This window comes from Excalfactoria chinensis, chromosome 1, assembly GCF_039878825.1.
Source record: "Excalfactoria chinensis isolate bCotChi1 chromosome 1, bCotChi1.hap2, whole genome shotgun sequence".
NCBI classification, from domain to species: domain Eukaryota; kingdom Metazoa; phylum Chordata; class Aves; order Galliformes; family Phasianidae; genus Excalfactoria; species Excalfactoria chinensis.
This window is the reverse complement of record NC_092825.1, coordinates 47,230,368-47,518,725: the sequence shown is the minus strand read 5'-3', so window position 1 is coordinate 47,518,725 and position 288,358 is coordinate 47,230,368. Positions and strand designations below refer to the sequence as shown.

At 43.2% G+C, this 288,358-nt stretch overlaps 4 protein-coding genes across 15 annotated transcripts; 3 read left to right on the top strand and 1 right to left on the bottom strand.

The window, feature by feature from the left end:
• The first annotated feature begins 12,954 nt into the window (after window positions 1-12,954).
• Window positions 12,955-138,244, top strand: TNRC6B (trinucleotide repeat containing adaptor 6B). 12 transcript variants are annotated; one of them, XM_072342491.1, is made up of 26 exons: window positions 12,955-13,210; window positions 29,076-29,148; window positions 34,706-34,795; window positions 50,658-50,725; window positions 93,776-93,863; window positions 97,637-97,658; window positions 99,237-99,581; window positions 104,483-106,813; window positions 107,672-107,830; window positions 111,948-112,126; window positions 113,294-113,368; window positions 114,615-114,660; window positions 118,926-119,074; window positions 120,293-120,463; window positions 122,733-122,858; window positions 123,892-124,023; window positions 124,556-124,657; window positions 124,805-124,979; window positions 125,264-125,398; window positions 125,600-125,776; window positions 130,914-131,060; window positions 131,298-131,393; window positions 133,831-134,055; window positions 134,540-134,610; window positions 136,440-136,579; window positions 137,418-138,244. In XM_072342491.1, the coding sequence occupies exons 3-26, from the start codon at window positions 34,751-34,753 to the stop codon at window positions 137,803-137,805; spliced, it is 5,592 nt and encodes a 1,863-aa protein (XP_072198592.1). In that variant the 5' UTR covers window positions 12,955-13,210; window positions 29,076-29,148; window positions 34,706-34,750; the 3' UTR covers window positions 137,806-138,244. The 12 variants fall into 12 exon arrangements, with proteins under 12 accessions (XP_072198592.1, XP_072198580.1, XP_072198607.1 ...); XM_072342479.1 differs by having other exon boundaries at window positions 133,831-134,151; XM_072342506.1 differs by lacking the exon at window positions 107,672-107,830 and having other exon boundaries at window positions 133,831-134,151.
• A 13,311-nt stretch (window positions 138,245-151,555) lies between these two features.
• On the top strand, window positions 151,556-165,942 carry ADSL (adenylosuccinate lyase). The gene is made up of 13 exons (XM_072340000.1): window positions 151,556-151,787; window positions 154,938-155,141; window positions 156,295-156,339; window positions 157,121-157,200; window positions 158,742-158,913; window positions 159,070-159,116; window positions 159,513-159,603; window positions 160,324-160,393; window positions 161,300-161,447; window positions 162,519-162,609; window positions 163,149-163,238; window positions 165,325-165,501; window positions 165,801-165,942. The coding sequence occupies exons 1-13, from the start codon at window positions 151,632-151,634 to the stop codon at window positions 165,885-165,887; spliced, it is 1,458 nt and encodes a 485-aa protein (XP_072196101.1). The 5' UTR covers window positions 151,556-151,631; the 3' UTR covers window positions 165,888-165,942.
• A 634-nt stretch (window positions 165,943-166,576) lies between these two features.
• Window positions 166,577-191,211, top strand: SGSM3 (small G protein signaling modulator 3). The gene is made up of 22 exons (XM_072351359.1): window positions 166,577-166,712; window positions 173,150-173,236; window positions 174,466-174,551; window positions 175,758-175,824; window positions 177,216-177,424; window positions 177,575-177,682; window positions 178,431-178,574; window positions 178,926-179,121; window positions 179,343-179,488; window positions 180,059-180,286; window positions 181,426-181,480; window positions 184,244-184,371; window positions 184,648-184,803; window positions 185,411-185,465; window positions 185,838-185,887; window positions 187,091-187,243; window positions 187,343-187,413; window positions 187,625-187,673; window positions 187,984-188,069; window positions 188,360-188,482; window positions 189,650-189,710; window positions 190,038-191,211. The coding sequence occupies exons 2-22, from the start codon at window positions 173,230-173,232 to the stop codon at window positions 190,119-190,121; spliced, it is 2,262 nt and encodes a 753-aa protein (XP_072207460.1). The 5' UTR covers window positions 166,577-166,712; window positions 173,150-173,229; the 3' UTR covers window positions 190,122-191,211.
• Window positions 191,212-191,683: 472 nt separating this feature from the next.
• MRTFA (myocardin related transcription factor A) lies at window positions 191,684-286,098 on the bottom strand. Its single transcript, XM_072338924.1, has 16 exons — window positions 286,005-286,098; window positions 277,983-278,046; window positions 268,147-268,408; window positions 220,221-220,286; window positions 206,110-206,165; window positions 204,464-204,539; window positions 203,627-203,788; window positions 202,044-202,219; window positions 201,408-201,563; window positions 200,654-200,907; window positions 200,165-200,336; window positions 198,753-199,868; window positions 197,474-197,608; window positions 195,656-195,847; window positions 195,205-195,265; window positions 191,684-194,785 (listed from the first exon to the last, which is right to left on the bottom strand). The coding sequence occupies exons 4-16, from the start codon at window positions 220,225-220,227 to the stop codon at window positions 194,292-194,294; spliced, it is 3,057 nt and encodes a 1,018-aa protein (XP_072195025.1). The 5' UTR covers window positions 220,228-220,286; window positions 268,147-268,408; window positions 277,983-278,046; window positions 286,005-286,098; the 3' UTR covers window positions 191,684-194,291.
• Window positions 286,099-288,358: the final 2,260 nt, after the last annotated feature.

Genomic DNA, 288,358 nt, shown 5'->3' with positions numbered 1-288,358 from the left:
ATCACCGTGTGGTATTAAAAACAACAGTCTTCAGGCAATTTTAATGGTTTACTTGATGATTTCATCGAGCGACCCTAATTATTCCACTATCAGATGTAGTACTGACCGCTCCTATTCCTCATCTCCTTGCCTCTTTTTACAGACCTGGCTCACCCATGTCCTCAGCCATCATGTTTCCAAGCGACAGGTTCACTGTATGTGAAGCTATTCATTGCAAGGGACCTGTTTGACACCACTGCCCTCTAGTTCACTGGCTCTTTTCCAGTTCTGCCACTAACAAAGTGGAGAAGCAGGTTGTTTTTGTTTCCTCAGTATGCAGATTGATGTTTCACTCTGCTTTCTTGCCATCTAAATTATATCCTTTCCTGTCATAATTAAGCCCTCTTGTGATATCTAAGAAAAATAAATCCTAATCATAGTAGACACCTGGAAGGTAACATACCTGTTTCCAGGAAAGCTATACAGACACCACAAAATGATAGGTTTTGTTTTCTTTCTTTTTTTGCGTTGAGACACTGATGAGTTTATTTCAGTGCACAAGGACAATGGTGACAACTGATGCACTACCAGCACAGAACAAACTGCTCCGAAGGCTCTTCCAGGTGCTGGGCTGCAGTGTTAATTGTTACACTAAAACAGCTGCCTGTAGTTGATGATAAATTGCAATGGATTGATTGACTGATTAACTGCCTTTCCTGGAAGTGAATTTAACTTCAGCAGCAAGAAGGTTTGTTTTACTCTGGTTTTACCTTGTAGGATATCTCGAGTAATACCAAAGGTATTATGCTTTCTGTTAAATACGCTTTTACTCAGTGGGTTAAATGCTTGTGACTCTATACAGTTATTCAATATAGCCTTCTGGGAACAGGCTGTAGTTTTACTGCTAGGTCTGTCAGCTCCTATTATCAGCAGTGTTTAATAAAATTGTTCCTGGTAATGGAAGAGAAGAGGTGTTGGAAATTACGCCATCACTTGGACGCAGAAGTAAGTTAACATATGAGATATATATTTTATGTGCCAAAAGCTATTTGCCTTATATATATATGTGTGTGTGTGTGTGTGTGCAGCTGTCTAAAATGGCTTGATTTTGCCACGCTTCCATTATTCTCCAAATGATTGGGGGATTATTTTTCCTCTCCTGGTATTTATTTCATTTTGTTATCAGGGATTCAAGAGAAATGTATAAAGCCAACATGGTTCCAGTTCTTTGTTCTAATAGGAATATTGTCACCTGGTGCTTCCTTGTTCTTCCAGACTGTTAAGATATTTATTTATTTTTAAAACAGTGCAATAGGTTAATTTACTAATGAGTACTGTGTTAATATATCTGGTCAGGTTTTCAGGAAGTCCTCCTTCTCTTTAGGTTTTTTGTCTTTGTTGCTTCATCGTGGGTGGAGTAACTTAAATCACCCGAGAAGCTGATTTCACTTGCTATTTCTTCTATTCTGTGCTTGCTGATTAACACGCTTTACTTTACTTTCTTTTTCGTATGGCAGATGTGAAAGCACTTTCTTTAGCCCTGTCAACTAACGCGATCTCCTTTCTAGTGCAAACCTCTCATCAATTTGTCTTCAGTTTTGTTGCCACACTGGTTCCTAAAACGTAATGCTTGTTCATTAGTTTTTAATCCCCTTCCTTGTTTTTATTGTTTGAAAGTCACAGAAGTCTAATCTCGTGCCTTGACTCCAGAGTCTCGTAGAATCCCTCAGGCTTATTACGCGTTATTAATTTATGGAATTGAAGAGAGCAAACTTGCTTTCTTGCATGATGTGAATCTGCTTCTTAAACTCAGCGTGACTCTTAAGGGATGCACGCAACCTCGCTGATCCAGAGTGGATGCTTCAGATTCTGGTGGAACTTGTTCTTCCCTGCAGACAAGATCAGCTGAACTTGGATATTTGGCTGCTTCAGTGGCAACAGGTCTGAGTCCTGGTGAGGTGACTGCGTTTATTTTGCTAGCTGTGGTTCTTCATAAGTAGGCCGTGACCTGTAAAATGAACCTCTGTCACTTTACAGAGAAAATGTTGTTGATGGTGTTGGGGGCAGAGGGGCAAGAAGCAATGCTCATCAGTTCTCTTAGAAGAACTGATCCCTCATGGAAGCCGATGGCATAGCAGTGTCTATAGCAGTTTTCATATAAGGTGTCATTTTGTTGTAGCGCAAGAAGCCAGCTCTTGGAACTAACATAACCAAGTCGTTAACCTTCCAAGGGAGTGGGAAAGATGGGAGATATTTGACTTTTGCTATTGGGAAGAACATGCCCAGCTCTCTGGAGTCTGTTCACTGAGCCTGGACAATCCCAAGAGGTTGTCTGTTCTCTGGATCTTGTTCTCTCTTGGTCATTCAGCCTGGGTTTGCTGATCCATGTGGTGCGCTGTGGGACCTGTACTGGCCAGTCTTGGTTTTGGAAAAAGAGTAATGGAACTGGGGCTTGCAGCTCGCTATTTCTGATGTGGAATGGGGAGTGGTTCTGAAACGGTGTCACGGCTGAATGCGTGCCTTCTGTGTTTCCTTTGGGATGCACTTGTATATTTAATGTACGTGTGTCCAGTGACCTACGCCAAAGACCTCTTCTAAGTCAAACAAATAAACTCTTTGCTGCGTTATGTTCAGGTAATTCATTCATTGGTGGTGTTTTTAACTTCTCAGCTGCTCTTCCTAGATTGTTGGTATTTGTTTGTGAAGAACCTGTACGCTCTAGATTTGAGTAGATTTCCATGTAACACGTGAACAGCTTTGGCCAATGCTGTTTCTTATCAGCTGTGGGGAATTCAGCTGCCCACACAATACAGCGTCCTCTGGTTCTGACTACCTTGAGAGAGGCTCTAAATCGTTGGAGCAGGCTGTAGCTGATGCCCACTTCAGTTCCTTTTTGGTGTTATTTTTCATTACTGCTCTCACTGCAGCTGAATTATGTCTTGCTGCAGCTGTAAATGCATATGACAAAGTGCTACCTCTGTTTCCCTTTCCATCTTTCCTATATAATTTGTACCCATCAGTAATGACATTTCACTTATGAAACAGAATCCCTCTGATACATTTCAGGTTTACCTGGTACAGTACAATCCTTGACATTTAAGTAACTCCACAGCTCATTACCATGCTCCCTTTTTTTGGGTATAGAAAAGCCTTTTTTAAAACTCCAGACCATGTTTCAGAATAAATCCAGTCTCTATTTTACTTTTTGGGCATTACGGTACATGTACTTACAGTAAACATAATCTTTTCCTTTCTTTCTGTGTTTAAAGTCTACATACCAATTGCATCCTTACTGTTTTAAGAGGAGTCTGTCTAATCCAAGCTCATTTTGCAGGGATCCAGTATTAACAATACCATCACTTTTCCTGTACTTAGGGCCTGAGGGAGGTTCTTTAAGAAAGTAAGATAAATGTACTTTATCTTCCATGTTACTATTTAGTGTTAATTTTTTCTCATTTCCTGACACTTTGGTTCACGCTCTTTCAAGATCAGGGAACATCACAGGACTCAGTGACCTCTTTGTGTCACCTAGACCTCGTGCCCCCTGTCCTTGGGGGGAATTTGGGAATCCTCGTAAGCACAAAAAGCTTATGAAAAGCACAAACAACTGTAGGAACCCTCTCAGAAGAGAATCCCGTGGCTGTAGATGAAACTGTAGCGTGTAGAAGGACTGACAGATGTTTACCTAACGCTTGTCAAAACACTTCTTATTGATTTCTGCTGCAAGCCTGGACACACATACCTGGGGAGTGAGGATGTAGAAAACCACAGCTTAATACGCAGCATTTCAGCTTCTCCTGCCTCACTTATAATGGGGGCAAATTTGCCGTGCTTTTCAACACGACATGAAAGTAAGGAATAGCCAAAAAGCACCTACATAGGAACTTAGAGCAGAATCGCTGGTATATCCTAAATTCATAACATGATCTGCCAATGTCAGAAGTTTTTGACGGGTTTCTGACTCTGTTTCTCTCCATTTTCAGTCTGCCTGGCTGCAATACCAGCTCCTGCCTTTTCATCTGCCTTGTCAGGTTTTCTTTTTCTCAAATATTAGATGTGTCACCTTGTAGAACTGTGAGCACGGAACAGCCCTTCTCTTGCTTTCTACCTGAGACAAGCAACTTCTAGATGACAGGGTGTGCTGAAAGCCAAGATTTAACCACAGTGGATGTGTGAAATTGTTGCTTCTATTTTCCTGGTTATGGATGGAATTTGTGCAGGAATAATGAGGAATGTAGCCATTACAGAGGGCCCGAAACACAGAATATAACAATGAGAGCTGATTTTAATGCAAACGCGTATGGTACCATGGGCAAGCAACAGGGAAGTCAGGTCAAGGATACTTTTTAAGTATTGTCTTTATTCAAGGCTCCTTTCCTTTTTGATTTATTTAAAGAAGAAAAAAAAAGCTTCTGCTGAATAGTGAATTTAATTTCAATTGTGCCAGTGGGCTGTGGCCAGATCAGCATTTTGTGTGAGTTTGGGAGTGGATCTGGCACATGCCCACTGCGGGCCAAATGAACAACGTGTTTCTTCAGCTTTTTGATTTACCAGACTGGAGTGGCTGTTACAGAAAGGATATTGCTTTCTGCAATCTGACCAATACACAGGACAGTAATATCAAGGCTCTCTAGCCTCTGTCCTGTGGCAGGAGTAGTGCTTTTTTATTGTATCCAAAGCAGTACTCCCAAAACAGGGCCTAAGACGTAAATTAAATGAACATGACAACATGGAGTCACATAGGAATAGGAATGCTTCAGCAAGATGTGCATGAATCCCTCTGATATAGCTGGTGGAACACATCAGCTTGAGCTTCCCCTGAATGAGCTACGCAACGATGTAAGATGGAGTATGGGAGAAAAAAATGAGCACATGAAAACTGGTTGCTTACTCTAGAGCTGGATCCTACAGCATGAAAACAAAGGCTACGTGTTGCATGCCAACAGAGTGTGTGGGATAGGAATGTCAGTTGTGTTCCACTATGCAGATTGACAGCAGCCCAGGTCCGGCTTTTAGCACAGTTGGGACTGTGATTATGAAGGACAGAATCATACTTGCCTCATATTGCATTGTTTGTGACCGTGGTGCTAAAGAAATGCAGGGGCTGTTTTAGTGCTGTGCTCTGGCTATCCTGAAACTTCAGTGCTAGAGGAAGTAATCATGCACTTTGAGGTAGCTGAGCTCCAGCTCCTCTGAAGAGGACACTTCCACAGAGAAAAATGATTAAAAGGAAAAGCTTTCTCTCTGTGAAATTACAATATATTTGGCGAAACTGAGCAAAATCCCAAGGCGCAGATGCCAGACAACCTTGGGAAAAGGGCATTTACTTCAAGTGTTTGAAAAGAAAAGCTATTTAAACTTTGAAAGAGCTATTGGTTTTATTGTTGCAATATTTATGATCCTCTCTTTATAGGTCATGCAACCATTTCCTCAGTTATCCTTAATCTCCTACCAGAAACTCTTTCCCTTGGCTGGCAGTCCCCTTGAGCGGAGCACTTGCACTACAGAAATGGAAAATAGCAAATATAAACCAAGTGGGATCATTTATAGCTGTCTCGCTAAGTGTGTAACACATCTGCAGAAGGATAAGTTCCTCTGATTTAGCATGGCCATTAGTGACATCTTGCTGCTTCTGAAAGGAAGAAAATGGCTCAGTGTAGTGTCCTGAGGTATAACTGTGGTAATCATGGATGGTAGAAATGGAAAAGGCTGCTATGTTGTCTGGGTCGCTGCCCTACCACAACGCAAGACAATTCAACAGCGTACTTTCTAGGACTTTGTTATTCTACTACTTGTTTGAAATTCTCCTTCGCAACCTAATAAATCTCATACAAAGGTAGTTAAAATAACTTCATGGAGAGGTACGAGAGATAGAAATCCTTGCAGGCACTGTGCTGAAATAAAGACCTGTCTCCTGGTTTATCCAAGCATCCGCCATTGCCCTTTCACAATGAAGACAATGTAATATATTCACTTCCTTTGTTCGGTATTTATGACTGCAGCATTTCAATAAATCAAAACTTTTTCTGGAAGGAAAAGCTAAAGCGGTCTCCACTGGTTTCTCACCAATTTGCAAACCGCTTTAAAACACGTTAATTAATTTACAGAGGCAAAGTTATCCTTCTGCAAATCTGGATTAATTTTGCTGCACCCACTGGGATTATGCTGGATGAATGCTGGAGATCCTGACAGCACAGTATGACCAACAGCTTCCCTTCTGCATCCAAGGAGACAAACTCACAAGAACAAAGACAGAGACAGACAAGCACAGGCGCCAGCCACAGATGCTGCACCCTGCAGCCAAAAGGAGGATGTTGTTTCAGGCAGGCTCCATCTTGTTTCAAAGTCTCCAGTGTAAGTAGCGCTTGGTATAAGTAATTGGGAACTCACCCGTGCACAGCAGTGTTGCTAACGTGAGGAAACCCTTGGAAATGCTGTAGGGTCTTTGCACTGAATACTGCTTCAAAAGAAATTGCTGCAATCGAAGGATTCAGGAGTTGGACTCTTGATAAACACAAATGTCTACTTGAACACAGCCATGGTCTGGAACATCTTGTTAAGAGCTTTAATGTGTATTATCAATGCTCTTTGTGGAAGCAGTGCTGTAAGAAAGAATTGCTGCCAGGGCTGGTTTAAGCTCTGCAAGGCTCTCAGTGACAAGAAGTAAGGCAGCAGCAGCAATCAAGTGCAGCCCAAGCAGCAGAAACAAACATTAGACCTGAACTGCTCAGGGCTCTTGAGAGGGAACATGCTTTCTTTAGCAGTCAATGAATCCAGAATAGCAACCACAGAACATCTTGCTTTCTTTCAGGGGAAAGAAAGAGGAAGGGAGGAAGGAAGACCCAACTAACTTTGGACTTTCTTCTAGTTGTCTGGGAGTTTAGTGCAGAATTAAAAGGAAAGTCCTGGGTTTTTTGCTTGCTTTTTCACATGTGTGGAGAACGTGCTGTTTTACAAACGGTTGCTGGTACATGATGAAATCCACTAAAATCCTCATCATCATTCCTTCCCTGTGCAAAAAGAATATAGCCCAGTGGGCCAAATGCTTCGTTAACCCCTGAGCAATTGAGTCTTCCTCTGTTGCTGCTTGTGTGTGATTAATCAGTGCTTTTGAAGAGATCATCTGCTACCAAGAGGTCGTGTGATTGCTCCCAGCAGTCAGACTGTGGGCTTTGCCCATGCAGTCCCACCCCGAGCTCCCGACAGCAGCTCAGCCACAGGGAAGCTGCTGGCAGGCTTCCATCAAGGGGGTGACACAAAGCTGTACTTGTGAACCTGGATTTAACTTTGCTGCCAACCATTACAGAAGGCGAGCTGGGACAGGGAGTGAGTCACAGGGTTTGTAAGCAGTCAGATTTGAGCATTAAAGAAGAAACAGCCTGGCCTGCCCAGCTTTGCTGTTCTCTGTTCCAGAAACCGCTGGAGGCCAAGTCATGGAAACGGCTGCTGCTGGTCCATTTCCCTGTGCAGCTCTTCCTGCTGTCACCATTGTCATCATCCCTCTGTTCTCTGGGCAGCTCTTTCTTTGGGATCCTTGCTAGGGCCTCCCTGCAGCTGATGCAAGGGTAAGGAGGAGGCTGTGGCTGGTGAGAGCTAGAAAAGGCCATATGCGCTTGTGTGCCTGTATGTCTGTGCAGGAGAGATGAAATACACCTTCTGTGTGCAGCCCTGGATACAAGAAACCTCTCATGTAGTTTCCCACTCCTCGGCACTCCTTTTTATCTTTTTTATTACTGGTCCTAATGCTGTGCAGTCTTGCAGTTGTTCTCCTCCTCTAACTTGCCTTTTTACGATGCTCCCTTCCTCTATTATTCTCACTTTCTGTCCTCAGGTTCTACTGTAATTGACTCCGGTTCCTCTGCAGGTGGCAATAAGCAAGTCTTGTTGCGCACTTGTTTTATGCAGACATTATGCTTCCCCATCAAACACCACTTCTGAGAACTTGTGGAGGAAAGGAAGCCTGTGAAAGGGCAGTCGTGTAACCACCATCCAACATGAGGGAGAGGTTAAGCAGTCCAATTGTAGCTCTAACTGCCCTGATTATGGCAATTTTTGTGCGTTCTCTCTCCTCAGTCTGCCTGAAGGAGGCACAGTTTTCCACACCAGCAAAGGAAACGGATGTTTCCACCTCCAGATGTTCTGCCCTCCAGTCTGCGCTCTTTTGCCCCATTCTCCAGTTACGCTTCACGCTGTTTGCCAGACCCCCCTCCTTGTCTTCTCACACATTCTTCTTGCAGAGCATCATTACTGCTCGCAGTCTGTGCCCAGCTCACCGGAACAAAGCAGCACGGCTACTCCACCTGCAGTACAGCTTTCAGTCCTTCTGACAGGTATGGACCTTTTCACAGTCAACAGTGTTGCTTCCTCAGACTAAGATAAAATGGCAGCCATTCTGCTTGCTTTGATCTCCTTCATAGTAAAGGACAATGGGAGCCCTTTTGAATCTGAGGAAAAAGCCCATGTTAAAATAAAAATTAAACAACGTACCCAATTAATTAGAATCACTGCAAAGCCTTGGAAAGCTGCCATCTTAAATTACTACACAGCTACAACTCCCAGGAAAAAAACAGTAATAATTGGGAGAAAAAAATCACAAATTCCTGTTATCTTAGTAGGAGTTTGAACTAGACAAGACAGGTGGGAGCATTTCCAGCAATAGCATTAGTCCTGCAAGTGTGGTATTAGCAGATATGCACAGCTTCCTTCTTCCCTAATTGCAAGGGCACATATATATTCACACTTCCTGAGGAATAAAGGGGATGGGAGGTTTGTGTCCCAGCCCTCTTTTTTCTTCCAAGCCTGATTATTCTATTGCAGTGGGGCTAGGTGACATAAAACAGTACACAAACGAGTGCTGTATGTGAAAGCGTGTCTGCCCTAGAAGCAATGGAAATCTCCAGTGTACACCTAAACCTCAGAAAGTGGAAGGGGAGAGTACCTTTAGCAGTTACCCTATGTAAAATCCTAACTCTGTCCTGATGATGAAGGTGGAGCCGTGACAATAAAATACTGCAATTGCTTTCACATACCTATACTTTAGTTTTATTTAGGTTCAGCTAAAGGTGACTCAAACTGTTGTGTGCAGGCTCCCGCTGCTGTTGAGTATCATATCTCTGACCAAGTTGGTGAAATGGGGAGGTTAAAAGGTAAATAAAATCTTGCCTGAGGAGCTGCACGACCTCCGGCCTCAGCACAGCTGCCAATAACTTTTATGTGCACACTGCTTCATTTTCAGTTCTGGAAGCACAAAGCAGACATCTTCCTCTGCCAGCAGAGCAGGGGGAAAAAAAGTGGGCAAAAAAAAGACTGGGTAAAAGAATACAATATTATTCAAAACATTTTCCTAATTGCCTTTTTTTTTCTATTAAAAAACTCCACATGTTAATATTGTTTTGCTGAAAATTGCAATATTTAAATAGCTTCAAATAATGTTAACGAAGCATTGTTTTAGTTTCGCCTCCAGGAAAAAAGACAAAACAAAATACTGCAATAAACTGTTCTCCATTTCAGAACAGCTGCCATCACATTGCTAATATTTTCCCTTTAGCTGTGGGCTGACAAGCTTCTCTTTTTCCCCTTTTCCTTTCAACAGGATTCTGTGAGCATTGCAGCACAAGCTGAAAATTCTGCTGAGCATTTTGCCCAAGACATACATAAACTGTTCTTGTAACTGTTGCAACTGCGTGTCTTTCATGGGTATGGCGCACGAAAATAAGTCGTGTCAAAATAAGCTTATTGTGTTGAGTACGGTTACGGGTGGAGACATGTCTGAGACTGGAAACTCAGGCCCTTGAATGGTATGAGTTTCAAATATATATATATATATATATATATATATATACATATATATATATATATAGGGGGGGAAGGAGGGACTTCTTTGCAAAGCAGGAATGTTAGCATTAATCACCTGGCATGCGTACAAGTTTGAAAATCACATTTGACGTATCTCCTTCATTTTCTCCTGCTTTCATTTAATTCTAGTATTCATTTACTCTGTTTTTCCTTCAAGTTGCTTATTTGTGTTTGTTCTCTGCTGTTATAGAAGACCTAGGAAAGAAAAAAAAAATAACAATTGGTTTGAAATCTGCTCTTCTTTAAATACAAATCCTTTCTTCCTATCCCCATTTTTATAGCTCCCAGGCACATGAAATCTTACTTCCTCTGTCTCTTGCTTTCTCCCTGGAAATCTGTGTGAAGGATGCATAAGAATAGTTGGGCAATCTTACCAGTCAGCTGAAGGAGCAGGAAATGCTGAATCCTTAGCAGAAGTGTTTGCTGCAAGTAGTAATTAGGATAAATACTTTTAAATAAGGATAATCGGGATTTTCTTAAGTACCCCAATGTTCCCAAATATTTAATGTTTTATTCCTCTGATACTTAAATGCCATGTGCCTACACTGAATCTTCACCCAAGCTTTCTAGGAAAAGGACAGAAAAAAATGCAGCTTCCAATAGAAAGAAATAAGCAGGAGAATAACCGAATCAGCCTGCTTTCGTGTCTAACAAGAAACATGAATTCTTCTATGACTTTTTCACAAATCATTTTAACAACAGCCATCTTTTTTTCCAATGCTGGCTGCCATTCAGTTGTAGATAAAGCGCAGCATTAGATGATATTTGCAGTGCCGCATTCCATACCAAAACAACCTCAAAATAATGCTCGGTAAAGATCAGCAATATATGCTTTGCTACGGCTTCCCCAAAGGTAACCTGTCTGTACTCGCAGCATCAGTAACCACACAGGTACTTTCTGTGCCCACTACATAGCTGCGGCTTAAAGGATTTGAAGCAGGAAAAAGACAGGCTTAGCAAAAACTGTTTTTCAGTACCAACAGCTTCTGGAGACTGTAAGCAGAGTGGTACAGAGGCCACATATTTTCACTGCATAAGGAGCAAAGGTGGGATTGACTCCAGTGCTGAAGGACGTGTCTCCCTCAGGGCTCATTGTGAGATTGTACACGTTATGAGCTTTGTGAGTAGGGTCCCAAAGGCAGCAGCACGTCCACACGCTATCAGACCTGTTCCCCTGCACTTCCTTAGCATCGCATACCAACCACAAGGGAAGCTCTTCCTGAAGCCCTCACCCCAAAGCAGCCGAGGCTCTCCCAGCACCTGGCAATGCACAACAGCAGTAGCGTAACACTGACATCCAGTGGATGAAAAAATGCAGTCTCACTAGCTAACTATGTCCCACTTCTGGACAGAAACGCAAATAGGAGAGGTGTAAAAAGATAGCAAGAACTACTTTGTTCTTACACATTAGGGCTTTCTGTGAGCTGGGAACTAGCCCAGGAGCTGAGATTCTCCAAATCCATGCATGAACCTGCGTGGGACCTTCTGAACCACCCAACCAACACAACCTGGGAAACTACAGGGGGCAATTGCAGCACAGCACCTGCTGCTTCACTGACATCAATGTAGCTGGCTTCCTAGGCTTGTACAAAACGTAGTGTGTACGTTGTTTCCCTATGCACATTCCAAGGGAAAAATAATGGCTTTTCTGAGACAGGTTGTTTTCCCTCAGTATCTGCACGACCAGGTCGGTATTGCATCTCTGTTGTTTTGCTTTTTGGCACCAAAACTCCATATTCAGTTACTGCGGCGTTGTAACGGGATGTTCGTGAGGAGACCAAGTGGAAACACGGCACTGGCACGGAGGCCTGAGTGAGGCCGGGAGGTGACAGCCATTGTGCTAACAGCACTCCTCAGTGATACCACAGAACCAGAATAGCGTGGAAATGGGGGTACGCACCTCCATTTTCTCTCCCTCCCAAATGCATCTCTGACCACGGAAGAGCCCGAGTTGGAAATGGACCCACGGAGACAACGTCATCCAACACCAAACCCCACGTCTGAGTGTCGATGACCCCACAGATCCCCTCACAGCGCTCTCTGTGTCCCAGGACCGCCTTCCTCTGCTTCTGCTCGTCTCCTCCTCGGCTCCTCTCCCCCCCCCCGGCCCCGTTTCCCTCCATCGCACCGTGTGGAGCAGCGCTGCCGCCAACCCGCGCTCTCAGGAAGCGCCTCACGCAGCCCCTCCCCCCCCCCACCAACCGCCGCCAGCGCCGTCACGTGCGCAACTGGGAGAGCCACGTGACGCCCCCACAGCCTCACGCGGCCCGGCACCGCCTTCCCCCCGCCTCCGGGAGACGGTGCGGAGACTGACAGTTGACTCAACCAATCATAGGGAGGAGAACGCCCCCTCCCGCCCACGCCTGCGCGTAATCTGGTGGGTGACACCGGGGGCGGCTGCCAGTTGGATGCGGAGGAGTCGCCCCCGACCAATGGGCTGGCCAGTAGCGAGACTGACATGCTCCCCGTCCAATCGCTGTGTGGGAAGGGCGGAGCAAGAAGTAAACGTCGTTGCAGACGGCAGGAGTGTGGCGTTGTTGCCCCCTGGCATGACGAACTCATTACCCGCTCATTACCGGGTGTGCCCGTCTCCTCCGTTGGGCAGAGGAAGGAGGCACGCTGCTGCAACCCACCCCCATCCACTTCGTTTCCAGCGCTGCTGCCGCCAAGGGCCGCTGCTCGATGGGCCGCGTTACAATGTGACGAGCACATGCCTTCGCCAATGGCGTACGAGGGCGCAGCCTATCGGCCAATCCGTAGCGAGGAGGGGGCGGGGCAAGTAGGGGCGGGCGTTTCATTTACGGGGCCAACCTCCCAGCCAGCGGGCGAAGTGGGAGGGGGTCGGTCCGTAGCCAGCGAGGGAGGTAACGTCAGTACGTGACAGTCAGCCGGGGCAGCCAATCATTGAGGGGGTACTGCCGAGTCTGTCCAATGAGAGGAGCTGGAAGACGGGTGTTTCTCTTTGATGGACGTGGGCCTTGGCTTATGGGCGGGGAGATGCGTGCGGCTCTCCCCAATGGACAGCATTCAGGGGCGGAGGGAGATAAGACGAGCAGACGAGACAGCCAATCAGCGAGGAGGTCGTCGGGGCGCAGTCCAATGGGCGGCGCGAGGGGCGGCGCGGGGGCGTGTCTCAGTGTGTTTGGGTTCGTGCTCCTCGGGGGAGGGAGACGGCGGCGAGGAAAGTTTTTTTTTTTTTTTTTTTTTAAAAACTGTTTTTTCTTTTTTTTTTCTTTTCTTTTTTTTTTTTTTTAAACTAATTCCTGCCGGCGCAGAAGGAGGCCGCGCTCCGCAGCCTTTTGGCGTTCGTTGTTCCCCGGGCGGAGCCGCCCCCGGCACTGAGGAGAAGGGGGCTCAGCGCGGCGGCGCCTCAGCGGTGAGTGTGTCCTTCCCCCCCCCCCCTTCCCCTCAGGGCCTCCCTCAGGGCCCTTCCCGCCCGCGGGCCGCGCGCGCCGCCTGTGAGGGGCCATTGGCGCTAGCGGCGCGCTCGCCCCTCCACCCTGCCGTGAGCCGCGGGCGGGCTGAGGGGGGGCTCACCCAGCGCGGCGGCGGCGGCCCGAGGAGCTCCGTCCCTCCGGTTCCACCGACAGGGCCCGAGGGGGCCGTCGGGCTGCTGCCCGGCCTCGCGGTGTGCGGCTCCCGGCCCGCGGCCCCGGGAAGAGGGCCGAAACGGGAGGGAGCCGCGGTGTGGAGACGGCGCTGAGGTGACGGCGGTATCCCGGCAGCTCGCCGTGGTTGTGTGGAACGATGATGTGGGGATGTGGGTGGGAGGAGGGACGGTGCCGAGAGGTGTGTCCCTGCGGAGCGGGGAGGGGGATAGCAAACTTTCTCGGGGTGTTCGTAGCGATAGGAGCCGGTGGTTGGGTGTGGAGAGGCGGTGCTGGGCAGTGCGGTGTCCCGCGGGCTCTCGGCGGCTGCTGTAGGGCAGAGCTGAGGTGTTCTGAGAGAGCCTGGGGTTAGCACAGCGCTGCCCTGGCCGAAGCGGTGGGGGACTTAATGCTGTACACTCCGCTTTATCCTCCCTGTGCTTGCTTGGCCATGTTTTGCTACCCCGAACGGTGACTTTGATATCTCTCCCTATAGTCTGCAGGGTGCCTTTAGAGTTAACTTTTTCTGCCCTCTTCTTTTTTTTGTTTTTTTTTTTAACACTTCGTAATCATATTTAACCACAGCTTGTCTGATTCCAGTCCCTCTTTCATCTACAAAACCTATGCATTTTTCTGAGTAGCGGCAGGTAAACCCTTGCACTTGTGTAGCTCCGTATGAAAGTTTTGTGTACAGCTTTCCAGTAGTGTTGCTATTCAGATGAACTGAACTTTAGTTTTTGGTCTGATTGTATAGAGAGCAGCTTTGCTTCTTCAACTTCTTATTATACGTGCACAAGTTCAAGCAGCTTTCTATTAAGCTCATCTGCACTGAAGTTGCTTAGCAATCCCACCTCTCCTATGGTTGCTGTGACAGTGCAGGTGCCTCAGAACACACGTACTGCTGTGGAGCTCAGCCAAACGTTCTGAGCTTCTGTGGCACCCGAGGTCCTGAACTCAAAGATAAGGTCAGGGCTTTCCTGCGTGATCCACTGTCAGTGCTGGGGCTGCCACGCAGATGGACCTTGGGAGTGCTTGGTGAAGGTGGTGGCTCCTCACCCATGTGTTGTTAACTGCTACCCAGGCAGGTAAAGCTGGGCAGTTCTGTGATGGCCTGGCAAAAAGTTGAGGGGAGAGTGGAACCCTGTGTGGCAACAGGCATGCATTAGTTTTTCTGCTCTGAAGTTGTGGTGGCGATGCGGTGCAGGTAGATATTATGTCGTAGAACTAGGTGAGATGTTCATTATATCTTTTACTTTCATCTTGGCTAGCTATATTGCATGTAAACATTTTGTGAATATACAATTTAATGTAAAACTATGCACATATATATATGCAATTAACTCAGAATTGGCAGTGCTAATTGGTAAAGTTCTAGTGTGCATAACTCATCAACTTAGTCTTCATTTGTTTCCTTATGATGTTATCGGGCTGTTTAGGAAAAAGAATCTCTTAATTCCAATAATGTGGAAGTACTGGGTATAACAGTGACCCTGCTTTATAAACCAGTGTATGGATTGGAATGTTACAGCAGTGTTTGCATAGCTGCACATTCAGCTGGAAATCTGAGCTGAAATACTGAAAAAAATAATGTTTGGTCCAGTCAGATGGTGGGGAAGGAAAATCTCGAAACTGAATCAGAAAAAGTATCACCTGCCAGCAACTGTGTGACTGAGTATAACAGTCAAACTCTGCAGTTAGGAAGCGTGTCATGGCTTTGCCTGGTGATGAGTGTTTGATCATTACAACTTGATGTCCTATCACCGCTTCCCAGGCTTGAAGGATGACTTGAAGAGGAGGGAGTTTCAGAGAGAGCAAACTTGCTTAGCTCTGAAACAGTAAGTTTAGCCTGAGGTTTCTCTCCAATAGCAGGTAGGAGTGAAACAGAAATAAATTGTTTTGCAGAAGTAGTGCCTGATAGCTGCATTGGAACAGTGGGGTGTGGAGTTGCATCTCGGATGGTGGAGTGAGGTTGAGGAGTGCTACAGAAGGAGTCATTTGAAAATAAGTTCAAATGGATTTTGTTCTCTTAGTTCTTGATTTTATTTCACGGTATAACTGGTGTGTTTCTGCTCATGGAAGGCTGCGTTTACGATGATTAAGAACTGGAGACCATAGGAAAAAACATCCTAGGAGCTTAGTTACTGATTTGAATGGGTTTATTAGTAGTCTACCAAATGGTTTGGTTACTTTATTCTGTTTTCTGCAGGATACTTGGATGCAAAATGTTCTGTCCTGGCTGCTTATTGCCATTATCTTTATTTGTGTGTGTGTGTGTGTGTGTGTGTGTGTGTGTGTGTGTGTGTGTTTATATATGGATCGTCTGGCTCGTGCAGTAACGGCGATCAGCGGTTGTTTTGCAGCTTCTTTGCGTTGACTTTCCTCAGCAATGGCTCTGATGCTGTTATTACTTTCACTAATTCCGTGTGTTCCAACAGTTTACAAATCCTACAATGCTTACAGTTCTCCTTACATCTTATGGACACTACAGTTATTAGTATGAGATTTTATATTTCATGCAGCCTTTTCCTGAGTTTAACGTCTGGATCAGTAAGTCTGTCTCTCTTTAGAAGTGGCTGCTTGTTGTTGTTGTTTTCATGTGGTAAATTAAGTGTATTTAATGCATAGGTAAAGGAGGAAGTATCTGAAACTCACAACTAGATACTGCTGGGTCTTGTTCAGCGCAAGTTTTGCCACCTCAGTCCTTACTGTGTGTTTGCCTGAGCTGCTTTTGGAAATGCTCTGAATGGTTTTTCTGATGGTTTTGTTTTTGTTTTGTTTTTGAAAAAAAATACTTGTAAAATGTTACATTGTCTTAGGGAAAGGATGGGAAGTTAATTGTCTTCTGTTCTAATAGCGAGAACTTAGTGACAGATATGCAGAGCAATTAAGACTATATATTTCTAATTGTTGAACCAGATGTGGTATAAAAGACTGCTGAATTTGCTAACGTTCCATACCTTCAGATAAAAGTACACACTAAAATGTGTTGTTCTTCCAGCACTCAGCATGTGATGTAGAGCCTGAAGAATTGCTCTCAATTTCTTGTTAATCCAAACTAAACTTTTTGCTACCGTCTGCTAATAGAAGCAGGGACACGCTCCGGTACCGGAGCCAGCTGTCACTGTCAGACAAGGAGCTGCCAGTTGGCATTTCTGCCTGGGAGTTGCTGAGGGTAATAGCTGGTAGGGTATTCTGGTTCTTCTTCCCTGTCACTCTCGGCAGACAGTAAAACTCTTAGACTTCCTCAGATTTCTCTGTTTTATTTTTCATATTTGCTTTGCTATGCGCAAAAGTAATGAAAACATTTTTTTTTTTCCCAAGGAAGTAAGTGTGCTTTGCTTCAAAGAATGGATGTTGTTTGGCTTTTTTTCCTCCTATGGAACAGTAGGCATTAAGTCTACCAAATACATTTTCCTTCTCATAGTGGTAAGAAGGCGAGGGTGTTTTTGCACTTAGAGATTGCATGTTGTAGGGGAATGCCCTGAGGTTTTTAAGTTCTCATCAGCGTAAGGTTTGTGGTTGGAGTTTGGATGTTCTCCGTGTTTACCACGTAGTGAGCTATGGAGATGACCTTTTCCAGTTTCAGCTACTCAGTACGGATTGCATTTCTGGGCCTCGCCAGCTTTAGAAGTTCTGAAATCAGATATCTTGTGTGTATTTCCTGATGCAACGTGTGCAGATTAGGAAAAGCACAATGGGCCCTCCGTGAAAAATCTGAAAAGAAGCGCTTGGTTGGGGAAAAAAGAAATCGGTTTATCAGGGTAAGTCAAATACGTTGCAAGGTAGCACTTAGTTTAGCTCTTGGGTATTTTGAGAAATATGCTGTTTGGCAGGAGAAATGGGAGCTACTGTAAGCCAGTATTCCTGCTGCGTGCTGTAGGGGACTGGTCAAAATGAATGTGCCCGGTATAAACCGAGAGGCGGTGTATTTTGACCCTGTCAGGTAGAAGATTGAAGGCTGAAAAGCTAATTAGAGGATGAGAGGATAAGAAGCAAAGTTGCAAAACAAAGGGTTGATAATTTTAAATAGCCTGACAGAGGATTAGGCAAAAGGTGATACAATAATAGGGTGCTGGGTGAGGGAGAGCCCTCTAAACCATCTCAGTGAGCAACAAAGAAAATAGCTCAGTAATGTTTTTAGTTGATCTAATTTCTGTGATTTCATTTTAGCTGTTGAGAGTGCAGTGAAATGCACTATAGTGGCAACAACCTGACCGAGGCTTTTTCATTAGTGTCGTCAATTTTTGTCAGTGAAGGCTTCTGCCTTTGGGAAAGTCTGTTCTTTTGTGCTGTTGGATTTAGTAGTGGTCTACAAGGAACATCAGTTTGTACCTATGCTGATAACTTCTCTGAATTTGGAGACTGTCAGATTCTAGCTTCTCTAATAGTTACGTTTTCTTTTGCTGTTCTTCTGATGATCTTCTATCCTGAAACTGCATTTTTTCCTATCTTAGTCTTGCTTTTCTTACAGCACTGATTGTGCCTTGCAGTCCTTTACAGTATTTGTCACGTGGCAAAAGTAGCCAAGTTTCACAAGTGAAATTGTAAATGTGATTTCCAATGAAGACGCTGTCTGTTTGCAAAGCCCTAGGCCAGCAATCTTCTTTTAAGTTTGGTTTATTAGATTGGCGTGTTATCAGAACAGACAAATCGCTGGGCTGCTCTGAGGCAGTCCTTGCTGACCTCCAGGGCCCTGTGACCCCTGCAAGAGCCTCATCTCTGAATCACGCTCATGGTAGGAAATGGGCTCATCTCGAGGAGACGGCAGGAACCCTCCTGGGGTTGCCAGCATGCCGTGCCTTAAACATGCTTTGGCCCTGAGGTGATCCCCATGTTAACATCAGTCCCTCTTGACTTCTGCTTCCCACAGCCAAGAGATATGAATTACCCAGGTGCCCTGTGTCAGCATGGTCAGGCTGCAGATACAGACCTCTTAGTTGCTGTCTGCGGCTGAGGAGATGTGGGTTACCGAGACCTTCACTTGTATATATGTAAACCTTTTACTTCTCTCCTGGAATGTTTCGTGGTTCCTTAGAAATAAGCTGATTCCCTTTTCTGGAGACAGTTGAAATGCTTTGGAGTACATTTGATTTTCTTGCTACAGCTGACGGTAGAATCTGCTTTTTCACACTGCGATATCATAACTTGATAAGTCCTAAGTTTTTCCAGAAGATGAAGTTGCATTGTGCATTTGCTTCCTTCGCTCATACAATGATTGGCAGCTTCACGTAACTCAGGTTTCTGGTTTTTGCACGCTGGCTTCAGATATTCTGAGTTAAGATTAGTAGGTGGAAAATCTCACAGGAAAGCTGATGTCTTGAATGCAAACTTAGGATCAAGTGGTTGAGTGAAATGTTTTGTCTCTGAGGTAAAGGAATGCGATGATGCGATGCGTTTGCTTGCCTCAGCTTCTTGCAAAAAACAATGCATGCTTCACTGCAGAATGAATTATGGGCCATCCTTGATCTGAAGCAGCTGGAAATCACTTTAAGAAAGAAGGCCATGACGTGGCATCAAATAGTTGCTCTAGGATGTTGTCAGCCACTGTCACCTTTGTGGGGTTTTCTGGTGGGGTTTTGTTTTGTTCTTTGTTTTGGGTTGGAACTCTTGAGGAATTTTCCAGGGTATGTTTGTCACGATTCTAACAATATTGTTCTATTGCTCTCAATGTGGTAGTTCCATTGCAATTAGAACACGCAAGTTCTGAAACTTGTGTTTGAATTTCTTGTTTTAATTCTTTTTAAGCTGAACTTAAACAGCTCCTAAGAAGTTAAATAAGAAGCACTTTGGCACTACCAGTGCATTTACAGGGGAAGTTTTTACTATTGCAGCAGTTGTAATTTAAACTCATACCCTTCCACATGGAAGTAGCTCTGAATTTTCAAAGTACGCAGAGAAACAAATAAAATCGGCCAGTCACCTCCTCTCTTATTGGAAGCCAACTTCTCCATTGGAGAGAATGAGTTCAAATCAAGAAGTCTTTCTCTTTTGAAAAAGGTGAATTCATGCGGGCAGAAACGTTTCAGACCAAAGGTGTAAATCCCGTTGTATCAAATACTTCTGACCTTGCCTAGTAAGCCATGGAAAATCCTCCTGACCACATACACTAGCGGTGGCCTCAGGGTGGGCAGGACCACAAAGACTTGATTGGTCTGGTTGTCTGCAGTTCTAACCCCATACTTAGCCTGGGTTGGATGATACTTTCACCAGTTTGGGTAACTAGATAAACTGGTAATGTCTTCTGCATGGATACTGTATATCAGCTTCACTTGGCCCTGCCTAGGCTGTGGAAGGAGTCTGGCCATGTAAATGTTACCTCAGTTTTACAAAGCTGCAACTGAAAAAGCAGCTGGGAGTTCATATTAGTTCATTTTCAAATTTCATAGTGAACGAAATCCCCCATTTAAATGTGGGAAAATGTTCAAACCCAGGAGCAAATTTGAAGAGTTGCATTTTTAGATATGATGGGGCTGTGAAAATCGGTTATCATGTACCACCAAAAGGCAGACTAAAGGATTTCTGACTGCAATAACAAATGCTGCCTACCCACCTGTTAAGTACAATGCCACTTAGAGAATATTGAAGAGCTGCCTTGTGCCACCCCCAAACAATGGAAGGTTTGGGGTCCTGGCGCTGGCTTCAGCAGGTCCTAAACTTCTCTTACAAGTAGTTCCACACTCAGTTGTCCTCACTGAGTGCGTTTACCAGAGTTTGCTCTGTTGAGGACGAGTTGTGTCACAAATAGCTCCATATTCTTTTTAAATTTAAAACAAAGAAAAAAATTGCCATAAAATTGAGATGCATTGCCTCATTTCTTTGAAGAGGGCTGAAATAACACTGTTAAATATAGAGCAGATTCTTGAAAGTTAGCTTCCTATCTTTTTCTTAGGCACCTAAATAGCTGAGAAGTACAATTCAGACTGATGTCAAGCTGTAAATATTGATGAAGCTGAACTTGGCAGCTGGGTACATTGAAAGTTGATGTTTGCATTTGTAGTTCAGAATAATTTGCTTAACAGCTTCATATTTCTTTTTTTTTTTTTTTTTTCTTCGACATTAATAGTGTTAAGATCTGAACTTCTCTGCATCTATAATCATGTCAGTAGGAAGTCAAATAAAATGCCTTCTTTTAAAAGAAAAAAGTCAGTTATTCAGAACCCCCCCATCATCTCCCAGCTGTTTCTCAGCCCAATCTGATAGTGTGTCCACCCTAAGCTGCATTACAGGCTGTAAGATCTGGAGCTTCTCTGTGCAACGGAGGTTCTTGTTTCCTTGTTCGTTTACCACAACTGTTGGAGTTAGCAGCGGTGTTTTAAGAAAGAAGATTTTGATATTCTTCTCGTGGTAATATGTGCCTATAGTAAGAACTGAAGAGTTTGAAAGGGGCGTTATCTCCCAATCCTGTGGTGTGTTAGAAGGATTTTAATGATGCTGTCTTTTAAATCATCCCTGGAAGTTCCCATTTAAATGTGTCAATAGACCGATAAGCCACCCTTTTTTCCAGGGCACGCGGTGCCTGTTTCCTACTTTATCAGTTTTTAGTTTGTTTCTGCTGCTGTGTTTGACAAACATTGTTACACAGGTTTTCATAACTGATACTTCTAGATGAAAAGGAAAACTTCGATCCTGAGTCGTCTCCCTCTCATGGTATAAATAACCTGATGCGATGATTCGGATGGAATTACTAGCGGTAAAGTTATTTGTAGAGTTCAGGTTTAAAGTCGAGCTGTTGAGAAGTTGTCTTCTCTCTCGTGCTAACGTTTTAAGATAGAAATGCTTAAAGTCTGCTCTAGTTTACCGCCCCTCTTGTTCTCCTTCCCACTCTGGAGCTCAAGTCCTCGGTTTTCTGAAGGCTTTCCCTCATTTTGCAAATACCCTGAAAGAAAGCCTTGCTTTTGTTCTGCTTGTTTGCTTCAGCAGCTCTGAAGTTTTCGGAGTGCTGTGAGAAGTCTACATAGCTTTGGGAGTGCTGCGTAAATGGATTGCTCGCACTTTGCGTGTCTTAACTGCATCCCCGTTTTCTTGCCACCAGAGCACCATTAAATTATACCATATTTGTAATGCTCATGGTAATGACTGCTTGTGTGCCATTAAGATTCCAAGCATTGTTGCTATTATCATGAGGGAAGCCGTACTAGCAGTGTGAAATAGCCCTCATTTGTGCCTGTAAAGCATTTGTTTTGGATACCTAAGTGTGCATAAGATGAACAATTGAAAGAAATGACTTGGGCTTTTTTTTTTTAATTGTAATAGTTTGTTTCTGACTTTACTCAGAATTTTCTTTCATTACATTCGCTAAGTAAAACTTTAGTGTAGAGCTGAAAACATAGCCAGTATTCTCAGCTCCTCACATTTTAGTTCCTAGATGCTGCAGTCATCTTCAAAATATAGTATGCTGCTGCCTGTCCAGTGCAGGTTGCAGTGGGGAGAGCACAAGGGGGAGTGCCCTGCGCTCTGGAGAGCTTGCAAAGATTAGATCAATGAACATAGAGTGTGATTCAAGAAGATGTGGTTGGTCAGGTAAGATAAAAGATACTTCCAAGACCCTCAATTTTGATAGTTCTCACATGAAACGTTGGGATAAAGCATTTAAGGGCTTGAGGAAAAAGTAGAAGCAGTCTGGGGGATACACATACACTCACATAATTTCATATATACAAAGTATAGATATGCTTCAGCCACACTGAATAGAGGGGGCAGTGCTCAAAGGAGTTTGGCAGGCTTAGCCAGTGAGTGGCCTTGGCTGGCTGCAGTTGGGATTTAACCTTGCTTACAATAGAGAAGTGATCTGTAGCGTAGGGTAGGCTGCTGCAGCAAACTAGAGACAGAAACACATCTTATGTTCACAGTGATTTTTCATGGATTCTTTAGCAAACCCAAAAATGAGCAGGAAACAAGAGAACTTTCCTGCTTCTTTATGTGTTGAGAAGCATCAAAAAGGTGCAAGCAAAACGTTCTTAAAAAGCACACATAGCAATCTCTTTTTTCCTTTAGTGAGAGGAGGAACACTTGGCACCTTGGATGTTGTTTGTGTAAATGTTTTGGAACACTGGGGAGGTGGCAATGCAATGTTCTGTCTTCAGTTCATTTCTCAAGGTCGTCTTCAGACTCGGGAGCTAGAGACAGGATTTTCTGTATAGGGAGTCTGACTGCACCATCTTTGTGTTGTACAGAGCTGCCGTTCTTAACTGCTGTCCTGCATGTGACAGGTGATCCAGTATCCACGTGATCAAGTGATGACAATTTTTGCTTTAAGAGAAATTATATAGATATTAAGAAATATTACTGGTTGCTTAGAAAAAGTCCTGTAACTAGGATTTAAAAACTATTGTTTTGCCTTTTTTCTCATTTCCTCTTTGATTCAATGAGGGGGATACAGTCTTTAATAGAAAAAAGAAAAATTGCTTTTTTGAATGACTCATGTTACGCAGTTGGTCCATCTAGCAGATCACAGAAGCACAGAATGGCCTGGGTTGAAAAGAACCACAATGATCATCCAGTTTCAACCCCGCTGTCATGGGCAGGGTTGCCAACTACCAGACCAGGCTTAAGCAGTGTTCTACTTCATGAAGTGGTTTTCTTAATTTATACTCGGGCTCTTGGTGTAGGGCTCAGGTGCTGTGGTTTGGGGCTTACGCTTGGTACCTGTAGGTTCATGACATAATGTTTGCATAGTCCTTCTGTTCTTACAGTCCCTTAGAAGAACAGGGCACGCAGGGTATCTATTCTAAGTTCCAGTTACGTGTATTGTTGAAAGTGGCTGTGTCAGATCTACATTAACAGTTGAGTCATTTTCCATCTAGAGCAGACAACTTCAGCACAGATAAGTTAATATTGAACAAAAGTATGAAGTCGTGCAGCCAACACTGAATTAAACATAATGGATGTTTCATCTCATGTCATGTTTTGCTACAGAACACTGGTGATTTTTTTGTGCAGCACTTGACTCCCATTGCTGAATGCTGTTTTCCTGTTTCTTACTTTCAAAAACAACAACAAAAAAAGCATTTCTGCTTTTTTCCCTTTCTTCCTGGCTGCGTTGTTTAGAATTATATCTTCAGTTATTTTTTCCTTGAGGGGTGTCTTGTGGATTTCCTTCCACCTAGTTAGGGCAAATTGGTGGTTCTAAGTACTATAGAAGAGTGGTCAGTTCTTTCTCTGACACCGGTGGGATCTCTTTTCCTACTTCATTGTTCCTAAGTGATTACAAATTACATTTCCTTTAGTCTTGGGAAGTGAAATGCAGTGAAGAACTACTGTGTTGAAACATGGAAGTATGGATCGTCCTGGACAATTTTTATGATGGATCGTAGCCTTTGCAGTGCAAGTGTGCTGTAGATGGGAGGGGGGGGAAAAGAATGAAATATTTCTGTGCTGTTTTGAAGTTGTGAATTGCTTTGGGCCATCTTCTCAATTTCCTAATTGGAAATGTCATGTTTTTGTGTAGTTATGTCAGCTGGCTTTTGTGAGGTGATGATTTTAGACAGCTTGAGGCCTTTTGGAAGGAGTGCATGTGCGTGTTGTTGCTTTATCAGAAGCATTGCAGCGTGTAAGTTGGAACAGAGTTTAAAATTTACCGCTGTCAAACATTTTGGGATACTTAAATGGCAGTGGCGAGACCCCCTTTTCTCTCCAAATGTGCTTTTGCTAGTCAGAAATAAAATGAATGCAAATCATACTCATGAAAGCTCTTAGTTAATGCCTGAAGCTCAGAAAATTATATATGTATATTTTGTTTGTGGCAGCAATTCCAATTGGAGGAACAGTTTGTCACTATGTAATGTTGTACACTTGTACAGTAGTGTATAGTGACAATAATGTGAAGATGGTACAAGAGAGGTGGTGATAAGTATCCAAAAGGTTATTTAAAGGAAAGACTCACCCAATAAAGGCCTTCAGTCTGCTGGAAAACACTGAGGCAAACTCCACCAAGGAGCAGTCTTAAAGAGATGCTGCTTCAGTAGTGGTCAGCCCTTAAATGAGGTCTAGGGGAGGTGGAGTCAGGCTCCGCTCCTTCTGGGAGCGCAGCTGAATTACCCTCCCCTGTGTTCCCACAGCTGACCCAAAACTTGCCTCAGCTGATTAATCAGAGGTTCAGGCTGTGATTACCAATTTCCCATACATATACGTTAAGCATGAGCAGTCGCCAGCAAGATGATGCAGTGAATTCAGAAAAATGCCACCTTCTGATTAACTATATGATAAACCTTTTTTTAAATGGCAACTAAATACTAGCCACTAGAATAGTTTTCATTTTTTGTGTGTGCTGTTAACTTGGATGTATGGTGGATCCCTTCTTGTTCCTGGAAGTCAGTTCTGGCTTGCTAAACTAAAACTGAAGTAATTTGTGGCTTAGCTGCTGTTAAGACAGGGCAGTAGGTTCTGAATTAATTGAAATGTGCTTAAGTCTTGGCCAGTTGGGTGATGTTCATATGTTGTCATTCTTTCAGAACAGGATTACATACCCAACAATTATTAATGAGATTTGTCTTTACATGTAATTAATACTCGGGAGTTCTCAGAATTACATAACCAGTTTCCTTGAGTGCACCTGGGTGCATTATCTCAGTTCTTAAATAAGGAACAGGTTTCACCCCGTTCTTCCTCTCAGCTGCAAATATTTTTAGAATTCCCTACTGTTCTGAAATCTCTCAGCCAGTAGGAAATTCTGTCACACGTGTTATTGGTGTGATCCAGATTTGGATGGGAGATTGCAAGCAGAGTTTGAAGAAGACGTTCTACTGATTGTAACCTGTTCCTTTCAGCTCTGTGCACCTGGAATACTGTGGTGTTCCTATAGGGGCAGCTTATGTGATGTGAGCAGAAGGGAGGTACTTGCTGTAAGTCATGAACTTGTTAAGCTCCCTAAAAAATACTTAAGGGGGAAAGCTAGCCTGGCAGTCCTGGCTGTAGGGGATATTCTGCAGCTTCAGAGATATCTTACCTCAGCTAAATGAATTGCTGCAGTTAGCTGTACAAGAACCAGAACTACATGGGGAATGCTGTGGAGACTGCACTGTATGTGCATGTGGGACTGGTGTGTCAAAGGATGGCAATTTATGTACTGCAGCAGCATGTAGATATAATGAATTGTTTCCATGATTACAAAGTGACATGTTGAGTCTGATCTCACGGTGCACCTGGATATTAAATCAGTACGTGTTATTAACTGGTTAGTACTTAGGACATGTCAGAGTTTTGGGGGGGGTTGGAGGAAGGTACAATCCCTCCCAACTTGTTCTTTGAGAGATGCCTAAGTTGTGGCTGGGATTTCTTTGCTTTCATTTTTGTTTTCACTCCCCTCTTGTTTCTCTTGGGCTGCTGGTGGCTGCGTAATCAAACTGTGAGTGCTTTTCTTAATAGTTTTTTTCTTTGCAGTCCAGACAAGCATGTTGACACATCTCAAAGCCTAGCTGTTGACAGAATGACATAATTGGAGGATCTGAGTTAGGAGATCTATCTGTGATATTTACGTTCATTCTGACTGCTTCAAATGCTGGGATTCTCCTTGCTGTACTGTCTTTGCAGTCTTACTCATCTGCATGTCATGTTCTGCCTTTAACCCAATCTAGTTTTTTGTGCTACTTTGGTTTTGCTAATTGACACCATTATTGTGCTAGAAACGCAGCTTTATGTTTTTTACAATAGCGGTAGGAAAATGAGCGGTCTCTTGATAGATACTCACTAGAGGCCTTCTCTTATTAGGGATAGGAATCCATACTCTTTTTCACAACCAAGATTCTGTGATGAGGTAGGACATATTATTGGTGTAATTAGCAGCAGTTATCTCTTCCTGTGGAGACATTAGTGGTTCATAAGCATTTGGTGGCTTGGCTGGAATTTTTAGTGCTTTTGCTAGATACTAATGCTGTGGTATTTCAGCATCCATCCTGTAGCAGACTCTCTGGGGAAAAAAAAAATGTTTGTGTTTTTTTTGCTGCCTTTTGCAGTACTTCATAGAACCATAGAATGGCTTAGATTGGAGGGGAACTTAAAGATCATCCAGTACCAACCCCATGCCATGGGCAGGGATGCTCTCCACCAGCTCAGCTGCCCAGGGCCCCATCCAGCCTAGCCTTGAACCTCCAGGGATGGGGCACCACAGCTTCTGTGAACAGCTGTGCCAGTGCCTCACCACCTTCTGAACTAAAAATTTCTTCTTAACTTATAACCTAAATTTCTCTTCTTTTAGTTCAAGAAAATTCCTTGTCCTATCACTGCCAAACCATGTAAAAATTCTCTCCCCCTCCTTGTAAGCTCCCTTCAAGTACTGGAAGGCTGCAATGAGGTCTCCCCAGAGCCTTCTCTTTTCAAGCTAAACAAGCCCAGCTCCCTCAACCTTTCTTCACAGGAGAGGTGCTCCAGCCCTCTGATCATCTTAGTGGCCCTCTGGACCCACTCCAACAGCTTCACATCCTTCCTGTACTGGAGGCCACAGGCTTGGATGCAGTACTCCAGCTGGGGCCTTATGAGGGCAGAGTAGAGGGGCAGAGTCAGCTCTCTCTCCCTGCTGCCACCCCTCTTTTAATGCAGCCCATTAAACGTTGGCTTTCTGGGCTATCCACCTTCAGATCTTTTCCTGTTCTGAAGCGGCATAGATGTTAGACTTGCTTTTTGGTTGATACTGTCATTGGATGGGGGTGGATGTTGGATGTGCATTTTCAGTCAACAACAGCCTTTTACTTCACCTATAACACGTTGTGTACTGGACTGCATGGATAAATAATACTGTTGTAAATGGCATGGCTGGATGTTTTGGATGTGTTTCAGGCAGGTGGATGATAAATAATTATTTAGTTGAACAATTCAGTTTTCACTTCTTTTCCATAGCAATTAGAAATCAATAGGGAAAGATGGAGCATTTGCTAACAGTAGTGTGGGTATGCACTCACTGACTGCAAAATAAATTGGGAGTTAGGGTTTTATTAGACTTCGCTCTCCAGAACCTTAGTTTGTAGCAACAATTTAAAATGCCTTGCTTGTTTTTTTTCTTTATCCTCACTTTAGGTATGAGGCTGCTATTGCCTTTGGGACATCATGTTGTTAAGGTGGTAGTGCTCACTTGGGAAAACTATTTCAAAGTGATTGAGAAGGTAGCCTGTTGTGCCTGTGGGTCAGTACTGTTTCTCACATTCATTTCTGAAGGAAGGCTAACATTTCAGTCCTTTACCTACAGATAGGTAGTGGTTCAAAATAGGTCGAGCAGTTCAAAACTGTTGTGAAAAGGGTAATATGATAATAATGATAAAATGATAGTGTGTGTACATGTATGTAGTATTAAGTGTGCCATTGCGTTGGTTGTTGCTGCATGATGGGCGCTCACCTGGTGCCTGGCCAGGCAGCTCACAGGCAACAGTTGCTGCCTTTATGGTGTGGCAGCAGAGGGCAGGGTGGAGCCAGGACAGCTGACCTGAATCGAGTAAGGAGTATTCCATACCTCCTGACACAGCACAGAAGGCTGTAAAACTGGGGGTAGTTGTCCTGGGGCAGTTGCTGCTCTGGGGTTGCTGGTTGTCTGTCGACAGAGGATGGTGGGCAGTTGTGTTGTTGGCAGGATATTGGCTGGCAGGCAGTTGTGTTGTTAGCTGGGTTTCACTCAGTGTGTGGCGAGTAATTGTGGCTATATCTATATAGTTACCATTTCATATTTGTTTCTATTTTTCTCTTCTGTCTTAGTAAATAGGTTTTATCTCAATCCATGAATTCTACCCTGTTTCCAGTTCTCTGTCTCATTCCACTTGCGGTGGTGACTGAGTGAATGCCTGTGTGATGTTTAACTGCCTGCTGAGTTAAACCACAAAAAGGTTTTCTTCTTGTTTGTTTGTTTTTTTTCCCTCTACCCCTCCCAACAAGTGGTTCCAATGGCAAAGTTTCTACAGGCTTTGATAACAACAGTAAAATCTCGGGAGAGAAATATCCTGCTCAGTATCAGTTTGATGTTTCTTTCCTGCAGTACTATGCAATGTGGAATTTATTCTGGTGGCTGGTTAGCTTACTGTCAGTCTTCGTCAGATGGTCTTGCCTCTTAAATGACTTGGTGGGTCACAGGATAAGCATCCTTTTTCTTTTTTTCTCAGAACTGGTTGTTGGCCTAATTTTTGGGGGATGGGTGAGTAATAGTTATCTTGAATTAATAAGCTGTATTGTGGTTTTAGGGTTTTCTTGGAGGTAGCTTAAAATGCATTTCCAGGAGTGGTACGACTTTATTCTGTAAAAGTCTAAGTTTCTGAAACATTAAATCCAAATGTGACCCTAAAGATCAGCAAATGAATCATTTTGCAACATGTGAATTTCTTGTCTTGAGAGAATAATTTCCTAGCTTAGGGTAGCAGCTGAGGTAGGAGAATAGTGAAGAGTGAGGGTTTGATTAGCAATTTGTGTAACTATAGCTCTTTTTCTTCCCCGTCTGCTCAATATTGTGTACATTACATTGAGAGAAAGGAGCCTGTGTTGCTCTTTTGCAATTACAAGCTTTTATTTACTCCACATTATCTGACAAGGTAACTGTGACATTTTGTAAATACTTTGTGAATAAGCATTGCTGAGCTTCAGGGGCAATTGTCTTTCATTTCTATGTGGTTTTTATCTAGTAAAGACCACGTTGGATGTCTGATTTTTTAATGTTTTAATATATATATATTTTTTTTCTTTTAGGGTTTCGTTTTTGCACTGAATGTAGCCAGGACGGATCCTTGTGGGCTTTGGCAGCCCTTGGAAACTGTCAAAGGTAAAAACTCAACTAAAGTTCAATATTGCATTCTTGAAAGTTGAAGGTGAGATGTACATCTACACATGCTAGTTTTTAACCGTCTGTTCAACTCATTGCTGCCATAAGATATCGTTTTCTAGTTTGTTACTTCTGGTTGGATTGAATATGAAAGATTTTATGTTACTGCCTGATGGGATTTGTGTATATCAGCTGCAGTTGATTTGTATGGCGGCTTTCTTTAAAATCTCATCATAAATTAATTCCTTTTCAAAGCCACTAATATCCGCAAGTTTTTAGTTCCTATAAGCAATTAATTTAAATTTAAGCTTTATTTTTTCTTCTGGATGCTCTTGCTTATATATCATAACTCGTTTAAAATGACAAAAACTCTAATGTTCTTTTTCCACATATTAAATTGTGTGTTGCTTTTGTACAGTGAGAACAAACTCCGTGTAATGTGAAACTGTAGCAATTTCATATAATATAGCTAGATAATCTGTTGAAAATTAGCATATTTTTGTCTGCATGTGTACATAAAGGCCAGTAGTTGCAATGATCTGTCAAAACTGTTATGTTAGTAAAATGAACAGTTTCATTTAAGACAGTTCTGTATAGTACTGCCTTCATTTGAACTCCTGTTTTTAAGGGTGGCACAAGTTGTGTGCTTGTTTTGCTTTGTGCTCTTGAGAGAGTACCTTCAGGATTTGCTGACAGTCTGTAATGGTGACAGCCTTGCCGTCCTTTGAGGGTTTTTCTGCGGGCCATAGCTGATTCAGACTTCACAATGCATAGGAACCACAACTGATTTTACATTATAAAGCGCTTCTTTTCTCTATACCAAATGAAAGACAGCATTTTCCTCTTTGTTCTGTGATTGCTGCTGGCAATCTGAATAATAGTGCTGAAAGACCCATGTAGTAATTAGATAAGGTGCTTGGTTCTGATGATGGTTATTTGATGCCCAGCAAAATTCAAGACATTTGGATTCCAGCTCTCTTGCTGATGAAGCTGTTACATTTCTGAATAATCAACCTTCCTATGTGAGGGAAAGTCAGACTAAGGAAGTACCTTGTTCATTGGAATTACTCTTCAGGGATTTGAGAGTTTATGGAAGTTTGGCTAGATTTTACTTGCCAGACTTTTCTAGAATGCAGTAGCGAGAAGATGGCTGCTCTGCACTGTCGTGCTTACCCTGTATTTATGTCTGGTAGCTGTATCCATCATCCTGTAACACTGAATAAATTCTGTACATCTTTGCTTGAGAAAGTGATGGAACACAAATAGAACTAAACATTAAGCTGATCTGGCCTGAAGCCTTATTACTTTATGATAGGATAACGTTATCTTAGGCATTAAGGTTCATAAGAGTGGTAGCATGTTCACATTAGTGAGTGTCTCTACCTTTCCTAATTGCTGTATTATATTTTAGAGTTAAAACCTGTCACTAACTTTAGATATGCATCTGCTAGGTGTATGTTGACATACCTTTTGTCATACTTTCACTGGAGTGTTTTTCACTCATGCTGAAGCTAGTAAATATTTCCAGAGGACCTCAGATGAATCAAAAGGCTGAGGGACTTCAGTCCCATCTGAAGTACTTTTGATGTGTATATGCAAGAATGAAAGAAGCAGATTATCATGCTTTGACCTTTTCCAAGAGTGGCTTTGTTCATAGGTGTCAGATCTGAAACTCTAAATGGACTGTCTGCTAACTTTATGTAACTTTATCCCCAGGGAATGTAGTGCATCACATAGCTGCTTATTTTACCTGCCTCCTTTTCAATCTTACAGGACTGTAGTACCAACTGCCTCTCCATCCTTTGTGAACAAAATAAGAAAGCTACCCCGAGTGTGATCTTTAACTGATCTCCTCAGCTCAGAAGCTTATGAGGTTTGACACTGCCAGCAGCATGAAATAACTGTGTTAATTCTTCATATGCTGGCAGTAGGCAGTCGCTTCCTTGGCTGTGAAGTCATCCTCAGTTGTAATGACTACTACAAAAAAGTCTACCACAGAAATGCTTTCTCAGGGATTTGGGAATCCCTAGATGTCTGCTTTTGGCAATAAGGAAGCTTGAAGTGCAGCATTCTTATGCTAGTGGCTGTGTGAATCCTTCCTTTTGTAGGGAGTAAAGGGAAGTAGGTAAAATACTATCAAGTTGGTCATGTAGTTTTTTTCCACATAGTTTGTATCCTGAAAAAAGCCAAAATCCACAGGGGAAAAATACAATCAAAGGACAGTACTCAGCAAAACTTCCTCCTGCAGTCTGTGGCTTCAGGGCCTTAAGCTCTTCCTGTACCAGTTGCAAGGTTATTATTTTTTGTGCATTTCTGTTTTCCCCAAGTTAGAACCTTTTAACTTCTAGCTTCTTGCCATCCCATGTGAACGAGTTTATGCTAGCTGAATGTTGTATGCAGTGGTAAAATCAATTATTTTTTGAACATTAAAGCTGATAAAACACGTGCTGTGGTTGAATTGTGGGGCAAATGAAAATTGAATCATCTTTTTTTTTTTTTTTTCTTCTCCACTGCAGTTGCTTTTACTTCTCACTCCACTCTCTGAGCTATGGGTTGTTCTGATTTATTTAGTCCTTCCTCCATGAGTCATCTTACTTACTGATGTTCTTATAGCCTTTCTATCTTCATTCCTAATTTTATTTCATAGTTCTTTTTGCCCTTTTCCTTTAATAACTGGGGAGATCTCAGAAAATAAGCATAGCAGTTCTGAGGTTCACATTTGAGTTCTTCTAGTACTCTTAATGAACAGTGACAAGTCCCAGCAGTGGTCTTGTTTTGACCTGCTTTATTTTATTAACTCTCTTCAGTGCTTCTGCAGCCCAAGTTCCATCTTTCTTGTAGTTCTGATCTGAAGTCGCTTTGGTGCCACAGCAGTCCTTCTGGCAGTTCTGGCTCTTGGGCTGTATGCTGTCTGGCCAACAGTCTGTGGAGCTTCCCAATTGCTTGACTGTGATGTTGCCAAGTGAGATGAGGAAGTCGGTGCCCCGGCAAACTGAGGCTGGGCTGGGAAATGAAGTGTGGCCAAGTACCATGGACAGGGCCCATCCATTGTCTGCTGGAGCCATTGCTGTGGTCAGGGAGCTCGCCTTGTTGGGGAGCACCTGGTATGGACGCAAGATCTTGGCTGCATGCATGACATGTATCTTGCATAACATTTGGTACTCCAGATTTCTAACTACTGGCAGAATAACTTCTCTCTATCAGCCTTACAGCTGTAATTTCCCCACGGTCTGTCCTTATCAGCATTCATTTGTTAGAAGGGAAGTTACTCCAGCACAGACATATCTTGTGCTTAGGGATTTCACTGCTAATAGAGCCTAACTCCAAATTCCTTTAGAAGCATTTCATACAGTATTTCGTTTGAGATGTTCCTGCCTTTGTTTACTTAATCTCCTTGTTAAAGTGACAAACTTTAGTCTTGCGTATATTAACATTGTTCAGTGACATGCTGCAGACAGAGCTGAAATTTAGATTAATCTGCTGTTAATCCTGTATGAATTGATTATGCCCCTTTCGTAATTTACAGTAGAATTTTTGGAAGGGGATGAAAGCTGAAGATATTTCCAGAGCACTGATTTGTGTTGTGCTAGAAAGAACTATTTTGTCACACTGTATTCATAGTTAACTTGCGTGCAATGGATTGGGGCACCAAAGGGATAAAATAATGCATCTTCTTATACTGCTAGCTGAAATAACGCATTCAGCATGTGTTGGATCTCAATCATCTTATTTCATGCACTTCAGAAAGTCCTATCTGAATATTTGGAGATTTTGGATAAATGCAGCGTGCCTGATTTATTAAGCTAAATCTTAGGCTTGAGAATGATCGATATATTCACTCAGTAGTGACATTGATTGTATAGCCTGCCCATTTCAAGTTCATGAGGTGTTCAGAAAGCATTTTCTTAATTTGTAAAGATTATACCTGTTGTGCCTTGTGCTAGCGTGTGAAGATATGGGCTAAGATGGAGAAATCAGATCACAGCAAGTCAGATCTGTAGTGACAGTGCTAGTTCAAAGGTTTAGCATTCATTGAAAAGGGGAAATAAAGTTGTTTGTAACTGAACCTGCTGTAGTAGTAGGGCAAGATTCTTCTGAGTTCCCTCACACCCTGTGAAAAGGAGGGAGGCAATTTTGGTGAGAGTTCTGCTTTATGAGAGTTCATCTTTACCCAGGAAAGGATATTACTGTGCTTCAAGTCCATGAAAAATGCTGCTGCTTTGCCTGAGACTATGTAATATTAATGAACATAAAGTTTGTTGGTTGCAAGGCTTGTTAAGCTGTATGCAGCATTTTGTAGCTTCAGACCCTTTGTTTGCGGAACTTATTCATCAGTTCTTGTGTTGACTTCGTAGCCGTGAATGGTGTTTTCCACCTGTGCACAGAAGGCAGTACAGCTTTAGCATATGAGCAGCCTCCAACTTTGACAGGTGTATCTAGATGGCAGATTTTTAAGCTTTCTCTTTCTGACCTCATTACAGTCTGTGTGCTTGAAATTGTCTGTTCTCAGGCTTGAAATTACTGCAGTTGAAGGTGATACTGAAGTCAGCACCTCTGTAGTCTGAGGAGCAAATACAGCATGCAGACTTTAAGTAGCATTTAAATGCTGGTGCATTTGAGGAGTTAAGCATCTTGAGAAGAACAGTTATTAAAGGCTAACAGCTCGTTTATAGTCTTAAACTTTGTGTGAGCCTTTAGCTTTTCACAGAGCTGGAATATCATGAATCTGCTAATAGCAGATATCTTGCCTTTTTGAATTAGAGATTCCTGCTGAGTTGCACCTGAAAGATATACTCTGGAGTGAAAGATGTTCTTAACTTTGTAATCAAAGTCTTTCTGACTGTATTGCATTTTTCAATAAGATAAAATTTAGGTAGGAATTTGGGAAGTTGAATTTGTTCAGTTAGAAATGCACTGACACTGCAGGCAGGTTTTAAAAGTTACCAAGTAGTGCTGAACAGTGAAAACGCTGGGAGCTGTTGGCCTTTGTTAGATTGGAAATAGCGACATAAAGATGACTGACTTTATCTGCTTCCTGAACCGTTTAGAGCTTAGACTATATTTATTTCTAAAATGAAGCTGAAGAAAAAATCGCCTGAAATAAGAATTCAGAGTAACTCCTAGGATACCTGGTAGTCTTGACAATATTTCAGACTGATAACCTTTAGACTGTAAGCTGAATCTGTGAATCTTGTATTTGTACAAAAGCTGGTTTCTGGTAAGAAAAAATTGCTCACCTCTTCTGTCTGTGGTTATTCCATATTGACCATAGCTTTAATCAGTGAACACAATGCATGCAAAAAATACTCAACAATGACATATTTTAACATTGAAAAGACACCAATTTCCTGCTAGGTGCTTTTTTTCTCGTTAAGTAGAGTTATATCTTATCCTGAATAGCAGATGTCTTCCTTGTTTGTGCAAAACATAAATTCAGGGAATATGTGCAGAATGTGAACGCAGAAGGTCATAGCCTGGAGCACTGCAATCTTGTGTAATACTGTTAAAGGCAGCAAATAATTCTTTTTAAAAATATACATTTCTTTTTATCTTTTAGGCAGTATTTTGCATTTCTGCAGAGCTTTGCACAGATCCTGTTCCCATGCAAACTGATGAGGGAGAAATACTGGAGGAAGGCAGTCCCAAGGTCAGTGAGGTAAACAGTACGGTATTTTGGCGGATCAAGAACTTGCTTGGCTGAAATGGGAAATATGTGGAGTGAATGTTGACTACTGGTGATATTTTAAATAAATAACTGCATGCAGTAAATAATATTTATGATGCTGGAGGCATTTAAAAGTAACATTTTTAAAAGCTTTCAGGAACACTAACTTTTTTTGGAAGCTAAGGACTGAAAGCATCTGCGTTAGGGTGCTGCCAGGAAGATATGTGGGAACTCTTGAAAAGAAATACTAACTTTGATCGTGTTCTGTTTGTTAGAACTGTAGGGGTTGTTGAGGTTTCTGTCCTACACACCCACCCTGTCAGCTAACTAACTTGAAGAATTAGGCATGCGAGTGCGGTCTTAGGTGCAGGTATCTGTGTTTATATTACTGATTGATTGGTCGTTCCATCTCCTTGCATGTGTCAGCATGTGCTTTGTTGTGAGGCTGGACAGACTGTTACCTGTGAAGGTATCTGTGATACTACACATACATTGTTGAGATGAGGTTGTTTGGTTTGCTGTTAAATATAATAGGAGTTATGTCCTGCTTTTTGCTATGGAGACCAACTTCCTGAAGGTGCATGTGTTGAGTCATGAATGACTTTGGTTTACATAATGTCATGTTCATTATCATATTCTTCAGTAGGTTTGTAAATGTATTTTACAGTCCTTTCTTAATCAATTTGTGTTAACTTTGAAATTAATGCATTTTAAAATATGACTTTAAAGTTCATGAAGATCCAAATCATTGTTAGCTTGTTGTTTTCCTGTAATGTACTTCAATTGCAGCTGAAAAAGGGAATCATTACAGGACTTTGTCATTATCAGGCTGTAGCCTTCTGGGACACGTTCTCATAGTTCTATGCTCTAATAGAACAAAACATTGTTTAAACTCTAGTCATCATGCTAGAAGGTAACTAATTATTATAGAAATGACTTGATGGTTGTCCCGTATGTACTTTGGGGACTGTGTTAATTTTAAATGGATTTAAAGGAACAACACTCAATAGGTTAGGAACTAAGAAACGAAGACATATCTGTGGGTGCGCCTACACCCACTCAGACGGTTGAAAGCGACTCTTAACAAGAATGTGGTTACAAGTACCAATGGAGGATATTGATGAGAGGAGACGTCATGGTGTGTTTAATTATTGTGTTCAACAGCATGGCCATTGGTGCTTAATTATCATCAGGCAGAATGTGTGTGTGTACTTATATATGGATATATAGATACACAAAAAGCTATAGTGCTTGTATATGGATATATACACACACAAAAAGTTGTATGTATTTGTTTGTGTGTATGTATGCACACACATATATGCATGCCTATACGTACATATACATACACACGTGTGTATATATGAGCTTTGTATTATTTTTTTTCTTTTGTCTGTGTGGCAGAAAGTAGACTGAGGTGATACTCTTGTGAAATTTACTCTTTCTCCAATAAAAAGCATTCTTTACTTTGATGTGCTCGATTTTAATTGGAATGGCAAAGATTATAAGCTTCATCCCAAATTAGGTGCTCCAAAAAAGTGCAGAGCTTAAATTCCAAATAAAGTCTTTTAAACTGACTTTAGATCCCTGAGTGCATATGCTTGGATAACAGGTGTGACTCAGAGTTGCACAGAATTGGTATATGTTAAGCAAAACATTCTCAGGACTATGTCAAGTCCTTCTCCTCATCCTGTGATACACAGGGCTACACACTGGAGAGTACGCCCCAGTGTTTGTTTTGACTGTAAGTAATAGTTTCAGGAGAGCTTTGTGACTATAACAGTTGAAGGGTCTGTCCTAGAAAAACTGAGGCAATGTGTATTTCACTGTATTGTTTTGTATCATTAAATGATGCCCTTCATTTAAAAGCATTCACATGATCTACTGAGCCATTTTCAGAGAGATTTTATTCCCTAAGGACTATTTATTTAAGACTTCAGTAATATGTAGTTCAGTTTTTCTTCTTGCATCAAGACTGTCTTTTTTCTCCTCTGCGGGGCAGACTCTGATTTTTTGGAAGAAGCTTGTTTTGTTCCTCAAATACATTAATATAACTACCTATTAATTTGTATTTTCTTTGTTTCTTTCATTCTCACCTTTTATTGTTTAAAAACATTATGTTGTAAATAAAACTGAGCTATATAATTACTGATGTGCTTATTGTTCAGATCAGCGGATCTTCTCCGTGTTTTCTTTTTTGTTCTTTTTTTCTGGGTGTTTATGCTCACATTCAAATCCAAGTGATCCTTTTGGACTCCCCAGCTTATACTCTGTAGTTCCCACAACTTACCTGTTCTCTGGCCTTCAATAGAAAATGATTTTTCAGCCTGTAAATCGTATCTATATCTTCTGGAGTTTTATTTCCTGTCTGCATTCAAGAAGGACATTTAGTATATTAGCAGCTCCTTTGAAGCTCTTTTCTTTTAAACATTGTAGAAATTAAACTCACAGCTCTTAGGCCTTTTATGACTTCACTTGTTGCTGATTAAGCACGTTCAAGCTACTTGAGTGACAATAGGTTTGATTTATATCTTATCATGTTAAGGCACCATTTGCCTTTGTTGTGGATAATTCATTTCTAGCCAAAAAGAGATTTGTGCAAGTGATGCATAAAAAGAAGTTACCATTTGTGTGGTCATTCCTAGCATCTTTTATCGGCTTTACCAGATTAACTATGATAATAAAGCATGCAAGGTTTCTTTCTTCAGATTATTTCTTTACTCTGCAGGCCTTCCATGAGAGTACTGGGCTATTCTTGTGAAAGGTAGAGGAAGACAATGTTGAACTTGGTTTTATATCTTTTTGTTTATATCATGTTACATAAGGTGACTGTGTTTTGCTATTTTTTTTCTTTACTTAAGGTCAAAGTTAAAAGCTACTTTATGTCCGTATGAGAAAGACCCAGGCCTACATGTTGGAATGCCTTGGTATCAGCTATGCTCGAAGCATTTCTACTAAGTAGTAAATGGCCTTGCTGCCATTGTGCTCTATGCATTTTTTTTCTCTTCAAAATGCTCAGGGGTCTGGCTGGTATTTATCCACGGTTCAGAATTTCTCTCCTATTGTAGGTAGGCTTGAGTGAAGTATTGTAAGGTTTTAGGGATGATACCAAAATTGTCCTTCACTGAAATGTGATGAACATCTGAATATGGAGATTTGGGTACTGCAAGAATTAACATTTTTATGGTGCCAGTCTCAAAATAGCTTTAAACATTGTGGCCACTCAGTGTCATAGGGTAGGGACTGAAAGATAGACCATGTTTTATTTATTTATTTGTTATTTTTGTCATTCATTCTTTCAAAGATTGTTTTCCAGCAAGGAGCGGGCTTCCCTCTCTCCACAAACCACTGTATGTAGGCTGGACTTGGGGAGCCTTACTGTCTTGACAGATTCCTTGCCAGGGCTTTTCATCTAAACTGGCTCTATTGTTAGATCTCACATTTTCTTCCTTGTTGCCAGGCTGTCAGAAAACACGCTTTCTGTGAGCATAGCATCAACATAGTAAAGACAGCAGGCTGTCAATAGCACACTTTTGATTCCAATAATTAGATGATAATCACTCCACTGAGGGAAAAGAACACACACAAAAGTAACCTTTTTCAAATATGTTTGTGTTTTGTTTTGTTTTTAAGTAGTTATTTTTGACAGATGTGGAAGCCTTATTTCACAGCAAATATTGGATCTCTTTTATCTACCTGATCAGCATAGATAGCACACAACAATGCATCACTTTATAGAAATAATGTGGTGGTGGGGAGGTGTCTGTTTTGTGTCTTTTCAGCATCTTTTTTTTTTTTCTTTAAGAAATTCTTCCTTCAAACCCAACGATTTCTCCTGCTACTTGGATTATGATTTCTTTTTTTCTATGCAAGTTGAATTTCTACATACCCCGGTGGCGCACGGTGTTAGAACCGCCGCTTGCAACACCGGAGGGCCCGGGTTCAAATCCTCCCTGTGGTGCAAGTGGTAGAACTGCCGCTCTGCTACACTAGAGGGCTCGAATCCCGGGAGTTGGACTTGATGATCTCTAAGGTCCCTTCCAACTCGCACGATACTATGATACGATTATTGAGCTTTTTCCATTAGCAGCCTCAAAACTTTGAAAATATCAGCAGGCGCCGAGCTGCTTTTTTGTGGCTCATTTCTTTTCAGCTGTTTTTATCCATCTGTTAAGGATTGTTGCCCAGACAACACTTCTACTTTCTTTCTCAGTTGTTCCTTTATGGTAAATTATTGCAAGGGGGAGCTAAAAGTTTAGGCCTGATTTGGAATATATTTTTTTAATTATTTCAGTATTGGCAGAGCTTAAATTGCAAACATCTTTCCCCAAAAATGCAATTAAAATTTTCACATCGAGTGTTGTAATATTTCTCCCTTCCTGCCCTGATAATCTTTCATCATTCACTAAAAACCTATGAACTTGCAGAGAAGGAGGGTGATGACCTGCATAATATGTGGAAAGGTGTTTATGAATTGTGGGTTTGGTTCCATGCTGTAGGAGAGAAAGTAGGAAAACAGCTTCTCCTGTCTGTTTCAAGTATGGCTGTTTCAAAACCAGCAATGCAGAAATCAAAGCTTGTCCTGTTATTTGTCTCTCTGTTCAGTGCTGCTCATCAAACTGCCTTGAGGAAGTTACCTGTTAATCACTGTTTTATTTCAAGTTGCCCACCTGTTCTTATCTGCTAGTGAGAGTCTTATGTTACTGCCTTCGTGTTCTCATTTTTCTTGCCTCTTGGCGTCTAATTGTGAACTAGCATTTTCCTTCTGTTTAAATCACTTCAGAGCTATTGATAATGGCTGTGGTTGTTTTATCTGGAGGCATTCACACTGAGATAATGAAAAGGTTAAAAAGTACAGAATGCTCACTCAAAGATTTAAGCTGTTGAAACTAAGGAAACTTAAGCTTGCCAGAGTAGCATTTGTATTTGATTTGATAAATTGCGTGTTTTGATATTTATAAACAGAAATTAGAAGCATTGTTGGGAGGGCAGTGTTGCCAGCTGGGAGATACCTGTTACTTAAAAATAAGGAATGGTTCACTCACCCCTTCTATATGGGCAAGCTGTTCTCAGTTTTTGGTATTCAATGTTAACAGGATTGAGGTTGTCAAAAGTTAGGCTGGTGTCACTTTTGGGGATTTACATTTAACACAGTAAGAAGAATATCATATTTGAGTAGTTAATTAACAGTGAGTCTAAAACCTTGACACTTCTTAATGATGCAGAAATGGGTTTCTATTCGGGTGGTGCTAAATAATTTTAAACATTCAGGCTGAAGGCCTGCATAGTGATGAACTGAATTAATAACTCTGTTACTGGAATTGGGGTGGCTCTGTTTTTGTTGTTGTCTTCTTTAAAAAGCTGTTTCCCAATCTAGTACTGGCTTTTGGTACCTGGTGCTTTCAGGCTTGTTGGGTTCTCTTGCAGTATGAATCCTCACTACACTTGGCAATATTGGCTTATTACAAAGAGCTGAATTTTCAACCTTGTAAACCCCTGGCAAGTCAGAGTTTTCAAGGTTTTCAAGTTAGGTTGCTGTCAGCTCTCCTTTGGGTCCAGAAGAGTCCTATTTTTTTGCTTTTTATCAACTGTTCACCATATTGTGTGCCCCCAGTGGCGCAGTGGTTTAAGCTGCTGCCTGCGGCACTGGAGGGCCTGGGTTCGAATCCCCCCTGTGGCGCAGGGGTAGAAGTGCCACTTCGCTACACAGAGGGCTCGAAACCCGGGAGTTGGACTCGATGATCTCTAAGGTCCCTTCCAACTCGCACGATACTATGATACTATGATACTATGATGATATTTTTGGAACTACCTTACTCTAGCAATTGTTTAGCTCTGCTTGGAGGTTACTCATAGAACCTCCAGCATTTGTTCCCTGGTATACAGGGTATGTTTCCATCATTTGGAATGTGAGTCGTAGGAGTCTTTGTATAAAATACTCTGTAAGGTCTCTTGGAAGCAGAGGGGGTATCTGCCCAGCAGGCACTTACCTTATGCTTCCCTCAAAGCATAAGATCAGCTCTGGGCACGCAGGGAATTTTTAACAAAAATCAGAAGTAAAAGTCTGCTCATCTCTCAGTGAAGAGTGGAGTTGGTTTAAATCTTATGTTAATAAAGTCATACTTCCTTTTAATGATGTATTCTTAAAATGTGTTAAAATGTTACATCTGACTTCTCACCTTTTAAAGGCAAATTAACAGAATCCCATTAAGCATTTTGTTTTTGTTTTTTCTCTTTAACACTGTGGCCAGCATATATGACCTAAATACAAAAGCTCTACATGTTGTCAAACTGTCCTTTCATCCAGCCTTTTCCTATGTACAGTCCATGTGGAGGGTATGTATTAGTATGGAATCATTCCAGTGAACAGGTGTGCATCTGGTTTCTAGAGGGGAAAAAAACATGTCAGTCTCAAATAAAATTCAGTTCAGACTCACCTTTTCCATTCTTTTAAAGGTTATTTTTCATGAATGCTTTCTTCAGTGCTGTTTTCCTGGCTAGTAGCATCTCAGCTTCAACTGATGACAGCAAATGAGAAGATGCTGTAAAACGAGGGAAAAAAAACCAACACAGAACAAATGAAGCAAACAATGTTTGCTTAAAAGATGGCTCTGCATCTTGGAACTAATGTAGTATAGCCCCTTTATGATGTTTTTGGACAGACAGGGATTGCTTTGTAGGTTCACTTAGGAAGCGTCTCTTTTCAAACCAGGTTAGTATTGGTTTACAATTAGAGACTTTTCCACCACCTTCCAGAATACTGCTCTTTGATCTCATTCCATTCAGCATTGGCTTTAGAAAAGTTTTGGAACTGCTTGTAGTGTGTATGAATGTGACGTGTTAAGAGTGCTATGTAATCAGCTACTTAACATCTCGTTGATGGGGAAAGCATTGATAAATAATCTTACATCTCTCCATAGTTTGCCAAAGACAGTACCTGGGGAGGAACTTGAGCCATGGGCAGTAAAGCTTTTCTTAGCCTTGGAGTTCACATCATTTGTAGGCTGATCAGTTGGGTTGGTTCATTGAACAGTGTAACACTGAGTGATCTCATTGGCTTCATACATTTGCATGATTCTAAAAGGACAGTTGCATTTTCACTCAGTGATCTCAGTGGGTCTAAATTTGTTTCAGTTTCTCAAACCTTTTTCTCCCCTCCTCTCATTCCATGTGGAAGAAATGAAGATGATGTTTGTGAAGAAGGCTTTTCTTTTTGCCTCTAAAAATAGCGATCTTCATCATTATGGTAGATTGGAGAGTGTGTGGACAGCTAAGAACATGAGAACTCTGGAAAAGACATTGTGCAGTGCCAGTTTCCCTGAGGGTAAAAGCAACATTAAAAGCACATTCATGTTTCCTGCCACTTGTTTTAAGTCAATTTCCTCAGGCATTTGGTTAGTTGACAAGAGTGTATATTGTGGAGAAGGTATTGTAAAGAAAGGAGAATGCAATAGCTGCCTGCAGATGCAGTAAGCTTGCGTGGAATGAGATTGCTAAGAGATGTTGTGGAAGTGCTCTGAATGCACCCAGATACAGAGTGTTCATTTGTGATTGCTAGAGAAATAACTTACTCTACTGGCATTTGACTTTTTGTTTGAGGATAAGTTTGTGATGTATGAAGGAGTGGTTCATGTGCCCCCCAGAGATGTGCAGATGCTGCAGTAGCTCGGCAGCCTGTTGGATGTCTCACAGACTTCAATAACCCTGAGAAATTTGGAAAAAAAAAAATACAAGCCAGCCATCAGCCTGTGTCTCTGTTACAGCTGAAGTGAGCTGGGATGTGCATTCTGATTACTGCTGCTTTTTTGTTCGTTCTTGACAGTGGTCAAAAGTGGATGCCTAAGTAAGAGGCTAAAAGGGAGGTTAATGCATACTTGCTGAAGGCTCTCAGCCTCTGGCTGTTTGTTGCTCAGGGACTTTCTGGGCCGATAGTAGTTCCTGTGTTTATAGTCCACACAATAATTTGTCTCTTGTAAACACAGAAAAGGAGTTCTGTCCTATCAGATCTCTTAGTGACGAATAATTTCAGCACTTCTTTGCCTGAATGAAGTGACATAAGCCAGTCCTAGCAAAGAATATTTATGGCCTAGTGAAGGTGATTTAATGCTCAGGGAAGAAATGTAATTCAGTTTTTGGTAATATAATGATCATCTGCTTTCTCAGTACATTAATAATTCTTTGTGCCAGTTGTTCATTTGTGGCAACGCATCACCTGGCGGGTCTAAGGGGAAGGGAGCAGTTAACTTGTTTTCTTTCTTCTCTGTCAGGTGGTTAACAATGTGTCTATTACAGTATCAGCCACTTACAGATGTCAGTTTAAACTGCCATAGCTTGTTCGTTAAGCCTTTAACTGAATTGGCTAAATAGCCATTGGCAGCATACAAGTGGCTGCTCCAACTAATGGTCGAGGGCTCTCAAGTCCGATTTTTCCCCTAAATATCTGGAAAACACAAAAGTTTTTGCTGTTGCTTTTCTTTTTTTTTTTTCCTCAGAGTTGTACCAGCAAGCTACAATTCCTGCCTCATGAAATGCTGCTGGTTTTTATTGGAAGAATAATACAGAAAAGAATTTAATTGAAAGATGCTCATTTCTTATTAAATACAGATTTTACTGAGATCCATTCTGTATCCTTACAGAACACGCTAACAAAAGGATGGGCTCCATTATCAGCTGTGGCAGGGTATGCAGAACGCTTGGATTCTGAATACTTTATATATTTTGAGCCTGAATTTGCTGAACTACTATTCAAAGCTTTCTTAGCTTCAAAGTTGAAGATTTCAAATGGCTTTTTAGATACCCTGTCATGAACAATCTTCAGTGACTTGAAGAAACCTCTTTGGTGGTTGAAGGTGTTACTAGAAAAACAGTTTTGTGCTGCAAACAGTGAAGTATCTCAGAGTGCTTCCAGACCAAGATTCAGATAAATTATTGTATATATTGATGAGTTGTTGCATTAGAAATACTTTACAGCTAAGACAGAAGTGAAAAATATTTTTTCAGTCTTTCCTATCTATACAGTAGGGAAGAGAAATGTGGCCAGAATCCAGACCTTCTGGGCGTTTTCAGTGTGTGACTCCTGTCATTAATATTCAAACATCTGTTTGTTTTAAGCTTAGCAGGAAATTCACGTTAAGCTGCCGTGAACTTCATAGAATGTAAGTTAGTGTCTGCATCTCAGAAGTTAGCAGAGAAGGTGAGAAGATGGGGCGTGGTTCATTTCTGCAAGTGCAGATGGTAAGTTTGAGTTGGTGGTAGAAGAAAACTCCGAGAGTTGTTAAGCCAGGTGCTGCAGTGGTTAAGTGAAACACAAATGACATGAGTTACACAAACTCTATTCTTAATGTCTAACTGAGCTGTCATTTGTAATCTGTCCCCTTGCTTTGTTAGGGTGATGCATGTGTGGTGTATGTTACTGTGTTGGCACTTAGTGTTGAGTCAGGACTTGAGCTGTCATTGGGATGAATATACCAAACGTAGAAACCAGATTAGAGATTTCAAAAGGTAGTCATGTGAGTTTTAAGTGTGTTAGCATGCAGAAGAACAGTCGATGATTAGCGAGGAGATTGTGATCTATCAGTAGGGTTGCATCAGTAAGCTTTCACTTCTCTTTTTACTAACAGGAAAACCAGTTAAGGCTGCATACTGGTAGTAACATTGTAATGCACGACCGAGGTGCTGATGAGAAACTTGAAGAAAACAGCGATTAGGCTTGGAGCTGATTCTCATCTTGTGCTGGTGTTTTGTTGTGTGTTGGGGCTGTGCTTTCAGCAACATTGCAACGCTGTGCAATACAGCAAGAACCTGCAGGGGTCCAAAAATTCAGACAGCTTCTCTGTGTACGTTGTCTCCAGGGTTTTCCTGTGTGTAGTTCAGGAAAATTCTTTACTTTCTCACTTGAGGAAAAAAAGGAAAGTTAAAGACTGGGGGTTATTATTATTTTTTTTTCCCCTTTAAATTTGGAAATAGCAATTTAAACTTTTTTGGATGTTTTCATCTGTGTACTGAAATCAAGGTAAAATCTCAAGTTTACACTGGCACTAATTTGTGCCAAGCAATTTGTGCTGCTCCATGCACATTCTGAGATACCAGCTCGCTGAACAGAAACTTATTCCTTAAGAAAATCATTTGAGTGTTTGCAGCTAAGTTGCGCCAGTTTTATTCAAGGAAGTTTAATTAGACAGTTTTATCTGTTGCTAACAAGTACAATTTACCCTTAGTTCAGTTTTTCCAAAGTGCTTATATTAAGTCAGGCAGAACGGTGACTCAGCTCTCCTTTCAACTGTGGTAGTGATTACATTTCTGTTAGACCTCAAACTGTCTGATATTTCCGACAGGTCCTTCTAGCAGCTTGGCATTTATAGTTTCCACAACTGCTAACAACAGTGACTGGTGACTAATTGCTTGAATTTTAATGATTAGGTTGTGAAATTCTACTTAAAGCGCGTATTTGTGAGACAAAAGAAATGCTGATGGCACGTTTGCAGTAGCTCTGTTGCTACTGAAGAGCAGGGAGGTTTACTGCTCTTGAAGCAGTAGCTGTGGTGAAACACCAAACAGTCTTAAACCGGACCTGCAACCGGCTGTGCTAAATTAAGTTTAAGCATGGGAAGTAAACTGCTGCATTCTGCAGACAGCAGCTTTTGACTGTTCCTCAGTGAGGGGAGTCTAGTGCTATGCTTGATGAGGCTTTCGGTTCATGCGTTGGAGATGCTAATAAATGAAAGTTGTTTTGAGACTTTGTCTCATGTTCACTCAGGTGGCTGGTTACTGTCCTTGTTGTTATTTAAAAGGTAAGGGGTTTTTTGTTTGTGAATGATTTCTTTTTTTTTGCTTGATTTTTAAGAAAAGGATCTGTTGAATGGGAAAAGGTAGTGATAGCGATAGTAGCTCTTTGGTGAAGCTGCATCAGTGTGTTTCTATGACTGGTGCCGGGGGGGGGGGTGAAGGCAAGGAATACTGTTTAAAATGAAGTGTAGGATTTCTTACAAGGGTTTGTCCTATTCCTGAAAAAGCATTTGTTTTCTCATATGCTCAATTCAATTTTGTAGGGCTTGGATATTTAACGGAGATGTTGAATTGTGTTAGGGACGTGTGCTTTCTGACATCAGTGGTGAGGACAGATGAGGGTTTTGCTGTGGAAACTTTCTAATCCTTCAAAATATGTCAAACAGGACATTATCTAAGAACTCCAGACCAGGTATACTTCCTAGTGAAATCCATTAGGGTTTTATTGAAAGTATTTTTAGAAAGAGTGGAATAAAACCGTGCTAACAGCTGTTGGACTTCTGGAAAGGAAAAAGAAGTACTGATTTGTTATGTCTGAGACACTTTTGTTATATCTCATTCTTTAGAAACTAAGTATTGAAGTGTCTAATTGTGAATATCTTTGGGAATGTATATAAAACTGCCTTTTTGTATTTAGATCCCTCAACATGTAAGTTTTTTCTTAAAAAAATTGAATGCTCAGATGCTTGGAAAGAAAGATTAAAATAATAGAATACAGAATTTGACAACTCGCAGTTCCTCTTTTAATAAAAGCAGGTTTTCTATCAACTTTCCTCCCCTGCTGTTCGAGGGTCTATTTCTGGTTCCTGCTTCCAGCTGCCAGAATCTTGAAGCCTTCGCCATCTCTTGCCAGGAGAAACAGGTGCTGAGAGCACTTTCTTTGATTCTTGGAGCCCATAGCTCCCCCTGCAGTCCTTCTAAGAAAGTGAAGTGCCTTTATCCACAGACGCTTTAACTCCATCAGAAAAGGCCACCAAGTTTGTCAGGCCTAACTTGCCCTTGGTGAAGCAAGTTCAAGAAGCAGTCAGTCAGGTTCTGCAAAAAGAGGCTAAGGTGGATCAGACCTATGGAATAGCCTGATGCGTAGAATCACAGAATGATTTTTATTGAAAGAGAGCTTTTGGAATCATCTAGTCCAACAACCTTGCTGTGGGCAGGGATGCTTTTCACTAGATCATGTTGCTCAGAGTCCTGTCCCTTTCACTGTGTAAAGATGGTCTCCTTGTCAGAAACAGAAGAGCTTGTATTGTTTGTTTGGTCATCCTCCTGTACACAAATAAATCTTCATATTTATATGGATAGGTAAAAATGCATAGTCAACAAGGACTTTAAAAATTCAGTGTTGCCAATTATGTTTGTACAGTAACAAATTGCTGATTAATTAGTATGTGTTACAAGTAACAATATCCTTTTATGTCACTTCTGTGAGTGTGTTTTGTTTAAATCATAGTGAAAAAGTGCTATTTGTTACAACATTATCAAACTGCTTTGTTGCGTGTGCATTGGTCATGTGTTGCTTTGTGTTAATGCAGATCTGGGCTTTATTCACATAAAATCTTTCCTCTGCCTCAGACCTTGCTTCGTCCAGAGCTTTTGTTCTTAGAGTTGAACTCATTGTTTCATGTCCTCCCACCGTTTTTCACTGTGGTGAGCCTGGCTCCTTGCTGACATCCTTGTAGGTATGGATAGACACCCCAAAACCATCTCCAAGCTGAACAAGCATAGATCCCTCAGCCTTTCCTCACAGGACAGATGCTGCTGGACCAAGCATTTCAGTGGTCACTACTGTAAAAGCCAGACTGTTGTAGGCCCACATTGTGGGTATGTTTTCTTGTGGGGCCCAAAACTAGATGCATTGACCAGTTATGGTCTATTGAGTACTGAGTAGAGAGAATAATCAATTTCCTCATCTACTGGCAAGGCTTGTATTAATACAGCCTGGGATACTGTTGGCCTTTCGAGCCTGGGCACACTGCTGGCTCATGATCCATTTGCTGCCTGCCAAGACCTTTTCCACAGAGCTGCTTCCTAACCTGTCATTCTTCAGACAGTATCTTTGCCAGGGCCTCTCAGGTGTGGTGCTTGCAGCTGTCCTGCCTGAATTTACTGTTCCTGCTGCTCCTTTCCTCCAGCCTGTCTAGGTCCCTCTGAATGGCAGCCCTGCCCCAGCTACGTTGGCTGAGCCTGACCACCTCAGAGTTCACTATTTTGGCCCTTCAAGTCTCTGGTAAAGATGTAAAGATAATTTCTAAGACAAACCTCTGCAACATCTCACCTTTTGCCAGCTTCCTCCTACCACCCATTGACTACACTCCTCTGGCCACCCAGCTGTGTTTTTAACAGTCATCCATTCTATCAGAGTTGAAAGTTCCCTGATATTCAATTTCTTAAAGTTCCCATGTCCTCTTCTAGCGTTCCAAGGCATTTCATTGTTAGCTTTTTTTTGCACAGTGAAAACCTACCAATTAATCTTTATTTCATGCATTCAACAGTTCTTATGTTCATGACTATTTTCTTGCACTGTGATTAATTTTATAGGTGAAGTTCTTGTAAGACTTTACCATTGCAGTTCTTTAAGCAGCCCAGTGCTAGCCTTCTTTTTTATAATGCAGATGATTTCAGATAATTCTACCTAGTGTCTGAAGTAAAGCTTACCGATTCATATTCAAAGCAGATTTGGGTGTTTTTTTCCAGTTGCTTTAAAACAGATTGGATCTGGACCTACAAGAATGTTGTCTGCAGCCCAGGCGATTTGTAGTTCTTAATTATTTGCCTACTCTTCTCTTTGAAATGGTAATTTTGATAGATATGCATGCTAGATAATAATCTTCTTGAGCAGCTCTGCTACCAGCGTAATTTACTCTACATTTGTAGTAAAGCAGCAGTTTTATTGGCAATACTTTGGCAGTTGCCTTGTTTTGGTGTTGATCTGACATTTGAACTCTCATTCAGATTTCTTGTTTATGATCTAATAAAATAAGTTCCCATCCCATTCTAAATTTTTGTTGGTTTTAAAAGCTTTCTATTTTTATGCTTGAATTTTTACAAATTCTTCTTCTCTACATTAAACCAAATTTCTGTTTTGTGTGGGAGCCTTCTCAGCTTAGCGTTATACGCGCTCTGTGTCATTCTCTTTTACTCCCAAGCATTAGATTTCATCCCTCCTCCTGGTGTTGCCCACAAACCATTCCCTTGCTTACCATTCATGTGAACTGTACTCATTTCAAACCAAGAGGCATTCCTCAACTCAGCTGAACATAGAATACACTAAACAGAGTCATTCATGCCAGAGTAGCTCCTGATTTCAGGTTGTATAACAGTAACTTATTAACCACTTTACCCTCCCTGACAGAAGCATCCTGTTTTGGTGTGCCTCCACAAATCTGTTATCCCAGCTTTTTTGGTTTTAATTTGCAACAGTTCAACTGGTGGAATACCTCTCACATGACAGTTTGAGAGCAGATGTTAGAATTCTTGAGAAGCAAGTGTAGGCTGAGGTACAGCCAGATTCGAATGTGTTTGTTGTGGTGGGAATACATGCATCAAAGTGCAAGTCGTTCACTAAAATGTTTGCAAGTTGTTTGCACATTTCTTTTTTGCTTTCCAACTATGCTTTTAAACAAAATGACTGTTTTGACTATTGGTTGCATGGGTACGTGTTTACAAGTGTGAGTTTACCGTATGCTTTCTTTGATTGACTGTCTTCTGGATGTTGTTACCAGCATATAGTTCTGTTTCTCAGTTCAGTTGGTGTTTACTTAGGGCTGTGTTTGTGAAGGAGAAAAATGTAATTTCTGTTGTCCTTGCTAGACAATTCCATGCAGATAATGGTTTTTTGTCAGCATTTTTCACTTGTCAATGTGATCAAGACAGAAATGAGTAGAAGTTATCTCTTCTTAGGGGGGGAGGGACACAAGGGAAAGCCTAGGGTAGTGACTGTTGGTTGGTTTATGGTTTTGTTTTTTTTTGCATGTGTGATTGTTTGTTGATGTTTTTATCCTTAAGGGAGTAACTAAATTTATGTTATCTTTACAGACAGAATAGATCTTTCCTTTCTATTCCTAGTGTAACATAGTGGATCATGGATTCGTGTGTGATCAGGATTTATTTGTTTCATTTCTTGTATAGCCTGTTGAACATTGCATTATGGTCTGCTTGCCGACTTCATATAAAGAAGAGCACTGCTAACCATGCCTGGAAGTTTCCATAAAATACTAAGTGCATGTGTTGAATTTCTGTAGAAAGAGAAGAATATTCTGCTACCTTTGCAAGAGCTTCTGGCTGAATGAAGTAATTAAATGAAGCGTGCATAATTAATGTACAAATATAATGCAATTCCTCTTTTGCGATGAAGAGATTACTGAAAATGTGGGCTAAAATTGTATTTAAAGAGCAAACAATTAAACAGAAAACTTCCTTAGTGCCCTTGGAATCTTTTATCATGTGAGCCAAAGGAAATGCCTACCTTATGTTGTCATTGGAACAGCATTTATTTGAGGTTCCCTCAGGCCTCTTTTTTTACCCTGCTAACTAAGCTAGATATGTTCAGTGAAAGTCTTTTGCGTATAAAAATATACTTTTTACAACAAATAGTCTGTTTTTACAGCCGTTTCTATCTGTAGTTAATTAGTTGTTTTTTTTACAAGAAAAAGAAAAGGAACTTTTTTGGAGAGAGATCATGTTTAGACAAATGTGGTTTTGTTTGTTTTGCTTTTCTTTTTAATTCTTACATTATACACAAGGAAGAAGCAACAGAAGTCACACTTGCTCAGAATCATGAAGGATGTCTGTAAAACGACTGATAAGTCTTCTGCTGTGGCCATTAAATCATTAAATCGTTCTTCTTCCCTTGCAAGATTTTCTGAGAATTGTGCAAGAAAACGATACCATAGCAATGGGGATGGAGATGAACATATGTTGCTAAGAAACTACGTGGTCTGTTCTGGACCAGTTGCTCTGATCAAGTGGCTGCCTTAAGTTGTTGCATATGGAAAAGAGCCACTTTAGGTGATGTGCGTTTTGCTCCACCAATTCTGACCTGCAATGCTTGCCTTTGCAGATGGAACATGAGGATTTTGTAATGGAGGGGCATGGCAAGACTCCACCTCCTGGTGAAGAAAACAAACAGTGAGTCACATGTTTATTTAAAAAGGGCCTTACCATCATAGTAAATGGTGTGAAGCACTCTTGTCTGAATGTGCTGGGAGCATTGGTTGGTTGGTTGGTGCTCGCCCTTTTGGTTCATAGATACCGGTATTTAACAGTGGATAGCAGCTGAAAAAAAAACCAATCAGGATGTTGACTTGTCTTACATTTAAAAGCATAGAAATATGCTTTGCAGTTTCAGAAGGTAAATCAGAATTTGCTGTGAATCATTCTGGAAGCTTCGTTCTCATGTACTAAATTCCGCTTTTTATTTTTAAAGTGAAAATTTGTACATTAAACGTTTATGTATTTCTTCTTCGGGGAAATAATTTGAAATATGCTAGAACTAGGGGATCTTTCTCTTGTTGTGCAAATGGTAGAGTGGTTGTCTTTGAAATACAAGCCTTAATTCATTAAAATATGCTGCATGGAAGGAACTGAAATTGTAAACAAAATGCTTTTTTAAGGATGAGCAATTGAAGATCCTGGTACTTAGCGGTATAAGGAAAAAAGCTTCATGGGAGGAAAAAATGACAGATTTATATTTGTAAAACATATGGAGAAAACGGTGTTTCCAATGACTTCAGACTGAAGTCCAGTAGCAGAAGAGCAGAGCTTGGTCCTAAATGAGTATTGCAGTAATGGCTGTATTCTGTATTCTTTCCTTTGGCTAATACAATGGTAATTTAACGTTGGTATCACAATCAAATGTTTTCCCTGACATACCTTTTGGAACAAGCAGGAAGATTATCTCTAGCGCAAATCTTTAATCACCAGCCCCCATTCCCAGTGTGCCCAGTCGGATGTCACCTCATGATTCTGTTGTCACTTTCATCAGCTATACACTTGTTGCAGAAAGGTTGGCATTCGACTCAAGTTGAAGGTCTTCCTCACCTTTCGGATCAGCTACTGACTAAGTTGAACTGCCTCTGCAGCAGTGAGAAAATCTTTCTGAAGTAGCCAAGATGAGCTTGGGGAAGTTCTAGTGCTGAGTGTGCACATTCTTTCCATCATGGAAGCGAGCCAAACTTCTCAAAGTAATTGCTGCTATTTCTTTCTATTCAGGCTGCCCAACTTACTGTGGTACCAAGAGATACAAAGCTTACTGAAGTAGGAAAGTAGAAACTTTCAGAAAGTTCCGGAAAGAAATCAGTGCAGGAATAAAATGTGAAGAGCGGGAGTTCTGTTTCTGCCCTTGTGAATTACTTATTTAGTTATAGAGTAGTACTGTGTTGTTACAGTGAGGGTACGAGAGACATTGTATTGGATTTATCCTAGTCTTTTGTTTGCTGTCTTATTTTAGGTGCAAGTGGAAGCTGTGGTTATTTTACAGTTGACCTGATTTCTAATTAGAGCTCTTCCAAGTGCCTTACAACAGCTCTGTTCTCCAAAACTGTAGTTACTGGAAAGAGAATGACATCAGTGATAGGCAGGAGTGATTTTTTTTAATTCTCTAACTAATAAATGTATGTTTTTGTGTACCAAATAAGAAGTCGATAGAAGTCTTAAAGTGCAGTTTAAGTAATGCAGCTAAGAGATGAAAATAATTTTGTGTAATTTCAGCATGATGCTGGGAATATTATGTTGTGGGTATTGCTCTTGAATTTACCTTGATCACTCAAATCTTTTTCTACCCACAATCTCAAATTTTTATCTACCTAACAAAAACTGCCTGCTGAGATGGAGCTTAACACTTGTAAGTGACATTGATCTGGCATCCAGAATAGATGGAGGATTGTCATGAAAAGGTCCAGTAATTTATATTTTTAATTTACTCCAGAACGATCGTGTTGTCTTCAAAGCTTCTTGAACCAATCCCAAAAGGAGAAGGGGGGGGGGAGGGAAAGCATTCAAGAATTACTTCCATTATGTATTAGTTGAGCATCCTGGAGTAGGTCTATGATGGTCCTTAGAGGGGCTTAAGGGCATCTGAAAATGAGGAAAAGCTGATAGCTGCTACTGTTTAATTTAGAGATTAGGAGGTTTGGAGTCAGGCGAACTTTTCTGTGTGTATAGATAGATACGTGATGGGATTGCTGATGTTTCCCTGTGCTGCCCAGTGAGGCAAGAAGCAGTGGAAACAACCTGAAATACAGAAAGTTGCACTCAAGAAGGAAAGGAAAAAGAATCCCAAAAACCATGGGAGTAGTCAAGCAATGGAATAGGCTGCCCAGAGAAATTGTGCTGCAAGATACTGAAAACCCAGCTGGATGCAACTGTAAGCAACATGCTGGAGTTGGCCCTACTTTGAGTAAAGGGTGGGATTAATCATCTCCAGAGACCCCTTCCATCCTGAATGTTTCTGTAGTTCTCCGTGTCTGTATATTCAGTGGTGTCTTCCTGCTTGGTTGAATTAAAATCAGAGCTTATTAATGAGAAGAAATAGATGATAAGTTTGAATGAGGGTCAGATGTTTGCTACAGACATAGACCAGATGAAGACTAGCCTTTTCCAGCTGTTCCTCAGACTTCATAGTGTGCTCCCTCTACAGCTGTGCAGATGGAATTTTTACTTTTTGAGTGCTTCTGATTTGCTTTCCTGAAAAGCCGACCATGTTAATTGAACTGCCTTTCATCTGGGTAATTCCACTGACACTGTATTCAGAAGGTGCGGTTTCAGCAACTGACCTGTGAGGGAATTAACTTGCATCAGGGTGCTCAAGGAGTCAGCAAGTGTTAACCTTCAGCAAATCCAGATATTTTTTAATATTTAACTGCATTCCAATGGATTCAAATAAGATTTGAATTGGCAATGAAAAAAACAGAAAGAAAAAGACACTTCTGAGAAATGTTCAATGTAAGCAGTACTTCTCAACTAGCTGCGGTTTAGTTTGAAATTTCCTTTGCAAAATTGCAGCTGTACAGTGGGCTGCAAGGAGCCGACATCTATGGATGAGTTCAAGCATTTTATTTCTGAAATGCTGGCTATTTTAATGCAGTTTGATCCAGGGATAAAAATGTGACACAGCAAGAGTACCTTCTAGTATTAATAAAAAAGAAAGAAGAAATGGTATAATCTCACTATTTTCTGTATTGAAGGTTCTTGTATTTGCTGTATTGAATGAAGTACAAAGACCAAATAACACTATTTCTCAGAGCAAATTCTCAGCTACAAAACACTATTTTTCAATATACCACTGTTAGCTGTGTTTTTGCTAGCAATGAACACGAGCCTGTGTGCTGTGCTCATAAAAGTCTGCACCTGCAGAGACAACCCACTGTTTCACAGCTGCCATGACAGCGTAACTGCTGTTTCCCATGCAGCCTACCCTTCCTTGGCCTGAACAGGAAGTCAGAAGACACCAACAGAAGTCAGAAGACACCAAATCCGGACTATATGGGGAGGTATGGTAGGATGGCGCAGCCAAGATTGGCGGTGTGCTCCACAGTCTTCAGACTGGTACGGGGCCTGGTGTTGTCTTCTTCTCTGGCCTGACTATGCAAGTTTGGGCTTTCTGCTTGCTGTCGTGATGTAGTGGTCAGAGTTGATAGTTTTTCTGGGTTCCAGGAAATCCGGAAGGACCATCATTTGTGTATCCTAAAAGAAAGCACACGTCACTTTGCCCTTTGAGGACCACATCTTGAACTTATTCATCCATTAGGAATTCATGGGCTGTTTTGACTCTTGCTCCTAGTGGTGATACCACATCTTGTCATAATAATGATGTGCTCTGGAAAGCTGTCACCTTCAGCCATGTATTGATTCAACAGATCCTGAGATATCTACATACAAATGTCCTTCCTGTTCCTGCATCAGCCTTTGTGAGACCTATCTGGCACAAATATTGCAATATTTGAACATTGCCACCAAAATTCTCAGTGCGCTGAAGCCAGTATTCAGCTCTGTTCTCTGGTAATAATCCACTGACTTGCACTGATGAGCTGCTTGAGAGGCTCTTCATTTCATGATGTAGCAGCTGTTCATGGACATCCAGAACATGGCTTGTCTTTCACATGGCTGTCACCACTGCTGAAACGCATCACCCGCTGCCTTACTGTGCTTACGTCCACTGTTTGGTCTCCATCAACATTCAGCAAGTGTCAACGAATATTGGTGGGTGTAATTTTTTCCACATGGAGGAATTCAGTGACAAGCTTTTGCTTCATCCGCACTTCCATGTCAGACACCATTCGGTCAGACCGTCCCTCTGCTGCCCTCTGTCACATGGCAGCAAAATGTAAGGAAATATTGGTGAAAAGGCCATATCACCAACATTCATCTCTGATGTCGCAGGCCAGTATAATAAAATAGGAGGTATTACTTTTGGAGCAGCCCTCCTAGATTGTATGCAGGGTCTTTGGACCAGTTATTTACAGCATTAATATAACTCATCTAGATTAGAACCAACTTTTATGCGAAGCTATTCATTCAAAATCCTCCGTACAAGTGAGATATGGAACGGGCATACCATCTCCAGTCTCGTGAAAGACGTGCAGTTTTACAGCTGTGCTGCAGTGAGGGTTGCTGCTAATGCTGAAGTCCACACTTTCATGAGTCTACGTGGGCTGCTGAGACTGGAAGCAGCTACCTTGAGCTGTGCTTCTCCTCAGGCAGAAGAGCAGTTGAATTCTCAAGAATTTTTTTGACGGTGCCAGCAAAAAGCTTCTGAGGATCTTACTCAGAATTTCAAAATAACCTCCAAATCCTGAGATTATCAACTCCATTTTGTGTATGTAATTTCTATGTCACCTCGACTTCTCTTGACATTTGTGGCAAACAGTGCTCTTCATTGGACATCAACATCAACAGTTATGTTTAAAAGTAAAGCTCATAGCTGATTCTTTTCATGTAGAATAAGCTCATTAGATAAATGCAGCCTAAACCTGTGCCCCTCTCTCCCCTTCCCCCTTCTCTAAAGCATCCTTTGACATCCGAACATGCCACTGCTGCGATGTGTGCTATGTATGCAGCGGCCAAACTAGATGATTTTGTCACAAGAGTGTTGCAGTTCTCTCAACATGCTTCAGTTCTAGTAATAATTCAGACTAGCTCTTGTATTGGCATTCGATTAGCAGACTTCTGCCTTTGAGTTTTTTTATGGTTTATTTTACTTCATTCGAAATTTGAAAGGATATGGGAGGATGGGAGACCACGAAACAAAAGCTCAAGGTGAAAACTGAATAGCTGTTCCAGCTGAGATTCAGGAATACTTTCATCAGCTTCCCATTGTAGAAGACCTTTTTTACTCTGTGTGATGGAGTGGCAGGACAAGTTTGCATCTCTACCTGTGTGTGTAAGGGGAAAGCCTGAGGCACAGAAAAACATTGCCCTTTGTTGTGCAATTGAGTGGGCAGCAATGGGTGAGACAGCAGTGTGTTCTGGAGCTGTAGAGCAGCTATGTTTTAGTTTTAAGACTGGTAAGTCAATAATGTTGAAAAAGCTGGCTTGCACTGCTTAAGATACAGTACTTGTAAGCAATGTGACAAGAAAAAATATGCAGAGTTTATACTGAAGTATTTTAACTGCCAAGGGATTCATCAGTTCCGTTCCATATTTTATTAGTTGAATGTTCGGGTTATTTTTTTTCTTCTTTTTATACCTAACATTAGAGGTATTTATCCCCAAGAAAATTCTTACCTGAATATTCTATGCAAAAATCATTTAAATTAAGTATTTAGTTCTGCAAGCTAGTCTTAAAAATGTGTGAAAATGTTTTCAGTTGTCATTACATGTTTTTAAGTTAACTTATTTCACCTACTCACTCATTTTTCTTTCAAATCTTGTATTAGGAGATAGCAAACATTTAGCATAGCATGTCTTTCTTTGTCATGAAGAGATACCAGCTTTCCATGGACCACATCTATAACCTCCTCCATTAGCGCAGTGTCATTCTGCAAGCATTTTCTGACTATGTGGAAAATTGGAAAGTAGGTGACTGAGGAAAAAGAAACAATTGAGATCACACAGAAAAATATTAAATCTGAAGGTAAAGTTTCCACTTACTATTCACGTGTGTTTGTCCTGCACTGCTGCTAACACTGAGAGGAAAAGGATTTGTGGACAGTACACATTCTACATGTGAACAATATGATGCTGCTTTTCGCTGGCACTTCATAGCACTTTCTTCCAGATGTCTTCTGGTAAGAACAGCCCAGTTTGTTGGTTTTTTCCAAGATCTGCACTTGTCCTGCGTAGGAAGCGCGCAAAACCTACTTCTGAACTTAGAAAGAAGTCTCTTGGTCAGACAACACTGCATGTGTAGTCTTTCCAAAACAAGAAAAACGTGCACTTCTGTTCCAATTTGCTGATCTATAAATATAGTATCACAGATTTCCCAGTCGATATCACACTGACACCAACACCACTATTGATTTCTCTCATCATTTAGTTCTACTTGTAATTCCTAGCAAAAAGGAAGGGAGTTGTATTCTGATTTACCGCCATCTTAAGCACCTGATGGTACTTCGAAGCAGAGAGCATTTGTATACTGACCAAATTCCTAAAATCCCGGAGCCTCTTTATTCAGACATCACCTCCACCCCCTGCTCCCTCGTCCTTTTTAAGGACTACCTACAGGACAAGTTCATTGTTCTGGCAGTCTTTCTGGTTTGGTTGCAGTGGCTGTTGCCCCTCCCTCTCCTAAGCAGACACTTCTCAGAAGCTGCCCGAGGTAACTGCCTTCTGATGCATCATTTATATGGATGGCTGGAAATTGCTCTCTTTTCAGCTGTCCATTGCTCTGAGATAGGAACTGATGAGTGGCATCTTAACAAGAGTGAGATGAGTTGCTTACAGGTTGACCTGTGATTATTCTTTGTTTCAATCTTTAGCCAAAACATGTCTCAATAGGTTTGACTTTTTCTTTTCTTGTTCTTATCCTGCTCTTCTCAAACAACTGCTTGTGATTCACAAACTGAAAATTGATTGATGTCTGTGTTAAACGTTACTTGGAAAAGACACAGATCCAAAAATAATTGCTAAATACTCCATTCGTGATTTCTCTCCTACCTTTACGTGGAAGACCATTTCCTATAAAGTAGCTTTTTAGAGATGGGCAGGAAGCGTGGCTTAAAGAAACTGGAGGACAATTTGATTTCTTACTCATTCTCCCCACTATTGGTTCCTCTTAGTATAACTGTCACAAAGACTAATAGGAATAAAACATTTAGTAGTATCCTGCAAGTGTTTAGACAAGGAAATCCCTGCAATGCATGCATAGATGGTCATTAAACAAAACTGGTATTTTCCATTAGTAAATTGAACGTATTATTTCTGGCTAGTATATATAAACGTATATTTATTTCAACACTTCCCAAAAGAGGAGATACTGTCTTCCAAAATGTTTGTAAAACAGAAGGAAGGGGGGAGAGGGAAGGCTGGAAGGAATTCTGCTTTTCAGTTTCCTGTCGATGCATTGATTTTTTTAATATATATTTTCCTATAGCTTGTTGTTCAACTGAACCACATGAAAGTAAAAAGGCAAAAGTTGTGCTGCTCGTGGAGGTATTTACTGCTGAAAAAAGCAGCTTAGTTTGTAAACAAGCACTGCTTTTAGCTGAAAAAATATGAGGCAAATTGCTTGGCTTGACATTTTCGAATTGTCAGTAAAGATGTAAAATGTGAATATAACCTCCCATGATTGCATTTGGATTTATTAATGACAAAGCTTATTGGAAATGATCTCGGTTTAAAGAAAAAGAAACCACAACAAACTGAAGTAATTATTCTTTTCAGTAAGATGCATGTTCATAAAATAAAAGTTGGAATGATTTTGTATTCATTCCTCAAAATGTAGCAGCGTAACCTGCTACAAAACCTGAATAGTCAAATAATAGCAACAGACTTAAATAATTTTCCTTGCTGTTCTTTAAGCGTCAAGAATAATTCTGAGCTCCTTCTCTATATTCTCTGTATCACGAGCATAATAGCTCTGTATTACTACTGTCATTGTGGAGTTGAGAAAAAAGATGTGGTAGCTACAGCAAGCTGGTGCCACTCAGTTTCAGAAAGGGTTCACATCTGGCCTCTTAGAGCGAGCCATTGGCTTTGTAAATGTTTGTGAATGACAGCCCTAAAGAGCATCTTCACACTGGATCATTGGATCTTCTGTATTCTTTGAATTCACATCCAGATAAATGACTGAATATTCATTTTAAGAGTGTGGAGAGAAGGGGGGAAAAAAAAAGGCTAAATGATAAGTGGGATAAAAAGATGTAAGCAGTCTTTGCATGAACTTGGTTGCAAGTTGCTGAACTTATCTAGACCGTTCAGGAAGTGACCATCCACTGTTGTAAAATACAGAGCTCCTCATAGAAGTAAAGCAGATGCAGAAGGTAGGACTCACTGTACAAGTAAAAGTACTACTCCCTATGGCCAAGATGGTGTAAACTGAAAACTTGTTTATAGAGGTATTTTGAAACTCTTCAACTGCATTGCACCTCTGTCGTGCTGTGATCTGGTGAGCTGGTATGATTTCTTTTGCTCCTGCCTTGATAGATTTGCTGAACGCTTTGCACTTAATCAACTTAGTCATGTTTAGGGCTCATGCTGGTTTGTGTTAGGTTGGTGCACGCGTCTGAGTATTAAACAGCAGTAGAGCTTGTAGAATTTTCTTCAGAGGTAGCTAGCTGTTACTTCTGACATTTCAGACCAGAGGGCTGTACATGCAGGCAGATTACTCAGGAAAGATATTCAGCTTGCTTGGAAAGATCAGTTTACGGATTTTTACTGAAACAAATAATGCTTTTCTCTAGAAAAATGAATCAGATTAAGGAAAGCTTTTCCAGTAGTAATCCTCTGAATGTGCATTTGTTTTGAATTACCATGAGTATTTTTAAATATATATATATTCTTATCGTATTGTGGTTCCTTTAATGCGAACAAAGGAAAATGGGTTGGTGCCAGTTTAAACCAAGATGCCAGAAATTCCTTTGCTCAGAGGTTTCCGGGCCAGTGACTGAACTCCCCACACAAAAACTCAAAACAAGTCAGAACAATTTGTGGAGAAGTACTGATCTGTCTCGCCATAAATAAAGAAGTATCTACAGAAATCAAACTGCAGCACACCTTCCTTTCAGGTACAGGAGGAAAACAAGAGGCAGAATGTCTAGAGAAAGACTAATGCTAAGAAAGACTAAAAGACAGAAATCTTTTGTGAGACATCCCTTAAACATTTGGGAGAAATCTGCTCTGCACAGGATAGACTAGACTGAAGTGAATAAGGTTATATTGAATTTCAGTAGAGATACGTCTAAAGGATCCATACAAGGAGGCGATCCTTTGCGGTGATGTGTTCATAGACATGAAAGTTAGATTGTTCTTTAAGTATTCTAACCTTAATGCCTGCTGCTGTTACATTTAAAGCTTCTGGCCTTAAACAGAGGGGAGGGAAGCATTTAACCAGTGAGTTTATTGCTGCTTTTGAGGTGCACAGTAACAGCTATTGTTGATGGAAGGTCAGTTGAATCAGTCCTCTAACTGGCGGGGTAATTCCCGTGTTGTAAACACCAGATAGAAAGCAGCAGCTTGCAGTGTATAGGAGCAGAGTGGTAGTCTATGCTGTTTCCCTGAACATCTGTTCATACATTATCTGTGCAGGTTTCCTTGCTCTTTGTGCTAGTGCAGAGTACTCTCATAATTAGCAAGGATATGTGTGTAAATGATTCCTGGAACTTCCAAAACAACTCAGTTGGCATTTGGAGGAGACTTGACTGGAGATTTTGGGAAGACTTGGAGAGCTTGTTGTTTGTTTCCTATCATCAAGTCTCACATGATTTGCAATTTGCTTTCCGTGTACGTTGCTTTCCAAGTGAGTTTGGAGTCTCTTGTCTGGTTTTGCTTAAGGGAGCAGGAGGAGAAAGAAATGACAGTATATTTACTGTTACCAGTATGTTAAACATCAGTGATTGCCTAGAAAAGAGGTGGAAGTTAATTTCCTACTGAAAGGAGGGCTTCAGAACAAAGCAAAAGGTTGTATTTTCTGGCTATGTCTGTCGATAGCTCATCATCATCATGAGACGTGTTTTGAGATTAACTGCAGCAGATGCCGTCCTTTGCCTGGTTGGAGGTGCTGCAGGAGGTGCGAAACAATTATGGGAAGAGTCTGCATAGGACTTGTGTGCTGGTGGAGCCTTGGCATCAAAGGAGAAGTTGATATGCAGGAAGCTGGGATTAGCACGGTGGAGATTCAGCCATGTCTGACAGAGACCGGTAGGAAATGAGTTTTTACTTCCATTGTTGGTGGAACAACTTTGTTAAAAGGAAGATAGAAGGCTTTATGCTTCTCCACTTTGGAAAGGGCATCTGAGGAGATAGAACAAGTGGAAGCATAGCGATGGATTATTCATAGGCTGAACAGTAAGGGAAAGTATTGTGGCAGATTAAGGAAAAATTAGGTGGAAAAGTGGGTGTTTTCAAAATAATCTGAATGGAAATTTCCTTCTAAGTTATCATTCAGTGAACACTTCATTAATGTATAGATTCAAAGCTTTGTCTTGGCCTTGAATTAATGCGTAGTTATTAAATGTAATGTGCTGTGAACTGTTCGGGTCTTTCACTCTTCTTTTGTCCCTTCCAAGAAAAGAGATCTGACTTCTACTGTGGTTCCAAACCACCGCTGCAATACAAACTCTGCCTACTAAAGTTGGATACTGCGTTCCTAAAATACACTGATAAGTGCCTTTGTGTATGCAAAGCAACAAGCAGTTCTAACCTTCTCAGAAACTGCGCTTTTCCTACATTGCTCACTTTTAATCACAGAGTTTTTCTGCGTAAAAAGAAGCTGCATTATACTGCGGCTGCTATAGTTTAAAAAAACCAAAACACCTGCCAACTCTGTTTGCACAATTCTGCAGCATCAAATGTCTCACTGCTCCCTGAAGCTGGGGGAGGAGAAGAATATATAGTTTTCCTTAGGAATGAGTATTTTGTCCTTGAAGAATGCTCGGACACTTCAAAGTCTGAACTCCTACAGAGGGGAGGCCATCTCTTGAACAATGGCTTGTGTGCAATTGCTTTGAAGACTTCAAAAAGGAGGGGGGAAAAAAAAGTTGATAGTTGATACAGCCAGATTCAGCTATTGTCTTTGCTTTGAAAACCGGCAGGTATTTGGTACCTCTGTTTGGAGAAAAGGATTAAGAAGTGATCTGAACTATTTGATATCCAGGAACTTGACACAGACATCTACCGAATTTAGGAAGCAAGATGCTTAGGAATCCTGATTTTTAACCTAAGGTTTTCACTTGTTCTCTTGAAATAAATCGTGTGGCATACGTTAGAGAACACAAGGAATAGTTAAGACTTGTAATTTTGTTCCTTAAATTAAGTGGTTTTCTGCTTACTTTTTTTATATTATTAGACATTGCAACTATGTGCATTTATATCCCCACCCTCAGAGTTGCAATGCTTTTAACTATATCTCGGGAAAGACAACGTGACCTTTCTAAATCCCGTTATCTTGAAGAGGTGAACAAGCTGCAGTTGGTGCTTGCAAGCACAGTAATCCAGGTCACTTGATCCTCTGGTGACCACTTTTCCTGCCTCTGTCACAACACCCACATTATGGGGTTGGGCTGGGGAAGAAATGGAGCTGATGAGCTGCAGTAGGATGGAGGGCCTGCAGGCCTCAGTTCACTTTGGAATTTGCCTCTGATACTCTAGGAAACAAATGGTTCACTAACAGAAAAGAGGAAAGTTGGTGAGAAGGCATTTGTGCGATGAGAAACTTAATTATCAGATCAAACTATGGGACTTAGAGCAAAAACAGAATGGCAGCCCTGCAGACGGGGAGTTTTGCATAAAAGCCAAATGATCCTGAATCCTTTTAAAACAGCTTGAAGATCCGCAGATCAGCCAGGACCTGCTCTCCTTGAGGCAACTGCTAGAGAGTATGATTGATATCCAAGCTCACCTGCTGGACAGCGGAGCATCCCTGTATACATAAAGTTGAGGCCTAATTTACTGGTTTGGTATCCAAAGATCACCTAGAAGGTTTGTCTGTGTCTAAAACCAAAATGCAGTTTGAGGTGAATTTAAAAAAGCACTCTCCTGCCTTGGCTGTAAGCATTTAAAGCACGTGTCTGCTCATAGTAGATGCTGTCCTCATAGGAGCACTGTGAAGCTTCGTCCAAGTTTTTAAGATGCTTTATGATCCTCAGATGGAAGGTGCTTAGAAATGAAGTGGTTGTGATCAGGTAAGTTAGTATATAATGAGGATATAACTTCCTAACACTAGCTATTAACAGAGCTTTCGGCATCAGAAAGCTTAATAGTTAGGTTTTCAAGTGCAGATGCCATCTGAAAAGGGACGTGCAGGTCTTGTATATCCTTTTTTACATTATTTTTAACTGTGCTGTGGGTAGACAAGGCTTAATAGTAAGCCAAGAGGAACAGATACAGAGCCGTGTGTGTAGAAGTTGTTGGCTTGGTTGAATTCTTGTATTACAAAAAGGAATCCAGAAGTTGTTTCCTATGGAAACAAAACATGGGCGGTTTTCACCTCGTTATTGGAACCCCCATCTCTTTATGAAGACAAACAAGGCAAGGTAAAACAGGCCCATAGTCCATGTGTTTTTGACAGAATGGTGGATTACTTGGGAACTTTTATCCACACTGCAAAATGTTTTTGTTCCCTGATTGTTTGATTCTTCCCCTCAAAAAGCTTTGTCTGTGGAACAACAACAGGACAAACTTCATAGCAGGGAAGGAGAATGGCTGCTCTGAAAGTAATGCCTCCTATTTTGTTTTGTTGGCCTGTGATGTCAGAGGTGGATGTTGGTGGTACAGCAGTAAGGTGGAACCTTCCCACCAGGATTCCATTACATTTTGTTGCCATGTGACAGAGGGCAGCAGAGGGGCAGTCTGACACAATGGTGTCTGATGTGGAAGTACAGATGAAGTAGAGGTGCATCACTGCATTCCACCGGGTGGAAAAAACGCACCCACCACTATTCATCACATCCAAGCAGTGGATGTGAGCACAGTGCGGCAGTGGGTGGTGAGTTTCAGTGGTGGTGACAGCCATGAGGAAGACAAGCCGTGTGATGCCCGTGAACAGCTGTTACACCATGAAAGAGCCTCTCGATCAGCTCATTTGTGCAAAACAGTGGCTTACCAGAGAACAGTGCATAGAGCTGAATGTTGGCTTCAATGTGTTCAGGGCTTGAACTTGTAGAGCGAGGCCAGAGAACAGATTCCAGAGTGCGGTATGAAGGCTCTTGTTTGTTGGTGGTGAAAATGCACAGTTGATTGGTGGTACATTGAGAAATGATGAATAGTTGAGAATTTTCTCTAAGAAATAGTGTTGCTATGCTCTTTGTGCTGATTTTCAAGGAAGTAAATAGGAGGCATTACTTTCAGAGCAACGTATGTACTTACACCTGATAGTAGCAACTCGGCTGAGCGCTGGCTGCTTAAAGACTTCCCGGCACTGTCAGCTCCGGAATGGAGAGCTTCCATGTCTAGGGAACAGGGAGCTGGCGTACCATGCCGAGTCGTACCATGCCGAGTCGTAGCCGCACACACACATCTCGTGCAGCCGCAGCGCTTGTTGCAGTTTTTCATTAGGCAGCAGCATCGAGTCGCCGTTGTGCCGTCTCCCCGGGCGCGTCTCCAACGCGGGGCTGTTTCAGGCACGCGTTACCTGTCGGGCCGCTCTCTGTGCGCGGCCCCTTTAAGGCGGCGCGGGGTCGGGCCCCGCCGCGTGATTGACAGGTCGGCGGCGTCACGTGACCGGGCTCTATTTGAAGGTCACAAAAAGCTGCTTCCTTTAGAGAGAGGGAGAGCGAGGGAGGGAGCGGGAGAGCGAGCGAGGGAGGGAGCTCACGCCAAGATGGCCGACGGAGTCTCTGCTGGCTTCTGAACATTTGAAATTGAGAAAAAAAAAAAACAAAACAAAAAACAAACAACATCAAAACAAACGCGAAATCGTTTCGGGATTTTCTTTTTTTTTTTTTTTTTTTCCTCATTTCCATTTCTACCTTGTATGCCTCAACTCGCTGGATTTAAGCACTGCTGCACTTTATGAGGTTAGTGGCGCCCTTACGTTTTATTACTGCGATGATTTTTTTAAAAATATTTTTTTATTATTATTATTTTAATGACCCATTCGTCGGCTTTAAAGAGCCCGACCCGGCCGTGCCTTGCGTTGCTCCGCGGATGTCTCGGCGCGGTGTGCGGGGCTTCGGAAAGATGGCTCTGTGCGAGTGCGGCTTTGGGGGCGATTCGTCACGTAAAGCACCTGGGCGGGATGGCTGCGGCTCCTCCGCCTTACCCCGAGCCGCACGGCTACCAGATCGTACAGAAAATCTCGTTCTATTTAAATGGAGGCTCCTGAAACAGCCGTTTGTTCCCCGCAGCACCCCGAGCTCTTCAATCTGCTGCAAAAATTTGCATACCCGGAGCCGGGTTTGCATTCTTCCTGCCGCCGGCTCCGGCGGGGACGGATGGGGGAAACGCTCGTCTCTTCGGGAGGGGGCACGGGGAAAGGCGTCGCGGCGTGCGCTGTCCCGGCGGGGCTCGTCGCGGCCCCGCGCTGCCCTCCCGTCCCTTCCCTCCTCTCCCTCCCCTCCCCCGCGGCGGGCGAAGCGCGGCGCTGAGCGGAGCGGCGCTGCCCCGGCGGCCCCAGGGCCCTCTCGGCGGGCTCGGAGTGGGGCAGGCGCGCTGGCGGCTGCAGGGCGCTGCTGGTGTCTGCCGCTCTTCCGAGTGTAAGCGTTCTTCGTTCTGTTGGTAAATATAGGAGAAAAGCGGCGTTTTCTCGCCTTTCCCCCGCCCGCTCTCGTACTAACGATTTAAAGGCAAGTTATTTTTGCATCTCCCTCCAGAAGCGAGCAGAAAATTAAAGGGAAATAGCTGTAGCTCGCTGTGCACAGGCACCTCCCCCTGCATTGTAGGAGTGTGATGTAATGCTCCTTCTGTGAGGTTAAATGAAAAAATCTCTCGCTGGTGGTGCACGTTCTTCATCTCCTCCTGGTAGGTCCTTCGGTGCTTTTTACGTTGGATGTTGAAGCAGCAAACGATGATGAAAATAAAAGAATCTACTTACAGATTTTTTTGTGTGCATCGGTTGTGACTGGCAGGCCAACTTTATGGATCCACAAGATGGATCGTTTAACCTTTCCTTGTGGCCTTCTATCTGCACAGCTGAATGTGAGGAAGCACGTATGTCTTCATTGCAGTTTTGTAGTATAGTTCGGATTCCCCTGCCCTCTCCCCCCCTTGACTGGAAGGTATTTTAAATAATCCTACAGTATATCAATTTTTCTCTTGGAGATTAAAAGGTGTTATCTGTTAAGGTGAGCCTATTAAAAAGAGCACTCAAATTTGGTCTTCAAACGTTTAGAGGTAATATATTACCTAGTTTTATATAAGGTAACATGCTTTTTTCCTGTTTAGGATTAATGAACTTAGTGGAATCTACTTTCACATTGGTAGCATGTAGCTGAGTGGGAGAACACTGTAGACACTCTGTGTCTTTAGCCTGGTGGCTGAACCTGCTTTTGTTCTTCAGAGCTGCCCTGGGCTTAGTGGAGCCCTCATGTAGCCAGAACTGGCTGACTGTACCTGTTGATTAGTAAACTTCGGGAGTACAGTTCCCAAACACAATGTTACAGATAGGATTCCCGGCTTTGTCACTCAGTTGACCAAACCATCGGTTACATAGTTCCAGTGGCCATAGCTTAGAATGGTTGAAGCGTTGGGCACTCCAGCTTTGTCCTGGAGCAGCAGTGCTGTCGAATGCGGCTGTAAGAGCTCTGCTTGGGGAAAGTCCTCACCTTTTTTTGGCCTTCCTGCATTACTCTCCGTTGCACGCTGTCAGATCATGCAAATGCTGATGTGTCTTGATGGTATGAAAATGGGTTGCGGGCTATTCTCTAATACCTGCAGCTGTTCATAACTATAGAAGCTATCGCGGATGCTTAGTGTAGTATTGTAAAAGTAACCATTGAAAATAGTAGAAGCAATTCCAGTATTTCTTCTCTGTCCTTTGAGTAGTTTTCTGAGATGCTCTTTTCTTATTCGGAATGTACCAATTAAAATAGTTTGTCATCTTTGAGTTACCAGAAGTTTGTGCAGGGTGTGCTGAGGGCTGCAGCCCACAGAATGGCGGGGTTTTCAAAAAGCGGGTCTGGACAGTTCTCTGTGCTGTGCATTCATTTTGCCCCTGCGGTATGAAGGCAACAAAACATGGGTTTGGTCCATTTTGAAGGACCTGACACGAGTTAAATTTCCTAGATGAGAATTTGAGCATTACAGCAGTGCCGTGTTGGGGTGTGCAAGCCTTTTTGCTTCATCCAGTTTACAGCGATGGCAGTAGCTTTGGAAGCTTATTTTATTGTTCTGTTTGCATTTCTCTGACAATTGTTATTGGTGTCTGCAGGAAACGCTCTTTTTTCCAAGACAGACTGTTTCAGCAGACTAAAAACTGCAGCGAATTCTGTAGTCAGCAGAGCCCCTGGAGTTTTGTGCTCGACATTTCAGAGATAATTGACGAGAAAGGCCTTATTACCACTGAGCGTCAATATACGGGAGCCTGCAGCTGGAACTGAAAGAAAAAAATCAAGGAAAACAAGTGTCTGAAAAACGTGTGCTTGCTTTTTTCAGCATCCTTCTCTCTTATTTTTTTTTAATCCTTTTTACTTCCCACTGGGAAAGAGGGAAAAGAAAATAAAAGAGAATCTAAAGAAGGTCGTGCAGTCTGTGCTGCTGGTCTCAGCTAAAAACCTTTTGAGACTTTTGTCTTTGATTTATTAATAGATGGCCGTGTAGAGTAGAAAGCATCCACCTCTACAAGCAAAGAAAGATTCGCCGTGTGAGTTCACAGACAGTTGGAAGAATATTTGCCCCTTTCCCGTTCCATTAGAAGATTTTGTCGTGGCTTGCACCTTGAAGCGGAACTCCTTAATTTTGGGCATCATAGAACCACTTTGCTTTTGCTGATGTGGATGGAAGGTGTTGCCTTGGTGTTGTCTTTGCTTCAACTAGCGATTTTGTTGTGCCCAAAAAGCATGAGGGTCTTTTTGTTACTGTTGCATTTGTTTGTTTGAATTGGTTAAGAAACCTGCCTCTGAAGGGATGCTTCAGTAGAAGTCCTGGGTTCCTATATAAGCAATTCAAAATGTGAGACGGAAATAAGACATGGGAAGTTCAGCTCTGAAAAGCTGTGTTTCAGTTTCTTACCAAGAGGATCAGGTGTGGATATATGAGTTCCAGTTCTGTAACCTTTCAGAAGGTCTGGTGGAGGGTGCTGTGTGACAGCAGGGTGGCAGTAAGTTGGGTTTCCGCTTAGGGAGAACTGCGCTGAGGAAGCTGGTTAGGTTGTAAGTGGCTGAACTTGAAATATTGGGCTGTAGTTGTTGCCGCAGAATTAATTGGATACACAGATCTGAGCTTCAGTTGAGGAGACTAAGAAAACGCTGATTCTCAGAGCAAACTTCAGTATTAACTTGAGGAAAGAGCAAGTTCTGTTAGTAACGCAACACTGGAATTTAGTTGGTATGATTGATTACATGTGCTACATTTCAAATTAAGAATCACAGAATGGCTGTGGTAGGAAGGAGCTTCAAGGGGCCTGAATCTTCAGCCCCCTGCTACAGGCAGGGCCACCAACCTCCCCATTTAATCCTAGACCAGACTGCCCAGGGCCCTGTCCAAACTGGCCTCAAACACCTCCAGGGAGAGGGCATCCATAACCTCTCTGGGCAGCCTGTTCAGATCTGCGTCAGACTGTCTAAAGTAAGGTGTCAAAGAAAGATTTGGCCAGTTCAACATCAAGGGCAAATGTGGAAGTATTACGGAGATGAGAAATGCTGTATGCTGAAAGTATTTCCATGTTGCTGTAGTGGTGGTGCCACGAGTGCTTTGAAGGGTGCATGAGAAATGGTGCTTTCCTCTGTCTGTGGTGAGCACCAGCTCTGGAGCTGTGCATCCAGCATGTCTCACTGCTTAAATTCTTTCACGTTTGTGAATCTAAGACAAGGCGACAAAGCAGTTCGTTTTTTGTAGAGACAAAGCATTATATTTTTGGAGCATTGCATATGCAAACTGTGGGCTTTTTATAGACGGTGCCATCCACACGCTTGTGAAGTGAGTTCCTACAGCTTGATGGGTATTGTCAATTTAAGGGATGTTTTCCTTTCTCTTTGTGTAGTGCATGCTGGGTTATAGTTTAGGGCTGAAATGCTCTGCTGCTCTATAGTTCTGTACTTGTAATCATTTCAGAGAAGTCATGGAAGAAGCAGCTGATCTAATATTGGGATATTACGTTATGGATAAACCTCGATTCTCCTTCAGAGCGCTTTAGTTTCAGAACTGCATTTATTTAGGCAGTTTGGACGTGTTGGAAAACATAAAACAAGATATAAACCCTGGTGTTATTTCAGGTATGCAAGAGAAGATGTATTAGTAGAAAGGGTGATATTTAAAGGCAGAGCAATGCAAGACGTAACACAGTGTGGAAAAACATTTGCTGGTACACTTGGAGAGAAAATACAGAGGAGAGCCCTAGTAATGGCCGTAGCTGAGTACTGTTTTAGTGCTACAACTTGTCTGAATTTAAGTGAATGAAGGTTTGTTTATGTTAAGGAAAGAAAATGGTATAAAATTGCTTAGATAGCTACAGGTAGAAAAATGCCATTGAAGTATAAAGCCTATGTATCCATTCAAATTTATGTTAAACAGGATTTCCGTAGTAAAATCGAGGTTTGGAGCTTCCAGCGGCAACAAAGCCAAAACATGAAGATACAACTGTATTGTACTTTGTGCCAGCAGGAAGAGGGTTGTCTTCATAGGGTGGTACCTTTGCAAGGCTTCGCAGCTGTGTGAGCAGTAGATGAGGTGGTTACATTTTGAGGTTGTTCAAGGAAGAGCAGCTCAGCATGCCAGAAGAAGGTAGTCTAGAAAATGCAAAAAAAGCTCAGGTATTTTCTGTTATTTTTTCACTGAGGTGTTCATGCCTTGAGAATGAAACAGCAGAATCTGAAAGCCGAATGGAGATGGAGGAGAAGATTGTCTTCAGTTCTGAACCAGAGAACGGTTCTTGCTTCTTACTGTTTTTTTTCTTGTAAACACTTTTTTTCCCCCTCTAAACACAGCACTTATTAGTGCAGAACAATCATAAGCTGCTGCCCATCTGTGAATCCACAGTGGTGGTTTGCCACAGCCTCTGTATGCACAAGTGTATGTGAAACCAGCTGCCACAAGGCTGCTGGAATTGAGTTGTTAAAGCATATTCACACTGTAGCCTTTGTAGATACTGAACTTTTGAGGCTAGCTGACCTATATAAAAGCAGGAATGGTTAGATATGTATTCTCTTAATGCCACTTAACCATTAATTAGGCTTCAATTCACTTGTTCCATTTTACACGTACTCTTTGGCAGATCCACACAAATGTGTTGTCATCGTAATTCAGTCTGTATTTGAGAGCTTGATTATGCCTGAGCCATCCAGTTCTCCAGGACGTAGTGTCCTACATCACCTAAACCTCCCTTAAAGTCTCTCTTCTGGGTTTCCTCCCCTTTTTTTTACTGGTTTGAATTGTATTATTTGTAGTAGAAGACATTGCAGCATTCAAGTGTAGCTGCGTTAGCGTTCTCACTGAAGCTTTTTTATTAGCACTTATACAACATACTATTAAAAAATACATAATTTCAGTTACATAATCGTACTGGGGCCCAATGTGGAGCACGTTACACGAGTTCTGAATTTATACTCTAGACGTATTTGTCTACAAAACAGCTTTCTTTGGCAAGAGGAAGAACTACTAGTAAGAACTCAATCAAAGAAAGTGAGACTGATGCATCTTCATGTGTCACTTTGCCAGCTAGATAAACAGTGGGCTTATGCTCAGTTTTCTGCTCTGAACAATTCACAGAGATAATAATAGTTCATTTAATCGCATCGTACAGATGAATGTTGGTGTTTTATTGCCTGGAAATTCTGATCTGGTTATTCTCCCTGGATTATTTCCAGGCTTTTCTGCCTCTTGCTGAAGTGAGGTTGAGGTCAGTAAAAGTGACTTTCTGCACACAGATGTGGGAGGAAAAGGAGCAAAATGGAATCAGAATGTAACTGTCATCCTTTGCTGGCTCTTCCATGTGTGCTTCAGGGATCAGTCATCCCATGAAGCAGAGTGGTCATTAGGCTCCTTGATTCTCATATGAATTTTGAGATGGTATGAACATTTCCTTGGCTGTCATTAGTAGCCCGTTGCTTTATTCAAAAGAGATATTTAATAAGTAAAACTAGTTAAACACAGTGAAAGTAGATAGAGGACCTTCTGTTTAGGTTACATATATGTCATCATCTGTCCAGTTCTCTTTGTGGGTATGATGACAAGTTGATGAGCAGTGGTTGCAATCTGAACTCTGACCAAGTTCAAACTGTTTTTAAGCGTAGTTGGTTAACCTGAATCAAAACCCCAAAAGCTTCTTTAACGCTTCCATATAAGAATACACCAGCTGGAGCTGCAAAAGTCCAGTGTAACAACTAATAGCAATTGTGAATTAAATATACTTTTGTTACAGAGTCACATTTTTCATTCTTTTTTGGATTATGTCCAGGTTAACCAGACCAAATGATGCGGAGGGAGGATGTGGACAAGGCATTAGGGTTATTTTTGTTTGGTTTGGTTTTTACCTGTGTCTTGTAATCCTATTCAGGGCTGATCTACATTACCCTGGCAACGGTGCTTGTTAACCAGTGTACAAGCCCTGCTGTTGTATTTGTGTTCGCTCCATCTAATGGAAGCAGGTGGATGGTAGTGTGCTGGAGGAAGCAGAAAACAAAATCTCATTCGGGTGAAGATTTAATCTTGCTAATAATTGTTCATACCTGCTTCTTCAAGATGGTATTTCTTCAACTTTCCGGGGTCTAATCAGCAAATATATTTTGAAAGCTGCTGTGATAGAGTGCTAAACTGTTAGTAAATGACCTGGAACAGGAGAATTGTAAATGCTGTACGCGGGTAATGTTTCACAGCTCTGAACCATTTTAGACCTCCTTGAACACATGCTGTCTGAATTTGCATTTTACCTCCTCCTCTTTGCATGGGAGCTATTCTGGAACAGTTGTTTCTGATGAAGTCTCTGACTGTTTTTGTCTCAAAATAAAGCATTATTCTGAATTCATTTATGCTGCAGTTGTGTTACTAGTTGGGAGGTAGCCTTAAATTTATCACTGCCCCAAATAAATCCTGTGTCCCAATACAGGAAAAATACTACAGGAGGGTGCGTTCTTAGCAGATTTTAGGTAAAACAAGAAGCAAAAGGAGATAGTAGGTGGAGGCTACGCTAAATCCGAGGATTTAAGCTGAAGGCAATGACCTGCATTGTTAACTAACATACCATAAAACTGAGTTGCTTTGTTGTTAGTCTAAGCATGCCTGCATGGTTCGGCTGAACCGGCCAGCCTTTGGAAAGTCAGCCTGTCTCGATAAGGTTCTGAGGTCAGCTCTTCTCCCAGGGTGTGGATTTAAAAGAACTGCAGGCTGTTTTAAAGGTGACCGGCTGTGTTTGCGTGACTGCTTCGTTGGAGTTCAGGAAAAGCTGAGGTTCACTGCTGTCAGTCTCCATGGCATTCTGCCTCATCAGATAATGAGAAGAGAAACTTCTACAGCAGACATGCAAGATATTATAAGCTTTCAGTTTCTGTAATTTCTCTTGATCCTTTTTTCTTAAGAAAGCTTATATTTGAAATGATAGTTTAGATAATGCTAGGTATTACAATTAAGGTTGAAACGTTTTTGTACTGCACGTTCCCAGGCCATTCTCTTTTGTTAAACTAAGATTCTTAAAATATTAGTTGTTTTAATTGCTTGAGCTGAAGCATTGCATGGCATGTGTACGCTTAATATAAGCTGTTAAAAACAGATTTCATCACCTGCTCAGTAGGTTAATAAGAACAAGGTCGTAGGTTGTTCAGTACTGTAAGTTAAAACTGCTTTTAGGGCAGATTTCATTTCACCTTGTTTTGTGGGTTTGGTTTTTTTGTGTGTGTGCATGTGTGTGTTTTTAACAAAAATCTAAATGTCTACCTTCTAATAATCTATTTTCCATTTTACTGTTTATTTCTTTTGATATTTGTGAGTATATCGTATGTGTTTATGTCATGCATGTTAGCAGTAAATGCATTTAAAAGCTACTAAGTATCAGCTGGCTCATGGAGACATCTTAGCAGGCCATACTAATTACAGCCGCAGTGGAAAAGTTGCTCTCAGTTTGTATCTTGTTTGTGGAAAAGTCTTCAAAAACAAAGCAAACGCCATTCTGTAAGGTAGCGTATGGATGGAAGAGGAGCAGCAGGGAAATGCGGAGGATCTCTGAAGGCCACACAGCAAGTCAGTCAGTGGCAGAGCCAGACTTGAACTCAGAAGTTCCTGGCTTGTGGCCTGGGGCCCCAGCCAGTCGTGCACAGCTGCATTGAATTGTGAATAGAAGGATGCTTTCTTTTTCCTGATGCTTTATGGGAACAGAGCTGATTTAAATAACTCGATAATGTGGATTAAAAGGTGGAATAGTATATTTCACCTTTCCCAAGATCTCCAGTGCTGAAGGTTCTGTGTTTTAAGCTTGCATTTAATGATTGTGGATTTCCACATCTACTGAGGAATATGGTTAATGAAGCTGGATCATACATGGTAATAAATCATCGTGCGGGGTCTTGAGGTCAGACTAAGGGCTTCTGCTGCGAGTAGAGGTATTCAGGGCTTAAAAGCTGCTCTGCATACTACCTTGAGAAATCCTAATGTTAAAAATATGCATAAATAAATCCCTGAAAAGCAGACAATTTCCTTTGATGTTTCAAAGTACAAGTTAAAGTCTAGTTCAGACACAATCCTCCTGAAGTATTTATTAAATTCACTTTCTATATTTAACGCTCACCAAGTTTTTAATGAGGTTTTGCATATTGTTATCCTTCAGTGAATTATGAAAGGCTTTCATCATGTGAAACTTACAGAAAAAGAGAGAAATTTCCTCTGTAGGTTTTCTGTGGATGCACAGACTGGTTGTTCATTCCTGGAGTAGAAACTTAGATAGCTTTTATTGAATGACAGTTTTGGTTAATTGAGGTGATTCCTTTAGGTAGGAGACCTTGATTTAGTACTTCATTCTATAGAGTGATTACAAGTTGTTTTTCTGTACTGTTGAAAATCTGGGCAAGGATTAGCAAATCTGTTTTGGTGGTAAAAGGGACTTTTCCATGCAGTTTTGTTAGTTCCAAGCTGTAATAGCAAAGGAGGGCTTGGCTTGTATTTTCTCAGGTGCACTGTTTACATACGTAGCGTTTCTTGCAATCTGTGGCCCCGGGCAAATGCACAGTAGGGATGTTTTCAGGAATTATTAGCGTGGCACGTGGTGGGGGAAACAAGCAAAGCCAAAGCAAACAAAAAGAACCCAAATCAACTCACTGCGTTACCCTGCTGTCCTGCCTGTTTGCTTTTGTCTGTGGACTATGTGACAAATCTTAAATAGCTCTTAACAACAACAATAAAAAGTTCAGGTACTGTAAACTCACGGAGTATTTGACACTCTGTTTGATGGATGAAGCACTTTGATCCTTCCTTGCTCAGCACGGTATTGTGACTGTCTATTCAGAAAGAACTGTTACTGGATGCTGGTGCATTTGGAGGCTGCATTTAAGACTTTTCCTTGGTAGTGACAAAAATTACAGTAAGTCATCAGTACCAGTGGGCTGTTTCTTGGTGGATGTTCTTTTTTTTTCTCCTAACTCACTGTCCTCTTGTACGCACCCTGCAAACTGAACCAGATAAGAAATGCTCTCTGCAGTAGTTTCCCTTTCAGTTTCAGCTCTTCTGGTGTTTACAAGTCCCAGTTCCTTTTGGCTGTGGCTTCAGAAGATGTTCAAACTGAATGACTGTGTCAGGTCTGTTGCGCAGTCCTGGGCCGCTTTTGGGATGGATGTTGCTTTGGCAGTTCTTGCTTTATTCACCTTTTACAACTGGTAATACATTAAACTGTATTGTTATTTCCAAAAGATCTTCTGGAAATACTGAACTGAGTAACTAAACTCAGCTGCTCATCAGTGTACAGAGTAGAGTGCTGTCTCGTTACCACCCCAGAAGTGTGCTGTGGGCTGGGTCCTAGCGATGGTGGTGACAGAGACCTGACTGACTGAGATTGTTCATTCTCAGCTGCGTGGACTTTGATTTAGATGGGTAGATGAATCAGTAGCAGATTAAAGTTCTCATTTCTGTTTTTAAAGTAACACGTTAGCAAAAGCAAGCTTATCAAAGGCCTTTTTAATTCAGGTTGTTGTTGCCAGCAGATGATCTTGATTAAAGCAGGAAGTCTGATCCCTTGCCCAAAATTTGGAATTTCAAATACATATGCAAGTGAATTCTGTGTTACTTCTACTGTGTGGCCATGCTAACCTCTTTGCTCAATTGACGGTCCATTTTCTCAATGCAGTGGCTTCATAAAGAGTTAGAAGCTTTGTGTTGGCAGTATGCGCAGAAGCATCAATAAGCCAACAAATTAGATTTGAGGTTCTAGTGTTTAAAGGGCTTTTCTTTCAGCAGGAAATAGTCTCCCACACCAGCTTATGCATTTTAACCTTCAACTTTATATAGCAGCAAAGAGTTGACCTGTCTTTATGCAGAGCCACCTTCCTTAAAGAGGATAGAGAGATGGTTTAACTTAGCAGGAGAGCAGTTTTGGTGGGGTGTCTTGCATTCCTGTTAAGTATCGTACAATGTTTTGCTGCAGTGCCTAAATAAAATTGAGTTAATCTGTTCCACAGTTTCACAAATTCTGCCAGTGCTAGATAGGAAGATGTAGCTATTACGGAGTGGAGAAGTCTTCAGATTCACTGTCAGCAGAGATAGGAATTTACTTTAAGCTGGAAACTGTTAAATGAATCTTTACAACTGAATTCCTTAAATGGTTTTGATGTAGCTGTCTTCCCTGTTAGCAGCACTGTTCAAAATGAGTATTTTTAACTGCTCAGAAGTAAAATGTTTCTTATTAATTAGAAATAAGATGCCTATCTTAATATAAAAAATACTTGAAAGTAATATGTAGGACTTGAGAATTTAACAAGGCAAATCTATTTAATGTTAAAACTTCAGAAATGCTGTAAATGCTAAGCATCATTTCACTGTATTTTCCACCTCGGGTTTTCAGTTGTGCCTTTACATACATATTGTCTGTACACCAGAGGTAGTGCTCCTGGCGTTTCTGCCTTCTAGGTGGCAGTTCAGTGCTGTCCTCATTTTAGGTTATTGTCCGGATTACCTCTTCTTCCTTTGTGCTTTATTTCCCTCTTCTTTAGGAAAAAGGAGTGGTGCATGCCTGGGAGATAACCCAGAGCCATGTTGAATATATGGCTTACAAGTCCCGTTCATCTTAGAAACGTTCTGTGCCAAAAGAACTTTCTTATGTGCATTTCCATGTTGTGAACAAATATATCCCAACGAGTTTACAAGTAATACTGAACCAGTTTAGATTACCAGAGAAGATTCTTTTTTTGTTGATGATGTATAGTGAGGTATAGTTAAATGTTAATATGCCTCCCTCTTACTTCTTGAATATGGATGAACAAGAGATTTTTCAAGTGCGAGGTAGATCCAATCCTCTGATAGGCGTTTTATGCTTCTAAAATTTTGAGGTTATTTTAAACAATTGCATTAAGAAACAACAGGTTAAGTGGAATTGAATGTCATAATGGTCTGGTAGTCTATCTAGGAATGACCGGAGCAGTGCTGCTTAAACTGCAAATCATCACTTCTGGAAAGAGATACAAGGAATGATAATCCTTAGGTAAGGTTTTGGAAACCTCGTTTTCCATCTTCCACAGCAATAGCAATAATTCTCAGGTGAGGGACTGCGAGGGCTTGGCAGACATCAGCTGGTTAAAGGAAGTCTTCCTTGATTGGAGTCTGTCCTTAGTGTAGGCAAATGCCTGAGGATACAGTGAACGCTTTTCACTTAAACTTTTTACAGTCTTTGCTTAAGAAATAAGGAAATGGTTGTTTACTCAGCAATTAGTGAGTTTCATGTCTAGACGGGGTGGCTTAATCTGTGCTTTATTTCCAGAAGGCATGAAACAAAATTGACTTTTTAAAATCTGCAGCTAGGGAACGGTGCACGTGGTAAGTCTATAAAAAGGGATGATGGAGAACAGATCATCAGAACGTAAGAGGTGACGATGCCCTGCCTACAAATAGGTGATTTTCTGGAGTTTATTTTCTTTTTAACTCCTAACTGTTGTGACCAGTTAACTTGAAATTACTGTATTAAGTATGAGTGTAAGGTCTACAGAGTGCAGTTTTCCACAAGAAGAGACACTTCACCTTTTTTATGAGGTAGCGCCGAGTGGGTGTCATTTTCAGGTTATCTGTGCAGATCAGTGATAATACACAATACTGCTCCATACACAATACTGCTCTGTTTAGGACAGCTTTGTATTTTCCCATTTAAACTGAGCAGATGTGTGATTGAGGCAGGTGTGTGCTTTATTGTGAGGCAGTGGCTGCTTTTCATGATGGTCTTGCTCCATGATTTGCAGTAATGATTGATTTTTTTTCTTTTTAAGCAAAAACATTCAAGTAGACAAGTAGTATTTCCAGTGTTAGCCGTGCTGCTGGCTTGTGAACTTCTCCTTGGAGTCATCTTTAAAGCTAATAAAATGCATTCGTAATTGGGCAGTAGCGGTTTTCAGTGACCTTACGAAGCTCCTGACTTAATTTCTGATATTGTCTCCAATAAGGCTTCCTATGGAGAATGCTCAGCTCTTGGTATCCTTCCAGACATAGTTGGGAGGGGGTTGGGGGACCAAGGTTAAGAAAACTTGAACTTTTTTTTTACCCTTTAAATTCAAGATGATTCTTTTTCACTACAGTAGCACTTAAGGCAGTCAAGTCACTTAAACACGTGAAGAAAATAGGAATTAAAAGGTTTTAGATACTGCAAATGTTAGCATTTCTGTACCAGCGTGATGTGTCGATGCATTGTGCTTTTAGAAGTGAAAACAAAGTATTTGAGGTTGTTTTTTTTTTTTCCTGTGGTGTATTTGAAAATTGATTTCTCATGGACTTTGTGAAGTGTTTCGGGTTTGTTTTTTCTACAAGGTTCATTCTGTGGGATTCCTAGAAGTAGGATTTTTCCTTGATAGATACTCAGTGCTGTGGTACATGGACCTATGGTCTGATATGCGTAGGAGCTTAGCATTGCCCTTTAGAGTTATTTTTTTCTCTTAAGAATTTGCAAGGAAGGAAGGGCACGTGGCTCACATTCAACGGACTTCATCAAGAATTCTACAGCTGTTCTTCAAAAACACAGCAATTTTCAGTCTTGAGAATTTAGGAAAGGTTATGGCAACTTCTGCTTCCCATCTTGTGCTGCTTACCCCTGTTCCCCATGGTTGTAGGTGCTGTGTGCTTTGATGTATATTTTTGCTGACCGTAGATGACCATTTTCTTGCAACGCCACATCAAAACAATCACACTTTTCTTATGTCCTCAAGTGATGATATGAAAAGACAGGTTGAATGAGGCTTTGAATTTTTTAGCTGCTTAAATAAGTTCATGAGGAAGGATTATTGGTTTCCTGTTGTTGAAAACAAGTCCTATCTTTTGCTGGTGCTGCGTTGCTGTGTTTGTGTTTTTCTGGGTTTCTTAGGCACAGTTTCTTTAAAATTGACTCATTCACAGGCTCACAGAATGAAAACAATTTCACTTCATGCCTTAATAACTTGTACTGGTCAAGTTGTGAAATAACGAGTCGTGATATTTTGAATAATAATTCACTAATGTTATTTTTGAATGAAGAATGACTGGTGAAAAGTGTGGCCAGCTGGTTGCAATAAGAAGGCTGAGAAGCACACAACTTACAAGCAAATGCTTCCATTGCAGACTGTGTGCTTAACACATCTCAGGGTTCCTAAAGAGCTTCCAGAGTTGAACACAGTTGTTTTTTGGTGCTCTGAAGTCTTGCTGTTTTCAAAGTAATTACTAAGTAAAACATCTCTCGTTATTAGGAGCAGACCATACTACAGTTCACTTTTCCTTATTGATTGAAAGCGTATACAGTTTCATAGTAAAAGCCACGTTTTTCATTTATTGACGTGCATCTTATGACCTTCAGTGTTGTTACTCAATTCACGTCCTGTTTTGGACCTCAGGATGTCTATAGGAGTGCCTCAAGGAAAGCACTTAGTGCACTTCTGATTCACTTAGTTCCTTGCGCGGGGTCTGCTGCCTCTCATCCTAGTGGAGCCTTTAATGAGAGCTGATCCCTGCCTGCCATTACCACAGGTGCCAGATGCAGAACATCTTGCGAGTTTCATTCCATGGTATGAATGGTTGTATGTGTTTGCTTCTAAAAGCTGCTTGAAGGAAGCAGCTGATTCATTTGTCAAGGTGACCTTCGTTGGATTTTAAGTCTTCCTATGCACACAAAAGAAGGGAACGAAATTTGTTAGTTTGTATATTCTAAAGAGTATATCCTAAAATGCATACGAAAAGTTTGTCTGACAAGACCATTTGCTTTAATTACATGCTTAAAGAGGCAAATATATTTAAGCTTTTTTGTTGTGAAACGCCTGGCTTCAAATTTAGTTTGGCTGTTCCACTGGATTTTAGGTTTTCATCATCTGTAAATAACTTGTGAACAAATACTGAATAGAAGCTTTATAAAACAGATTTTTCAGTGGTATTTTCTGTACCTGTAGTGCCTGCGCACCAAGACCTGACTATATTACAAAACAGAATCTGGTTGGTAGTGCTTGATACAACCATTATTTGTGGTTTGCTTTTGTTTGTTTGTTTTTAAAGGCGAAACGGTTCTCATTACTTTGTTAATGTACTCGTAGGTCTTTCCTGACCTATGGAGTGTCTGTTAAATGAATGAGAATGTGCTGAAACACAGCTACACAATTCACACGGGATGTCCATTATTTATCATTCTAGATAAAAGGTAAGGATCAGCAGCTTTGCACACAATACAGAATTCAACTGAGAGCTCGTTAGGAGTATTGCAAAAAATCAATTTGACTGATGCTGGAACCAAAGCAGGTACATGACAATACTGGATTGGAATAAAAAGGTCACATATCTGTGCTTTTCCAGACCTGGAGAGGGTACTCAGCTGAAGGCTGTGTTTGCGGAAGTCTGGAGAGCAGATACTGCCAGTTTGTGCATAAAGCTTTTGTGGCTGCACGCCAGAAGGTTGGACATGCTTCAGCAGACTTGGACCTCGAACATAGCTGTGCTTTTAAGTGACAACAAGCTGATCAGGATCTTCTAAGACATTTTTTGATGAAGATTGGGTGACAGATGTAACCTGGGAAAGCTCAGCAACTTGTCGGCTGCTTCTGTGAGGTTTTGGGAGCTGGTAGCGTGCTGAATGGTTATACATGATTTGTCAATTCCTTGGAAGACACCAAAACTGACATGCTTTGTAAAATCCACCTTTTCTATCTAGGTCTGCATTGTTCAAATCACGTTTGGGGTGTTGACTTTGCCCCTATTTCTAATGAGCTATTCCTTAGTGGCAAGAACTGTTTATGCTGCTGACTTGTCCTGTGTCTTTGAACATAGGTTATTTATTCTTTGCTTGGGTTTAGTCATGCAGAATTAAGTTTTACATAGTTCTTAGTGTTGCTGCAACGCTTAATTAATATTTATAAAGACCTTTGACATCCTGTGATGAAAGGAACTATGTAAGTGTTCACTAGTGGTATTTATTAGTGAAAATACAGGCGGAGTCAGGAGGATACCAGTTTTTAATTCGGAGTGAGCAATGGAGTCATACTGTAACCTTGAGCAGGTCGTGCAGCCTCTTGTATCGTCACATAATCTGGGAAAGATCTGTGTTGTTGCAGCGTGGGATATTAAATGTCATCCGTCCCCCACGTCAACTCAAAATTAAAAAGTAAAAACTGGCATACAGTTTCACTGAGCTCTGAACGCAGTCCGTGTTTTGTAAGGACATGCATCATTAGAAGTAGCACAGGGTGAGAAGGTACAGTGTTTAATAGTTGGTTTTAGAGTTGGAACTGGAATGTGTTATACCCAGTTACAGAACTAGCTCAATTTTGTGTAACTGAACTTGAGTGAGAAAGGCTGTATGCACTGCGCTTACCTGGAAGTTCACAATGAGTGAATGAAGTGTATATAATCTGTATTGCATTCTAAGAACTCGCTTGCTAATCCATGGTATTGAGCTGGTAAACAGGTTCTTACTGCAGGCAGAATACTGTGTGTATATTTGACTGTGTCTGTATTTGTGATTGCCAAGATTGATAATCGGCTCTTAGAGCATCTAGTATTAGGCTAGCTCATAACAATAAACATCGCAATCTCTCGTGTGGTTTTCTTTCCGCCGTCTGACAGAGGAACGTTATGAGCGCAGACTCTTATTACAACTGCAGGGTACCTCTGAACTTTTTGGATGGTATACAGCTGTTTAAAATATTGCCAGCTAACAATTTGTCAAATTGCATAAGGCACAATAGCATTAAGTGAAATTATCTGCCAAGCTTTATGCATACAAATGCAGGGTTTCGGGGGTTTTTGCCTCGCATATAACGTTATACATCTGTATTTAACTCATCGCACAAAGCACATGGGGCTTCCTTAGAGTGCCTTCCAAGGAACTTGCTAACAAGTGAAGTGTAAGATACAGCTGAACACAAGTGCTGGTTTGTGCATATCCATTATGGTGGGTTGTGACTGAGCACAACTGTGTCTTTCCTGTTTGGTTGTAGTCTGACTCTTGACTTCTGGGGACTTTTTTCTTGTCTTCAGCTCTAAATTTGAGTGGTATTAAAGGTGAAAAAGGAGGGTGGGTTGGATGGGGCTCTAGTGGGTGGCAGCCCTGCCCACCACAGGGGTTGAAGCTGAATGACCTTTGAGGTCCCTTCCAACTTCAGCCACTGTATGAAATAGCATGACTGCCTTTATTAGGGTAGAAGGGGTTGTTAGGAAAGGTTCATCATATAACCCTGGTTGAAAGTCTGAATATTGAGAACTTTATAGTACACTGAATGTACACAGATTTGTTTGAAGAAATGATAATATGGCAAGATTGATAGAGCATTGAACAGACCTGCAAAATATGTTGCTTACTTTCCCTCGCCGCTTCTAATTTAGATTTCCTGATAGGAGTAGTAATAGTCCTGAAACTTTGTAAACTGTGTATTTGCAGGAAGAGAATGAATAAACTTTCTTACCTGTTAAAAATAAATATGGCCTCTGGCGATAATTGCAGTAGAAAATATAAACTCTAAATGTCTTTGCCAAAAAAACACAACAAAAAAAAACCTGAGCAAATTGTGTTGGTTTTGTGTTTGTTTTTTTAATATCAGAAGTTCAAACAACTTCAACTTCCTGCTTGGCCTGCAGCAGAAGAATAGTAACTTTGTGCAGAAAATCTTGTGCTTGACTTCCCACTGGTAAAATTAAATACATTCTTGCTTTAGTTTATTGATTTAGTATAAGTAAAATAGTGACTTACAATTTGAGAAATGCTATTTTTATTACCGTAGTGTGAAGCAGCATAGATGCAAAATTGTATTATATTTTACAGAGCTGGAGGTCTGTAATGTGCTTGTCAGGATGTTACTTGGTTAAATTACTTTCACTGTTAGAGCAAGAGATTTTGAAGTGTGTGTTTGGAAACTAAATAAATGTAATAAGATCCCTTATCAATTAAACAACGAGTTTTATTGTTCTTAAAAATGAGAGTGTTGTTTTCATGTCACCAGGGATTTTACCTGACAGCCATGACTTTTCAGATATTAGAGAGAGTGGCTTGGCAACTGTACATGAGTAGCTGTGCACTGACATAAGCTTGCTGACAGCTTTAAGTCCCAGTGAGAGGAAGAAGCTAAGCTAGCTTGTAGGGCAGAGGAGTAAGACTAAAGCAGTGCACAAGATGACGAAGACTATACCTTCATCTTAGAGCAGGGAGAGGAATCTTCCTCTTGCTCCCAAGGTGCCCCAGTGCAGAAGAAATAAGGCTCTGGGGATGGAAGAAGAGGCCATGGATAAAGGCCACAACCTAGAAAGGGACAATCGTGTGAAGTTGTTCTTTACAATCACCGGTGTTAGAAATGGTGCTACCAAAACAAAGGTGTAAAGTGTTTAGTAACTGAGGGCTCCTTGGTGAAATGCACTGAAACACCTATTTGCCACCTGGACAATCTTTCTGAAGAGGTTTTGTGTCTGTTAGGAAAATATTCTGGTGCCTTGTGAAGTCAGAGGACTACTGCCCAACCTCTTTCAGTTGGTTTGCACGAAGCTGCAATGAGGAGAATATGAAAATATTTTCAAGGAATTTAAAATCTTCTTTGATATTTTGAAGGGTTTGGGAACGCAGGTGGTATTTTCCTTTATCTTCTTGCTTGGAGAGTGGGATACAGGAAGGAGGAGGAAAACAGACCAGTTGAAGGGTGGCCTGTATGGATAATGGTACTCTCAACTTTCAGTTCTGTAATCTCAGACCTACCTTTGAGAGACTGAGCATCAGTCATGCAACTGACCAGCTGGAGAAGTGGTTTTGTGGGCAGCAAGCTGGCTGGAAAGCAACACAGTGAGCTTTAAGTAACCCATTGCACTGAAGTTTGAACCTTCCTGCCAGTTTTCATTGCATTTTGTTGCCGTGTGACAAATGGCAGCAAGGGAGCAGTCTGACAAAATGCTGAGATGATAGTGCAGATGGAGCAATGGTGTCACTGAATTCCTCCATACAGAAAGAATTGCACCCACTGGCATTCATTAAGGCATGCTGAACATCTACGAAGACCAAACAGTGGATGTGAGCACAGAGAGGCAGTGGGTGGTGCATTTCTGCAGTGACGATAGCAATGCGAAAGACAAGCCATGTTGCAGATAGCTGTGCACTGCTGTCACACCACAAAATGGGAATTGTTAACTAATGGTGGTAACTTTAAAAAAAAAAAAAAGTCTTTTGTTGGTAAGAATATGTTGTATCACTGTTGCTCTGCACTTCCTTCTCTTGTTGCTTCTGTGGAAGTAAATAGGAAGCATTACTCCTGGGGTGACCAGTGTAGAAGTCCATGGGGCCTGATGGAACTAGATGACCATAGAGTCACAACCCCGCTGCCTTGAACACCTCCAGGAATGGGGCAACCACAGCCTTTCTGGGCAGCTGGTGTCAGCGCCTCATCACCTTCTGAGTAAAGGGTTTCCTCCTAGCGTTTAATCTACATTTCCCCTTCTTTATTTTAAAACCTTTCCACCTTGTTATAACATTATCAGACTGTGCAAAAAGTCAGTCACCTTCCTGTTTATAAGCTTCCTTCAAATGCCGGAAGGCCATTCTGAGGTCTTCCCCAGAACCTTCAGGCTGAACAAGCCTAGTTCACTCAACCTCTCTACATAGGAGAGGTGCTCCAGCCCTCTGTTTGTCTTTGTGGCTTCCTCTGGGTCTGCTCCAACAGCTCCACATTATTCTTGTGTTGAGATTCCAGACCTGGATGCAGAACTGCAGGTGAGGCCTCATGAGAGCAGAGCAGAGGGGGACAATAGCCTCACTTATCCTACTGGCCACCAATCTTCTGATGCAGCCCAGGATGCTGTTGGCCTTCAGGGCTGCAAGTACACACTGCTGGCTCACATTAAGTTTTTTATCTGCCAGGACCACTAACAGGGCTACTCTCAAGGTGTGCTCCCAGCCTGTATACATGTATGGGTCTACCCCAACCCGATTGTAAAACCTAGCAATTTGCTTTCTTAAATCTCATCAGGTTCACATTGGGCCCACCTTTTGAGTTTATTCCTTCTGCCTTATCATTTGCGTCTCTCAGCTCAGTGTCATCAGCAAACTTGCTGAGGATGCACTCAGTCCCATCAACTATATCATCATAAAGGTGTTAAAGAGTACTGGTCCAAAGGCAGACCCTGGGGGATGCTGCTCATCACCAGCCTCCACCTGGTCATAGAGCCATTGATCAGAACCCTCTGGCTGCAACCTTTCAAGATCTTCAGAAGCCGCCTGGATGTGACCCTGGGCACAGTGCTGTGGGTGTCCCTGCAAAGGCAAGAGTTGGAGTAGATGAACCCAGCAGTCCCTTTCAATCCAAACCATCATGTCATTCTGTGTAAATGTAGATACTTCAGTTACTGGAGGGGTTCTGTGATACAGCGTCTTGAGGTCTAGGTGACCTGTGTTGGTACCATAATGATCCTGTAGTAGAAAATGCATAGTTTAATTCAGCTGTTTTACACCTTTTCAGTGTTTGTGTCATAATTGTTATGAGTGCGTTGCTGTAATTGCCATGTACAACAAGTAGTGTGCTTCCTCAGAGTTTTTGCGTGTGTGTGTGTCTTAAAGAATGATTTTGTTCTTGGCATTTAATGCAGAAGTCTATAAAAAGTTACAGAGCTGCTTCTGTTAAAACTAAGTTATGCCAGCATCAGGAAAGCTAGCTTTTCCTAACTGCTGTTAGAAGGGTAAAACAGTTCTGCTTTTTTAAATAATGATTCTCAGCCTTACATGTAAAAATACATTATTAAGATGGCAGTAACGCTCATCAACTTCACTTTCCTCACTATTTGGAACAAGTTCAAAGCACCTTTGAGACACTAGTAAAGCTGCCTGTAGAGCTTTGAGCTTGGCTTGCGGAGCCTATCTAGGCTGCAAAGTGCAGCAGTGTACCAGCATAGGCAAGCAGCCCATACAGATGGATAACTGGTACAGCTCTTCTGTTGCAGGTCTGCAGAAAACATCTGGAATTGGTATCCAGCTCACTCAGCCACTAAGTACAGAAATACTTTTTTGTTCTAATCTTATTTTATTTATTTATTTTTAAAGGGTTCCTGAGCTGGATGGCCAGAATCAGTGATGCAGTATTGATTGTGGTCAATGATGCAAGTCCTGTGGGCAGCTGGGCAGTAGGGTGTCCTGGGCAAGTCATCTCTGAGGCCAGTACTGTTCCACATCTGTGAGAGACCTGGTCAGTGGGGTGGAACATACCCTCACTGAGTTTGCAGATAATCCAAAACTGGGCTGAGTGCTGGATGTCTTTAGAGTGTATGATTGCTATTCAAGGGAATAGCAAGAGGGAATAGGCTGGAAGGAAGAGTCCAGTAGAAGCCTATTGACGTTCACTCAGTGTGAATGGGAAGTCTTGCACCTTGGGTAAAGTAAGGTCATGCACAGGTTAGGCATCTACAAACTAGAAAGGAGCTCTGCAGAAAAAACACCTGAAGGTCTTGGAAGAGTAAAACCAGAACGTGAGTCAGAAAGGTGTGCTTGCTGTTAAGAAGCCAAGCACACATTGGGCTGTATTAGCAAGAGTATAGCCAGTGGGCCAGCAGAAGCGTTTCTTCTCTATTCAGTACCTACGAGACAGCCTTTAATGTGCTGTGACCAGTTTTGGCACCCACACAGGAAAGTGTTGCATTAAATGGCCACCAAGATACTTAGCAGACTGGAGCACATCTTACACAAGGAGAAGCTGAGAGAGCTGGATTTGTTCACCCTTAGAAAGCTAAGGAGGTAATGCTGCTGACTGCTGTCGTCAGCCATCTAATGAGCATGTATAGAGAGCCAGGCTATTAGTGGAAATGATGTGCAGTGAGGAAAAAATAAAAGCCATGAGGCAGTGAATGTGGGGTAGAGAAAGGGAATTCAAATTGGATTTTGAGGAAGTGCAGTGAGTGTCAAAAACTGGAACAGGCCCTTCATAGTGGTGGTTATTCCTCTGCCTTTGGAGGCGCTTAGAATGTGACTAGGCCTTGGCCTCCCTGTGTGATGGTGGCCCTGCTGTGAACATGGGGTTACGCCAGGTAACTCCCAGAGGTCCTTTTAAATACAAGTCACTCTTGTGACTGATGATAAGACCAGTAAGAGGACAGTATCTAGCACAGGAAGTGTCACTGGCTTCTTAAGAGGTGAATTGGTTTGTAAATGAGGAATGAGTCCTGAAATGTGCTGTTCAGGGACAAGATTTTTTGCAACTTTCCATCAGTTTTCAAATGAAGGTGTTTTTTTTTTCCTCCCAACATGCAAGCCATTTGAGTTATGAAACTGGTAGAATTTGCAGCTCTTAATCTTTTAATGCAAACCAGTACCGTCAAATTCTTGTGTACACTGCACTTGCAGACTAATAAGCAATCCTTTGACTGACATCTGGCGCTTTTCCCAGATAGGCTGCCTTTATTTCGAGCCCCATGTTGTGTGGCAAAGTAGAGCTCTTGAAGTACTTCTGTATGCACAGTGGGATGGGTAAAAAGTTCTTTTTCAGAAGGGGTAGTGAAAAGAATTCGCACACACGCAAGGGAGAGTTCAGCTCCTTTTGAGAGCAGTCGCAAGTTCTTTATTGAGATCGTATTGTGGTAGCTGTTACCCATTAATTGTTCTATATCTGTTGTCGTTCATTCATTTCTTGACATATTTTTTTGTGGCTATAGAACCACAAAGGTACCTTTCTGGGTAAACAATTTCAGATAATAGGGCTTTCTATGCAGTTTACTTTCTATTTTAAAAATCACATTATTTGATCCTTCAGTGAAACCTCGAAATCCTGAATAGAACTGTCTTGCTGAATGACTGTTGTGATATGACAACAAATCATTGAGCTGTTAATGACGGGTTGATTTCTAACTGAATGCTTTGCCGTTCTTGAGGTATTTTTCACCACATTTCACAACTCTCTAAATGCTTTATCTGTGGTTTTGATATTTTTGTGTGCACATGTAATGAAATAATAATTACTGATCCATAAAAGCTAGCTCTGAAGCAGTTGAAGAGTGAAGGAGGGAAGGAAGTTTGCTCGGATTTGATGTTCCAGAACTTTGGCTGTAGCTCTTCATTTCCTTAAAACTTTGATTTCTATCAACTGAAGCCAACTTTTGGAAACCTTAGAACTTGTCTTGAAGTCGAATTTTCAATGCATATAGTTGTAAGTGTAATGCTATGGAACAAACACAAGCAAGAAATACGAAATATTAAAGAGATTTCAGTTTTATTTTACGCAGTCTAAGGTTTTCTTTTCGTCAGGAGGCGAATGAAACTGAAATGGAACCCTCCAGAACCAGTTGCTGAAGTGTTGAGAGCGTGCCTCTGTCTGTATGAGCGTGTCAGCCTTTAAATCACCATGCATTTGCATATCTATGTAATACTCCAGAAATAATCCTACTCTATTAACAAGTGTAGTAGCATTCTATAAGGAGTCGTTCTTTAGAAGAACATACTGTAGTGCAGTCAGCATGCCGCTCTTCTCAGTTATTTTCCCCAGTGACTTCAAATTACTGATGTTTTGCAGTGATAGAGGCATATCTCTTGCTCCAGATGCACTATTTAAAGTAAGAAAACTTCTCACTGTGACGTGGTTTTGGTCTCCAGCCAAAGAGGAGACAGAAGCAGCTTATTCTAACTCCTTGATGGGCAAACAACTCCTGGCTTTCTAAAGTGGTGCTTTGCAGAGCACTTCAAAGACGCTTTCTAAGGAGTTTTCAATTAACGTATAGCGAAGTGTGTATTTTATGTGTGTATCGAATCCGCAGCATGCCTTCTTGTGGTGTGGCTTTTGTTATTTATTGTCTGACATGTTATGCTGCGTGTATATATGTTCATATATAATGTTAGAGATTTGAAAAATTGTATTCATATTTTAAAGCTAAATTCTGCTACTTCCATTTCATTTTCATTCAGAAAGTGTAGAACATTTGTCTCTTTCCTAGCTGGTCAGTTTTGGGATGCATAGCCAATCTCTTCAGTGTTGTAGTTGTTCAGTGATAGTACGATCTTCAGTCTCATTTCAAGCAAACAACTGTTTTTTCCTCAAGAGTTTTATACTCTAGGTTTATTTTTTTTTATAGCCTGGAAAATATTTGTACTCAGAAGTGCTATTCTGAGGGGTTGGTTGTTTTTTTCCGTTCTATGTATCAGATTTAACTTGTCCTAAAGTAGTTCCATATTCCACTTCTGCAGTTCACCCTGGAGGCCAAGTTTCTAAGGGGCTATCCCACATTCAACCAGCTCTTGCGTGCCTTGGGTCAGTCTGGTTTATGCCCGTGAGCGCTGCATAAGAAAGAACGTGGCTGTGATGTGCATTTGTGTAACGTGCTTTATACAATGAATCCCATTTTGAAGCTTTTGATCAGCGAGATCCCAACTCCTTAAATGGCTCAGTCCTAGTGGAAGTAATTCCACCTTGAGGAACTCAGCGGGTCAGCTCTGGGTTGTAGCCCAGGCTGCATAACACCTCACTTGTGTTTGATGTTCTGTTTGAACACACTGGAGCGCACCTGTGTGTGTTTGAACACGCCATGCTCTTCTCACGGTGTTGAAATAATGGACACTTAAGTTAAAGTATAACACACTGAATGAAAGTAGAATTAAAGTTGTTGAGTTTTCCATGCTCCGTGGGACAGCAGTTCCTTTTGATTTGGTTTTAGCCTCTGAAGTTCCAGTTAATTGATTTGATTTCAAAGCTTTCGTCCAACTGAAGCAGTCGATTGCTGGTGTCCTTAGCTGCAACAAGAAAGGCCTGAGCCTCGGCATGTGAGGACTGAAATCCTGTTTACTCATCTAGGAGTTTGTGGCATGCTTTCTTCTTCATTGCTCACGGCCCTTGTTCCTATCAGTGTATTCTTTTTAATGCATGTACGTGTAAAGCATGATACAGGAACGTACCAGTAAAGCCCGTTACAATTAAAACTGCAGAGATGCAAGCGACAGCAGTAGGGCTGCGTGTGCAGAGGGTAGAATGAAGGACTGAATGCAGTCGAGTTGAGAAGACACGTTGTCTTCACTAGCACAACTGCAGAGTCAGCTTCAGGAGGAAGTGCAGATACTTTTGCTGATCAATCTTTCTATTGATAAAATTTATATAGAGAGTTTGAACTGAGTGCTGTGTGGGAAGGCTGCGGTTTCATTTAAGTACATGTACCAGTAGCTGTAGCTCACTGGAAATCCTTCTTCCTTCAAATCTTGGCCAAATCTTGGTTGGATACCTGACTGTAGATTTAAATCCTGGTTTAGACCCTCAAATATGAGTCTTTCGAGCTGTTTCTAAAATGCTAATTCATTTACTTCGGGACTGATGTTTTCAATCATAGGAGACCTGAGCTAGTTCAGGTTAACAAATGTTGCCTCCAAGTGAGATTGCCCCATGCAGTGCATATCATTCTCCCATGTAAAGTGAAGGCCTCCAGCTGTGGTTGGTTGTGGCTTAAGTCTCTAGACAAAATCAGTTGTTAATGTGACCTTGTAGCTATACAGATAAAAGCTTGTTCTGTTAAAGCGCTCTCAGTCCTGCAAGTGCGGTTTCGTAATCTCTTCTGTTCTGGAGGAGGATAGAAAGGTTGGTTCCCAGCTTGGAGGAAGACTTTCAGGATGCACCCAGAGAAATTTGCTGTTGCTCTCGTGTTGTGTTATTGCAAATAACAGTGAAGATAAAGAGCAGGGGCAAAAGGAGGGAAGAGAACTCGTAGATCTGCTGTCTGGTCTGCATCATTACAAGGGGCTGCTGACATTTTTATGCAGCTGCTCTGCAGCCCTTGGAAGGAACTTGGAACTTTATATTCTGAAGCGCCACTCCTGGGTTTCCAAGAATTTGTATCTTACACGTAACTTGCATTTTCATGCCATTTTAGTTGAGGGTGACTTCGTAGGGTTGTGGCTTTTTGTATAGACGAAGGTTCTGCGTGGCGTTATCTGCACCCACCAGGGCGTGCTGTCAGCAGATAGCGTGCAACGCACTGCGTCCTCTCGTCTGGCGGTGCCGGTCGGATAGCAACAACTGTGAAGAACAGCTTCTGCTCTGTACCCAGGCCTCAAGCCTGTGTGCTGTGGGGGAAAAGGAGAAAAGAATGCTAGGATTTTGCAGGAAAACAACATTCTCAAAAGCTGTGGTTGTAGAAAAGAGGGCCACGAAAGAGTTTGCTGTATTGATCAGCGCCTGATAGATGATGTTCCAGAAGATGTTAGAAAAAGTGCAATAAACAAACAAGCAGTAAAACCCCACCCGTCAAAATCATCACCTGCTTGTCTATCTCCTGCATGGGGCTCTCAGGGCTGCTGCCCTGCTGCCAGTGCAGGCTGGCTCAGCTGAAAGCCAACTGGCAGCAGTTATATCAGCATAATTGTAACTGCCGTACTTACAGTGCTAAACTTAGGTTCTTGAAGTAGGGGTACAGCTACAGTCGTGTTGATTGTGTGGTGATTTTTAAGTTGCTTAAGTAACCATTGTCGAAATAAAAATATTCTTTTTAATAGGAAGTGTTTGATTTTTTAAAAGGCAAGGAACATGGGTAGTGCATGCAGCTGAAAAGACAAACTTTTGATCATAAAGCTGCAAATAATATTGGGATGCATCGAAGAGCAAAAGTGGGAAGATGTCAGGTGTGATATGTAAAATGGCAGTCAGCTATTTTTCCCTTACTTTGGTAAATTTCCAGCATAACGTCACGTTGTTAACCTGTCTATGTTGTCCATCCTTTCTCTGTCCTTTGGAGAGCAGAACATCACAGCTCTTGTGTGTCTGTAGGGTTTCAGTTAGTTTTTTATCAAGAACTTAAGTGGTTTTGAACATAGACCATATACCAAGTGTTCAAATAGATCCCTGACAGCTCAGCGGAAGTGAGCGGTGTGCTTTGAAGCCTGAATTACTAAGTATTGATTATAACTGTATAGTAGGTGATGAGGATGTGCCTGGTAGGGTACCGAATATCCACCTCTACTGAAGGAGCACGGGGGGAGGTAGGCCTCCAGAGCCAAGCATTCATCTGCAGCCTTAGTAACGCAGATCCTCATCCAGGTGTATGGAAAAACAAGTCAGTGGCAGCAGCAGTCTGCCTGTTTTAGACTTGTGGTCACTCAGACAGGTGACTATAACCACATGTTTTCTTCCAGGCTATGGCTTTTCTATCCTCGGTTCTTTTTATTGTTAGCGCTCCATGTTGCTGTAAGCCATAACTTCAGCTTTTGATGATGAATTTTAACTTTTTCTCATTCTTTTCCATTCCCTGCTCTGCTCACAGAAGTAAGTAGGTGCTTCTGAGCAGAAAGTTGTCTGTGTGCCAGACGGTTACTGGAACTCATTTTTTTGATCCTACCCTTTTTCAGCAGCTCCTTTAAAACAGCTCTTAAATGTTTGTCTGCCGCATGAAAGTTTTGTAGAGGCAGTGAAGTTGTAACTGGCACTGCAGCCCAAAGGGTCCAAGCTGTTTGTCAATAAGAAGGTAGCAAATGGAATGTGAGGGTATAGTAACTTAGAGTGGTGTCACCGGGGAGCTTTTTCCATCTTACTTAAAATCTGTGGCTCAAAGAAAATTGGAAAATTCCATCTCCGTGCCACAACAGTATGAAGTACACTAACCTCCCCGAATGCTTTGCATCCTGTGCATGTCAGTGAAACTGAAAAACCTGTGGGGCTTTTCCTTGCCAGAGTGTAGAGCTGGAAAGTGTGCTTTGACTTTTTATAGAGAACAGAAAAGAGCAACAACTGACCTTGCTTCAGCAATCCTAGATAAAGTGCATAAAACGCTGCTCAGTATGATGGAGAATGCCTGCCTCCAGTTTAGTTAAAAGGAGACTGGACTTGCCCTTACTGTATAAATTGCATGTGGTAATAGCCTGAGGGTGATATTACTGAGTGCTCATCCATACACCGAGGAGGAGAATGAGTTTGTGAAACCAGGAAAATGCTCAATTTTCTATCTGTAGATAAGATAAATGGAATCTTTCCTATTTAGAAGAGTCTTCAATCAGAAAGTGGTAACACATCTCAAAATGTTTTTGTATGAATCAAAGCGATTCATTTTGTAAATGTTTCTTTGCACTTTAACTTGGCAGTATCTGGTAAAATCGTGGGCATAACTCTTACCTGAGGGATTGCAGCTCAGAGTGCAAGAGAATTCTGAAAGACGTGACAACAAGGCCAGCTCAGCCCTAATCTTTTTAAATTGTACTCACAAAGACCTTTGATTTGTGCATCATTTAAATAAAGAGCTTAATACAAGTATGAGCTTCAGCTATTACAGCCAACATAGTGAGTTGAAATGTTTTCTTCTCCTTCCTCTCCCCCTCACTCTGAATATGGCACAGATATTTCTGTGCATTTAAAGTCAATATTTTGAAACTTCCCAAATCCATCTTCATCCATTTAAATTAAAGTTATGTTGTAAAAGATCATGGATTTAATATGTTGGACGTTTCCCATTTCTAAAGTACATATCCCGTTTCTCTGGCCCTCTCCCACATGTCACATCATCTTTTTATGTTAACTGTCTTAAAATTTCCATGATTAAAAAATATATATATTTTTATGCCAAGTGAGCTGAAAACTTGATCCAAAGTGTACTTTAAAGTAGGTGAAGATAATTAGTTAACCAAAGCATGGTTCACCATAGGAACAGCTCAGGCAGTAGTATATATGCAGTAAATTAACCATGTAATGGTACTTTCATTTTGATACAATAGCTCGACAAAATAGTAACTGCGCATATTTTTCTTCTTTTATTTAATTTTCTTCAAAGGAATTTTCTTGGGTAGAAAAGACTCTCCCTGGAAAGTAGTTTATATTACAAAGTTTGTCACAAAAAAATATTTGGCTGGGTACAGTAGGCTAGAAATTAACTTGGTGATTTGTCTAATAAATGATGGTTTTGATTTGATATGACACTTCTAGTCTCTTACAAGTGGCATAGCTACAGGGAAGAGAATAATCTCTTCCCCTTGTAATGACAAATGTCATATCAAACCAAACCATCTTATTTAAATTACTGCTTCCCTTTTTTGCCATATGAAAAGATTCACGAGACTTCATTAAATAATAGTACAAACCAATTAAAAGTCTGCTTTGGCCAAAATGCCTTGAAGGAATTTTTAGTATCAGACATAGTTAATTCATGTAGGGTATCACTAGAAGAGGCCTGATCCAAATAAAGGACTTTTACTTTTTGCAGTAAGTTTCACAGTCGTGGCCACACTGAACTAGAAGGTGCTTTTCTGATCTCAGGCTGAAACCTTCAATGCAAATGAAGCATGATGATCAGAAGAATCTGCTGTCTTGACGTCTTTTCTTGTGGGGAAGAGGTATATAATATGTGCGGATCATACAGAACTTGGAAGTGCTCATAGTGTTTTTATTCATGTTTTGGCAGAGAGAAGGAGCAAGAAAGGGAAGAACAGTTAATGGAAGACAAGAAAAGGAAGAAGGAGGATAAGAAAAAGAAGGAATCTGCTCAGAAGGTAGGTGTTGATATTTGAGTTTTTCTGTCCAAGTAGAGTATAAATAGTATAGGGGCCGGTAAGATTAATATCTTTATATATATATATACATATATATATCTATACATATATATGTGTGTGTGTGTGTAATTATGTATATTCATATGTATATTAATATTACTTGCTTGTATTTGAGAATAAAACCTGTTGTCTAAGGTACAGTAATGCTTCATTAAAGATTTTCTGCATTATTTGTCTTGAACTTCAGTTTTTAGTAAACTTTGATATTTTTTCTCTTCGGTTTGTCGGGTGAAGAAAAAGTGATTGGTTTTGTGATAAGAAGTATTTAATTAATGTAACTGAGTATGAGCACTCAGACTGTGCATTTCACAGTGTTTGGAGGTATTTGGGGATGGGAACGCTACAAATTCTTAGAAAAGGTTGTATGAAATATTTAATCTGTTGAAGTTGCTTATATTTTTTGCTTCATATCATTTACGTTTTACATTTTCTCTGCCCAATAACACTTCTGTTAAAGTGGAGATTCTTGAAGAATCGCTGAAAATTGTTTATGCTCAACAGATGAGTTTGAACACTTTGAGTTTGTTCAAAAATACTCTCTTTTGTTTAAAATGTAATAGATCATTCCAGGGATTAACCTGAAGTGTGAACTTAATATCTCTTGCAACTTTGTTTGCGCTTTTTACTGAAGTTCTCTCCATCTTGTTTTGGGTATCCCGGTCCACCACAGCTGTAAGCATCCTTGAGTGGAATCAGCAAAGGGTCTCAGAGGTCATGAAGGGACTCAGGTACCTGACCAATGAGGGGAGGCAGAGTGAGCATGAATTGCTCAACCTGGGGAAGAGTAGGCACAGGGAAGCGCATGTAGATATTTGGTGGGAGGGAATAGAGAAGATGCAGCCAGGCCCTTCTCAGTGGTGCACAAGATAGAATGTGAGGAGGGAAACACAAATTGAAATACAAGAAATTCTACTTAATCACAGGGGGATATTTTTGTGTGAATGGTCAACCACTAGAACAGGTTTGCTGGAGAAGTTGTGGTTCTCTGGAGATGCTCAGAAACAAGTTGGACGTGGCCCCAAGCAACTTGGGTTTGATAATTTGCTTTGAGCTGGGAGACACGCAGGTTGAGGGAGAACCACTACAGGCTGTCACATCTCCAGGGGCTGTGCTTCCCAGCCTCAACAGTAATGTGAAATTGAAAGCAGAGTGCTTTACTCTCAGTCCTTGTTTTTCAGTTACTTCACATTCTAGGCATTACTCTTTTCCTGTTAGGTTACGTAGCTTCGTGTTAAGAACAGCTGATATTGATTCTGTGGTGCCTGCTAAATTTTAGCTCATTGGAGCTTTTGTTTAATTCTGGCTTTTTTTCCCATCAGTTTAAGTGTATTGTTTTAAAATTGGTGCAGATAAACCTGGTGTATTTCTGTTGTCCTTATTCTGGTGTCGTGATGATGCATCCCCAGTAATACTGCAGAAAATCAGTAGCTACAGAATAAGGTTTCTTCAGCAACTGTCTTTTTTCCTTCAGTGTTGCTGCTGTTTTATTTTCAAGCATGAAATAAAAATAGATGGTGTGTTTTCAGCTGCGTAGGAACCAGGAGGTGCAGAGGCTTGTGAGTAAAGGGTAGTGATTTGAGGATTATATGCTAATACTCCACACAACAAAAACTTGGAAAGGTTGTACTGATAGTGTTGATAATAGTGCTGAGAGTGTTTACAGAGGAATCAGTACTTAGAATACAAAGGAGATTTGCCAGCTTTCCTGTGTGGTCCCTCATCTACCAAGTTATTTGCTGTGATTGCATGTTAAGATATTTTGCCAAAATCTGGGAAAATGTAAACAGCGAAAATAAGTTAATCTCCAGGAGACCAAGTGTAAGAGTAATACTTGAAGACACCTGGGAATATAGGCAGAACATAAATGTGTGTGTCCATTCTTAGTGATTGTGGTGGTGGTCACCAGCAGTGATTTGGGGGGGTACCCCTTTCAGATAGGGTTTATATAACATGAAACAGCCGTTTCTGTCTGGATCTTCAGAAACTGAACAAAATAAAAAGATGAGAATCACCGAAAGTTATGCAAGCAGATTCATAGACTGAATTCCTGTGGTTTGTGTCCCAGGGGCTGTTTGGTAGCTTGTCAGGAGGCTGAGATTGGCCCCGTCCTGCCAGCGCTCACAGGTTTCCCACAGAGAGATGACGGCTGTAAGTCTGAGACACGCAGTCACTTTCTCAGCTTCTGTATTCTGGATCTGAAAAATGACAAAACCAGATAGCTTTGACTAGTATGGATGTAACACAGGCAAAAGGATTTTTTTAATCTAAGACGGCTGTGGTTATAATGTAGGATTTTCTGAACATCCGGTGAAGTGGTGTCCTTCCAAGTAGACAAGTTACTTACAGGACGTGTTTACTCTTACTGTAGGAAACCAATCAGCATTACAGCACTGGTTTCATGAATTCTTTTCTTCTATTTCACCTTCCTTTAGTAATGAAGCATAATAGTCACTTAAGTGCTTAACAGAATTTCAACTGCTCTAGGGGCAGATACGGTTTCACACGCATGGGATGTTTCATAAAAGAAGTGAAAACTGACATCTGGCAGAGTACGGACATGCTTTTGGTCCAGGTGCATTGTTGATATCTTAGAAGAGTTGCATAAATCTGAAGTTAGGATGTTTGAGTTTGGTTTATATTTTAGTGAATACTTCACTTTGCATATTGTGCTCCTCACCTTTGTGAAGTAAATGATGTCACAGCAATTCATATTGTCTTTTTATTCTTTTCCATACAAAAGGGTTCTGGCTTGGTTGGCTTAAACAATAAACTGCTTTTTACTTGTGCTTCCATTATTCTATACTGTCCCCGTGTGCTTTCCAGAATTATGGACTAGCTCAGCAATTTCTTTTTCAGTACAGGTGTCATAGAGCCTGACACATGATGATCTTTAGGGTTTTTCCATTATTGTGTAGTGGAGCTCATGATCGACAGGATCAAAACATGCCACAATTCACATGATTCCAGAGAATACGCTAGTGATATGCTTGTGTCTACAGTAGCTTGAAATCTGCTATGCTGTAAGAATGTAGAAGTACAGCAAAAAAACACATTGAGTGCATTGGCCAACATGATGGCTCACTTCAGTAATCAACTACTTGCATTCAGGAGATGTTGAAGCCTGGTGCTTTATAGGTATTTCTAGTACGTTTTGTAATTGAAACAACAAACTTTCTCCTTGGAGGAGATGCTGTGGGAAAAGTGAAAGGGAAGGTGGCAGAGGAAGATTGGTACTCTCACAAGCAGCAGCCCTGTGGGAATTCTGTTGCTAGCCCCAACAATCTGCTGTAGGTATACTTGCATAGAGGGTAGGTTTTGTTACACTTTAACTACAATATTTAATGTGCACAATCTGAAGAAACTGTAATGGTAAATAGCTTAGGTTGATTTGTGCTTCACAAAGTAGCATTGAGCTTACTTGTGCTTCATAAGTTGGTAAGAGGAAGGGGGTGAATACTAAAACTCAGGAATACCGTAATCTCTGTTTATGCCAGATGATTTTGTGTGAGGCAAAGGTATTCCAGAAACTGTGTTGTTCTTCACAATTTGTATATAAGACATAAGTAGTTCTGATGCTTGCAGTTCATCAGCTGATTATTTTCTTTCAGCATATACCGATCTTGTGCTTATGAATTCAGGATTTAGTGTGACCTGCTGAATGTTTGTTTTGAGGTTCTTACAACTGTATTTACATTCTTGCTCTTACTTTGCAGGTCACAGATCAAAAAACCAAAGGTAGGAGTCTTTATTTAATCCTAAAGAGTATTCGTATTGACTTGAGCCCAAACTTGATTTTGATCAAAGCAATTGGAAAAGGGAGTTACAATTTGAGATGAAGTACTCAAAGTGAGCATTCGGAAGAGCGAAAAGCTAAGAGGAATAAAATGGAGAAACTAAAACTATCCATCTTGTCAGCATCAGAATTCTAGAAGTGGAAGTGGTGGTTGTAGATAAAATAGGCCGCTAAAATATTTAGCCTCACTTTCGAATTTACAGAGTTTTCAGATGAGTAACTGAAAACTGAAACCTGCTATACAAAATGGAATGGAACACAGGGAAAGTACTGCATACGGTGACGTACCGAAACGAGCGTAAAAGGCTTCTTTCTGGAAAATTAACGAAGGGATAACGAAGTCCAAGTACCTAAAAGTCAAAAAGATAAGGCGGAACTGAAGAATGAACATCTTGAATGTTTAGCTTATTTAGCTGATCAAAAAATGATTGTGATGTGTATGTCAGCTTTCTAAAAATTGCATGAGGAAATTGCCATTAAAAAGAAATGGCAGAGAAGAGCTAAGATAGAAGCTTGATTTTACAGCTGACAATACCTTTTTTTGGTTTAGGGGCAAAGAAACCTTTAAAGAGAAGTCAGAAAATGCTCATCAAAACAATATGTGGGGGCACAGCTGTGAGAGAGGGATTCCCTGGTTTTGATCTCTCTTTTGTAAGAGCAGAAGTTTTGCTGATAATGCTCACTTTGGTGGGGAGGAGTTGCTGAGCATGCCTTTCTCATATTAGTCTCCAGCAGAGGCTAGAGCAGATGTATTAAATTTTCCTTGTCTTTGGAATCTGCTCTGTTAGTGAGTTATTGTAGGTGCATGACTAAGGTAATGCCTGGTTTTCTTCTGCAGTATTTCAGAAAGCACAGGGAGAGTGTTAGTAAGGGGACACAAGCCCTCCCCCGTCTTCCCCTCCCCCCCCTTCATTTTGGACAGTATTGCTTTCTTGAGGATTTGTCTGCATTTTCACTTTCCTCTAAGGCACAATAGCCTTTAGAAGCAGCTTGTCCTTGGTTATAGGGGCATCTGGTGACCAGGTGGTAAACTTTTTAGGCAAGCCCAATACAAATGCTGAACTTAGGACTTCTTTTTGAATGAAATATTACTGCCTTATTTCAGAGCAGGTTAGAGCACTCAGACTTGTTAATTCTCAATTGTTGAGGAGAGTCTTTTGCTCTTTGTTCTAGCAATGACCGAAGCAAGCAAAACTTAGAATCTGATTACAGGTCTCCAGTAAGGGTAATGGGGAAGAGAAGGGGAAAAAAACATTATGTATGACTGTTCATCTTTTAAACCTTGTCCTGACCTGGGGTGTTATCATTTGCCACCATTACTTTCAAAAAAAAAAAGAAAAAAAAAGATACTTTGAGAGGCTTGCTAAGGGCAGAGTTCCAATTAAGTGTTATTTGTACAAGGTTGAAGCTGTATGGCATTTTGGAGAAGAATGGCATTAGAAAAGAGTTGCAATGACATCTTGTAGCTAACATGGGTTTAAGTGGAAAAATTCCTAACTTTGATTTTTCCTGTTTTTCAGTGCCCGAAGTGACGAAACCAAGTTTAAGCCAACCAGTGGCTGCCAGCCCAATTGGCAACTCTCCATCGCCACCAGTCAATGGTGGCAACAATGCCAAAAGGGTGGCAGTGCCGAACGGACAACCGCCAAGCGCCGCCCGCTACATGCCTCGGGAGGTGCCGCCGCGATTCCGTTGCCAGCAGGACCACAAAGTGTTACTGAAACGTGGGCAGCCCCCTCCACCATCCTGTATGCTCCTTGGGGGTGGAGCAGGGCCTCCTCCCCCAACAGCACCAGGAGCAAACCCAAACAACGCACAACCAGTGACAGGAGCACTGCTGCAGAGCGACAGTGGGACTGCAACAGGTGAATAATAATAGTGACATTACACAGTGGTGCATGTGCACACTCGTAAGAAAAGGGATCACTGAAGTTGTGCACAATAATTTTGGAAAGCTGACTCCTACTGTTTTAGCACGTACACTTTTATTTTCCTGTTAACGGCATTGTATGCAATTTTTACTACTGTCTAGAACCAGAAAGGTGATTTATTTTTTTAAGATATGCATGTTTTGAGTGGTTTGAATTGGGTGCTATTCAGGCTCTTTGGACCACAGCAAGGTGAATAAAACAAGGATAAATAGGTAGCATTTGATAGCTGCCACTGAGGAGTTCTTAACATTTCCTAAGGTTTATTTGATGCGTTTCCTCTGTTACCACTTAATATGACCGAGTAAAACGGGCATCAGAACTTTACAGTGAGTTCATATGGGTGCCAGGTTAGCAAATAAAAGTTATCTGACTCTTCTGGAAAAAATAGCAAGGTGGGCCCTCTGCTCCTGAGGTTTTTTCTTCTTTTATAGTAATCCTCTTGAATTAATCCTTAGATAAGCCTTTTTACAACAGTTTTCCCTAAAACACATCCTAGGTACCAAAAAAAGCAAGTATCTTGCTTTTGCTTTTCTGTTCACCTTGAGTTATGGCCAGTATGTTGATTTTAAGATTGTTTTGTGAGCACAGGAAAAATAGTGACTGCTCTTGATTATTTTAGCAACTTGAGGGATTGTAGAAACAGTAATATTTCCTTCTTAACTTATAATAATAGAAAAAGAAAAGTCCAGCTGGGACATCTGCCTTTTAAAGGAAGACTTAGTTGATTTGAGAATTCAAGGACAACTTCAGCTCTAACAATCAGGATTTAAAGGAAAAGGAAAAATGCTACGCTTATGTCTGTTTTGAAGGCCCCAACAGAGTGGGTTACTTTACCCATCATTGAAAGCATAAACTTTTTAGTTCTCTGCAGTCCATGAAAAGATGAACTCTGAGGTGACTTGGAATTCTGGAATGTAGTAAGCTAGGTGAGATGATTTCGTTTTTATTAAAAAAGGTTTCTTGGAAAATGAATAATTTAGTTTGTTTTGCTTCTTCCACACTTGAATTCCTTTGTAATGAATCACTGCTTGACAGATTTTTTTTGTCTCGTTGTGTCTGATGTTCCCTGTTTAATGGTGGGCAAGTTTTTAAGCTAAAACAGAACAATGTTAGCTAATTGGTTTAAAAATGTATCAGTTAGAGATGGCTGTTTTTGAAGGGGAAGAGGAATGGTGGGAAAAGAAAAAGAACACCCCAGAGTTTTCGCACTTCAAGTATAAAATCCTAGCATTATGTCAGCATTAGCATACCCTCACAGTGATAGACTGACAAAGGAGACATTATAGTAGTGAAACTTTCTGAAAATACTCAGAATGTCTCATTTCTTCCAAAAGCCATTTTGTTTTTAATTTTGAATGAACTGCATTAAGGCCAATCTGAAGTATTTCAGACACTTCTTAAGTTGTGTAATTATTGTGTGTTGAACAGCTGTTAATTGTTTTTGAGACTGACCTCAAGTTTTACAAGTTCTCATATTTCAGCATTAAGTGAATTACTGAGATTATGTTATATGGTTGTATTCTATTGATTGTGGCAACGTTTATGCCTATGGTTATTTCCTTTAATCTGATGCAAGTCTGGAGTGTTGCCAAGAAAGTCTGTGCCCTTCAGACTTGCCTCACCCCATCCGAACACACTTCTGCACCGTAACACAGTATCTGGGCTGAGGAGCTGACTTGGATTAAAATTAACCTAGGTTGTTGTTTAACACTCCTTTCAGTCTGGATAATTTCCCAGTTGAGCTCACTGACTGTCAGTAGCAACACATGATGATAGCACATGGGAGTAGGTGTGGCACAGGACTGGAAATGAGCAGCTGTCTAAGAGGAAGGTTAGTGCTGCTACACTTAAAAGGCTTCAGGAAATTGCTTATGCAGGTATGGTGTTGCTGTGCCTCTCCTGTCACTAATTCCTTCTGAGATCCTCGCTGTTTTCAAATTGGTTGTCAGATTTGGACCTAGATTTGTCAAGCAGACATGTATTATGATGAACTCATCACACACACACACACACACACACACACACAAAAAACAACACAAAAAAACCCAGGGCATATTCCCCAAGGGGAAAATAGTTTAGCTAATCCTTCTCATTGTTAAATTCACCAAGAATCTATAGGCTGTGTTGGTGAAGCCTTCAATTGCCAGTAACTGATCCATTTTTAAAAAGAAATTATTACTTTGCTGTCCTGTAGTAGTGCAGCTTCTGTACAAAACGAAGGAAAACACAAGAGCAATTATTAATACAGAAGGTCAAGACCTAATCCTTCTTCACATATATGTTTTCCTACCAGAACTGGAATGCAGTGTAAGATGGCAACACTTTAATCCCATGTAAGATGACTTCTGTTTGCCAAGTGTACTACTGTCTTGTAGCAGTGCTGTGAGGTAGAGGGTTGTTTATCATTTTTCTACTACAAGTCCTGTTCAGAATGTGCAAGACATTTTTTGGAAACAAAGCTTAAATTCTATTAGCAAACATCTTTCAGTCATCAAAATATCCTCCAGGAATCACCAGGTGATCTCTCACAGCAAAACCGAATCTTTGTTTCAGGACTCCATTTCAGTACTTCCACTTATTTCAGTTCCACGTTTTCACCCTTAAAAGTGAACATTAGCTAGTAACTTTATTCATTGTAGTCAGATCAGAAACTTGTTAATCTTCAGCACGTTTGTTATTAAGGACAAGTCTGCTTAAGAACCAAGAACCCCTACCCAGACTTATGAGGACAAAACTGTAGATTGATAATTTGTTGCCACTGTCCAATTAGCAGGAGGAGGCTGTTTAATTAAAATAGTCCATTAAATTGTGTTCTAGTACACTGTGTTAGGAAACATCCCTATCTTAACACTATTAGGATATCTTTGCAGAAATGAAATGTGAAGTACTTGTGGACCTACATAAAGATCTTGGCGTGGGCAGCTCTGCGTTTATATTTGTTTGCTGAGTCTTTGCTGCATTCAGAAAACCTTGCTGTTTCTTGAACTTGTCTTTCGCTGTTCATCAGTCTAATCAGAAATTTTTTTAATTGAAAAAAAAAGAGTGAGGAGGGAAGGATGAGGTTACTCATTGTCCTATAAGGATAGCCAGAAATAAATACAATCGCACTTCCTTGCTCTTCTGAAGTTTGCAATTGACATTGAAATAACAGGAGGAGCAGAATGTGCATGGGAACTGCATGATTTTTTTGGATTTTGGTGGCCCAGCATTAACGGATGAAGGCAGACTTCAGTTCATCACGTTTGAAAGCTTCCATTATAGCTAATAGTAATCAGAAATGTTGGTCTTTACTCTTGAATACGTAACACGTGTACTTTAAAAAATCACCTTTTTTTATAAGTCGTTATAACTTTATTAGTGTTCAGCGTGAGTTTGTAGAAGGGAGAGTGTTCAGTCTTTGTTACAAAGAATTTGTGGGTAGTTTTGAGTTCTTTTGTAATACAAATGTGTAGAAAGGTAAACAGCACTATATAGAGAGAACAACATAGAAGTGGAATTGAAATGATGTTATTTAGATGAGCAAAGGCAACTTTGGGTGGAAGAGGGAAGTCTTGACTTAAATTGATAATGAGAACTATCTGTACATGCTGTTAGCACTGACATAGACTTCATTGTGGCACTGTCAATCTGTGTGCTTTAAAACTGTATACAAATACCTTGACATTGTAGTCCTATTCCTTAGTCATTTCTTCTGTCATTTTCTTTCACTGACCGTAAGAGCTATTGGACTTGGAGGTCACCCTGTACAATGCAGTGTTAGCAAAAACTTAACTGTTTTCTGTTGAGTTTGTGAATACAGTTGACTTAGTTAAAGGGCTGTTGGAACTTGGCAAATTTGGAGTAGATCAGGTAAGACAGAGGAGGAAATGTTTGATATCTTGTTAGCTTTTCTCTAGCGGTGGAAAGATTGATTCGGTTTCTCACAAAACCACAAACTGATTTACATTGTAAAGAAGTAGTAGAAACGTGGGATAATTACATGCTGAATACAACTCGCATGCTACTACATAGAAATTGTAATTTTTGTAGCTTTGACTCTTTTGGTTTAATCTCATCAGCATGGCTTTGGGAAAGAAAACTGTTTTGTAAGAGTGTAAAGAAATTTCTACTAGCAAAATCGACTTTAAGAAAGATGTATCTGAAGCTAAAGGATACACTTCTTCAGCTTTGTATTCCTTCTCTGTTTTTCATTTTTTACCTTTCCATCTGTCAGAAATCCTGGTCTCTTTGTTGAATCAGTCATAGAATCATAGAGTATCCCGAGTTGGAAGTGACCCATAAGGATCACTGAGTCCAACTCCTGGCTCCACACAGGATCACCCAAAAATCAGACCATATATCTGAGAGCATTGTCCAGATGCTTCTTAAACTCTGTCATATAGCTGTCAGTCTCCTACTCGACTATGCAAACATGCATGCATAAAAGTGTGCACATACATATTCTTGCTCTGTGCATTGTATAATTGTACCTGTTTTTGAAAAGGCCACCACCAGTGCCAGTAGTGACCAAGCAGGTTCATTTAGTGAGTTATAATCACTGTTGAACTTGAATCAGCTGGACTGTAGGCCAGAGAGACTGAACCATGGTTTCAGATGCCCACAAACTGCTTCTGAGGAATTTCTTGAAACACGTTTTTAATCTGTATATTTAATGTTGTTTTCCAGCCTCTTGTTTTTCCTAAGCAATTTCATTTCACGTATATGAGAGAAGGATTAATGTATTAATGAAATCAATAGTCAGTGGTATAAAAAAATGTGATGTTCATTGTTTGTAGACAGTACTGAGTATTAATGGCCTTTTGGGGTCTTTTTTGTGCTTTTTTTTTTCTTTTTAGATTCAACAATTGGAGGTGCTGCTGCTTCAAATTATGCAAATTCCACTTGGGGTCCTGGAGCCTCCTCCAACAGCGGCACCAACGCCAACCCAACTCACATCTGGGACAAGGTGATTGTAGACGGGTCTGACATGGAAGAGTGGCCTTGTATTGCCAGCAAAGATGCTGAGTCTTCTTCCGAAAACACCACCGATAACAACAGTGCCTCGAACCCTGGCTTGGAGAAGAACACTCTGCCAGGAAGCACCACTAGTAACAAAGGAAAAGGAAGCCAGTGCCAGTCTGGAAGCGCTGGAAATGAATGTAATCTTGGGGCCTGGAAATCTGATCCCAAGGCTAAATCTGTTCAATCTTCCAACCCTGCTGCCGAGAGTAACAATGGACTAAGTAATTGGAGGAACTTGACTGGACAAGATAGAATTGGTTCTGGTTCTGGCTTCAGCAACTTTAACCCAAATAGCAACCCGTCTGCTTGGCCAGCTCTGGTCCAAGAGGGCAATTCTAGGAAAGGGACTTCGGAATCTGATAGTGGTAGCTCCAATGCACAGATTAGCACAGTAGGTCAGACCTCTAGGGAACAGCAGTCAAAGATGGAAAATGCGGGTGTTAACTTTGTCTCTGGCAGAGAACAGGCTCAAATTCATAACACTGATGGACCAAAAAATGGAAACACTAACTCCTTGAACTTAAGTTCACCAAACCCTATGGAGAATAAGGGAATGCCCTTTGAAATGGGCTTGGGGAACCCTTCCAGGAGCACTGACACCCCTTCACAAAGCACTGGAGAAAGAAAGACTGGGAGTGTTGGATCTTGGGGTACAGCTAGGGGGTCTTCTGGAACTGACACAGTCTCTGGACAGAGCAATTCTGGAAACCATGGGAACAATGGAAAGGATAGGGAGGACTCCTGGAAAGGAGCTTCTGGTCAAAAACCTAATGGGTCAAGAAGCGATTCTTGGGATAACAATAACCGGTCTACGGGTGGTGGGTCTTGGAACTTTGGCCCTCAGCATGCAAATGAAAGCAAATGGGGTGAAGGGAACAAATTAACATCTGGGGTCTCTCAGGGAGAATGGAAACAGCTGTCTGGGTCTGATGAACTGAAGATTGGAGAATGGAGTGGTCCAAACCAACCAAATTCTAGCACTGGAGCATGGGACAATCAAAAAGGCCACCCTCTTCCTGAAAACCAAGGCAATTCCCAGGCTCCCTGTTGGGGAAGATCTTCCAGCTCTGCAGGAAGTGAGGTTGGAGGTCAAAGCACTGGAAGCAACCACAAAGCAGGAAGTAGTGACAGTCACAATTCTGGACGCCGATCATACAGGCCTACACATCCTGATTGCCAGGCAGTCTTGCAGACTTTGCTGAGCAGGACTGATTTGGACCCCCGAGTGCTTTCAAACACTGGCTGGGGCCAAACTCAAATTAAGCAAGATACCGTATGGGATATTGAAGAGATGCCACGGCCCGAGGGGAAGTCTGATAAAGGAACTGAGGGGTGGGAGAGCTCTGCCACACAGACAAAGAACTCAGGGGGCTGGGGCGATGTACCCAGCCAAAGCAATCAAATCAAGTCTGGATGGGGTGAGCTCTCAACCCCAACAGAGTGGAAGGACCCCAAAAATACTGGAGGATGGAATGACTATAAGAACCCCAATTCATCTAATTGGGGAGGGGGAAGACAAGAAGAGAAATCATCATCATCTTGGAATGACAGCTCTAGTAAGGATCAGGGGTGGGGTGGACGGCAGCCTAATCAAGGATGGTCTTCTGGAAAGAACGGTTGGGGAGAGGAAGTTGACCAAGCAAAAAACAGCAACTGGGAAAGTGCGGGAAATAAGCCAGCATCTGGTTGGGGTGAAGGTGGGCAAAATGAGATTGGAACTTGGGGTAACGGTGCAAATACAGGCTCTGCTTCAAAGGGTGGTTGGGATGATTGTAAAAGAAATTCAACATGGAACGAGACGGGTCGACAGCCCAACTCCTGGAACAAGCAGCAGCAGCAGCAGCAACAGCAGCAACAGCAGGAGACTTCTGGTTCCTGGGGTCCACCGCCACAAACTCCAAGTAATGGGCGACCTCCAAACCCAAACTGGAACAGCGGACCACAACCAGCTGCCCCCAAAGACGAGGAGCCTAGTGGCTGGGAAGAACCTTCTCCACAGTCAATCAGTCGGAAAATGGATATTGATGATGGCACTTCAGCGTGGGGAGATCCTAGCAGTTATAACTACAAGAATGTGAACCTGTGGGACAAGAACTCACAAGGAGGACAGGCCCCACGGGAACAGAGCCTGCCTACTCCAATGACTAGCAAATCACAAGCATCAGGTACTCGTTCCTTTCTTCAGCAAATTTCTTTTTATGATCGTAACCCTTACGCATAAGAGACACACTTGTAGCCTACAACTGATAGCATTATTTCATAATGAAAACCCATTTCTTGAATGTTTGGTCCTGAATTTAAGTGTCGTTAATTTGAATCAAACAGTCCTCTGCTTATTGTGTCTTAGTAACTTTGATCTGAACATTGGTCAGCTTGCCAGTTAAAAAAAGAAAAAAGAAAAAGAAAAAAAAAAAGCTTATCTGAGAAGGGTTAAATTCATACAGAATTTGTGTTTAATTATGAAAGAAACAGGGAAAAAATCTCTATTTGAGTAAAAAACTGTTTGCTTTGAATCACAGTTAATAGCAGCTGACATTGAATAAGCACGTGCTTTAGTTTCTTAGCTCAATTTGGTTCTCCTGTGTGGTAAAGAATATTTAGCAAGGTATTTTCTTCTTTGAAATAATAATTTAAAAAAAAATCAAGAAATCAACCCCGCATAGCCTGGAAATAAATAAGGTGTACTGTTATGTTCTTAGTTGTTCTTCAGTATATGAAAACCCCAAATGGTCTGGTGCTTTTAGTTAAAGTAAGTTCACCAGAAGATAAAATAGGGTTAGGTTCATATTTAACCTGAGGGAAGAATATAATTCATCACTGTGTTCTTTCTTTTCATACCTGAAGGTCAGAGCCCACCGTGAACTGTTGATGTGAACAATTTTTTATTCTGTTTCACCCACAGTATTGAGACCTCAGAGTCTTCATCAGACATAATGCAGTAGATAAATGACATGGTGCTGCACTGCAGTAAATAGTTCGTTGTCTAAATGGTCTGTAATGAAAACTCTTTCTCCTTTGTGCAGTCTGGAGCAAAAGCACTCCACCTGCTCCAGATAATGGTACGTCCGCCTGGGGTGAGCCAAATGAAACCAGTCCCGGGTGGGGTGAAGTAGATGATACAGGAGCATCGACAACAGGCTGGGGGAATGCACCTTCCAACGCCCCGAATGCCATGAAATCTAGTGAGTATAGGACAGATACTAGTTTATTTGCAGTGGTCCTGGAGACTTCCTAGTGTTTGGCTTTTTGATATAGGTCACCCATGGAGGATTTGTTATCTGAGGCCTAGAGGCAATGCTGAATGTAATGTAAGATTTTGGTGGGTGAGTGATTAAGTGCTTACCAATGACTGGATACTTACCTTTAAGGTAATGGAGACGTTCTTTACCTAACTGCTTGAACAGACAGCTTCAATTTGTGCAAGCGTTGAAGCAATAGAGCATCTGAGCAAGGAAATAATTCTTTTTCTCACATCATCTTCTCTCTGCACACCCATTACTTAAGGTACAAGCTCATTACATGGTAAATCACCTTTTCTGATCACATCAGGAGAAGGAATTCAGAGTTTATAGGAACATTTCACAGTAGAGGTGTATGAAGTGCCTTTGAATGGACTTTTTTGCTGCATGAATGTGAAAACTCATAAATTGACCTTCCCCTTGTGGCCTAACCTAAATGGTTGAATACTTTCTAGTTATTGCCTGCATACAGCTACTCTTCTCCATGAATGAGATCCTGTTGAACCTTTTAAAAAAAAAAAAAAAAAAGAATCACTTTAAGTTAGAATCCTACTGTATCGAGTTTGCTTTGTGTGGAAGTTATTCCTGATAGAAGTTGGTAGAACTTTTATTTCACTGTTCTTAAGGAAAGTGGAACAAACAAAGCAATCTCCTGCTGTTACAGCATAGCAGTATTGCAGCCGATGACAGTGACTTTCGGTTATTAAGTTTCCATTCGGAAATATTGAAAATACTCAATGTTTCTGAACTTTGGTGGTTATACCAGTGGTAAGACTTTCCAGTTACAAGTTACTCTTACAGCATCTGATTGTCTGGGATGAAATGCTCTGTGGGGATTGTTTGCTGTTCTGCCATTTTCTCTTTCCCACACTTGAATTAAACAATTAGGCCATTCACGAAACAAAGCTGGAAAATTCCAGTAACATATATTGAAACCTTTATTGAGTGGCTGTGGTGCTTCTTTACCTGACAGACAAACTTGGCACTTTTCAGGATGCTGGACTGTTTTCTAGATGGCTCATCTTCCTTCCTTTGTAAAAAGCCACTTAAATGTGGCCAAAATAAGAGACTCTGAGATGCTAATAATCCAGTTAAAAAATTTGTGGACTTTTAAATATTTAAGATAGTCTTTAAAGACCACAAATAATCACTTGCTTGTCCTAGCTGGTCTGCACATGGTGACATAACCAAAGAGCTAAAGCATGTGTGTTGTGCTTTGTGTTTAAACTATTTCCAGCTCAGCAAGAGTAAAATACAGGGAGTTTTCCCTGTGCTGGCTGTTAAAAGTATGTCACCAGAGGTAAGAACCGGGACCTTCATTCTCCTGTGTACTGTGAATGTTATGTCAAGTCCTTTCTAATTGGCACCCAGACAGAGCAAAGGAGAAAACTACATTATTCAGTGGACTAAGGGGAGATATTTCATATCATGGGTAAGCTAGAAGAGGAAATTGGGGCAAAGCGCCTGCTAAGGTGTAATTTATGGTTGAAAGTAAAGAGAGGAAATAAAGACTAGCACCAGCTGGACGAGAAAATTACAGTTCAGAGCCAAAGAAGGAAGTGGGAGATGAGGTGTGACTAAAAAAAACCAACCAACCCCAAGAGAACTGAATGAGCAGAAAAGGTTGTGAAAGTAGATTTCCTGTATGTATTATGAGGAAGAGGTAGGACAGGGGAGAATCATGCAACCAAACAAAGTGTGTAGAGCTTAGCCAAGGAAAGCTGCTTGGAGTACTGAAATGTGAGGCAGAGTAAAAGTTAGCACTTGGGAGAGCGCTCAGTTGTGCTTCTTAGAGAATATTCTGTTAGCTTTGGATAGGTAAGGTCAAGACAGAAACTGTGCCATTACTGCTGGTGGCAGCCATTGGCATCACATCCCATTCATCTACAATGCTGGCAAATAGCAGTCCTTATTCACAGCACTGTTAACTCCTGTGGTAGGAGTTTGTGCAGTCGGTGTGAAGGTTTCAGCTTAACAGTGAAGTCATGTGAATGTCTGTATGATGCTGTTTTATGGAACGTGTTTTTGTTTGGTGTGTTTTTTCAATTATGATAGATTTATATAAAAACTAAATTATGACGAGAAGTCAAGTGGTGTAAAGTCTCTGCAGTGTTGATTTGCTCCATTATATCACATATTCGGTGATGGCATTGCATGGAAAGAAGGGTTTTGTGTAAGACCTGAAATATTCTGAGTATAAAATGGGATCAATGCATTTTTTCTGCAGAGGCGTCTTTATATCCAGTTGTCCAGCAGACAAGTACTTGTGGTTATTTGTGTGAGCGTGATTGGTGCGACCTCCCTTTTGCATCTGATGAATAGAGGAGTGCAGATTTTGAGAAAACTTATTTTGATTTTGAATTCTTTATCTGGACAAGGGCTGGAGGTTTGCATTTACCTACCTTTGTGTAACTACGCGTAGCATTTCACTTGGGCTGTGGTATGGCTCCATCTGACCATAGGTTGCACATCCAGAAACTTAAGTGTAGGTCATTGCCCGCTTGTTAAAAAAAAATAATCAGCATTGCAAAGCAGTTCTTTGACAGGAGGTATTTGGGTTTTTTGTAGCAACATAATTTTAGTTGTACCTCAACATCTTCTATTTGTTACTGTAGCTGTTTGTGTCTTCTCACTCAACATATGAGGAAAATAAAGCAGGAGTTCTGCTGACAAGGCTCCTTTATACCTCTGCTCTGATTCATGTTCTAGTGTCTCAGACCTGAGAGCTGTCAATGCAGAAAATTCTCCCTGGTCATGTAGTTAAAACCAGGATCACAGTACTATATTTAAACACTGTGTCTGGAAATAAGTAAGTTAAAGCCTGTAGCCTTTTTTGTGTAAGTAGCATGATTAAAGGATCAAGAGGCAGATTTTTATGTTTGGACCAGTATGGTGCTTAAGCAGGTCTGAGTTTTGGTACACAAATGTGTGTTGAAAGGTTAAGTTTCCTGTGAAGTAGTTCAGTTGTTATTTATGGTGTAGTTTAAGGTAGCTCTTAAATTGCCATGAAAAGCTGCTGTTCTTATCTTCTGCCTGATACAGGCAGAGTTCCCCTTGACAGATTAATTACATTTCCTGACTGCTATTTATATTGAGATTTCCTGCTACATTCTTATTCCTCATTTCCACTCTCAAACCCCAAACAATTGAAGGATTAGTGAAGAGAAAGGTGGTGATGGTGGAGTTCCTTTCTAAAGGAGATGAGTGCTTGGGGAAGAAATGCACAGATTGAGGAGTTTTAGTAGGAGGGAGAATGGCTGGACCCTGGGCAAAATAAAGATTTGAGCTCTTATTGGCTTGTTAGTAGACTTAAAATTCTAAGTTTCATGACAGCTGTTATTAGAGAGTAACAACAAAAGAAGGCGGCAACAGGGGCAAGAAGACCTTAGCATGAGTTTGTATGACGAAATCGTAACTTTCTGGCAATTATATCTCTGTTTAAACAGTACTGCTAATGAGTACTTCTAGTGCTACTGCTAAGGCCAGAAATCAAAGAGATTTTTGAGGGATTAAACTTGTTTTGGTGTTGCTTATGTCAGAGCACAATGTCAGGTCCTTTCCTTCAGATTCTGCTTAGTTGTTGCTCTTTTAAGTTCTTCATTTCTGTGTTCTGTGAGAGGGTTTGGCGTTGTGGAAATGTGGTACAGTATTGAAGGAAGACAGGAAATTATTCACAAATCACCTGAGCCAGAGGCCTCGGCCCCCTTTGGATTTTCTTCTTAAGTGTCCTTGAAGTCTTCCATTGACACAAGAAAGTAATAGGTTGCCTTTTAAAGTGTCCAAATACAGCTGTAGTTGCAAGAGAGAAGTCTGCGTTGATCGCTATTTCTTTTAAAGATTTAATATCGCTTGAAAATTCTTGCAAAACATGACGTACTAACATGCCACCAGATCTCTTGGGTTATGGGGCTCATAAACAAGTTTTTACTGCTGTTGGAGTGAATACACTTCTGTTTTTGACTTCTTGTGGCTCTGACAATTTCAGCTAATGCTGCAGCATCTAGTCACCTGCTGCATGGTACTGGGGCTTGTATTTAAGCTTTTCTTTCTTCTTCTCAAGGTTCTAAATCTATGCAAGATGGCTGGGGAGAGAGTGATGGGCCAGTGACAGGCACGCGTCATTCCAGCTGGGAAGAGGAGGAGGAGGGAGGAGTCTGGAACACAGCAGGCTCTCAGGGAAGCAGTTCCTCCCACAACTCAACAAGCTGGGGGCAAGGGGGAAAGAAAACACAGATGAAGGTAAAACACTCAAATGATTCATAACTACAGTGTCGTCTGAAAGCAGTATGACTGATGTGTTGGAGCATTTCTAATAGTTAATTCTTCTAAGAAATCTTGTATGGAATTCAGCTAGGAAGGTGCCTGATAGAGCAGCATAAAAATGTGAGGTTTTTGGATTTGTTTAAATGTGTTACATCTGTTGTGACTAACATCTGCCCAAAAGTGTCATATTCTCTTGGTATGAAGGCTGCAGAGCCATTACTAAATGAAACTGAGCAGTAGGTATCTCAGGACTATTGCTTTTCTGTTCTTGTCACGTCTGTTAAGCTGCTACTCTTCTGCTTGCATAGCCTGTTGGAGTTCAGAACCCACGGTCCCTTTGACACATGCCCTCTGGTTTCTATTGACTGTTGGATTTGGGTCTGACTTGTGTTTGTTATGGTTAAATTTCGGCCTTGAGCAGGATCTGGGCTGCAGTCCCAAATGAATTGCTTTCTAAGATTTGTATGCATGTTAAAGTTCTCTATAACAGTAACATTTGATGTCCTATTAATGTTAAAAAGACTGAGCTTTGTCTACTGCTAATCATATATTCAGGGCAGACTTAAAAGGTGAGAGCAGAGCTATTTCCAAGGGCAAGGAAATACTCGTGTGGTGTGGTTTGGAGTTCTACAATTCCTATTTTGCAATGACTATTCTCAGGATTTTTTTCTTACTTACAGATTTTCTTTCAGCCACCAAAGGAACTGTGCAGTTTTATTTGTTCTTTGTTATTTTTCCTTTTTTAAATCAATATCATTTCTGTCTAAATGTTTTCAGTTTTGACTTTGATTATCTGCATGTTGCAGTAAGGCCAGATAGAGAGCCAGGTCTGCACAGTGCCCCTGAAAGAGAGCCCATGCTGATGGGAAGAAAGCCAAGGAACTGTGATGGATTAAAGAGTGTATTAAACATATTGCATATTTGTCTGCTTCAGTATACCTAGGAATGTGCGGTTCTATGAAGAAAAAAAAAGTATTTCATAAACATTTCCAACTGTGCAAAAATGTAAAGCAGTTTGTTACAGAGATAAATTTCTCAGATATTAGGATTTTCTTTCAACGCTTCACATCCCAAGGATAAAACAGAATTTAGGAAGTGGAAAAGATGTTTAAAAATGTCTGTTTTTTTTTTTTCTTTTTTTAGTGCTCATTAAAAGGAGGAAATAGTGATTCATGGATGAACCCTATATCCAAACAGTTTTCAAATATGGGTTTGCTTGTAAGTAAATTTTGATTAATATAACGTACAACTTCATAATAAAGCTGTAAGTTTTAGAGTGGTGAGATGATGGTTCACTTTCAAGTGTGTTACTTCTTACCCTGCATTTGCTTCATAGGCATGTTGCTCTAATATCAGTAGTAGCTGGGTATTCAGAACTTCTTGCTAGTAAGAATGGTTCCTCAAAAAATACAAACCAAAAATAAAACCACCCACAAAAACTTACGCACTTTAAAGCTACTTTATGGCAGCTGTAATTGGTGGGCTCATTCATAACGTGCTGTTTAGAGCACTCAAGATAGAAGCCTCAGCTCATGGATGTATCATCAGACATCTATGATTTTCCAGGACTCTTCAGGTTTCTGAAGCTCAGTCATCTGCCAGAGAAGTTACAACCCTGTGTCTTAATTAGCTTTACTAAAGAATGTGCAACAGGGTCTTTTTTGGGGACAAAAAGAGCTCAACATTAAATGATACTTAGGGATGGATTAGAATGGTGAATAAATAAAGGGCACATCGTGGAGAGCAAAGACCAGTCTGCAAGATAGTACTGTAAAAATACCAACACACAAAAATGCTTGGAAACTTCTGATCTGGTCCATGTGTCAAATGTTTTACTGAATATTGCATCAACTGTAATGCTCTGATGCAGGAGTAATAATACTTGTTAGCAAAAGATCATCATGTAGAGATTGTGTGAGAAGTCATGGCTGCACAAACTGTCACTAACCGGGCTAGGATTAGTTTGTAAAGACTTTTGGCTCTGAGGCTCAAACTGTGTCTGCTAGACTGTAGATGCTTCTGAAAGCTGTGGGAACACACTGTCCCAGACTGCCAACTAAAGAGTAACTTGGCAGCGCGTTTCAAGATTTGATGACTTGACGGGTCATGAGGATGAGCTATCATTTTGGCCGCTATTTTCAGTGTTTCTTCCCTTGACCACTGGAACATGAGGACAGAGGTTCATTTCACAGAGCAGCTGTCTATCCATCTTTCTCTGTCTGTTGCATGTGTTGTGTGTCTGGTTTCATTTCTGTAAACTCACCACGTACAGAGTTGAGGGGTTGGGATGAGATGTGCCCAGACTGAAATCAGGAGTTTTTGTGTTAAATTTTAATTTAGAATGAAACTTCGGTTGGCACAAACATGTTTTTCCTTCATTACACCTTTATCCGTCAAGGGTTCCTTTCAGAAACATTACTCAACATTTCAAAGAAGTCAGAACTGACATTCTTTTTTCTTCCAGAGTCAAACTGAGGACATTCCAGGCAATAAGATGGACTTGTCTGTAGGTACGTATAATGTAGTTTAACTGAAATATGAAACCACGTGCAGTATTTTCATGTAGATGATGCGCTCTGCTTTGGAAAGGTTTAATCCTTACTTTTTAGTGCTCCCCATGAACGAGGGACACAGTGATAATGCCATCTGGTGTCTTGGCTGCAAGCTTTGAATACTTACACAGCCCATCCTAGAATGCAACATTGGGATGTATACCTGTACAGAACACAACTGTAACTCGGGGAAGTGACATCCTGTGAGGCTGTGTTGATTTATGCAGTTCACATTCATTGCTAGTGTCAATAAAGTGAGGGTCTTTCTTTCCTATTTCTCTTGGCAATAGGACATCCCAATTAGCTTAGGTCCCTGGAGGTGATGCAAGTTAAAGACTATCTGTTGGTGATTTCCTCAGTTGCTTGCCTCAGGTTATTATGAGTTATTTGCTCAGTAGAACTAGATTTTTCCCTGTAGATAACCTCACCACAAATCCTGCGCAGTTTAAGTGGAGTGAAGCATGGGGAAAACATGAACCTAAATGAGAAGTTGAATTTGACCACTTGGATTAACTGTGTTACCTAATCCTGTTTAATCACCTTGGAATTTGTGACGACGTTTTTCTTTGGCAGACTGCCCACAAAGTAAACTGTCAGAATTTTTTTGTTCTTGAAACCAAGTTTGGTTTTATGTTCTGTTTTTCTCTAGATTGTTTCTGAACAGTCATTGACATTGTATTATGGTAAAAATACCACACATTTAGAAATGCCATTTGAGCTGATTGTTTCCCTGCAAGCTTCTTAGAGTATATATTAAGAGAAATGATTCAACTTTAATATTTCTTTTTTTCTTTTTTATTGAGTCCTTTGAAGACTCAGATAAAGACATACACAGCTCAGTCTTTGATACTTAGAAACAGGAAGGAGGTCTCCTTCCTGTGTTCAGTTTTTGATTCTTTGGAATCTACAGAAGCAGGAAGGTTGCCTTATGTCCTTGCTTACAAAGACAAGCCTAGTCCAGTTAAAGCCAAATGAATGAAATGTTCAATTTTGTGTATGTGGATAAGTGGCAATGATAAGGCATCTGGTCTGATGCTGACTGTCTTTGCACCAGTGCTGTCAACAGCATCTGCCACTGTTGTAGGCATCACATCTTGTAATGGAGTTGGCATTTTCTCAACCAAAAAAAACCTGATCATTTGGATCATGCTTTAATCTTCATTGGTAGCAAAGTTTGCGGTAATCAAGGCGTACGTTATAGTATATTAATGCAATCTGAACATTTTCTCTTCTCTTGGCTTAAAAAATACTGCATTCTTGAAGGGCATATTTTTCTGCTGCTGTACACCTTATAGAGGGTGAAGGGAAAGTTCCTTTTTCCATGAATTCTTTCTTCCTGTCAAAAGCTAAGGACCCCTTATCTATTAATACTACATAGTTATGGGGGAAGTAGCAGAACTTTTCCTCTGTCCTCTTTGGTCTCTGCATTCAGACTCTGTGTGTATCACATTTCTCTAAGTAGCCTGGCTTATGCTGATTATGGTTCTTTTTATTCTTTATCTCCAAATTAATTTGGATCTTTGAAACTTTCTACTCTCGTGGATCTTAAAGGCCATCTGACCTTGTGAGGAAGAGTGTTAGACACTCAGAATGTCCTGTGAAAGTGCTGCAGAAAGGTTGTATTACCTTGATGTGTTGCAGTTCTATTCAACGTGTCCGTTAATGGCCACATCTTTGATCCTAGGTACATGTGTTTATTATAGTTTGCATTCCATTTCAAAGAAAAAGAATGCAACTGAGACTTTCCTGCAGCTTTTATATTACTTTATTTTCTGCTTAGAAGTTATGATATTTTTGTTTATGTTTGTTGCTTGTGAAAAGTATAAGCTGTTTGCTCAGCCTATATTTACATTTAAACCTCAAAAGCTGGACTTCGTTATGAGGTAGTCTTGTTCCTCAGCTGGATTTTGGTCACATTTACAATGTGCCAGGCTTTAGTAGCCAAATAGCTCCAACTTAGTATTTTCCCAGTTGGTGGATAAATGTGCATTGAACTCCGTTAAATCTGTGCTTGGAGACCATGTGTATTAAAGAAAACGTAGGCTTTTATATGCACAGAGTAACTTGGCTCTGATCATCACGCGTCTTAAAATAGGTCCAGTTGTCATAGTAATTGCCATAGTAATTCTTACTATGTGGGTCTCAGTCTTGTTTGAAAAATATGTTGCTTTGGTTGCAAGGTACTGTGCTGACCAAGAGAGAGAAGAGATGGATCGCTAGAATGCCTGAGGCAGATTTACTTCCCTATTTGTTTATTATCAGATCTCTTCAACAGATAGCTTGTTGAACTTTGGAAATAGGAAATAGGCTGCAACTTTTATCTACTGACAGAAGTCGTGAGATGTGAAGTTTGATACTACAGTAAGTAGCTTGCCAGGACCGCTTAATATTGTAGCTTCTCATTCTGTTTGACAGTCACTTCTGTCTTTTTTCTTTCATGTATTAGCAGCAACTTCTGCAGATCATGGAATTCTCAAATCATCTATAAAGACTGGGAAATTCATTTCCATTTCTGTTGATTCAAATGCAGTTCATACTGTACACTATTGTAAATACATAACAAAGCTGTAACCAGAGTGTAACAACTCAGTGTGGTTGCTGAGTAGTCTTGAATGTTGTGACTTAATGGCAAAAGTTTAAAACCAGTATCTCCCAAATGTTTTTAGTTTTTGTGGTCAATTAGAAAACATATTTCAAATGCTCTTTTTTTTCAGTATTACTTCTACCACATTAATAGTACTTTTTTTTTTTTTACCTCATTGATTCTTATGTGTATATACTTAGAGATAGATTGATTTTTTTTTTTCTCCTTTAAGCTGTGTGCATGTGGTGAGGGAGATATATTTAATAGCTTTTTTCCTTCATCTGGCATGAAAGTGGTCTTTCAAGCTCTTGTTTCGTTATCTAGTTTTCACAGTGTCTCTTAGAGCTATTAGTAGTGGGGAGAAAAAAAATCTGATGAAGTGTCTTTTACAAAGATGATAGAACTTTTAACCTGTTCTACGGTTCCCTATGTAGATGATTTGAGTTTTTATGTGTGCTTGTTTATAAGCGTTCTTGCTAACTGCAAGAAGTGGTAGGTCACTGTTTTTGTGATAAATGATGTTGAAATCATCTGAGAGGATGAAACCGGATCAACTCTGAAGGCCATACCAAAAAGAAGAACCCGTGTAATTAGTGGTTGATTTCATAGATCCTTGGCAGTAGGAGACCTATAAATATTAACAGTTTGCAATAGGACATTAACAAGAGATGCTGCTGCCTTTGAGAATCTTTTTTGAGAAAGTAAATATTTTCAGGATTTTCAGGATTTTACAGTCATTAATTGTCTGCTGTGTATAATAAAGACTTCAGTGTTTGTCAGTGGTAGGATAACATATCCATCACCACGTTCCTTCATTGAAAGTCATAAATTTTGGTTAAATATGGTGACAGGCCTTTTGAACTGTTCTAGTGAAGGCCATCTGTTCCACTAAACACAGTTATTTAAAACTGAAAATACAAATAAAGCTTGGTTCTACCACATTGCTTATATTTTAAAATTAATATTTTTTCCATTTACTTCAGCATAACACTGTTTATCTGATAGAAGTGCCAAGTACAACAGAAAGAATTGTTCTTTGACCATGGTTGTATGCAAGGCAGCAACTTCCTTTGGTCAGGACTTGGCTGATGATATGATTAAAAGAAATATGTTTTGTCCACTGCGAGTGGTAGTTTCCTCATCTGTTATTAACATCTCTTTCCCATGCTTCATTGGATTACTCAGTAAACAATGTCAGGAGACTTGAAGAGGCAGCTTGAAAAGTGTCTCTTACAGGGTGTATAATTGCTGCATACAAGCTGAGAGAGATGGATTCTCTGGTGCGGGGAAGTTATGCTCAACCAGAAAGTTGTTGGTGGTCAAGGATTAAGTTCACGTTTCTGCAGGAGAATTTTGACCATCTTATTCATTCTTGTACACAAATTGCAAGAAATGCTTTGAATTAAATTCCCTGAGTTGGTTTGTTCAGTCTTAAAAATGAAACTTCCTCTTTTATTTTCACAGTGTCCTTTGGTGGGAACTGTTTGCTGTACTCAATTGTAAGATAAACCTGATTTATACAAGATGTAAATAAGACAAATCTGATCTTACATATTTTTTCTTTGGCTGTGAACCTGATGTTATGCAAGGCAGTGGATATGACTGGCACTAATTATGCTTTCTTTCCTCTTTTCTGCAGGTGGTCTCCCAGATAAGAAGTTTGAGGTAGATAAACGAGCCATGAATCTCGGGGATTTTAATGACATAATGAGAAAGGATCGATCTGGGTTCCGTCCACCTAATTCCAAAGACATGGGAACCACAGATAGTGGGCCTTATTTTGAGAAGGTGAGTGAAATATCTTCAGATAAATTAAAATCAGCCTCTGTATTTGAGGTACTAGTTTTAATCCTACTTTTCTGGAAGTGCTAAAAATCCAGTCACCATGGATGAGCTCAACAATAAAAGGTGTGAGGGAGTTATGTTTGTAGAATGGATGTGTTTGTAAAACAGGAGTCAGGTATGTACAAACAAGCTAAATTATCTAGGTGGAAAAAATGCTTTTTATTCTAGAACAGACTTCTTCTAAATGATCAGGAAGGAATTCTCTTGCTCTTCTTGGAAGGGTAAATGACTGGTAGTAATGAAATTCATTACAGGTTTCATAACGGAGATTCTTTTGGTTACTGACAACAGTCATCTACTGTAAAAAAGATGGGTTTTAGATCTAAGTAAACATAAGTAATCACAGTCTTTCAGATATTTTTCTGCTTTGATGTCTGTGATGCATTAGAAACACCCCTTCTAAATTCTGCAAACCTTTTTTCTGTATGTCCGTGTGCTGTGAGCTTCTGTATGACATCCGTTTCTCTGTGACATCTGTTGTATGTTATGTTTGCATTTCTTTCATATTCTTGCCTGTTTTAAGTAGAAGCTTTCACTGTTGTTATCAAATATTAATTGCTGCACATTATGAATTTGAGATTGTCTAATAGGTTCAGAATGTTTGTTGTTGTTGGTGGTGTTTCTTTTTTAAAATACATTTTATCACATGTAAAATGGGGGGGGGGGGAGGGGAAAATGTGTAAAAATTCTGTAGGTGTGTTAATGTCTGATTTTTTTTATTATTTATTTTTTTGAAACTCCTCCATTTTGGTATAACAAGCCAAAAACAATTTTGTCAACTCCCTCTGGTGGCCCATTCAGTAAATACCACTAGCAGACCTAATGCTTTCCAAACATAGATTGTGGTCATAGGTATGTGCTAATGTTAGGAATTAACTGAAGATTTGTTTGTTTTTGTAGTGGTAGTAGGCATTGTCGGAGATGAACTTTATTAGTGCAACCTACTTCTCAAAACGTTTTCCTTAGAAGAAAACTTTAGGGATTTATTGATCATCTCCTTGGACCAGAATCGTGATTGTTAAGTGCTCGTTTGAGTCGGAACTTTTGTCCATGTAATTGCTATTACAGATTAACTTTGCTTCTTCCTAGTCACTCACCGTCCCTCTTTTTCTCCTCTTGCATTCTGTTGCTTCACTAACCAACTCCTGCTGTTGGCTTCAGCTGACTTTGCCTTTCTCCAATCAAGATGGGTGCCTTGGGGATGAGGCTCCCTGCTCTCCCTTCTCCCCTTCTCCCAGCTACAAGCTGTCTCCCTCTGGTTCCACACTATCCAACGTCGGCCTTGGAGCAATCGGCTCAGGGCTCAGTCCCCAAAACTACGCTGCTAGACAAGTAAGCAGGCCACCTTATAAGATGCGTTGTTAATATGGCTGCAACCTGGGCTTAATCCTGGTTAGTTGGTTGCTTGCATTTGTTTTCCTACCAAATAAATAAAGAACAGAAATTTCAGTTATATCAAGCCATCCACTTTGGCTCCTGTCATCAAAATGTGTTCTTTCTGGTTTTGTTGGCCTCTTACTTATTGAATCTCAGTGCAGCAGCAGACGTTTCTTTTCCAGAAGTCATGAAGTTAGTTAGTGAAGAACCGTATATTGATGTTTTAAAATCTAGTTAGAGGCTGTTGATTTGCCCCACCAATCCCCAACACTGAGTTGTTCCAGACTACCCAGTAACCTCATGTGTAGAAATGTTTCTTTAAAAACATTGCGGTCCTTTTGCATAGTGCCTGTTCCTTCCTCCCTTCCCTACAGACCATAGAAAGGACTGATTTTAGTAGCGTTTAAAAATGGTTGAAGTAGCAATAATTTTGTTCTGTGCATGGAGGAATGGCAGGGAAGAAATGGAGTGGTTGATTATAGTTGGAATAATTCCTTGCAGTTGTGTTTTGCATTATACAAGGAGAAAATATTGCAGGAATGCTAGGAAATGAAAGAACGGAAGTGAATTAAAGAACCGGACTAGCTTATATAGTCATGGGCCTGACATGATGGTGTTTCTTTGTGTTGTCTCTCTGTTTCTATGTGATGCAGCGTTGGACATCAGATTAAATCCAGAATTTGTAGACATGTTCTCGAATTCAGCGTACAGAACTCCACTGAGCTTTAGAGAAAGCTGAAAGTGTAGCAGCAGCACCAAACTTCTCAATAATTTTAATATGCAGTTGATCCCAGCGAGTTCTTTCCAGAATACGAGCTTTTCTGTCTGTTGGGATTTTCTTTTTCTTTTTTTCTTTATCCTCCTGCTGCCTGCTCAGTATGACATGCTGAGCTGCTTCTGAAAGAGAAGTATTGAGAAGATGCAGGGTAGGTCAATGAGTGCTACCAGTAAAGAAGTAGAATGAGAGACTTTCGTGTTCTGGCAAAAGAATAGTGGAGATTGCACAGCTTTATGGCAGAAGGGAGGCAAAGCTTATGAAATTCTGGCTTACAGGGGTAGGAACGGTTTTGGAGTAGACCTCCAAGACTTCAGATTTGAAGAAGGATGAACTTGTGTTAGATACAGTGATGTTGGTGTGGAGAGAGAGAACATAGTGATGGCTGAGGGATTTAAAAAAAAAAAAGAAAAGGGTTGTTTAGAAGCCGTAGTACATGAGAGATGCAGGTATGGATCAAGGGATCCTTGTATACAGAGGAGAAGGGGAGTTGCTGAAGGTCTTGGAAAGGAAACGACAGGATCATGGCATGTAAGGACCTATAGGAGTATAAGAGAGAAGTGCGTTGGCTTCTGTTTTTAGAAGCAGCAGTGCACAGCTGCACAGGTAGGAGACTGTCCTTAACATCTCCTGTGGCTTTTTGTTGAAAGGTGTTAGAACAAGACGGTCTGCTCAGAGTCTGAAATAATGGAACATAGTCACGAATTCTCTTTGGTCTTTCTGTACAGTGGGATTTACTACTACAGAAGTTCCTTTAGAAACAGGAAGCAGATCTCATTAAAAAATGAAGAAACAGCACGTGTTCTTTTTGCTTAAGAAAAAAATCACTAGGAGAGGTGCTTTTTTTTTTTTTTTTTTTGTATTTGAGAGTCTACCCATGCTTTACCTTATTCTTTAATATAAAAGGGGGGGAAAAGGGAAAACAACAAAAATCTCAATCTAGAATGCTGAATATTTCACATCACAAAGAAATTTTTCATGAAAGTTTTGAGTTTCGATTTGTGAGTGGAAAGCCTGCAGCGAAAGCAACAGAACTGAGTGATACCTTGACAGCCTAGTGTGACAAAGTACCTTGCTTTTCTAAAACAATGGCCAGAAATTCTCACTGGCAGTCTTACCAAACTTCTAAGCTAGTGGAATGTTTTTTGAGCTTGTTGTTTGTATTTAGTTTCTGTTTCCCGACATGTAACATGCAAAATACAAACTTAGTCACGTGCTTTGAAATACATGAACATGACTCTTTGATGTACAAGACAAAGAGCCTGCATCTTGAAAACGTAGTACAGCGGTCTTATCGCAGGTGCAATGTTACTGATTTAGGGCAGGCATTTCCGTAATTCGAACAATACTCTGTTTAAGTCAGTACTTGCCTCATTATTTATAAATAGCTAGTAGCATAGAAACCCATTATTCTGAAGAATTCTTCTCACTACTGCTTTAATTTTGTAGGGTGGCAATCATGGTTTGTTTGGAAACAGCACAGCACAATCGAGGGGCATGCACACACCAGTGCAGCCACTAAATCCTTCCCCCAATATCCGGGCGCAAGTGCCTCCCCAATTTCTTTCTCCCCAGGTAAGGAATTTAAAGTAACTGGTTACTTGTAAAGAAAAGAAAAAAGAAAGCAAAGGAGGGAGCTACAGCCTTCAGCGTGCATCATTGAGATTGTCATAGACTTGATGTTAAGAAACAGAAAACGTAGATAAAAATTTTAACCACGTTCGACTGTGAGTTTTAAATTCACTGGGAGATGAAATTCTGCAGAAGAATTTGCCTGCTGTCATTCCAAGGCAGTGGGTTGTAAATGCTCTCTACCAGTATTGTATAACCTCAGGGTGAAGTCAGAAGTCCTGTGTCTTACATAGAGTTTCGGAAAGTATTTAAAAATAAAACTCAAGAGAAAGATGAAAAATTTTCTGAAGTGTGACAAACTGCTTATTTTTTTTCAAGCAGGTTTGTCTCAAGCTTTGTGTTTCAGTTACACTGCAGAACTTTTAATGAAGACTTCAGGCTCTCCAACTGCACAAGTTTAGCTTGCCTTTGCACTTGGTGAATACTTCTGGAGATTATCCTGAGTACCTGTGTAACTCAAAATATGCAGGGAATAATAGGGGGATTCTTCTCCGCCTACTCCTGTCTTTTACTATAGCTTATTCAGCATACACAGAAATTAACCCTTCTGTGAGGCACTGTTTCTTTGCTACGGTGACTGCCTGAATGCCTTTCTTTTTCCTTGTCAAGCAGTACATTTTTAATGTGATAACGCAGTACTGTGATTACTGGTTAGCTGCATATGTATCAGGATTTTAATCTAGTGTAGTCTCTAGCAACTATGTGGTTGGGGGAGGAACCTTTGTGTGTGCGTGTGTGTGTGTGTGTCCGCATCTGCACATGTAATATTGTATATTGTCAATCAAGTGAGATTCACTCTGCTCAAGCCATAGACTGTGCATGTTTAAATGTGATGTGTTAAGAAATCTGTGATGTCTTTTCCCAAACACCATTTAAGATTGGTGTCCTATCTATTCCTTTATACAAATACTTCCATTTTGTTATCTTATCTTGTAGCAGTGTATTTCTTGAGGATATCTAATTGGTTTCCATGCAGGTTTCGGCCTCCATGCTCAAACAGTTCCCCAACAGTGGCTTGAATCCAGGTCTTTTCAATGTGGGGCCCCAGCTTTCTCCACAACAGATTGCCATGCTGAGCCAGCTTCCACAGATTCCCCAGTTTCAATTAGTAAGTAGCTAGTTATCTTGTGAAACAGACTGTTTGCAAATTGTCTGCTGAGTTTTCTTTTTACATCTGTTCTGATTCTGTTTTGTTCTACCGATGCTGTGATTTTTTTGTACTAGTATTCCGTTCTTGTTGTACATGAAAATACAGCCCTCTCAGAGGCCAGCAGATAATCTGAGCAGCCCTGTGTAATTGTTGTATATGTTATCGTGGGCTGGTAATGATTCTGAGCCATACCTTCATATATTGAAAGCAGTTGGCTGATTTTTTAAATGAAATTTTCTTCGGACTTCCAGTCTCAGTGATAGCAATAAAGCAAGCACTACTGATGCTCTTGCATGATGTAAAGTTAGAAACCATTAAAGGAGGTACTAGTTTTCTAAAGCCTTTGTTGTTAATGTTATTTCATTGTGAGGGATGAGGAATGGTTCGCCTATGCTTTAGTTCAGAGTAAAGCATTGGCTGGTGGTCAGCAGTTAGATTTCCCTTGAAGAGCTTTGAATTTTCACCCTTCCCACCCTCACTTGTCTTGCAGGCCTGTCAGCTCCTCCTTCAGCAGCAGCAGCAGCAGCAGCAGCAGCTGTTACAGAGCCAGAGGAAGTTATCTCAAGCTGTGCGACAGCAGCAGGAGCAACAGGTGGGGCACTGTGTCTGTCAGTCATGTGAAAGCATAAAGTGTACTAACACCGTACTTGTCAGAGATCACAGGCCTTTCGATCTTCTTAAAACTGTTTCTTCAGTACCATCCCTATTTATTTTATTGCATTTTTGTTTGGTTTTGCAGATTGCTCGTATGGTGAGTGCCCTCCAGCAGCAGCAACAGAGGCAGCCTGGCATGAAGCATTCACCATCCCACCCTGTTGGGCCTAAGCCACATATAGACAGCATGGTACCCAATCCTTTGAATGTGGGTCTTTCAGATTTGCAGACCAAAGGACAAATACCTGGATACGGTTCAGGTAAGTGCTCCCATGGAATGAGCAATTCATATGTAATTGCTAGATCAAAGGTTATAAGAAATGTGAGCTCTTGATAAAACTGCATAATTTTTATCATAAAAAAAGCCTATCACAGTATACCTTAAGCAGAGTGCCAGCTTAACAGGCTTATTGTAACGTTATTTTTCAAACATTTCATTTGTTAATGCTTGGTTTTTACTTTATTTATAATGGCAGGGCCTCCACATTTGAGGACGTTTGAATATAAACAGCAAATGATAATGACTTTTGGTTTTGCTTCATAGGCTTTGGCTCAAGCGGCATGGATTATGGCATGGTAGGAGGGAAAGAAGCTGGAACAGAATCCCGCTTTAAACAGTGGACTATGATGGAAGGGCTGCCCTCTGTGGCTTCACAAGATGCCAATATGCACAAAAATGGTAAGGAAGGATTGACTGTTTTGGGAGTGCTCTTGCAGTATCATCTCACCAGAGGTGAAATGGCTCAGGTGTAACTGCTTCCAGCTAGTTAACATCTGACCTCATTGCCATGCATCTTAACTATGTTTGGTTTTAGCGTTCCGTATTCTCATGAAGACCCCAACCTTTCCAGAATGTAAATATGTCTTTTTAATGCTTCAGGTGCAATAGTGCCCCCTGGAAAGGCTCGCGGAGGATCGCCCTACAACCAGTTTGACATAATTCAGGGCGACCCACTAGGTGGCCATGCAGGCCCTGCTGGTGATAGTTGGTTACCTGCCAAATCTCCGCCGACAAACAAGATTGGAAGCAAATCCAGCAACGCCAGCTGGCCTCCAGGTATTACATGAGGGCAGGGATTATGTCCCACCTTTATATTACATGTGCTGGGATCTTTCCTCAGTAACCGCTGCAAGGAAAGTATTTGGTTGGCTTATTACTTTTTTTTTAAATGCAAATTAAAACATAAACGTTGTATTTCCAGTTAAAAAATTGTATGAGTTAAATAGGAACTAACTGATGAATCGTCTGATTACTATTTTGTTTTTATGAGTTGAACCCTTGTAGTTCTGTGACTTTACACTCCAGGAAATTTTCATCTCAACATTTGTCCCCAAAATGCATAATACCGGCTCCTTCCTTTTATATTCATTCCTTACTTGTGTTACGCTGAGAGAGGATTTAAGAATTGGAATGGATATTATGGAATCAGAATGCAGAAGATATAAAGGCTGCCTTCATGTGGTGATGGCAAAAGGATTTTCCTCTCCCGACTTCTCTTATTTGTCAGCATACAAACCTCCCCTTTCAGGAGTTAGTTATAAATACGATTCACAAGGCTTTTTTTGCCAACAGTATCTGTGTAAAATGTATATGCTGTGCTGTTTGTTGTGGTTTGTGTTTGCTTGTGTTGTGTAAAGGCTAGAAGAGTGTAAGCATGTTTCAGCACTTCGCAGCAATCTTTTGGATTGAGTAGAAGTTTCTTTCTGATTTACAGGCTCTGGCATATTCTTTAAGTCTTTTCAAGTTTCATTGGCAGAATTTTCTGCCACTGGAAGACACAAGAATATCTAAGAAAAGTGTGTATGTATTTAAACACATAATTTCTATATAAAAGAGTTGCTAAACACAGGGTGGTGCCCTGGTTGTTACAAGGATCAATCATCAGTATTATTCAGCAAGTAGCAGGATGCATTGATTTTTCTGTGCCTGGAGAACTCTTAGATTCCAAGTAAACATTCCTTGCTGCTAATCCTTTGCTGTGTACCCACTCAAGCACAAAGAGGTGTAGGTACAGATACCTTGAGTAAACCAGTAGTACAGACCTTGCATTAAAAAGCCTAGAAATCTACAGATACAAAACAGCTGGGAGCTTACAAAAAGTAGTTAAAGCTTTTAATGTGAGAAACCTTCAGTATGTAACTCTGGTAAGAAAATGTTTTTTGATGAGGTAACACAGTTTAAGGATTACTTGAACAATGTCTGTGCATTTACGACTTTTCAGACCACTGACTGCTTTCTGTAAAAGTGTATTTACATTACATTGCTGTCAGCCTGGCTGCTCATATGAGGTTTCTTGAACTGGAATTAATGTTCATAATGCCAGAAATCCCCAAGGCTTAATTCTTTTCAGGACCTGTCTCCTAGGCTCATTGGTTACTAAAAATGAAACACAAGTTGAGCAGTGTTCCCCTATGTACCACCTGAGAAACACAGTACTGCTTGGGATACTAGGAGAGGGATGTGAGTATCAGCTCTGCTGTGTTCCAGGGTTTTGAAGCAGTTGTTGGATCTGACAAGATTATTGGTACCGGAATGCTATTACAGAAGCAAGACACTGAATAGAGTACTTTGTCCCATTTTGGGGCCTTTGAGCTTCCTTAGTGATGCTCGCAGTCCTGCTGTCAGTGATATGTACATTTTTTGCTATTATTTACTGTCTCACTCTGAGAGAGGGTTGCTGGAGTTCATGAATCCTGAACATAAACTGTCACTGGGATCATTAGTACCATCCCTCATCTCTTGTGTAAATAAATAGCTCTTGACTGTGATTGTGGACTTCATGTAAGAGATCGTGGGTTTTGTCATGCAGCTGTTAGGTAGTTGTCACTTTGTTGTTATGTCTCTCTCTCTCTCATGAGGTCCATAGACTACTGGGACAGATGTTATTGCCCCATAACCATCATCCATTTAAGCTATTTCGTGGGTTAGTTAGCTTTTTAGCATCCTTGAGAAGGAAAGGGTACCTATAATCATGATCTACCTTATCAAGAGCTCTGATTAAGGATAAAGATCCTTTTTCTGTCTAGGCTTGCAGATGAGGCTCACTGTCAGATCCAGGTATAGAAATTTTCCTCACAGTGTTGAGAAACAAGTTAATAAAAATGAGTTTATAAGAGGGACCCTCTTGAAATGCATGTGAGTTTCCTTTGAGTGAATATGCAGTGATTGTTGAGCATTTACCCACATCACAGCTTTCACATTTTCCTACTGAATGCCGTCTGCTGCAGAAATTCTGCCATTCAGGAGAGCAGTATTTGTTCAGCACTAAGATGAATGAAATGGTGCCCAATCAAAACTGGTCTCACAGGTGGAGGTGAGAGCAAGTTTTGCTGCACTGATGAGAGTTACATCTTTTGATTACATCACACAAGCTTGCATACCTAGATAATACTATTTTATTTTCTCATAGAGGAATTGTACAGTTATGTGCTCTAGGCATGTTTGTTTTGATAATGTTTTTCTAATAATGCTATGTTTGAAGTGATGAGGCGATAATTTCAGATAAAATTCAGAGAAATGCACTTTTATGTTTTCTTTACTATGCAGAAATATGAGAGTTTCCCTATAGGGACTGTTCATGGATGCCCATGAGGATAACTGTCAGTCTTGAAGAATAGTTTGGAAATTTGTCAGTAAACTCTTCTAGCAGCCTATCACAAAATACTGTGTGTAGAACTCAAGTAAAAAATGTAGTCATTCACATGAGTACAGTTGAAATACTGACATGAATACATCCTCCCAGAAAGCTACAGAGCACTGGAACTGACAAATGGTTCCAGACCAACTTCAAAGCAGTTTACTTAACTGGCCTTCTGAAAAGCAAGGTGGGCAGCCTAATCAGTGGTATTTATTTGACCTGCAGCCAGAGATCGGAAGCCTCATTCTTAATGTCTCCATACCTCCACTTCACATTATATTGGAGTGGATGTGTTTATTGTTAAAAGCAATGCAGTGTTCCTGGTCTTACACCCTTGTTTGACTTAACTATTTGAAGAGAGGTTACGATGCGCTAATTTTCAGTCTCACCCATTCTCAGGCATCTTGACAGAGGTGAGACTTGGATTTATCTTACCTTCAGCCATTTTGTATCCTAGCCTTTGTTTATAGATTCTTTGTCTTGAAACAGAGAAAATCTTTTTGAGTAGACCTGAGAATCTGCATTCAGTAGCTGAAGCTGAACATGTTTCTTTCTTGGTATAGTGCTAATTGACTGTTCTTGCTGTTAGGAATTTTGATACCTGCTAGCCTAGATTCTAGAATCATAGAATCAATCAGGTTGGAAAAGACCTGAAAGATCATTGAGTCCAACCATGGCCTAACTACACTACCGTAACAATCCTCTGCTAAATCATGTCCCTGAGCACCACATCCAAACAGTTTTTAAACACATCCAGGGTTGGTGACTCAACCACTTCCCTGGGGAGCCCATTCCAGCGCTTAACTACCCTTTCTGTAAAGGGTTGTTTTTCCTCAGTTTTTCCTGATAACCAACGTAAGCCTCCTTTTCCCCAGACAAAACAGCAGAATTCCCTCACTCTCTCCTCGTAGAGCACATTCTCCAAGCCCTTTGCAAGCCTTGTTGCCCTTCTTTGGTCCTGCTCCATCACCTCAATGTCTCTTCTGTAGTGAGGTGCCCAAAACTGAACACAGTACTCAAGGTAAGGCCTCACCAATGCTGAGTAAAGGGGCAGGATCACTTCCCTAGTCCTGCTCACCACAATGTTGTAGAGTCAGAAGAAATTGGAAGGTAATGACTGACATTTAAAAAATGAAGTCAGTAGGTAAAGTAAAATCAGAATTGTAATTCCTCAACCCTCGCAGTGCTACAGCTGTGGTACAGGTGCTGGAACTAAGAGGATATGTATTTTACATAGGTAAGAACGTAGGGTTTTTTTCCATCTTGAGTTGCTTTTGGAGCTCCTACAGGTTGATATTTCTAGCTGTTTGAAGAAGTGGTGGAAAATGTGTTCACAAGCAAGTGTAAGCTAAGAGAAGGCATTTTGATATCCTTAATGGAAATGCTAATAGAGTGCAATGGCTGTAGCTTGCCGATGATGGCCAGGTTTATGTTCTTGTCCTTATGTGAGATCTTTGCTACCAGTGTTAGAGGCAGAATACTGGGCTAGATGCGTCATGGCTCTGACCCATCAGGATATTTCTCTTGAAATTCTCCTGGCAGTGCAATATCATAATCTAATACTGCCCTTGTTATGCCATTTATTTGAATCATCTCTATCGCACCTTCTTCTATCTTTGTTGAAGTTGTAGTCTTGACTATGCTGCATCATCGTAACAGTAGCTGAAAGGAGACTTTCCATGGCAGGTTCCCATATATATTGCTGCATTTCACACAGATCTTTGGTTATCAGTTACTTCAAAACTCCAGGGGAATGAAGGTATCATGCCATATTCTGCATTTGTATCTGCAAGTGATTGATTTGTTTCCTGGCACTTACTTCACATGTGTCCAAATTGTTACACAGTACCCGGGAAGCTTCTTTCTTTGTATATGGCATTATTCATTTCTTACCATCGCTTCCAGAATTGCCCACGGAACTTTATTAATTGAACATCTGTCTTCTTGAAGGAGAAACCAAGTTACTGATCTTTAATGGAATTTTTTGGTTCATACTCTCTATAACTCTGCATAATGGCTTAAAGATCTGACATCCATGGAGTTATAATTGAGAGACTAAAGCATATTCTGTCTTCAGAACAAAGTATGAAGAATATTAATGTATGCACGTATCGCTTTTATCAAAAGGTATCTCACATTAGCATTACTTCAGTACTGATGGGTAATGCATGAACTGTGTGTGTACCTACAGCACAGAGTATCCAAGGTCGCATTTACAAGCTCAGGATACTTACTGTAAGCACAGGAAGTATCTTAGCAGATATATAATGTATTAAGGAAGGTTAAAACTGTTGAAGCCTCGTCTGAATTCAGTTAAACAAAAAGTGAAAGGAGTTCTGTATGCACTTGCAGCACTTTTGCAGTATTGACTTGTAATCTCATAGTAGAAGTAGCTCTGTGGGAGGAAATACAAAGTAGATTTTATCTAAGAGAAATCTGATGTATTTTTTTTAGGAACAGTGTGGAAGATTATCCTCCTAAAATATCCTCCGCAGTTACTTCTAGTAAATGACATTGCATTGTCTGCATCTAACTCCTTCTTTTGTCCTGTTCCAGAGTTCCAACCAGGAGTGCCATGGAAAGGTATACAAAACATTGACCCTGAATCTGACCCCTACGTGACCCCTGGAAGTGTGCTGGGGGGGACAGCCACATCTCCCATTGTAGATACTGACCACCAACTTCTGCGGGACAACACCACAGGTAAAACAGTGAACAGCTGGCATATGATTATTTATGTCTGATATTTGAGAATATTCTGATATTCCTCTCGTAACAGTTTAAGTCTCTTGCATTTGACTAAGAAGGAAGCCTGTGTGTCTGTGCACCACAGCTGTGTATCACGTAAAAGGCTGACACTGGTTCAAATCATGGCTTTCTTGAGATTTAACTCTGAAAGTGGCCTGCTCTTCACTTTCTTTCTCTTTCTGCCTTTGATAGGGTCTAATTCTTCCCTCAACACCTCGCTGCCTTCACCTGGTGCCTGGCCCTACAGTGCCTCTGACAATTCCTTCACCAACGTTCATAGCACTTCAGGTATGCAGGCTTCAAAATTTACCTGGGCAGAACATTTTTCAATTATTCACTAATTCCTCATCCTTATTCCACCTTGGAATACCCTTTTCAGCATTTCCTTATGAAATTTGGAAATAACAATGTGTGTGGCTGATCGGATCATTGTCCTTCTGATAATAAAATATTGTGTTGTAGTTGCTTTAGAAACTGGGCTAAAATTCCTTCACCTACCCTTCTCCCACTAAAACATTTTTAATTATGCAAGTTAAAGAACAAGATAGCAGTAGGCAGTAGATATAAGAGGAAAAAACCAGTCTAAATGTGATCCATCTATGTGTAAACTCTTAGAGGAGCCATTGTAAATTTTTTTTTTAAGTACCTGCTCCTGTGTGCATGAGGTAAGGAATATTGCGAGTAATAAAGCAGATGGTTTTATTCATCTTAAATTTGGAGTGTTAAAGTTCTATGTAGGGAACGCTTTTTCCTCACTTCTTGTAGTGCTCAAATTTCCCTGAGACATGGAGAGAAACTAATTTTTAGTCAAAGAACTGAAGGGCTTAGGCAAAGATCTTTCAGTGGGTTGCCTGCAGACAGTAGTGTCTGCATCAGTAAGTAAGGTCTCCAAAACTGTCTTGTGAAGAAAGATCTCTGCACGCACTTCTGAGTAGGAAGCTGGAAATAGTTGTTACAGACAAATGCTTTGTATTTTGAGCTGCTTATAAATGCTGGAGTTTTCTTCTGAGACATCACTGTCTTTGGGAGCTACTTAAAACTGGAGAATTGTATATGGATAACAGAACTGGTGAACTTAGCTGAGTTGCTGCATCTGTCTCACACAGTTTTTCCGACTTCAGGGATGAAAGCAGAGTTCATGCAATAACTTGCCATCTTTGCGATACACGCTGAAAATCCTCTCAAGAAATATAGCATTCCTGCTTCCAGTTAGTGGCATCACATTGGTTTGAAGCAGTATACACATATGCAGGATTCCAAATACATAAGCAATTTATCTTTCATAACATGAGTAGAGGAATGACATGTGTCAGCTTTCTCATCTCTGCTTGCTTTTGTCTGGCACATAAGGAGAAGAGAGGAAGGGAAAAACCTGAAGTCATAGCTAAATTGAAGACAGTGTACCCACTGCCTGCCATAAGTCCTCTCTTCTCCACATCTTAATAAACTACACACCAGTGTTGTACAGCTGGAAAACAGGTCATCTGAATTAAGGATTTAGAATTCACAAATCTATAAAACAAACTTGGTCTAGTAAACAAGGTTTTTAAGGATTTTTATATACTTTAGAGGTTATTGCTTGAAATCCAAGTACTGTTGACAGTTACTGTCATGGAAATACAGTGATCCAAATGCGAAGCAAAGCATGCTTTTACTTCTTATGTTTTATTATCGTGAGTCCTGAGTGTATTATTTTGTGACATGTAAGCATGGCTTTTAATCTCCTATTTCAAATGAATAATTTACTACCTTTTGTTAGTAAAGAAAGATTAATTCATACATTTGCAAATGTATAAATGAATTTTGATTAAGGTAATGTATGGCTCAAGAGCCTTTTCCCCTAGGATATTCTGTTTGCTGATTCTGATTACAGAGCAAGGAAAAAGAAAATTACTCAAGCAATTTTAACTCAGGTGTATTTCTTCTTACTGAGTGATAAATATCCCTTGATGTCAGGAGATATAGGAGAATGTACACTCTACTTTATTAAGAACAATCAATGGGAATGAGTTCGTAAATATCCATAACTTAGTGATGTTTTAGGGAGCCTTTTTGTTTGTTTGTTTCTCTAAACATGTGAGGGATGCCCAGTATTATTCTACTCCTAATAGGTACTTGGCAATATTTTGTAGTATAAATTCAGTGCATGCTGTCAAGATGGTTTTAAAGTCCAGTTGTCATATAGCTAAATGTCCTTCATCATGTGTTATTGCTGTGCACACTCTATAATGACATTTATGTTGCATGAGAAAGAACTAATCTTATTGAATGACGCCTTTAGCAGGTAACATTAGCTTAGTAGACCAAGAGCAGTAAATACTTACTTTGGTTCTCTGCAAGTTTGGGGCCATAACAAGTTTTGGTTTTACGTATTAAAAGTCAGTAGCACCCAGATGTGCAGGAAATCCTCAGGTTTCTCAGATGAAATGTGGTAGTGTAATATGGGTGTCTTATGTTTCTCTTGTTAATGATTATATATAGTGTGGTAAGTAATATTAATGCAGACAGTAGTCTCTTTTTGCGGGGAGAAAAGGTGTATGAAGTAAGCCAAGATTAACTACAAGTGTCATGGATTTTTTGCTATGTCAGATTAGCTATTTTTTTATTCTGTGCTATGTGTTTGTCTGTGATTGAAATTGCAAAGAGTTTGCAGTAATACTGTTGTTGAAGGCTAGTTGAATCTTGTTAGGTTTCTCTAATACCTACCGTTTATTCAATCTTCCAGCAAAATTCAGTGATTACAAATCAACATGGTCCCCAGATCCCATAGGACACAATCCCACTCATCTCTCCAACAAGATGTGGAAAAACCATATTTCCTCAAGGAACACTACAGGGCTGCCTCGCCCGCCTCCTGGCCTGACCAACCCCAAACCATCATCTCCATGGAACAGCACAGCACCCCGATCGGTCAGGGGCTGGGGGGCACAGGACTCAAGGCTTGCCTCTGGTGAGAAGAATCATCTGATAACGCCATTGATCAGACCTGAGGAGTGTGCGTTTTACAGCACTAATGGTTTGGAGGAGAGAAAGTTGCAGTTGCCTGGTAAAAGGAAAAACAAAGTTCCTTAAATTCTTGAAATGGAAATGAACTGTCAGTGATTGGGATGGCCAGGGGGGAGGATTCTGTGTCCTGCTGCAGGAGATTAGTGGAGAGGGCTAAGAACTGCAACAAAGGAATTTCTGTTGCATAGGGCCTTTCAAAACTTAAAGATAGTTGATGGGGGGAAACTGCTAGAAGTAAACTCTAGTAAAAAGTGGATCCTGATGTGAAATATGAAGAAAGATGTGCTGTTTCTTGTCAGGAGTAAATACTGTGCTTACATATGTTATTAGGGTTAATAATGCTAAATTTGTTTGGGACTGAAATACTTGACTATAAAGAAAAAGGTTTTTCAAAGGTTTTTCTTGATTCCTCTGTCTCCCATTTGCAGCATCTACTTGGAGTGATGGTAGCTCAGTTCGTCCTAGTTACTGGCTGGTTCTTCACAATCTCACTCCACAGGTATTTTCTGTTACTTGTTTGCTTTGCTGAGATAGGGATTTGTGGGCTCTTCACTTGGCTCTTAGTGACTAAAATCTAACAGAATCAAATTCATCAGCATGCATGAGATGCGTTTCTACTAACCTGGGCTGTAGTCTAATCGACTTTTCTGTATTGATCATTTCATTTCACTTCAAGATGTTCAGTGTTTTCTGGATGACTAACTTAGCCTTTTCTTACCTAGCATTTAAGGAAAGTATTGGAACATAAAGGTTTGTTTTTCCTAGAAGTGAAGAAAAGTTGCATGACCGTAATGCAGAACGGTTTACAGCAGAGTGTTTCTTTGGGATGTAAGAACTCTGGTATAACTGCTAGCTTTCACTTTGGTGTTTCCATTCTGAAACCACAGTGTTTCCAGCTCTTCTGCCAAAAACAGTCTAAGTAGGTTATTCCTGCAAAAGTGTTCTCAGCGCTCTTCCTTTCAAAATGAATTCTGTGGATGTCGTGGTTTCTGCAATCTCATTCAGTATGTATTGAATGCTTAGGAAAAACCCGTGTGATTATCAGCAGTGCCCTAAGGTCTACACTCTAGTTCCCATCCAACAGGGTAATTTACCGTGCTTCTAGTAGAGCTCAAGAAGGCATCAGTGCAAAAGACTGAGGTCTCCTTTGGATCATCCCAAATGGCAAGTTACATTTCTTTCATAGAAAGGATTGTTTTCCTTAATGTGAAGGAAATTGTAGGGGTGTGTTAAAGAGCAACAATTCTAAGTTCCTGCCCTATGCAAGTTAGTTTAATGCTGCTTTAGGAATCATTTAACAGAATAAAAATAATACTTTGAAGGTATTCAGATAAATAGAAAAGCAGATTACAATTGAACCTTCTGTAGTAAATCCTCTTTTTGTTGTGGATCAGATACATTGAAGAGGAGGAAGTAAAAAATCAGCGTGATTTCAGAGACAGTATCTTCAGTTTCTTTTTTTAACTTTGCCCATATTTGTAGCCGCATAAAACTTTCTTTTCCCTCAGTTGAGATTGTATTATATAGTAGGGGAGAAAAGGGAGAAGGAAGAAAGTAACACTTCCTTTAAGTGTTTGCACATATGGATCCCATTTGTGTGTGCATGTTTTTGTGGCATACAAGGAACAGAATCTGTACAGAACGCCTTGGAGAACAGCAGTTCCTGGAGGTAAGAAGCTGTTGTGCTGCAGGAAGGAATGTAGGCAACAACTGCTGAGGAAACACCAGTTCAGGAGGAATGAACGTTCCTGGTTTGGCAAACTGTTTCTATGGCTTACTGTTTCATAAACCACAGAGACCAGAAGAAAAAAAGCAACAACCAATAAAACCCAACGAAACAAAAATTGAAAAGGCCCCGTATTGTAGATGTGAGACTTGCAGTTCTGCAAAGAACGTTTCACCTACTGGTTGATCTAAATTCTGCTGGCATCACAGTGCTGGCAACTAACAAATTGTGATTCTTCTGGCACAATCCTAATGGCTGAAGATGCTGAGAAGCACAGCCTGTCTGCAATTACTGGAAAACCTGCTGATGTAAGGGTAGTGACGGAATAAGAAAGCGAGGAGGGGAAAATGAGTCAAGCTACAGATGAGCTAAAAAGATAAGTCAGTTTATTGCATGAAGTGTAATCACTGTTATGCAAAATCGGGGTACACTAAGATGCCATTTGAAAGTTAAATCCTGTTACCTTTGCTTTCTTTCTATTGCTTCCACCTATTTTCTTCTGTGCGAGCAGACTGTCTTTTAATGACTGTAGCTGCTAAGACTGAAGTACATGTAGTGAAGTAGTTCCCAACATCTCTTCTGTTTTGGATGTTCTTCTGTAGATCGATGGGTCAACCTTGAGGACGATCTGCATGCAGCATGGCCCACTGCTGACATTCCATCTGAACCTGACCCAGGGCACCGCTCTCATCCGATACAACACCAAACAAGAGGCGGCCAAGGCCCAGACTGCACTGCACATGTGAGCAAATCCCAGTGTCCTTCCTTTGCTGCTAGACTAGTCATGAGCACCAGAATGCCTCTCCAGTGCTGTGCTTTGCAAGCTCGTTTCAGGCATTTTTGAAGGGAGTCTTTCATTCATTGGTCGGAGAAGATGAGAAACAAGGGTGCCTTCAATTTTTCTTAAGTACTAGTGAAAACTGGAAAATGCAGAACCGAGAAGGTGCAAATAGCAGGATAGAATTGTGACCAGTATGCAAGTTGCTGTACAGTTCAGGTTGTCTTATGAAAGACCATGAATCAATTTAGATCATTCTTACATTTGTCATCCAAATGTGCAGGAGTATGCTTTATTTTGAGATATACCTGAAATAGCTCCTTTGAAAAGCTGCCGTTCTTTACTTTCCAGTTCTTAACTTTTTTGAATTCACGGTGACTCTTGTATGTTTTGAAAACATGAGAGATTTGGAGACGAAAGTAACTTCCTGGGCTTTTTAAACTTCTCTTGCTCTGTTCTGTTTGAATGGTAGCATACGTGCGTGTATCATTTTATCTACACCACATATGTACTTCTATTGTCCTTGCGTTTATGTTCAAGGCTTTAGCTTAAATATAGAAAGCTTTTGTTGTGGGCTTAAGAATGGAGTATTTGATTTTTGCCCTTTATAAAATGGAAGTTCTTGTGCTTTGAGTCAGTTTCACTGTTGAGAACGGCTGACATTTTCTGTGCTCATTCCATTCTGGCCAGCTGATTTCTGCTTTGTTTTTGTCACCAAATAGCGTTGTCTCCATGCCTTCTGAATCCCTTCCCTTAACTTCCAGCTTTGACTAATGATTTTTTTCTTCCATATGTCTTCCAGGTGTGTGTTGGGAAACACTACCATCCTGGCTGAGTTTGCCACAGATGAAGAGGTTAGTCGCTTTTTGACACAAGCTCAGCCCCCTACACCTGCAGCAACCCCAAGTGCACCCACAGCAGGCTGGCAATCCCTGGAGACGGGACAGAACCAGACAGATCCAGTTGGACCTGCTTTGAATCTCTTTGGTGGGTCAACAGGGCTTGGGCAGTGGAGCAGTGGTGGCGGCGGCAGCAGTGGGGGTGATCTCACTGGCGCTTCGTTGTGGGGGCCCCCAAACTATTCTTCAAGCTTGTGGGGGGTCCCAAGCGTAGAGGATCCACACAGAATGGGCAGCCCTGCTCCCTTACTACCTGGAGACCTTCTGGGAGGAGGGTCGGATTCAATCTGAACTTAGAACTTTCAACTCTGACCTCGTGACCTTTTTTGGAACAGCAGCAGCACTAACTTGACCTTTTCGTTTTTTTCAACTTGCAATAAATACATTTATAAAAGGAAAAAAGAAAACGGAGAGAGAAAAAAAGGTGGGTCATTGACAGACTGTCTGAGCACATAGTTGCCTCCCTTATATAACTTCAGTTTTTTCGTTTGGAATATGAATCCAAAAAGAGAACATATCACTCTTGAAATACTTGAATCATGAACGCCAACTTAGAAAGACAATGTGAAGCAAGTACACATACCATTTAAATTTAAACACAAAAAATTAAAAAAATTAGTTTCTAGTTTTTCACTTTTTCATGTTATACGGAAGTTGTTGCTAAGAAACATATATACTGAAAAAATAGCTTTTTAACTTTGTTTGCACTGGGTGTGTTTCCGTCCTTAGGTCTACCATGTTGGGTTGGGATAGGGGTGGGGTTCAAAAGAAAAAAAGAGGGGGGGGGGGGGAGGGGAAGACTTGACGGAGCCTCACTTTAAAAACAAAAACAGACAAAAAAAATTAAAAAAGAAAAAAAAAAGAAAAAAAACCAACAACAACAACAAAAAAAACCAACACTTTGTGATTGGCTGGTTGATAAGTACCAGTGTGTTCTGGCACATGTAACTGCCCACGTGTGCTTGTTTCTGTGTGAGTGCGTGTGCACATATTCGTGTGTGTGCATTTTTTCTCTCTATATATAATCTTGAAACGCTGCATTGCTGATGGTCTGTGGGCTGGCTGGCCATCTGCGTGTCTTGCTTCTGAAAACAAGACGGGCATGGTGGAGTCCCTGTGGCTGAAGCAGGGTCCAGTTGGGCTGGAGTAAAATTTGTCAGTAGGTTTTTTCTAAATTCATTTCAGCAGGGTGCTGTCTCAAGTTTGCGGATCGTACTGAATGGGTAGTTGCTTCCTAGCCCTTGTTCTAACCCTGTGGTAGAGCAGAACACTGCCATATCCAAAGGATTTGGTGAGAGGGGAGCCAGTGTTGTCTTTTGAGTAGCAGTGTATTTATTTATTTATGTCTGCATGTGGGGTTTTTATATGGAGTGAACCCTAGAATGTTTGTTCTATAATGCAAGCCATTTTTCTTTTTTCTTCTGAAGAGAGGAAAAGAGGAGGGAAGAAAACATTGCCATTTTTTGGGTGACAAAGAAGAATGTTCTTATTCTCTAGCAAACTTCAAGAACCTTAAAAAAAAAACAACAAAAAAACAAAAAGAAAAGTTTCTTTTCTCCCCCAAATGCGTAAATAAGCACCCATATTCATTCTTGAAGAACCCTTCAAAAGCTTGAAAGTCCAGCCCAACCACGTTAGCTTTTCAATTGATGTACTGCTTGTTCTAAAACTGACAGAAGTGACATTGTGTCAGCAAACCGCTGGCCAGCCGGCCTCATCCCCTGAAAGCACATGCAGCTGATTCCCTTCCGCGTCCTTCACGGTGAGCGTTACCTGTGCCAGGCCTTGGTGTGTTACGACGCCAGACCATCACTGACAGAAACGTTTACTTACGAATGTTCTTAAACCAGTGTGTACTTCAAACGTTTCCTTTTGTTTCTCTGTGTTGTGTTTTTTCCTGTGTACGTGGTTTTGCTTAGGGAGGTATATAACTAGCAAAGACTTTTTTTTTTTTAAAGTATTGCACCTTTTTGTTTTTTGTTTTTACTTTTTCTGTACTGTTGCTTTTTAAGTTCTGTATTTAAGGAAAGGTTTGGGGTTTTTTTAGCATCAGTGTAAGTAGTACTCTGGGCAGGATAGGGGTGATCTTCGTAATCCACAGTGATAGCCAGTGTGTGCGTGCATGTGTGCGCTGGGAACAAAACTTCCGAGACTGCTTGTTGTGAAGAGCCGTAGCAGCCTTGAAGGAGCATCTCTTTATACAAAGCCAGAAGTCATTTAGAGGAAGGCTGGGAAAAGAGGGAAGAGAGATGCCGGTACTCTTTGTGTAAGTGCTAGCGTCAGTGTGGCATTGTCTAGCCGTCGTACTGTCTAACAAAGTGCCGACATTCAGTACCAGCAACTACCTGTCCATTCCAACCCTCAGCGGGAGCAGTTCTCAAGTTTTATTACCTGTCGGGGGGAGGATAGGAGAGTCTCCAGCGTTTTCATTGAAGGATCCAACAGTGTCTAATACATTTAAGCAGGGCTTAGGTGGGGAGAAACAGAAGCAGACTCAAGTAGGGTGAGGGTGCGTGTGTGTGCGTCTGGGTGCGTGTGCCTGTGGGTTGGGGTGGGGGGGAAAGGCTGGGGAGTTTTGTGGCTTTTTTTCAATTCGCCCTTTCTATGTAAACCCAGTGTCACAAGGATGACTGACTGAGGGAAATGCTGCATTTACACATGCCTGTAGATTTGTACACCAAGTGTTACGTGACAAAAAGTATGAGTAGGTTTGTATTTGCTTAGTAAACTGGAGTGTGCAGCGTACTCTGGCTCCGTTGGAATATACTTTTCTATCACATCTCCTCCATCCCACCATGCACAAAGAAAATTTCCTCTTCCAGCTCCTGCTAGCTAGCGCCCCTCGCGTGCACGCGTCCTTAGAGCTTTGTTTCTGACGGTCTCCACTCGAAGCTCAGCTGCACTCCCACAGGCAGAGCAGGTTCCTAAAAGCCTTGCGCCAGCAGTTCTTCCTAGCGAAGCACCTTTGGCCCGAGTCAGCCAGTGCCCCTTCTCCCCCCTGGTTTGCTCTCCACGCTGGTTCATCGCTGTGTGCCACCCTCGCTTCTCTCTCCCAGCCTGCCCTACGGTCCCTTTTCCTGCACTTTGGGTTAGTTGAGTTCATTGCGATACTACGGTGAAAGCCGGGTGCTAGAGCCCCTCTTGTTTACAAGACGTACTGAGGGATTTGAAATATTTAAAAAGAAAAGCTAAATTGTTCTTCCATTGTAAGCTTAAAGGGAAAAAAAAAAAAAAACACAAAAAAACAAACAAAAAAAAACAACAAAAAAAACTTAAAAAATACAAAAAAAAAAAAAAAAAAAAAGACCAAAAAGTGCATATATATATTTTAGATGAAGACTAACTCTGGGAGCATTTAACAGTGTTTTTGTTTTAATTTTAACATTTTATTTTCCTGCTTTAAATTTGCAAGCATTCTCAGGAATTCTAGGGTAGGAAGCCAGTTTTTTGAAGATGGTTTATTTAACCTTATCCTAGATAGGTGGCTGTTTCTTGTTGATAAACTTTTACAAGTTCCTGAATCTTCAAAATGTTTGAAAGTTTTTACTTTAAAATAAAAAAAATAAATAAAAAAAAAGCTAAAAAAAAATTAATAAAAAGAAAAAAAAAAAAAAAGAAAAAAAAAAATCTCCAGATGTTACTGTCAGGCAGGGGGGAGGGGACGGGGTCAAGAATTGTAAAGACTGAGTAAATTAAAACACATGAAGAGAACTTGTCAACATGAGCAACAGAAATCCGTTGCGATGTGAAGTTGTGGGAGAAGAAGGGTTCTCATTTGTAGTGCTTTGGTACTCGTGCAGACGTGTGCATTTGCATGGAAAAGAGAAGTGTGCGAATGGAAATCTATTACTGTGTTCCCTTTCGATTCGAAACTAAAATATTCTTCCAAGCACCTTTTTAAAAGCAAAGTGAAACTGTAAACCTAACAAAAATGCAGTGTAGTTTTAACTGAAAGAGTCTTCAGTGAGGAGGAGCAGCAGGAAATACGCTGTGTTGCTTCTTTAAACCACTTCTAGGTAGTGCTAAATACCAGTGCTGACAGAACACTGAAGGAAGTAGTAGTTCTATCCTGCCTTTCTCAGTACAGAGAAAAAAGGAGGCAATACGGAAAAACTGCAGTAAGATGTACATTCGAAATCAACTTTCCCATTTTCAGCTATTTGGTCAGTTTTGTCCCCCAGTTGGAGATTTGCTGCTTGCTTTTCTTAACCCCCAGCCCACCCTCTGTGTTGTTTCATGTGGGGGGGAATAGCTGGTAAACTCTTCTGTTCACCCTATTGCTGCTGGCTGTCGGGGCGGACAGTCTTGATCTTCAGAGCTTGGTGCTGGGGTGCCTGACTTCTGCCCCCCGGCTCTAAGGGTCAGGGGTTTTGCTCCTCCTGAAATGGCGAGACACACCACAGAAACCGCGCTAGTGCCTTTCTACATGCACCCTACGGTAGGGGAAGGGAGGGGAGGGGAGGCAGTGTAGTCGCTAATGGAAATAAATGTACCTGTTCTTAGAGAAAAAAAAGAGCATGCAGTGAGTCATGCAGTGAGTTACATAGCAGTAGTTGTTAAGATAGCTTTTTACTATTTAAAAAAGTCAGATGCCAAATTAATGTCCTTTTCATATCAGTTGCCCGGTGTTTTTGTGTTGTGCTCTGTGTACATACGAGTGTAAATGTGTGTGTGTTGCCTGTAATGTATCAGCTAATTCGAGAAAAAAACAATTGTATAATGGGCCAGTAGAGGAACATTCATTTAGGATGTTAAAGATTTTTTAGTTATTACTATTTTTAAGGAGAAAATCTGAGTGTTTTTTTTTTTGGCCAGAGGCTGTTCAGATTGGCAGTGTCCTTAAAAAAGGAACATCTTGGGCTTTGTCTAATAGAGGCCAGGAGCGAGGCAGTCATTTGGAAGTTGAATCATGAGTGCTGAAGGGATGCAGTCTGGAGCTTCCGCCATCAGCTGAGTCCAGGCCTCCTGTCTTACAGCAGTCTGCTCCTCCATTCCTTAAAGGTACAGGCCTGCAAATGTTAGTAGCTATCTTCTCAGTGACAGTTTTCCAGAATTGTTCAAGTAAAGCCACGTTAGTCTTACTGCTTTCCAGATGCAGGTGATGGTTCCATTCCTCTCTAATTACACTTAGCTGACCGTGATGCTGACACGGCTCGGTCCTGGCATTCCTAACCCCACTGCAAACTATTTCTGAGCATTGTGGTAACTGCACTCATCTACCGGGGAGGACAGTTGCTCAAGTGTTGTAAATACTCAGCTACCATTTGGGCTTGTAAGAGTGAAAAGAGAGCTGGAAGAGATGTTACAGTATTTGGGGGCTTTTACAACCATTCCAGGGAAGGAACTGATGGCAACGTCTTGTTTAAACTGTTGACAGAGAGAGTAAAGAAAAGGGGCTGGGGAAAAGGCATCTTAGCACGTCCTGCGCTCAAAAATCAGTTTTACTTTCTCAAGCAACAGAGAACACTTCTTCATTCTGTTCTGGTTTTGATTCTTCAGATTTTACAGTTTAAATATGTACGTACTTTGCAGTTGGTTTCATGCATCCTGCTTTTTTGTTTTGAATCCTTTCAGTGCTACATTTTAGCAGTCTTCTGAACAAGTACCCATTTGTTAATTCCAGTTGGTTTACCTAGCCTGCAGTGTGCATCCAGCTGAGACTTTTTAAATAGGTTTGTTGGTTCTTCCTCAGTTTGAGAAATGCAGTTCAGAAATCTGTGTTGAGACCTCTAATGCTTATTTTGGAAAGCAGGTTTAATGTGTACGTTGGAAGACTTGCCAGTTTTCCCACTGTTTTTGTACTTCCCTGGACATTTACCCAACATTCTTAAGAGTGTTTTTGTTGTTTCTTTTTCCCAGTCACGGGGTGTCAGGTTTTTCTTACAAGTTTCTTTACTTCAGGTTAAGTGGCATGTGTAATGAGCAAGAATATTAAGCCAAGCGTGTGTTTTTCTTTTGCAGTATAAACACAGTTCTTCAACAAGCTGTGTGGAATAGCAGCATCAAAGATGAAATAACAATTGAACCTTTATATTACGGTGGCTGCTTTTTCTTCTTTCTTTTTTTTTCCCCTAACCCAGATTTCTAAACATTTAGTCCTTAGAACTTCTTCCCTAAGGTTTTTTTCTTCCTACAAACGTTGCCGCATCTTTCACTATTTGTGTCTTGACAGTGCGTCCAAACAGGATCGTAAACCTTTTTGGTTCTGCTTTTGCTTCATTCTTTGGCATGTTTACCTTTTGGGCTTCTAAATCTGATGATGTGTGCTTTTCCTGTAGACGTTAAGAGGAGTACTCTGTGTTCCTGAGATACCCGCATCTGTCCAAGTCTGATCCGGGAAATCAGGAGTGATCCTCACATAAATTAATCCCACTGACCTTAAATGAGTGCATACTGCTTAAGTAAGGGCTCTTTGTGTAAGTAAACTTCAGCTGGATCAAGGGCCAGATAGCAGATGAGGACTTGTTACATTTCTAAAGCAGCCAACAGACCAGTGTTGCATATATCATATTCACTGTAAATCGTGTGAGCTTAACATGCTCTTTTCGCAGTAGATGGTTGGTGTCTCAGGGTACGAGTCCAAATGGAGTGAAAGGTAGTTTCTTCCATCTCTGAGGAGGAAAGGTTCCCCTACAGCAGAAGCAGCTTTCTTATCTGTAAATATGCATGCATGTTTTTGTGGGCAGGAAAATAATACCAAGAAAATTTAGTTGAAAGGAATTAAAAGAAAAATAAATGCTCTTGAAGTGCAACTTTGGTCCTGAATCTGAAACAACATATGCACAATCTGTTGCTGTGACTAAATCGATTTTTGCACAAAATACCATTTCAGTTTTGTACGGCTTTATTTCCCATAGTTTTGCAGCGTCAGGAACCTCATTTCACACTGTTAGATCATATCAGTCAGTCCTGCTGTGATCAAAATACAGCCCAAATTATCTTCCTTTTCAGTACTGGGCTTCCCGACACAGAAGAAGGATGTTAGCAGTAATGGGAAAATCTGTGAACCTTCCCTGATGTTGACAAACCCAGTTTCCCTCTGTTGTGCTGAGTTCATATTCAGGCTTAAAATGCAAACCCTTAAGTGTTGCTGGAGCGGAGCTGCTGGTTGCACTAGAGGACGAGAGTCTAGCTGGAGATTACTGGTTGTCTTGCTAGTTTGAGTCCCTTACAGTGTGTCCCTTAAGCGTCCTGTCACTGTAAACACCAGTGTTGCTGAATTTTACCAAAGTTCCCCTGCAATGGATAATAGAAAACATCTAGGTCTATCTTGTAGTGGCTCTTCAAACAGAGCTTTGTTCGCAGTAGGATTCAAGGGTCCAACTGCACTGCTGTTCAATCAAATTTCAGTCACAGTCCCATTAAAATATAGCTCTCTATTTTGTGGTGTATGTGGAACTTTAAAACTTGTGTCATGGTGACTGTAGCTTTTAATCTTTATATGAAAACTGATTAAAGATTTTATTTGCGATACAAAAAAGCACCACAGCTCTCGATGGAGTCTATTTTCACTGTCGTCAGGCCAAGATAGATACAGATTCATCAGAGGCATACAGCAGACAGCATCCGTTCCCGTCTACAGCTCGTGTGTGTGTCTTCATTGAGCTATGCAGGAAAGTTTCTCTCCAAAAATCTCCCAGGATCCAGTACTATATAAGCAAGATTCTAGCAAATCAAATACCCTCTGCGAAGAACCATTTTCACTCCGTGTGTGCAACAGCTGGGACTGATGACATACCGCAGTGTTAGGGCTCCTTCTAACTTTGTTGTGAGAGAGGGAGTTTTTGACAGCCTTTCCATACATGAATATGGAGCACTCGGGGTGGGGGAAAAAAAAGCAAATAATGCATTGTGCCAGCCAGCATTAAGTATTTTTGCAGCAAACATTCTTGATGTTGGTGGGCAGAGGGGAAGAGAAAAGATGGGAGAAGTTAGCATGGATGCGCAATACAAGCAGGCAGTGCTTAGCAAGAGATGTCTCCTTGAGCATCAAATGCCTCCTCTTGGGTATGAGTGTGCGTAGTTGCATTCACAGAACTCACTCCCCCCCCCCCCCCCTTTCTTTAAATTTACTTATTTTTAGATACAGCATAAGCTTTTCCTGTTGCAGATGACACACAACCATAAGTGAATGTTTTCTTTGCCATCTACTGTTGAGCAGTAAGCAGGTTGCACAGCTTGCTAGAAAAGCAATTTTTGTGACATGGTTAAGATATTATGTGCTTTCTTTCCCCTCCCTCCCCCTGCCAGATATGGCTTACCCTTTCTATATAAGGCACTGAGTGTGGTGTTCTGTTTTGTTTTGTTGATGTGTGGAGAAGAAGCAAAATGAAGTGAAAATGCAAGCCAAGGTAGAACAGCCTTACTTTAGGGGGTAGCCTTACAACAAGAGCTTTATAGTGAGTGTGCTGTATTCCAAAACATGTAAGCCAAAAACAAAAAGAAGCATTCATTTATGCAAAAAAAAAAAAGAAAAAGGAAAAAAAAAAAAAAAGAAAAAAGAAAAAAAAAGAGGTGTCGGAAGACTTCTTTAATATGTACCTTCTAAAGGTAGAGTAAGGTCTCACCGAGTGATACGTTATTGTGATACTTCTTGCTGGGTCAGTAGGGATGGGTTGGGGTAGAAGCGCTTAATGTTTTCCTCCTTGTATGTTTTTACAAGCAGTAAGATAAACGTGGTATTTATGAATGTGCCTTTGTGAGTATAGTGACTGTCTAACTGAGGAGACCGCTTGGGCTGAAGGGGAGACAATGGTCAGTTTAATCTTTCAAGAGGTCAGATGTTGAGATTTCCAGCCCACTGGTCCCTTTGGGCAAGCAGCATCTTTGGGCTGGTCTCTGCACTGCACAGTACGTATTCTTATGTGGTAGAGATCGGGGCGGGGGGTGAGAAGGGCTGTCGTGTGATGCACAGAAGCTGCTGGTAGTTTTAGTCTAGTCTGCCGTTGCAGGTTGAGTTTGTATGTTTTATGTGGCTTCTCTTTCTGTTGGCGTGCATGAGCGTGAGTGTGTGTGGCTTTATTTTTTGTAAGCACTGGAGAATTGAAACGCGTTGATGTTTGAGACAAATTTATCCGTGTAGAGAAGTGGATGTTTTGTAGCTTCTGTTAAATAGTGGGTGCAGGCACACTTTTACCCTCTCTGTCCGTGTCCTGATGAAAGAAACGGGAAAATTTATTTTCTTTCAACCCGTCAACTTCCAGCACACTTAATGTTGCCATTTAAACGAACAGGGTATTACACAAGAAGAAGAAGAAAAGAGGTTTTGAAATGGTGAGGTAGAAGTGTTTCAAAGGAAAGCAAACAAACAAACAAACAAAAATTGAAGTAATTTTTTGTTTCTTCGAAGCTGTTTGTAGCTAAACATGGGAATCTGCAGTGTCTCCTTCCGTTTGTTTTTTTCTGATAACTCACCTCTTCATCCCATTCAAGATGAGGTGTACAAGATCAAGAGCTGTTGCTGTAGCCCTTCATAATTCCCACCACGAAAAAGAAACTCCAGTGGGATCCCTCAGCTCTATTCAGGAAGACAAAAAGAGAGGAGAGACTCTGCAGTTTTCTTTGCTTCGCTCTCATTCCTCTCTAATGGCCTTGAAATGTATTATTATGCAAATGTGAATTTTGATACTGAACTTAAGAAGAGGTTGTTTGTTCTTTTTTCAAAAAAAAAAAAAAAAAAAGAAAAGAAAAAAAAAAAGGTCCCATATGCGGTCAGCATCGCTTCTTTATTTTGTAAGTGAATTGTAAACTATGCATTCTGCAAAGGGGGCGGAGGGGATGGAGATAGCTTTGCTAAACTGTTGAGGAGTTTCTGTGTCCATGGTGCATCCGTTACAGTTTGGAGGAGTGGGGAAGTGATGACTTAGAAATAAGGAGTTGGTATAAATTGCAGAATTTGGCAGCTGGACGGAGATCTGGAAAACCAAGGTAGAATGCAAAACAATAACAAGAGGAAGATTTAAAAAAAAAAGAAATAATCCACTCTAAACCTTCTGCAGGATTGTGAATTGTAGCCATGCAGTGTTAACCCAGGGCCAGTAGGGTGAATGGGACACCAGCTCTACCTGGGGAACAATCCACCACCTCCTGTGTTCTGGCCCCGGTCAAGCTCAGGAAACACAGTGCCGTAGGCACTGGCTCTTTTGGATTTACTACTTGCTTTCCATTACAGCAGTCTTGCACTCTCCCAGGAGAATCGGAGCACAGCCGGTCTGTCTGTTTACACCCACTTTCCCCTCAGATTTTCATCGCTGCTGCTTCTGGCTCAGCTCAAATAGTGGCAGCACAGCTACGGACAAGACAGTGGAGGTGACACTTCTTCCTAGTGCTGATCAAAGCATCTACCAGCGCTTTGTCTTCTGGCGTTACCGTGGGCGATTTAGCATTAATGTTGGCATTAGGTGAAATTTTGGGGAACGTAGGTTGATGTGTAGACTAGGCTCTCTATTTAAAAGAGGAGATCGTTATTAAGTAGTTGATGTCACAATGGGCAACAAAGGATTGACTTCCTCACATCTCCAAAATGCAGTCCTTATGAATTGCACGTGTTCCACGAAGCCTGCTGAGCTTCTAGGAGCAATCTTCTCAGAAAAACATAGATCTCACTGCCCTCTTCATCTGGATAGGGACCCTTTGTTGACTTGACTTTTCTCCTTTGTCCGCGGTATCGTGGTACCTGCATTATTCTTGGCATTATCTTAGATGTGATATTGTATACCGAGAGATTATCCTGCCTGTATTCAGTATTTTCATGCAGCAGTTTTATTTTTGTTGACGTTCACAGTACTGTAATAAGTAATAGACTTGATGATCATTCTCGCATCTGTGCCTGCCTTGCAGATGTGATCTTATCAGGGTTCCACTCTGTCAGATTGCCTTTAAAAATATATACATGGAAAAAAAAAACAAAAAAACAAAAAAAAACAAAAAGTGGAAAAAAAAATCGGATACCTCGTGGTACATTTCCCCTTCTCGTGTAACCATTCAGATCTTACCTTTTCTTCGAAGCTCAATGGGTTTTTATTTCCATCTGTTGTCTCCTTTCTGGAAAAAAATGTTTGGACTGTTGGGTTTTGAGCACAGGACCAGAAGCCTGGAACTCCTGAATTGTAACATAGGCCCTTATTCTTCCCTCTTTGGCCGCGTGCAAGTCATTCAACTTCTTTGCCTTTGTTTTTTCATTTGTAAAACAGGGGTGATGATAACACTTACCTACCTCACAGGGGTTTTGTGAGGATCAATTAGTGCATGTTTGTGATGTGCTTTGAAGATTAAAAGCTTGGTAGAAGTATTAAAAAGTTTTTACAGCAAGACAGTCCATTCTTTTTACTTTTTTTACTTTGTGTGGAGGGAGAGAACCTGTGACACTGTCTGTGATAAAGCCATTAGACAACTCAGATCCTAAATAACAGAAGTTAATGGAGGCTCAGTTACTCATACTTGTCCTCTCTTCATGCCAGTTTTTTTCCTGCTGCTCTTGTAGGGTTACGCCAGTTCTGCTGCAGGTCACACGTCTCTAGTTACACTTCTGGATAAACCTTTGAACTTGAAGTACTTGAGCTTGCTGCTGCTTTCACCGATCTCCAGGTTGGAATCAGTTTGTGTGCTTCTCCCTCCCTTTCAGTAGAGCCTTTGTTCGTGTCTGCCATACAAGCGGACACATCTCTTGCCGTTGTGAAGGGGAGGCCGTGGTCTGTGGGCAGAGAGAAGGGCTGTCACGTGGAGAACCACACCACCTTACACTGCTCCGTGACAAAGGGCAGAGTGGTTTCCCATTCCCTTCCCCAAATGAACGTATCACTGTGCTATCAGTGACACTTCCAGCAGCGTCTCTCTCAGCCCACACTACCCATAAGCCGTCTCCTGCCAGTAGGGACACGGGATTGCAGGGAGCAGCCCTCGTGCAAGGAGGGCGGTGGGGCCTGCAGCGGTCAGGGAGCCTCGCTGCATTCTCCAGTCTCCCACCACGTGGATGCACATCTCCAGGGTGTGCGTTTGGGCCTCTTGGAGTCTGGCCTTTGAAATGCCAAGGAGATGGCGTCCGCGAAACCTCCTGTCTGACACTGCCTGGTTCTTTCTGCACTGCGCTGCCCCCCGTGGCCTTAGGGACGTCTCTCCGCTCTCGCAGTGTGCCATCCTCTCCATCTCTGCCAGTCCTTGAGGCAAAATGCAGTGCTTCTGCAGAGGAAGGAGCTGAAATGATGCGCGCGCACCCGCAGCGTTTCCATACACATATCTTGCATTTCTGTCAGGTGCACGCATCTGCTACACGATGCTATTCCTTTCTCAGACAGAAAACAGAACAAACAGCAGCGCGACTGCTGATGGCAACTGCCATGTTTACTTTGAACCCAAGGTTAGCTGTATTCCCTAAAGAACCAAAAAGAAATTCCTTTCTAACCAAGTAACCAAATGCAATCTTCCAGAAGGAGGGAGGAGGTGCAGCGGTGGGAGCGCTCTGATCTATCCTCATCTCCGCCGCTCGGCTGGAGATGCGAAATGCTGCTTTCAGTTCCACAAACATAAGGGATTATGTTTACAAAGGTCAATGCCTTCTACCTGTTCAGGAAACTGGCTGACAGTGGGCATCAGGTGTCTGGCGAGCTTCTCCTCGCTGCACACTTAGCAGTGGGAGAGAAGGTGTGTCGAGAGGAGTGGGAAATGGGTTCATTTCATCTGTCTTGTCAGCAAAGCAGTGCCACCTTCCTCTCTTCGGGGAAAGAGGGAAAAGAAAGAAAACAAGAAGGCACCGCGAAGGGAGGAGGTTGCAGAGCGGAAATCGGTGATGTCCGAACTGGCTGGATGAGAAAAGGCAGCTTTTCTACTTTGCACATAACTAGGTAACAGGAAGGTACAGCTCAGTCCTCTTGCCTGAAACACTGTCCCCCAGCAGCAGACATCGTAATAATAAAAATAGTGGCTGTGTATATTGATGCTATTTGCAAGTTACCTGTAAGTGTTTTTTTTTGGTCGTGTTTGAGTTTTTGGTTTGGTTTTTTTTGTTGTTTTTTTTTTTGTTCTCTTATACTTGAAACAGCTTCCTTAGCTCAGCTCTCACCGTCACTCTGGTTCTCCCCTCCTTCTCCCACGTGCAGTAACAGAGCAGATGCAGGGCAGGGGGACGCGGTGGGGGCCGCTCCATCCGCTCCCCCCCAGGCACCACGCTTCCTTCCCAAGGGTTCTCCATGGACACAGAAACTCAGCACTTTAGCAGGTGCTCTTGTACGGCTGGCTGCCCTCCCTCCCCCCTCTCTCCCCCTTCTCCTCCTTTCCTATATTTTTATTTTACTTTTAGTATAGTGGTACTTAAAATCACTGGTTCACTTAAAAAAAAATAAAAAAAGAAACAGAAAAAAAAAAACGACAACAATAAAATGTTTAAACTCTACTAATGTACAAATAAGCTGAAATGTTGCATTTTATGTGTATTTTTGCCATAGCAGGTACTGTATTTCTCATGCTGGATTTAGAGAAAAAAAAAAAGAAAAAAAAGAAAAAAAAGAAAAGAAAAAAAAAGCAAAAAAAAAAAGCAAAAGAAAAAGCAAAGAAAAAGGGGTGATGTTTTATTGGAGTGTGACAAGTTGGGAGTAATAAGGAAACAAGTCGTCGTCATTTCATTGATACTGAGAGATGGTGTAATACGTATATAAGTTTTCTGAAGGTGTTTTTTTTTGGGGGGGGGGGGCTTTTAAACAGCTTTTTTGTTGTTGTTGTTTCGTTTTTATTTTATTTTAATTTTTTGTTCTTTTTTTGTTTTTTTTTGTTTTGTTTTTTGAAAGATATGATTGTATTATGTGCAACTCAGTTGCTTACATTATAACTACAAAATATTTTTGGGTTCCTGGAAAAAAAAAAAGAAAAAAAAAAAAAGAAAAAAGAAAAAGACTAATAAATGTGTTTGGCTGCTAAGCATTTAATCCTCTGCCTTCACCAGCGTGTTCTTTACTCCCCCGCGTTGCGGCCTCCGCCCGGCAGGGGGCGCCGTCTCCCTTCCCCCCCCCACCTACCCGGGGTGTCGCGTTGGGGGCGGGGCCTCGTGTCGAGGCGGAGCTCCCGCCCTTTATCCCCACGCAGCCGGCGGCTCGCGGCCCCTCTCCCCCTTCCTCCGCTCCGCCGTCATGGCGACCCCCTGCGCCGAGGAGGACCCGCTGTCCCGCTACCGCTCTCCGCTGGTGTCGCGATATGCCAGCGCCGAGATGGCCTTCAACTTCAGCGAGAGGAAGAAGTTCGGCACCTGGCGCCGCCTCTGGCTCTACCTCGCCCAGGCCGAGAAGGTAACGGCGCCGAGACGCGGAGCGCGGCCGCTCGAGGGGCTGCGGTCGGCCCCGGGCCGTCCTTGAGGCGGGGGCTGCGCCGTGCGGGATGAGCTCGGCGAGGTGACCTCCGCCTCGTCCAAAGTAAATACAAATGGAAGCGCTAAAGAAAACGGGGTGGGGTGTGATCGGCCCCAGCCAATGGCTGCCCGCGCTGCACGCCGCCCTCCCGCTCCCCTCGTTGTGAAAGCGCTGCCTCAGCGGCTCTGGGGGCTTTGCCCCCTGTTGACACCCCGCGGCCTTCACACTGCGCACTGCGCGCTCTGGGTGGCCGCATTTAGGCCGAGGTGGGTCGTGGCCCGAGCCAGCAAAGCGCTCAGCCCCCTGGCTGTGAGTAGTGACAAAGCGGGCGTGTGCTACCGGCAGTGAAAGAAAGGCACAAAACCTTGCGGTGGGACGGCGCTCACTGTGCCTGGCTGTGCTGAACTACAGGTGTGCAGCGGCAGGGCGGGCGTTAGGCCAAGCCGTCACTGTTAGCCTGAGGGCAGGGAAGCGCTGTGCAGGATCAGCACAGCTGCACCGAAGGCAGCGTGTGGGGTGCTGAGGGTGTTGTGATGCAGCTGTGTTAATCTCGCTGAAGCATTACATGCCGAAGTACTTCACATGACGTACCTGAGCTGCTGAAAGAACCAATGCAGACTTCTTGGTGTCTGCTCCCACACCTTGGGCTCGGGGTTCCCGTGTCTCCTGCCCTTTGCTTTGTCTCCCATTGCTTTGCTCCCAAAAAGCTGAGGCAGGCGGTGCAGTTTCTAAAGCACCCTCTGCACAGTGGGAGGAGGGATGCCACTATTTTTATCCGTCTCCTCATTCCGGAGGAGTTTGCCTTCTGAAGTCAGTTCTGGTCTGAAAGAGTCAGCTCCTCAGCACCTGTTAGCTCTGTCAGCGGGCAGGGTGTGATAGATGCGGTCAGAATTGATTTCCTGAGGCTGTTATTAAAGTTGCGTAGTGTTTCTTTTTGCATAAAAGTAAAGAATGCAATGAATGAATTACGGGCAGCATTTACGCCACTAATTATCATCTTCACTGCCTTTCAAGACGTTTGTGCCCTGCCTCTCCAGTCACCCAAGCAGCCTTCCTGCAATAAATCAGAATGTGAGGAAAGCCTAACAGTAAGTTTTCTGCGGGCTGCAGGGAAGTAGCAAAAGAGAGAACATACAACTTAGTTGTAAGTTTTAGGTGAAGGGTGAGGTGAGGGATGTGGTTTCAGTGCCCACACTGGAGAGATTTTTCAGTGTGCCCACTTGGAATATGTGAAATAGCTGTAAGGTTGCGTCAATGGATACTGGCTTAGACAGAAAAGTCTTCCCAGGCTGTGTTTTGTTTCTTATAGTGGGTGATGCCAGATGTTTGAAAGAGGAGAATCAGCGAAGCATGTGGAGATGGCTTCTTCAACTCATTTCTCCCAGCTAATACTGGTTAAGTCTGGGCTAAGAACCAAAGCATGGGAGTTCATACCCGTCTCCAAACTTTAATTTTTTTGTTGTTGTTTCTAATGTAAATTCATTTGTATTATGATATTCTCACTAATACATCATTCTTTATTTTGAGCCTTGAGCTCCCGACCCAACAATAAGTTGTTTGTAAGACGAGCAGGAAATTAATGGAGCTCTTCCTTCCAGTAGATGTCCCATGGCTTTGACCCAACCAGTCAAGTGTTCTGCACACATGGAATCTCAGTGTTTTCTGTCCTAAGTACAAGCACCCACAGTTCTCAGCTGTTTTCTTTCTTTCCCCCCAGCAGTTTCCTTCTTGGAGTATTATCTCTTATGCGTTCTTTGTCAGATGTGCAGCCCAGTGTTCCTGTTCTGTTTGTTGGAGACGTGCTGTGTCACACATCTGCTTCGCTCTGGCCTCTTGCTCTAGGAGTGAGTGAGCCATCAGGGCTGTTACAAAGGCACGTCCTTCTATTGGAACTGCACTTAAAAAGCACAACCCAGAAAAGCCCATCGCTGCCTTATGGCACTTTGGAGAAACCCCGTGATCTCACCTGGGTACTTAATTCTCTCAATTGGACAGATCTGAAGGACATCTGATTGCTTTCTCCCTGCGGTACTGTCAATATTGGCAGAAGGTCATAGGGAAGAGGCCTCACATCACGTTTGTTGGCACATGAGGATGTGACTTTGGCACCTACCCACCTACCTTGCACATATTGACATTGAGACGGTCTCTTTTCACGGGGATTATTTCTTTCCCTGTGGTTGCCAGCAGGTTTTACCATCTTCACAACAGCTCATGGGTGTGTGAACAATGCAAGCACTATTAAGCTCAGCACAAGACTCTGTTGCCTGATGTCTGTGGGCTTCCAGGCAGTTATGATCTATATCTGAGCACCTCAGAGGCAGCGCTCTGGAGCCAGCTGCTACTCCTGGCTCATCCGGACATTCATGGTTGTGTCATTACGTTTGCAGCAAGATATTTTGAGTTGCTTGGATGCTAATTATCTGATGAGGACCCTGAAGGTTTACCTGCTTCACTTGCTGTTTTATCTAATTCCAGATTCCACGTGTGCAAACACTTTTTTTGGTCAGTTTGATTCTGAACAGAACGAGCTTTTGAATTGCTTTGTATCATTAAAGCTTCCTGGTTGGAGAACTTGCAATTACTGCTGTGCAGAATAGCAGCATTTTAATATAGAAAAGGCAGCAGTGCTAAGTTTGCTGTGAGACTTTTAAACTCACCATATTTGAAAGAGACATTTTGCTCATCTTAATTCAGCTGGTGCAAGGTTTGTAGCAGTACTGGTAATATCTTACTCTGCTTTTAACACAGCTTCCAGAAGATGTTTAACAAAGAAAGATGATGTAGGGGTATCATCTCCTGCTTTCAGGTCAGGGAATGAGTTTTCCCAGTTCCCAGTTTCAGGCTGAGGTGAATTTTAGGGCTTTTGGAAAGGTGTTCTGTGGTTGAGGAAGGTGTGAAGCCCAAGAAGAACATGTAAGCATTAACAGTGCCCTATTGGAAGAGGTTGGAGAACTCTAGAAAGGAGCAGCGTTTGCTCTTGCGACTTTTGACTGTGCCCAATCACCACACTTTCACATGGGAGTAAATTATTGAGGCAGCTTCTGTGTCAAATTTGAATTGCCTCTTAAAGTTCTCTCTCCTTCGCAGTCACTTGGGCTTCCCATCACAGACGAGCAGATAAAGGAGATGGAAGCAAATCTGGACAACATTGACTTCAAGATGGCAGCGGAAGAAGAGAAGAAGCTGCGCCATGATGTGATGGCGCACGTTCACACCTTTGCTCACTGCTGTCCCAAAGCTGCAGCCATCATTCACCTTGGAGCAACTTCCTGCTATGTGGGGGATAACACGGTAATATAAGGTTTGCATTTTCCTGCCTGCAGAGCTGGGCACAACAAAGACGTTGTTGCTCACTTAGTAGTTCTTTGTTAACAACTGTTTGTTATTTTGCTTATAAAATAATGGTCAATTATTATTTTTTTCAGACATCTCTATTAGTCTTCCTGTTGAACTCGATTACCCTTTTTCATAGGTACCCCTAGGAAGACGAGCTCCTCTTGTGGCTTCTCCCTTTTGATATGAAGCAAGATCTGTCTGCAAATTTACTGTTCCCTGAGCTCTGTTTGCATGTTAAACATTCAAGGAGATAAGATATTTACAGGTGAAAACGTATGCAGACATGAGTGAACTGTCGGTTACACCAGTGGGACAAGAGTTCACTGGTCTACAAAATAAGGCAACTTTTGGTATACGCTGCCCATGAGCTTTAGTTGTTGCTTGGGACACCTGCATTGATTCGGAGTAAATTAAGCTTTACAATAGAATGGATAAACGTGTTGAATGTAAAAGAAAGTGCCCCCATTCTGCAGAACTATCAGAGATCAGGAAAAACCTGAACCTGAGCCCAAAATAAAACTTCTGCATCTTGCTGCTCCCTGATATCCAAGTCATGGCAACTTGGTATCCCCTTCAGTCCTACAAGAAAGCTGCTGCGTGATTATTTGTACCTTACTCCTTCGAAAATCTCTTTGGCTTTTAGCTTCCCCAGGTCGCTTGGCACCTGTCTGTATTTCAGTCTGAAAAGAGGAAAGGCAGGACTGATGCGTGATCAGACCTCTTACTCTTCTGCTACCCTTAGCCTACTGAGCGCCTCTATTTTCTGCCTCGATTTGATGATTTGTTCTGTCATGCGCGTCGTGTGTATCTCCAAATAATCATTTATGCTCAGTTAGTGGAAATAGGTCTCCTGTGCTGCCCAGTATGACTTGCTATATATAGTATAGCAGAAGCAAAGGTGGATCAGCATTTTTTGTCATAAGCAAGTTCCTTACCGTGTTCAGGCACAGGAATAAAAGCAGATGCTTTGTTCTAAGAAGAGACTTCTTGAGCAGGGCAAGTATTTTGATAGTCTCTGTTCTTGCTGAGAGGCCATTATATCTGGTCCCTCAGACTGAATGGCTGATTGTCAGGCATGGCCCACATTTCCTTTCTTTGCTTCTTTCAGGATCTGATTGTCCTCCGAGATGGGTTTAACTTGCTGCTACCCAAGGTGAGAAGGTGATCATGCAGTGTCTCGGACGCGGGCAGTGCTGATGTGTTCTGTGGATAGCATACATTTAGCCTGGATTTTCTTAGGCCTCACTGGGGAGCTAGGAGGAGCCGGCTGCTTGGGTTATCCTCAAGCAAGTGAGCAGGGTCTTCCTTTTTCTCAAGACTTTCCCTGAAGCTTTTCTGCTCATCATGGGAACTGTAAGCACCTTTTGTTAGGTGCTAGAGATGCTAGCAGTTTACATGTATCACAGGCATCAGTTTCAGAAAACAATAGTATTGCTTTCAAGATGCAGCTGCATAACTATATTACTAGGAGTGCATCAGCATTAAAGAAGCTATATAATGTAGCTTTCTGAGTTCAGTGTAGTTGGAGTGTAGCTGTCCTGAGTATCTTGGCACCATTTTCCCTGGGCTGTGGATGTGTCAGTTACACCCCAAGCAGCTTCATTTCTGTCCAGTTCCAGGACTGAAGGAAATACTCAGGGCTTGGGTTGAGCGTGAGGACTTGACTAGCTTCAGCTAAAGGCCAGCTGCTTACACCATCCTACACTTGAGTAAAGCACATAGCAAGTAAAAGTCACTTGTGCCCTGACAGTATGAAGCACACCACACTGTACAGGTAGACAGAGATATTCAGTGACTGTATGCTTGTTTCCGTCCCCTTTTTCTCACAATGTTATGCTTGAGCATGCCAGCTTTTGCTCTTTGTTTTTTTTCTTTCCCTCCCACCCCACTCCTTTTTCATTCCACCTCTTTTCCATCCTCCCTGCATCCACCAGCTCGCAAGGGTGATCAGCCGGCTGGCCGACTTTGCTGAGGCACACGCTGACCTGCCTACCCTGGGCTTCACTCACTACCAGTAAGTAGCCATCAGCCTTTGCTTTCATTTTGTTCAGATATGCTTTGGATAGGCTGACTTGCTACTACCTTTTATACCACCTCTGCCCCATGACAGTTGGCATTGCTGGGCATTGTTAAGACGTCAGTGGTGGTTCAGACAGGAATATGTTGCTGTTGCCAGCCTCGCATCAGGAAATCAGACTTTTCTTTGAATACTGTCAGCAGTTGTTTTAACAGAGCTTCATACGGAGCTATAAGATCCCTATGTGGAAAAAAAAAAAAAAGGAAGAATTTTCCTTTTAACAAGACAGTAGCATTTTCCATCTCTGGAAAATGACATTTTTTGTGCAATCCTGTTGGCGTTACTGCTTGTAGGCACGTTCCTGAGTCAAGATGTAGCAAGATTTGGGCTGGTCTGTTGTTGGGGAAAATGATTTGCTACTTCATGAAGATAGTTTGCTTTCAGAGGCTTTACACTATAAGCTTGGATTTTCTGTCCTGGTGACGTGGAACAGCAGACCCATGGAAATTAAGCACACATCATGTCAGATTCAATGTCTGTCACTTTAAAATAACTCCCGAAGGAGAGTGGGAGCATCAGATCAGGTCTTTGATAATCTTGCTGTATATGCTGTGTTGTTCAATCAGTCAGCTTTGTTCCTTGGTGCCTCTTTATCAAAAGCTTTTCAGAGAGGTATTACCTGGCCTTTGTTTCATTCTGAGTTTTAGAAGGAGTGCAAGGGAGTATTCACAAAGTATGTGCAAGGCAAGGCCTGCTAGCGAAAACCACATTAGAAGGCAACAGAAGTACCTTGACTTTTTCAGTCCTAACCCTGACTTGTTTAGGAGCGGGTCCACATTTCCCTTGCTTCTCTTGCTGCTTATGTACTTGCAGAGTTCATTATTGTTGCTTTTCATATCCTACACTGGATTAAACTCCAGACAGGCTTTGGCTTTCCTATCACCATCCCTGTACTGTTGGACAGTTTCTCTTTCCTCCTGGATTGCACATATCTGCTTCCACATCTTCTCCGCTGTCTGTGCCCGAGCTTAATCGGAGCACCTTGCTCATCTGTGAAGTCCTTTTGAAACGGTAGAGGCCCTCTGTGTCTGTGACATCAGTGCACCTAGGGCTTGTGGCAGCGATACTGTGCTCACTGTGCTTTCCTCCCAGCTCTCTTTCCTCTCCTTCCTGGCCAGGCCCCTAGAGGGTGCTGTCTGCCAGCAGAGTTGGCTGATGGATCCTGGTAGCTGTGGCTGGGGAGCAGAAATAAAGAGCCTGGAGGTGGATCTTCTACCTCACGTTATTTGTCCCTGACTGAGGCTTTTCCATTTGACAGAGTTCTGGAAAAAGGCCGTCAATAATGTTGGTTGTTTTTGTTTTCTGAAAAGAACAGTCTTTCATGTGGTATAATTTACTGGTGATACATATGTGCCTGGTCTCTTCAACTTCTCTGAGTCAGAGAGGTCTTAACAGTAGACTTGTCAGCTAAGGATGGTCTTTTTGGAGTTATTGTGTAAATCACCAAGGAGCTGTGTTCTGTTCTCGCTTGTTTTCAGACCTGCACAACTTACCACTGTGGGGAAACGCTGCTGCTTGTGGATCCAGGACTTGTGCATGGACCTGCAGAACCTGGAGCGAGCTCGGGATGACCTGCGTTTTCGGGGTGTGAAAGGCACCACTGGCACTCAGGCCAGCTTCTTGCAGCTCTTTGAGGGAGACCATAGTAAAGTAAGTCAGTCAAGCCAGAGAGCAGACTTTCAACTTTGAAATATTCTGCTGCCTGGAGTGCTTTTCTCTTTAGGGGCACGTGGAGATTCTGGCATCAAATACTTCTTGGGCCTTTGAATACTGAGGTTCTTTTTGTTTTGTTTTTGTCCCTCTTAGGTTGAAGAGCTGGACAGATTAGTGACCGCAAAGGCAGGATTTAAACGGTATGTAATGAGAATGCTTAGTAACCTAAATTTGGTGTTAACAAAGTCTGACTCTTGCTTTCCGTGTTGGTTCAGATTCTACCAACTGCCAAACTGACATCTCTGCTGCTGTTGATTTTATTTTACCTTCCCTTGTGGTCTTTCATTCCCACTCGTGGTTCCCTGGGGGGAACTCCATCTCCTAACCAGGTCACTTCTTTAAAGCACAGCTGTCTACTTTTCCTCTGCTTCGCTCTCTCTCCTTGCGCATGCTGCCCAAAAAGCTGACAGCCTGAATCCAAAACAGGGCAAAACGATGGCGTTGTCATCCACTTCAAGAGTCGTTGCAACACCTTGCTCTCAGTCTTCTCATCCAGTTTAATGTCTGGAGCATTCAACTTCTATGCTTGTGTTTAGATCTTACATGGTCACGGGGCAGACCTATAGTCGCAAGGTGGATATTGGAGTCCTGTCTGTACTGGCCAGTCTGGGGGCATCTGTTCACAAGGTGAGCACCCTTTGCATATTCAGCAGGGAGAAGGACAAGAGGGTGCTTGTGGTGCTGAATGCTTACCTCAGGAAATATGAATTGGTGTTTGTTGTTCCCTTCCTCTTTGGGGTCACGTAAATCACCATTGGGTGCATGCCTAGGCATCAGAGATCAAAGATCTTTAGACCAGGTATTAGTCTAATCTGTGTAAAATTGATCCAAGCAGAGTAAATATCTTGCCCATTGCATATGAGTGTTTAAATTTCACCATTTTCTCCCCATCAGCTGCATCTCTGATAACAGTGTTATTCCGGCTTTCCTCGTGTGTTCTTTTCATCAATTTATCTCTGTTCCCTCCCTGGTCCTTCTCTTGGGCTAAAATGATTTGTGACATTCTGGTTTAGTTCTACAATCTGGCTGGTTCAGTGAGCAGTCATTACCTATGTTTGCTAATCACTGTACTTCTATTATGCTTTTTCAGTGTTTCTTCCTGGTCTTTACCATTCCATGCAAACACTGGCCCTGCTTTGGGGTCCTGCTGTATTCTAATACAGCGGATGGACTTTTTTGCTGATACTTTCTTGACTTTGGGATTTTTAGGTCAGGGAACATGATTGTAGTGGCAGTTTTTCATTGTCTCCCAAGTTCTCACACAAATGCACACAGTTCTGCACAAACACTGATAGGAGACATGTGTTGGTTTGGTTGTGTTTGTTCATTTCTTGGGCTTCTTTCTAGATTTGTACTGACATTCGTCTCCTGGCCAACCTGAAGGAGATAGAAGAGCCTTTTGAGAAAGACCAGATTGGTAAGGGATGGTTGACATTTCTTGGGACAGCGTATGGAAGTTGTTCTAAATTAACTGGGGTGTAAGATTTTTAGTGTACTGAATTATTAAAAATAAAACAAAACAACCAAAGACTTCTGGATATTGAATAATTAAATTGATTTTAATGTTTGTATTCTTCACTTTCTGGGTTTTGGGGAGAGAAGAAGCAGTCATGTATTCCTCATTACCCACAGAAGACAATTTGGGTCTGAGGAGAACTCAGTGTTCTCCATTCCTTGGGAAACTAACTGGAACTGTGGGTTTTCTGCTTGACTCGGCACGTTTTGTTGCCTGTTTATACACAGACAGATCTGGAACAGTAAAACCCTTTCCAGAAGAACAGCAATTAGCTGTTTGATGTTTGTTAGAAAAAGAGAGAGAGAAGGAAACATGATTTTGGATCTTGGCTAGGAGAAAGCTCAGGCACCCTGCATAGTTCTATAGGATTGAGTCAGCGGTTTAAGCCATAGCCCTATCTGTTATTAGAACTGTTCCACATCTTATGCTTGGTTTAAGCAGAGCCAAAGGCATCAGTATAACTGTCTGACTCTGAAGGACAATGCTCTCGTGCTCCTAGAGAGGTGGTGCTAAGTGCTGTGCTAGAAATGAAGTCCATCTGTTCCTTTCGTGTGGTAGCGCTTCTGCTGGTTTGTACAGTGGCAAAACGTCTTCTCGCTTTTTTCCCCGCCACGTTTAGATGTTTCTAATATGGAAAAATGTGATGTTGTCACTTTATTGCATTTTGTCCTTAGGAAACTATCATATTTTGAGGCTTTAGCACGTTAGGAACCATTTTTTGACTTTCCTTATCCAGACCAGGACCTGCACCATCCTGAATGCACTAAATCTACTGCCCCATTCCCATCACTCTTTCTCCTTCCACAGGTTCAAGCGCTATGCCTTACAAGAGGAATCCAATGCGCTCAGAGCGGTGCTGCAGCCTGGCTCGGCACCTGATGACTCTGGTCCTGGATCCCCTCCAGACAGCTTCTGTGCAGTGGTTTGAGCGAACGTTGGATGACAGTGCTAACAGGTTTGTGTACATCGTGCGATGCAGCGGTTTTAGAGTATCTTGTCTTACCTGTCTTGCTAAGGGAAGTGCTGCATAGGCAGCATAAAATACTGTGTTTAGGAAGTTGGATGCTGGTTGATACAGTGGTTTCATTTCCCAGTAGCTGCCAAGTGTACAAATAATACCGGAATGTTTCCCATTTTACTTTCACTTCATCTAATAGAAAGGGTCATTTGTCCGTTCCATACTCCATATAGAAAACTCTGTACCTTGGACTTTTGTTGTCAGAGCTACAGTGTTTTGAAGGGAGGGCAGGCCAGAGAAAAGGCAAACGTATGACCTTCTGAAACAACAGACAGAGCATCCTTTTCAAATCAGTTTAATAGAACTGGGAACCTTAAATGTAGCACAGGACTGAAGTGCACATGATCACAGTTGAGAATGGGTCAGGCACTGCTGTCACAGGAAGGTGATGCTGTACTGGCTGTGCTGTGACCTGAAGCCCTTTGCCTGATACAGCTTATTGCCCGCTATTGCTTTCCTTTTCCCCCTCTCCTTTTTCACTCCTTTTTGTCACTCCTCAGTGACCAGGAGCTGATCTCTTGGAGGAAGCCCCCACCCACTTTGAAAGTTCCCTGCTGAGCGCAGCCAGGCACAGAATGAGCATGCAGCGAGCCTTCCTGCTGGAGGGCAGGATCAGTAGACAAGGCAGTGCAGAATATTGGGGGAAGGTCTCATGTGGTTGCTGGCTCTGCAAATTGCTGCCCTCTTTTCTAGCTGTGTCGCCATTGAATTATCTCAGAGCTTACTGTGTGTGCCTCTGTGCTTTCTCATCTTCTCTTTCCCTTTCTCTAGTGACCCAGCAGCTCCCTTCTCACAGCAGTAGCTCTCAAGATGGGTAGCTCTTATTTAACCTCCCTGTTTGTGACCTTTAAGCAACAAGACACTCCCATAAGGAGAACAATTCAAGCATTAGGGCCTCCGTAATGCTATGTGGAGAGATTTGCAGAAACTGGAGAGCTGAACTTGTGGTAGACTTGAACGTCAGTGACCTTTATTGCTAATTGGGACCCTGGGTACCTGTGTTCATAGGCGTGTGTGCCTGGCTGAGGCTTTTCTCACGGCTGATATCATCCTGAGTACTCTGCAGAACATCTCCGAGGGACTCGTAGTGTATCCAAAGGTAAATAATTAGATCGCATATGTGGAGTTGCATCCTTGATGGTACTGCAACTATGTCGAAAGTGGGAGGAAAAAAAAACAGTAACTCTTCCCAAAGCTTGTATTTCTGTCTTGTTGTTCAGAGAGTTTCTGGATTTTGCTTTGCATTCTCACTGCTTGCAGCACGGACACACTGTGGTACTTGTCAAAGCCAAACTTCTGCAAAGGGGTGCTTCTATCTGAACTGCACCATGGACCTGTAGAGTTTATCATCAGAAGTGACTGGCAAGGCAGATCTCATACAGCCCTGTAAATTACCCACAGGCTTATAAAAAAGCCAACAAAAGAAAACAACAGCAGAACAACCTCATTGTACCTCTTTTTCCACGGTAACATCCCAGACAAAGTATAGCTTCAAGCTATTAGCTTTGCACCTAGATTTCCAGAGCTCAGTTCAAAAAGAGAAATTATCTGTCCTGGAGATTCAGAGGGAGAGGAAAAGCTCAGCAGGAGTCCCAGCTGCCTGCAGAATTCCTGTAACTCTGCTGTCTTTGTTTGAAGGTGATTGACAGGAGGATCCGGCAGGAGCTGCCATTCATGGCCACAGAGAATATCATCATGGCGATGGTAAAAGCAGGGGGCAATCGTCAGGTACAGATGAATTCAAAAATACCTTTGTTCGCTGCCTGATGTCTCACTCCTAACAAACAAAAGCTTCTCTCTATTTTTTGTTGTCCTGGATATCTCCCCTTTCTCTGTTCCCCCTCTCCTCACACAGAACACACCCCTGCTGCAAAGCCAGACTGCTCTCTGAAGAAGAAGCAGTCGTAGAGATCCTTATTTACTGTTAGGAACACTGTGTGTTTGAGCTCATCTGGCTGTCTGTGCTGGAGGGCAGAGAGACCTATTTATTTTTATTACATGAGATACTAGCAGGCGCTTTCCTTCTGTAAATGTTTGAGGGATCTTGGAATGCAGGCCCGGCTTCTTCACATGGAGCACGTTGGCAGTGGGGTACCTCTATAAATTAAAGGAACGAATCAGTGCTGTTAATGGAAAAGCAAGTAAGCCCGAACCATTTGTTCTCATGTCACAATTCCTTAGTTCAGTATATTGCCTTTTATTGCTTTTATTGTTTATGGTCCTTCATTCAGTTTTCTGTGCCTATGTAAATTGAAATCTAATGTTTTTCTTAGCAAATAGGTTCAGACACAGATTATAGTGCCTTATCATTTAATGTCAAAGTTCAGTCTGAAACAGGTAATAAAATTTGCATCCCACAAAGCGAACTTATTTTCTCTTACCTTCAGACTGTAACGTTTCCTTCAATAATTGTTTCTCATAAAAGATGAAGTGAAAGTTGGAATATAATAACAACAGAAAGGTTTCCTAGAAGCTTTGAGTAGGATTTGCAGTTCTGGTTCTCTGGAGCGCTTCTGGCAGCTCACACAGTTACAAAACATCCTTTTTCCTATTGTCGTGTCTGTGATGTTTGTCACCGTGTCCGTCAGTAAGCTTCCTAACTAAACATATTAAGGTTCATATTCTGTGTGGGAGTTTTCTTATCTTTTCATCTGGTTCTCTTTCTAAAGCATCCTGTATTTACCTGAACAGTCTATTTAATTAAATTGCAAAGCTAATTTCATCTATGTTTGTTATTGGCTTACCTTTTTTTTTCTGGTGTCCTTTAATTACAGATCTTTAGAGTTGAGTACACTTAGGAAAGCTGTTCTTATTCTCACTATGTTCTGTTTTCATGCACTGAAAACTCTGTAACAGTAAATTTTCTGAAGACAAATCTGAGGCTTTCCTACCTCACAGCGTAAAAACTCACTTGCCTTCCTCACATTGAACAGCTCCTTCCCCCAAGCATCCTAAACAGCTCTGTTTGCCTGTCAGTGCTGGAGCAGGATGGCCTTTGAATAGAGGAAATAGGGAACAGGAGATGGTTTTCCTTCTAAACCGAGATTGCCCAAGGATAATGCATTTGAGAAGATTCCTGCTTGACTATAAATGCAGTCACATAAATATTTTAGCACCTGCATGGCAGCGTCTGATCTTGTGGGTGGTCCTCAATTGCATTTGGGTTTCCTTGTTTTTACAGATGGATTTCACTGGGAGGTCAAAGGTGGAGGAAGTCATTCGGAACAATTAGGACTTTTGTCACTCTTAATTCCATATGAGGATTCTCTAGCAAAGAATGTCTTAAGGCCCTTGGATTTGTGTGCTTTTTTTTCCCCTCAATCTGTTTGTCCTTGTGTAAGCCATGGTTTACATAGTTCACTGCTGATTAAGCTGGACAGCTTCTCGTCTTTTTTCTTTTCCAACTTTGTAGATTGTTATTCTCTCAGGATGTTCCGTGCATGGACTATGAGCTTCTGACAGTTCATAGAATATTTTGGGAACAGCTGTTATAGTCTGTCTTTGCAATAACTGCAAGTAGGGAATGGAACAACTGGAAAAACAAATTCCATAGGGTTCTACTGCCGTAAGCTTGTGGTCTAACTGAACAGGGAACATGTATGTCATTCAGACTTCTTTGGTCTCAAAGGGCAGAGATACGGGAGGATCAGGAATATGTCATTTTCCTAGAGTGACATGAGATGCTGCAGTCCAAGCTGTCTCATTCACGTGCTGCCCAGTGCTTTGATGTTTCTCCTCCTGCACAAGCAGGATGAATGTGAAAGTGAGTAACAAGGGACTGAATGTTTTCCTCTTCCCTCCTCTTCCCCTGCAGGATTGCCACGAGAAGATCCGTGTTCTCTCCCAGCAAGCAGCTGCTGTTGTGAAACAGGAAGGGGGTGATAATGACTTCATTGCCCGAGTCCGCGCTGATCCTTATTTCAGCCCCATCCACAATCACCTTGACAGCCTTTTGGATCCTTCCTCCTTCACTGGACGTGCTCCTCAGCAGGTAAGGAGGCTACAGGTATTAGGTATTGCTATGCAGTTTTCTTTAGTCCCGTATCCTGTGTACCAGAGGTAGTACTTGTATTTCATACCTCTGTACCTACTACTGTGGTGCACACACACACTTATCTTGTCTCATTTGATTGCCTTGTCTCTCTGCACTATGGGCTTCACACCAGATCCTGGATGTACCTGACTGCTCAGTGCCTCTGTAATACAGACCCCAGTGAAGCAAGCAGGTCTGAATAGGAAAGGGAACATCTTTCTTCTACTAACTTTCCTTTTCCTCTCTTTCTTAAACAGGTGGCAAAGTTCCTCAAGGAGGAGGTTCGACCAGCATTGATTCCATATCAAAGCAAGATGGGTGGGAAAATTGAGCTGACACTTTAGGCATATTCAGCAAAGGCCTCTGGGTACAGGAAAATAATAAACGCCTTATTGAACCAAGTCTGTTTACGCTGTCACGTTATTTTGGTTGTCTGCAGTGTGTTTAACCCTCAGAGTTCGCACCAGTCTGATTCCAGATGGGCTTTTCGGTTCTTTGTCCACTGTTTAATCAAGCCTCCGTCCGTTGTGTGTAGTTACTGAGAAACACTGGATGGTGACAAGGTTGCTTTATTACTGTGCCTTTCACTGCCCCCTTCTGACCCTTTGGGACAGAAGTCTTTGGCTTTATTTCTGACCCTCACTATTCTGCTCACAGCATCCATGCTTTAACTGTGCATTCGGTATGCAAACAAAGGCAGTAGCGTAATAAAGAGATCCGGCTATACTGAGGGTTTGTAGAAGTGGGGAGCTGCAGGCCGTGACCGCCTCTCATCCAGCTGCCTCATAAACACCGGTTAAGTTTTGTGGTGACTCAAATATTTTGCCTGTTGGTGCCGTTGCAATGTAATTAGCCATCTGTTTGGGAAGGGGGGGTTCAATCCCCGGAGGCACTAAAGCGGTGTCGGATGGAGCCCCGGGCTGCCCGTAACCAGCCCTTCCAAGCCGTTTCTGCCCGCTTCCCTCCCCCCGCTCCGTCCCGAGGTGCCTCCAGGCGCTCCCCGCACTGCCTACAGCTCCCAACGCGCCCCGCGCCGCCACCCGGATGCCGCTCATGCGCGTAGCGGCGCCCTCCGGAGCGGCGTGTGGGGCTGCCGGCGCGGCTCGGGGTCCCGACCCGCCGTGTGAGGGCGGGCGACGCGGCAGCCGAGAGGGCGCTGACGGGAGCAGGTGAGCGCCGGGCGGGGGTCGGGCCGTGCCGCCGGGCGGGGGGCGCTCGTAGGGCCGCCCGTCAGCCGCGGGGCTGTCAGCCGCGCCTCGCCCCTCCGCAGCGGTAGCGGAAACGTGGCGGTACTCCCGGGGCCTGCGGGCTGCGGCTGCGTGAGGCGCCGGGAGAGCCGGTGGGCAGCGGGCGCTCCTCAAGCCTGTGGTGCTGCCTGCGCTGCCCGCGCCCTGCGGGCTGGGAGCCCCTCGGCGGGCAGCGGCTGTGGGCTCCGAGAGTGTCTGTTACAGAGCTGATGAGGGAGGGAGAAGGGAAAGGTTCCTCGTGTCCACCTCTCTGCACTCCTGGTTTTTGAGGCATCTTTGTGTATCCGCAGGTGCTTCCCCTCTGATCGTGTAGGTTTCAGTCACAGGCTGGAACAGTCTTGCTCTGCTCGGCTTGCTGCGATGCTTTGGGACGAGCGGTAGTAATAACATAGTAAAAGTGCCATGACAGTCCGTCAGCCCTAAGGAATGAGAGGGAGAAACAGAAATTAAGAACATCCACTGTTCAGTAATGGGAAACCAGGTCTTAAACCCCCCCAAAAAGGGACTGTCAGCAGTGAGGCCCTGCTGTGCTTTTGCAGAATGGAATATGGTTACTCAGTGGATCATCTGAGTTCTAGAATGGTTTTTCAGCTGCTTCAGTCAGAAGGGTGTGCTGGAAAGAAGAGCCTCTGGAAGGAAGACTGGCTTCATTATGCCTGTGTGGATGCACACAGCATCTCGAGTTATCCCAAGATAACTTATCCCAAGATAGTTATCGAGTTATCTGCTCAAGTGAAGGGTGGATTCCTGGAGGATGCACGAAGTAAATAAGGGAGGAGGGCACGAGAAGAGGCATGCTGTGTAGTTATAGGCATCAGGGCAGGGTCTGGTTATGTCTTGTTAATATAAAGTTATGTTAATTTGGTGTTTCAAAGACTAGACTGCCAGGTGCCGCCTTTTTCTATTCCTGTTTCAGATGCTTTGGCAGTGTGTCGTGGTCATCTCAGGGAGACGTTCAGTAGAGGAGAGATGTGAGATGCTTTGGGGTCTCTGCTATGTCGTTTTAGGTTTGGCTTCATTCTGTGTTGTTAACCTGGCGTTTCAGTTTTGTACCCTCAGCAGCACACAGGCTTGTTTAAACTTCTTGCCCCCTTTCATCAGGCAGTCAGAACTGGAGACACACAGAGCTCACTCGAGGTGAATATTTGGCAGGACTCGTCACATCTTGCTTGTCAGCTGTGCTGCTGCGGGCTGCAGGTAGTGAAAAATCCATTTGTTCTATGAAACAGGAGAAAAGAAAGCTGGCACGTTATCATTAGTATGATGAGAGCAGTTGTCACTGCCCAGTCAGTGCAGTGTTGGCTGGCTGGGTAGTAATACCTGATGATTCAGAAATGAGAGAAAATGTCCATAACCCTAACAGCCCTTTTGTTCTGGAGGAGAGTTCCTCCTGATCCCCAGCAACAGGAAATATGGTTCTTTCTGTCTTGTTTTGTTACATACACTAATGATCATCGTGTCGTTTGCTCTTGTTTTTAATCTGACTTGTCTGCTCGAATAAATTTTTGCAGGAGCAAAAAACCAGATGTGTATTAGGAGCTTTGTAAACAGTTCCGGAAGGTGCTGTGGGTGTTACTTGGCTGCTTTAGAAGGCTGAGTTATATGAAGGTAGATGAAGGTAGAGCCCTAGAGAAGATAATCTGATGTGCTGCGGGAGATGCTGCCCTTAGAATGCTGTTGTTTGGAGCCAAGTGAAGTGAGAGCTGCTTAGAGTCCTGCTGGGTGAGTGCGAGGCTCTTCTGCTAACATGAGTTGTGCGTAATCAACAGAGCTACAGGGGAGCGACCTGGATTGAGCCTTCCTTGTGTCTCACCGAGGGAATGGTGACTAAAGCTCTGCAAATCCATCTGTACTATGGAAGAGCCGCTCTTCAGGCTGTTCCTTTGTCACCGGCAGCAGCAGGATGAGAGCAGCTCGAAAATCAGGCTTCTGTGTGGGGTGAGCTCGCAGGGCTGGCTCTGGATGTGGATGGATGGGATAATGCTGCTTGTCTCTGCTCAGGGTCAAGGTGTCACGTAGAAAACATAATCACAGCATCTGTAAGTACCTGTCAGGAATGTCTTTCTACCTTTGGTTTGTAACAAGGAAAGTTTTGCTGTAGGGTGAGAGTGGTCACCCTGCTGCTTTGTATCCCAGCCTTTTCTTCCTTCCTCATCTAACGTAGATTTGAGAAAGCACATCCCGCTGCTACTTTTCCCAGTGCTTAGTCTGTCCCTGTCTGTATTCACACTGCATATCCTCTCATCGCTTAGGAATATTGGAAGAGGGAGATCTCCTTTCATGATCCCAAGGATCTGGCAGTCGAGGTGCTCTGCTGCTGTTGGTGCTCAGCAGGCACTCAGCTTTTGCTGTGTAAGGCCGGACACCTTCCACTTTCAAAGCGTGGTGCTTGTGTTAGCGACATGGAATCAGCAGAGCCCTGAATGAGTTCTGTTTTGCTCTGTTGTTTTTTCTCCCTGAGCCACACGGGGGAAGCCTTTGTTATCTCCAGATTTGAGAAATCAGTGCTGCAGGCAGACCCTAAAGCCTTTTCAAGCTGTGCCCTGCATAAGGGATGTGCTGTCTGCTTTGGAGCCAGCTAGCAAAATAAAAAGCAGTTCTGTTCTGCAAGGAAAACATCTGTCCATAGATGGGAAGTCTGCATTCTGCATAAGTGGCTGTTGTGTGGGAGTTTCTGTAGAGGCAGGTTTGACATGTCAAGCTGTGAGCAGGAAGTCAGGCTGGGCTCCTCCGGTTCATCTTTTGCTGGGGCTGGGACTGCTGGACCCCGAGGGACACAGCTGCAGTCCATGACAGCACCATCAGCAGCTCACGTCATTCCTGGGCTCTGAGGGTGTCACAGCCCTGGCCGCTGCTTGCCAGGCTCCTGCCACCCTTCCTCGGCCTGCCATAGGCTGTCATGTCCTCTGATGGAGGATTCCTACAGGGAGGTGGGGTGAGGGCAGCTGAAGTCCCACAGCTTTTCATTCCCAGTCACCAGCTGAGGCTGGAAATGAGCAGGAAGGGTTACCCAGCACCTCCCTCCTACACCCAGAGCAGCAGGGGTCGATTGTAAACATCTCAGGTCTACAAACCTATTTCAAGGTATTTTCGGCAATCATCTAGGTTTACTGATACTGAATTGAATACTGACATTGAATGCTTAACCAAGAGCCCAGGCAGTGCTGCGTGGGATTCTGCGCGCTTCCAAAGGCAGGGGGAAGGGTACCAGGGCCAGAAGCTGCCGTGTCTTTTCCCCGTGCTCAGAGGTATGGCCGTGCTGTGCTCACTCACCCGCTTATCTGTGAAGCTGGAGTTTTCTTCTGACTGTATGCGCGCAGAGCAAATATTGACTTGTGGAACTAATGGCATTCGTGGCTCCAGGACGTGACTTCACCTGGCTGAAGGGGAAACTGCTGGGGGAAGGGAAGGCAGAGGGGAATTACTGGGTTCCTGCTGAGGGCTCCCCTTGTGCCATGCATTAGGTGAGTCAGGGTTTGAGCTCTCAGAACAGCTTTCCAAGTGAGAGGGTGCAGAAATGAGCTGCCTGATTCAGTACAGGCTTTTTGTCTTCGTTATAAGAGAAGGACGTTCTATATGTTTAATTGGTTGCTATCTACTCGGGGGGGGTTAAAAGCTGAATTGGAAGGGGCTTCCAGAATTACACCGAAGCAGGCGGCCTCCTGCTGAGTATTGTGGCTTTGCTATTGCTCTTCCTTCTCCTACAACTCTTGAAATAAAAGAAGACCATAGCGGCGAGCAGCGGAAGCCAACTGACAGTCTGTGTTCAAATGAAGCACGGTGGTTAAAATAGGCAGGGGAGGAACACGCCCGGGAAGGAGTTTTTGTGCCAAAATCAAGATCCTACTGAAAAGCTTCAGACAGCATTGCTTCACTAGGAACAATTCCTTCTCAGTACGAGCAGGGCTGCGGTGGCACAGGCTGCCCAGGGAGGTGGTGCACTCACTGTTCCCTGGAGGTGTTTGCAAGTCGTGTGGATGTGGCACTGAGGACGTGGCCAGTGGACAAGGTGGGGACGGGCTGCTGGTTGGACCAGATGATTTTCGAAGTCTTTTCCAGCTGGAATGGTTCTGTGATTCATGCCTGGCACATCCAGGCACTACCACAACAGGGTTAAGCGGAGATCACATGGCAAAAGAAGCCAAGCGAGTAAAACATAGGCAGCAGGAGATTGTTATCTGGTGTTTGCAGGAAGGCAGGTATTAGAAATCTTTCGCATTGCAGCTGTGTGGAAGGGCGGGTTTGTCCAGATGAGGCTTGGTACTGTCAAGTGGAGGTAAATTTGCCAGTCTCCTTTGCAGACATTCATTTCTAAAGGACACTTGCAAGGAAAAGAAAGTAAACAGATGTATTTCTGTGGGGTGTGTTTGTGACTCTGACAGGGGTGTTGCAGATGGAGCGCTTCAAACAGCTGCAGCTTCTGTTGTAGCACCTTTTCCAGGTACGCACGCTGTCCTTCTGGCTGTCCCCCAGTGAACTGGGAGCTGTGTTGTGCTTTGTTTGCATGCATGCATGTTCACTGGCTTCATGGGGTATCCTTTGATTGCTTGCTGTCTGCTGGCTAGAAGAGCTGAGAGCTGCTGTAGCGTCACATCCCTCTGTCCTGGCCAGCAGTGCAGGCACCAGGTCTCAGCTGGGTGCTTTGGGGAAGGTTTCCACAGGGCCCAGAGGCAGGAAAAGCCTGCTCTTATATCCAGGGCCTGCAGAAGAGTGATGACGTGGGCAGGGGGAGGTGTTCCCCTCTGCTACACCTGTCATGGGATGAGGAGGGACCTCAACACTCCTCCCCTGCTTCCTGGGTCCTGTGCTTTGTTCAGTGGCTATGGGGTGTTCTCTTGTCTACGTGCCTAACTGAAGCCTGGCTTCTCCGTGACAGGTTGGTTCAGCACTGACTGTACCTGCGTGAAGGTTAATGGTGACCTGGGGGCTTGAGGCACTGAGCATGCCAGAGTGGTGGCAGGGTAGTGGAAAGCCAGCAAAAAGCTTCCAAATGCTTTGGCAGGAGTACCATCAGCAGTTACCTGTTTGCTGCACACACCCTGAGTGCTGCCGTATGAAGTGAGAGCGCAGGTGCTCCTTTCCTATCCTTGGGATGGCTTTACCTACCGAGGGAAGACCCAGCACTATGAGAGCTGGAGCAACAGGCAGCAGTTAGGGGCAGGACAGAGCTCACAGGTAAGCAGCTGGCCCTGCTCGGGCATGACAGCTTCTCAGAAACAAAAGCTGGACTTGTGGTTGCTTTGATTTGTTGGCTTTTTTTTTCATTTGCTTGCTTCTTTTTTGCTCTAAGAGTTGGTGTTGGAAGATCAGCGTCTGTGCAGCCATACCTGCTTTTCTCATGCAGGAAGCTGCTTAAATCTGGGGGAAGAAGCCTTATTTGTATTCTCAGATGCAGGTGCCTTTATAGCTGCTAATCTTGGAGTGCCATAGCAAGCCACTTTGTAGAATCATAGGATCATAGAATGGCCTGGGTTGAAAAGGACCACAGCGATCATCTTGTTTCACCCCCCCTGCTACATGTAGGGTTGTCAGCCACCAGACCAGGCTGCTCAGAGCCACATCCAGCCTGGCCTTGAATGCCTGCAGGGATGGGGCATCCACAGCCTCCTTGGGCAACCTGCTCCAGTGCGTCACCACCCTCTGAGTGAAAACCTTCCTCCTAATCTCTAACCTAAACCTCCCCTGTCTCAGTTTAAAACCATTCCCCCTTGTCCTATCGCTGTTCACCCTTGTTAACAGCCGTTGCTATTGTAGGCAGCAAGTGCTTGCTGGGGATGTATAACCTTGGACTGCCAAGCACTGTCAACAACTCAGACAAGGCCTGCTGGCTGGGTGAATCCCTCACATTCCTTCTTGCAGTGGTGTGCAGCAAGAAGTGGCTTTACTGAAAAGGGAAGCTAGAAAATCCATTCAAAGCACGCAAGTGTTAGCTTCTCCCAGGTTCTTTCCCAAATAAGTGTGCTCCTGTGTTTTGCTCCGATGCTCCTAAGATCTTTTTCAGGCTTCTTGCATCTCAAACTCACTTCACCACCCTGGTCCCTTCACCGTGGGCAGTAAATTCAGAGAATGGTGACGTGCCATCTGCTTTTTTTAGTGTTCATAATTGAATAGGATTCAGAATCTGCGATGGAGATGATGATGGAATTTTACTTGATTTTTGGCATTTTTTCAGTCAGCAATGCTGCTGCGTCACAGAGCATTTGGTAGGTGATACTGTGCTCTTTTTAGCTGATAGGTGTGAAATCAAGAAGGAATTCCAGTCTCTGAAGTTTGCTGTGAGGAGTTTGTGCCTGGGGAGTGTGTCTGTCCCTCGCTGTGCTCTCAGATGCCAATTGATGTTCTTCTTTTTCTGTTTGCAGCAGGACAGTGACCTCTCCCCCCTGAGAACAGCATTCGTGGACCTGCTGGCAGCCTCTGCCACTCAGCCTTACTTAGCACAATGTCAGGTAAGCAGGCAAAAATGGACATGATGCCTTCTTTGATGGCTTTCTCTTTCTTCATCTGCAGCTTGGTAAAAGAAAGTTACTGATTCCAACAGCCATTCTGTATGTTAACACGCAGCTCTGCCTGAAATGGAGGAAGGGAGAGTGCCCAGCGCTTTGTCATCTAGCTGTCTTGTTGATCAGGGCAGTGCAGTTCCTTCTTCTACACTGTGCTGAAGCCTGCAGAAGCTGCTTCAGCCATTGAATTACAGAGGAAGATGAAGTCTGCCTCCATGTTTCTCATAAGACCTGCTCAGTTTTGTTCTCCCAGGACTTGCCCCAAACTAGGTGGCTTGCTTGTGACCTGAGAGATTTATTGCACAAAGTGGTAATTCTAGGGCTGAAGTATTACTGGAGTTTGCCTGTGGGCTAATGAATTACAGGCTTGACTAATACTAGGTCTCCTCCAGCACATCCCTCCTGCAGTGGAACTGTCCCACCCCATGTTCCTTCCTGAGCTAGCAGTTTTTCTCAGGGAAAACCCTAAGGGAGACCACTTCAAAGCCAAGTAAACCTCTGTGGTGATATGTACAGTGAAAGACCTGGCATGTGCTTGTCTGCTTCAATTGCAAAACTCTGTGTTTGCTTTCATTGCAAGGGGGACAGTACCTCTGGGAGGGTGCTTACCTTGCACACAGAACACCAAGGTGATAGGCATAAGTAAGTTGCTACAGCTGTCTGTGTGTGGTCCTGGCAGCCTTAGAGGGAGGGCAGCAACATCCCAGCCCTTCAGCAGCAAAGGGAGCAGCTGAACATATTACTAAGGGCTCTGATGTCCCATTCTGTTGCCCGGGTGACGCAGTTTCAGGGCAGTCTGGAGTGCTGCTGAGTCAATGTCAGTGCCTCTATAGGAGGCATTTACTTCATAAGTCTTTAATGGTTGCCTTCACTTGGCACAGCTTTTCCAAGAAGAATGATCACATGGTGCCATAGAAAGATTTCTGTTCCCCAGAAGTCCCTTTGTTAGAACTCAGTTTGGTCATCCTGCTTCTTTTGCTTGGTAATAAGGGTTCAGACTTTCTAAACTTATTTACCTCCTTGGTGATGTGGAAGCTGCCGCAGCGTCTAGAAGTAGTGACTCTGGATGCCAGTGTCTGGAGTAAAGACTTCTGCACAAATCCTCCCCTTGCTGGAGCAATCTGTACCGAGTGTCCTGGGTTCTCACAGCTGTATGTTGCTCTCTTTGTGTTTAGGCCATCACACTCCCTCTGCTGGAGGTCCCTTCTCAGCACTCACACCCAGCATTTGGCCACAGGAGATCCTGGCGAAATACACACAGGTATGGTGGTGGGTAGGGAGGGTTATATACATATATGTTCTCTGACTCTGCACAGAAATAAGAGAGACCCTGGTGATTTCAGGTGGTCTCTGAATGCTGTAAGTAAGAGGGGGGTGCACTCTTCCTCCAGTGGTTTGCTTGGGGGCATTGTTGGCTATTTAAACTTCATTTGTTTTGTGGCTACATCCTGGCTCTTGCAAGAGGATCTTGCAGAGCACACAGAAATTTCTGTGAATTATTGCTCTGCTGTTTTGTAACTATTGCTCCCCTGTAAAAATGTTGACACTCGAGTCTCTGTCACCATCAAACTACTCTGGACAGCTTGCGCATGGCAGGAAATGCTAGCCCCAAGGCTTGCCTCTAGGTGGGCAGAACAGGAAGGAAGGAAGCATATATGGAATTTTGTAACCTAACCCGCAGTGTTTGCTGAAGGCAACTGAGCCCAGAGAAGGAGGCTGAAGCTTATTTTGGAGCTACGATAGAAGCGTGCTTCTTTGGGGCTGCCTGAGTGCAGTGCTTGCAACGCCCCGCAGGAGGGGCAGGTAGGCCAGCAGGAATCAGAGGCATCTGTTGGTATTGACTCCTTACAAAAGCCTCATGATTATAACCACCAGTTAGCACACTGTGAACACAGATAGAGGAAGCTGGGATTTGAACTGAATTTCCTTTGGCCTCTAATTTGGTCTTGCCTCACAGATCCAAGTACCAGTTTTTCTTGCTGTCTTTCAGAGTAAACCTGAAAGCAACAGGCAGGGAAATGCAGGGAACTGGATTTGCAGTGTGTGTGCACTAGGTTACAGAGGACTGCTGTGCCTTAGAGTTACAGCCAGTAGAGCCTGGTGTAGGTGATGTGTGGATTCCTCAGTCCATGTGGAAGACTGTCTGCCCTTTCAAATGGGGAAATCTTCGTTGTGATACGGTGCTGCAACTCAAGTAGTCGTACCAAGAGATTGCTGGGAAAATCTGTGCAGGTGGGGAAAGCAGAGCTTCACATCTTCGATGGAGAAGGCAAAGTGGAGGCAGCATGCAACACCTGCCCAGCTGGGAATTGTGGAGGAAAGCATCAAAAACAGAAGGGCCTGGAGTGCAGTTGCTCAGAGGGCATAGTGCAGGCGGTGTAGGATGGGGTGGTATCCCATTGTCTCTGTTCAGTTACTCAATGTTGGAGTGGTGAGAATGTCTCTTCTCCTTTCTTATGTCCCCCAGAAAGAAGAATCCATCGAGCAGCCAGAGTTCCGCTATGACGAATTCGGTTTCCGAGTTGATAAGGAAGGTAAAACCAGTCCCAGCTCTCTCCCTTTCAGTTTGTGCTGCATGGAGCCCTGGGCAGTGATTTTGCAACCGTTGTGTGCTAGGTTTCATCTATTCAGGTGTCAACTTCTTTCCATATACTGCCATTGTTACCAAGGGCCGTGCATCAGTTGAGCTGGCCTTGTGGAATATGCAGCAGAGTCCTTTTTGTCCCCTTACATCTGTGGCGTAGGTGAGGGAGAGATGGAAGTGAAGAGGGAGCCACCATTTCCATTAGTGGTGTGTTGGGAAGGGCAGCTCTGCTGGCTCACAGCAGGCTCTCTGTTGCAGTCAGGAACACAGAGCATCAATGGCAGGCACGGTGACACATGTTGCCTGTGGAAAGCTCCCAGGTGAGTGGCTGCAGTGTGCGTTCTACACGTGCCAGCATCTTGGCAAAGTGTAGAGCAATCTGCAGGGGCAAAACCCGCATCTGAGTTTTTCTGCAAGATCCAGAGGCAGGAGGCCAAACAGAAGGAGGTGAAGAGAGCTTATGGCAGTTAGTCATGGAACTACACAGCTTGCTACCTTTGCAAAGATGAAGAGAGAGTACAGTTGGATGGTGAGAATTTCTTTATGTCCTCTGAGAGGAGATTTCCAGGTCTCAGGCCATACAGTGTGAGGGCAGAACTTTTTTTTGCCTATGGTGCCCTAAGGCTCTACAGTCCTAGAGGGCTTTCTTGAAGTAGTAACCTAGAGACGAGGACAGGACAGAGAGACCAATTTTGTTCAGCCAAACCATTTAATAGACTCGTGCATTATAAAGTCAGCAGAAATGGATGGCGTTGTTGGAATCCGCTATGTGATGAAGAATGGAGTGCCTTATGTCAAACCTGTATTGTGCTAATGCATCTATTTTACAAAGCTAGCCTCAGGTTAAGGTGCTCTCTCACTGTGAATTTGACAGTGTTCTTATTAAAGATTTTTGTGTGTGTGTGTGAATGGGTAGCCCCAGAGTTAACATTTTGTGCCTCATTACTAGCATGAACATACAGCTTTCTGCTTGTCACCTCGGAGGCCTGCTATGCTTTTGTCAGCTTGATTTACAGATCCTCACAAAACCCAGCAGGATAGCTGCTGCCAGGGTCTTGCTTAATTCCAGCCACACTCTGCTGTAAATCATGTGTAAGCAGAGCCTGGACCTGCTGGCAGCTTCTCGGTTCTTAAGGCTCCAGTGCCTTTTGCTTATGATCGCAACATTTGCTGCATGGGGAAGATAGTTAGAAACCAAGCTTTGCCTTCCCATCCTCTGGCAGGAAGACCAGAAAGTCTTTATGTGCTTTTTTCAGATGGCTGTCCTACTCCCCACCCTGCCCTATGTTTGTTCCCTCTCTTACTTGTCTCCATTTCATTCTTTTCCCTTTGCTGAGGCAGACGGTGCTGAGCCAAACTCCAGCAAGTTTCTGGGGCTCCCGCTGACAGAGGAGCCACAGCAGAGGCTTAAGTGGCAGGCTCATCTGGAATTCACACACAACCATGACGTGGGTGACCTCACCTGGGACAAAATTGAGGTCACCCTCCCACATTCAGACAAACTGCGCTCCCTGGTGCTGGCTGGCATCCCACACAGCATGAGACCACAGGTGAGAGCTCTGCTGACTCTGGGCTGACCTTCCTGCCGGGGGGAAGAGACAGTGAATTGAGGCTACCCCGTGGTGGTTAGGAAGATGCCAGGCCATGGCTTTCTGGGGCTGGCTTAGTGACTCTTATTGCTGTCCACTCTGTCCTTACAGCTGTGGATGCGTCTGTCTGGGGCCTTGCAGAAGAAGAGAAATTCAGAGATGTCATATCGTGATATCGTGAAAAACAGCTCAAATGATGAAACCATTGCTGCCAAACAGGTGAGAGATGCTGTCTATTGCTGGCTGGGCATAAGAGAGTGTGGAGAACAGCAAGATTTGCTTCATAAAGAGGAAGAGATGTCTGCTTAACACCTGCATCAGGGACAGTTGAGAGGACACTTGGTTGAATCCTGCTGAATAATCTTATTGGGCATGTATCTTCTTTGTTTTGTTGGAATAGAAGCTCTGCAGATCCCCTCCCTCCTAGGAAAGGGGTTTAACCTCTGCTATCTGTAGGCTAGAATACCACAGTTCTGATATTCACTGAGGGAAGCAAGGGTGAAACGCTGGTAGATGCATTTCCATTGAGATAATGATGGAAGGAGGGACAACTTTGCCCAGGGGGAGCTGTGGGCTGTTCACCTCCAACTTCCCCACCACAGGTGTGGCCACATTGTTGGTTTCCATGGAATAAGCATGGTGGGAATCCTTGCTTGAAATCCAAGCAGATGAAATTCCTAGCCAGCATGCTTACTGTAAGTGGAGAAGCTAGGGGCTGAGTGGAGGCAAGTATTTCTAGGGAGTATCAAGTATTTCTATGGACTTGCCATCTGACTGGTTTTTTACATGTTAGTGAAGGATATTAAATTAACCCCAGCTGCTTGTACAGTGCTATCTTCTTTGATGCCTAAGGACTTGGGTGTAGGGAAGCAGAGCTCACTGAGGCAAGAAGCCATTGGTAAGTGCAGAGAGCAGAAGACAATTGTTCAAATGCTGATAGCATTTCTTGCTTATGGCTGTCTGACAGATTGAGAAAGACCTGCTCCGCACAATGCCCAGCAATGCCTGCTTCTCCAACATGAACAGCATTGGGGTGCCACGACTACGCAGAATACTACGGGGACTTGCCTGGCTCTACCCGGAGATTGGATATTGCCAAGGCACTGGCATGGTAACCTGCTTTAATAGTGGTTTTGTGATAGGGATTGTTCTGTAGCTACTTTGGGGTAAGTGATTTGAGGTCATGTTGCCAGATGCTATGACCTCCAGGCTAGCTTTCACACAGAATGTATTGCTTGAGGACGGTGGAGTATGTCCAAAGGTGTGCAATAATTTGGTCCCTCTGTGGGGGAGGGACAGGCGTTACACTGTGCAGAAATCTCTTCCTTGGGAGAGACTGCAGGAGAGCTGCTGCAGAGGAAGGAAGGCATTGGTCTTGTAGACACTGGACCGTGTGAGGAGGTGGGGAAGGAGTTCTGCTCTTAGCACAGGCTTGGCATGTAATCTCCCTTCAAAATCCCAGGTGGCCGCCTCTCTGCTGCTCTTCTTGGAGGAGGAAGATGCCTTCTGGATGATGTGTGCTATCATTGAGGAACTGGTTCCCGCCTCCTACTTCAGTACCACCCTGATGGGGGTGCAGACGGACCAGCGCGTCCTGCGACAGCTCATTGTACAGTACCTACCCCGTCTGGACAAGCTGCTCCAGGAGCATGACATCGGTAAAAGTGTGCCCGTGGCTCCTCTGGGTGGTGTGCAGGCAGAGATCACTGCCCTCATTTCACAAAGGGAGAGCAGCAGAGCTAGGGGCAAACCTTCTGGCCATGGAGGCCAGGGCAGTGCCTGGTCATCTGTAAGCTGGGAGGGCAGCACTTAGGAGAGTCTGTCTCTGCTGGTTCAGCTGACATCCCGTCATGATTCCTTTGTATGTCTCTATTCACAGAGCTGTCCCTGATCACCTTGCACTGGTTCCTCACCTCCTTCGCTAGTGTTGTCCACATCAAGCTGCTGCTGCGCATTTGGGACCTTTTCTTCTATGAGGGTTCTCTGGTGCTGTTCCAGCTCACTTTGGGCATGCTCAGTATGAAGGTAGCACTACCACCACTTCCTTCTTTATAGCTCTTCAGTATTTGACTGCAAGATTTAGATGCAGCAGGGCTTTGTATCCACTTGCTGTATGTGGTCTGGGAGTTTGCAAGGGAAGACAACTCCTTGCTTTCCTCAGAAGTGGGAGCCATGAAAGCTTCCAGGGTGCTTTGCAGACTCAGGGATTGCTGTTTTCCCTGCTTACCTCATTTGATCCCTCATAATTAAACCCCATCAGCTGCTCCCTCTGTTCACTCTAGATCCCAACCTGAGAATGCATCCTATTTAAATCAAAACGTCTCTTGGTTTTGCACCGTCTCTATGACTCAAAAACATGCCATGTGGAGTTTTGGGAGCAGGTCTTGATACAGTAGAGTAGTAAAAAAATTGCTCTTCTGTTCCTGGAGCTAGCCTGCATTTTTTTCTACCAAAGTTTTTAATGTAATTTCATAGCTGTACCTGAATTGTTTCTGGCCTGGGCTGTATGCTGAGTATATAGTTGAATCTAGCAGCTTCAGGAGCATAACTGTCATGCTGACTGTTCAGTGTGGAAAAACAACTGCATCTTTGCAGGAGGATGAGCTGATCCAGTCTGAGAACTCCGCCTCAATCTTCAACACACTCTCGGACATCCCAAGTCAGATAGAAGATGCAGATGTGCTGCTGCGGGAGGCCATGCGCGTGGCCGGCTCGCTCACAGATGTGGCGGTGGAGACCCAGCGTCGCAAACACTTGGCCTACCTCATTGCTGACCAGGGGCAGCTGCTCAACTCCAGCACCACTGTCAACAACTTATCCAAAGTGAGCGCTCTGAATTCCATCTGCCCCTGCTGCTCTGTTTGTATCATTCCCTTGTATTTCAATCAACTGCTGTTTGCAGGCAGGAGGTCCTCCTGTCTGAGAGCACGTTGGCTCTGTCACCCAGAGAAAAGGTGCTGGCAAGAGAAGGAAAGGCCTGTACCAATGAAATGCTGCTGACTCTGTCCCGATTGATAAATCCACAGACGAAAGGAATGTTGATGTCGATTGCGATTATCGTTAATGAGAGTAACGATGGAAAGCGTTACATTTCATTAATGAGAAATGATAAAAGAAACAGCATTTGCTTTTGGTGGAATTTGCTTGGGACTAACGTAAGCGTGCAGCCGAGTGGGACCTGGGATTCATCCATTAGTAAGAAACTGACGTGCTGAAATAATTCCGGAAAGTAGAGTGCCTTTCAGAAGCTGAATAAGAAACACATCTGTGTTTAGTCATAGGTCACAGTCTGCAGTTGCAGATGTAGTACTTCCTATTCGTCAAGCCTGTATGAAATGCATCTTCTTGATGCTCATCTTTGTGCTTATCATCAGGCACTCCTGCAATTCTAAAATGTAATAAGCAGCCACTTAGAAATTTAAATACAATTGTGTGGAAGTGCTTCTGGCAACAGGTAAAATTAAACTGAAATTATTCAATTGAATCATAGTTGATTCTTGAACTTCACGTATGCTTTTGTCATAATTGAGATATAAATAACCACTGCACACAGAACAAGCAATAGAGCTGATTCATTGCACTGGAACTAGAACAACTCCTGTCTAAAATTGCAAAGTCACTTGCCTGCCCCTTGCACTGTTAGCTATGATAGAATCATAGAATAGTCTGGGTTGAAAAGGACCACAATGATCATCTAGTTTCAACCCCCTGCTATGTGCAGGGTCACCAACCACCAGACCAGGCTGCTCAGAGCCACATCCAGCCTGGCCTTGAATGCCTCCAGGGATGGGGCATCCACAGCCTCCTTGGGCAACCTGTTCCAGTGCGTCACCACCCTCTGTGTGGAAAAAGCCCCTATCAGAACCCCTTGCTCAGACCTGACCAGTTTAGGATTAAAGGATTATTTTATTTACTAAACTTACAAAAGTTTGTGCACTTTGTTCTCTCTTTTCCCTTTTCAGATCGTGCGGCGCAGGACTCAGCGCAGGAAATCTGGCATCACCTCTCTGCTTTTTGGTAAGGACAGTCGCGTGCTTTTCACATGATGTTGGGAGATTGAGCAGCCATGAGGGGTGGGAGTAATGCAGGGGAACAGTGGGACAGAGGAAGGATGAGGTGGAAGGACCTTTCTATTTGCTTGCTTTGGCATGATCAGTTGGTAGGCCCTTAAGTGGTGACTTTATGGATGGGCTCCTTGCACTGGCCAGATGCTTGAACCCATTTTCTAGTAGACTGCATGCAGTCCATGGGCTGTGTGCTGTGCTCTCCTGAGGATCCCAGACCAGGCAGGATGGTTTAATGTACAACTATCAAGATTCATAAGTCAAAATGTATAACTTCAGATATCACTGATGCTCGTTTCCATACCTACTCTGAAAATTTAACACTGTGGATGCTTTTGATTCTTAATTCTCATTGCTTATGAGCTAACTCAGCCTATGTATAGAAAGCACACAGCCAGCACAGATTTAAAATAACTTACTTAATCCTATGGCTTCATAATAGCCCTTTTTGTTGAAAATCTCTCCATCATCACCTTCCTTGCAACTGGTTAGCTGTCTTGGAATTGCCACATCTTACCGCAGAAATTGTTTCTCTGGTGAAAGAGAATGCACAGAATTTACAAGGTTTAAAACAATTGCCTGTTGTTGTTGTAGCCTTAACAAAATCTAAAACTCTGTCCTGCTGGTCTTTTCAGAGAAGAGCTTTTCTGATGTTCTTCAAGAAGCTCACGTGCCGTCAGAGGCTTGCATACATACATGTACAGCTTTATGTGTAAACACGGTAGTACAAGGCCAATGAAGCTGTTAAGAAGTGAAGAAGTGCAGGCAGGTTGCTTGTTCAACCTAGCTTCTCTGAGCTCTTATGTGTAATGCTATCATGCAGGCAGTACAGACTGGATCTGTAGGGGGAGTGCAGCTGCCAAGCACATCTTCTTTGTGTCTCAGTCTCCCCTTGGCTAAGTTTGAACAGCTTTCTTGACGGGGAGTTATTCCCAGGCACCAAGACAGATTTCAAGCTACAAGACACATCAATGTTAGAAACATATTACCGAGGTGATTGATGGCGTTTGCTCATTTCAGTGGATTTTATGTGCAGTCATTATCATGGTTTTATGCTTATGCTATTCTCAGTAACTGAAACATTATTTAAAATAGAAGTGTTATTTAAAATAGAAGTCCACCCTCATAAACAGCCATTCCCCCACCCCTTTTCCTTTTGGTTGGGTATTGCAAAAAGGTGATGCATGAGAGTTAGCCCTCCTCTGCACAACTACGCAGCTCATCAGGCTTTGCAGGCTCAAAATAGAGCCCTCTCACATGCAGCAGATTTTATTCTCATTTCCTGCTTTGAAAACATATTTGCAGGCATGTCAGGTGCAGTGAGGTGTATCTGCTGGTAACCCCAGCTGCTTTCTTTTGTATTATATATATTTGAATGAGGGAAGGGTATAAAACTTTCTTCCTGTCTCTCCTGCTCTTGTTTGGGTGGGACTCATCTGGATGTGGAGTGAGGAGCATGGTATTTTGGCTAGAAGGCACTAAATGATGTAATAGTATTTGTAAATGAGGGCAGCCCACTGAGCTCGCATGGATGTGGTTGAGCAGTTTCTTCTTCAGTCACCTTCAGTTTTAGCAGCGTTAATCTTCCACCTCTGCGTGATCTGTTTCCAGTCTGTCTCTTTGGCCGCTCACGGGGAGTTTTGGTTAATTTTCATTGCTTGGGCTGGGACTTAGTGTGACTTAGCCTATTTCTACTCTGGAAACAAAGTTCATTTTTTTCCTTGTGCTCCATGTATCTAAATCTGATTCTCGTAATATACGCAGCCAATAGGAAACAATTAAAAATAACTTAAAATTGAATCCAGTTACGTTCCTGAAGTTTTGGTCTTTTTAATTAGTGTCACTTGAGATTTAAAGTTACAGTTTATCACTCTTCATAAAGCAGGAGCTACTCTTCATGCCTACGCAGCTGTATGGCTCATTCTGTTCACTCTTTCTATTCATTCTTTCTGTAATGCTGTTAGGAGGTAAGCAGTGCAATAGTTTGCTAGCCACTGGTTTACTGGAGGTGTGTAAAAACACCATCTATATAGAAACTGGAGTTTGTGGAAGAACGCGTTGTGTTAAATGCCCATTTTGTTAATCAAACTACCAGTTCTTCAGTATGTTAGAGGGAGCAAAAGTAGGTCTGGGAAAATGCACTTTGAATTAAAAGCAAAAGCTGGAGCAAGTGGTTCATTATGCCCAAACTTCGTGTACCCATGAAGGCTTGTCTCTGGTGGCTCTCGCTTCTAGACTGAACGAGAGTGAGTTGTCTTGGTTTTTCACTTTTTTTTCAAGTTTCAGTGAAGAAGATGCTCTCACCCTGAAGGTAAAAACTAGAAGTGGTTGAAAGCTGTTTCAGTTTAAAGAGAATTTCAGTTCGTGACAGTTATTGGAAGTTTGAGTCCGACCATTCAGCTGCCTCTGTTGTGTACTGTGCAGGCACTGCTCTGAAACAGTAGAGCAGCACCTTGGCATGATGAGTTGCCCAGAAAGATCAGAGTTGACATCCTTTAGTTCCATGTGTGCTTGCAAATAAAACCTGAAACAGTCTTGTTGGTACTTCTTGTGTACACTACTGAATAGATTGGTAGTAAGCACCTGCCTTAATGTAGGCAATTCTAAGTCAGGCTTGTTTGATTTCTGTAGACCTAATGATTATTAATAATATTAATAATATCTCATGTTCGTTTTCCCTTCTGCATCATCTCTCCGGCTTCGTGGGTTCCACCAGGGGATGACGACTTGGAGGCACTGAAAGCCAAGAACATCAAGCAGACAGAGCTGGTGGCCGACCTTCGCGAGGCCATTCTGCAGGTGGCACGGCACTTCCAGTGTGTGGATCCCAAGAACTGCAACGTTGTGAGTGCAAGCTGCCGTGTGCTCCTGGAGCGGGTGGGCTTGAGGGAGGATGTGTCAGGTGTAACAGATGAAGGGTGGTGGCTGCTCAGCTCTTCTCTAGCGCTGTCTTCCTGTGAGGAGAAGGGTTTGGGAACAAGGGCCAAGGGCTGTGGTAGATCAGCTGGGCATAGATTCATAGGCTCACTTGAGTTGGAACGGACTATTAAAACTCATCTATTTCAACTTCCATCATCTGTTGTTTTTCATTCCTCTGCTCCGTGTCCGTGTGCTTGCCAGGATCTGACTCCAGACTACAGTATGGAGAGCCACCAGCGGGATCACGAGAACTACGTGGCCTGTTCCCGCAACCGCCGTCGCCGTGCCAAGGCACTGCTGGACTTCGAGCGTCATGACGATGACGAGCTGGGCTTCCGCAAGAATGACATCATTACGGTACACCAGCCTATGGGGGAGGCACCAGGCCACGATCATCCTGTCCAGACTCATTTGGGATTCTACACTGCCTTTTCTGTGGGGAAACAAGGGAGGAGATGAGCTCAGAGCCCAGTTAGGAGTCCAAAGGGAAGCAGCTGGTGGTTCTGGGAGCTGTCTGGGGATGAGGCACTGTGTTCCTCTTGGGTTGTCTCATCTCGATGCAACTACAAAGTCCCTTTCCTGGCTGCCATGCAGCTGAGCCAAAGCTAGCGTTAGTCCAGTCTATGTTCCAGTTCAACGCCACGCACCAGGCTGTGGTAAGACTGAAAGCATCCGTTCTGTCTTTTAGCCGTGGGCATCTAGAACTTAGAAAAAGAGGCATGGAATGGTGTTTCCAGAAGCTTTTTGCTGTTGAAGGCCCCGGACCGCGTGAGAAGGGAGCATTGACAAAAGAGCTGAAAAGAAAGCAGTTCATCATTACGCACCCACAGTCAGGCAGCTGTCGCCCTCCTGGCACTGCACGTGCTCCTGTGGGGACAGATCTGTGTGTCCCGCCTCCACGCCTCGCTGCTGCAAGTCCCTGACGTTCTCTCCAACTGCTGTTTTCCACTCCCTGTTTTTTCAGATCATCTCCCAAAAGGATGAGCACTGTTGGGTTGGAGAGCTGAACGGACTGAGAGGTGAGGCAGCAGGACAGCTTCTAGTGAGTGGAACAGGGCGGGATGCAAAGCATGCATTCATCCACAGCAACTGTGCTGGCATATTTTAATACAAGGCTCTGCCAGTCACTCTGAGGAGCTGCCAGAGATGAGGGGAATATTCCAGCATGGTATCAGGGTGGTGGTTGCAGCTACCTGGCTGCTTCTTGCAAACAGCAAGGTTAGGCTGCATCCTGCTGTCACAGTGTGGTTCAGGTGTACCTCATCTCTGCTGCTCGCTTCCTTTTTGGGGTTGGACCTTATAAACTCTGATTTATTCCCAGCCTTCACTGGGCTCCTCTTACACAGGGGATTCTCAGTGTCTCTGGTTGGCTTATGTCTTTGTCTTCATAGGTTGGTTTCCTGCAAAATTTGTGGAGATCTTGGATGAGAGGAGCAAAGAGGTAATTAACAAAATAATTTAAAAGGTAATGCCATAACTGAAAAGAGCCGTGTCTTACCCTCTTTGAGTGTATTTGCTCTCTCTGGCTATTGAGCTACTTGGTGATGTTATCAGCTTATTTTCCTAAGCTTATTTGCTCCGTTTCCTGCTGCTGACCATGCAGGCAGCACAGGCTGCATGGGGAGCTGAGTGCAGTGCCTGGGATAGCAGGGCCCTCGGAGACCAGCTTTGGGAAAGCAAAAGGCAAGCACACAGCAGGGTCTTGTGGTCAGTGTTTCTCCTGCTTCCCAATGCCTGTATTCTCTTCCTTCTCTGAGGCTATCCCTGCAGGTCCTGCTGATGCTCCGTGGTCACCAGAGGGCATGGTCTGAATATCTGTGCCCGAGGGAGCACTGTCTTGGTTCCTCTTGTGACCAGCAGCAGCAGTGAGATGCCAGCTGCTTAGAGCAGATGCCTCTCTTGTGGCCCCAAGGCTACTGATAGGAGATCAATATCACCAGCTGTTGGCCTGTGCAATTTGCAGAAGTGGAGACAAGTCTGTCCTCCTCCTCCTCACCATTTGGAAAGAGGAATGGCTCAAAGGCCGACCTGAGACCCCAAGTGAAGCCCTTAGATGTCATCACTGACATCTCACTTGCTTCCTTCACTCCCCTTCTCTGGGCTGGTTCCATAAATGCAGGTCACGTATCTCTGCGTGTATAAACTGTGCTGCTGAACAGTTCTTCTCCCAGATGAGGAAATGTGAAGGATCCCATTTATTCTAATCTTGGCATGTTCCCATTAGTCCCGTGGGATAGCAGCGTGTCAGTGTGATACCTTTGAGTGATACAACAGCTGACCTGAGAATTCTCACATATTCCTATTTATCCTGGCCTTTAGCAGCTGACAGAGTCCCAGGAGCCCTCACTGCTTGTCCCAACCTCACCTTAGCCTGGACAGCATCACACCAAACTGCAACAGTTCCTCCATGCTGAATGCTGCCAGGATGGTGGTGGTGTCACCAGTATCACGTCCAACAGCTAGGCATGAAGGTGCTGATGTCCCAGCACATCACAGGGGACCAGCACTGAATGTGGCACCTTGTGCAAGAGCCGGCAGGAAGCAGAAGAGGCTGAGAAAATGGTTGGGGTGCAGCTGGGAGTGGAGGACTGGAGTTAGCTGTGAGCTGCCCCCCTGCTGACAGCTGGTTCTTTGTGTCCCTCAGTACTCCATTGCTGGAGATGACTCGGTCACAGAAGGGGTGACAGACTTGGTGCGGGGGACGCTTTGTCCTGCCTTGAAGTCCATATTTGAACACGGATTGAAGAAGCCATCGCTGCTGGGAGGTGCCTGCCATCCTTGGCTGTTCATTGAAGAGGTGAGATGTCTCCGTTCCTTCCATGGAATAGTGCTGTCTGAGGGATGGGGTGAAGGGGCTGCAGGGCAGTGTGGACTGACTGTCCCTATGCCCTTCTAGGCTGCAAGCAGGGAAGTGGAACGGGACTTTGACTCTGTGTATTCTCGCCTTGTGCTCTGCAAGACTTACAGGTAAAGCCACTTCTTTCACAGCAAGCAGCAGTGTCTGTGTCCTGCTCCTGTCTGCCTGCCACACTGCTTCTGCTTTCTACCATGGGGAAGGTCACGGTCTGCTGCAGACTCAGTAAAAGCAAGGGAGCTGTCACTATCGGGGTTTGGAGTGGCCTACGTGTGCCCAGGGGTGGTTCCTGCACTAGCTGGCTTTTTTCTGTGATCTTTTCAGGCTGGATGAAGATGGCAAAGTCCTCACTCCAGAGGAGCTGCTTTATCGGGTGAGTGCTGCCCCAACCCAGGCAAAACCCAGCTGGTAACATAGGGATGTTTACCATGGGAGCTGCTGGAGGATGATGCCCTTCTCCAGGGAGATTTCTGACCTTCCTTGGTGGTGTGAACACACCACGTGCTTGGGGAGATGCAGAAAATGGAAGTGTCGGGCAGCCTCAGCCCTGCTAATGCTTGCAGGTGGTGCTGGGTGAAGGTGGGGAGCTCTTGGGAAGGCAGCACTTGGCTGTGCTGCTGAAATGGCTGCTCAGCCCAGCTTAAGCTGTGAGCAGACGGTAACCACATCTTCCTGCCCTGCAGGCAGTTCAGGCTGTGAACATGACGCACGACGCTGCACATGCACAGATGGATGTGAAACTTCGTTCCCTCATCTGCGTTGGGCTCAAGTGAGTCACCCAGACCTGTCATCCTCATGCTGTGGGTGCTCAGTGCTTGGGAGGGCAGAACAGACCTGTGGGCAGCAGTTGCTTCAATCTACCTTAGGCCATGGGGACTTCTTCCCCTCTCACTTCAGCCACTGAGTGGGATCTGCTCCTTTCTTGCTTGTTGCGATGGCCCACATAGATTTACTTGGGGCATCCCCCTTCTGCTGGGGCTGAAGTTAGGCCGTCCCAAAGGGACAGAGCTTCTTCCCCTGGCTTCAGCACAGTAACAAACCTCTGCCCCATCACTGCAGCGAACAAGTGCTCCATTTGTGGCTGGAGGTGCTGTGTTCAAGCCTGCAGACTGTGGAGAAGTGGTTTCATCCCTGGTCATTCCTGCGCAGCCCTGGATGGGTCCAGATCAAGTGTGAGCTGAGGTGAGTCTGTCCCTATGGGTCTTGCATAGATTTCCTCCTGCCCTGTGCGGGGGTGGTGACCCTCACTGCAGCTGGGTTTGGGCCCTCACCAGACAGCAGTAGCTTCAGCTGTCCTGACATCCCCCCTGCAGAGATCTCTTTCTGTGTGCTGATGCAGTGGTGATGGTCTAGACAGTTTAATGGGATGCAGAGTGCCTGCTTGATTAAGATCAGAGCCTGGCTTCTGGGGAGCTGTGATGACGAGCACGCAGCACCTTCCTGTCAGCAGCCTCCTCTGGGCCAGCCAAAAGCAGGTCAGCCCTGCAGCTATTGGGATGAAGATACCACCTTGTCCGTCCCTGCCCTCCAGTTCCTCTACCAATCACAATGGTTCCCAGCAGGAGCATCTACAGTGGGGAGCAGGCCTTGTGTGCTGCCCACACCTCAAGGTGCCCTGCTTTGCACTGCTGTGGGTAGGAGTTCCCTCCACTGTGCTGCAGTGAGCCTGAGGCTGCTTGCTCAAAGCATGGAGTGGCGGAACAGGTTCTTGGCTGGACTGGGGCTCATTAGGAGCCGGAGCTGAACTGTGTGCCATTCTCCTTCCTGCCTTCATCCTTTGGAAGATCTTGGTGCTGACAGCTGCAGGAGTTGAAGCACATTCTCCTGAGCCTGAAGGACACCGACAAGTTTGGCAGCTGAACTCTGCATCTGCGTGTCTTTAGGGAGCCCTTCTGCATTCCCTGCTTCTAGCGGGGTACAATGTCCATGTCCATAGGGGTCAGGATGCTCCTCTTAGTTCAGGGAGAGAGCAGTGAGTGTAGAACCTCAGAGGTGCTGCTGATAGCAGTCAGCTTGCTGGAGACAGACCCATGTCCCCCACGTGTCTGCAGGGTAGCAGAGCCCCGGGGCTGCCTGCGCTTCCCTGCGTTGTGTTGTCAGGCTCTGTAGGGGTTGCACTTGAGTCACATTTCTAAGCTGCTCTTCCCAGCGTGGGCCTGGCAAGATGCAAAGCCCGAAGCACAGGAGGAAACCGGCCACAAGTGGCTGGCGCTGCTTTTTTTGGTGCCAACAAAAAGGCTCCTCACCCCTATTAAACTGAGTGACTTTCCAGGGCAAGCTGAGGAGCAGTTGTGTAGCTGGGGCAGCAGCTCTGGCTGTGCGCACTATTGCCGCTCTCTTCCATTTCAGAGTGCTCTGCAAATTTGCCTTCAGCCTGTCTCAGGACTGGGAGCTGCCAATAAAGAGGGAGGTGAGTCGACGGCATTGCTCCTCTTCTGAGCTGGGGGCTTCGCTTAGCCCCTCAATGTTTGGTGCTCCGGCCCATCGTGCAGCCAGCTGTGGACGGAGCTGCTTTCATTGTCAGTGCTCGGGCGCAGGTGGCACTGCCTGCACAGCTGGGGCAGAGGGAAGTGGCAGCCCCTCCCTTCCTCCGTGCTCTCCAAACCGCAGGGCCTCTCCCTGCCTCAGCCGGGGTGGGAAGCGCAGGCGGTTCTGCTGGATGCCGGGTGCCTCGGCTGCCTGGGCCCTGCTGGTCTGGATGCGGTGTGCTGACCCAGCTCTCCCTGCCTCCCTGCAGGAGAAGGAGAAGAAGCCACTGAAGGAGGGCGTGCAGGACATGCTTGTGAAGCACCACCTCTTCAGCTGGGACATAGATGGGTGACCTCCATCCCACCCTGCCCCGGGAACCTTCGCAGTGGCGTGCACTCCTCTCCCCAACCCCCTTCATCTCACATCCCTTTCCTCCCCTTCCTTCTCCCTCCCCACACTTGTATCTGTGACAGAATCCCTTCGGGGTGCTGCCAGGCCACCCGGGACTGATGCAGCGTGGCTTTGCGGTGCTGCTGCCGGACCCGAGGGAGGTGATGGTCGAGGCTGATGCTGCACAGGGACACGCACGGTGTGTTCTGATCCGAAAAATGAGTGTCCCCTCCCGGCCTTCCCCACCTCTGCCACCCCCATTTCCCTGGGGAGAAGAGCTGCAGGCCCAGCTGCTGTGTGCCAGCATTTCCAGTGCTGCCGTAGCTGCGGGGCAGAGACAGGGATGGCTTTGATCCGTGAAGGGTGGCACTGCAGATGCAGGTGGGACCGAACCGGTGAGGGACTTAGCGCTGTGTGGGGCAGGGAAGGCACGCATCCCACCTCCTGCCACCCAAGGGCTCACCTCCGAGCGGAGGGGGAGGGCAGAACCCGAAGCACTTGGATGGGTTCGCCCAACCTGGAGCCAGGGGCAGAGAAGGGGGCAGCAGTCTCAGCCTCATCTCGCTTCTCTGGCACTGGTGTGCAGGGTGCTGACAAGTGGTGCTGTGGAGCACCAGCCTGTTACTGCTCTGCCAGCCCCAGGGGACGGGCTTTGTCTCCTGCGGGAGCGGACAAAAACCAACACTCCCCTAAAAGAGTGTTTCATGCGTCATTTTAGTCTCTACGTGATTTTTATCGTTAACCAAAAAGCTGTAAATTAACTCCGGGAACGTGTGTATATTTTGGCACAGTCGGAGCTCAGGATGGGGTTCAGGTTGGAGCCGGCTCAGGGAGACCGACTGGTCCTCCTCGCCCTGCGGCGGGGGTGGGGGCACCAGGCGGGAGTGGAGAATTGCTGCTTTGTGGTGGTGGCTCTGGGTATATATATATGGAGTCTGTGACTTTCTACTGAAAGCGCTTGTCAGTGAGCACAAACTACGCGTGAGATGACACTAGATTCTTACTTTATTCTGTGGGTTTGTAAATAAACTGCGTCTTGGGAGAGCACCGGATTTTGGCTTTGTTTTTGCATGGGGCCGGGGCTCGCTTAGTTCCTTGCTGAGCAGATCGGACGCAGAGCTGTGGTGCCGCCATCCCTGGAGGCACTCAAGGCCAGGCCGGATGAGGCCCGGGGCAGCTGAGCTGGGGAGTGCAGTGGTGAGGGGAGCAGCCCTGCTGCTCACTTGAGCTCTGCAGCCTCACCTCTCTAGCAGCGGGGTCCAGGGCAGCCCACAGGGCTGTGAGCAGGCCGGCAGGAGCTCCCTGCGCTCCTCCTGCCCTAAGGCCAGCTCTGGATGACGCCTTCGGGTTCTGGAAGGGCCTGCAGAGCTCACCCACCCTCAGCCGGAGCAGGCAGCAGCGTCAGGCCCTCCCACCAGCAGCACCAGAGAAGCTTCTGAGCACGCGGCCATTTGGAATTTTTTTTTTAATAAAATGATTTATTTTTTTTTTTCTCCTTTTTTTTTTTTTTTTTTCCTTTTCTTTCAAATATTTGTAACTGAAAAAATAATTCGATCTGAAGAGCCAGCCTCTCCCCCAGGAACTCGTCGCTCTTTTCCAGTTGAACACTCGCTCTGGATCCGCCAGCCCAGCACCAGCCCCGGCTCAGACTGTGCCGCCGGCCGCTCATTTGCTGCATAGTGGAAGGGAGAGTTGGTGGTAGGCAAATACACGTTACAAACAAGTAGTGGTTACAGCAGAAAGATTCAGGATTACATTCAAGGTAGAGGCAGAACGTCGGACTTGTTTTAGTCTTTGCCAATGGCTGCAGAAACGTACGTCCAGGGGAACACCTCTTCCAACAAACAACTACGGAACTATTATTCAAACAAATAATAGTAAGAAAGCGGAGATCTGGGCTTAGCCTGCTCTGGGCACGTCTTGGGGAAAAGACCTCTGGTGTTGTTATCTGGGATGAGACGCCCCGCTCCCACCTGCCCTCAGCCACCAGGAGCTTATCGCTGCTGTGCCGAGGGCCCGGTCAGGCTCCCTGCCTTCCTCGGCTGGTTTCAGTGCAACCTGTTCCTATGGCTCTCACAAGGGGAGCTGGGTGAGCAAAGGCCAACGGCAGCGCGTAGGAACTGAGCCTTCTGCCACCCCCCCAGGGGAAGGGGGAAACCAGTAAGGGAAACCAGTAAGCTCTGCCAACAAGGGCTGGCAGCCTTGGCCGGGCACAAAGACCTGTGGCTGGTCGGGCCTGCGGTGTGGGTGGAGCGCTGCCACCTTCCATAGGAGCAAATTGCACTTGGATACTTCCGTTCTTTATTTGCTGGTTGCCACTTTGTGATGATCTGTACAAAAGAAATCACACAGCTGTTTCTTTGTTGGGGGGCTGCAAAGGCAGCCTCGTTTTTCCTCCTTAACGTGAAATACTTGATGGAGGAAAGATCTTCCTGCCCCTTTCCTGCCCCCCTGCCCGCTTTTCTCCTATACTGCCTGCCTCCTGTGCCACCTGGTCCCACGGCACGCAGCTGTCCTGGGGGGCCCGACTGCTGCCCTCATCCATATCTCAAAGCAAAGAGCGGGGTCTGTGCTGGGAGAGCTCTGCAACACGATCTCTGATGTGCTCCTGCTCCTCTGTGCCAGGTTCCTGCTTCTCAACACACAGCACACAACCGCCAGAACTGTGCCGGGCCTGGGAGATGAGAAGTGAGGATGAGGAAGGCAGGAGCGGAGGGAAGGAGTGGGGGTGGTTCACCAGTCCCAGTTACTGGTTTTCATGATGGGACTGGGGGCAACAGAAGGGTGGGGGCAGAAAGGCAGCAGCCAGCAGGCAACCCCTGCAAAGGATTAAGGAAGCGGCTCCCCACGTAGCTGACAAGCAGACAGGGCTCAGGAAGGCAGGACTCTCCCAGCTGCATTGCAAGTGTGAGCTCAGCCAGCTGCCAGGTCGGTTCCTGACAGCGAGTTCCGTGGGGCTGCCAATGTACAGGAATGGAGGCAGCAGGCACAGCGCACGGCTGTGTCTGCCTCCTAACACTGAGGTGTGGGCACAGCGGAACAGAGACAGATGCCCATCAGTTGTGCTCAGAAAGGGGCCCCTACAGCTGCACTCCTGAGCTAGCACGAGCCCTCCCAGCAGTGCCTCTTCCCTTTCCCTGCTGCTGGGGCTGACACCCTTCCCTCCATGGGGCTGGAGGGCAGATTTGGAGGTGGGAGGAAGCTCTTCTTTACACCTGGGTCACCAGCTGCAGGGAGGCAGCAGCACAGCTGAAGGCAGGAGGAAGATTGCACGTGGCCCTTAATGATATGTTGCTGGATGGCAGCTGTGCCCCTCTGCACTCCCCAGGACCGTGGGCCTATGCCCTGCTCAGCTCGGGGGCAGTGAGCAGAGGGTGCCTGCAGGCTGACTCCAGTCACAGCTGGAGACCTGGGGCAGTGAAGGACAGATCTAACCTGGGTTTTAGCACCTTAAAAGTCTGTTTTTGCAGCCCAAAGCAGGTGAAGCGAGTGGGCAGCCTCTGCCAAGCTCACCAGCACTGACGAAACCAGCTCAGAGAGTACCAGGTTGGTGGGAAACTCCATTTTCCTTTGGATCCATCTGGAAAAGGTGCCTGTTCTGCCCGTTCCTCACAGCCCTGTGGCAGAGTTGACCCCTGACGGATGGCACAGGCGCAGCAGGCAGCCCTCCCGGCAGCTCCCTCCTCTGTGCCCTGCTCCGGAGGTAGAACAATCCCCTTCCGCAACCACTAATGGGGGCAGCTGGGGCTGTGTAATGCCCCATATCTGCCAGCGAGGAGCAGGATGCTGCTTTCAGAAGGGCCCTGTCCTGCAGCAGGAAGCATTCCCTGCAGCTCTATGCCCACGTCCTGCAGGAGGGAGCGGGGGCTGCCGGCTCCGCTCTCGCCCCAGAGCTACAGCCACGCTCCTGGCCCCACTGCTCTGCTGGCAGTGGTTCAAGCCTTGGGTCTGCCTTTGCTGCCACTGCTGGCTTCATAGAGGAGGAACACTATGGGGGGGAGGAGTATGGATACTAGGAGCTCCTTTTTCTTTCCTTTCTTTTGTTTCTGGGGTTTCTTTTGGTTGACTGGCCTCTTCCCCCTGCATGCCCGTGCCCTCCCGCACCCAACCCCTTCAGTCTCTGCTCACAGAGTTACAAGCACGAATCCCAGTGCAGCTGCAGATCGTGTCCATCAAGGAAGTCTGTGGAAAAGAGGCTGGGAGCCGTGGTGCTGAGGGGGGCCAGGCTCAAGACAGATCCCCCCGGCAACTCCAGCCAGTCCATGCTGTCCAAGTTAGCCTCAGCCAGATCCAAGGCTACGCCCCCGGCCGGCTCGTGAGCAAAGTGCAATTCCGAGGTGTCCATGGGTGAAGGCGGGTGGTCCAGGATGGCCGAGCTGCTCAACATCTCACTGTGGAGGTCATCGATCAAGGACAGGGGCTCAGGCCCGTCGTGGCCTGCCGTCAGCAGCGGGAGGCCGGTGCTGCTCTCCAGGAAGTCCTCCAGCCGTCCCACCGGCACCGTCTGGCCCAGCGGCACCGCCAGCTCCGAGGAATGGTGGCTGCTGGGTGGTGAGGAGCAGGCCGGGGCCGCAGGTGGTTCTTTTCCAGCCGGGGATGACTGATCCTTGAAGTCAGCAGAAATCTCTGCACGGGGAACAAACGTGCCAGCCAGGTAAGGAGACGGGTGGCCAAACAGCGCAGCGATCCCTCCCACCCAGCGGGGCAACCCGGAACCCCCCCAGGACCGAACCATCACTGAGCACAGACAGGGATAAGCAGTCATCTGCCCACGGCTGCGCTCTGCTGCCTTAAGGGAGATTGTGGTCTGCCCGCAGGGAACCCCGGTGTTGTTGGCCCAGAGCAGAGATGTGCCCGGAGCTGATGCAGCACAGAAACCAAGAAGCTTTTCAATCCTATTAATGCCTACCTGACATCACCCTTGGTACTTTAATGACCGCCAGGGACACAGGAGCAAAGACCTGAGCCATGACACGTGCTCCCCTCAGTGCTCTATAATCCCCGGCTCAAACCCATTGGCTGGGAAATGCAGGTTTGTTCCTTACCTCCACTTTCTATGAGAATGTCAAACAAGTCATCCATCTGCTGGCTGGAACAGCCGTTCTCCTGGGGAGAGCGAGCACAGGATTAGCTTCCTATTATAGGGGAGCTTCCCTCCAGCAAGACGCTTGGCTGCTGGCTCTCCTCCCTCATCCCAGTGACAGGGCTGTCACTGCAGGGACGGCACACAGAGGCATGGCACCAGACTCGTCCATGACCCCAGGCTGCTACTGGAGGCAAAGGTGCAGTCAGCAACTGCTCTATCCCAATGGGCTCTGAGCAGCTTGGAATCTTTACCTGGGCCTGGGATCTTCCCTAAGCCCCTCCAGAAGGAATTTCAAGAAGGAATTCAGATAGGAAGGTTCAGAAGGGGCTGTTTTGTCTCTGTTCTCCTTCAGTAGCCCCAGGTCAGGAATCTAAGAGGAATTACAGCAGCACCTTTCCTCCTGCTCTCACCTGGGTCTTTGGCTGCTGCTTCATGGCCTCTTCATAGCCCGGTGGCTCTTTCCGTGGGACTGAGGGGACAGGAAGAGGTGGTGGAGGAGGTCCAAAAAGCGACGTATGCTGCTGCTTCTGCTGCTGCTGCTGCTGTTCCAGGTCCATCTGGGAAGGGGAGGGGGCAGCAGGAGAGCAGGGCTGGGATGAGGGCTGTGCAGAGCAAAGGAATAAGGAATGATCAGGGAAAAGCTCATGGTTTCTTTAGTGACTGTCACCCCTTCTCTTGCCTGGGTGTCACTGCACTCAGCAGCCTGGCTTCTGTGCACTCCATGCACTGTGCCCCAATGACATGGAGACAGACTTCCCCTCAACTCAGCTGGAAATCTCTCACTGATACTTTTTATGTTAAGACAACCACACCACAAACCACTATCGGGTTCTCCATGATGAGGAAAACCTCATCTGTCCAAGTGGGGAACTCCTGGGACTTTGGAGGAGGGCACTTCCCTTGCTTTGTTCAGCCTCCAAGCCAGGCCCCCTGCTTTATCCTCCCCTCTTCCCCTGCAAAGCCTGCTCTGGGGACACCTGCAGGTTTCATTAGCAGCAAATTCCACAGCCTGAGGGTGTTGAAGAGCACCAGAGCACTCAGCAGTACCAGAGGTCTCCAAAGGAAACCCCAAGTGTTATTGCAGGAAGCGGAGCTGGTGACTCAGCTTCACCAGATGAATCAGCACCCTGCTGCCCAAAAGAAATGTTACCATGTGGATCGGGTGTTTGCCTCTGCGGCGGTTATGAGTGAACCACACTGACACTTGCTCTGCCAGAGCAGTGATCCCCAGCCCAGGCAGTTTGAGCCTTTTACATGTTGCTGCTCTACCTCATCCTGTTTTCCCTGGAAATCTCTGTCTGCTTTGTGGCTTCTGTGTACAGAAGCAGCCCCAGGCGCCTGCCCGCTGAGATGCTCTGGGGTTCCCTGTCTGCCTGACAGGGGCACAGGTTTTCAGGGACCTTCTGTGGAAGCCATCGAGGCAGAAAGGCTGCAGGTTTGTAGGAGCTGAGAAAGACAACGCCCTGTGACAACCTGCAGGCCTGGCTTCTGACCCTGCAGGGAGGCAAAAGGATTTGGGGAGTTGCTCCAGATGCCTTCAGAGCATGCAAGCCAAGGCAATCTAAGGGAAATCAGTTTTCATTTACCTTCTGCATTTCCTTAAAGGTCTCAACGTGAACCAAGGCACTGAGCCTTTGCAAAGTGTGTGTCCCACTCTGACTAGGCCAGAAATTAATCCTATCTATCTTTGTATCCTTTCCAGGACCTGACTCAGAAATGATCCTCCAAACTCTAAAAATTCTTTGTAGAAAGATTTCTGTCTCTTAATTACATGGTAGAGAGCGAACTAAGTCATCCCTGATAGGAGCTAGCAAGGGAGGAGGTACGCAGCAGGGTGTCTTTACAGATGTCACTTAGAGAAGGGGCGATGCCAGAGGTGCTCTCTTTCTCCATTCTGCACTGCACATCACAAAGACACAATGAACAGATACGGTCTCTGCAGAACAACCACCTCTTCATTTCAGCAGCGATCCTTCAGGAATCATGAGCACCACTACAAGCCCAGGCTGCCCACTCTGACCTCTCATCACTTCCAATTGGTAGAAAACCTCTGCCAAAACACTGGCTGGTTTTCCACCCAGCTGTGGCAGAAGCTGCTGTGAGCCCTCGCTGGCTGTGATGATGTTCTCAGACCAGGAGTGGGTGAACGCGTTCCCTCCCCACCAGTGCTACAAACCCTGCAGCAGGCAAAGGAAAACGGGGAAAAAAGCAAGAAGGTGGCACACTACCTTTCTGACAGGTTGGTTTAAGCCTCTTGGCTGCTGCTGCTGCTGCTGCTGCTGTGTTGTGGGCTGCTGAGGAGTGCTTGCAGGTGGCTGACACTGCGGTTGGCTGGAAGTTTTAGCGGGCGATGATTGTACTCTCTGGAAAGAAGAAGTGAGAAGCTGTTCCCCTGACACAACACGGAGCTAGTTGTGATTCTTAAAGGATTTAGGAAGTCTGTTTTTCCTCACTCTTTAATCTTTATGAAATGCAATCGTTCTGTCTCACCAAGCAGAGAAATCAAACTGCAGCAGGATTTGGCATCCTCAGTGAGGAGGCAGTGCCAGGCAAAGCCCCTTGGATCTCCATGGCTTCCTCAGGCTGGCAGCCCTGCCACAGCACCTACCACTGACCCATGCCTTTCTGGAGCAGCAGCTGGAGCTGCAGTGTGAGGGGTGATGCTGTGCACTGGCATTTAGCTGATCTGCATCTCGCCTGCAGCAAAGCAAATGCAGCCTGCTCAGGGCCTGTCACTAATAGCAGACACTGCCACTGCTCTGCAGCAGGCGCAAGAAATGTGGCAGCAGAGAATGGAAGTTTTCCCTGATTCCATGGAAGGTGCTGGAGTTTGACTTATGCCATAAAACATATTTATGCCTTCCTGGAAAAAGCTCTCAGAACATTTCTGCTAAGTGCTGGATTCATGCCAACGGGGAATAGTAGATCATCTCTGATGAAAGACTCTGCTAGCCCTGAAATATTGACATGCATTAAAACAGAGCAGTCAAGACGCAGAAGTCTGCTCTCAGGGTCTGACTTCAGCTCTCAGCAGACAAAGTGATGTATCTCTCACTCTGAGTACAATCTCTCCAATAAAGAACAAGGGGCGAAATACACCCTGCTTTTTCTACTGCCACAGACACAGTTGTTCTTTTAAGAAGCAGTAAAATGTGTCTGCAAACCCCTGTCCACCAAGTCTGAGATCTTGTCTCATGTTAGGCAGAACCATGTGTCTGTCTGCGACAGTGCTGGACAGCCTGTGATGCACAGTCATGCATTGCTGTATACAGCTCAGCACTGCCAAATCTTCACCATAAAGACTGCACACCAGTGAAGATTTGCTCGCACTGCTCTGATGTACAGAGCCATGAACTACCATCACACGCGACTCAGGCATTAATTTTGGCATTCACTGAGTTGAATTTCCAATGTAGGAAGTGATCCTATGGTAACCCGGACCCTAGAGTGAAGATGAAGAGGGGAACCCGACAGCAGCAGTGGGGATGGGATGTGAGCTTTGCTTACCTGTGAGGTCGGACAGCTGCTCACTGCCTTCCCCTGGGGTGAGAGGCCCTGCCTCTCTGCGCTCTGCTTGGTCACGGTGAGGACGATGTGGGTCCCTGTGGAGTCAGTGATGAGGGTTGGGGGAGGAGTGCCCTTGATCAGGTCACTCAGGGCGCTCCCTTGCTGGCCAAGGAACAGCCGCGGGCTATGGGACTGGCACGGCGGCTCTGCTTCCGGGGCTGGCACCTCCTGCTTCACCATCACAGCTTTCTTTGGCACTGGGCTTGGGTTCGAAGTGTCCATTTGGCTAGAGGTTGGTGTGGGGTTGAATTGGTCGGTTTGGCCACTGGATTGCTTTGCAGACTGGCAGCTCAGGAAACCGTTTTCACTCTTGACCTGGATACCAAACGCTCCTGGGTTGGAGGTGAGAGCTGTTCCTTCTCCCACAGCTGCCGGGGCTGGTAGCGACTGCTGAGCACGTTTCTCCTGCTCCAGCTGTAGTCGGAGCATCTCAACCAACTGCTGCTTCTGCTTCAGCATGCGGGTGAGCTCCTCGATCTGTTTGTCCTTCTCCTGCAGCATCTGGTCTTTGTCCCTAACTTCTGCATCCCTGCTGTTCCCAGTGCTGCACCGCTCTGACCTGGGTGCCGCGTTGACGCTGCAGGAGGCAGACTTAGAGCTTTCTTCCTTCACCAGGAACTGCACTGGAGATGCCTGCAGGGTGAGCTGGGTCAGAGGCGAAGTCACCATCTCTCCAAAGGTGTCTCCAGTGGCTGAATTCTCATCCCCTGTGCTCATTTGTGAGCGCTCAGAAGGAGTGGGAGAAACAGGCGGAGTCGAGCCAGTGCTGCCAAACTTCATCACGCCGCCACCAGTGACGGTGGCCACAACTACTTCTGCTGGTGCAATGCCAGTGGTGACCAGGGCTGGGCCCGTGCTTAGCCTGGCAGCTGGGAAGGCAACCACCACCTCAGCAGCTTTGGATAGAATGGCTGCTGTGCTGGGCTTGGGAGTGGGGGTTGTTTGGCCAGCGGCACCGTTCTGCTCTTGGTACGCTCTGAGCCTTTCAATAAGATCTGTTTTTGTGCCTGAGACAGGCAAGGCCCTCAGCTTCAGCTCTTGCTTCAGCTCTGCCACCTGATGGGGGTTGAAAGAGGGCAACATTAAGACAGCAAGCACAATAACCACAACTATTACCATCTGCCAAAGCCCTGGGGCAAAAAGAGCAAGCTGACTCCCTGCATGCCAGCAGACTTGCATCTCAGGTCTAGGCTTCAGGGAAGCACTGCCAGCTGTTACCCTTAGCTCCCACCAGTCCACCTCAGCTCTGCTCCAGGGCAGAAACATGACTCAGTGCTGACCCTCATCACTGACAATTGCAAAAAAAAACAACTGAACAATTCCACAGGACTGAGAGCAGCACCAACTTTTACCTTCATCTCATCCAAGTTGGCAGGGAGAGGGCCTGGCTTGCCCACTGCAGCATTACTGTTTTGTCGCATCAGCCCACTGGAACCAGAGGATACTGAAGATGTGCTACTGACTGCAGCAGAGAGATTGCGTACGGCTGGGGCACTGGCACCGGTCTGCTGCTCTCCTGGAGGCCTGCAGGAAAAGAGAAACCACAGCCATCAAACCCAAGGCAGTGGTGAGGCACTGGAGGCCCTCAGTACAGGAGCAGCCTGCCAAGAGCATGTGTGTACCTATGTATGCCAACAATCATACAGGTCCAGAAACACTAGCACCACCCTAGACATTAAAGCACACCAATACCTTTGGCTATATCCATCCCTTGGCTATGCCCATCTCCAACACTGGCCCTTTTTGAGTTCATCACCACACCTCACATGCAGAACACAACATGTTTGGTAACAGCATTGGGAAAGGCCTTCCTAAGAGAGAGCTACACATAGGACCCATACTTTGGTGGAGCTGGCAGGATGGTCTGATAGTTGTAGTGCTGCTGCTGCTGCTGGTTGAGGATCTGAAGCTGGAGAAAGAGCTGCTGCTGCTGCAGAATTTTGGCATAAGATGAATCCATGGGAGGAGCTCCCTTGTCCTGCTTTTGGTCCGGGGGAATATACTGATGATATTTAAGCTTCTTGACTTTCGGCTTCAGCTCCTTGGCTTTCTTACTGCGCTGAGACTTCTCACTAGCAGACTTGGGCTGGCTTTGCTATTCAGAAGAAAAGAAGGAAGCAAATAAGAATGGAAACCCTGAAATAACACAAGACCTCACATAAACCAGAAAGCACGCTGGGATTTTTGTTTCAAAATTCTCCATATTTGACCTCAGGGTCTTTCCACACCTCCCTAACTCAAGCAATATTACAGCCACAACACCCACAGCAGCACCGTAATACCACTCACAGCAAAGCAGCCATTTGTCTTTCCCAGCACACCAGGCCACTCGTCCATCAGGCTCACTAATTCTACTTATAAATGACACCAGCTGTTTCAAAACATTCTGTATTTAGGACCTATTTCACAGAGGTTGAACAGCTCATGGAATTGAATAACCTATTAAATATGTTACTCAAATAGTATCAGAGGAAGATACTGGTATATAAGCCTTCTTAGCTTCTGTTAACATAGCACTTCCAACTCCAAGTCTTTTTCAGAATAATCATCTCATCTTTTTTCTGACTACACCAATGATGAAACCACCCAAAATACCTTTATGAGCGTTGGTGGGGGCTTGGCAGCAGGAAGAGCTGCTCCATTGGTAAGACTGGGGGGCAGAAGAGGTGGAGGTGGCAGAGGCGGGGGCGGCTGTTCAGGTAGGAAAAGAGTTTCATTGGAGTCTGCACTAATCTGCAATTGGGATGTACCCTGCAGGGACAGAGAAAGGCATAATGAGTACATGTACAAGGAGGGGAGCATTTTAACAGAGCAGTGGAAAGTGCCCGCTTAAGGGGAAGCAGCACAGTATTCAAGTCACTAATTAGATTCCTTTAACCCACCTCATTTGTCCCCAGGAAGCACCACAACTTCCAAGAGCAGAGAAGGAATCAAAATCCTACACCTGTACATTCAGCTTTGTTTTCCTGGATCAGCTGCGCACCTGCCCAGCCTGCATCACCAGCCAGGAATGTCCCATTCCCCACATGACACTGCTATGGGCACTTCTGAATGACCAGAGGACTTCACCGGTGCCATACACAGCTAAGACTCCTTGTGAAATCTCACTGATTATGCTCCACCAGTGACCTTTTTTTGGGATCTCTTAGCCTTGCATCTTAGGATTCTCTGCCATGAATCAGCAGTAGCTGTGAAGCTCCAGGGTGCTGAAGGAGGCCGCCACATTCTCACCTGAGCTAGTGATGTGCCAGTGGTGCTAGGGAGTGGGTCGCAAATCCGTGAGTCCATCGGCGATGGGACGGACCCTTGGGACTCATGGCTGGCTGGCTGTTCTGGGGAGAGGGCATCACTGCTGTCCTCGTCAAAGGAGGAATTGTCTGCAACCTTTGGGTAGTTCACCTGTCCAACTGAAAATATAAACATTGGCTGTGGACTTCCAAGTGGAATAAGAAATCATATCAGTTGCCACTAGATGTTTCACAAAGAAAACGAAGGCATGGAGAGCTGTGTCTGAATTAAAGTATCATACAAAGAATGAGAAAATGGAACCCAAATTAGATCCATTTCAAGTGTTTATATTCATCTCTGCTATCAGCAGAATACACAGATGTAGACTGGGATGAACCACTTCTCTTGCTTCTCCACAAGACAAGATCAAGAAGCACAACATGAGCTACTCAACCCAAACCCAGAGCTGAAGCATGGCCTATTTGCTGACCATGTGGCACCAAAGAAAAAAGCCAGACAGCGTAGGGCTGAGTCATGCTTTCTTTGAGTCATGCTTTCTTTGGCGCTTGTCCTGGGTGGTGGAAGACAGAATCACTCTTCAAGATAGAGTCCTGAGTTGTCTTCTAGTCTTATAAACAACAAGGTCTATGGATTTAGTGGTGGCCCTGACTGCTATTAACATTTCTGTCTGTCTACACATCCCACATGCAGCAACTTATCTCAAATTAATCCTGGTATGCAGGAAATACTTTCATTTGCATCTAACATAACTGAAATCCATGGAGATGTGTTCTGCTCAGAGTCAGAAGGAAGCCACATCTCTAATATGCCAGCTCGCAACCTCACTATTGCTGTTCCTCAGCCATTTCCTGTGCAATAGTTAAGCCAGGTCTCCCCCAGCACTGCCCTTTTCCTTTTTTTCATGAGAAGTATGCAGCCTTGCTCCCAGTTGTGTCCCATTTGTCTTTAAAATAGCTGTGTGTGTTTGAGGGGACAAGGAACCACAGACGCGCACAGAACGCTCAGTCTGGGGAGATGGAAAAGAGCACTGCTGAGGCGGTGGGAAGGTTATTCCTCAGCATTCCTTACAGCCCTTGGAATGGCACTGGCATGATTTACATCTGTTCTGGTTTATTTTTAAAGGGATTGGATTCTCTGAAGTTTGTAAGTTCACAGACAGCTTTTGTTTCATCACACCTGTTTGTATTCTGTCTCCTTCCCTGATCTGAGTCAGTCAGCGGGTTCTCCCTGACCAAGGCTGATGATGGGTTAATATAAAGGGAAACTTTTAAGGAGAGAATCTAGGGAATGCAATCTACATCAGACTTTCGAGTTCTCGGGGTATGCAAACACTCTTGCATTATTTTGGGATGTTTACACTCATCATTTAACGTCCACAATATAACATCTCTCTACTACTATCTGTGCCAGAGGGTGTTTTGCAGAATCCTGGGGGCTGAAAGGCTCTGAGATGGGAAAATGAGAACAGTGATGGGATTGCACTCCCTTAAACGGGCACATGAAACGATAGAAATCACAGCCATCTGTAGGCAATGTCTTCCACACAGACCCTCCTCTGGCCTCACCTATAATGGCTTCCTTCAGGCTGGATTCCACGGGCAAGATGTTCTTCTCCACCAGCTCCATGGGACCTGGCCTCTGGGCTATCTTCTCATTGAGGTCATCTGCCAGCCTGGCTCTCTTTAGCTTCAGCTGCTTAGCCTGCAAGGAGGGTTCAGCTGAGGTCTCTGTTCAGGGGAAAGCAAATACAGTGGCATGAGTTCAACAATGACCAACCTATGCACTTTAGCTGTGTCTAACTTCTATTCATAAAGGTAACTGTAGATAATGGTAGATAGCTGTATAGGAAAATAATTGCAGATTGCATTAGATAACTACATAATATAGAGATATTACAGATACATTACAGATATTATGTAAATTGAAGTTATGAAGATACTATAACAGCTCCTGTGACTCTAGAATAGGATAAATTCACTGTTCTCAAACTAATGTCACCTGATTCTCATTCATCTTTTCCCTTTCAGTTGTGTCCAAAGATGTGGTACTCAGCAGCAGGACAGTACTCCCTCTCTGAAACTGAGGTGCACATTGATTAGATCAAATCTGCCTTCCTCCCACTTCAGTATTTCACAGTGCCTTCCCCTGGCAGAAGAGCAATGCCCATTCTATTTCATTGTGGCTCAGCTGTGCGAAACTGCACCATTTGAGTTTATATAACAGATTCTTCAGAGATTGTTGAATCACTCCCAAGAAATCACGCTACAGGCCTGTAGCATGATATTCTGCCCACTCCCAACTAATGGAAAGTTTTGGGGGTTGGAGGCAAAACAGAAAGCTGACAAGTAAGTAGCTGTGACAAATCTTATTGTTGGTGTCTTCCTGTTCCACATGTGCTGTACCTTCCAGAATGTGCATCCTAACCAGCTCTGATCTCTCTGGCCGGGACCGGATTTTCCGTTTCAGATAGTCCTCTGTCTGCAGCAAAAACAGACAAGAAAAACCAATTTTAGTTGATCAGACACAGGAGATAAGCTTGGACAAACAAGAGAAGCAACCACCTTAAATGCTACTGAAATCTCAATAAGCACTGAAGAAGGAAGGGACGTATCAGAATTCCAAAGTACCACAGAGTGAGTTTATTCTGGAGATGACCTTCTGCTGGACATTCCCTCAGTAAAAGAGTGCACTGCTGCCCTACAGAACTGAAACTGGAAAGGATTTTCTTGAGACCTGAAGCCCTCTTTTCCCTTTTATGTAACACCACTAGCTTATGCCACGGTGAATTTCACGATGTTTCCTTTTACATGGCAGCATGATTATATTGTTCCACTGTTCACAGCAAATACTTTCATATACTTTTGGCATTTGGCACAACTTGTGGTTTGGGCATATTCTTATTTAATGACAAGTTGAAAGACATGCTATTCACTAAGCTACAGACCCCACGCTCTTCCTTAGCAGGCAAAGTCTAAATGTGACAAGACCCATTTCCAGAGCTGCTCTTAGCAACAATGTCTTTGAAGAATGTGCTATGGAGTGATGTGTGGAGATGGACCTGTTACCAGGAAGGGAAGCTGGGCACAGTGGGTGTGCCAGACTGGTATGCCATCAGAATAGATCTTGAGAGGAAATAAACACTGGAGCCAATCATTCAAAGAACTGCACCGTACCTGCTTTGGTGCCCACACCAAAATGGTAACTTAGTAAGAAGGGTTTATTAAAAAACGGAGGAAGAAGCAAAAGCCTTTGGGACACTGCTCTTAATGCAGAATCCAACGCTCCAATCCTTCCATCAAGTTCCAAGTGCTAACACTGCCTTGTGGGTTTTAATCACGGCCATTACTTCTTTAGCCTTATTTTGCTTTCAGTTTTGAAACAGAACTTGGCTCCCAGTCACAACAGGTTTTATTTCCCTGTAGACTTATCAGAAAAAAAAAAGAAAAAAAAGAGCAACAAAACCCTATCCTCAGAGGCCTTCTGAGGAATAGAAATCACCAGGAAACCCCCAGTGAGCAAAGGTGAAGTGTGGATTGTGACGCCTAGCTCAGGCCTGCCTTCCTCTTTCTGCAAAGCCAGACGTCTGTGTGATCTCAGTGCTGGCATCCTCACTATTAACTAAGTTTTCTGTTTCTAATGTCCGAGAGAAACAAGTGCATGTGTATGCAAGAAAAAAAATCGCACACTTTCCTCGGAGGTGGAATCAGCTATTTCAATGACGTGAAAACATGTCACTGAAACTATTTCATGACAATGAAAACAAACACTATAAAAATAATAACATACAGTAAATGAGTGACAAGAAGAAAAATATCGGTGACCTCCAGGGAAAATCCAAGCACTGTCTTCAGTGGCTTTTAGGCACAACTGTTCACTGTGGGGTAACCACCACCACAAATAAAAACACCCCATCCAAAACATCTGTGACTGCACACTCAGAATGTCAAGGATTCCCTTCTGCATCGCGTTAACAGCTGCGGGATGCCCAAACTGCAAGACAGACTGCTCCTGACTTCCCTAAAACCTTCGAGAGCATATTGCATCTTACCCTGGCCCGTTCCAAACTCCTTCTTTGTTCGTGAAATGCAGCTGGACTTTTCAGAGCTGTGGAGGAAAAAACAAAAACATTTAGAGAATGAATACGAATGATGAAGTTTTCTCACCACACGTCCTTCCAGGCCAAACAAATTAACAAATACCCCACAGCAACTGCCTCCTGCATCTCCCAGTACACAGCTGGTATAAAAGCTGTGTGAACTGACATGTTCTGACAGCATGGGAGCTGACCTGGACCTTTTGCGGGCTACTGAAAAGAAAAATGTGGGCTACACCACTAGTGGAGCTATCCAATGTTCACCAACAAATTCCCCCAACAAACTCTTCCTATGAGCTTCAATATGGCACAAAATATCCAGGACCCTTAGGTAAGTGAATGGCACCGAAACAGTGAGGGGATGCATGAGATAGTTGGAAGGATCCTCGTGGGGGAGGATCCTAATGAACTGTAAATCCTCTTTACCACCTCTTAATGTCAAAGGAAGCTGCCGATCTTTCCTTCATTTGCACCTGTGTTTTGTGTACGTGCAAGGGCTGGCTACAAATTCTGCAGGTCTACAATAGGAAGTATACATTGCTCCATGTAACTGTAACTACTAGGACAACAGCAACACTTGGACAGGAAAGTGAGTCTGCCTGCTGACAGATAACCACAACCTGAGGCATTAACAGCAGCGCTCTGCTTAATGGACCTCCTCGACTCCCCATCTGCCCGGACTAGTAAAAAAAGGCAGAGCCAAAATGGATCAGGTTGTGAGGAACTGATCCTCTGCTGTCCAGGACCATAGCAACCCTGGAGGAATCTCTCGCTCCGTCTGGCTCCTACGCAGCACACACAGCTCATGTTCCATGGGAGAACTGGAGAAAGAGGTGACAGGACTTCTAGCTCCGTGGAGTTGCTGTCGCTCACTCCTCATAGCTTTCCCAAATCCACAAATGGCCTGTTTCTCACAGCAGCCCCACTGCGGCCTGTGCTCAGAGCTGGCTGAAGGGCACAACGCTCCTTCCTATTTCTGAAATATTCATCACTAAAACTACCTGACAGAGTTTCTAAACTTCCGTCAAGCTGAGCACCAACGTTCAAAGAGCCTTCAGCTTTAAAGACACTCTAAGCTCTTCTGAAGACAGAAGTCTATATACTAGTGCATTCAGTAACACCAAAGTGCTGAATCTAGGTCCCACGAATCACAGTCTGCTCACACTCTTCTTCACTGAAGACCAACGATTAAAGTACTTCTAAAACAGAACTTCACAGTGAAATACTGGAATGCTATTCAAAAATAAAACCCGTGCAGAAATGCAATACAAGAAGATATGTCCAGTACACGTGTAGGCTTCAAAACCCTTTCCCACAGAATAAAATGGAGCACCAAGAAAGGCAAAACATTAAGACAGACACAGCACCCGCAGAGTCCCTCCACAATTACATCACAGGGTCAAAAGCAGAACGCAGTCAATATGTGAGGAATTCCAATCACACTGGTGTACCAGAGGAGGCTTGGACTACAAAGAACCATTTGTGGAATAAACAGGCTTAACTGAGTGAGAACTAACAGCGGTGGGTGAGTTGTACAAATGCTGGGGGGCAAATAGTTCCTGCTGAGACTAAAGGTAAGTTCCATACAATCAAGTTCCATACAAACAGGGAGAAGCCACCAGGGAAAGTTTTGCAAGCTGGCCAACAGGGGTGTACTGACTGCACTTCGGGGTAAGCAAAGACAGAGAGATTATCTGCTTGTGAATACAGGTATGTGCTTGAGCTTCAACACACATTTATTTCATTGTATATGTATTGCAGAAAAGTGAAGTACAAGCTTCTTCAAGCTCAGGTAGTCCTGGACAAAGATAGAGTGTGGTATATAAATCAGGATAAAAAATCTACACTGGAGACATAAGCAGCAAGCTTCTTCTTGGGTTTCCAAAGGCCCTCTGCCACTAGAATGTGCCGGCATGGCAGGAGTGCTTCATCCTCCCCTTTCTACGTCTGCCGTCAGCGTGAGGCAGGACGTGAACTTTAAGTGACATTTCCCTGGCCACAGCTAATGGTTGCAAAAGTCAACTGCAGGGGTGCAGCCGATGTCACAGGTAGCACAAGAGAAGCTTCAATGCAGAAGAATAAAGGAAGGAGGGAAGCATCCCTGAGATGAAAATAAAATGAGAACCCCTCTCTCAAATCACAGAGTAAGTAAAAAAGTTGAATAGAAAGTAAAGCAAAAGTGCTAGGGGAAGAACTGCGCACAGAACAATGTCAGTCTCTCCTCTGGAAACAAGCACTGTGCTGCAGCTCTGCGCTGCCAATATGACAGAGAACTTCATAGCTGACCTCTGGAAATGTCAAGAGGGCACAAATCCTTCATTGCTTCCCTCAGCAATCCAGGATGGGGCTAGATGACAGAAGAGGGTGTCTGCTGTCAAATCCTACTCCATACAAAATTAACTAAGCCTTACATATTTTGCTGGGTTTGAAATTACTAAGAAGGGGAGAGCTGGGCAGCAGCTCCCCTAACTTTATTAGAGTGAGTGGGAAAAATAGAACCGAACAACAAATCCTTGTGCAGAGGACTGGAGCTGGGAGGCACAGGGCTGGTTTAGGCACAGGGTGAGCAGACACACATCTCTACCAGCTCCCAGTACTGTCCTTTCCAACCACCTGGCACCGATCCCCCAGCCCATTCCTGCCCCAATACCCCATTGGTTTGCTTGTCTGAGCGTTCCTTTATCCATTTTCACTCAAGATTATCCATGCTGACAAAGCTCTACTGTTCCTAACAATATCTAGTATTCTGGCTCATTTTGACTGTGGCCACAGATGAGCAGCCGAAGGGGTGGACCAGATGCAGTGCTAACAGCCCTGGCACGACGCACTGAGGTAGGAAGACATGGGGCAGGACTTCTACCACGGATGCAGGGCAAGCATGCACTGTGCTTGGTACATAATGCAGTAAATGCAACCCCAGAAAGTAAGGACAAAGACACTCAAAGTGCCTCATCCTTTCTGACTGCACAGATCTGATATATACTCAACTATATCTGCAACCTTCCTTTATAGAGAACATTTCCCAGACCTTTGCTCATTTGCTCTCTTCTGGACCTTCTTCCAACTGATTGGCCTATTTCTTGAAGCACATTGTCCAAAACTGGATATATTTTCCAACTAGGCATTTAAATAATACATACACTACTCCCTTTTTTAAATGGAGTTACTGAAGATGGTGAATAGTGTCAGCCATGGACCTTCTTTCTCCCCAGCTCACCCAAAAGCCCCTCTGTGCTCACCCTCCCCAAGCCTTTACTCCAGTGCTGTTTTTTCTCCAAATCTGCACACAGCTTGGAATTGTCCCAGCATGAAAACATCAGGTGAACCTGTGCCAAGCACCTTTCTCAACCCAAGGTGTGAAAAAAGGCATTAAACATTGTGAATTCCTGGGAAGGAATATTTATTGCAGTGGTGGGTACAGCCTTAGGACTGACTTCTTCCCCTCACACTACATCCCATTCGTTTCTGCCTCTCCACTGATGCTCCAGTGGCATCCATGCCATGCCAAGAGCAATACCAGGCAACAGTCACCAAAAATTAGCTGTTTCTTCCCTGCGGCATGTCCTTAGTCCCAAACAGGTGCTGTTTAGCATGGTTTGAACCCTTCATCTGGCTGACTTTGCTACAGCAAAATTGGGGTGAGCTCCTGATGAGAACAGAGTGCTGCCAGAGGCAGAAATCTTGCCAAACTACAATCACAGTTATTAGCTATTGATGGATTTCCACCGCCTTCATATTTTTCTACTGCTGATACATACAAGAATGATTAAGTGATTTCCCCCTATGCACCTTTCCCATTAGGTAACCCTTTTGCCTGCCTTTCTGCTTTTCTTTATACGTGATATATTCGTATTTTCATCCTCAGTAAAGTGAGTTTCCATGTTCTGCCCTCATTCTTTCCTACACCTGGGTCCGGGACAAAGCACGCCAGCCCTCAGCTATGCTGACAGCATTTTGTGCATTCAGATCACAGTTGTTTTGAAAGAGTTATTTTAACCTGGACTGGTATGCTCATTTACAGCCCAGCTCCACAAATAATTATGTCAGCAAAACAGAGCAGAAGCTGCCCAGCCAGACGAAGTCAGGACTGAGAGGCTGGGTTTAAAAACTCATTCTGCAGTAGGAGCAACTGTAAAAGTAATGCCTCCTACTTACTTTCATAGAAACTACAAGATACAATGAGCACAGTAAAACTGTTTGATAGAGTAAATTCTCAGCTACAAAACACTATCTTTCAACACAGTCACCACCATTAGCTATGCATTCTTACTGGTGATGAACAAGAGCCTGCATGCCACACTCATCTGAACCTGCACCAGCAGAGGGGACCCACTGTTGTCACTGGTGAAACACGGCACCCACCACCTCACTATGCTCACTTCCACCGTTTGGTCTCCATAAACACTCAGCAACCATTAATGAATGTCAATGGAGGCAGCCTTTTATGCATGGAGGAATTCAGTGACAAACCTTCGCTTCATATGCACTTCCACATCAGACACCACTTGGTCAGACTGCCCTTCTGCTGTGACGCATTGAACTGCTGGCCTTCCATCTGATCCCAAAGGTAAGCAGCAGCCATGCGTGAATGACTCTGATGATAAATGCCCTTCTGTACAAAGCACAGATGGAAACTGATCATTTTTGCTTCAAACCAATTCCTATGATACAGAGTTCAGCAATGCGTAACTTCAGTATTCCCTCCATCCAAGTTGCATTTGAAGATATTGAAATGTGAGTAAAGGGAGATACTGCCACAAAGTGTCATGGCGGAGCTGCTTATTAACAAGGTAACTCAAAATGCAAGTGTAGAGTCTTGCGCCTGGGGAGTAATAACCACACTCATCAGTACAGATCAATACATCTCCTGCTGGAGAGCTCTGCAGAGAAGGTTCTGGGTGTTCTGGTGGGCAGCAGGTTGTCCATGAGCCATGCTTTTGTGGTCAAGTAAGCCAGTGGCATCCTGGGGCACATTACAAACAGCATGGCCAGCAGGTCAAGAGAGGTGGCCCCAGTGGGGTCACATTTAGACTACTGGATCCAGTTCTGGACTTCCCACTTCAAAAAAGACAGGGGTCTCCTAGAAGGAGTCCAACAGAGAACCACAAAGATCATCTTTTGTATGAGGAAATGCTGAGTGTCCTGGGTCTGTTCAGCCTGGGGAAAAGAAGACCAAGTGGGGATCTGATGTTTACAAATATCTAAAGGGATGTGGGAGGCAAATGGATAAGGCCATGCTCTTGGTGGTGTGCAGTGATAGGACAAGGAGCAATGGCCTAAAACTTGAACACAGGAAGTTCCTTACAAACGTGGAAGAATTTCTTTACAGTCAGGGTGGTGGAGCACTGGAACAGGTTGCCCAGAGAAGTCGTGCAGTCTCCTTCAATGGAGATATTCAAGACCTGTCTGGATGCCTACCTGTGTGACTTACGTTCTGCAGGGTACCTGCTTTAGCAGGTGGTTGGACTTGATCTTTTGAGATCCCTTCCAACCCCTGCAATTCTATGATTCTGTGTGAAACCCAAATCAAACCCAAATCTCCAACATAACAGCAGAGACAAAAGGCCTGACAAAATCGTTATAACGTTTTCTGTTCAAGGTTTACCCAGAAGCATAAAAAAGCAACCTTTTAAGCCTTGCAAAGCTTTACAAAACAGTCATATGGAGATATTTGAGTTCCTGTTACCCTGTGTGAGAAATAAATGGAATCAGAACCAAAATCAGAACCACTCTAAGAACGAAACATAGCAGAGGAAGATCTAAACCAGCTGCCATAGAGGTCAGAGTGGCCATACACTGCGTTAGCTTCTGCAGTTGATAAAAGACACCAAGATTTGCAGAAGCCAAAAACTGGATAGAAAGAAAGACAAATCTTTCCCAGATCCCTGAAGCTCAAGTGTCTAAGGAGGAGGAGACACTGGAAAACCATCTGGAATAGGTTAAGATCTCAAAATCACAATCAGTAATCAGACCCAACAACCAGTGGGCTTTCCTTGGTCTCCATACCTAGACTAAGCTCTCTGGAGACAGCAAGGTGATACCTGAAGTGCAACCAGCTGGTCAGATATGCAATGTTTGTAGAGAGACTACAGGTAAATTTGAAAGACTGAATCAAGATTGGCTCTTAAAGGAAAATTAAAATCTTTGTTTGCTGTGACTAAGAGAGTCTCATGTCACATCCAAAACCAACCACAGACTAATTCACAAGACAAGGCCTACTGCTGCAGCTGCTATTCATTTCTGCTCTGAACCAAATTCTAGTTTCCATCTCTTGTTTACTATATGCTTTTATAAAAAGATGAGATAAAGAGCTGTGAGTGTGCTCCACGACTTCCTCTGTCGGTTCAGGGTGGGGTTCCCACCCCGTAGCTTTTGGTGTTTGGTAGGTCACAAATCTTGAACCACGGATCAAGGCAGTAGGCATTTTCTTCCCATTCATTTTCACCTCACTTCCAAAACACATTTCTTAAGGCATGGAAGGCAGAAGTATTCAAAAATGGGGTCACATGCACAGAAGGAGCTTTCATCTTGCTGCAGGGCGATATCATGGAGAAGCATGCTGAAAGAATATGAAAGGAGAGGAGGAATACACAGGTGGTGGAAAGAGCGCTCTATCAGCACACTTTTGTGTCCATGCAGCACCCATGAATTCCACATTTGGGACACAGACCTGATGATAAATCAGAATCCTTGCTGACTTCATAGCCCTGGCATGGATAAGAGCCCCTGGGTTAAGGTTAAGAGCCAAGCATCAATGTAAGGATAAGAACACAACTGGTAAACTGTGATTCTTCGGGCCCCAAAATATTATAAACTCAGAAAATGCGAAGTTAAGATTGATTAGAAAAAAAAATTAAATTAAAAAAACAAAAAAAAAACAAAAAAACATTTTTAGGAAAGTAAGAAACACATCTCTGGCATGCACACAAAAGCAGCTTTGCTCTTCACTGACACCCTTCAATAACAGTATGACTGTCATTACCAGCTGTGAGTGTTTCTGGTCCAGGGGCTGGAGAAGGGCTCCCTCCCACATCATTACTGTTGCCAGCACTGCCAAAGCCTGGCATCACAGTTACAGCCCTTGGGGGGACTTCCCTGCTGCTGAGCTAGAGACATGGCAGGGGAAGAAAGGCCATGTGCCGTGGAAATTGAGCTGAAGAAGCTTTGTAGTGTCGCACTGTCTCTTGCACCAACACTTGTGATGCACTTGGTTTGCTCAGCAAAGCCACCGCTCCTTTAAGATACAACAGAAGGATAAGACTTGTGTTAGATGTAACAGCAGAATAAGAGCCTGCTTGTCAAAGCCAGTGTGGAAGAACTCAGAGAAAGCCTGACAAACTGTCAAGGCCCACATGTGAGTTAATTTAAACTCTTAACAGAGTTGTGTCATTTCTCAGAGACCTTACCTTCTCCAGGAGCAAAGTGGAAATTGTCACCCATGGTAACAGTTATCAGATCTCTGGGTTACTTGCTACAGCCTCACATCATAGGAGATGTACAGCAAACACTGATAATGTACAAATCACCCTGCGCATCCCCACTAACTCTTTGCATTCAAATGACGTTACTGAAATACTGAATTGGAAAATACAAAGAAGAATGGAAAGCTTCAATACAGTTATTATTATTCCACGTCCAAACTGAAGAGGAAATGGGAACCCTTTGATTCATCCTATCCTAGACCTGGCCTTATGCCTGCTTCTTGGCTGGGCAACCGTCCCTTTGCAAACTCTTCTGATAGTGTTACAGAGTGCCAAGGCTGGCGGAGATGTGGGGCAACGAAAAGAAAAAGGGGAGATCATTCCCAGCTAACAAGAATGAGCTAACCCAAAAAGACAGTGGGAAAATGAAGGAGAAAGAACTGCATGACATACTAAGTTTTACTTCCCTGAATTATTAAGCATCCTAGCAAGCAATCGAGTATAATACTTGATCGTTGCAGGGAGCTGGGAAAAATGCAGCCTGTCTAAACCCTCAGCACAAACTTTTCTCTCTGCAGCTTCAGAAGGTCAGACAGCACATTTCCATTGCTCACACAATGAGCTTTCTTAAGTCTTATGAATCAGATGATACAAACACAGGGAAAACAAACACATGCAGCTATCAAAAAACAAACAGAGCAGGTGCAGTTATTAAGCCTCTTGAAAGGAGGCTCTCAGCTTAACCATACAGGCTCCCTTCTCTCTACAAAGCCTCAAGGCTTTGAAACTGAGCTTCAAGAGATCCCGTCAGTGAACCAGCAAAGCATTCCTGGAAGACAAGTGGAGGGATGATGATCAAATGAAAATGAAACCAGTTACAGATTTCTGTGTGACGTGGCACAAACAGAAATCCAGCTGGATGTGTCCTCAAAGAGATGTTTGGTTTAGGATACCTTCTCGGTATTCCAGTCCTGCTCTCAGAGCACGGCATCTAGCACTGCAAAAGTCTCTCTGGCCTCCGTACTTGAGATTTCATTCTACACACAATGAACCAGGAAATGCAAGCCTTCAGAGATGAAGTACTTTAGTAAGTTATTATTTTTATATCTTCAAGGCTTGATGGGTTTGGACATTTTATTAAAAAAGTCTGGGAGCGAAGATGCAGTCCATATGTTTGCTTTGAACTTCTTATCCTACATGAAAGTACAAGGTCAGCATGTTTTGTGGAAAAAGGCAGGAGACAGAAGCAGCATTGGTGGGCAGAACAGCTGATACGGGGTGGTAGGCAAGTATAACTTCGTGTTGTTACTCTAAATAGGCTTCCAAAAAATACAAGGAACATCACTTCTAAGTCCTGATGTGTAAAGCAGCAGGAGAATGTTGGAGTTAATACACGGCACAGACAGCACAAAGCAGGAAGGGCACATTCAGGGGATTAAAGCAATCAGTTTATCTGCAATTCAAACAGAACATACAACAATCCTGACATGGCCACTGCAGGGCCACACGGCAACACTCCTGAATCAGTAAAACCCTGCCCAGGCACGGCAGCTCATTGTCTACCACAGCCATCATGGAGATGAAATGCTGCAGAGGCATTAAGAATTGCACCTGAAGTCATCCATGTCACAGCAGAACATTTTCTGTTGTGAAAAATACAGCACATTTAGATAACTGTGTGTGTTCTAACAGCTATTTACCTTTGCTTTTCTTGATTTACACCAATAGATGCTCCTCTTTAACAAGTAATGCTGGTAAAACATTTTAAAAGCTGTCAGGGGAAGTCTTTTGCTCTGACAGTGTTCTAGTATGTTCTACTGTAGCTACTGTCTGTAGCAGGAACCAGGATTTGACAATATCCACAAAGGATTCGTCTCTCTCAGCTCCCCTCTGGGGAGACCTCATTGCGGCCTTCCAATACTTGTGGGGAGTCTGTAAGCAGGAGGGGAATGACTTTTTACATAGGTTGTAATAGGACAAGGGGAATGGTTTTAAACTAAAAGAGGGGAGATTTAGGTTAGATGTTAGGGAGAGAGAAAAACCTTGTTCGGGCAAAGATTTGTGAGGCACAGATTTAAAGCATCTCCTCCTCAGGAGAGTGTGAAACTCAGCAACACAGGGTGCCCACATCTCATTTCCCAGCATACACTCAAGTAACAGACAGAAGACAAGTCCAAGTAAAAAGCTGCACCCAAGTGTTGCACACCTATAGTACAGAAACAGCTTAGGGCTGAGGCCCGTAAAAGCAGACAGTCAGAAGGACAATACTGACTCCATCCTTCCTGGACTCTATTCCAACTGCTACCTTCTAACCACGTAGTATCAGGGAAGCTCTGCTTTCTATTTAGAAGTGATTTGCACTGGACAGTTGGCATGGCAAGAGAAGACAAAACATTACAAACCAGTACTGGATCCAGTTGCTCATGGGGCTCATGGGATGAAAACTCGAAATTGCCAGCAGGAATTAGTAAGCTGACAAGGACTTGAGCTGAGTACTGTATGCTGGAAAGGACAGCATTGTTTTCTTTTTTTAACCTGCCTTCTGCATCTAGTCATAACTCCACATACATGGCATCCCAGAACCCAAATATACTACTAGAGAACCTAGATGCAGGCACAAAAACTGGTGAGCACTAAGTACACTGAGGCCAGAGGGGAGCTCCTAGAAGTTCCTAGCCCCCTGCTAACACAGTTCCCTTTTCTAAGTGCCTGAGACACCCTGCAGATAGTCACAAAGCACATTCCCAGAAACAATTCTCTATTTCTGCTTCATCTGTTTAGGTGAATCTAACAGTCACAAGAGCAGCTCTGGGGCAGGACTGTGCTGCATGATGACATTCCCGGCTTGGCTCTATTTCATGTCTGCAGGCAGAAGCCAAGAATCACAGTCCCGATCGATCAAACAAGGGGTATTGCAAAGCTTTAAAACAGAAAGAGAAAACAAACAGAAGAAGCACAACATGTTTCGCAAAGCCGAGTATTGCTACACTGGCCAAATGCCTTTCTTCTTAAATGTTTCTCTGTTTTAGTTGAAGACACTTCCCACATGTCTTCCTCCTCAGATGTATCTCAGGGGCTGTGTTAAACATTCTTTTTGAGAGCAGAAAAGTGAAGATCTGATTCTCACAAAAAAATACTTACAATAGCTGTAAACTTTAAATTCGACACCGTAAAAATGGACAGCATCTGACTGTTCTGCAGCATAACAGAGTGCAGAGCTGAGCACAGCCAGCAGTTTTTGTTTAGTTTGCATTTTAAGAGAATAAGATGAAAATCACTTTTGCATAGTTACAAAATGTACATTATATATATAAATATATGCAAACAGTCAAAAGATCTTGCCTGTTGTCACTGTCAGAAAACAGGCCAAAACCCAAATAAGTGAAAACTTTCCCTGTTTCAAGATACAGTCCTAGCTCAGATCACAGGTGCGTCAGATGCAGATGAAGACTTGGTTATCAGTTCTTCCCTCTGGGCAATATACAATTTTAATCTTCAACTAATGAGCCCCACTGCTAGTAAAAGGTTACATAAAGTGATAACAGAAGAGTAACAGAAATTAATGAAGCATTAAACTCCATTATTTTGAATCCCCTGTCACTGCTTATAAATGTTTTAGTTTTAGTAACTACATTACACTAATTCTTTAGTGAAGCATAGCCCTGCTGTGTGGTTGGTGGGCAGGAAAGGTTACTCAAGCGAGATTAAGTGTACTTGGTAAAAAAAATGTTGATACATTTGCCTTTCTGCCATATAAACAGAATTCCACATGGGGACAAAGTAAGCAACTCCCAGCTTTGTTCTGAACAAGCAAAGCAGGAGCGGTGTGACTCTCCCTGGCTCTCAACTGCTTCACAAAATGTGTTCTTCCACTCGGTGGCCAAGAGCCCTGTGTGGAAGGAAGCCTGAAAATACAAATCCTTGTTTACAGTTCACAAGCTGAATTCAAACACCATATAAAATTTGTACTTCATTCAGGAGAACCAGAGGTATCGGGTACCTTATTTGTTTCATAGATTTTTGCAGGTCTGCTTGGTGGCAGGATCCAGGAACCGAACTCAATTAAATGCTAAATCTTAATGAACACCTAAGATAGCATAAAAAAAACCCTGCAAATTCACCAAGAAGAACAGTTTATGTTCATCAACTGATATTTCTATCTACATGTGATAGCAAAACAGCAGGTGTTGTGCCAGACCAGCTCAAGTCTGTTCCTATTGACTGAATGAGTGCTAGACACAGGCAGAATACCTTCAATTCAGCTTCATCCCAATGTAAAACAACTCTCAAACTCTGGGACTTTTCTGTGGTGCAAAGCCAGGTTCAGTCAGGAGTCTGACTTCAGAAGCCCCTTTCCAGCCAAAGCTCTAAGGCTAATGGAGATAGAATCACAACTGCCACAACTCTTTTAAGAGTGTAAAGGCTGTCCAAATAGAAACAAGAAACTAGAAGCCAACCAGCACTTCCTGTGGAGGGAGCACGTCAGCTCATTTCATTCAGCACCACACCATCCTCTGGATTCCCAGTTTTAATTTTGTTAAACCATGAGAGAGGGCTGAGCAGGGCTGGTTTCCTTAGTAGCGAACACAAGAGAAAGGGTCAGGGTTTGGTATAGTCATGCTTTGTAGCAGATGATGGGAACACAAGTTGCTAAATGCTTTCACAGACAGAATGTGCAGGGTAGGGATATGACAGAACTCAGGATACCTGCACACTGCCAGTGGTAAGTAAAGAGTGTTCTGAACTGCTGGAAGTAGGAACAAAGCTGTTGTGAATCGGAGATGCCCTCAGCAGGAACATGGTCCTTAGTCATCTCTTGTACTTCTCAGGTTAAAAACTGGTCTTTGCTTTAAGGATCACAATTTATCTCACTTCAATCTTCTCATTAACAGCCTAGACAAAGAATGTTTTAAACATTTCCTTGCGTGTGGTTATTTCCACTTGGCAGGTATAGATAAATGGCAGCATGGCTTGGAGGGAAACAATTTCAAATCATGTTTAGAACAGATCAGCTACAATGTTTTCTCTTAATTGCAGAAAGAACCTTTTTATGTGGTGCCAATATTTTCACAGTGATACTGCACTGGGCATTCTCCTTTGGTCTGTCATAAAATTCACATGTACAAGACATAAATGAAGCAATGAAGAGTACAAGTCTGCAAAGACTTGTTATTTGGGCTGTATTTTAAGCAAATTTAAGACAGACTAATTACTCTGGGTGCCTCACTTGAGTTACTTGAAAGAGCCTCATTTCCAAGGGGCCTGTAAAGCAGACCCCTCTCAGGAATCACAAGTTTGGCCAGCAACACCTTGAAGAAAGCCAGTTCTGAACAAAACCTAGTGAGTATTTGCATGTAATCCACCTAAGGCAGAAGACCACAAAGAAGTCAAGAACATTTAGGAGTATTTTCTTCTGGGAAGAATTAACAAATCACACAGCCATCAGGACACCCGTATTTCTTTCAGAATCAAGAGCATTCTGTTGAAGCACGTATATGAATTATCCAGATAAAAATAAGAAGGTAGGCATGATGTGCCATATCCAGACAGGACAATCTTTCCTATTTAATTTGGAGACATAACTTTAAACAGGGAGCCCAGAAACATCTTGAGCATGTCACTACCTCCCAGTGAGCCGCTTCAGCTGACAGAGCAGTGCTGACAGGTTCTCTTCATTCAGAGAGAGAGCTGACAGCCTAACCTTATGGCTTTACCAAAGTCTAAATCACAGCATGTCATATTACAACATGCTCCCCAGAAATAGAAGTCATGAGAAATTCTTTAGCATATTGTCCTCAAGGTGTGTGAAATGGGGAAGGGGGTAAGCTTCTGAAAGAAGAAAACATTTACCTGAGCCGCTGCCTTCTACTAGAGCTGTGAAGTGAAACTGAGCAGAACTCTAAACACTTCTCTTTGGTCTTGGTTCAAGTTGTTACCTACATAACATTTAGTTCAGAGGCACCAGTGGGCAGAGAGCAAAACAGAAATGTTTTTTTCTCCAGTGCTAACCTGACAGTGAATTTATTTCACTCAAGGTACATCCGGTGCATCCACCCAGACAAGTATACTGAAGTTCTCTGGCTCTGCAGATTTTGCCTTCCCTTGCAGGAAGAGAACTAGCTGATGCCCATAGGTCCCTTGCTGGCCTTGTTTTCTAGCTACTAACATAAAACACGGCTCCTCCTGGGTTAACATCTTGTACACGTTGCCAGTTTGGACCTAGTTTATGGAACATGAACGTACAAAGCTACAGCTGCCTCAGAGGTCTGAGGAGCTGACAAACAAGAACAGAAACTGCAAAGGCAGGAAGCCTGTTAGAAGAGCGATTACCAGCATGCGTCAAAAATATATGACACTTCTAACAGCATGGTCTCCAGGAGACTTGTCTCCGCTACAATCAAACACAAATGTTCTTTTGGGGTATAGTTACACTTGAAGCCATTACTCTGCTCCTTGGTACCAAAGGAGGCCCCGTACCTAGAGTACCAACCAGGGAGAAAGTTGGGTGGAACTGGGTGGGGCTTTTATATCTGATGTTGTTCACCCAGAAACGGACAATTAGATCTTTCAAATCATACATGAAACCATTCTCAGCTCAAAAACAAGCACAAAAACATCAAGAGAAAGAGCTGAAGTGATACTTACGCGGCATGATCCCTTGGCTCACCAGCTCCTCCCGTGTGCGTCGCTGCTGGAGCTTCAACTGCAGCACTGCACAACAGCAGAGACAGGGAAGAGAAGGAAAACCATCAGTGTGAGAAGTAACTGAGAACACATTTTCAAATGCATCTTGTTTTCTTCTTCAGATGTTCAGCAAGCAGCAGAACAAGCAGACCCCCTCCCACCGCACCGCCCTGCACCGCTGCAATTGCAGAAGTGGCTGCAAGCATCGAGGTTTCCGTGTTCTGCTGCGGGTAACGAGGGGAGGAAGTTGCAAAGGGTCTTGGCAGGGTGATAAAAATGTGCACAGCCAGGGCTGTTTCTCAATTCTTTCTAGAGCACCAAGGTCTTACACACCATTAATATTAAAAAACAAACACAAGAGCGCTGTCTGACAGTACTCCAATAAAACCAGAGTGACACTCCAACTGCTAATGACTCCTAAAAACCTAAATTACCTTGTGCAGATTAAATTGATTTGAGAAAATTATGGGTCATTAGATTCTCTAAATTACAAGACCGATTTCCTTCCTCAACCGAGAAATTCTTTCACCTTCAGAAACACCTCATGAAAATGAAATACCATGGCTATCTCTACAAGCATCCTTGTCCCACAGCAGAAGAAATCCCTTATCACTAGAACATCCTCTACTTACTGGAGTGCAACGGAATATATGTATTACCTGTGTACAGTGCAATTATCTATTTTTTTTCAAATGCAAATGACCACTTCACTCATAACTTCAGCAGCCAGATTGTAACAGCAGTTCCCATTCAAACTATATAACCAAAGCAAAACTGTAGAAGTTAGCCTTACAAACGTTCAAAGACAACCTCCATGAGAAAGGTACCTCGTAAAACCAAGGAAACACAAGTACACACACACCGATTTAGGACAACCTGAGAGAGAAGACACTGAATCTCATCTGCAGTCAAGCCCAAGCTCCTAAGCACACTCAAAATAAAACAGTACGAATGGCATGGCATCTTCCTTGTTTAAACTTCTATTTCACTGTCAAGTTCACATTGTATAGTCCACAAAAGAGAAGTCCACACAAATGCAGCAGAACCATCGGAGAACAAAACTGTTCTACAGAATTATCACAACCCTTATACTTCCTTTCTAAAGTATTCTTTTGGTCCAATACATTCATTTCCTACACTACACCCAAATTTATACTGTACACACCCTAAAGCAGAGACCAAAAAGCTTAAGCAGAAGATGGCACTTCACCTACTTGCATACATCAGCCTATTTTACCTGTTTCCTTAAACCTTCCGTCTGCCCTTTGCATTAAACTGAGCTACACCTTCCAATAAGGCATCTGGTCTTCATGTGAAGTGGATGAAAGATGAAAAGCCCATCTCTTCTGTGGTTGAATCATCCTCACCTCAGCTAGGCTGGACTTGCCTAGCTCCAGCTTCCATTGGCTCTTGACATTCTTTTTTTTTTTTTTTTTTTTTTTTTTAAGTTTACAACAGTGTGAATAAAATTCCTATATCTGAAAGCACTTCCACATTCAGCGTACAACCAAGCTACCTCTCTTCTCTTTCTTAAGCCAGAGGATTTCTCAGGGGGCCCAGGAGCGTTCCTGCATGGCTGGGTTGTTGCTAGCACTAATACAAAGAAGAGGTGAGACTGCAAGCAGACTCAGCCCTGTCAGGTAACTCTCACTATGTGGCATTTTTTCCACTCCTGAGCCATTTGGGGGGCTCATTTCTATACCCTAAACTAGCACATCTCATTAAATGTACACCAGCTAAGCACAGACCTATAGCATCCACCACCCCAGCTTTATGGGCAGATAAGCTCAGTATTACTCATTTCTTCCCACTTACACATCTAGCAGTGTATTTGTTAGCTGGTTTTGCCTCTTTGCTATTCATTTGGTGGGACCCTCTGCCTTCCTCACTGTCCCAGCTATCTCCACCACTTACCTCCCCAGCTGAACCACCTTTCCCCCAGTGCTAGGACATTCAGGGAACGGCTCTCCCACTCAGATGCAGATGGCATTTTCTGCTCCTTGATGTACACCTGTAGCAATGCACATTTCACCCAACTGTCTCCATTTGCCTAAGTTATCTTTTTCTTTTTCTTTTTTTTTTTTATAAACCATCATTAAGATCATTTACACCTTCACTAACCTTTGTTCTTTCCACACCTTTAGAAGCGCTTGTTTCCAGGCCATGACAGGCTGATCCCAACCAGAAACTCTACCTCCTTTGATTACAGGCAGCTCTTAAACCACTTAAGCACTACATCATTATATTCAAAGACACTTTTAGTAACTAAAACATATTGTGCTATGTTAAAGAACTTACATAAGTCTGTTACACCCAGGCAAAACCCCTGGAAACCAAATTTCCAATATCAAAACAACAAAATCATGCTTGAGCAGACCTCCTAAAATGGAAAAGCTGCATAATAGGATTATGCCACTGCTCTTATTTAGATTATCAAATTTTCCATAGCTTTTTTCCCCTGGAACTGATATTAGATCATCCTCTGGTTACTCACTCTCACTTTTTCACTAGCAATGCAAGGTTTTACTTCTCTTTCACTCCTCTAAATCCTCCCTACTACTACCAGACTTAACACAAATCAGTGCCAGTTGGGCAGACACAAACTCCACAAACAGCTCAAAAATCCCTTCTCGACTTCAGCTTCCCTTATGAATTTTCCAAATATAACTTCCTTCTATATCAGTTACCATCTGCTACCCTTTTTCTCTACTCATTTTATGCACCTATTATTTTTAAACACCATGTCCCTTTGCAGCAAGAAGCAGCAATTGTCAAGGGGACCAAACCGAAGAATAGGAAAAAGGTCCTTTTCTGTATATTTTAAATAGCTATTAGGCAATGCCTGGGATTAGTGAATGTATATGCGTACATATTAAGCAGTGGTTATAATCAGCACAGAATGCACTTTTTTTTCCCAATACTGTTTATTTTGGGAGGACAAAAAGGATTAATTCAGTTCACTTCTGAACTCATTTGGCTTAAATAAGTACTCGGAGTTCCAAACACCATTTTGTATATTTAGGAGATCACCTGTTTACGTGTGCAAGTGTGTGAACCCTATATATAGATTAACAGATGTCCCAAGAACCAATCCAAGGCCGTTCCATGTGGAGCTCAGCCAAGGGTCTAGAATGACCAGAGAAATGCTAAGTTACTCAATGACAGACCAAGCACAAGTCTTTCAATCACAAACCAACCATCTTCTGCTTCTTTTAACCCCGCAGTTAAACTTTACATCAATTTCCAAGTCAGGAATGAATCGGTTCATATAAAGAAGAGCATATATCTGCTGGGTGGAAAATAACTCATCTCTTTCATCGAACTGGTGTCCATGTAACATTTTGTAAGCTTTGCATCATTGTCTGATTCTCTCACTAGAAAATGAGAATATCTGACCTATTTCACAAGTATGACAAGATTTGAAATACACTTAAATTTGGACAAGACTTCAAGGTCTCTGTTGAGAATTACTAAGACACGTCCCTACTCACTGCAGGGGAGTTGGACTAGATGACCTTTAAGGGTCCCTTCCAACTCAAATGATCCTATGACTCTATGGTTCCAGAGCATCTGGAAGATGGTACAGTGAGCTGTTGGTAGCCCTTTAGAAGAGGGGAAGAGCAGCGCTTCTGTGAGGGTGTAATAACAGACAACACCGCAACACTACCTACTGAGTTAAGCTGTTAAAGAAATAGAGCAAGCTGTGACCACTTTCTGTTTGTCTTACTATAGAACTGCAGAACACTGAGCTCACAGGCACTGTCTGCTGATGGCTGGTGGCAACATACGGAGGCTGCATCCACACCAACATTTTTATGATACGGCTCCAGCTGTAGTACCGGGGTACCTCAGCAGTAAGCAGCAGTAAGAACAAATATTTATGATGAGTAAAGATGTTTTTTTGCAGCTTGCCATCTAAATCTGCAACAGCGTGCCTGCCCTTAGGTGTACCTACCTGAAAGCTCCACGACTTCTAAAGCACAGTGCATGTGTAAAAGCCTGCACAGGACTGCTGAAACTAGGCCACAGCCTCTGCATCTCAACTCCTTAGGAGAAAAAAAATACTTTGAGCCTATGTCACATACCACGACGGATTTAAAACAACACATTAAAAAAATATTCTGCATTTCCTGTTGTCTGTGACCCTGCAATGAGAGGTGTGTGGCTCTGAGCCTGCTGTGAGGCCCAAGAGTCAGTACCTCCAAACCTTTCTCCTAAGGAAAACCTATAGACCCTGAAAGTGGCCTAAGAGAGGTGAGGGCAGGCAGTGTACGCAGACCAGTGCAGCAACGGAGTGAGCAGGGCTCACGGAGAAGAGCCACACGCTGGCTGGTTGCCTGGATGCTGATGGAGGCCACTGATTTACTTTCTAAGCCGGTGAGCGCAGTTTGCCCTACATAAAAATTCCTCCTTGCAACCCAATCAATAAGTCATGCGATTGGAATTGGAAAGAGAAACTTGCAAAGAACAAGTGAAATCAGCCCAACCTCATCATCACAGCTGAGGAAAGTGCAAGCGTAAGTCAAAGCAGTGAAAAGCAAACCATGCACTTTAAGGCTTGTTACAGGTCACGGTGCTTTACGTATAAGTGCTCAGCACCTCTGCACACCCCATGTGAGAGCCCAGAGCTGCAGCACCCTCCCCACTCCCAAGACAGCAGAACACAACCCATGTAACGCTGCCACACCAAACAGCCAGGATGCAACCAGCTCAACTATGATACACACAAGTAAAATAAGGGTTTGACAGCATGGGATAGCTAGTGAGGAAAACCATCGCAGCTATTTGTGTAACATTAACTTCAATATGACAGCACATAACCACAGCTTTGAGAGGCAAAGCCCCTTTCCAGCCATCCCTCAGCCACCAGCAGCCATTCTAATTACATCAAGAATTTTTTCCTAGCTTCTGCTGCATTAAATAGTCACATCTGACCAGCAGCTGTGGAATGTGCAGCACATCAAGCCCTGGTTTCAATGGAAGTTTTATCTTTGGTTTATGACAATTTTGATCACTTGGAGATGTAGGGAGAAAACGTTCCCCTGGCACCACAAATGGTCTCAGCGCTATTTTGGCTGTGCCTGCTTACAACACAAAGGCTGACTTGCATCAGCCCTTCCATGCTTCAAGGGGAAGCCAGGTTACATCCTGGGTCAAATACCAGCAATAACAGCACGTGCCCACCCTCAATGGCAAAACCTTTCTGGACTGAGACAACAACGGGTGCTCTTACATGGGGTCAACAAGAAGCTACAACAGATGACAGCTCTACAAGTCTGTGACCAATGAGTACACAATGGGCAAAGTGAATTTTGAGAATAATTCTCCAATTGCTCAGGTTGATGATTTTTTCAGAGCTGCCTTTTGTGCGGTCAACAACAGCAGCCCATGACACGGAATTTGCTAGAAAGCTGGGTGCCAACAAAGAAAAGCCAACTTTGGGGCCCATTTTAAGGGCAATTTTCTCAGGCTAACAGCGTTTTAATCCACTAACTGCTGATGGGAAACACGCGCCGGCTTTGCATTTAAGCAGACTGTGCAGTTAGCAGAGAAGCATTTAAGTGAAGCAGACTGTAAATGACACCCAAACTGCAAGGATTAGATGGCAGTTTGCTACCCAGGCGAGGGGCTGCCAAAAATCCGCGTCCCTCTGCAAAGTGAAGGAGAAGCAGCCGAGTGCACAGCTGATCCTCAGTCTGCAAGCAGCCACCGGTGTTGCAAACAGCATCCCTGTGATTAGGTTCATTTGGATGCATTTACAAGAACAGCTTGGAGTGAGCCTAAGCAAAGGGGCAGTTAAGCAGAAGTTTATTTCTTTACTACATGAGATTATCTCACATTTCACTACCTCTTTTCTCTGCTGCAGCAACAACAGCTGCTATTAAAATGCAGGCAGTTTCCTCATCTCTTCCTTAGCAACCATACTATAGCGAAAATGGGGTCTGGGAGGGTGAGAAGGAGAATTTGCTTTAGTCTCTCAAACTGCTGCAAGGACTTTTTGCACTAGAGGCACACTTTATTGATTTCTATTCATGCTGCACTCTCCTATTCATGTGAGGCAGGACTGAGGCTCATCTCACTGCAGCCAAGGAGGAGTTCCGAGCTGCACCTCCTGAACAGGAAGCAAAACCAGCATCTGAGTGGATCCTTGCTGCAGGTCATGTGAACAACACATTTCTTAGCAGCACTGCAGCAGTCAGCACGCCCAGTTGCAATATGCTTAGGTGGGCAGGTGTCTCATATAATTTGGGTGAGTATATATGAATGCTGACAATCTCCTTACCCAGCTCTGCTTGCTCAAGGACAGATGCATGCTGACACAAGGTTAACCAGGAGGTTGAACTTCAATTTCAATGGCACTTCAAGTACAGAGGACCTGAAACCCTTCTCACAACCACCCTTTCTTATCCTCTTGAGAGCACAACTCGTACATATAGGAACAGGAATACAATTCTCAGAGAAACAGAACCGATCCTTCACCTCCAAAGCTACAACCATCAGAATATTTCACAGTAGGTAGGTGAGCAGTCATCCAGGGATGCAATGTGGGTCATACAAAACTAGGTTTTTTTTCCATTCAGCACTTCAAGAAGCTTTTTTAAAGCAGCTGAGAAGTATAGAAAAGGCACAAGTCTGGGCATCTCAGCTGGACATTTAAGAACACAAAGAGAAGGAAGAGAGAAAATAAACCAGCTTTCACTCCCAGGACAAGAAGAGCTGGTTTCTCGATAAAATCATTCTCTTCAAAGTTTCTATGGTATTTCACAGCTCAAAATGTTCTTGGATTGTATAGGATCGTGACCATGACATGTACTCCCCAGAGGCCTCTGACAGACAAGATGATGCCTGCACAGCGGTGTCCCAAAGGCCTGGCTCAGGCTGCTAGAAATAGACTTCAGTGACAAAGCAATGCTCCCTTTGGAAGCTTCTTGTTGGGAAGATGCCGTTGGAAGAGAAATATGAAATAGGAATAATCTTTCAAGATGTTTTCAAAGTATGAGGAAATACTAGCATGTATTACCGTTTAACGAGTCTATGTCATGAGGCACTAACTCTTTTACTGGAGTCACACAAACATGGATTCTTTCATATCACTAATGTAGCAGAACCAAAGATCCCAACCAACAGAAGAAACTGGTCCCAAAAGAATATGGAATGAGAAGCAAACACACAATCAAATTCAAAAGGATCTTCTCCATCCTCACACACTACCAGAAGGTAGCTTGCTCACACCACTGAGCACAGAAGTACCACCTTACCAGGTCATTTTTGAGGCTTCAATGTCAAATTTGACACAATGTGAAAATCAAAGTAATCTAAATTTTAAGACGTATTTCAAAGGCAAAGTCATCACCCTCAGCAATTCTAGCTTTGCGACTAGGTAACATTACCAAACAGACAAAAGCGGTAGCATGGTAGAAGTGTAACAACATAACATGATCTAACCTCAAGGAAGGACAGAATGGTATCTGCTGTTTGCTGCTTCTCAAAGGCTTGAGTCAGCACTGCAGTTCTGCACTGGTGAAATGTGCAGGTACAGAAGGAAGAACCAGCCCATAGACTCAGAAGTTTACAAACTCGGTCTTCAATTTTACATACGCATTTACTATGCGAGTACTGCTCACATGTGTGACACTGAATAGATGCACAACTCTATTATTACCGCAATCCAAAAGTAAAGTTAAATTCTGCACATTTATTTTGGTTTAAAGGAAACACCAGCAATTGACGTGCATTTTACAGCACTCATCTTCACATTCTTCCTTCCTAATTTGTCTAAATTCCTGCAAATCCATGAAATTTAGAGGCCATTAACGCAATTTTACTCATTGCTTTTTAATGCAATGCAAGCCTCGCTTTCTTACTAGCATTTTAAGTCAGACAGATATATTACTGCTAGTAAATAAATCTTTCTGTCTAACATGGAGAAGCCCACTCGAATAGCCCACACCTAATAGCCCATCTCAGCACTCACTGAAACTGTTAAAATAGGACTTTGACGAATGAAGCTGGCATTCTTAGTGAAATATGCAACACATAAGAGTGTGCAACCAGCTCATCAACAGGAGAAGTGGGTCTTCTTTCTGTGCAAGGTATCAATTCCTGTAGTATTATTTAGTCCTAGAAACACTGGTTATGTGAAAATCAAGGGTGTGACAGCTAGGTACGTATCTCTATCTATGGAATCTGGCTACCATGCATGATCCAACAGGATGACCTGTAACAAAATACCTAGGTGGAAAGGTCTACCTAAAATTGACACACCAGTATCATGAGACAGTAAGTACGTAACTACCCCCTATTATCTGCAATGAGTGCTTGTTGATGCCATCTATATATCCATTGTTGCTATCTATAGCTGGAAGGAAAGCCCTGGGGGAAAATTCTGACTTCACAGAATTTCCCAACTTGCCATGTGAAGTAAAATCACAAGTCTCTACGGATTTATATGTTTCCACGAAACAAGGAAGAACCAACATTGCCCTTAGCCACCTTGCAGAGAAGACTCTAGAAAGAAATTCTCCAAAATAACTTAATATGACGTGGCAGATGAGGACAAATGAAGGAAAAAGAAGGAACAGACAGACATATCCTGACAATCAGATCTACAGCTGTCTCCTAAAGAGACAGAACAAAAGGCAAGTTGCATTAGGGAAAACACATTTGTGTCCTTTTCATTTCTTTCTTGTACATACGGAGATATCTCTGCCTGTAAGAAGAAAGAGCTCCAACATTCCTGTTTCCCTTAAATCCAAGACATCAGAGTCATTTGTTGTTGGTTTTTTGTTGTTGTTGTTGTTGCTGGTTTTTGTGTGTATAAAATTATACAGAAGATGGGTAAAAGAACGAGCTGTTTAGATACAGCAGAATCTCAGCGATTTTTCAGATTATTTTAAACCTTTCATTTGAGGGACAATACGTGTTTGTGCATTCCTATTAAACCGAAAAAAAAAAAAATCAATTCTTGAGAGAATGCCAAGATATTCATAAAATGCACTATTGATTAGGCACGTTTATCATAGTAGAATTAATGAGGAAAAGCTTTCCACATCCCTTTTTGCAACAAGAGACGCGACAGAACATTCTTCCTTTACAACTCAATTTGCACTGAGCTGCAGTGCCCTACCAGCCTCCCACATCAAGGCCAAACCTTCCCCAAACACTTCTCAAAGACTGCACTGGCCCAGCAATTCAGCCTTCCTTCTACTTCAGGGCACCCTATACAAATAGAAGTTCTCAGCTCCATTCATGGAAACTACCTCATGGTGAAGATGCCAGAATTTCTGTACAAAAAGATGGGATCCTTTGCCACATGAGCTGTATATTATTGGGTTTTCCACCAAACCGAGGAATCAATTCTATATTTCTAACATTTCCAACTTCTTATCCACCTAAAGAAGTTCGGTTTACGGAAGCCAAATGCAAATTAAAGCAAATGCATTTTTTCACAAGTGGTAGAAAAAAGGACTTAGAAACATGCAAATTCAAATACAAAACTAGCATTTCTTTGGAAGAACTAATTAGCTGATTAAAAAGGGATCCTGGAAAGTGGGTCCTTATAATTTTAAATTAGCTGGCTTTAGCATCCCTCTCCCAGCTTCAGTCTGTTTGACTGTACTGACAGTTACTTCACAGGACATGAAACAAACTGGGGTTTGCCCAGCATACATACTGCATGCAAAATACAAGCTCAGGGCATTCCCTATCCACCTAGCATTCCTGCCACCAGCTACTGTTCAAACCACAGCATCCTCTTTTAGCTAGAAATTCAGGTGGATGCTACAAGGAACTGCTGCACTTCCTTATGAAGTAACCATCTTTGCTGTTTCCTCAAAGAACATATGCCAAAGCCATGACATAGAATCACAGAACAGCCTAGGTTGGAAGGGATCTCAAGGATGACCTAGTTCCAGTCCTTACTTACTCACGTCCCCATCCAACCTGGCTTTGGGTGCCTTCAAGGATGGGGCACCCACACATTCTCTGGGCAGCCGGTGCCAGAGCCTTCCTGCTCTCTGAGTAAAACAATTTTCCTCATATCTAACCTAAAGTTTCACTTTAGTTTAAAACCATTTCCCCCGCTCCTATTACTATTAGATCGTATAAAAGTTGTGGGGTTTGAATAAAGATCCCCATCTTTTTATTGCAACAGCCTACCATATTCTTAACAGTCAGACACAGAAATTCTACTGTCCTTGTGTTTGTACTTGTGAAAAAGGTACAAGTTCCAGCTACAGTCCATGTATCCCTCTACATCAGAAGTCAGTTCCTCCACAGCAGCACAGTATGGAAGCTGATCCTCAGAGTTCACATTACACACAAAAAGCACATAAAATCCCCTCAAGCACAACTGTGATCATACACATCTGTCTGCTACTTTTTGCTTTCTCTTTGCATATTCCCTTTCTTGCTAATGTCTAGACTTTAGATCTCCAGAACACTTTGGTTTGGGTGTTGGGAGTTTTTTTTCTTTCAGAAGTTCTGTAACCTTAATCACAGAACAGGCTACGAGGCTTCATGTACTTCTTAAGTGCCATCAGTGCCATAAAGACCTAAAATAATTCTGTGCAACAAGTCAACCAGCAAACTAAACAAACAAACAAAAGACCCCAAAAGCAGCATTCTACAGTGGCTTGTGTGACCATTTGACTTCAGCCTGGTGGGCAAACTCTGCAAGTGTTTCAGTAGTTCCTACTGGCTCAGAGCTTTGCTGAAGGGTACACAGGAGGCTGCCGGTGGCAACTGGTACCCCCACCCTCCCAGATCTGCTATCAGAGGTGGGCTTTTGCTGATGTTCAGAACAAAGCACGTGAAGGGCAGACACGTTTCCTTTCCGTTGCTCCCTGCAGTGAAGAGGCAGCAGAGATAGCTTCGTGGTGACAGCGCTTGCAAACCGCTGTAGTTAGATTCACAGTCACATGTCAGTCCTGAAGACACCATCCTTGTTCTGAACTGCCTACAGTCAATGTGACAACTATTATTAGCAGCTGGGAAAGTTTCTCGGTGAGGCACAAAGGTACTGTTAGCTTAGCATCTACTTGTAAAATGTCATCTGCCACTTCCAAACAGCACAATTTGAGATCTTAGCATGGAAAAGGGGGTAAGCTGCAAGCAGGCTTAGGATATCCATCCATAAGTATCATACAGAAAGAAGTGTGAAAGCTCTGGAAAGTGAAAATGAAGAAAAAGACCACCAAAAAAGCATCACAAAGAGCATTCTGACAGGGACACCGAAATAAGAATGAAAACATCAGAACTGAAATAGGGACAGGTTACATGCTGCTCGTAATGATGACACCAAGGGTGTGTACTTGGTCTGGCTTCCAGCACTGCTGCGCAATTTGCAGAGATAAGCAATGAAGGAACATAGCTATTACCCCATGCGATTCCTACCAAGATAATTCACAGCTGTATTCTACATGCATTTAATACTAGAGAAATAGTAAGCATCATGAAGCAGGGGAAACTTCGCATGAAGAAAGCTGAAAGTGCATCTCTTCTTTTAGGCAGCCAAAGGGCGTCCATCCCTCAGTTCTGCACAACAGCCCCACCATGCAAAATGTCTGTGCCCTGCCAAGTGTGCCAGTGCAGAAGGTTATCAGTCAGATATTCACTGTGCCACATGCAGCAGAGAAGTTGGGGGAAATAGCCCAGAGCACCGTTGGGCTCTCAGATTCTGTGAGCTGCCTCTAGGAATGGAGGCCTCACAACAAGGTTTTCATAGGCAAAGCTGCAACATGGGATGCCTGCATCTACCACGGAGGAAAAATAGTTATCAACAATTGTGTCACAACTTCTAAGTAGTCCCCTTTTTTACAAAAGATTTTCTTCACGGCTGTTTACTTTTGAAAAGCTGAATTAAAACTAGATTGTCCAGAAAGCCTGGATGTCACCAGTTTTCACCATCAATTCCGGAAGGAATCCATGCCCCAAAGCTGAACGTCCCCTCCCTGTTACTGACTTTCTCACACATTCCTTGCTAACTTCATCAGGCTCAATCTAACTTCAGATGGCAGAACTGCAGACTAGAAAGTTCAAGCCTTGATTTTCTTGGAATACTTACTACATCACATAAGCCTTCTTACAGTTCTACCCACTTCACTGAACATGGAGAGGCATCCTGAATACTCTGATCAGTAAAAAACATTTGGTGGTTCTGACTCATAGTCACTATACTGCAATGTACTTGAACAACGGCTGGTCTGCTCTTTATTTCATATACTCTGTATTAGTAAATTTTACATAGCAACAAGGCAGACAGAACATTGCATATACCTCCACTAGCCCAAGTTAGCAAAACAAAAAAAAAGGCCATGAGTTCTGCTTTAAGTTATGCCATTAATCAGGGTATGCATCCCCTGAGAGGCCTCCTGCAAGGAGAAGAAACGGGATTTGCCCATCTGGACTCACTGTATCTCTTTGTTAAATACACCTAAGCTATGTCAGGGGCTGTATCCTGTTTTCTATCATAGGCTGCAGGGGTTCTTGCCAAGAAATATGTTGCTTTAACATTCTGAATTGAAATTTATTGATGCAGCAGGTGACAAGATCAGTAATTTGATGCTGAGAAAAGATTGGGTAGATGGGAGTCAGGGCACTGAAATGAAAGATCGAAACAGGGACTTATTTTTGGTATAGATATTCTTTAAGTCACTGATCAATGACTTACAGGAGTGAGAGAACGCTGAAAAATCTGAGGTGAGTAGTGACATATCTCAAAGTTGATGAAAGGACCACGATTAGAATTACACGGGCGGACTGATGTGGATCTCAAAAACATGAGCAACTGTCACTGGCCCTTATCTTCTCTGGGAAGGAGAGCAGCAGTGACATCTGTCTGGCAAGAGCTCTAAACAAGCACATCAACTCCAGAAGTTGTTTCTGGATGCAAAGCAGCTAATCTGAACTTAAGCATTACAATTTTGTTTTCAAAAAAAGCATCTACTTCTCATCAGCTGCCAGGAAATCTAAGCATCAACCATTAGCTGCTTAAAAGTACAAATACAGATCTTTTCTTAAAAATATACAGAAAAAAAAAAAAAGCAAATAATTATCGAATAAGCAATAATTACGAGGCTGCACGTCTTTTTCAAGCTTTATAAAAATATTTTCCTGTTGCTAGGAATATCAGTACCTCAGCACTACTGCTGCTGAACATGAAGCTCTCAGCTCAACTGTGAAGAAAATCCAGCTGACAGGGCAGGAAAATACTGCAAATTTTACTTGGTATCATTACCAGTTCAAAGCATTGTCTGCATAAATGCTATCGACAGCTGCACTCCTTGCACCGCACCCACCTTCTATTCTTTTTATTTCTGCACATGTTGAGTCCTTACGCCTCCTTACTCCTGCAAGTCTGAGATTGAAACTCTTTCCTTTTAGTACTACTTTGTGCCGAAGGAAACTATTATAGTAGATTTTTTCTGAAAAAATGAATTGATCTCAGCGTGGTAAACAAGTTAGCCTCTGTCCCTCTCCTCCTCCTCCTCCCCCCACTCGCAGCATGAAAATAGCCAGGGCTAAAGCAACAGCTGGGGATCATTACACTGACAGGAATAGTTCAGTAAACTCCAAGAGGGGAAAACATGTCATATCCAAAAAAACTAAAAACACATTCGGGCAGCGGGACCAAAAAAAATATGTGAATTCAGCTTCGGGGATAAAGTGATGACTCGCTTTCCACTGATAAAGGCTGACTTATGAAAACACTGGTCAGTCAATGTTAACCCTTTCCTGAAGCTTCCTGCTCTTGATGACATGCCATAAAGTTAACAAATACCCTGAAACACCTCTAGTCTTCAGAGTCAAATGAAGCACTGTGGGGATTTTGCAGAAATAAATGTAAATCGCCTGCTTACTGCCAACCTTGAGCCACGCTACCTTAACACCTCACTAACTTCACCATGCCATGCATTTGCAGAGTGAACATAGCACAAGGCTACAGGGTCTAACCATGCACACTGGCTATACCTCTGAATTTGCAAAAAGAAAAGCCAATGAGTTAATCTCCCATACATTTGTTACATTTTCTCTGCTTTTCTGTGTCACAGCACTATTTGCCTATGCCATTCTGCATTTTGGGATACATGTGGCTGTTGCTTGGAGATGCTTCAGTGACATTTTGTGACTGGTTTCTGATGGTCCTTGTCCATGTATTTGCAGGAGGCACTGCTTTGACGTCTCCCCCAGTATCTTCAGGTCCACTCTGAAGGAGGAAAACACCGCTCAACCTTGACAGAAAAAGGCCAGCCCACATTTCTGCGAGATGCCTGGGATGCACCCTCTTGCTGGGGATGCCCTCCAAGTCAAAGCCTCCCTGTCCGTATGGGCAGGTTCTTCTGCCCTCTGCTGGAAGAGGCACGGGCACCCAGCAGCCTTACCTTCAGGTCTCGGGAAATAGGACAATGAGGCCTAGATTGCTCCTGAAGAAAGCTAAATATTAACAAGCACTTGCACGACTCCTGATCTCTTCGAAGTACAGAACAGATATTAATAGTTTAATCAAAGGCTAAGCTAACTCAAATTACCTCACATTTGCCACGGACCAAGAATGTGCGCGCAGTTACCACAGATCAGATGGCCTGCGGTAACTTGTTCGTGTCGGGGCCCCGAGACACAAATCTTGGAAAAAGACAGCTGAATTTCACCATCAGGCTCTCAGTCACATTGCACATTTTTTGAACTGAGGACTTCCCAAAACAAATGTTCAAGAGCAATGAACAAAGGACTTTGCAAAGAGGTAGATACGTTGGAATTTACTTTTGGAAGCGCCCATTTCTACACTAGAGCCATGAGTTCTCATCAGCTTTAGAGAGGCTTTCTGGATTTTCCCAAAGCTTGTGATTCCTGCCTCCTACCCTTCATCAGGAGCTCCCATCCCACTGTGCTAAGAGGCCTAAGAGCTGCAAAATAAACTGTGGTATTTGAAAACTAAATCACTCCAAGGCATTGGTTGATGGAAAACATGTTTATGGATTTTGGTATTCTAGGAATTTTACAGATAACTGCTCCAACGTGTAGTTTGAAAAACACAAGCACATGTCCTTTGACTTCCCCACGTCAAGTGAATTTGTGAGTGGAAAGGATCAGAAGTTCCCAGATTACTTTATGTCAAGTTCCACTTCCAAAAAAACCCAAAAACATTACATCAGATTCTGGATACCATGTTTTCCAAAGCCAAGAAAACAATATAAAATCTATTCCAGATAGCCACTTCTCATAAGATCCACAAAGCAAATAGAAGCGAACACTGTCAGCACAATGCAGACACCTCTTTTTTTGCTTGGCTTTACTAAGGAGTGAAAGCAGAGCGGCGCCCATTCATTTGTGTGTGGTAAAATGTGAAGTGAGAAGGAAATGAATTTTCTGTACTTGGTGGTAACAAAATTAAGCTGCCCCATTTTTAGCCAAAAATAAGGTACAATGGTCCTCAAGAGTTTCATTCAGCTCAGTGGTAATTAGTGACTTCCGTAGCTTCTGTAAGGGCTCACATATGAGTCTCTCTGCTTCTCCACTGCCTTTAAGATTTGGCTCTGCAAAATACAGCGAATGCTACAGCATAAATACAAAAGGCATCCTGAGATCACAGGAGACTTGAACGGAGCCACAGAAAAGCCAAAGAGTTATTCTGTACTATTCTGACATGAAAGAAGTTGGCAGCATCTATTTCTCTTTCCTACCCTTCCTGTTTAGTAGCTGGTAGTAAGAAGGTTTCTCCATTGCATATTAAGATATCATGAATTTTAGGCACGTGGATGGGTCAGACATGGAGGGTTGATTAATATTGTCAAACTTTGCAGAGGCAACACAACTTTTTCAACTAATTAGAAGAATACAAGAATTCCATAGTCTTAATTTACTTCAACTTCAGATGGCACCAAGCATTCTTCGATTGATTACAGTACTATAAGATTACATTTTCCTCGCTCTACATTTGATCCCACTGTAGAATGCTTGTGATATTTAGTGACTGGATGAAAGATGGACCCTGGCACATCCAAAAGCTGAGTGCTCACCTTCTGTGAAAATCAATGCCTCGCAAATACAAGACAGCTGCAAGTTTGGGGGTTTGGGTCTGGTTTGTTTTTCCCTCTGAAGACCGATGTACAGCAGGTCTTTGTCTCCAGAGCAGACAGAAGCCATCTGGGAATACCAGCTATACTAATGGATTTATTACTCCCAAATTTTAATTTGGCTTTAGTTTTCTTTTGTTTCCACGTTTGTTCTACAAAGATTATTCCAGTGAAAACCAGCAACAAAAATAGCAATATCTTAAAAATTAACAGAAAGATTGCTCTCGATATCTGATAAAGGGGCGTGGTATGGAGAATGACAGTAGGGGGGTAGAAACTCAACAGTTCTGTACAGCAGCCTTAGTAGTTCAAGAGCTGTATATGAGAGGAAAATCCTCTAAATGCAACAGCTAAAATGGTCTCCCACCCACCAGTTATTGCCCTGTAATAAATATGCCATTATTCTATCTAACTTCTTGCCCTCAGCTTTGACCATTCCTTACTTTTTGGTCCAAAATGTCATTGCAAGTCATTTTCCTCTGCTTTCAGATCGCATTACCCACTCATAAAATCACTCATCACCTTACTTCTCAGGCCACTGTATTCAAGACCTTTGTTCAATCCTTCAAGTCCTTATTAAAATTCCACTTGCAGTTCTGTGAATCCACTACTTCTTATAAATATAACTCTTGTTTATTTGTCACTGGCACGTTGTTACGTTCTGTCATTCTACCCTGTAATCTTTTCCCAGTTCCCATTGGTTGCTGTCTATTATGCTCCTCACTATGAATGGATCACTGTCTGGACTCATCTTTTCAATCTTCAATTTCACCGTTCCAAGCAATCCCTCCAGATCATCTTCTCATAGATACCACTACTTGAAAATTGACACAGATCTACAGAATCATTCAGGATTGCCAAATCCTTATAAAAATCATGTGCATTTGTAGGAGAATTATCTAATACTGAATCTTACTCAGATATATGCAAGCCACTCCTTCCACCCACTCCAAACATCAACATATTGAAACTTAAAACATGATACTCTATCCCCTTCAAGACTGAGTTGCAACTTCAAGTTAAGTCTTTATACTTTAATAAAATAGCCTTAAAACGCTGCTTACAAGAACCCTACAGGCATAGAGAAAGAAACTGGAACCTGGAAATGTAAAGCTCCAAACACAAGTGAAACTGTCCCAAGGTGCAGCACTGCATGTTATGGCACACAGGGCTCTGACCTCATCCTGTGCCGTGCTTACAAGCGCCCTCAGGAACAACAGGTCACAGGAGTCATCGGGAAACCCAAAATCTGGACAACTGCCCAGGCTGGACAGAAAAAGAAAAAGCAGGCAGATTCTACATGGAAGGAAAACAGCAACAACAACGCAAACCAATTATGCAGTGCCTAAAACGAAGAAAGCAGATACTGCTAACCTTCTCGCAAGCTGTGGTATGAATCCTGATATGTGCTTGAACAGCTCTTCCCTTGCTTTGCCACAGTCTCTGCAAGCGGCATAATCCCGACATAGGTAGGCTGGAGTGTCTTGGCTTTATCCAACATATTAGAGGAAATCCCTGGACCTGAAGGCCGATTCTGCAGCACAGGAGGCGTCCCACGCTATTGGAAGGGGTGCTTAATCCTCACAAGAGACCAAACCACAAAACCCCTCTACCAGGTTTCTGTCACTGTACCAAGCAGGAGAGTAGAAAAAAGTATCAGTTTACTGCTGGATTCCAAGGCTGTGCTTGCATAGGAACACAGAGGTATGCGAGGCACAGACAAATCTTGACAGCCAACATCTAAAGATTAAAATCAGCAAGCCTCTTGGCAAAACTCGTCTTCCTACTATCTCAAAGCTCAGGCAGAAACTTCTCTACTTCAGCAAGCGGCTGCAAGCATTCAGGAGCCCAGTATGCAGAGCAGTGCTTATCAACAGATGCGTGGACTTCTCCGTGGGGCCACTGGCAGTAACAGCCAACCTCATTCACCCAAAATAGTGAACAGTTGGTTCCTCTACTCACGCCGCAGACACCTGCCAGACAGGCAATGCCATGTGATTCAGCACTGCCCTCTGCACCTCCCAGCTGCAAGCACATGAACCAGGAGCACATCGCCACTCTGCCAGCAGCAGCCACACTGTCTTTTCTTCTTTCCTGTTCCAACTATTATAAACTGAATTTTGGTTGTGGAGAAAGTTCAAATGATTACTGTGGAAACAGACATTACATGCATTTGCTTTGAGACTAACTAAAGGCAACTGCAGGTTACTTCACCACAAGCATGAATATCTGCCCCTTCCTCCCTTCAGTCTTTTCTCTTGACTTAGTAGATACTCAGCTTCAGAAAACCAGCAGCCCCCAGGCAGTAATGCTTTTGCAAGCACCAAAATCTCACAATCCATGATCACCTGGAGTTTGCTTAAACCATATCATGACACCATACCATACAACTGGCAGTCTATAAGATTCTACCAAACAAGGCACTGGAACTGGAAGTGGCTGGGGAAAAGCATGCTTGATCCTAACAGCAGTGGGTCAGTGGCTTTGTTTTTCCCTAATCTCATGCAATGAAGACTAAGCAAATAAAACAAATAAAGATGCTGAGGGAGAAAAAAGTGTTGTCAAATGAAAACACACACTTGAGAAAGGTATTTCAGTATCTTCACAGAAGCAAAGCATGAATAGTAATCAATGTCAACCTGAAGCAAGACAGCCTTCGTGGTGAATACTCTAAGCCTTACTGGAACAGACTGCATTTTACATTATGGCCCCCATCAAAACAAGACTGACATTCCTCATCTCCAAATGGTTTGAGTCATGTTACAGAGTGAGGCTGCAGTAACAGCCACGAGAAGAAAATCTCTTTAATAATGAAGCTGCAACCTGAAAGAAGTGGTGTTCAACCAAATATAAAAGCCCCAACGTGAACCTTGCCTTCAGCAGCATGAGAAGAAGTCATCCTTTAAGTTACAAACTAGAAACTAAAATAATGAATCTTAAGATTTTATTAAACTGTGATTCGAGATTGCACCAGTGACACTTCTGAGCTCCTGCAGCAGCCCTCTTCTTACTTGGAAATGTTTGACCTTCACTCAAAAGAATTTAAACTCTGAAGTTCCTATGGGTAAAAAAAACAGGTTTGGTGATAATGAAAAGCTTGATAATAGCATTATTTCTAAGTTACCAATGCAAACCATTAACTCACTCTCCTCATAATTTTAGGATTTGTAAAAGTCAGGTAAAGATTCAGTTTCATGCTGAACTTTGGCCAATAAGTTCATATTACTGCATAAATAGACGATCCCTCTCCTGCACAAACATTAGCTGCGGGAGCTGCTGACCCACAGAGCACAGCACCACTAAAGCCAGCACCAAGGATGGGAGAAACACGCTGCCCACATCTCTTCAGCAGCAACAAGGGACTGCACACAGCATGGGGTCCGACTCTCTGTGCAGACAGGTCTCCTAATTGCTACCATTACTGCAAAACTACCAGTGCCAGACCGAGTCCTGCTCTTCCCGACAAGGAATGCACCATCTGGACAGTGGAAATGACAAGATGCAGCTACAGAGGTCAAAGTTTGCTATTGCTTTGCCAAGCAGGGCCCCTGAACTAGCAGCTCACTGCAGAGGATAAAGCCTGGCAAATGGGAGCTGCTCCCCTGCCCAGCTGACTCGCAGTTCCCCAGGTGTTGCTGAAATAGCCCCAAGATGCTGCTCGAGTTCTGACAAAGCAAACTTTTAGAACTGGAAGATTGGCACCAAGTAGCCAATTAGATGTGAAATACAACATTTTGCTGGCGTGAGAAATGATATAACCAATCCTCTGCTGCTATAACTGACGACTGTATCTTGATGAAGATTTCTTCCTCTCACCGAATTCTCAGAGCTGCAAATACCTACGCAGACATACCTTTCTTTCTTTCCATGCAGAAAATTGCTTGTAAGGAAAAACAGCTGATTGGCTGAGCAACAGTCAGACAAATCTTTTCTGCACTGAGCAGTATATTCTAAAATTCTCTCCTACAGCATCGTGTTTTGTCCCACAGTGTTACTGAGCATTCTGAAAGGAGGAGCAATTAGCTAAACCAGAAAAGGATGGACCACTCCAGAAAGACTTGGATATGGCCCTACAAGCTGTAAGGGGACAAATACCAATGAGTCCAGGTTGAACTGACAGTCTGACTGATGATCACATGAACTGAAGTGGCAATATGTCGTTACTCTGGAAATCAGCAGGGTGGATGGGATGGTCTGTTTCATGGCGGAGGTAAGATATCCAACAGGTGTCATTCACTTAGCTGCTCCAGAGAAGTAGCATCAATCCACTTCAAAGCACAACCAGCATTCACTATTGTGCACGAGCTTTCCAGAATTGGCAACATTGCCTTTGGCTGGAAGATCACCTGCATCACTGGGATCCAGATATTTGCCATAGATTTTTGGTTTGGAAAGCACCAAGCCCAACTTTCATAATCAGTCCACAAGGAATCTACTGAGCCTTGCATCATTTGATTTTCACACGGGAAATGAGATAAAGACTGTGGGAACTTACTCTCCCTCAGGATGCTGCATCGCAATTTATGCCTCCACAAGGAAATAAAGCATAACATCAGGTGTACATACGGCCTGCACAGATACTGCTGCGAGTTCTGAGGCCCACAGAACAACGTATTTTTAAATAAGAAAAAGATTGCTGGCAACTCACTCCAAAACTTCAAAATGTTCACTTTTTCTACCTTTCCCCTCCTTCGCTGCCTGCAGCTCTGTGCAGCTCCCTGTCCTCTCCCCACAGTGACACTGTTCTTGGACAACGCAATGCCTGCAAGGATCTGCATGCACACAATTCACTGATGAAATCCAAACAATGTACTGCTAAAAACTGGCAAACAGCTGCAATATACGCTCACTCAGGCAACATGAGAAAGATCCCAGTCAAGGTTTAAGCCAGATGAACCTCAGGAAAAAAAAAAGTCTGAGCCCAATATATTAGAAGATCTGTCTTCTGGTACTTCTAGCCCGCAGACAAAAACCTGAAAAATGATAGGATGTTGCACCTGCACGACTGTAAAGTTCTGGTGCCTTATGACTCTACCAATTTTATACACTGAAATAAATGCAGACTTCACACTGACACTTGTACCGCTTACTTCTCTGCTGAGGATCACATTTATGTAATGTGAGTTAGCTTTGGATATTCCCAGGATCCTGCCTCCCACCAACAGTGACCTTCAGGAAGAGGTAGAAACACCAGTCCAGGATCACTGTACATTCCTGCTTCTCCAGTTCGCAGGAAGAGCCTGAAGTTTACAAACCCTGATCTTCTCAACTAGCTGGTGACAGCCAGCACTGCCAGCCAGCGCTCAGCACGCTCCTAGACATACCAGGTAGCCAAAGGTAACCACCATGCAGATGTATGAAAATGCAAGAGCAGCAGACGTGCCTGGGAACCTGGATGTTTGCCTTCCTGGCTGAGCTACTCTCCAGCCCCCAGCCCACGCTGGGATATACCACCACCCCCGCTTCTGGCAACTTGGCTGTCATTGAGCTCTAAATACTGAGAGCTGAATGCATAAAAATAGCTGCTGCACAGGCTGGAAAACCTATCAGATGATGTCAACTAGCATTTCGAGCCCTCCTCCCCCACCACCACTTCCTTTCCTATGTCACTTTCTCATTACCTCACTGTCTCTAATTCTGAAAGTGCTTCTCTCTGCATCTTTCAGCTGCCAAAGTGAACTTTACACAGTGGCCAGAGCCAAATCAACCCCCAGCACATATATAAACTCTGCCACCCACCCCATTCCTTGGGATTCATCCAAGATGTCAGTCTGCCTTTCCCTGAAAACACGCACATGCACATGAAATCCACAATCCCTATCTGCAAAACAGCAGCAAGAAGAATCAGTTCACTCCAAAGAATGCAGCACTGATCTGCATTTGATTAACTCTGCAGATAAGTAGTCTCCAACCAGCAAGACAAGTCAGTGAGGTGACTGAGGTGAGGATAGGCGGCAGCAGCAAGGCCTGGCTCCCCCAGCACTGTGCAGGCCTGACAAAGTAGGTGAGGTGCAGAGAGAAATGCAAAGTCTGCTTTTTTCCACCTCAGCCATTGCAGAAGGTTGTACATACACGTGGCAGAACTGTGGTGCCAACACAGGGATTTCTACCCAAGAGAATAAACACAACCAGTAGGTGAATTCCTCTGGCTCAGGTAGCGGCCAGACTCCATCTGCATCAGAAAACTTCAGAGCAAGCAAGTAAATTAAAACCACGCATCCAAACACATTTGATTTGTTTGGCTTTTTTTACCATTTCAGTTGATTAACTCTGGTTAGATGCATGCACAGTCAGAGATCTCATTATAGTTTATAGTTACCAGCCCTTCTTCAAGTTACACCACCAGCCCCACCACTGGGACCCCAGAGCTGGCTGGATGATGCCCTCACTCTGATTCAGTGCAAAGTTAGAATGATTAGCTCAGATTACCTCTGCTAAGCCAACAAACTCCACAGTGAGAGCTCACACATCAAGCACGGTGTCTCCAATGTGGAGAGGGCCTCTCCAGTGGAGGGGCTTAACTTGGAACTGCTGCAAGTGGCACTGCGCCAGAATGTTCCAAGTACTTCTCTAGTTCAGGTATTGTTCATCTTGCTCAGAAACTAATTAATTTGGACTGGAAGAAGAATGAGTAACAGCTCCCTGCTCTTCTCTAAGAGCAATAGCTTGCCTGTAATAGAAGAGTCAAAGGCTTTAAGCCAGAGATAGTGAGCCAAGTTTGAACACAGTTAAATTTTTCTCATCAGCCTTCCCACCTGCAGCTGGTTCTACTGGGACACCCACACACACACAGGTAACTTGAGCATCCCCAGCAGCAGGCAGGAACATGTAACATGTAAGTATACACTGTGCCCAGTCAAGAACATGGAGCATAAACTTTTCAAAACGTCTCCTCTTGCAGATATGCAGAGGGCTGGAGAACCACTCGTATGGAAACAGACTGAAGGAGCTGGGCTTGTTCAGCCTGGAGAAGAGAAGGCTCTAGGGAGACCTCATTGCGACCTTCCAGTACTTGAGGGGAGCTTACAAGCAGGAAGAGGAGGTCTCAACAATTTGGTTTTGCTCTTGAAAGCGGATCTTTCAATTTCTCTTAAAATAGCCATTTCTTTTTTGGAGAAAAGAACTGGGAAAGGACATGAGAAAGATACCCTCACGTTAAGGCATACCTAAGAATTTGAAAAGTTATGCCACTAATTCCTGATTTGCTGAACAGGAGATGCCCCATACTTCTTCCTCTCACACCCTTTCAGCTTCAGTCAATTGCAATCAAACCCCTCTGCTGCACAAAGGGGCTACCTGCAAATACTTGGGTAATGTTAGATATTAGGAGGAAGTTTTTCACCCCGAGGGTGGTGATGCACTGGAACAGGTTGCCCAAGGAGGCTGTGGATGCTCCATCCCTGGAGGCATTCAAGGCCAGGCTGGATGTGGCTCTGTGCAGCCTGGTCTGGTGGTTGGCGACCCTGCACATAGCAGGGGGTTGAAACTGGATGATTATTGTGGTCCCTTTCAACCCAGGCCACTCTATGATTCTGTGATTCTTTGCTGCCTGGTTCTTAGCTCCCTAAGCAAGAGCGGGACAGCCGGGCTGTGCTTGATGTTCACACGCTACTTGTGAAAGGATTAGCAAACCCTTCACTTCCTTCTCAGTTTATACTAGCAGAACAGCTCCTAGGCATGCTCCTGATGACTTTGGCCAGAAAGCTACTGTTCCTTCTGCAAATACAGCACTTACACAGGCAGTAATAACACCACTGAGACTCAGTATGGCAATTGCCCATGGCGAATCTGACATAGAATTGCAATCCCAGAATCCAGAGTTTCATTAAAATGTATGTGTATTGTTGCAAAAGAATGCATTCAAACTTGAAACAACTAAGCATTAATGGACATCCAGTTTTAAAACAGAGTACATACCGTCCCGTTCACGTATGGTGTTATTAGCCAATGTTAATAATTTCAGATATTTTTCCTTTCCCTCCTTTAACTTTTCCTCAAAGAATGGTTCTGGTGCTTTGTCACAGTGGTAGTGGTGGAGACTGGGATGAGGCATGGTAAGAGAGGAAGCCTGGTTATGCTGCTAAGGCCATGCAGTAGTTAGCTGCTACTGAAAGCAGCAGTCCTTTTTCCATTGTCAGGATGCTCACTCCAACCCACAATGCAATAGGTCCTGTCAGGATTACTGAAGACAGACAGAATAATTTCATCCTGGAATGTAAAATTCAGGTTTTGCATTGCCAATAATCTACACATCACCTCCAATGTCCAATACTCAAACTCTAACACTGAAACTCTGTTACACGCTGAAGAGATACCCAGCTCAAGCTTTCACACTGACTTAACAACCGAATGCATGTTTGCAATATAAAAAAGGCAAAGCAGATCCAGGTTTTAAGCCTCGGGCACAACATAAAATAAGTCAGAAGTGTTGTCAAGGTGCATAATCATTCACTCTCATGTTAATATACAGCACTGGCATAGATGGAAAGGGTTCCCAAGATTTAGTATGGACTTATCCCTTCACCAGACATGCAGATAACTCAAGGCTGTAAGTGTTAACACAGGCCAGGATCTCAAGATGGAGACAGGGTGAGAACAGATTTGGGATAACTTTTACCTGAATCTCACTAAAGTACTGAGGTTTTGATTAGCAGGAAAAATATCCTGGCTATGCTATGATTGAAGGAGACCTGTAATGCTTTCATGGGATTCATGTTCCTATGACTTCAGGGGTATGCAGTTTGAATAGTACTACCATTCCTTCTCCATAAACTACATTTCTACATAAATTACATTCAGCTTTAATCAAAGCAAAGGTTTATTGTTCTTGGAGCTGTCCAAGGCTGTAACAGAAGACAGAATCTTGGTGTGAAATGTGCAACTTCTCCCAATTCACACATCACTTGCACCTCTCCCTGATGATTTAATAATCACAGTACTCACAGCTACCAGACCAAAACAGTATGTTTCCCCCAAACAACCTGAATTGACCTAAACTTCTCATGCACTTAATGAGAAATCCCATTTTTCAAGCACTTAAAAAGAACCACTTTCAGATGGAAAACCTCACCAAAATGACCCTGGAAAAACACAACAATTTCACACAGAGCCATAAAGACAAGAGCTCTAAAATAAGAGTGGACTATATTATTCTCACTGTTTGGTAACATAACAAAGTCCACATGTACAGAGAACTGCCACAGAAGGTAATGTTGTAGCTTCATATCCTAAGCTTAGTTTGCACACATCCATGTTCCACAGCTTTGCCTGAAAGACCTATGATTTTTGAGCAACAATGAAGCTAAAATTGCGGGCAAGTTTAAGAGAGAAAAGCAGTGAAGCAGGAAGGGAAAACAGAACAAAACCCAGCACACGGTTTCATCTGATATACGTGGTTACCCAACAGCAAGGGGTGTGAGGGGGAAGCAGAGACACAGACCTCTTTCGCAAGGAGCACGATTCCTTTTAAATCAAATCTGATCTCAGATCCAGAAGGTCTGATAATCCCCACCTTGAAAGCACAGAGAAAAGAACAGGAAATCGCTGGATGTACCCTCTTTTGTTGCCTCAGCAAAACCTGCCAAGTCTTACAAGTTTTAATCCAGCACTGGCTTGAAAACATTTAAAGGTTCATAGCCTAAGTGCTTACAACTGTAAAGAAAACTGTGCTTGGATATTACGTTCTAATGTGGGTCTCTGCTTTCTGTTTTGTTTCCCTTCTCTTAAGGCTGAAATGATATGTACAGAAGTCTCTTGCCCAGTGGTCTGACACCCAGCTAAGAGCTTCTTTTGTCACTTTGGTTTGAGTTACCAGAACTCATTGGTCAGAGCCTTGTATTTAAGGATACTAAAAACCCCTTTGATTTAATAAACCAGATTTACACGTAGCACCAAGTCTATGTATTAGAACTGCATTATCATCTTACCCTGGCAACGAAAACTATTTTGTGAATACAAATACAAGGCAGGGACTATTAAACTGGGACTGAATAAAAACAAATGGGTTAATGATATAATTGCATAGACAATCACGCTGTGTTTTTTTATATGCCTGCCAGCTCTTAAAGACATGGCAGGACTCGGATGCTTGCTCCCAATCCATCTAGCAGCTGGTTTAACAGATGACACTTACCAACTAACTCTTTAGAGCAAAAATCATGTTAATAGGATAGGCGTTGCCACATGCTTAGTTTTGGAAACTACGCCACTGCAAGTTCAGAATTTACTGTGAACTCATAACTCTCTCCTATCAGAAAATATTTTTGTCTGAGCAAGACATCTATTGGGCAAAACTGTCCTTTAGCTTGAGCTAGTTTGGAGTGACAGATGTGGCAGAGAGCAGTGGATGCTGCCCACCCTGACTCAGTAAGGCTTTCAGCACAGCCTCCCATGAGATCCTCACAGAAAAGCTGATGGAAGCATAGGCTGGATGGGCAGACAATTATGTCAATTTAAAACTAGCTGAAGGGCCAGGGTGGTGGTCAGTGGCATAAAGTCAAACTGGACACCCCGGGGATCAGTACTGGGTCTGGCCCTGCTTAGTATCTCAACTCAGAGAGATGGTGGAGATGGTACCCTTGGAGATCTCCAACAGCTGCCTGGATGTGGCCTGGGACACTCTGCTGTGGGTGGACCCACTTAAGCAGGGGGTGGCCCAGATGGCTGCAGAGGTCTCTGTCAATCTCAGCCATTCTGTGACTGACCTGTAACTACCTCTTTTTTTCCCCAGCAGCATGCTCATCCTAACAACCTCAGAGGAAATCAAAAAAACTCTAACATGACAAACTTAATAGCAGGGATATTTTTAATATCCTCCAGTATTATATGTACAGTGGACCATAAAGAATTACCCATTCCTAATGTCATAATTTCTTAATTACTTGCATCTATCACACACACTGCATATTCTTCCTTGCTGTCTTATCTCTTCTTTGTCATATACTCACTGCCCAGATAACAAAACCCCTTGCTGGTTCCATGATCTACTTTTCAGCAGTTTTCTTATCTTTCCGATGACTTCATGGCTTGAAACTCATCCTCTTCTATCCTAATTCAGCTTTGCTGTTCAGCACATGTGGTTCAAGTAACATTACACAAGCCAGATGAAACTATCTATCATCTTGCTTCACTTCTCATCATTCCTTCTTTCTGATGGCCCTTTGTCTCATAATAAAGTTCACCAGGTTAATTCAGCTCACTGGTTCAGCAGAAAATACATATATATATATTTAATGGTTTTGTTTTCAAAAATGAATCCCAAAATCTGCATCCAGGTTCGCTGGAGCTAAACAGCAGGTGCACTGAGCCGCTAAGAATGAAAAATGGAGGAACGAAGAAAAGTACAGCTTCCTCCTGTCCCTTCCGCTGGTCATCACAAATCATGGGGCACTTCCAACTGCCTCCTGTAATTTCACCCTTGACTCAAGTTTTTTTTTCATTTTAATTTCAATCTGTTCATTATAAAGAGGTTGGAACCCTGGAGACAGGGTTGCTACATTTCTGTTTGGAATATCTTAAGGACAAACATATAAGCATGTGCTACGTAGACTGCCAGAGCACGTACAATAAATCCAGCACTCTGGGGACAAGCCAGGTTTACTCTCTGTACTACAAGTACATTTAAATATTTCATTTGTAGAAGCACAACTCTTTCAAGATATGTCAGATTTATTATGTAACAGAAACATATAAGATTTCTCAGTGCTTTTTGTCTTCCTGATTACAGAGGTCTATGTCCAGCAGGGTGGTCAGACATCTGGAAATTCTGTATCAGTGTTAACAGAACCCTCATGGTCCAGATGGGAGGAAAAAAAAAAGAGGAAAAAACCCACCACCAACAATAAAGCAGACAGTCTGGGAAAGTCAGACGTCCGGTATTCACACTGAAGTTTACAGGGAGAGGCAGTATCTCTCCTTAGATCAAACCTCTGGAAATACGAACTCCCACCACAGTTTAGGCCTCTAGCTCTCCATAACTGACTCATCCTTTAAGATAAAGCCTAAAAAATCCTATTCTACAATTTTCCTGTTTTCCAGGGTGTGCTTCTGCATGAAGACTTCGTATTACACGACTAATATTACACACAGCCAGCTTCCTTACGCAAGCTAGAGAAACTACTTAAGCATTCATCAGAACTGTGATCTTCGGACAGCCTTTCCCCACAGGGTCCTCCCACACTCTCCTCTTTTCCCCCAGCACTCCCCTTCTCTTCCCATAAACAAGTTGCTCACCGTTCTTCAGTATAGAACTCATTTCTCCCTCCTGCTCACTCTCCCAATTACTATCTACTTTAAACAAGCTCTGCAATATTCTGTCCTAATTAAACCGAAGTGAAGATTTGTTCACATCTATAACATTTTCAAGATCTAGTTTTGGCTTCTAGATTTTTGTCAGCAAAGTTTCCAGTCCTGCCTCGGGGCCAGAAGGTTAAACATTTCTCAATGACGCAGGCTCCCTTAGCGAGAGAGTGATGAGGAAGTGGGCCAAAAACCCTCATTCTTCCCAGGCCCTAAATCAACAACTCCAGCAACCAGCGAGTGCCTCTCACTAAGGAAAACTGGGGGGAGTGGAGCAGTCTATTATAAGCAGGCACTGATTCTGCCATCATAATAATGTAGAAGCCTGGAACAAAAAGGGAAAGAAAACAAAACAAGGGGGAAAAAATAGAAATGAGATTTTCTGAATGTTATATTTAGATTGATATGGAAAACAAAATCCTAAAAGCAAACAAAAACTCATGCATCTGCAGAATACTGAATTTCCGCATAGAACTGCATTTCTCTGGCCCACAAAGGTAGTTTCTACCCTAAACTTGAAGATGCTTTGATTTCTAAATGTGCTGTAATTTCCATGTGTGACACCTCACTACTCCAGTGCTATGCTGCTCCAGACACGTGCACATGGGCAGGCTCCGGATTTTCAAGATAAGATTAGCAATACAAGTTTCTCCATAAGGAGCCTACTAATCTGGATCTTGTTCTTGCTTAGTTTGAGGTAATACAAGGTCAGCAAAGGCGTGCAGAGAAGCGTTCTCTGTTCATTTGTGCTTCCAGTAAAAGAACATCGAGGGCTCTGAGCTTTGGAAGTGTTTTGTAGTAAGTAACATTTGAGATACTTTTCAAAGAGGTTCAACAAAAGTCCTGGAATTCCCATTTCCAAATGGGGGTATCTCAATGCCAGGTAACCTTCACAAATCAAAACTACTCATTTTAAAGTTGTAGCATTTGAGTTGACGTTAGTGAGCCCAAACTCCAGTTCCCACATGTTGGAAGACAAAGAGAGAGAAAAACAGCTTCATCCAGAGGAAAGCCAGCAGGAAAAAGGAAAACATAAAATACAGTCGTCAAGGCTGACCAAGTCAAATGGTGATTCAGTGGAGGTTGCAGCTGTATTTGGGAAACATTCATCTCTGAGAATCTGGAATACTTTCATTTTTAAGAAAACAACACCAAACAAACAACACGCAATCAGAGCAGAGAAGCTGAAAGAGACTACAAAGAACCATAAATACATTTTTCAACCTACTTTTCACACAGGATAATTAAATAGGTTCTTAACCTGCTGGGATTCCCATCTTATGCATAATGCCCAGGAAGGGTCCCTCTTAACACTGAAACATCTGATTTAAAATAAGCACTGGGATAGAAAGGAATAAAATCGTATTCAGAAAGTCACAGTAACAGACACTACTTTGGCACTTGCCCACTTAAGGCTTTTATGCTTCTTCTAGTAAAAATATTTATCCTGCATGAAATGTTGCCTCAGGTTAATTACAAAAAAATACAAATAAAAATAAAAACAAAGCTATTTGGGCCCAAAGATCCTGACGTATGTGCCCTATTGAGATTAAAAACTAGAACATTTTTGATCAAAGAGAGAAATCGAAATCAACTTTTTCCACTGTGTGTCACTGGCGACAGAGCAGTGCAGTAATGCATTTAAATGGTGCTTGATACAAGCTGGAAGGTCCTAGCACAAGTTGCTGCTAACAGCAAGAAATGGGGCTTCAGGACCCTGAAAGTTAATTCCAGTTCTGGTTTTTTTTTTGTAACTCCTTACCTACTTAAAACTCTAACATCTTAAAATACACCAGAGTTAATCACTTTAAAAGGGAGCTGTGCCACTGTAATTCATTTGGATCCAACGAGAAAAATTCTTTTGACAAAGACACTGGGAGGAAATATTGTTTCCATCAAGATACAGAGTTTGGTTTCACTTCCATAAGGCACAAATGAAAATTTAGACCACTGCAAGATAACCTGTTGAGGTTTCTCCACAGGAAAAGAGAATTTGAAACGTGTCACTCTTCTTGGAAAAGCCCAAAGGTCAGAACAGCAGAGGGTGCTGTAAGTCTGAACTGGCTGCATAGCACAGCAAAGGGGCATCCAGATGTGGCACGAAGCCGTAGGTTGCCTTGGTTTTGTTTGTTATGTTTTTTGTTTTGTTGCTGCTCCAGGATTTATGTGAGACTGGCAAAAGCAGAGAGCAAACAGTTAAATATTAAAACCTATCTGTGTCAGTTTCTACACGACATTGAACAAAACCAGAGACATTTTCAAAACCTTAGCAGTTACTTATAATCTCTACCACCCATCTATTCAGCTCCAGGCATACAATAAAGACCGCTTCATACTGAAACTTAAAAATAAAACATTTGCATTTTAAAGCCTATTAGTAAAGCACAGTGGACATGAATCCTATCATTCCAAAAGACCACTTGTAAATCCTCATCTAAACCCTAATCTACATTTCTGCTATCACAGAGGAACGGAACACTATGCACTTTGTTAAATATTAGTCATCTCTTAACCCAGCCAGCGCTGCGAGGAGTAAGCAGGTAATGGGAAGACAGAACGGATGCGTCTGCACTGTTCCCCTTTAGGCAAAGCACGTATGGTGTAATCATTGTATCACTTGAGGGAGGCTGAGCATAGCACACTTTCAGCTATTAATCTAGAACCTAAATCAGCGGCAGCCAACAGACGATGATGATCAGCCTGAGTCTGTGTAAGCAATCAGTAGTTTTTTAATTTTACAATCATGCCTAAAGACACCAAATAAGAAGTTGATTTAAATAATTTCTTTTACTTAATTTTACTCACGCATCCGAGCTATGTTCCCAGAGAAAAGCTGATTTATATTCATCATATAAATGAAATGGTAGCTTGCAGAATACAGTGACGGCAATTAAGCATGGCCCATTATACGCAAAGCATTAGCTTTTCAGCAAGAGAGACTGCTTTGATTAAAGCCACTGAATATGAAACCTGACAGTTTATACGCAGTTGAAACTTTCATTTAGTTTTAAATAGCACTTGCTGAATGGTACGAATAAATGGGTATGATGATACAATTGGTATAAGGACACACACCCCTGAGAGCTATTTCTTGTTAGTTAATTTTCAAATACACTCGAACAAACAGAAAGGTTAGGAGTCAAAGTAATCGGTGAGTAATTGCTTTGTGTCTAGCACATCTTTGCTGCTTTAGAACAAATGCATGCTTACAAGCTCATCTTGACTCACAGGATGGAGAACAGGCTGTCTGGATGGTTTTCTTCATCCTCCCTTTGTCTCACAGAATCACAGAATGACCTGGGTTGGGAGGGACCTCAAGGATCATGAAATTCCAACCCCCCTGCCTGGCAGGGCCACCAAACTTCCATATTTACTAGATCAGGTTGCTCAGGGCCTCATCCAACCTGGCCTTGAACACCTCCAAGGACGGGGCATCCACAACCTCCCTGGGCAGCCTGTTCCAGGACCTCACCACTCTCCTAGTAAAGAACTTCCTCCTAACATCCAACCTAAATCTTCCCTCTTTCAACTTAAATCCATTTCTCCTTGTCCTGTTATCATCCCTTTCGAAGAGTTTACTCCCCTCCTGGATATAGGTTCCCTTCAGGTACTGAAAGGCTGCAATGAGGTCACCCCGCAGCCTTCTTTTCTCCAGGCTGAACAAGTCCAGCTCCCTCAGCCTGTCCTCATAGGGGAGGTGCTCCAGTCCCCCGATCATCTTCGTCGCTCTCCTCTGGACCCTTTCCAACAGTTCCACGTCTTTCTTGTACTGAGGGCTCCACACCTGGACACAGTACTCCAGATGGGGCCTCACAAGAGCAGAGTAAAGAGGGAGAATCACTTCCCTGTCCTTGCTGGCCACCCCTCTCCTGATGGAGCCCAGGATACCCTTCGCCTTCCGAGCTGCAAGAGCGCACTGCTGGCTCATGTTAAGTTTATCGTCCATCAGTACCCCCAGGTCCTTCTCTGCTGAGCTGCTCTCAAGGACTACTCCTCCCAGTACAGATACCTGGGGTTCTTCTGGCCCAAGTACAAAACCTTGCACTTTGCTGTGTTGAATCTCATTAGGTTCACCCAGGCCCAGCTTTCAAGCCTGTCAAGGTCCCTCTGAATGGCATCCCTTCCTCCCTCCGTATCAACCGCACCACTCAGCTTGGTGTCATCAGCAAGTATCTCAACCTGCACTGCAACACTCACTGCATACAGTGAATGAAGGGAGCATTTCCAAACCAGCTGGAGAAAAAACAGCTGTTTTTAAAAGGTAACTTAACACTTCAACAAGTACAAGCCCCAGGTTTTAACAGATTTCCAGCAACTCCTTGTTTAAACGTGAAACCATCACTAGAAATAGGCACCGCTCAATTAAGTGATTCTAATGAGTAATCTTTTACTTAATACTTTATTAAGAATTTCAAAAAGTAAAGCATCTTCTACGTATTTAGCTACACTGCAATCCTTTAACTCTCGTTCAACTAACATGACGACAGCAATTTGATTACTCGATAGTTCATCACAGGGATAAAAGGCAGCAAGAGGTTATGCTCAAATCTTTCATGAATGGAATAACTCAGTACATTGCGGCTTACAGCTGTGCACTCCTCACCGCCTGTCTTGGAAGAGCCAACTCAGACCTCTGTGCAGTTAGCAGCTCTGGCAGAAAAATTTCCATATTTAAAGCTGACTTCAAGAACATCCCATTTGCTGCTTCGGAAAGAATTCCCATTGCACGATGACGATGAGGCTCACATAACTCTGTTCAGTCTTTGGATCACATGCAGGATTCTGGTTAAAAGCCAGTGAAGTGTCATTTTATCAGTACTCAGAATATACACATCTCAGGGAACTTCACCAGCAACAAAACCAGGGAACTCTTTACACTCCCCAGGAACTCGCTACCTAGATACAAAAGTTACATTTCCAAATGCCATAGATTCCAAATGGAAATCAAAAGTTCTATTTTTAAAGTGATGATGATGCAAACAATAAAGCCAGGAATGTTCTACCCTCGCCCCATCTTCCATCCAAAACCCAAATCCTAATTGCTCTGATTCGAGAACACACTGCAGTCTTGCAATTCCAGACTTAGCAGGGATGTGGAACAGGAATAGAATTTAATGCTTTAAGTTCTGCTATTCAAACAGAACAAAAGGCCAATAACTACAGGGGGAAAAAAAAAGTTACAACTAAAAAACCTTCTTAACAGGAAGGGGAAAAAAACCCTACTTCTTTAAAAAGACAAGATGAAGTTAGAAGCCATTTTAGTGCACGAATGAGAGATCTCCATTATAAACTCCAAAAGCCAGCACTGGACTCAAACTTTACTGGAAACAGGAAAAAGAGAAACATAGCCACAGAAACTGCAGCACTACATTTGTCACTCCTGTCACCCTCTTTCTATGAATTCACAGACAAGTTGCCTGTCCCCCTTTCCACCCATTAAAAGTGGTTTAGCAGAGACATTCCTAAAGCGCTTATACGTAACTACTTTAGAGAGGGAAGAGTCAGCAAGCTACCTTTTCGAAGCAACCTGAATGGAATCACATCCCTAACCTGCTAAAGTAGCCCTAGTAAGGCCATGTTTAGAATACTGCATCCAGTTCAGGGCTCCCCACTTCAAAACAGACAGGGATCTCCTACATGGAGTCAAGTGGAGGGCCACAAAGATGACAAAGGGCCAGGAGCATCTCTTGTCTGAGGAAAGGCTGAGTGACCTGGGTCTGTTCAGCCTGAGGAAAAGATGACTGAGGGGGGATCTGATAAAGGTTTATAAATATCTAAACAGAGGTGGGAGGCAAATGGATGAGGTCAGGCTCTTCTCATTGCTGCTTAGCAATAGGACAAAGCAGTAATGGTCTAAAATTTGAACACAAAAAGCTCCTTGTGGAAGAACTTTAAGGTAAGGGTGATGGAGCACTGGAACAGACTGCCCAGAGATGCTGTGAGTGTACCTCCATGAAGATATTCTAGACCTGTCTGGATGCCTACCTGTGCGACCTATTGCAGAGTACCTGCTTTAGCAGGGGGTTGGACTTGATGATCTCTTGAGATCCCTTCCAACCCCCTCAACTGTGCGATTCTGTGATTGCTTTTTCTAACAGTTTAGAACAACCTGCTTCTCGTTGACCTTGAACAGATTCTGTGGTGTTTCTGGAAGGTCAACAGAACAACATACTGAAATCCAATGAGGCTATCTAATAAATCACTGTGAGTGGAAGTGAGCATTGTTTCATTACATTCACAGAAAGAAATTAGGATCTCAGCTCAGCTCCCTAGCAATCTTCATGACATCCTCTAGATATGCTCCAACAGTTCCACATCTTTTTTGTGCTGGGGGCCTGTATCTTGGACACAGTACTCCAGATGGGGCATCATGAGGGCAGAGGAGAGGGAGAAAGCCCCCTCCCTCATCATACAGGCCACCCCTCCTTTTGATGAAGCCCAGGATCACAGAATGGTTTGAGTTGGAAAGGATCTTTAAGATGATCCAGTTCCAACCCCCCACTGTAGACACGGACATCTCTCACTAGACCAGGTTGCTCAAGTCCCCATCTAACTTGGCCTTGAATGCTTCCAGGAAAGGGGCATTCACAACCTCACTGGGCAATCTGCTCCAGTGTTTCACTACTCACAGGAAAGAATTTCTTCCTATATCTACCCTCTTCCAGTTCACAGCCACTTCCCCTGTCCTTTCGCTACATGCCCTTATAAAAAGTTCCTCCCCAGCTCTCCTGTAGGCCCCCTTCAGGTCCTGGAAGACCACTATAACATCCTCCCACAGCCTTCTCAAGGGTGAAAAGCCCCAACTCTCCCAGCCTGTCCTCATACACAAGGTGCTCCAGCCCTCTGATCATCTTCATGGCCCTCCTTTGGACCCGCTCCAATAGCTCAATGTCCTTTGTGAGCTGGGGGCCCCACAACTGGAGGCAGTACTCCAGGTGGTGTCCCACAGGACAAAAGCAGAGGAGCAGAGTCACCTCCCTTGACCTGCTGTTCACATTTCTCTTGATGCAACCAGCATGCCAGTATGGGTGGCGTTCAGGGCTGTGGTTCATTTTGATTCCTTCATCAATCAGCACCCTCAAATCCTTCTCCTCGGGGCTGCTCTCAAGCCACTATCCACCCAACCTGTATCTGTGCTTGGGATTGCCCCAGCCCAGTTGCAGGCCATTGCACTGGGCTTTGTTGAGCTAGCACACACTGCTGGCTCATGTTGAGCTTTTCATCCACCAGAACCTGCTCACGTACTTCTCCACAGGGCTGCTCTCAATGAGTTCCTCTCCCACTCTATACTCATGTCTGGGAACACCCCAACCCAGGTGCAGCACCTTATACTTGGGCTTGTTGAATCTTAATAGATTGACATGGTGTCACTTTTCGATGAAGAAAGTTATATGCACGTCAAAATTTAGGACATATGGAATCAATTAGCAAAAGTTAGCTACTGCTAATATCCCTTAATGTAATGCACTGTTAGATTCTTAGTGACTTTAAATATCTATAACTCTCATCCATCCATGAAAAACATCTGTGAAAGTGATCTGAAGTTTGGGTTTTTCTCTATCTGTCTGATTGCACCTCTGTATGTGTCCAGCACACGTATTTCTGCCCAGCTATTTGCTGGAAGTCATAAAAAGGAACATGTGAAGAATAATTAGTAAGAAAAAAAGAAAGGAAATTATCTTCAAAGTACACATTAATCATCTAAGCACAAAATTAGAAGATCACTAACTGCCAAAAATACTGAACTTCTAAAAATGTGAAGGTACGTTCGCTAGCATCAAATTGGAAGGAAAAAAAACACAACCTTAAATTCATCATCTGTAGATATGGTTTCTCTAGAAACATAATTTCAGTATGAGTACTGACAAACAAAATAAACCACAACAGCAATTCATCCGTTATTTCACATCACTACCACAGTGAGTGAGGTCTGAATATGGAAGCTGTTACCCAGGCATCAGACTATACAGAAAGTCAGTCACAGAAGATGAAAGATGGCAATCTAATGGAATTTTTCTCTACAGTAAGCTTTACAGAGAGGCCGGGCACATTCACAAAGCTCCTGAGATATCCCTAACTTGCACGAGTCCTTTACATGGCTGCTCAGAAACTGCTCTAAGCTTTATCAGATTGTAGACTGTTCAAATAAATATAAGTATTCCTACAGAACTCTTCATTAACAAACTAATAATATTTGAGATTCAGCCCAATAGTCTGTTACAGAACAAAGCCAGGTCATATCAACATAGCATTTGATCCATATCTTAATCTGAATGGGGACAACAGCAAAAAAAAAAAGTGCAAGATCTCTATACGGGATAATAGGTAATGACATGAGTAACGCAGAGGTTCTGTGAAACCAACAAAAGCAACAAAAAGAGAAGATATGTAGGAAGACTAGATTGAGGTAGATAATGAGAAGGAAACAGCAAGCTGGAATCAGCAAATAAAGACAAAGAAAACGAACAAGTCAGATTTTGTGTCATTAAAAGCAGCAGAAAAAAACAAGTGACTTTCAGACAAAAAGTATAATCAGGGAATTCCCACTGCCAAGAGCGTGGTATAAACCTAAATATCTGCTACATTTTCAACAGAAAGAAAACATGCACACTGAACTCCAGAGATTCCAAACCAAGTTCTTGAGCACGAGTGTACAATTTAACATCACACTGCGTGACTGCTGTGTGAATGACTGGGTCAGATCTTCCAATAATTTCAGCAGTCTGATGATATTTCACATACAAAGTTTCTACTCGTAGCTTCCCATATTTCCTGGGACTGCTGCCTTTTTGAAATGTCTTTTCAGCCTGATTTTCACCACTGCTTTTTCTTCCTGAGGTACAAAATGTACCTCAATAATCAGATTGTTTCTGCTTCACTTATGTTTTTTTTCTGAGTAAGTATTCTGTTACAGAGGCCTTACACAGCCTGCCGTCTGTAGGGTAAGCATTCTTAAAGCATGCAGGTCATAAGAATGTGCTTATTTAATGCTTGGGTACCCAAGCCTATCAGGATGATTTATTTACCCAGTTTAAGTTATGATTCTCCCATCTCTCCCAAAAGCCTTTTGCACAAAGCCTTTGCAAAAGCAGATTGCACACCTGATGTGTTGGCTGGGATAACGTTTCAAGTTTCCATCTTTCCAGGGGAGCTTCTGAAGATGAACATGGCAGACGTGAAGCCTTGAGAAGTCAAGTCTAGCTTTTGACAAAAAGAAGATTCAATTTCTATCTCTAAAAATTCTCAGGTAGTTTGCCCAACACTCAGCTTGTCATGGCAAGCCAAATGACAGCAGCAACCAACACAGCAGCTGAAGTCACTGGGGTTTTCTTTAAGCACAACTGTTGAACAATTTGGCCTTGGCATCTAGTAGCCATTTCTCCTTGTCTAGAAGTTGACGGTATGCTCCCATTATTGAAGACAGATCTTTAAAACTTACTGTGCACATGGCTCCATCCTGTTGTCATATGTTATTTCCCAACCAATCTTGTGAATCCATTTATGTAAACATGTCCCTCCTTTCCCTTGTTAACATCTGCCCAGCAATAGTTGAGGAAAAAAGAGAGCTGCCACTGATAGAAGAGGTGCAATGAATGTGTACCCTTCGTTAGGTAAACTAAACCTGCCAGGAAATTGCCTCAAAGTTGCAGAACACCACTGCATAACCTAGGATTAGATGACTTAAAAGTAAAAATACATCCAAGTATTCTTTAGTGGGAGAAACTCTCAGCCTACATATTAAATAGTATAAAATAATTAAGAAGAAAACAAACACAGCTACAATCAAGGTTTACTTTATTCTTCAAGTTTCCCAGAATATCATGCACAAATTTAGCTACAAGTGCCCCAAAATTTAAAGTAAATGACACTTAGAAAATCTATTAGAAACAAGGCATGCTGAGGTGTCTTTTTCAGGCCCTTTCATACTTTCATATGAAGGAAAACAAAATTCCTTTATAAAACAGACAGATTAAATACTGCCTTGCCAAATGTATCCTGTTCCACACCAAACAACTTGCTAATGTTTAAATCCCAAGTCCAGAATTCAGATTACTAGAGTACCACCAGCAAAAAGATGGACTGTGTTGTCTCAAAACACCTTTCAGTAATACTCACAAATTAAGACAAAGCATGCATTCCATATAAGACGCAGCCCTCTTGCCTTTCCAGTCTACAACAGGAGGTGGGAAACTCAGAAAAAAGCAGCTATTTCTGAAATCAACAAAACACTTAACTAAAATGATGAAGTTGCTGTTTCACTTGTCTCCTTCCAATTCAGAGAAAAGAAAAAGCATTTAACTTTTAGAAACAAGTCTGTCTTGACGCTTCTGGTACTACATATGTTCTGCTTTTCTGGCAATGCACTACAAAAGCCAAGGGTACACAAATGCAAACCCAAACTTCCACACTACTACAAGTATAATGTTGATTCTTCCCAAGGTTATGGTCAGTCCCTGTTCCCACCCATAAAACAGAGGTCACTCATATCTATACATATTTGCTTGGTTTCGTGATTACAGAATGTCCTAATGCTGCAAATAAAAATGCCCTACATAAGTACACCATGCTGTCATTAACAGATAATTTTAACTCTGTCATGTCTTATGTGTCAGAAAGGCAACTCTGTGCATATCTAAGAGCTAAGCGCTACATCACTTAGTGTTTAGGATAAATTCATGTATATACAAGTAATACCATTTTAATTCTGAAACCATAAAACAAACACTGAGAATTTTCAATGCATGAAAGGTTTTTCCCTTCCAAAAATTAAAATAAATAAATAAATAAATAGATTACAATCTCTCCAAAGAACACGTTTCATTGAAAACCAATAAAACTGCCAAATAAAAACCAACAACAAATCAACCCAAAGCTAAACAGAGCAATTTTCTTTAGAATAAGTCATAGATTTGTCAGGGATCTTCTAGTTTTTGCAAGACATGTTAACTTAACACCAGGGACTAGCAAATAAAGAGCGGAAAGAGAATTTTATCTCCAGTGAAGCTCTAAAGTGATCAGTGTTTAGCATCCATGTAGCACCCATTTTCAATCGGCACATGAAATCACGACAGCTCTCTAATTTGTTGTTACTCAAAGTCACATCCTGTCCTGACACTCCCTTTGTAGCTCAGCAGTCATGATTCACCAGCAACATTTACCCATGGGATACGTTTGGGATGATACCTGATTGGAGTGTTGTCATCTGCATTTCTGGTTCCAGAAGTGTCATGTTGATCCTCAACTGTTTTCTGAACAGGTACAATCCCTTAGAGACCTCTCTTTATATACAGACAGATAGATAAAGATATATATTAAAATAATAATAATAATAAAAATAAAAAAATTCACAAAGAACCTAACTTTAAACTTGTTCAAAACTTGCAAGAAATTCTCATCCGCATATGATGAAAACAGTGCCTACCGAGAAAAGTCAGTCTTTCAACATGTAGTTCTCTGCTTATTCACTACAGGCAAGTTGGAACAGCCCAGAATCAAATTACAGCTAGGAGAAAAATGAATACTCAAAGGGGAACACAAGATGTGTAGTTTGCAGAAGTAAGGTCCGCCCCTTGGTGCTCTGTAAGTGAAAGGGAGGGGGGAGGAAGGGGTCCGAGATATAAGAACTGGCAGTTTTTTCCCCTTTTAAAAGGGAACGATGACGTCTTGAGGAGACTTTCAATCCCCTAAGGGACTCTGTTGATGAGGCAACTTCATTCCAAGGACAAGGAGACCCACTGTTAACATAAACATGCAGAGATCCTCAGCTTAGAGACGGCGTAGCCAAAAACACATACATCCTGCTGATAAATCAATCACTTTTGGTCAGTCTTCATCTGTCTTTTTTCTTGCTAACTGCATTGTTTCCCCGTCCCTATCAAAAGCCACTGCTGCACACTAAACCCCAACTGCTGTAACAAGGGACTGGAACTTGTATCAAATGAATGGTAGAGTTGGTTTCTTCAAAACAAAACAGAAACAAAAATATCCTTTCTCTCTTGTAGTTTTCCCATTATTATGGTTCACAGGCTCTATCCAACCTGTCTACAGGTTAAAAAAAAATGAAGCCATTTCCCGTATTCAGATGATTTGCTCCAAAAGACCTGGGATAGTGGACAAAACTCTTATAGTTAAATATTTCTTGAGACTCAAACCTAAAAATAGAATTGAGTCTTTCCTCACTAGACAATTCTAACTTCTAACAGAAATTCAATTTCAGTCTCTAAAGAGTCTCAAGTAATTTGCCCAAAAGACAGTTTAATTATCTTAACAAACTAATTCCAACACTTCTGTCCCCAGGGCAGCTTTTCCTTATTCCCCCAGTATCCCCAAGGCTCTCCATCACTTCTCATTAGGTCACCTGCCCACAAGTAGCTGCATATATTTGCACCAAGCCCAAAATACATTCAGCCCTGCATAAAAGATATTAACCACTTTTGAGATTTCCAATGCTTTCAAGCAAATAGATTCCCTGGTCTTCCACAACTGCATTCATGACAGTGAGGGACTGGGTGCACAAAGCTGCTTTTGCACTGTTTGCTGCCCCCTCCCATCTTAGGCAACCTGAGGGATTCTCTCATAGTTGGATGCAAAAACTTCCTCAGCAGCTGCTTGACAGCTGTGAGAAGAGCAGGTTTTAGCAACACTTCTTCCTTCCCCCACACAAAGACATCTGGGGCTTCAAAGGAGCCTGCAGCAACTCATTTGGTGACTTTAATTGCTACAGGAAAATCCCTTGCAGTGATGATATTGTAGCATTAATCTAATTTCCATACACCTTACATCAATAGCATGTTGTAAGAGGAAAAAAATCAGCTCATTTGGGCTTGCCGTAGTCAAACACCACATATGCAGTTCTAGATTCACCGTTTCAGATTTTGCTATGGGAACACTGCAGGCCTACATGTTAATTCTAGCTGTGAAATCCTTATGGAAAGGAGCTGCAGTGCCAAACTCTATCCTGAGAATTAAAATACACTCATCGCCAAAATAAGTCACTTGAAGATCCGTTGTTAGTATCCATAGTCATCATAGAGAAACAGACCTATCAATGAGGGAAGGGATTGTCCCACTGTATACTGCACTGGTTTGGCCTCACCTTGAATATTGGGTGCAGCTTTGGGCACTGCAGTATAAGGACATAAAACCATCAGAGGGCATCCAAGGGAGGGTTATAAAGATAATGAGAGACCTGGAGGGCAAGATGTATGAGGAATGGCTGACATCCCTTAGTTTCTTAAGCCCAGAGAAGAGAAGGCTGAGATGAGGCCTCTCCAGTGACAGCAACAGGGCCTGATAGAACAGCATGGAGCTGCGACAAGGGAGGATCACCCTGGAGGGTGGTTGAGTTCCTTGGGCAGCAGTCACAGCACTGAACTTGCCAGAGTTCAAGAAGCATCAGGACAATGCTCTCAGACATATAGTACAGTCTTTGGGTGGTGCTGCGTGGAGCCATGAGTTGGACTCTATGATCTTTATGGGTCCCTTCTAACTCCAGATATTCTGTGATTCTATGACGTTCAGCAGAATATACACTATTTTTTGCAGTGATGTGTGGACAACAGTATGAGCAAAGGGGAAAGGAACTCTTTCCTGCAGTGTCCAGGGTCATCACTTGGCTCCTTGAAGAACGTACGCAAGCACCCTCAGTGACTATGGACAGGCAGAACAAATTTTAGGCATTAGCCATCACAAACCAGATAATGGTGCCAGGTTTTTTACTATTCAACACTGAGGTAATGAGTGCTGCTGTAAAGCCACATGAAAGGATGTTGCTAATTTGACCAGCAAGGAAGATGAAGATTGCACCACCTCATGTCTTCTACCCAACATTTCGTTATTACACTTTGTGGTAGCGCACTGATTGCAGAGGAGAGCCGCAGTGCGCAGAATTGGCTCATAGTGTCCTAATAGAAATGAATTATAGAAAACTTGGAGCTTTCCATAAGGAAAGCCATACGTTACAGAAACAGGCTATTACCAAAGATGAGATTCAATTTGCCAAGAACCATCATTAAGTAGCTGTTGTGAAAGGATGAGAATCTTTCTTGCATGAAGCAGATGCTCGTGGTTTGAGTAGAACAGGGTCCTGCAGAATGGCATTCTCCCTTCAGAAAACCAGAGTTCCTTTCATCAGTACACTTAAAACAGCAAAAAGAGACCTTACTTACACAAACAAAACAGCTGCCCAGATCTGGGACTGACATGTTCACTGAAGAGTCGAAATTCACCACGAATAAGTGTTTTTATTACATAGGTACCAAATGCTACATGGACGTGATCACCCAGCAGCCCTTAACCTTGAAAAATCAAAGACGAACTGGAATAAGAAAGAAACTGAAAAGGAGAAACATAGGAGAGAGGGATATTACACACCAGTGACTGGGGAAAAGCATTACAATCATGTCAACTTAATCAGTAACTAACAAAAACCGTGTTGAGAGCTAACTCGCTAAAGCCACCACATTAAAGCTGCCTTTGGCATTACTCCCTCCAGATCAACTATTACCCCATTGCTATTTAAAAGTTTGTTTGTTTTAAATATTTCAAGAGATTACCACTTCTCAGTTGCTTAGTAGCTCCCACCAGTAACAGGCCAGTCATTTCCATCATGCTCTGACTCTCATAGCTCTATCAGAGATTTTCAGACAGCATGCTAAATTTATGGTCTCCTGGGATGCAGTCTCTTAGCGCAAATCCATCCAAGATAGACTGCTTGTTTTTATTCTAACAACCATTCCACTTACTCACACAAAAGAGAAAACAGACAGCCTCCCTGGAATGTGTGTGAAGGACAGATCAGAGAGAACTGTGCATTTCCTGCCTCAGTCCCTTTGTTACCATACAGTCTAAAGAATCTTCCTCCTATGTAAATTGATGAGGCAGAAATCATCACTTGGTAATTAAGTGCAACTCTGAGTCACATTATTCCAGAAATCCTCTACACTGAGAAAATGATTTCAGAATGATTCCATCTGTAAAACACTCCTTCCACAGGAATAAAATACAACTCTTGTTGATAAGTGCACGTGCTTACCTTCAAGTCACAACAAGCACTTTTAAAAAGGGTTGTTACGTCACGATTTTAAGATAACATTATCGATTTATTTGTTTTTATAACTAACAGTTGCAAGACAACAGCTATAAAATTTGCAAAAACATCCCGAGTTTCGTACAAAAATATTTTCCAAATGTGCCTGTGTTCAATATGACAATCCAGGACGGGAAAGAGCAAGAGGAAGGAGACTGGAACACATAAACTAACAGAAGAATTATGGCAGCAATCACCCACACAATTCCTTGTAATAAAACCAGGTGCCCCAATACTTCCATATTTTAACAGTAAACAGATTAGGCGCTACATCAGCTCCTTAGAACCATTTTTAAAAGTTCCGTGCTGCAATCCATAAGCGAATATAATCTCCAACAGCTTCTGTGGCACCAATTAATCGCATGCTTTGCACAGCACTAGGTCTTCACTGTAAAGGGAGCACCTTCTGACACCTAAAGCACATGCCTGCTATGTGACTTCAAGTCATACTGAAATTCCACGCATTCCAGCCAGCCTCCTTCCCCCAGCACACATGGTACTTGGGTGAAGGCAAGCATCCCAGATCAAGTAAACCCCAAAGAACTGGCAGGCCGGTGCAAGTTTTGTCCAAACCTGTAATCAAAATACAACAGATCATCTGAAAGAATGTTACCTGACCTTAAAGAAGCCACGAGAAGCACCACAATAGTGGCAGACCTCTAACACAAAGCTTTGCATGAGCTCAGCACAGAGGTATCTCCCAGTTCATTTGGGGAAAATGGGGGCTAATAAACAAGGGGAGTAAACACAATCTAAAATGAAAGCTAAATGGATGGATGATCTTGATAAGAAATGATCATCTGCTTAAGACTCTATATTTATACTCCGTTCTTTTGCGTTTTTTTTTGGTAACCACATTTATGAGGACCCTTACTCTCAGCCTTGCCCCAAGGGCCTGGAAAAGTCATCTTGGCATGTCTGCACGTAACTGAAAAAAAAAAAAACCATCAAGATGTTTAACAGCTTCAGATAACTGTGATGACCTTTTTTGGCTTGTGTAAGAAGAATGAGTCAGTTGCCAGTAATCTCTCAGTTTAAGAAAGTAGTGGGATCAAGGCTTCACTGAACGTGGGTAAAAAAGGGAAAGAAACTCAGTGTGAATTTCAGGTTAAAAAAACAAAATAAAAATCATCATAAAACAAAAAGACCAATTAAATGACTACACCTTAAATGATTCATTAAGCTTAATGTCTGATTAGAACCTCATAAATGTGTCAAAATACTTTACGAACACCTTACCGCATATGGCTGCCTTCCACTGAACTGACAAAAAATGTTTCTTATCTATTCGTTTTGTTTCAGTACTTCACACGTTCCTTTATAATCTTTTGTCTCATTTTAATTTAGCATAATTTAATAACAACCCACTCAAGGACCTACAAGGATAAAGCACAGCTGTGCTAAGAGAAGAATATGAAGTGGAGCTTGGGTGTGAAAAACAAACAAAACAAAAACAAATAAGAAAACACAAAGGTACAGTCTGGTGTTGCTCTCCAGCTCTGCTCAAGTACAGAAAAAGGAATTTACTGTCCCAGGGCATGCAGGAGCATGTGTATACAGGACTGCACCCCCAGTTCTCCCATAGGATATACAATCCATGATGCTTTACATGCCAAAGAGTTTTCTATTTTACCTCAGCTAATAGTTTACATTCCAGAATCATTGCCTGAAGTAACAAATTCAGCACGAATCCCCGTATCCTTTTTCTACAGGTATCCACAGATAAGAAAAGCCTTTTGTAAGCGGGCTGCCTAAAGGGTTAACCTGTTAGGGCAGTTCAGCCTAAGTAGTTCCTGCAGCTGTGAGTCAGCAATGCCTGTCTAGAACTGCGACCCAGAGACCCTTTGACACAGAAAGGCAGCTTCCAGCAAGTCTCAGATTTTACCATCTCCTCCCTTCCCAACACCACTCGTCTTCAACCTTCCTCATACTTGGAGTTTGGCAAATTGTCACAGAAGCAGTTTCACTGCACAAGATAGGCTCCTGCGACCATTAAGGATCGCTCAAATGTTTAGGCAGATTGCCATCTCAACTAGTAGATCATCTCTAAAGGTTGTTGAAAGTGTCCAATGGCACAGCAACAAAGATTCCCCATAAGCTCAGTACTTTCAACAAGCATGCAGCTCTTCCCCCAAGGTAACTGAAAAGTTCCCATTTAGGAGAATTACTTTATCAACTCAAAACACATCAGCTCAGTTTCTCAACAGCTCACTAAGCCAAGTCTCCTTATATGTTGTGACAAGTCTGCAGATAGCCCCATTTCAACAGCATTTTTCAGTCCCACAGAACTTGAACAAAAACACACACAAGCAGCACACAACATATTACAGCCTGGTAGGAAAGTACACTGTATGCATCTGAAGATAAGGTCAGGTAGTCTGCAGTGGAGACTTTGGACTTGATGCCTTGTCTGAAAAGCTGCACCTCCAGCAGTATAACTGCTGCTGTCGTGCTGAGCACTGATAGAGAAGCAGCTCTGAAGGGACCCACTTCATGAGTCACTTCCGGGAATATCCTCATTTTCTTTGGCAAAAGGTATGTACAGAGGTGCTCCATTTTATATATTTAGATTTTTAAACCTAGCTGTATTTTACCTATTCCAGACAGGTATTTCTCTAAAATTATCCCAACGTGCCATCTTTCAAACCACTCAAACTACTATAGATATGGACTTCATCTTTTCTATAACAGAATATCCTTTCTTCTAACCATAACAAATGCTGTTTTGTCCTGGCTTTATCTATTCAAAGCACTGCGACAAGGTTCCTTTTCCTAACTAGGTGCTCCTATCAGTTCCCAGTGCTAGCATCCCCTCAGTCTGTGACATCAAGAATAACTGCTTGTTCTCCTTCCTGGATCCTTTATTATGTCTCCTTCCCTACAAAGAACCCTACCTCCAGTAACTTCCCATTGTCACATTCAGTCAGCTAGCTGTCAAGCTTTGGAGGCAAAGAATCATTTGCTTTTCCTATGCTGCTTTCAATCCTTCTACCATGCTCAGAACTGCTTTCTTTAAATTTAATTAGACGTATCTCTTTGCCATAGTTACTATAAAATACCCAAGCCTACCACAAGTTGGAATGTGTTGAGATCAGAGTCTGCCATGCTGACTAATATTGTTTTCTTTTCTTTTCCACCACCACCCTTTATCCTCATTGATTGTCTTTTATCTTATGATTTGAAGCCAGCAAACATTAATGACTATTAGCTTTTTGTTCTGCACTTGCAATTTCTAGCTTCTCCACTTTTAAGGCCTTTGAAAATGTCCACAATCACAGAACGATGCCATAATGTATACGAACATGGAAATTTTTGCCATCCTTCTGGAAACAATATTTTGGGTTGAAATTAATTCTTTCAACCATCAAAACGCTAATACACTTTTCATGGAAGGCCACACTCAATTTCTGAAGCCAAGGAACCAAGCATATCAAGTGCGGTATCCCTCCAATCTAAACTACTTTTCTAAAGTGCACATATTCCACATCACTTTATCATAAACATTAAGTACTGGCTATAAAGCCACTCCAAAACTCTGTAGCATTTCCAATACGCTGTGGCACGCAACCCTGCACAATGCATATAACACAACACATAATGCCTAACACAACATGGCACCCAAAAGCCTTCAGCATCTTGCATGTACAGTTGATAACAAGCAATTCACACTACAGCAGTTACATAATAAGCCCTTCATTTTGCCAAGAGCCACCAACACATACCCCAGGGGTTACAGTAAAGAGAGATGATCCAGAGGAATTCACAAACAGGAGCCACCTGTTACCAAATGGCTTCACCAGTTTTACCAGGATGTGGCTGAATACACAAAAGTTTCATGGCAGCCTGGAAATCCTGAGCTTCACAAAGTTCATGTCCTCAAAATGGAAACTTTGGTCACCCAGTGATCCTATATTTTGTCAACCCATAGTCAGTCAGCAAACAGTTAAAGGGATTCATTTGCTGTCCACGCTGTTCAGCCACAACTTGAGAAACACGTTGGCCATTCTCACGCTAGGACTTAGAGGGCTTAGTAGGATATTTCATTGTTAACTCCAGGTCTTGTTCCTCCTTCTAACAAGTATGACAGGACTTTTCAGACGCTTGCAGCAAGAAAGATTACTCACCCTTGGTAACGTACAAACCAAGGTGGCCAAGAAAAATTTACAGATCCTTGATGGCTCTAGTCTGAGAATGAGCTAATACTTCCTTTGATTCTCTCTTGGCCTTGCACAACTTTTAGTCACCACAAATCACATGGAAGTCATTTCTAGTGTTTATCAATAATCTAACTGGTTTCATCAACACTAGATCATTACTTCTTCGTATGAATAAAAAGCTTTAAGCAGCAGCTCTGCCATCCAAACATGTACCAAATCAACACCATGGTGTTCTCTGTGAGCTGGCCAATTGAGTTCACCGTACCACTTACCATTCTTCCTTTCACTGAGTGGAGGAAGGTTGGGGTTTCGGCCATGGTGGAGGCTGAGGGTCAGCTCGGGCTGCAAGGAGAGCTCCTGCAGCTCATTGGCAACAGCTTCGCTCTGAGGGCTGGGGGCCGCCGAAAGGGACACCAGCACCGGCTCATCATCATTTTCGCCAGCCCCTCCTCCGTCCAGCCCATTTCCAGCAATGACGGAAGGGGGCAGGCACACCACACCGGAGAAATCCACTTTGGCTTTCGTGATGGCAACCTGCAAGACAAATCACAAAGTAAACCTCATGGCAGAGTCCCAACCCATACTTCCAGTTCACCGCGGCACCTCCATGCTCTAGAGAAATGGGCTCTTTAGTAGAGTGTGTGTTAACGTTCTCAATTGAAACATGTCCACTAACTGAAACCTGCTTATAAACTTGCTTACACTTCCAAAAGGGACACCACAGAAACTATGGATGAAAACTACAGATTATTATCCTTCTCTTTAAAACTTAAGAGAATCTCAGCTGATATTACTTCAGGAACCAAATCTTGAGAAGACTAGAACGGTAAACAACACGGACTGTGTTGGTCTCCATACTCCAGCTTCCACTGAAGTTAGCCCATTTAGAATCTTGAACTCTTGGTGACTCTCCTTTTATATCAGCAAGGGTGTTTTAACAGGACAGCTGTCAATATGAAATCCAGCCAGGCAAAATAAGGCTTCAAAATATACCCGGGAGAACAGCTGAATATGACAAATGAGGATTTTCAAATAAAGTCATTTGCATTTCAAAAAATCATTCCCTTACCCTGCTCTCTCCTCTCCTTTCACTACCAGGAAAATGAATGCAAGAAAAATACCCTATATGAAGTATACAGAAGTTTTCCTACCTAAAACAGCCACAGACACTGAACTGTGCAGTATATAAGGGGGTTTAAGTAATTAAACTAACAAGCAGTTTTGATTTTTTTATGTATGTTTCCATAATTCTTTAAAGAACTATTTAAAAGCCACCGCTATGTTAAAATTCGTTTATGTTCGCTCATTTAAACAGAAACAAACCAGCTGGAAGCCTCCAACGGAATGGTTACTGTGTTAAAAGTCTAAACAGTAACAGAGAGCATAAGTATACAAGGGCAATCATATTTGGATTTGATTAATGAAGGTGAAAGGTTCCTGCTTCTTAGTACACTGCTCCTATGAAGCCCAGCACTACCACAGTCATGTATCAAGCAAAGTTTTTGCAGAGCTTCAAGATGGAAGCACGGCCAGCTGCAAAGAAGCAAAGTAAAAAACATCTGGACAGTCGTCCAGAAACCACTCACAAAGTACCAACTTTAACCACACATTTTTAATTAAGAATTCCCCACTTAATGCTCTTGATTAACATGAATGCATGTGACAACATTCAACACATTAATAGCTGATAAAGTAGCTCAAATAGTCATTCCCCCTGCTTCTATTTCAGTTTTGTACTTCATTTGTTAGCGATGTTTGCTCCGCAACGCGCAGAACAGAGTTTTAAGTGGTTGTACATTTGTCTCAAAAACTTGTTCAGTATATGCGGGGTGCAACACTAAGAATTACTGGTAATGAATACATGCTATTTCATTCCTCTTGTCAGACATTCATTCCCAGGACCCGATGTCATGATCTGAGGAAAAGCAGGGAAAAGAAGGGTGGAGGGAAAAAAGAAAACAACAAAAACCACTAACTGAAGCTGGTGCTTGTTATAACAAAACAAATGAGACGGAGCCAAAGCTTACTGCCATATGAAGTATTCGCATTTCTTCAGTTACAGTTTGGCGAGAATATCCCTGCCTCCCTCTTCATACGTTTCCTGTCCAAAGCAAATAATGCTCACATCCATTTGAGAGCAAATTTTAACGGTAATCTGCAATGAGAGTAAAGTGGGCTGGTGCTCTTCTCTCTGTGATGGATACAGAAAGCCCGGAAACACACACCCTTCAGCTACAGACTTGGACTGTTTGGTGAGATAAAAGAATCATTTCAAAGGCTGCAAACAGTTAAATTGTGAGCAACGTAAGAGAGTCCAGGCCCTGTAGTGATGGGAGGCCAAGGAGCTAAAAGAAAGAGTCTTACGGGAGGTAACGCCAATCTGTTTTCTTAAAGGAGATGCACTGGAGAAAATTCGTCTAGTACCAAATGATGGCTAGGTCAGATAATGCAGGAGGACAAGTGCAGTCAGGTCTGAATCTACAGACAGGTGACTGGCATCTAACACCCACCTAGTAAGGATTAAAATGGCAAGAGGGTTAATTTCCACCCTAGAAAAGGAGTTCCTTCCTCTTCCCACAAAGGAAAAAGAAGAATTTTAAATGGCTCAAATACATAGGAACTGCCTACGCTAAGAAGACAGAAAATGGATTCAGGAACTTGTGGCATGCTGGATTTTCTGCTAAACAGGAATTTGTAAAAACTAGAAAAATCCCATTTCAAACAATATTTTAACAACAGCTGTAAAATCAACGCTTTTCCTAATCTAGTTATGGCTCCTTTATGCAAAGGCACAGTACCAACCGACAGCAAAAGCAGCCCAGCCTTATTCAGCCATAAGAGAACAAGGCAGGAGATCAGCTGAGGCCTAACAGTCTGCTGTGCAACCCTGGGCAACACCACACCAAATGGTATTAACTGATACTGGGATTATAAACCAGAGTTTCTCCAGCAAATTGCCTCAAAGAGCTCCAGCACAAGGCTTGGATCATTATAAGAACTGTACCTGCAAACTTGCAGGTTTCCTAACTCATTTAGAAGACAGCAGAGATGAAAGGCATCTTCTTAATCTGGGTTGGCATGTCAATCAGAGTCTGTCCACACTGCAAGTAATACAGCTTAAGAAACTCTTGCAGTCTCTTGCCTGAACATTCATTCTTCCCCTTTCACCAAGTTTTCTGTTGCACCAGCAAGTAGGGATGCAGCTCTAAGCTAAACTGAAATGAACCATTAAAGGAATGAAGAAATCCTGCATCCTCCACTTCCTCTCCCATTTCTGGCCAGGATAAGGATCTGCAGAAACACACAGATCAGGTTTCTCATTGGTTTATCAATGCAAAACCCAACCTTTGGATAACCCCTGATAAATCACATCCCTGATACAGTGTGCCATGCAGCCACACCAATGCTTATGCTAGCACACCAATGGGGACACAACCCGCCTACATTATTAGTACTTCCAAACATCTGGCCACTATCTGGGGGAAAAAGAGCTTTTTTCAGAGCAATGCCAAGTCTTAACTATATGCAATATATACCCGTTTAAAAAAAAATAATAAATGCCTGTGGTCCACCAGACTATAGAAAATGCTGTAATTGGGTGGGTTTGATTTTGGTGTTCTCAATTACAAGTCTGATGAGGGCATACAGGGATTAGGAAGATGCTTTGAGGATTTATAGCCATCCATGTCTCATTATTTTGAAGACACAGATCTCCTGTGAAAGGCATGGAATCCTTCCCTGTGACCAACAGCAAGGCTGCTATTAGACTTCCCAGACAGTCATACCACTCTTAAAGTGTCATTGTAGAATGATCAACTGGTTACACACACTAATACTTACAGCCCAGTTAAAATTTTAAGATGTTTTTTGTCTGTCATTTTCGAACAGATTAGAAACTTTCCCATAGATAAATGTTCCATACCATAAAGATCTTTAAGTGAGTCACACAGAAGCTGATGGACAGCATGTAAGAGCAAGCATTTCTTCTACTCCACGAGGGTTTCAGGGTGAGCACTCTCAAGGACTTGGATCTGTTGCTAGCAGATAACCAGAAAAAGCATTTTTCTGTGTTGAGTCCAGCTGGTTCTAGAACATGAGGCTATGATCCCCCAGATGTAACATCAACTTAAGCAATACTCAAGTCCTCCACTGTCCAGTCGCTCCTTTCTGTCCTTGTGCTTCCTCTTTTCCAAATGGGGAATCAATTCAATTTGATAATGAGTTTTTCCTGGGTTATTCACAGGAATCCAATCCCCATTGCCAACTACATACACAGTATATCACCATAACGCAGGGACAACAGCAAGCTCTCAGGAGCCAGGAGTGCTCACATTACACTGCTATAAAACACAACACCATTGCCTCAACAAGAGTACAGCGCAAGGAAGACAGAACTACTCTAAAGAAACATTAGATGCTGCTTTGAAATACATAATTTTCATCCCTTCCTGACTTCCAGAGGCATCCAACAGACTTCAATTTCAGACAGATAAACACGGCAGAAACATTTGTGAGCAAGGCAGAAGATTAAAAACTATACCCAATGTGAATGTTTGGAAAAAGATCTTTATAAAAATTAAGTTGCTCTTTATAGGTGCCTCCTCTTGCCATTCCAATGTCGTTATCACATTACACACAGTAAATCTGATGAGCTTACTCCGTACTTCGTGTTCACCACATTACAGAGTTACTTACGGAAGCTTCTTGCAGAGCTGCTCACGCAGAATCCCTCAAGGGTAGCTCGGAGCCAATGAGGTGAAAGGGAAACAACACAGATACATGCAGTACTGAAACCTGTCTGACTTGCATGGAGTTAGCTCATGGAGCCAAGTCAAAAAACAACTAGGGGGTGGCAGAATAGAGACTTAGGATTAGTTGCTTGCCATTTTAGCTCCATTAATAGTCCCATCATAAGGCAAAACAAGCACCAACATTGGCACAAGCAAGCAACAAAGGCATGCATCCAAGACTGCCTCTTTTGGCAAGAGACAGCTTACATCAATTTAGTTTTATCGTAAGACCACATCCTCTGATTAAACACCGCACTGATACTGCCAGCATCAGCCCAGCCTGCTCATTCCTCACTTCCCCCTGGCCAGCACAGGCTGAACCACATCAAGGAACTGATCCAGGTTAAACCTGACCTGGCCACAAGCATACAAATTGGTAGTTGTAATCTGCATCAGTTCCTGATCTGGTTTGCCACTCAGCTACACAACTTGGACAGAACATGAGAGAATGAGGTACGGGGAAATGAAAAAGAAATCAGGGTGGCTATTTCTGGTAGGAGTGTAACCTTAAAGTGTTATGTAGTTCACCTGTCCAACATTCATGATGGACAAGAGCACACACTAAGTCTTTATGCATTAGACTTCTTGACTTTAGCAACACTTACATGCTCATGGGGTAATTAAGATCTTGACACGGAGTATTTAAATGAACCAAAAAGCAGCACCACCTTCCCTAACTCAAAGTCTCAATAACCAAAGTAAAACCTCCTGAACCAAAGTAAAACCTCTTCAACACAAGGAGTTGAAAAAACAAACCAAGAAAAATCAGAAAAAAAAAATAAAAATAAAAATAAAAGAGGAAAATGGACAAATCAAGCACGGGCACCTCCATAAACTGCTCACTCATTTGCATTTTGGGGGATGAGTTGCCAGGGTAATGGCAATTTCCTACCAATTTAAGAATTGCTAAGCAACCTCCAGCAGCTAACAGCAACAGCTTGTGTGTGCAACTGGGTTATTTTGAGAAAGCAGAGTTTTTGCCTGACATTTAAGAGCACCTTTCTTCTAAATGATCTTGCCAGCTGAGATCATCTGGTCAGGAAAATAGGTGATCTTAGGGCAAAATGGATTTAAATGGCTGCTGTTTGAAATGAATAGGAAGGGAAGTCAATGATGTGTCATGCCCAAAGGCAACTATACCCCCAGGTACTCACAAGTAAAAAGAATAACAACTAGGAAGGGTAACTGATGCTTGTAGCAGATGTAAGCCAGAACACCTCATTAGCTTGAGATGCTGCAAGGATCAGCCTGAAACCAGCCAGGTGATTCCCTTCAGATATCAATGAAAAGTCACAGGCTGACCTCCAAGATTATACAGTTAAGTTAATGAGCAATACTACGGAGTGCTAAAGAGGGATCTTAGATTATAGCATTTTAACACATATGCAAAGGCAGTTTACATGGAGTAAAGTGGGTCAGGCAGCTTCCTTCACTTTTACACTAACTGGGGGGATTGGGCAACAACAAGCAAGAAGTAATCACATTTCCTCTGCATGAGAACCAGTAATTTAAAGGTGTAAACTGTTCATTTTAGCATTATCACAAGCCACTATCCTACAGTGCTTCCATTAAAACCCAAAGTTTGCAACACATGAAGACGTTGATAAGAAATGGATGTTTTTTTTCTATTTGAGCCAAAGAACACTGAATCTGTGCAGCGCCAGTAACCCTGCAGTGAGAGAGGCCAACTTTGAATCACCATGAATCACCACCAGAAGCCTCTACCCTATTGCTTCCAGCAAATGTATCACTACAAGAGTCAAAAGACACGTTTAGGCTAGCAAGAAAGTAGCAAGGAATCTTATCAGACAAAAAGCATGAACATCTGCGTAGAGATATTAGGACTTGAGAGGAAAAGGATCCAAAGAGCACGTCTAATGCAAAGCAACAGTATCCTAACTGCTGCTGCGCTAAGGCCCCGTATGCAGCCTCCCACATGATTTTAAAGACCTCTCATCAAGAACCATATTTCCCATGCCATAAATATTTTCTTCATAAGGTACTAGCTTTCATTCTACTCAGGCCAGCAGGGATAGAAGTCTTTAAGAGGTTTTCAAAAATTGTTAACAAACATCCATTTCTTAAAACCACAAATTACTGGCCAAGAAATGTAGTTTTGCATTCCAGATGTTTAAGAAATACTTTTCATGATTCAGTACACATTTGGAGGAAGTTGGTGGCTTTCGAGCTCAGTAGAACTCTGGCTACACTAAAGATAATATCAAAACTAGGTTTAAGAATCACAATGGTATTTAAAATAAACAATCTTTGCTCAAAAAAATGAACTCCCCACCAATATTCAGAGTTCTTATTCAAGCCCAAAGAACGAATGAGGCAGACAACCTTCTGCTTTCACGGGACACTGAGCATTAAACCACTGTGTTGAATTCATCACCTAGTTTGTGAGAGTGAAGATGATAGCTACTAAGAAGAAACAATTTTCACTGAGGTTCAAAGAACACAAGTGAGCAAAAAAGACGCAATGTTCTCATCTCCTGCGTCAATGGCAATGCTGGTATATTTTAGGTGTTGGTCATGATGTAGCTCAACTTGATAACTAAAAGGAATCCAGCCTTCTCCTGAGCTCTTGGTTCCTGCTGCTTCTCTTCTGCCTGATCTTTTCGTACACCCACAGAGCGACTCCAATCAGCTGAAACAGCGGACGACTAACTCTGCAAAAGATGAGAACCCATTTTCTCCAGGAATCATTTAGCTACGTGCCCTGTGGCTGTACAAACAGCCAACTCTGATGCAAAGGAAGAAGCAGGAGCACACAGATGCCTGAAGGTTTGACCAGCCTTTGCAACAGCAGCTTGTTGAAAGATCAACTCAACGGTAATGTCAAAGAGCACACTTAAACATCCAGAAGCAGTGCCAACTTAAGCAGTCTGCTACACATTCCCACTCTCATACCTTCCTCATTGTGAAACTAGCATAAATCTTATGGAGACAACATGTACTGGATCAGATGAAAAATAAGCTAGCAAAAACCACTTCTTTCCAGGAGGCTCTGTTCCCCAGAGTGGCTCACCATGGCCACAGAATAAGCTATGCCAGCAAAATAGAGGGAGCAGTGAAAGGGAGCAAGCTGTTCAGGCTAGCACTGGTGCCAAAGAGATGCATGATGAACTATGGAGTGCTTAGCACAGGATTGCTCTACGCCTGTTTTTCAACACCTTCTGCTGATTTTCCTGCAATTGTCATCGGTGCGTTAAGTTTTCCTGCATGTAGGACACAAGGCATTCCTATTGTCCCTCCATAGGGGCAAGCAGATGAAGCTAAGGATTTGACCCAGACAGCAGTGAAAGGCATGTGGTAACAGCAATCAATGGCAGCAAGAAGGCTGCAGCAAACTAGAAAAGAGAATGCTGAAGGTCTGTGCCACATACGAACTTCGACTCATGAATTCATGGCAGGAAAACTCAGGGGACGAGTTGGAATGAAGGAGCTCATGTTGAACGTGCATTTAGGGTAGATTTGGAAGAGAAAGCAAAAGGACAAGAGGAGTCTGGAAATAAAACTTTCCCGAGAAACAATATGCTTTCAAACTGAAGATTTTAACTTTGGAACAGAATTTCAAGTATCTAGGGCATAACAGATGAGCGACTTGGGTAAGGAGGCTGAGATAGCTCAGGGAACCTAACCAAAAGGAAAATACATTGTACAACAAAAAAAAGCCATAACGGAAAAGTAGTTTCATTTCAGTCTGTTCAGTTCCCCAAATGGTCTCATGGTTCAAGTATTCTTATTAGCACAAGGGAGCAGATAAAACTACAGCACTTGAACTATCCTAAGGAATTCATGGAAAGGCTTTCTGGCAACCCACTTGTGTGAGTAAGAGAATATTTCAACACTGTACCTACTTCAGTGTGATCATGAGTAACTATCAAGAATTTAAGTCCATGTATGTATTATATTTTCCCATTTCATTTGTAAATTCTCACTTGCTATGCTTCAAATCCAGTGACTACAGCCATAGAGCAGAACAGCTCAGTGCGCTGGTCCTTGATGGAAAGCTATGCCTAGAAAAATGGTTGTCCTCCACCATGCTAACTATCTGAAACCTGGAACCACAGTTTTCATTAGATACAAAACAAAACTTAAAAAAAAAAAACAACACCAAAAACAGAGGAGTGGGGCCCACTGACAAGCAGCAGCTTTCAGTTAGCCTTGAACAGCCATGGTTTGGCCTACTGTAAAACTGAAGCCTGAAACAGACTTCAAGAAGTTTTCTGACCCCAGCTGCATTCTTTAGTCATGACAGCGTAGGATGTCTACAAAAATTAGACCAAACTGAAAGGACTTTGCTTCTCCTCCCCATCAATGCAGCCTGGGTTTGGAATACAAAGTTCTCTGAATTTTACTGGCATCTCCTAATGCAGCTACCTTGCCTGATACTCATCTAAGTGGAAGTCCAGCAATTGCGACTGAGTTACCAGGTCTTTTTATTACCCTTTCTCCCCTGTGAGGGCTGACTTTCCAACCCCAGCTATCTCCACTACTGAAAAATAGATTTTTCTTCAGTAATTCACACAGAAGCACACATCAATACTGCTGTCTTGTCTAAGCTAAGTGGTTTATTGAAAAGAAATCTGAACTACTCCAGAGCTGCTTCCTGACGCATAAATTTAATGGATGTGGGTAAAGAATATGTCAGGGTGATGTTGGTGAGGAGCTACTGCTCCTGTTGTTCTTTGTCAACTCAAAGGATAACAAATTCAACCTCTCCTACGGAAAAAAAAAGACCAACATCTTCTGTGTCTGAAGCAGCAATACTAAGAGCCAGCACAGAAAGGACATCTAAAACAAGTCTTGTGTTCCAGTGCTAGAATAGGTTAAAGCATTTTCTGTTTGCTGTAAGACTCAGCCTGGGACCGCAGATAATGTCTGAATATATCCTCCTCCTCTTTGGACACTACTGTATCATGGTAATCTCAGTCACAGCTTGGCAGACATCCTATTCTACAGCATACGTGCAATTGCCTGGCATTACAGATTTGATTAAATCAGTCCAGATATACAAGAACCATTTTAAAAAGACACACAGGCAGAAAAGTTTGCAATGCAGTACAAGCTAACCTGCAACAAAATGGACTAACTGTTAGGCAACAATGAAAGGGCCACAAGAGTACATTTATACTCTACACTACAAAGTCCTCACTGGATAGCTGAGGCTGCCCAGCGCTAACACAAATTCAAGATACTCCACCTTCAGCACACTACAAACCCTCACAATCAGTGACCACAAGTAAATTTCAGTTCAGTACATAAGAACAAAAGGTGCAGACTGAAGACAGCAAGGAGAACATAATACATACCTTACTCAGAGTTCCCACGAACAAACCCAGCTCACTTCCATGCCAGCAGCTCTCTCTCCAGTCACTGAAATGGAAAACAGGACACATACTCAGGGATCTTCAAAAAACAAACACACACACAGCCCATTCTCCCCATTAAGAGTAAGGAGCAAGTTATATCTGGGTCGCTTTATTTTCCCATTGTCTTTAATTAAGCTGGTATATTGCAAGAAAGTTGGACTGAAAACAGAGACTGCCACGCTGATATACACATATCCACGCTCCTTCCACGGCAGAACTTCTACTGCAGAACTATTGGTATGCCAGTTCTGAAGAATGCATTGTTTGAGATTTACTAAGCCAGAATACTCAGCAGATGATACACTCAATATTCCTGTCCTCGTACCAAAGTATTTCCTCAAACACTGGATGGTAGAAGTTGGGAGACTGTTATGACTAGTTTATTACACCACGTAATCCATCCAAATAAAAACAGGGAAAGGTTAACAAGAAAAAAAAAGGAAAAGATCCCAAAGTACATTCTGTAGGTTTGCCAAGACTGCCATGGCAGTTTGGGATATAGGAGAGAAGAGAATCATCCCATCTCAAAAATTCACAAGAGTACTGAAGTAGCACAACCATTTTTCTTTGGCAATATTTTTTATGACGCATTCACAGTCACACTTGGCTAGAAAATAATTACTTCAGAGGCTCTGGAAAACCTCTTTCAAACAGCAATATAAAGGGGTCAGAAGTTGATGTGTCATGTACCTTCATTCCTACTTCCTCAGCCATGTTTAAAAAAAAACCAGCAAATCACAAGAAGGTTTTAATATTGAGTTTCCATTCCATTTTCACCTCTGGGCTTTTCAGACTTTCAGGGCTTCCCAGACAACAGCACCAATCACTCTGTGGGAACACAGAAGTGTAGTTGGGATGCTATAATAGGAGAAAACAAAAGAAACCCAGCAACCTCCCCAGATACAAACATCAGACTTAAGGGGCTTAAGACACAAGCTTTAACATAGCTGGAGTGGAGAGAAAGAAAAAAATAAGACAGAGAATGAACTGTGGTATATGACACTAATATCTGAAGGGGTAAAGTCAGTTATGGTTGGAGTGAAGAAAGAACAACTGCAGCTAGATGCCTGGATAATCAGAGCATCAACATTTGCAAGAGCCCTCTGTTATCAGTAATGAATTGCACATCGACTTGGGCAATTCTCATCTAATTAACAATTTGTAGGAGAAGGGATTTACAATACTGATACAAATTAAGAAAAAAAGGAAAGACAGCCCAGCTTCAGAAGCTTTCCTTATGATCACTTTCACTGAATAAAACATCTCAGCATCACATTAATCGCAGCTCTGCCACAGAGTCAACAGGTCATTCTGCCACCTCTGACAGCACTCATCAACAAGCAATGTTTAGAATTACTTATAACTGCTGAGTTTACTGGGAACCCATAATGAGAGTTTTTGTTTGTTTTATAACATAAAGCAGCCAAATCGATACAATTGTAAGACATGATAATAGTGAAATAACAGAAAACCTTATAAATTGAAACGGTGCTTTTTAACAGAATGGATATCTGACCACTCCTGTTTTCCAATGCTTCCAAGGATCTCTGGACACGAGGAGGCCAATGACCTCCTTCCTATATGTAATCCTCTGGGACAGCCTGTGTTCATCCTTCTTTCTCAGCTAAGAACTAGTTTTATCCCACATACTCTGGACAATAAAAGGTCAACCCTAAAACCTTCAGTCCTATTTGCCAAGGAAGTTCCTGCTCAGTCTAAGCAGGCAGTTAAACCATTGCAACATACAATTTACTGCTGTCACCTGAACCTCACGCAGGAGATCAACTGGCTTGCCACAGGCATGGATAGTCACCAACCTTCTCTCTTAATGTGTGTGCCATTCAAATAAGAGATGCTGTAGAATACCTGCTTTATTGTTAGCCTTAATCAGTCACCTCATCCCCTGGAATTTTAGTCCAACTTGAAGATGGAACAACACAGACACGCTCTGCCTTCAAATTATCAAGTCAAGCTTTACAAAAACTGACCAAAACAGCCCCACAACAGTAATGAAAATGAGCTCGTAACTGTTCCTTCTACTTTACAACCAGAGAGTAAAGATTAATCTGATAACTGCCATATTTTTTGGCAAAGTTCCACAGCTACGCTGCTTTTGTAGCCCTCTGCTTACAGAACAATCAAAACACTCCTCCGGCCCTCCTTTTTCCTCTGACTACGAGGTCAAGGCAGGAAAATTGTACCGTCCTAGATTTTCTGAAGAAAAAATGGTGTCATCTCTGAGAAATGCAGAAGTCTCATCTTGCTGATAAACTTCTCCATCCAGTGGAAATGTTTATACGTCAGTGTTTACATGTTCAAGCCAAATGGCTGCTAATGCAGTGATTACAATGGCGTATGGCCTTCACTGGTGTCTTGGGGTTTGAGCAGCTCAGAAACTCACTGACATGATTCACAAGCCTGACATGAACACAGCAGTGCAGAGTCCGGAGCCCATCTTCAGCAGTTGGGTTACCCCTCGGCCAGAGGCTTTCAGAAGATTCATCATACACAAGGTGATCTGATCCTATAAAGCAGGTCTGCTTGGATGCACAGGAGGGAATTTAGACAGTTATATTTGGGTTAACATTAACTTGGCCCTCTCACATAGCATTGAAAACATCATAAACTATGCCCATTGTACACACTGCGATGGAAATAAATCTGGAGGCTGCAATCACATACTCCTGGCAAACTTCTTATATTGTTATAAAATCAGGGGAGGGGACAAAAAACAAGAAAAGAAAGTAAGAAATCATCCAAGTGGAGCCCATGGATGCTTCCATACCAGTTTCCTTTCAAAGGAGAGAAAGTTTCCTTGTAATCATCAACAGAAAGTGAATCCTGTCTGAACTTTGCTCAGACCTGTACCTTCCCACTTATAAACAGCTGCACAAAGAATGAGTTCATCATAACATGGGTATGGCTGCATGTAAAGGATGATCTCATTTGAGCAAGGCTAAGCAGGGTGTTGGCCATATTGATCCACGGGGCAGTGAAGACACCTCCACTGTCTCTACTGAGCCCCTGAAAGGGCAGAACTCCAAGAGCTGCAGCACTCGCAGACTGCTCCCTAGCATGCCTACAGCTAGTCACAATTGCCACGTTACAGGAAGCATTACTTTGAGGCTGACCCGATCAGTGATGCAGACTCCTGTCACAAAACAAACTTAACTTCACAAAAGAAGGCACATTGTTTCAGCCCCTTATTCCCCCAACACGAAGGGCTCTGAAGACAACGTGTAGTCAGCACATTGATTTGTCTTGCTGGAGAATGGGAAAACAGATGCATGCACTTCACTACGCATCCATGGCACAGACAGCAGCAGCTCCTGACTACATCCAGGGGACAGCTCTTATTTCAGTGGTTTAGGAACTACCACGGAGGCAGTCCCCTGCAGTCAGCTGGTTACAAACCAGCACTGTGCTGCTTCTGCTGTGCTCCACAAAAGCCCTGCTCCTCTGGATCAGCAGGGGCAGAGCGAGCTGAAGGAGGGAGCACAGCTTCATTAGGAAGGATAAGTAGATGTAGCTGGCATGCCGGTTTGCAGCAGGAGAGCAAAAGCAGATAAATGGCACGAGGTCAGGGAGCAAAAGAAACCCACCAGTTAAAAGCTCAGCCTTTAGCTTTCAAAAGACTCGTGATTCTGTATTAATTTGTACGATCTGACAGAGATGTTATCGATATGGTTGTGTTCCTAAATCCAAAGTGTTTCTTCACACAAGAATAACAGTGTTGGACGCAGGCAGGAAAACGGGAGAGGCAGGGAGAAAGGAACGCTGCGGAAACTTAATTCATTCCTTTAGTTTCTGAAATATAAACCAATCCAATTTCAACAACGGCAGCACTTTGCCCGCTGACAAACTCTCAGATTTATCTGCGTGGAAAATAAGCATCTCAGGTCAGGAACAGAACAAGATGAAAGGAAAACGATCTGCTGCTCCTGGCTCTGTTTCCTGATGTCTGCCAACACTGCGCCATGCGGATGGCGGGTGGCTGCATTCGCTGCACGCCTCGTTTGTCCTCCACGAGGAGGATCCGTGTTGAAAAGTCTCAACACATCGCCTGGCCTCAGTGACATACCTAAGCCTGGTAATGTAAACTGTCCTCACCCCGGTGCCATTCATTTCCCTCAAAGAAGCCGCTCCGCAGTGTTTGTACTCCATAAAGCACTCCAAGGAGGGAAGGTGAAACGCACACACCAAACACACACCATCTCCCCAAGCGCCACCAAAGCATCCAACTAAAGAAGAGAGGCTGAGAACTGCCACCAGCCCATCCATTCCATCTATTAGTCACACGTACACAAAAGAAGGCTGCTAGGGACAGTTGGAGGCTGTGGTCCCTGTAGTGCTCCTTTTAGCTGCAGTACTTTCTCAGCACCCCGGCAGCCCTCCCCTCAGCTTCAGCTGTGCATTCCTTCTCCTTTCCCCCAGTGCTGATTCTGGGGGATATCGGGGCAAGCAACAGAACCTAGAGAGGTTGAAAACAGACCCTGCGATGCGGCACAGCAGGCAGCCCCCAGCCACACATCTCCACTGAGGGGACAGAGAACAGCGGGAAAAAAAACTATAATAAAAAAGCAGATGGGAATAGGAGCAGCTTAAGGCAGCCCCAACACTAAGAGAGATGTCTGTGTAACCACATCCTCTGTTTTCAGTCTCGGCTCAGCAATGTGTCCAGCAGGAAATCATTAGATTTGCCTTTCCCCAGAGTAGGTGTTTGACGGTTTCAAGCTGCTGAACAGTTGCTTTTTCTGCTTCCTCTTCAACAGGAAAAGACACTGACCCTCGGGACAAGGTTGATAATTCTTTAAAGGAAGAGTATTGCGTAACCGTAATAAGATGTACTAATTGTTGCCTCTTTGTACACAGAGGAAATTAGCTGTGCTTTTCAAAAGGGATCTTAATCATGCCACCGAGTTACCAGCAGTAAACAGACACTGGCACAGCCGCGTTCTGTCACCCAGAATAGAGGAAGGACAGCTGGGCATACAGAGTAAAGAGACAAAACTCTGGGAGTTACTACAAATTGTGCCTTTGGGGAGAAAGCGTCTATGGAGACAGCTCACACATTCCAAACGTGTGTAGCAATTCATCTTGTGATAACGTATGAACGCGTGCTAAGAATTTATCTGCTTTTCCTCTATCATCCAATCCCTTCTGCTCTGATCCTCCCCTACAATTGGAACAGCCCCCACCAAAACCACACAGTGATGTCATCGTGGCTCAACAGGGCATGGAATCCAGTAGGGCTTCTCCATTACTATTAAATTAAGGGGTATTTTGATTGCCTGGATGTTTATCACACCTGGAGATTCAAAGGTAAAAGGGTCTGTGATGCTGCTGCTGCTTTACTGTATCAGCCTGAGCTGGAGCAGCAAAACACAGTCACAAGGAAGCACTTCTCCCCAAACCCAGCAGTTTCTCATTACTTCCATAATCAAGAGGAAGGAAATTTAACAGTCTATGAAAAACTGCTTTGGATGGCTGCGACGTCCTCTTAGGCCCATGTAAAAATGCCTCCCGTACTCTGCCTCTTTGTACTTTATTTAATGGTCCACTCGTTGCATAAGGACTCCTGTGGGGCCTTTTCCCTACATGACGTTAAGAGGGAGGATGCTTTAGTTTAAGCTAAATAGATGCAGCAGCTGTTGGAATCAGGCAAGGCAGTGCTACTCACATTTGGTACACAACAGTACGATGCCATGAAGCCACAACTGGCAATATTCCACTCTTGTCTCAAATTCACTGGAACAGGTTGCCCAAGGAGGCTGTGGATGCCCCATCCCTGGAGGCATTCAAGGCCAGGCTGGATGTGGCTCTGGGCAGCCTGGTCTGCTGGTTGGTGACCCTGCACATAGCAGGGGGTTGAAACTGGATGATCATTGTGGTCCTTTTCAACCCAGGCCATTCTATGATTCACATTTGGTATCTAAATTTAAGTGAGGAAGGACTTGGTGAGTCTCCCGATTAACATCTGGAGATGAAGAAGGGAAAATATGCCCACATGCAAAAAGCTTCTAGCATTCCCTTTCATCCCCGAGTCTCTTCCTCCTTCGAGCAGAAAGCTCAAACCAGAGCACAGAAAAGGAGCTCACAGCCAGCTTCAGAGCATACGCTTATTTTTAAATCTATTTTTAGATTCTATTTAATCACAATTACCGAATCACTCATTTCATCACTGCAGCAAACGAACACAAACGGGTGCCCTCTCATTTGCTATTCAGAAGTGATCCAATTGTTTTCAGAAAATACAAGAGCTGCTCCAAAAGTAACACCTCCTGTTTTATAACGTCGGCCCATGACATCAGAGGCAGACACTGGTGGTGCGGCAGTAGAGGTTGAACCTTCACACCAACATCCCATCAGACTCTGATGCTGTGTGACAGAGAGCAGCTGAGGGGCAGTCTGACAAAATGGCATCTGATCTGAAAGCGCATATGAAGTGAAGGTGTGTCACTGATTCCCCCACGTGGAAAACGTGACACACATTGACAGTCACTGATGCTTGCTGAATGCTGATAGAGACCAAACAGTGTTTGTGTCCGCAGATAGGTGCAGAGGTGTGGGTGATATGTTTCAATAGCAGCAACAGTGGGTTACCTCCACTGGTATGCAGCATGCAGGCTCTTGTTCATTGCTGGCAAAAAGACATTGCTAATGGTGGTAACTATACTGAAAAATAGCATTTTGTAGCTGAGAATTTGTTCTATCAAACAGCGCTGTTTGTGCTACTTGGATCTGTTAGGGTTTCCATGGAAATAAATAGGAGCCACTACTTGCAGAGCAACCTATGTACTCATTAAGACCCAAAAGCATTACAGATCTGCCAGTTCTGGGGTATGGATTCTAACGGTGGTTTATATAACAACTAACTGGTGGCAGCAAAGTATACTTTGAAGTCAGTATTGAAAGGTTTTGTATTTATCGCTGAATGGTTGGGTTGGAAGGGACCTCAAAGCCCACCCAGTCCTACCCCACGCTGCGGGCAGAGCTGCCACCCACCAGTTCATGCTGCCCAGGGTCCCATCCAACCTGGCCTCGAACCTCCAGGGACAGCAAAATCACGGCTTGTTTGGGTAGAAGAAAATATAAAACCAACTTGAAAGTAAAATCAGTGCAAATATGGAAAGAGTGTGAACCCACCTACAGCGTGACTAACTCCTACTGAATGTCACATGCTAATTGGAAAGAAAGACGGACCTGCACACTGAATGTTCTCAAGATCCACAGGTTTAAAGAGGAAGACTGTGAATGCCTCCAGAACGTATTTACAGTTGAGGGCAGATGGATGTGAGGTTCCATGGCAGAGGGCCTGATGCTGGCCGGACACGTAGGACACAGAAAGGAAATGGTACGGCAACATCCAACCTGCAAGTCCTTACTCAGCCCACTCATCTCGATTGACGGAACCACGCAGGGCCACTTAGCACCAGGTTTGCGTGATGCAGAATAAAGAACCACAGACGCAGCTCACGGAGGCCTCGGGGGAGTTATTGCCACTTAAGAAGCGGACGGAGCCAGCTTCCATCCGTGCTCCCGAAGCGACACGCCCCTCTCACGCACCATTTCACCGTGGGATAAGGACGCCTCCACCTCACAGCGCCCTGAGCGCGCAGCTACGAGGCGGACGAAACACCAGTGGGGAAAACGAGCCCGGCGGAACGCAGGCACGGAGCAACGGGAGGGGCAGGAGCCCGGCACGCCGCTGTCACCGCTCCCAACCCTGGAACAAGGGGAGAAAAGGGAGGGAGAGCCCCTCCGAGGGGGAGCGGACGGGGAAGGGTCGTCACGAGGCGGCAGCGCCCACGGGGCGGGGGGCGCTGAGGGCCAAGCGCCGCGCCCTCCTCGGCAGGCGGCCGCCCTGAGGTGAGGCCCCGGGAGCCCTCCCCCCACCTCGCTCCCTTTCTTTGCTGCCGGGTCGCCTGGCAGCCACCGGCCGAACCGCAGCTCCGTACTCACCCGCTCACGGCTCCATCTCGCCCCGAGCACGCCCGCCGACAAGGCGGAGCCGCCGCCCGCCGACAAGGCGCTTCCCCCAAGCGGGCAGCCCGGCCTCGCCACCGCCGCCCGGCGCCTCGCAACCGCGGAAGCGCCCGCCCCACGCCTCCCTGCCCCGCCGGCTCAGCCAATCGGAGAGGAAAACGGCTTGTGAGCGCCACCGCCGCCGGCCAATGATCTGCGAGCACCTGGGGAAGCTAACGGGCCCGAGGCAGGGCGAGGGGGCGGAGCGGGGCTGGCGGCGCCTGCCTGACGGGGCGGGCAGCCAATCGGGAGGCGGGATGATGTCATGGGGGCGGGGCGTTCCCGGAGAGGTGGAGGTGATGAGCGGTGGTAGCTCGCTCTTAAAGGGACAGCGCTGATTTTTGACACGGGGTGGGAGTGTCGGGTTTTCTTTTTGCTTACTTGCTTGCTTGATTTCTAGTTAATGTCTAATGAGCTCCCGGGGATGAGGTTTAGGTCCCAAGGCCCCCACACCTGCGGTGGCGAGGGGACAGGCATTGCGCGTCCAGCCTGTGACCTCTAGTGGCTGAAAACATTGGGATCACCTTCTGAAATGAAGAGAAGGGACGGTGAGGAATTTGCACAATAATTAATGGTGTGTGAGGGAGGAGGCAGCAGCCTGCCTGTGTCCTGTAGCCGGAGGACATGATACAAGCACAAAGCAATGCGCATGAAGTAGTTAGGAAAAAATGCTCGTGCCACATCTAACATACAAAGCTGACAAGGCAGAGCCCGATGGCACCAGGAGCGTGAGGGAGAACCTCTGGGCCTATGGTGCACACATAAATCTCAGCTGTAACATAGTTCTCCGCACTAACAGGGTCATCCTTCCAGGGGGTGGTTCAGTGAAAGAGGAACAGCAAAAACATGACGTGTTCCCGTGGCTGATGGCTATTCTGGGAGTTTTAGGTTTAATGAGGAGTCGGGAGTATTTACCTTCCTTTTCTAAGAATAGCACTTGAGGGATCTGAGAGAAGTGCTCCTGGCAGCTGGCTGTGCTGTGACCCGGCTGCAGCTCAGCACCACACGCTCACTGCCCCCAGCTGGGATGAGGGAGGGAGCTGGAAGCAAATAGAACTTCTTGTGGGTCGGGATAAAAGCTATTTGATAAGGTAGGAGAATGGAAACATATATATATACTTATATATCTGCAGTGCAGTTACTTGCCACCTCCTACAGACACCCAGCAATAACACAACTGCCCACAGACCAACAAGTGGCCCAGCATGGCCTGGGCCATCGCTCAGCAACACCCAAGCCATGGGTGCACCGTTAACGCTGGTACAGCTGAAAGCAGGGCATGGATGAGAAAGTGTGGATGTCTTTCTGGTTTGCACTGTTGGTTTTACCAACAACGGCTCGCTGCTTGCTCCTGAAGTCATTTCCTCAGGCAGCTTGCTCATGGACCTGTTTGCACAGGGAGGAACGGTGTGTCTAAATGTCTATTACAGAGTGCAGCACAATTCAATCTACCTATTCCAGGTGCAATTCTGAACTCAACTGCATGATTACAAAATCAAGTTACTTTTGGGTGCCTACAACAAGAGGCCGAGTAGGGAAAACCTACCATGAGAGAACAACACTGAGAGGTACCATAAGAGCGTTTCTAAAGATGAAGTTCTTAAAACGGCTCAACATTAGGCTTAACCTTAACAGCTGAACGGCCTTCAGCCACCTAAAGATGTCTGTGCTTAAAACCATAAGCTATTACAGAAACCCTAATGACCCAACGACTCAGAACATGCCTAATAATGTTTGTCTTGCCTTTTGTTGGTGGTCAAAATGAATGAGAAAGAGCCTGGTGGGCACAGCTGGCTGCTGTGTATTTAAAACTGCATATAATGAGTTCTGCTAACTTGATTTCTGACTAGCTGTACATGCCTTAGTCTAGCATTTCCCAGGTTTTCCAGTGGTTTGCATGAGCCACAGCAGCAGATGCTTGTGTGCGGGGCGTGTGTAGGGGCTTTCCAGAGTGGTGAAGAAACCCCTCCCAAAGGCACTTGGACAACCAGAAGGATTGCCAGCTCTGAGCCCCAGCATTGCTAACAAATGGGCTACCACTGTCAGGTTCCTGCAAGACACCAGTGTGGGCTGCATGGGAAACCACCTCTGTGGGGTCTCTCCCTGATCAGCTCCAGCAAGATGTACAGGGAGTTTCTGCTGGACCTTAGGATCCTAGAGTTATGAAACATCCTGAGTTGGAAGACACCCACAAAGGATCACCAAGTCCAACTCCTGGCTCCATATAAGACCACCCAAAATTCAAACTCTATGTCTGAGAGCACTGTCAAAAGGCTTTTAGAACTCTGGCA

Excerpts from the sequence above, each read along its gene's own strand:
- ADSL (XM_072340000.1), top strand. The coding sequence starts at position 151,632 with ATGGCGACCCCCTGCGCCGAGGAGGACCCGCTGTCCCGCTACCGCTCT. Across the intron at positions 157,201-158,741 it reads CTGGGCTTCACTCACTACCA|ACCTGCACAACTTACCACTG; the intron begins GTAAGTAGCCAT and ends GCTTGTTTTCAG. Across the intron at positions 159,117-159,512 it reads GCAAAGGCAGGATTTAAACG|ATCTTACATGGTCACGGGGC; the intron begins GTATGTAATGAG and ends GCTTGTGTTTAG.
- SGSM3 (XM_072351359.1), top strand. Across the intron at positions 179,489-180,058 it reads TGGGCATGCTCAGTATGAAG|GAGGATGAGCTGATCCAGTC; the intron begins GTAGCACTACCA and ends GCATCTTTGCAG. Across the intron at positions 188,483-189,649 it reads CAGATCAAGTGTGAGCTGAG|AGTGCTCTGCAAATTTGCCT; the intron begins GTGAGTCTGTCC and ends CTTCCATTTCAG.
- TNRC6B (XM_072342479.1), top strand. The coding sequence starts at position 34,751 with ATGCAAACTGATGAGGGAGAAATACTGGAGGAAGGCAGTCCCAAG. Across the intron at positions 97,659-99,236 it reads CACAGATCAAAAAACCAAAG|TGCCCGAAGTGACGAAACCA; the intron begins GTAGGAGTCTTT and ends CCTGTTTTTCAG. Across the intron at positions 113,369-114,614 it reads TTTCAAATATGGGTTTGCTT|AGTCAAACTGAGGACATTCC; the intron begins GTAAGTAAATTT and ends TTTTTCTTCCAG.
- MRTFA (XM_072338924.1), bottom strand. Across the intron at positions 201,564-202,043 it reads CTGGCACATCACTAGCTCAG|GGTACATCCCAATTGCAGAT; the intron begins GTGAGAATGTGG and ends CTGTCCCTGCAG. Across the intron at positions 197,609-198,752 it reads GCAGCTGTCCGACCTCACAG|AGAGTACAATCATCGCCCGC; the intron begins GTAAGCAAAGCT and ends TCTTCTTTCCAG.